Source organism: Sebastes umbrosus, chromosome 14 (genome assembly GCF_015220745.1).
Source record: "Sebastes umbrosus isolate fSebUmb1 chromosome 14, fSebUmb1.pri, whole genome shotgun sequence".
NCBI classification, from domain to species: Eukaryota; Metazoa; Chordata; class Actinopteri; order Perciformes; family Sebastidae; genus Sebastes; species Sebastes umbrosus.
This window is the reverse complement of record NC_051282.1, coordinates 6,475,309-6,763,666: the sequence shown is the minus strand read 5'-3', so window position 1 is coordinate 6,763,666 and position 288,358 is coordinate 6,475,309. Positions and strand designations below refer to the sequence as shown.

Below are 288,358 nucleotides of genomic sequence, written 5' to 3'. Positions count from 1 at the left end.
CCCCCACAGAAACACTGCTCCTGAACTGCCTGAAACGTCTTGATTGAAGTCCTGCCTTATCTTCCGTAACGTGGTGATGTCACCAAGTAATACATTTGCGTAATACCTGCCTAACGGCTAGTGTGGCACGCCCTCAAACAAAACTAGTAAGAGCGGAGCTGGAGCGGAGTCCAAAGAGTTTGGTTCGGTTGACCAATCATAACAGAGTGGGCTTTTCTGGAGGGGGCAGGAGCTCAAACAGAGCGTTTCAGACAGAAAGTAAAAAAAGGTGCTGCAGCACAGCCGGTATGAGAAAAATAAAGTTGTTTTTTTTAACATTAAAGCAGGTAAACATGTTCTGGTAGAAACCTAAAATCCAATTATGCACCTGAAAATGAGCACAATATGTCCTCTTTAATTCAACACATTCACCGGTCACAACATTTAGCTTTTTTTAGCGGGGTGCCTAAACTATTTTAAGCCAATCTTTTCTCTACAGGAAATCAGAGGGCACCCCTACGGGGCTGCAGGAAATTAACGGGGGAGTCAGTTGTTATGCTGCCAGTCTCTCTTTCTCACTGTTGTGTAATTAAGTCTAATCCCAGGACCTTGTTGTTGTGTGGGTGTTGCAAATTACTTTCCCTGCCAGCATTCAAAACCACTTTTAGTTGTCTTGTTTCTTTAACCACATGCAGAGTAGCTTGGCTTTTTTTAGTCTGCCGTGATGTTCGTCATTCATCTCTATGCAGTTTTCACAGCACTCTAGTCTTTAAAGCATATGGTGGATTGTCAGTCTCTCACTGCTCTCTCTCTCGTTGTCTGCAGAATAAAGTGGTGGATGTCGACAACCTGAAAGTCAAACTCCAGGTGAGAACATGGACCTTTACCTGCGTGAGACAGTGTCTACACTTCAGCTCACTATAAATGGCAAATCATCTCATCCATCTGGCAGTAATTGACTTAAATATTGACTCATCTGCTAGATTATGTAGAATCAAAAATAAAATCAAAAGTGATAATTGACCTTAATATGCTTTACACTACCTTGTCATTGTTTGTGTTGCCAATCCAATCAAAGAATCTGATATTGTAGTAAGATAAACGGCTCTGCAGGTTCATGTGCCAGCAGCAAGCTGTTAATCTGAGGCACATACCCGTCTATCATCATAACCTGTTCATTCAACACTGAGTGGGAGGTGCCAAAATTAGATTCCTCTGCTACCTCGAGTAAATCCTTAGATTTGTCTTTCTTGCACGGGCCTTGAACAGGATAAAATCCTGTTATTAATTCCAAAATAGAGTCGACCACCACAGGTGTAAGTCTATAGGCTGGGCTACTATAGAAAGGAAATACATAGAAGCTGAAGTTCAGAGAAAAAGGTTTTACGTTTTCAGGCTGACTGGATAAACAGTGTGACCGATTGATTGGATGTAATACTGTCATATGATGTCTTTTTAAACCAATTATTATATAGATACAACCTAAAAACTGCACTCTAGAAAACTTAAAGGAATATGAGGAAAAACACAGAAACAGCAAACAAAATGTGTTATTTCAGCTTTCCATAATACAAGGCCTATTAATTATCTTGATATAATTTATTAATTTACAATTGAATATATTTAAACATAGGATTTAAAGGTACAGTGTGTAGGATTTGGCGGCATCTAGTGGTGTGGTTGCAGATTGCAGTCAACTGAGTACCCCTCCACTCACTCCTCCCTTGCCGCCAAGTGCAAAACCGTGGTAACGCTGTTGGCCACGCTCAGAGGCCATCCTTGCCATAATAACAACACTTTAGGAGCAACGGAAGTCGGATGACGGCTGGCGGTACCACGGTTTTGCACTCTGCGGATCACGTTACCGCAGTTTCACAAGCGTGTCGGAGAACTACGGTGGCCTTCAGGTAATGTAAAGACGTGAAAGGCTCTCTCTAGAGCCAGTGTTTAGTTTGTCAATTCTGGGCTACTGTAGAAACATGGCGGAGCAACATGGCGGACTCCGTGAAGAGTCCCTATGTAGATATGAAGGGCTCATTCTAAACTAACTAAAACACAACCATTCTTAGTTTCAGGTGATTATACACTGATGAAAACATAGTTATAAATATTATATTCAATTTCTGTTAATAGATCTCCCGAAATGTTACACACTGTTCCTTTAAATTTTAACTACATCAAAACGTTGAACTCCACAAGAGTCAAAAGCTACTTATTGCTACCTTTTAGCATGACTACAGCTTTATTTATTCTCTATGACCAGCTTTACATGCTACCTTATTTATGTATTATTCATGTCCTTATTTATGGATAACAAACCAAACTGCCAAAATGTTAGTTCATCAAAAATTGATTGGATTTCAATTACAGGAAACAGCTCCAGGATCAAAAAGTTAATGGAGCTTTAGCAGCTGGCAAATTGACTGTTTGGTTTGTTTTTAGCTTAGCTGTATATATACATTTATATGGCATGAAATGTATGATTAAACAAACGTCAAAAAGTCAGAATCCAGTGTAAACTAAAACTTTTGAGTAAATATGTCCTTACAATTTGTCATTGTAAGGTAGTATACTGTAATGGTATGTTTCTGCATTTGTTGTTGCCTGTGCAAGAGGATATTGCTGCGAGGATGTTCAGTTTTCTCAGTCTGTTGTGCAACTACCATGACTATTAAGATGTTTTTAATCTCTATGACTAGATAGTTTCTACCTTATTTATGTAGAATAACAAACTAACCTACCAAGATGTCAGTAAAATCCTAATTGATGTGTTTGATTTATAGGAAACAACTAGGGGATATAAAAATAAATTCAAATTTAGCAGCTTCAACTAGCTAAATTTGTGTCTCTTGCTTTGACGGTTTGGTTTGATTTTGAGCTGTTTTCTTTGAATTAATACCGTTTTTTAAAAACTCTATGTTAAAACAAGTCAGATTCTGGTCTTAACTGCATTTGGACTAAATATATAGTTGCTGCATTCTAGCTTTATTGTAGGGCGGTATAATGGTATGTTTCTGCTTTAGTCGCTGGCTGTGTGTGATTTGCTGCGAGGATTGTTCAGGATGTTCAGTTTTCCCACGTTTGCTGTTGTGTAATTATATGGTTTGTTACGCAGATCTGGGATACAGCTGGCCAAGAGAGATTCCGCAGCGTAACGCACGCCTACTACAGAGATGCCCAGGGTAACCTTTTGCTTTTTATATTGCACTTCCTCATGCTCCTGTATGTGTGTGTCTTATAGTGTGTGTGTGGGAACGGGTGGTGTAGCTAACCTGACTAAGATGTGTGCTTTTCATTAGTGTGTGCATAGAAGGTGTGTGTAGGTGTTGATGTGTGCGTGTTGCATGAGACGGTGTGCAGACAACAATAAAGGTGTTCTGTTTCCTTTTACAGCGTTACTTCTGCTTTATGATATCACCAGCAAGCCGTCGTTTGACAATATCAGGGTAAGACTGCATCAAATTACTTCTCCCTCCCACTCTCTCCCTCTTCTCTCTCTCCATTTTCACTTCCTAAACCCTCTCAAGCTGAACGCTTCACTCTGTCTGTTTACATGCAAAGCACTGCGAGGCCCTCCAACATTTTCTCACAGCTCTCTTTTGAAATGACATGATGTTATCGCTTGCTTCGCTACACTGTTCCCAGTTTCAGTAATGAAAAGCAATAAAAGTGTTCAAGGATAAGAGTGACTCAGTCTCACTATGATTGATTGGAGGATGGTAATAATACGCGGCGTAGGGAGAGGAGAGCCAAAATGCAGACTTGTGCGAGCGGTGGTATTTGTTTTGTTTATAGACCAATCTCTCTCTTTCTTCTTTATACTTTCAAAAGGCTTGGCTGACTGAGATACACGAGTATGCCCAGAAGGATGTGGTCATCATGTTGCTCGGCAACAAGGTGAGCGAAGCTTCCTTTTTTCGCGTTACATAAAAGAGATCAGGAGGATAACTGGTCTCTTAGCACAATTTTAACACACTCTTATCACACTCAGACAGACATGTGAACGCTCCAAAGCCAGAAAATGTCTCCGTGCTGTGACGCACGGATGCAAAACTCTCGCTGAACATTTACAAGTGACACGCAGTTTTAATTGTGTTTTTGTTTGTGTCTTCATTGATTTATGTTTCTGTCTGTGAGAAGAATTTCCCTGCGGTGAAACTAAAGTTGGTCTACACATTCATTTCATACCCATCACCCAATGTTATTTGATTGTTGTGACTGGGAAGGATACATTCAAAACCAGCCACAAAATGACTTATCGCTTGCTTCAAGCTTCCCTTGCATGGACCCATTTCCCCCCACAATGCTGCTGGTGATGAATATCATTGCTGCTATATTTCTAAGCTCCCTCTGGTGGCTCAGAGCGGACTCACCCCTCTCCAGGGTCAGACATGTCACACAGCAGCCACTCAGATCATTTGCTGCGAGAGCAGCGGGACTGCCGGCATCAGTCTGTGGGAGCGCTGCTCTTCTGCTAGAGGTGGAGTTACTGACATCTCATCATTATGAAGGAGCTCCGGCTCAGCCAGCTGGCGGCAGATAAGAGGACGTGCGGGTTGACACGGCGGTGTCTCACTGTAGCTAATGGCATGGTGTCTCTGTGACCCTTCACCTCCGCTATGATGACTTGTTTTCTCTTCCCCCTGCTGCCGTCTTACAGGCAGATATGGCTGCAGAGAGGGTCGTGAAGACGGAGGACGGAGAGAGGCTGGCGAAGGTAATGTATGACGGATCCGTGTGGTCATATTCTCAACAACACACACACTACATTTGCTCTTCTAATGTTTTTTTCCATCGTAGGAATATGGTGTACCATTTATGGAGACCAGTGCGAAGACAGGAGTCAATGTGGAGCTGGCCTTTCTCGCTATAGCAAAGTAAGTCATGAAGCTGCACTAATCAATATTTTCATATTAGCAGTGGATGAAATGACTGTGTGTAATGTGAAAGGTGTAGTTTAGAGAATCATCATCTGACTCTGCAGTTCTATTCAGCTCTACGGAGCATTTCTTTTAGCTCTCAGTTTTGTTTTTTCCGGCTCAAACATTTGCTGTTTTGGTTCACTCGCACTGCTCTCATCAGCTTCGTTTCCAGCAGCAGCTATTTTCACCAAAAAAAAAACCTCTTATAAGCCCACTGTACACTACCCACCCAGCACGACGGACAGTCAAAATTAGTGTTTAGCCAACAACAAACACAAGGCTTTCATCCAGGAGACCGCTGATCGTGTCCCGTGCGTTAAGTTCTACTTTCACCTTAAAATCAGCTGTTTGTTCACAACGTTTCATTTTCACTTTACAAACGTAGTAGTTTTAAGCCCGACCATGTTATTTTTTCTTAAACCAAACGAAGCGGTTTGTTGCCTAAACCTAATGTGACGCAAAGGGGCGTGACAAAGCGGCAGTATGTGAGGAGCTGGGATGAGAACGCGTTGTTCATTTACATAAAAATATAGAAAATTTGAAAAATGTTACTTATTTTGTTCCAATAAAGAGATGCTACCCGATACAATGATATTCTAGACGACAGTGTGCTCCCAACTTTGTGGCAACAGCCGAGGGAAGACCCTCTTCTGTGTCAACATGCCTCTGTGCACAAAACAATGCCCATAAATAACTATTGGCCTGGACTTTCTGGCCTGCACAGAGCCCTGACCTCAATCCCATCCAACACCTTTAGGATGAACTAGAGCGCTGACTTCATGAGTCAGACTTTATCGCCGAAACTCACTATAACACTCTTGTATCCCTGCAGCCAGAATCTGAAATCTAGTGGGAAGCCTTTCTGGAAAACTGGAGGCTGTTTCATTAATGTGTATATAGTTTTAGAATAAAATGTTTATCAATGACGTGGGTGAGATGCCTTGGTGTCCAAATACTTTTGGCCACATAGTATATTTCATTCTAGTTTTCCATGTAATACAAGTTACCCATCCCACAACACACTGCATGTAGCCAGTTAAATATAATGCACAACACGTAGACTGTATATAAGAAATGGACGTAGTCACCGTGACGTCACCCATTGGTTTGTGGACTACGGTTTTGAAGCCTCAAGTTTGCCATTTTGGCCGTCGCCGTGTTGTTTTTTTGCAACCAGAAGTGACACGAGAGGGTGGAGCTAAGCACAACCGAATGCTGATTAAGACATTTTCATGAAGTGAAAACACACTGTGAAAGGGTTAAAGTTGTAAGATGAAAACACAGACGACTCCCAGACCGGACAACGCCGTGGTAGCGACCTGTCAATCACAAGGTAGCCTCACCCTAAAGCATCCCCTGCTTTATGGTCTAAATGACTCTAAATGGGACCATAATTTACTAAATGAATACTTGAAACTAGTGATTGAGACCATAAACTCATGTTTGCAATGTTTACTGAGGTAATAAATCAAGTGAGACTTATTTTCTCATAGACTTCTATACAATCAGACTTCTTTTTGCAACCAGAGGAGTCGCCCCCTGCTGGCTATTAGAATAAATTCAAGTTTAAGACATTGGCTTCACTTTTCAAACCCAGATGCTGGTGCCTGGCTCAACAGGAGAGAAATCCCTGATGGATGCAGATGTTTTTTATTTTCAGAGACATGATTGGTCAATCGGTCAGGTGTCTTTATTCTGAGCTCTAAAGGCCTCACAGTAGGTTTTGTTCATGTTTTGGTTACAAGATGCTTGACAGAAGCGACAGGTGAAAGTCTCTAGAGTAGACCTTTCTCTACACCACACCACCCACCTAAACAAATACACTTGGGGATCATATAGAGAAGCTATTTGCACTTTTCTCATTTCCAGACTTGTCTACAAAACAAATATTTTACACTTCAAAGGCTACATCTTCTTTTAAATAGTCCTCTAAAAGTGAGAAAATTAATGTTTCTACAAATTGTACTAAAAAAAATGCACCTAAAGCCAAAACAAAATGAAATTAATTACCAGTTTACTTGGAAAGAGGGATAACTGGTTGCTCGGTGTGCTCAACCGTAAGGTAAAAACGTGTCGGGTGCTCTTGGAAAACGGGGGAAATTCATAATTGACCAGATGGCAATCCAGCCTGGCACTCCAAAATATTAAAACAAGTGGCAAACGAGGAAGGAAATATATTAAATTATTATAGTGGCTAAATCATTAAAAAAGCCAACATGATTCGACCGCTGTAAGTTTGTTTTAAGTCCTGAAGAAGTGGTCAAAAAATGCTTTTTTAATTATTTAGCCGCTACAATAATAATGCCTTTTTAATATATTTCCCTCCTCGTTCGCCACTTGTTTTAATATTTTGGAGTGCCTGGATTGCCTTCCTCTCTATCCTGATTCCCAGTTTAGTTTGCGTCATGCTTCTGGAGTAGTAAACACTGAGGTTTCACATAAAGGGTTTGTATTTTAATCTGCTTCATGCATACAGCCGACATCTTGTTGCAGACTGAGTTTACTCCGGTCTTCTCTTCTGAGTATTTGATACTTTTCTTTGACCTGGCATTGATGCTCTGATCCCTGCAACTAATACACTCTAATGTTTTGTTTTTTTTAAGCTAATTTCTTGTTGGTTCCTGTTGACTTGTTTTAATGGGATTGTACTTGTCTGAGGCTCCCTGTGGATCTCAAACTGTGTAATTTCTGCTTTTGACTGACTTCCTTGTGCACACACCTTTCTCATTGAAAGGCAGAAAAATATGAAAAGGATTATTATTAAGTCTAAAAAGGAGCGATTGCACAGCATGTTCCCGGAGCTGTGGAAACATTAATGTGGGTGATTTGCTATATTCATGTGTATTTTAAGTGCAAGTTAGATTAAATGATTCATGCCAGAAGCATTTTGATTAAATCTCAGTCCTGTTTCTCTCCCTCACTCACTTTTTCTTTCTCTTCCCTTCTCATTTTCTTGATTTGCTCACCCTGTATGTGCTCCATCCCACTCATCCACCCCCTCCGTGTCTAACTTCCTGTCTCTCTCGCCATCAGGGAGCTGAAGCACAGAGCGACGGAGGAGCAGCAGAATGAGCCCAAGTTCCAGATACACGACTACATCGAGTCTCAGAAGCACAAGTCTGGCTGCTGTGGCCTCATGTAGCTGATCCTGATCACCAGGCAGACAGAGACACAGAGAGAGAAAGAGAGAAAGGGAGGGAGGGAGTGGGGACGAGGTAAAAAAAGAAGTCTGCTCTCTTTACAAAAAGCCAATCCCAGCACCAATCCTGAGAAGCGGACGACCTCGTCTTCTCTACTGAGCTTTTTAGCTTGAAGTGAATCTGGATTGGCAGGCCATCCCCTATCTGAAATGTGAATTTAAATCTTGTTTATGTCATGCGTAGAAATGTTTGTGGTCTTTGTGGTGACAGTTGTATCAAACTACAAGTCAGGAGTTGCAATCTGAAATGCAATATCCATCTGCAGGGACAAACAGAAAGCATCATTCTATTCTGCATAGCTGCAAACTCAAAACTCCTCGTTTTGGATGAAAAATATGGCACCGTCGTGATCTGTGTAGATTCAGAGAGTTTATTATTTGGGGGGGAGGAGGTGTTCACGCTCTGCTAGGCAGACAATTTGCACCTAAAGGGTAACTACACCCTCAGGTTCTGCTTGAACCTGGAGTGTCAGTACAAAATATCTAAATATCTTGTGCTCGGAATACAGCACAGTTTTCGGTGGGCTCATGTGTTGTGTTTACTGCCACTGAGGAGAAATAAATCTGGCCAGTGAACAGTGTTTCTTGGCATGTGCTAATGCTAATGGACCTTTCACAGAGAATACGGTTTGCGAAAAAGTTAATCTAGTTAGATCTTTGGGCGCAGTGCCCCGCAAGCTGTGCGATCCACTGCACTTACGCGCTGCACTGCACTTGCACTTTGCTCAGCAAAGCAAAAAACTGTTGTTGCGCCGCAAAAGCCATTTGAAATAATCAGTTTCAGAGCGCAGTAATGCCGTCGCTGTGTTCTGTGTGAAAGGCCCATAACGCTACTAGCAGGAGTCAATCATAAACTGTAGAAAATGTGGACGTAGTCTCCGTGACGTCACCCATAGGTTTCGGAAGAGCCGTTGTGAAGCTCAAAGTGGGTGACTCCGGCCGTCGCCATCTTGGCAGCATACTTGCCATCCCTGCCGACGCTCCTGTTTTTCATTGCCCTATCCCGGTTTCCTCCCGGGGTCACAATCCTCCCGCATTTCTCCAGATTTATGGCAGTTTTTCACACTTTTTTTTCCCCTTTTCCTTATCTCAACCTGTTTCTGGCACTGCACAGCGTGTATAAGCCATAAAACCTACTGTTGTCCACCGGGACGGCAATAGAGCTACACCAAATATCTTTTCCCGGCGGAGGAGAGCTGCTTATTCAGGGTTTTTTTTCCTGAGAATTAAAAGTAAAATTAAAAGTAGGCCTATATAACAAAAAATGCTGTTGCAGTGCATTTACTATTTTGTTATTTTCATTCTTTACAAAATCACCAGAATGCAGGAAACAAAGTCTCTGAAAGGACCCCCAGACCTCCCACTTTGGTTTTGAAATCATCCCTATTTTTGAGGTCTCAAGGTTGGCAAGTATGGACGGCAGTGACGACTCAGCCTAACTCCCGACTAATCAAAAAACGTGCAAAGAGGTGGATCGTCGGTGGAGCTGAGGTGGGCCAGGGTGACGCAGTAGAGCAGACTTTCAAATCCAAGCAGATAGATACAAAAAAATGACCTATATCAACATCATATGCCATCAAGAATCTATGTGATTACAGCACATGAAAAATAATGTAATATGTAGTTCAGGACCCAGCTTGACTTCATGTTGCTGTTTAACTGAGCTTCATCAATCTTGTCCACAGTGAGCTTAACTGTTTGAGCTGAGTTCGGTCCGGCGGCAGAAGCGAAACCCTGAAAGTGAAGTTTGGCCATATTCTCAGAACCCGTCACCTTTTTCATCCCGCAGTTTGCAGTTTTTATATAAACAATCAATACGACTGTTGGTGTGGATATAGCATTTTGCCCTGCAGCTCTTAGTTTGTTGCCATCCCTGTTTTGACCAGACTGTGAACTGAATCCCTTTTGGCCTTACAGTCTCCATCATTATTCTTTGATTAACTCAGTGTGTTTGAGAAGTGGACTTCAGTCTCACAGTCAGATTGTAGCTAAAATGATCCCGTCTGTTCACATCTGTACTGCTGTTAGATAGAATAAAGCCAACTTTTTGAGGGCGCTCGCCCGCTGTGTGTCTGTCTGTACATTCAATTCAGGGCCAGTGAATCATCATTCAAAGTACTGTACATGTAAATGTGCTGGAGCATCATCCCACAGAGAGATAATTATCATTCTTTTCACATCTTTATACACACACACACGCACACACACACACTCCCTAACATTGTTGTGTCTCCTTTAATACCGATGGATGTTGTTGTCTAGACTGTACCCGAAGCTGTATTTGTTCACGCACACACCGCATCGTGTAACTCGTTTCTTTGTACAATGTTCATTATGAATGTTTGCTTGTCGAACTTGCTCGCTGTCACATTTGTCCCTCTTCTGAGGCGTCACGGTGATCACAAAGTGCCATGAAAAAGTGCTTTGTTATCATATTATATATATAAAAAAGTATATTTTGTACTGTATGTGGTGTTGTTTTATTGAAGTCAGTCTCGTCTGTGTGTCCTGTGTGTGTGTGTGTGTGCGTGCGTGTGTTGGGCTTTTAAAGGGAAGGGGTGTGCTGAGGTTAATGAGCCACTGTGTGGCAGCATACCCTGTTTATTCTCTATAGTGTGTCGCACTAGAAAAAACAACTGTTTTATCAATTAGACACTCAGCACACGTGTTGATTCTGTATTTTAGAGTCTGTTTCATTTCATTACAGAGGTGCATTGTTTTTAAATGATGCTTAACATCTGGATGATGATGTTTTTGTTAATACAGTGGTTGCATTAATGTGTTCTAGGTGAAGTTAGTGGACATTATATATACATGGAGCACTTTCACTGTACTGAGCTATACACCTGAACGCAGCTCCTCTCCCACTCACATCCATGAGTCACACTGCAGAACCATTAAAGAGCTTTTCTGTCTTCTACTGCGGAGAAAAAAACAACGTAATTATCTGGATGACTTCCCATTAACTTAAACTAACAGCTGCCTTTAAACATGCTGCAGTTATCAGTGCTGATGCTGCAGCAGGTTGGAGAGTGTTGAGAGATCTCTGTGTCTCTGTCTTCTTTATCAGGTCTGGAAGCATTCTCAGCTGAAAAGTCAAATCTACCCCGAGGTTTAGGTTTAGCAGCTTCCTGTCGGGCTCTATTTTTACAGGCCTGTCACTCATATCTCTGAACGTCCAGAGGGGCTGACTGGCTTCAAAACACTGTGGAGTTTAAAAACGATGCTGATCATTAGTACCTAATTTGTGCATATTGATCATACAATTTAATTTAATTTGAACATTGGCATATCAGAAGGTCATAACTATAAGTCTTAACAGCTTACATATTACTTCCGGCAGCTCATACCCCCTTATATAATAATAACAGTTGTATAATCTAAATAACATTACTCACTATATACCACAGGGGAAAATGATACATATCAAGTGTTTTTAAAGTGTGATAAGGTCACAACATAATCTCTGTGGAATGTCAGAGACATACGCACTGTAATGTATGTCCCTCTGGCTAAATTATACAGCTAAAGAGACGTTAATAGTGGGATGGATGGATACTATATCCTTCCTATAGGAGGAAATTCCCTATTATTTCCGCTATTCAGTGCTTTTAATAGCAGGTATTGCAGAATAAACACATGTGTATTAGATAACTAAATGAAAACACTATATGATACACAGAATGGCAGCACGCAAGTATGAAAGAGAGTTGTTTTGGCGAAGGTTGTAAAATGAAAAGTGGCTAGAAACGAGGATGTATTCAGAGTAGGGCTGCAATTAATGATTATTTTCATTGTTGATTAATCTGTCGATCATTTTCTTGATTAATTGATTAGTTGTTTGGTATATAAAATGTCAGAAAATGGTGAAAAATGTTGATCAGTGTCTCCCAAAGCTCAAGATAACATCCTCAAATGTCTTGTTTTGTCCACAACTCAAAGATAATCAGTTTACTGTCATAGAGGAGTAAAGAAACCAGAAAATATTCACATTTAGGACGTTGGAATCGGACATTTTTTATCTTTAATTTTTTTTTTAAAAATACTCAAACCGGTTAATCGACTATCAAAATAGTTGGCGATTAATTTAATAGTTGACAACTAATCAATTAGTCATTTCAGCTCTAGAAAATTCCCAATATAATTTATGCTATTCAGTGTTTTTAATAACAGGAATTACAGAGAATTAACACATTATTTTTTCAGATAACCAACTGTGCTAAATGAAAACAATGTGTGATACACAGAATGGAAAGTGTGAAAAAGAGTTTTTTGGGCGAAGGCTGTAAAAAGAAAAGATGCCAGAAATGAGGAAGTATTCAGAGCAGCAAGTACAAATATGTACAATGTGATGCAATGTTACTCACAGAGGGGAAAGAAGGCAAAATGTGGGGGGAAAACTACCACAAACAATTTTTTGGATTAATTGATTAGTTGTTTGGTCTATAAAATGTCAGAAAATGGTGAAAAATGTCGATCAGTGTTTCCCAAAGCTCAAGATGACATCCTCAAATGTCTTGTTTTGTCCACAACTCAAAGATATTCAGTTTACTGTCATAGAGGAGTAAAGAAACCAGAGAATAATCACATTTAAGAAGCTGGAATCAGAGAATTTTTACCCTTTTTTTTTTTAATTACTCAAACCAATCAAAATAGTTGGCAATTAATTTAATAGCTCTCAACTAATCGATTAATCGGTTATCGGTAATCATTGCAGCTCTAGAAAATTCCCTGTATAATTTCCGCTATTCAGTGCTTTAAATAGCAGGAATTACAGAGAATAAACACATTATTTATTAGATAACAATGTGTGATACACAGAATGGCAAGTGTGAAAAAGAGTTTTTTGGGCGAAAGTTGTAAAAAGAAAAGATGCCAGAAATGAGAATGTATTCAGAGCAGCAAGTATGGCCAAATATGGACAATGGGACAAAATGTTGCTCACAGAGAGGACAGAAGGCAAAATATGTGGGGAAAAACTATGAAATTTAAAGAAAACTTTAAGAAAAAAATGAAATTAAAACTATGAAAAAAAGGGAAGTAATAAATAAAGTTTTTTTTTTTTTTTTTTTTTTTTTTTTTATTAAAACATGATTTAAAAATGTCCACTATCTGGTCCATCATCATCTTCATGTTCCTGGACAGCCTGGTGGCTTGTGTTGACTCCTCCGGTCCTCCCTACAGTACTTTGCATGAGGCAGCTAGCTGGGCTGGTCCGTGAACGCACCTCCCTCTTCCTGAGTGGCTTTTCTACTTGTTGTCGCTCACTGAGGAGGAGCTGCTGCTGTGAGAGTCTGATCAGCCTCAGGTTCAGGACCTCCACTGACTGTCTCATAGGGAGGACTTACACACAAGTCACACTTTGACTCGTTTGCGTAACTTGGACCAGAGAGTGGGACAAACACCAGCACCGTTTCCCACGGACTAATCTCCCCAAGAGAGGGCGGGGGTTGGCTGTTTCTTTCTTTTTCTGGAAGGGGTACCACTCGTTCACACACACACACACACACACACACACACACCCCTCCTCAGCAGCATCCTGAGCAGCTCTTGGAGTCATTTCCACTTTAAACAGCAGCAGTGTGAAGGCGACTGAAGCCAGTTACTGTAAGATGCCGAGCAAAAGCCAGAAGTATCTGCGCCCCCGGCTGTGCACGCTGGATAAGGGCGACAACGGCTACGGCTTCCACCTCCATGGGGAGAAAGGTAAGACCGGTCAGTTCATCCGGTTAGTGGAGCCCGACAGCCCGGCGGAGACCTCGGGGCTGCGCGCCGGAGACCGGCTGGTGTTCGTGAACGGAGACGACGTGGAGAACGAGAGCCACCAGCAGGTCGTGGGCCGGATACGAGTCACCGCGGGCCGCCTGGAGCTCGTCGTGGTGGACCCGGACACCGAGCAGCTGCTGAAGAAACACAACATGAAGTGTCTGAGGGAGTATGTCTCTGACGGGGTCCCGTTACCCTTCGATGAAGAGGAGGAGGAGGAGGAGGAGGAGGTGGAGGTGGTGGTGGACGGGACAGTAAACGGGGATGAGAGGCACGCCAAAGCGCAGGAGGTGGAGGAGATAGAGGAAGAGAGAGAGGAGAGGGATGGGACACCCAGGGAGTCCACGCCGGTCCCGGAGAGTAACGGAGAAATCCACGTGCACGTCGACAAAAAGCTGAGCATGAACTCTGAGAAGGTGAGTGAAAGTTTGAACAAGTTTGTGCACCATGTCACCTCTCATCTCCAGATGTCTTTCCTCCAGCTGGACACGTTATGATGCTATTAAAGCCAGTGGATGCATCACTGAGTGAGTGTTTCTACAGAGAGAATAGGTGCTCTGTGTGTCTATAACATGGTTGACATGCTGCACCCACATGCTGCCAGGCTGTGGGTGCAGGGTCAGCTGGCTGCACATTTTGCTGTGGGTGAAGAGGACAAACAACAACCTGGTTCAGCTTTGGGGTCAAGAAAAACTAAACCAATGCAGGGCTGATTCGAATGCTTCGAAGCTTCGGACCGTTACCGTGGTAATCCACCTCCAAATCAGTATTCGAATGCTTCGTTTTTTTGTCTTTTATATTAAGATGTATGTAATAAGTAAGGTATAATGTACAGCGAGCCGGTCGTTGTTGTGAAATAAACCCAGACAGGGTGTTGTATCGTCCTTAAGGGGTTCAAGAACTCCAGTATTCAACAAAAGCCGTGTAATAATAATGTATAAATCCAAAATATCATTTTATAATAATATTAATATCATATCTTGATAATGATACATATCACGATACAGCATGTTTTCTGGCAATTCAATAAATCAATTTTCTATATGAAATAACCGCCTATTTTTGCATACTCCTGTGTGAGTTAAATGCTTGACAAATGCAAAATGAACATACGTTTTAAGTGAAATTATAGAGGAAAAATAAATAAATATAGGCCTAGCCAATGTCGCAATAGAACAGCCCAGTTGCACAGTACTTCCTGAAATAGTCACAAAATTGAATGTGTTGATGTGTGTACATTAGGGCTGACCTGCATGCTTCGAAGCTTCAACCATTGCCGGTTCAGCCTCCAAATCACTTTACAAATGCTTCAGTCTTTAAATACTTTATTTTGTTTCATATATAAGTATGTAATAATAAAGTATAAATCCCCAAATAGCCCATGGAATAAGGAATAATCCCACAACATTATTTATTATTCGTATTAAACATTCATTATTATTAGTTTTTCTCAGATAGATATCGCTGTTTGTTGTGTGTAGAGGAGCGTGTGTACAGTAGTGCAGCAGCGGCACTGTCCCGAAGCTTCGAATACCTTCGAGTATTTCTCACCGAAGCTTCGAAGCCCAAAAGATCTGTAAACCTCAAACCGTTGCTCAGCTTTCTCCTCTCAAATAATGTTTGTGACGTGTTCTTCTTCAGCCGTTTCAAAGAGCAATCACAGCATTACAACATTACAGCGATGCCACGAGGTTAAGCATTAAGTCAGTGTCAATGACAAACACTTTGAAAAGACGTGGTGTTGTGCGTTTCCACTAGAAAACCACCACAGCAAAAATGCGACATTGCTGAACTCTCCACAACAAACAACAGGAAATAGTTAGTATCCCACTAAATGACATTTTTCAACCTTTGATCTTTGTCTGTAAAACATCACGGGGCTCATTCTCGCTACGCAGTGGCAACTTGTTTGCTGTGTCTGCCCTTATATGTCCGTGTGTGCGGCTGTGAACTCAGGAGAACCAGGGCTCATTAAAAAGCACTCGAGGATGAGAGGGTCCGTCCAGTCTGGAACATCTGTGTCCATTTGCTGCATCCTGGATGTTTACCCCCGAGGCTGTTTCTGTCTGTCCAGCTCTCTATCAGACACAGCTCAACTCTGTCTCTATGTGATGGCAGATAGTATAACCTGTATGGTTATTAATGAATAATAATGACATTGTTGTCAACAAGCCCCAATTTTTTTCTACACGATGTAATAATGGTGGAACCATAACCACTGTGCTGCTTTTCAGTGTATGTTTTTGATGATCTCTGAAGCTGGTCAAATAGGTCAAAAAGGTGGTGACACTTTGAACTTAATGGTAAAGTGATGACAAGGAGTCAAGTTGGGAGTTATATTTAAGTGATATCTATTGTGAGATGAATCTAGGTATTGTATTTCGGTTATTGTAATCAGGACTGGCCTAATATCAGATTTTCACTACACGATTATTGTGACCAAAAGACTTCCCCATAACCGTATTATTGCAATATCTATAGCAAAGTTGAAAAAAATAATAATAATGCTATCAGTCAAATTCATCTTTGTTTATTGTGTGTTTTGTCTCTTTTTTGGCAAATGAAAAAATACGAACGTAGGAAGGTGGAAAGAGAGTCTGTAACCATAAACGTATATATAAAATGATTTAAGAGGCGCTGGATTTACACAATATTATCATATGTGTATTATTAACATGACATCAACATTTCACTTTCAAAAGTGCTAAATTCAGTATTGGGAGCATTTCTATTGCCTCTCATCGGCTCTCAACATGGCAACGGGGAGCTGCGGTTCGCAGCTAACATTGCTAACAGCACTAACAGCTAAAAGCATGCGCAGCCAGCCCGGCTATGTCAACAAATCACAGAGAAGCTCTGATTACAACACACACAGAGGGAGAACGACTTCATTCTCTGCTCAGGTAGACATTCCTCCTCTATATATTTACACAGCAAATAGTTGTTGTGATGCTTAATGCTCTGGATATTGTATAGAGCACCTTTAAATATCACGGTTATCATCAATACTGGCATATTGCTTACCCCTAATTGTAATATTGTGATACGTATACCTTGAATATTGTTCTTTTCCTGCCTGGTAGTAATGGAATAGTTTGGGAAATATGCTTTTTCGCTTTCTTTCCAAGAGTAAGGTGAGAAAATCGACACCACTCTACAGTTAATCCAAAGCTAGCATCAGCAGCTGGTTACCTTAGCTTAGCACAAAGACTGGGAAACAGCAGTCACTGCTCTCGGCCTAACAACAGATACACATAGATGGATAACAACGGCTCCAGCTCCCCGTAGGAAAGGACTGTCTCACAGCAAGGTAAAGCGGTGGAAATATTCTAAATATAGCTTTCACTTAAACTGATATTGATTTCTTTAGATGAGCCTTTCTTTTAGGTGGCTAAAATACGTTTTGCTGACGGCCCCGTCCACAGCAGCACATTGCTTTGCTTCCGCGCGGTAACTCCCGTCTGCTTCTCCAAACTGGGGGCGTGCCGACCGTCATCTACTGTAGGTAGTACACTGACTATGGATAAGTACCTCTACAACCCCACTTCAAAACACCTGAACTATCCCTTTAAGGATCATACTGATGCTGCTTTTCCTATTTGTAAACTCCATCTCAAGGGAAAGCACATGCCTGAAATGCCATATTGTCATTACTGAAGCTTTGGTATTTTTCATAGGTCGCCACACTGCTTCCTTACATTCTCATAATAACAGTGTAATGGTAGCTTTCACATGAGCAGAGCATGCAGCGGGCCTTTTGGAGTTATGTTTTCTGGTATTTAAGGCTCGTGTACAGCTCTCGAGCACTGCTGGGTTATGTTGTTCGCCCCAGGAATATACAGAGATTGTTCCCGTGTTTACTCTCGATATGCTCTCCACAGATGGCCTAATGGAGTTGCAGCAGTACAATTCACACTGGCACGCAACCCAGAGGGAAGTTGCGTCGAAACAAACAACAGCAACCCCTAACAAACTCATTTTCACCACTTGGATTTTCATTTCAACAAACTGTTTTGATGCAAAAGATCCAGTACGAATCAGGCTAAGCAGTGAGCTCGGATGGAAATTTCTGTTTGATGTAAAGGCGTACAAAACCAGGATTTCACAGGCTGCAGAAGTTACTTAGGGACAGAGGAGACAGTAGAGAGTGTGTGCAAGAGAGAGTGTAAATTGGACTCGAGGGATGCAGTTTAGAGTCTGCTGTCTCTATGTTACAGTCAGAGCCACCTCAGGGTGTGTTTTTTTGCAGTGACTCCCCTCTTTCTGGAATTTTCTCCCAACATCCTGTCCGGCATTCCTGTGCCCGAGCCCTGTGGCCCGGCCGATGACACACAAACACACACACACACACACACACACACAAACACACACAGCAGTCACACTGATGTCCGCACTCCGCCCGTCTGGCCTCAGTCTTTGAAACGGCACAAAAGAGGGTTCGGAGAGCGACGCCTTCTCCGGAAACCGAGAAGCCTCGCTCGCGGTCGCCGTGGTTACGCTGATGCCACGTGCGGAGCATAAATGTACATGTGAGGAGGATGGAGGTAGGTGAAAGTGAGACAGCGCAGGGGAGGTGCGAAAAAGTATGAACGAGCAGCAGTGATGAAGGTCAAAACATGGAGCGTGGCCCGGGAAGATAATAGGAGCCGCTGTCGTCACCGTGGAACAAAACACACACACACACAGAAAAAAAAACACATCGCTGGTTCCAAAGGTCGCTGTTTTGTTTACCAGGCAATAAAATTTCGACTCTGCTATTGTTGAGGGCAGTGACGTAGCGGCGGATGATCTCAGCTCATGTTACAGATCTAGGTCCATCAGCTCATCCGGAAAAATGTTGTGGAAACAAGTTTGCATTTATGACAAGTGGCGTCTGTCTTTACTACCCTATTCAAACAATTCCAATGAATTCCACGCAGTGTGATATCAAATTGTGGCATGACGACTGGTGATTTTGTTCTCCATCACTTTTTCTAATGGCCAGCATGAACTAGAGGAATGATTACACCAAGAATAACCTGTTTCACTGCACGTATGGGCCCCTGACCTGTTGGCGTAAGACCTATCCTTCAGTCTGTCAAGAATTGTTCCAAGTAATTTCTTAATTGTTTAAACTTTTAAGGCCCAGACACACCAAACCAACATCAGAGAACTAGCAGCGACGAAGGCCGACTGTTGCCTCATGTCGGCAAGAAGTTGCACTCAAACACACCGCAAAGGCTACAGCCGACGGCCAGTTAGCACATACAGTATGTTCAGTGCCTGCGTAAGAGGAAATAACTCTCCACACCAGCAGGTTGTGGTAGTCTGTATTCATCATTTAAAAAGGGAAACTAGAAGACAGAGGACGGCGGATATACAAGCCGTTGTTATGACACATTACATGAAACAAGGCAGCGTTTGCCGACAATTTTCACACCACCCTCACTCACCCCTTCATTCCAGATGGCCATGTCGTTGTGAAAACATCCGTGTATTGGAATGATCAGATGAGATGAAGATGAAAAATGAGAAGAGCCTTCTGTGTTTTTCCTCTTGACTTTACTCGTTTGCTTGCTTTCTTTTCTCTTATACTGATTTGCTTAAGATGAACAGCCAATCAGAGCAATTTCTCTCACCGCCGCCAATTCAACATGCTGAATCGGCCAAAAAGCCTCCGACACGGGCCGACTAGAGCCGACAGTGGGGGACACATACTACACAAAAACTAGACCGACAGACGCTCAACGACGGCCCGAAATTGTCCGACAGCCGACAGTCAGCCTGGTGTTTCAGGGCCTTTAAATGTCAGGGAATAATGTGAAAAAGAGACATCTAAAATGTCTTATTTTGTCCCTCAAACAGTCCAAAACCCAAAGATATGCAATTAACAATGATACAACAGAATTTCAGAGGCTGATTGATTGATTGTCAAAATACTTGACAGCTCAATCAACTGTTTCAGCACTAACGAAAAGCAAATGATCCCAATAGATTTGTCGACGATCACTATTCAAGAAATGTGAATCCGTAAAGTATAAAAATGGGCGATTATTCCATACAGAACCGTTTTTCAGTTAAAGCCATGAAAACGTATTTCTCAGGAGCACTGCTCTTTGCTTTTTCTTCAGTGATTCATCCAGATTTATGAGGTTGAGACTTTTTTTTGAGGAGTCCTCCTGAATGTCTGTCGGCTGCTTACATAAGACCGTCTTTAAACACTAATTACAGGAGAGGAAGGGCGCTTGTGTCAGATGAAATTGACTGCAGCTAGATGAGATCTGGTACATGTTTTTCTAAGAGTGTGAACGTGTGTAATATCACTGTATCTACAGTATCTAGAGGCCTGAAATCAGACAAGAAGGCGACTTTGTGTCGATGGTTGTCACTTCCCTCTAATCTGAGCCTCTAATCTGCACATTCATATAAAACCTGCTTATTAAAGAGCTTCAAGGCTTCCACCACACGCGCTTTGGTTGTTTTCATTTTATACTGGTTTTCCATAGAAAGCGTGGTCCTGTAACTACACGGGACGACGTGTTTTCCCTAAACAAATCATGCTGAAGCTGTTGTGTGGGAGGGTTCTGTCTATATTTATACGGCTTTCAGTGCGATGGATCGACAATGGTCTTTTTAAACTAGCTTTCACGGGATGTCCATTCAGTATGTGTCACCTGTAGCAAACCCCGACGTTGACCATGTGTTTTCACGGTTTCCCACAGTGACCTTTAGCAGGAATCATTCAGCTATGTTTTTTGTTTTTTATTTATTTATGGCCCAAGGGAGGATAACATCAAACCCATGTGACATTCCTATCTGTGTACTGTCATATCTTCTGCAGGCGGTTATAATTTTACTGCTGATGGAGCAAAGAGTCAAAAAATAAACTGTAGTGACAACGAGAAAGATGGAGTCAATAAATGAAGTTGAAAAGAAGATTAATGCCGGTCATGAATCGCTCAGCGGCTGCACAGTCCCACTCTGAGCTGGTATCTCTATCAAGAAAACACCCTTAAAAAAAAACAAAGAAATAACAGTGCGGCTCTAATTACCGACCAAAATGTAGCGACAAAATTAGATTCGCCATCGTTTTGGGATCTGCCCAAGCATCTCCTGTAATTCGGCAAACACATAATCTCACCAAAGAGCATGTGTTAAAGTATTATTTTACCGTGACAGAGACATTCTCTTCAGCGCTTTCTACAGTTACAGTAGTGTCTTCCAGATTTAAGCAGTTTTTCTCTCATCAACTTCTCACAGAACTTCATCTGAATATATTATCGTTTTGAGTGTTTTGTTTTGGAGGCTTCTCGCAGTCTCCCGTGCTGCAGTATCACTCTCCGTCCTGAACTGTTATGATGCACCGATGAGGGGGCTGATTAACAAAAAAAAAGCTTTATTAAATGCTGTTTAATAAGTGATATCTGGTTGCAAATATAAAGTTAACTATCACAGAAATCACATAAACTCAAGTATAAGGGACATCAGATCTATTTAATACATTTTAACATATTTAATTCCAAAAGAAATTATTTTAAGTTCCATGTTCTGTCATCTCCTATTCCATTACTTTTCCTGATGTTTTAGGTATTTGCCGTGGCATCGTTTCATTATCGGTGTTGAGATATTTATGTAGGGTATCAAAGTCCTAATTTTGGTTTCGTGACAACTCTAGTCCACATTCATCTGATGTAATGCCTTCAGGAATAGCCTGTGGATGTAGTTTTCTGTTAATAGAATAAACGTCAGCCTTTCGATGATCATTTGTTACGCATTACAGGCAGAAATAGCCACACCTAGAGTAGCTATTTGAGCCAGGATGGTCATGGTGTGTTTCTGGCTGCCTGCTGCTGTCTATGGGATTCTTGGCCTGCAGCGCACAGACCCCAGGACGTTCGCGCTGGTTTCCTGTCATTGTTGTTGGTGGAAGATTCCCCCCTCCACCACCCCGTCCCGCCCGGCATCTTGATCCTCTTCTCACCCCCCCCTGTCCTGCATATCCAGCAGCTCGTAGCAGGACAGTAAAACTACAGCTTTAAAAGGTTAGAGATCTCAAAAGTAGCAGCTAAATGTCAGCAAAGACAACAGGATACATACTAAATGAAATGTAACACTGGTTGAATAGCATGTCCTTCCAGCAACAGACACTGAATCATGAAGGTAAACAGTTTCCCCAGCTGTGTTTGTTGGTTTGCTTATCATTGAAGCCATTGTGATAAAGCCAGATATTGTTCAGGCTCTGTTTGGGTAAAGGAGTGCGTGTCATTGTGTTTGTCTGCTCAGATATATGCCATGATCCATTCTGACTTGCTGCACACGCTCGCCTGACGTTCGCTTGTATGCAGTACGTCTGGGCATGTGGTGCATTTGTGTTTGTTTTGTGTGGGTGTTTTCACGTTAGTGCATGTGAGAAAGTTTCAGGGAGCCACCCTTCCCTTCGCTGCTTGCCGGGCTGTGCGTTGAGGGGGAAATCTGTGGCTTCACTGTGTTTCAGCTCAAAGATTTGTGTATTTCTTAAGTAACATGTTTCCCTGCACCTATGTGTTTATGAGAGAGTAGAGGCGCCGCCATCTCAAGTATGTTATGCAACATGTGTGAGCGGGGATGATACATACTGTGAGACGACAGCAAAGAGATCTAATAAGAAAGAACTGTTAATTACATTACCAGGACTGCAGTACTAACCCAATGGCAAAACTGGATTTACAGGATATTTGTATTAGGGCTGCAAATCGATTAAAATATCGAATTAAATGTATGATTGTCCATGATTAATCACCATTAAACATTTTTTATTTGTTAAAAATGTACCTTAAAGGGAGATTTGTCAAGTATTTAATACTTTTATCACCATGGGAGTGGGCAAATGTGCTTGCTTTAGGCAAATGTATGTATATATTTATTATTGGAAATCAATAAGCAACACAAAACAATGACAAATATTGTCCAGAAACCCTCACAGGTACTGCATTTAGCATAAAAACATACGCTCAAATCATAAATCTATGACTTGCCCCAAACTGCATGTGATTATCATAAAGTGGGCATGTCTGTAAAGGGGAGACTCGTGGGCACCCATAGAACCCATTTTCATTCACATATCTTGAGGTCAGAGGTCAGTTTTTCCTTGCCAAAATTCAGCGCAAGTTTGGAGCGTTATTTAACCTCCGTATGACATATGGAAAATCAATTGCGTTATAGAAATTAGTGTTGTTAAAGCGATGTTTGCGTTGATGTTTTATGATCGAATCGATCATAATGTAAGAATGCATTTACTGTAACAGAATATTTTATTAACCCCTGATGAGTAATAGTTACTAATCAAATATCACAGGAACACATCATTGATAATGTTTATCTATCAATAGCAGCCAAATAAAGATAAATACATTCAATAAATTTGTAAAATAGAACAGTATTAGAGCCATTAAAGATTGAATCTATACTACTCACATATTTAAGACTGTTAAGAGCTGTTTGTGTTTAAGTAACCACCACCAGACTTTCACTGGAGTAGCTGTTTTTGTGTGTATTACGGGCAGGAGTCTCTGAGTAACTCGTGACACAATACTATCACAAAATGTTGCCCAAGATAACAAGAGTATCGCCGGTGTTTTTGCAAGACAGTCACGCACAAGTTATTACAACATCTATTTAACAAAGAGGTGAGGAGGAAACGGTGAAAACACACTATTATTAGAGGAACAGTGTGTACCAAAGTGCATAGAGTATTCGCCTTTTTATAAGTATTTCAGGGGTGGTTTCTGGCCTTTTTATCAGCAAACAGCGGACCGATGACAGGAAATAAAGGGAGGGAGAAGAGTGGGGCGGATATGCAACAACGCTCTGCTACCAGACTTCAACCGGAGACATTGAGATTTCATGGTCAGCATCTTTAACCCTTATAGGCGACCCAGCATCAGTTCATATGTACAATTGTTTAAATGTCAGGCAGTCATAAACTGCCTAAAGACACAACCATAACATCTTGATCAACAGTTCTACCACATCACAAGAGGACATTATATTGCTCTATAGATTAGGGGCAGAGCAACTAATCGATGATATGTTGATATGAAGTGAAACTTCCCAGTGACGTCGGTCCAAACAACAGCACCACTGTCCCGTCCAGCAGCCAAAACACCACTGTGGCCCAGGTCAGGGGTGGAACCTGAACCTTGTGTGAGTGGGTGGTGGGGTTGCTGGTGATTGGGTCTCATGGGATACTGGACGGAGACTCCACAATGCCACATTCCAGTTCCCACTCCATTCTGCTGAAGGTTCACCACCCCGGCCGGACAATGAGCCGGAGGGCCGCGCCCTGCCGGGGGGGGTGGAGGAGGAAGTGACTGGCTGCTCGCCCTGAAATAGACTCACCCCCCGCCGTCCACCACCTCCCTTCCCACCGTACAAGACACAGATGCCATACGACAACCAAGACGGAGCAAATTGATGTACATTGTTGATGTTGCATATGTACGAATACTGAATAGTACCAAACTAAGGAAATGTTGGAAAAATCTATCCCAAAATACGTAGCTAATTAGCAAATGAAAAAAGCGAAAAAGTGATGTTTTTTTTCCCCGGAACAAGGTACATTTTCTGAGCTTTCGTACCTTGAATAAAAGCATCAACCAATCAAGTTGTGCGGAACGGGTAGAGTTGCACCTTTATTTATGAAACAACAACACGGAGGCTCCGTAGTCTGAACCAAGACGGCAAACTTTATTACTCCTTTTAACCTTGACAAAAGTAGCACAGACCAGATCCACTACCTTCTAGCCCAGATATATAATATTCGCTGGTGAATTTTTTTCGCAAATTTAGTGTTGTTTATTCGTCACGCCCCAGTGTGTAAAGGCCTTTGTTCCTTATTTTTGTGGATAACACAAATAACAAACATGACCAGCCATTATGTTGAGATATTTCCTGTCAAGCTACAAAGAGAGCATTTCGCAACTCATCGTTTTACAATTTACATGCACCGGGGGAAAATAACTAAATGCATTTACCAATCGCCCCGAGGAGAATCTAATCCAACAAGAAAAGAGTTCAGATAGACATTTTTCCACTAACAGTAGCCTCAATAAAGCAACACAGCCACAAGGCACGATTTGATTAAAGGGCACGGCTTTTTCTTGGGTGGTAACGCCCAATCTGTTGTCCCTGCTAACGCCTTTGCTTTCATTATTGCCCGCCACCTACGTGCTCCACTAACAGCTGTATGCAACAAGTGGCTGCAGATTGTGGAGAAACGTTTTAGGGAAATGTAAATAATCCCCAACTTAAGTCGAAGTACACAGAAGAAGAGCTACATGAGGAAGGTTTTTTCTTCCATTGGCTCATTCTTGAATTACAAGAGTGTAACATCTATGATTAGATACTAAATGACTTCATCCTGTTGTTCCCTGACTGAAAAGCTCACACAGGAACCGACTACATAATGAAACACTGGTGTTTAAAGTTTGCTCGTGAGACACAGGGGAGTGTGACCACATCATGTTGTCACTTCTGCTTGACGGTAACAATGAGGTTTTGCCTTGTTTCAGATATCACCACATCTGTCTCTCTTTCTCGAAATGCATTTTCTTACATCAAACGCTGCAGCGCTGTGTGTGTTTGTGTGTGTTTGTAAAAGGTGGGAGAGAAACTTGTGTTAAGGCTGGCTCACACTAAAAGATTTTTCAAATCTTAATGGATTTTGAAAATGTGAGCGACCCCACACATAACGACATGTCCTGATAAGTTTAACAGTTTTGTTCCTACAGTGTGTGGAGAGCAACGATTTAGCCCAAACACCAAACACTAACAGATTCTATTCATAAGCAACAAGAGTCCCAACTCAAAAAAACGTAAGTCTCGCAAAATCTCTCGCGATCAAACATGACTTTAGTGTAAACAAACATGGCGGACGACACGCAGGAAGAATTAACGATGTTAGTCTTTGCACTACTTTGTACTGAACATTTACGAAAGGATGGATGGATGAAGTCATGGAGACACGTTAAATAAACACTTGTGTTGTTGCCACAAATCAACAAGTTGGTCCTCCATTTCTGTGCTCCATCTTACCACTACTTTATGCTTCACGTTTTGCATCAGCTCATGCATTAGCCGTCCTTCTGCTTCAGTCAGCTTGGTTCTCAATTGGCGATCGTTCTTTCTCACGTGACTGCGTTATCGGCTGTCCTCGGGGCTCCCCACACACATATCCGATCGTAAATATTGAACATGTTTAATATTTATGGTTTGAAACACTCTTAACATACCTCCCACCAACAGGAATATCTGGAAAGATAATCTTTAGTACCATCAAAAAATCAGAGCTTTGCTGACGATTGTTGGCAATCAGGCCCAAAATCGTCTTGATTCTCGTGTAGAGTGTACCCGGCATTAGAAGTTGTTGAGCTGATTCTGGTTTCAGGTCTGCAAGGGTGGAGGGTCGGGGACAGGAAGACTGGCCGAGGAGATAAAACCTGTTGACTGTGATAGGACAAAATTGTCAGTCAGCGTCGGGCTGATCTATCGGGATAGTGATTTTTAAAAACTACAGAGTGGTCGAACTACAGATGAAGACCCTTGAGGAAAGGCAGACCCCGCTTGCTCTATTTTCAGATCTTAAAGCGATGGCGAGGCCTCTCCGGTAATCAAGACCACTCCATTTGGTCTTATCAGTGCCCGTATACCCCTGCTGTGATGACTGACATTACTTTTCTATTTTCAACCCTAAAGAGTGCATTGTAATGGGAACCCTCAGCAGAACTTTTCTTTGGTGTCTTTTGTAGAGCCAGTTTGTCCCATCCTCAAATGGAAGGGGGGGGGGGACAGTAGGGTGCTTTGTTCCCCCATTCGCCTGCTTCGCAGCTGGTTCAATGGTCCAGCTTGAAATCCAACACCCCTGCCCTGCCCGAGAGAGTGGTGCGCTCCTACACTCAAGAGCACAAAACTTGTGCTGTAGTGGTTTAAAAAAGGAACCAGGTTCACATCAAACATTTATGAAGTCTCTCCTTGAGGCGGTTAATCTTCGTCAAAAACTACACATGACAATCACAAGGACTAAGGGGAGGCCAATGATTTGCCATGTCACTGAGTAACCACGGCGCCTGGCAGCGTGTCACTTTAGCGGTTATTCTTTTACGCTGATCAAAGAGGGCGAAGTCACGGGGGAGCTGCCCTCTTTTATTAGAGCAACACGGGGGATGAAGTAAGCAGCAGAAGGAGAAAGACTGATACATAAAAGGCTGCTTTAGAAGACATATCTGCAGGCACAGAGCAGCTGAGTGTGACAGGTCTCAGTTGATGATTTGCAGGACTCGTGAGTTTACCGGACGTTGAAATGCATCATTGAGGTGTTTACGTAATTAGAGAAAATTTCAGCATGTGACCTTTTTCTTTTCTTTTTTTCTTGCTGAGTACATGAAAAAAAAAAAAGTTGAGTTAATAGACCCAGAGCTGTGCAGGAAGCCTACAGTAATAGATGTCCTACATGTGTTCTCCTTTATTAAGGCTTTTACACATCAGTCCGCTGGCGAAGCGTGAGGAAAATATGAAGTAACTGGCATGTTGAGTGGCAGAGCTGCAGCCTCACACACACACACAGACTCACACACACAGAGTCGCTCGCAGCCACAGCGCTCCTCTGTCGAGCGGGATCAGCAGGAGAGCCTGACAGATGCAAATCTCCGGCGGCTGAGTCACAGCGTGATAAACATGATGGATGGATATTATGGAGGTAGTTGGCTGCCTTTTAGTACTCCCTGAGAGGGTTCAGAAGATGCAAATCAATCAATCTGGCTTGTCAGACACTCACCTGCGGATACCTCCAAGGCAGAAACAAGGACTCTGTGCTCTTTTTGTATGGCAATATGCATGTACAAATGCTGATATCTAATCATTTCAACACTCTAACTCAGTGTGGCTCTAAGGATGGCAATGCCTGCCTGTCTGTCTGTCAGTGCGCCACTTTGGTCCAGACTGAAATATCTCAACAACTATTGGATGGATTGATATGAAATTTGCTATAACTATTCATAATGCACAGAGGATGAATCCCGCTGGTTTTGGTGATTCCCCTGACTTTAACTCTAGCGCCACCATGTGGTTCACATCAATGTGAAGATATTACGAGCATGAAATAGAATAATTAGCAATAGCCAGTAATCTCATCCCTTGTTACTTGACCCATTGAGTTTGACTTTCATTCATATCAACTAAAGGATGTCGCAGTAACCGCAATATTGTACGTTACTGACAAGCCAACCGCAGGGGATGGCAAGTTACCTGAGCGCTGCACATTTGGCCTCTTTTTCTGGTCGCAGAGAGTTGAAAAATACAGATGTTCCGATACCATTTTTCCCTCCCGATACCAATTCCGATACCTGATCTTGCGGTATTGGCCAGTATCAATCCGATCCCAGCATAATAAAAAAATATATAGTTATTATAAAAGTTATTCTTTGACAATTGTTTACTACTGCTCATGTATGGATGTGATATGATTACTATCTTTGTTGTATGGCCTGGCTCATGTTAGACCCTTTGTAAAACATGAACACATACATACAGAGAATGAATGCAATAGAACTTTATTTTATTATTCAATTTGTCAGTTGAACACAACATAAATGAAGCTAGGAATAATTAACAAAGCCGTATTCTCTGAGCTGTCTCCTCAGTGGACAGTCTGTGTGCTAATTTGTCCTACAGGGAGCAATATTCCCACACCCTACTAGGGTAATGTTAATGCCACCCCTCGAAACAGAAGCCTTACATACTGAACATATCTCCGTTTTACTTGTTGGATTTTCCGCTGTGAAATGTTGACAAATGACTGACATCTTCCTCGCTCTGACTACCGTTACACTCTCCACTAGCACCGCACTGTTGTTTGCTATCGTCACGTGACAAATTATCTGCAATCAGTTCTTCTTCGCTGCTCTAAAACAGAAATTGCCAGTTTCAGCCATGATACAGCCAGGGCGACAGCACAGTGAAGGCTACTGTTTCGGAAGAAGAATTGATATCCGGTTAAACAAGTTGATTTTTTTTCTGGGTTAATAAATTATGGTATCGGATTGGTGCATACATTGGCGTACTTGCGATACCCGATACCAAATTTTGGGCAGTATTGTACACATTTCCGATACTGGTACTGGTATCGGAACAACTCTATTGAAAAATGTTCAACTTTGCGTAAAACACTCGTCACTGTCACTTTTTACCCAGCCGTCCAATCCCAATGGAGGAGGACCACAAATACCACAAAGACCAACCGTCACATCGTACACGTAGGCTACAAGTGCTGAACAACAACAACAACAACAATGGAGGAGAAATGAATACACATAGACCGGCGGGTCCGTCCTCTCTACCTACGCGCTTCAGCCTTCCCCTCATCCAGAGCAAGTACTCTACCTTGTGCCGACATTTTTACTTCTGCAGATATTCTTATCATAGCAACCAGACGAAACCAAAGTGACTCAGCTGAAAAAAACCCGCTGCGCCTCATTGCCCTTCTGTGTTCTGCATTTATCAACTTTGTCATTTAAAAAGCAACAATATACCGGATAATAGCCTAACAATAAAGCTTATTTACATAGCACTAAAATCAGGATAAAGGAAGTAATTTGCAACAAAAAAAAAAGGCAATAATACAGCATATCGCGTCGTTGAGCCCATCATTATCACCACAGGGGAAATTCCTTCCCCGCGACAGCCCCAAGGTCAACAAAAGATCTCTTCCATGAAAAAGAAGACCATGAAAATTCCTAAAATATCTGTGATCTTCTGTTACCAAAAAAATGCTGTTTTTAAAGCTATAATTTGCATTTTAAATATTCACTGCTGCATTCCAGGGAGCAAAGATTTTCCAAAAATTGTTTTATAGGATTTTGGAATTGAGTCCCTCATTTTAAACTCAAGAGAGCAACAAGACGTGCTGTACGGAGGTGCTGCAGCTGCGCCAGAGGTCTGTAAGTTGAACTTTGCCTCGGTATCTTATCTATTGATTATCGCAGCTTCCTGAGGAAAAGCAGAAACGAGTTTAAAACAGGGTTACATCAACCTCTGGGCGGGGGACCTGTAAACTCTCGAAAACACACTGTGAGCTGGAGAGCAGCAGTGAGATTTGTGAGACAGCCGTGTGACTCAGAAGTGCGTTTTGAGAATATTAACTCGGGTCTTGGTTTTGTTTTGGAGTGATTGGTATTCAAAGCAATTGCTTATTTTGTAGTTGCCAAAGCCTCCCAAAGTCTGTGCTGTGGAGATAGAAACTACACTCAGACATAAGCTGCCTGAAGGAGGGTGTATCTTAAAGAAATAAGAGGCTTCACTTCATTAGAGTGAAGTAGGTACAATAGTCATTTGTCTCGCAAATGTGATTCAATTCTACTTTCTACATGACAAGAATTGGTTTCACTTTATTTGGAGTTTTACTTAACTTTGTATGCACCCAACAGCAGCCTCTGTTAGTTGAATATTTACACCTGTTTACTCTTGATACCAAGCAACGTACTATTAAATCAGCTGATGGTCAGTTCACGGAGCTACCAAAAATGAAATACGTGCTTTATGGCCGGGAATCACAGTACAATACATCATCCAAGAAAACAATGGTATCATGATACACACAGTATACGTACATGCACTGCACTGCGAGACAATACATCACAATCTGTGTCGCTGAAGAAAAAAAACAAACCATAAATAGCTGTATAGCATTTCAGAGTGCAGAGACATTATGAGATAAGTGAGCTAGAACACTTCACGCACACATTGTGCTGTTCGTTCAAAATGTAAACAATGTAAATGTTAACGGGGAAATCTGTTTGACAGCAGAGAAGTTCAAGATGTTAAATGTCTGCAGGGAAAAAAGGGATGCACCTTTACGACTCAGATCTTCTCAAGCTGTGTTCAAGTTGAAGAGAAAATTTAAAGGAATAGTTTGACATTTTCGTTATTTTGTTTTTTGTAGTAGGGGTGGGAATCACCAGAGGCCCCACGATACGATATCATCACGACACTTAAGTCACGATACGATCTTATTGAGATTTATTACCTTTTTTTAATTGCAAATAATGCAGTTTGTCAACATCTGTTTTATCTAAAAAGATAAAGTTGAGGTCAGAGGTCAAGGGACCCCTTTAAAAATGGCCATGCCAGTTTTTCCTCGCCAGAATTTAGCGTAACTTTGGAGCGTTATTTAGTTATTCCCGACAGGCTAACATGACATGGTTGGTACCAATCAATTCCTTAGGTTTTCTAGTTCCATATGATACCAGTATCTTCATTGTAGCTTTAAGACTGAGTCCGCTACAACCCCTGAAAGATAGTGGCCGACGGATTGTTAAGAGGTTAGTAGTTTATATAATAAAAGATCGACTTGACGTCACTGTATCGATACAGTATTGCCACGCAAAATATTGCGATACTACGCTGTATCGATTTTTTCCCCAACCCCTATTGAGAAGATTAATTCCACTCTTGTGTGTAATCATGAAGCCGGTTAGCTTAGCATGAAGACTGGATACATGGGGGAAACAGCTAATCCGTGTCAGATTCGCTTTGTGGTCATTCTCACCAGCATTTCAGAGCGTCTTGTTGATGCCTGGCTTCTTTTATCAGATGTCAAATACATTTATTTCATCCCTCTGCTCTCTAGAGACATTAAATGTGTTTTATTTTTACAGACACTTCATCTTCTACATGCTAGCTAACGAAAGCCTCCTTTCCCATGATGGTGCGTTTTTGTGCATATGTTGGGGTGTGTTTTGTATTTTAAAATTTCTCTTTCATGTCAGGAAGTTGAGCCAGCGCAGAGGGAAGCATATTGAGGGAAGATGTGTCAACAGTTCCTGTTCAACACTTCCCTCCTCAAAGGAAAGTTTGTGTCACTGAGAGAGAGTTCTATCTCGAAACGCGTTGTTTTTGTGGGCCGAGAGGAACATCTCACACAATAGAAAACCGTGTGATGGTTTGTGGTATTTGAGCGCGCCAAACAAGATTTCATACATTACATGATGAATTCGAGGATTTTCACCGCTCTGCCGTAAACTAAATCTGATGAAGCAGTGCAAGTAGATAAGTTAATCTGTGTTTTCCTTTCACATGTCATCATGTGCGTGCAGACGCTTTAGGGGTCTGGGAAGCACTCTAAACAAAATAAAGACTCCGAGAGGAAGTATACAAATGTTCCTGAATGAGGCTGACCTCAGGCCAAAGCTAAGCCTGTCTGAAACAAATATTTAGTAGTACCCGCTGTGTAAATTAGGGAACACAGATTTGTGTGTCGTACAACAGCCGATAAGACGTGGAGGAGGAGTTGTATGATATCTCCGTTTGTAATTTACAGAACGTCCCATGAATGTTCTGTGATTGCATCCAAGAAGTGCGCAGTATATATATGCAACTGACAGCTGGAGAACTTTGTGGTTAAACACACACACACACACACACACACACACACACACACACACACACACACACACATATTAGACAAGCAGAGAGTCCTTGGTTCCCCTCCTGGCTTGTGTGCATTCAGCAGATTCCACAGATTTCAGACCCGCGTGGAGATTCTTCAGCCCTCCACTCCTCTCCGACACAAACCCTCCTCTGTTGTCCCTGCCAGAGCCTCTCTCTCCCTGCACAGGGACTCCTAACGTCAGCCACCGCTCCCAATGAGTGTCACAGGGCCTCATGCTGAGGCTGCAGACAGTGTGTGTTGATGGCACTCAGTGATTCATCCGCTTTCCAGTGTCCAATGCTGGGCACATGAACTAAGTAATTATAGATGATGGAGAGTGCTCTACTGTTATTTAAGTTGGACAGTGGCGACCTGTCCAGGGTGTACTCCGCTTTCGCCCGATGTCAGCTGGGATCGGCTCCAGCCCCTGCAGCCCTGATTAGGATAAGCGATTACAGATAATGGATGGATGGATGGAAGTTCTTGCATCTTGTTCTTTGATTTAGTGCTTTACTATGCTATCACGAAGCTAAAGTTGAAGACAAAAAGCTCTGTTAGGCTTTCTGAGGAAGGTCAGTAATAAGAACAAATATTAAAAGGGATAGTTTTGAAGTGGGGTTGTAAACGTATTTTAGACACCTAAAAGAAAGGCCCACTTAGAAAAATCAATATCAGTTTAAGTGTACGGTATATTTAGAATATTTTAATGGTTTACCTTGTCTTCAGACAGCTATACAGTCTATGTTTCTGACGGGGAACTGAAGTCGTTATCTATTCTCTCGTCAAAGCAACCAGACTCCGTTGAAAAAAACTGTGATTGTACCTCGCAAAACACGGGGGTTGCTGGTCTACCATTGCCTCGATTGATTCGTTTGTTTGTGTTATTGTCTGACTTTGGTGAATCAGAACTAACCAAAGTCACTAAAGTCATATAGTCACAATAGCACAAACAAACTAACCGATGGAGGCAGCAGTAGACCAGCGACTCCTGTGTTCTGCGAGGTACAATTACTGGGGTTTTTTTGGAGTTCAATGGAGTCTGGTGGCTTTGGTGAGAGCAGCGGATTCAATTTTCTGTCGGAAAGGACTGTCTGACGGCAAGGTAAAGCGGGGAAAATGTTCTAAATGTAGCATATACTTCAAATGATATTGATTTTGTAGGTGAGCTTGTCTTTTAGGTGTCTAAAACACGTTTCGTTGCCGGCCCCGTCCACAGCAGTACATTGTTTCTCCAAACTGGGGGAGTGACTGACTATTGATAGGTACCTCACACAACCTTCAAAACACCTGAACTATCCCTTTAAAGGTAACTAAAAGGAAAGTCTGTTCAGTCTGTACTTTGGATTGCATCATTTACATTTAAAGGACTGGTAAAAGAAGGTGGTTTCACTTGAAGTCTGGGTGTAACACTTGAGAGAGTAAAGGACGTGCAATCAAAGACATTCATTTTTGTACAATCAGTCACCATTATGATGAAGCTCTGGCTGCAGGGCTCTTATCGGGAGCACATCTGATCAGCAGGATTAATGTTAAGCACAAACTCCAGCTGCTCAGCAGGCTCTTAATGGACACAAAGATGAACAATCTGCATGATGATGAGAACACCCTGCTGTTATCCAAACTGCCACTACATTTAATGTGTGACACTGTGTAGTTTTTGTCATTATGTTTTTGTTTAAGATATTTACACATTATGGAAAAGAACCTGTGGTGAAGTGACAGGAGTTTAAAGGAATAACTTCGCTCTCATGCTGAGAGTTAGATGAGAAGACTGATGCGCGTTGAAGTGAATATGATAAATAAAAACAACAGGGATTTGGACAATTATTATAATATACTAGCATACAAACCATACAATAAATATGCTCTCCTCAAAGCCACCAGACTCCAGTCAGACAACAGTCATTTTACCTACCTTTGTGGTAAAACTCGCTTCATTCAAACTCAACAGAAACAAAATCAGAAACTCATTTAAGCCGTCTTTGTTAGTCTTTCCACTGGTCCAACAATCACCAACTCTTGTTTGAAAGTTGGCAATGGGAAGGGGAGTCTATTGCCTATTTTTAAGTGGGTTCTCCCATGTTTAAAAAAATGCATTTATGCGCTAATTTTGGTGGAAAACGGATATAAGAGTGGTATCAATCTGAGAGTGGTATCAATTTTCCAACCCAGCCTCACAGGAAAGCGTATAAATACCATGACGCATTTTAGCCTTTTAACGTGTCATTTGTACGCCACACAACAAAACTACGGTAACATCCGCAGTTAGGTTTAGGCAACAAAAACACTAAGTTGGGTTTAGAAAAAACGTCATGGTTTGGCTTAAAATAAGTACGTAAACTAAGTAAAATACGAATGTAAACAATGTAACATAAGTACAGAAAACACGTCACAAACGTCACTAACGTAACTTACAAAAAAAAAAACACCGGTGTCCTGGTTAAAAGTCCTGTGTTTGTTGGATCCATCCACCTCCCCAAAAGCGGTCTCTCTCTTTTTATTCTATGTCACTAGCTCTGAGCGTAGGTTATTTATGCGGTTGCGTTTACATTGGACTCAGTACAAACTACATGGCGTACAAATGACCATGCCAAAAATCAAGAAAGGCGTTCTGTACAGCACACTAAATGCCTTGCTCATTATCATGGCATTCATACGCCTTTTCGTGCGAACGGGCTGCAATCTTCACATCTAACTCTTGGCAAGAAAGCCGACAAGTATATTTCCCGAAAATGTCCAAATATCCTTTAAAAGCTCCACTTTTTCTGTAAAATCAAGCTTTTGTGTCTGTAAGGGAAAGAGCCACCCATCCACCCTAATGTAAGAATGGTTGTTTGTCCAAATTAACTTCTGTTGGGAGGAATCAGAAGAATCAAAACCTATAAGCGAAAAACCTACTAAACTGCAGAGAGTGTGGAGTGTGCAGTGCACTGTTGTTACATCACATGATTTCCAGGAAAGTTCCCAGTTTGAAAGTACTACTTAGTGTCATTTGGGGCCACCACAAAGTTTACAAAGCATGTTTTCTTTCCAGGTGCTTTACTGAGAGAAAAGTTAACTCTTGGCGGAGGTGGGTTGGGCGTTAGAATCAGAATAACTGTCTTATATAATGGAATGAAGTGACAATCACTCATTGCTCATGCCAAGTTGTATACAAGAGAAACTGTTGAGTCAACTATTATAATGTCCGCAGTTCATTTATGTCCACTGATGTAGTGAAGTAACTTTAATCAATCAGCCTCCTGCCAGTGTTTTCTGTAGAAAGTGAGTCAGACTTATTTATAGAGGTTGTTCATTGTCTTTGAGTGTTCGGTTGACAGAGGGCGGGAGCACACAGCCGCCCTGATGAGGAGGGAGAGTCAGGTCGGGTTTGGTCACTCTGACAAAGATTGTCCTGACCAGCGCTGCGTCTCCTGAGCTCTTTAGCGCCTGTTTGTCGTCTTCTGACCTCTTTGATGACAAAGCCCACTTTTCTAAATAAAGAGCTTGCTTCTTCCACACAGCGGAAGGGAGGTTCTGGAGTTGAGCTGGAGTTTTTCCTGGATGACAATACGGCTCTAACTCTTCCTGCCATCCCAGAGTGGGACTGGACGGGACAAGGGCGAGGGGAGGCGGTCAGAGGTCAGCGCTCAGCTTCCATTGTCCTCCTCGGAGCCTGGAGCGAGTAGGGCTGCGGACCACACCGGAACCTGTCCCTTCCTCAAGGCCAGAACTGCCCCCCCTCCCCAAATTCTCCACAGCCCTTCCCAGCAGACCTCCAATCACATGCCTCCGAGACCCTCTTCCTTCCTGGCGAGCAGTTTCGGAGTCACGTGGAGTCCAACGACAGCTTCATTTTGCACAAGATTGTTAAAAACACACAGCATGCAGCAGCCACCTGTATGTTCAACCTCGGCTTTATATTCATGGTTAACGATTCACTGGAGCTCTCCGTAATCTTTGTGCCTCTTGTTCTTCCTGAACCCATGGTGGAGGTATTTTTAAACGCTCGTGTTCTGGTCTCCTGATTGCCTGTCACATAACAGCGTATTAACATATTGTATGTGTTTTTTTTCTCCTCATGTCTCTTCCAGGAGGTGTTGAGCGCTGAACTGCGGCCACGTCTCTGTGTGATCCAGCGAGGGCAGAACGGATATGGCTTCAACCTGCACAGCGAGCGGGCGCGGCCAGGCCAGTACATCAGAGCTGTGGATGAAGACTCTCCAGCAGAGAGGGCAGGCCTGCTGCCCAAGGACAGGATAGTACAGGTACTTTACCAAGGCCAAAGCTAGAATACTGTGAGACCATGCAGGGCAGTAACTCAGTCTGGTGTTATAAGAGGGACATTATTATTGTTCTGGTGACATGATTTTCTAGTTTAGAAACTCCTTGAACAGGATGCCACATTAAGCATTAATGTAAGTCCTTGCCAGTTTTTTCCAACTTCTTCATTAATTGTCCTAAATCGTTAATTGTAGGGTTGGGGGAAAAAATCAATAAAGTATAGTATCACGATATTTTGAGAGGCAATATTGTATCGATACATTAATGTCAAGTATAGATCTTTTATTATATAAACTAAAGCTAGAATGGAGATACTGGTATCATATGAAACTAGAAAATGTCATGTTAGCTTGTTGGGAAGAACGTTAAATAACGCTACAAAGTTACGCTAAATTTTGGCGAATTGGTAGTTATTGTTTTAAAACCCTCTGAGACCCGCGACCCTGACTGACATAACCATCTTTAAGACGGGCTGTAGCGAGCTCATTCTGAAGATACTGGTATCATATGAAACCAGAAAATCAAAGGAAACAATAAGTACCAACCATCTCCTGATAGCTTGTCAGGAAGAATGCTGAATAACGCTTCAACGTTAGGCTACATTTTGGCGAGGAAAATGGCCATTTTCAAAGGTATCCCTTGACCTCTGACCTCAAGATATGTGAATGAAAACTCTGAGATGAACAGAGTGAAAACTGAATCTTATTAGATAAAACAGATGTTAACAAACTGCATAATCTGCAGTTTAAAAAAAGGTAATATATTGCAATATATCTTATCGCAATACTCAGCATATCGCAATACTCAGCATATCACAATAAGATCATATCGTGACTTAAGTATCGTATTGTGGGATCCCTAGCTAATATAATCATCTTTTGTGAGAAGTAACTGTTTAGAGTGACACTAAAATATCTGATTAGTCTGCCATACTTCCGCTCTAAGCAGCCGTTAGTGACTTATTTAACTTGGATAAAAATAGAGAAGTGTAGCGGGGCGTGTAATCAGGCCTCACTTACATACAAAAAGGTACATTAGAGATAGAAAGCATGACATAAAAGAGTAATATTTTCTCTTCATGCCTTTCCAGTGCTCCACTAATTCATGGTGTGAAAATGTACCCAAAGTACACTCTTTGTAGAAGTTACCTTGTAGTTGCATCATTGACATCATCGATTGATGCTCAACATCAGGTCTTAAAATATACATTTAGACGTACTGTTTTAGGACAGAATATAAAAGTAAATACATTATTTTAAAACAGACAAGTATTCTAACTTATCCACATCCACCTAAAAAAAGATATATACTCCAGTAGTATCTGAGTGGACCAGGTCTCCTGGTGCTCTGAAGGGGTCGGCTCTTTTCCCGAAAGTTAACTGTGTGTTCAGAGGAATGTGTTGTGAAACTAACAGCCGCTGTGTGGGGTCTTAAATCCCCACACAGGACTCTGGTGTAACTGTCACTGTGAGCAGCCTCACACACTGGAATAATCAGCTGCTTAACTGGTCTGGGGTCTGCTCTAATCACCTCTTGCACTGGCCTATAGAGAGATATGTGTGTGTAAACAAAAACTAAAATTACAATGTGAATTACTGCAATTTCCAGATCACATAAGCACGACTGCAATATACAGTAAGATGCTCAAAATAAACTGTGTGTCATTAAAATGTTCAAAAGTTATGAAAAATAATCACTATGATACTGTTGCCCTCAACAAAATGTCAGCTGCAATAACGCTTTGAGCTAATGTATGACAGTTTTTACTGTACTTTAGGCCTACCACAGACCACATGTCTGTGTTTTTATTGTCCTACATTTACAACCATAAAACCTTGTGCATGTAATATCGTTCAACCAACCATACTTCCCTATTATTATTCAGCCAGAAGAAGCAGAAGCAACACACAATGAACGTCTGACTCATTCAGTGTGATGCGTTATTTTAACACATGGTTGAATCAGAGCGGCGGCATGTCCACTGATGTGGACTATCATGCACGCCTCCCTTTTCCTCCCTATAAGTGAACGACTATAAGAACTAGATGTGAAATGAACAGGAAGAATCAGAGGAGGAGGAGAAGGAGGAGGACGGAGAGACAACAGAGGGATTAAAGTACCACGGAGACTTGGGTCTGTGCTAGTGAGGGGTTTCAACCAGTCCCCCAGAGGGCCCCAGACAGCCACACCACCCACTGAGGAGCGGGGCTTTGTGGGGAGCGGACGGCCATTGTTCCTGCTGTTACTGGCCAAGCAGCTATTGTCCAGCTTCCTCTGTGGGACTGGCTTAGACATGCAGGTCCACCCTATGACCTAAACACACGCACACACACAACCACACAGACACACACACACACACCCTTGGAGACATTTCTCACATGCTTTCCCATGGTGATTTTACCCCAGAACACTCAGCTGTGTGGGAGTGAGCCACCTGACATGTTGAGTTATACTGTATACCACAGAGTTAACACAGCCAAGTACCACATACTGTAGCATGTAAACATGAGGCATAAAAGTTGATTTAAAGGACACATTAAAACAAAAATAATAATCATTTTAGGCACATTATGACGATTGTTTTGCAAGTAAGTGGTTGAAAGAATGTGTGCGTGCGTACGTGCGTTTGTGCGTGGACACACAGGATTTCCTGCCCTGGAGCCTCTGGCAGACAGAGTGATAATATTGAGAAAGAAATCCTTGACAGTGATAAAACACTTTGTTCACTTCTGTGTGGGAACAAAGACAAGAAGAAACAATAGCAACCTTTTTAAAATTATTTTTAAGGATTTCCAGTAGGGCTGGGACGATACACCTATCTCCCAATTACGATTTGTTGCAATTTTGATTAACTTTTTTTAACACTAGACCATGGTGAAAAGTTGAATCATACACTTCAAAGGACTTTTACTTTGGAAAATATCTAAATTAATCCAGTAAAAATGTTTGATTTTCAACATGTATGTAGTCAGAGATGTCCTGAAGTCAAATATATCAGTCATTGTCAGGCATTATTTATTAATACATTTCCCGCACAAATTAGTGGTATTTTCTTTATATAAGGGACATATAATATTTTATACTTTTAGTGAATATAATCCATCAATATTATTTCCATATATGTTTTTGTATGTACAGTTCCCTTTGTCAACACCTTTTTTGTATACTTCCTCTAACTTCTTCAAGGTGGTCTCTAGCTCTCCTGTCAGCTCCGTTCTCTTTATACATCCATGGTCAGCTCAATCGGGAACGTTTGACTGTATTTAACATAAATGTCAGTATATGGGTGCTCTACAGTTGTAGCAATGGCTAATTTGACCACAGAGATGTGAGTGACGGCTGGCTTGACCGCACATTGCCGCGATACGATAGCGTTTCCTGTCCATGACAGAGTTAGCATGCAGCTTTAGCCGTGATGTCTGGCTCTGCTTTTCCTGCAATGTGTGAAACCCAAAGTGTTTCCATAGTTACTGTATGTGTAGTGTTTACCACTTTGGATTTAAAATGTGAGGCTACAGGTCGTATCCACGTAGACCCTCCGCCGTTTTCTGCTTTGTTGTTTTGGCTCACTGTGGCAGACTGCGTTTTGTTTTGGTTGATTGATACGGAACGGATATTAGCAAATATATTGAATCTGGCATTCAAAAATTTATTTCAAAATCGTAAAAAGAAATTGCGATACAGAAGGTGAATCGATTTTGTTTTTCACCCCTAATTTCCAGCCATGGTACCAAAAGAAAACTTAACGAGTCTCTGTTTCTTGTCAGGTGAACGGTCAGTCAGTAGACGGGAAGACACATTCAGAAGTGGTGGCCGTCATTAAAGCCGGCGGGAATGAGGCACGTCTGCTGGTGGTGGACGCCGACACAGACGCTTTCTTTAAGAGGTGCAGAGTGACCCCCGCCTTGGACCATGTCACCGGTGAGACGACACACACACACACACACACACACAAAAAGATTTCCAGTTCATCTACCGTCGTCCGGCCAGGACGGAATTAATGACCCCAATTAGCTCGTAACGTTTCACTCCAGGTTCATTGTCAGTCGCAGTTCTAGACATGTTGTAGACACGAGACGCCGCCTCCTCCTGAACCCCCCTCTCAACTCCCGACAGATTAAGAGTCTGTCACACTGTCTTTTGGCTCACCTCTCCTCCTTTAATTCTCTCTATCTCTCTGTGTCTCGCTCTGTCCTGCGTGTCTCTTTTCCTTTTCTTTCTCTCTCTGCCAAGAAACGTAGACAGAGACAGAGACGCTGAGCCACTTCCTGCCCACCACCCCCACCAGCTCATGTTGGTACCCCGTGGAGAAAGTTAATCTTTTAGACATAAATAGATCAGATCAGACGGATCAAAGTGTGATTACACAGAGTTGTTTGTAAAGGCTCAACTCTCTCTCGCAAAAGTTTAATATATCACAGTGCAACTTGACACTCAAAAATAATCATGAAACAATAATTGGATAGTCTGACAAAAACCTTTTCCAATTTTCACGACCTTTCAACCGCATCTCGTGGCCTTCATCAGCAGATGGAGTTTGCTCGGTTGTCATGGAGACCTAAGTATGACTTTTCAGTCCTGTGATAACTCCATCTGCTGATGAAGGCAACAAGATATATCCAAAAGCTCATTGTCTAGATTTTCTTTGGTCAAACTGTTATTTCAAAGGTCAAGAAATTAATACATGACCACCTTCTCTCCACAAAAAGGTCAGATATGGTCATAACAGGTGCTGGTAGGGGATTCAGTGCCTTGCTCAAAGGCACTTTGACTTGATACAGGTCCTGTTGTTCCTACCACACCCCCCAGGGGGAGACCTAGTCCAGTCTGTGGTTTGAGGGCCGTCCCTCCACAGAATAAGATTCCCAGGCAGGTGGTGTCTGAGTACCACTCTGCACCATCAGACCCCTCATGTAAACATGCTGCTGCCAGCTGTTGGCATGGCAACAGACGATGAACAGAGGGGGAGGGGGATGCTGCCCTCTGTCTCCGGGACAGAGGATATAGATTTTTCTTTTGTTGATATTTTTTTTAATGGTTCAGAAGATTGTTCACAGTGCTCCCAGTTGATTTTCCTGGACTCTCAACCCCTCCAGTGTTTCAGTCCAGGATTATAAATAATAACAGCCCAACAGGGGAGAGATTCCAGCGAGGTGTTTCCCAGGTAACTGCCTGTACTTCACATGCTGCCCACTCAGAGGGCACCTGCCTACAGTGACTCTTAACGTCAACACACACTCATACAGCCTCTCTCCGAGCGGCCCGGCCGGCCAGCAGCTTTTGTTTGGTTTCCAAGGCGCTCGCTCCAAGTGGCCTCTCAGCCTGGAGCTGGAGCTCTTATTGGGACTTGGAGAGGCTCCTCTCAGCGTCAGAGACACAAACACACACACACAGCAAAGACCTGAGGAGGACTCCAATCTCAGATTAACTCTGGAGGACCAGCTGCTATATCTCCAGCAATAATCATCATTAGCTAGAAAACACTTTTGGGCTGTGCAGGGGATCAGAGGGATGGAAGGTAAGGGATATATGTTGGTACTGTGATGATGTCTGTCTGCGGTAAATACCTTTACAAAATGAGGTTTGTGTTCCAACATGGCTGTATATCAATGCATTTGTAAGAGAAAAAGCTGCAGGGAAATGTTCCACTATAGCTATCTGTTGGGGATCTGTGGATGCATTGGAGGAGGAGAAGAGGAGGTATAGATCAGTGGTTCCCAACCTGGGGTCTGGGCCCCCCTCAGGGGGTCGTTAATGATCTCGGGGGGTGCGCCAGGATTTGTCTGCTCTGAGGTTGTCAAAATTAGATTTACACATGTATAACTAAAATCTTAACAACACACTTACTGGATAATTTATACAAAAGTCTGTGTGTAAAATTATTTAAAAAGATATACAGTATTTTTTTGCCACTTAATAGTCTACATTCTATTCAAACCTGGTATTTGTGCACAGTTGCCGATAAAGATCAGGTTACACTAATATTATTAGTATTATACTTGTAGAATTATATGGCAGTGGTGGCTACGTAGGATTGTTTCCAATTTGTGTGATCCAAACATTTCCATTAACTCCAGAGTATTAAGTCCAAAAGTCAAAATTAATTGAAAAGAAATAGATGTAATCATTTCCAAAATGCACAATATATTTTTAGTAGGACTGTCAATCGATTAAAATAGTTAATCACGATTAATCGGACATTGTTTATCCGTTCAAAATGTACCTTGAAGGGAGATTTGTCATGTATTTAATACTCTTTTTAACATGGGAGTGGGCAAATATGCTGCTTTATGCAAATGTTTGTATATATTTATTATTGGAAATCAATTAACAACACAAAACAATGACAAATATTGTCCAGAAACCCTCACAGGTACTGCATTTAGCATAAAACATATGCTCAAATCATAACATGGCAAACCGCAGCCCAACAGGTAACAACAGCTGTCAGTGTGTCAGTGTGCTGACTTGACTATGACTTGCCCCAAAACTGCATGTGATTATCATAAAGTGGGCATGTCTGTAAAGGGGAGACTCGTGGGTACCCATAGAACCCATTTTCATTCACATATCTGGAGGTCAGAGGTCAAGGGACCCCTTTGAAAATAGCCTTGCCAGTTTTTCCTCGTCAAACTTAGCGTAAGTTTGGAGTATTATTGGCGACAAGCTAGTATGACATAGTTGGTACCAATTGATTCCTTAGGTTTTTTAGTTTCATATGATACCAGTATCTTCACTCTAGCTTCAAAACCGAGTACGCTACAACCTGTAAATCACAAGTTGCGTTAATGCTTTAAAAAAATTTGAAATTATTAAAAACAAATTTGCATTAACACGTTATCGCGTTAATTTGACAGCCCTAGTTTTTATCTAACAAAATATTCTGCTTCAATCCATATTTGTTGGCGTTTAGCCTTTCAAAAACAACATTTTCACTATGGTCAAAAACCTATTTGCTCTCCCACTTGCAGCATAAATTACATTTATTTAACCACAATAACAAAAAAATCTATTTCGGCTCTAATGCTATTATAGTCAATTAAGTTGTTACAAAAAAATTGCATCATGTATCTGCATTCGCTTGGCAAATTTGTCAAGATGTCATCACTTCAATTATGTTGACAAAATTGACAAGTTATATTTATAAAAGAAAGACGATTTAATAAAAAAAAGACTAACTCATGTAATACACTGGATCCCTTTACTCAAACTGAGGATTTTGCTTGAGGATTTGTAATTTTTTTTAGGGTGATGACATCAGAAAATATGGTACGGGTGGAGGGGGCTCAAGGAAAATAGGTTGGGAACCAGTGGTAGGACCAGGATGAGCACCATCTCATAGAAGATGAACCATGTGTGAATAATAGATGATGTGCTCATACCTGCGCTATGTAATAGAGTAAGTGTTGGTGGAGTGAAAGGTGAGCTGCAGAAAGACTCTTGATCTAGCAGAGAGGAGCACTGAAGGACCGCAGGTCTCATGACATGACATTAGTCCTGACAGACAGGAGGAGAAGAGTTATATTTTTGGAGTCCCAATGACTGATTCTTGTGTCTTTTTCATGCCTACAGGTCCGCTGCCTGAGCCTGTCATTAATGGAGGGATGGAGGAGAAGGTAAGATTACACCAGCAGCAAATATATCACAGAGACAGGGAGACAAATGCAGGATGACACTTAAAAGAGTGTAGAGCTATCATTTGGTTTTGGAGATTTGCTTTAGAGCAAAGCCAAAAGTGGGGTTTGATCTTTGAAGAGTGTGTGAGGAGCTGTCGGTCTCCCACAGCGGCAACTTCCCTCCTCTCCGACGGAGCCTCTCCTTCCTGACAAAGAGGAGGACGATAATAGTTTTGAATACTCTGTAGCTCTTCGTGTGGCACACAGTCACAGTCCAGCAGGCCGAGGTCGAACAGGGTTTCAAAGTAATACGCAGCATTTTGGCATTCAGGTGTGGCACGCCACATCAGAGAACTGAGACGCTGGCGAAGTGAGTTATTAATCGCAGAGACGTGTACTGAACGGACTTTCCTGTTATTGTCTAAAAGTTCTGGCGTTCATTGTACGGTGCTGTGTGGAAAACCCCACCCAGCTAGTACTCCATTAACTTTGAATTATTTGAAAGTGTTTGACCAAGGACGGATTGTGTATACAAAATAAAAAATCATCCAGTAGATGAAGTGGTTTGAGCCACAGTTTACAGCGTGTTGTTTAAAAGTTCTATTAAAACTAGAAGCTACACTTTCAAGCATGAACAATGTAGCAGCTTCTTGTTAATCCTGCTGAAGTATCTGGGCGTAATACCAATGACACTGGCCACCACGTACTGTAGAAGGCAAGTGCACACACTCACAGACTTAAAGGACTAGTTTAAGACTGGAAACTGGGGGAAACAGCTAGCCTGGCTCTGTCAAAGGAAACACAATAACGTGAAGCAAATTTCACGATTGCATATAAAGTCAATAGTAAGATGTAGTTAGCCACAAATTGTGTGGAAACGTTTCAACTTGAAACAAACATTCATGCTCATCCTGGAGCTTCATTAACATGCTTCATAAACGTACGGGAATAAGATTAAAAAAAAAAGGACAAAGACTGGAGGGAAATAAAAGAAACAACACACTCCCACAGACGTGGTCGGGGCGTCCATTTCTAGCTAACGTCAGTACAGTTGGTACATTAGCTGTTTGGGGTGAATAAATAGAAACGCTCAGCAGCCGCCAAAAATTTGCTTTCTGTCTGAACACAAGTTAAAAACAACAAATCACCATTTTTTGGGGGTTATTATGTGCCAGACTATTTCTTGGCTCTTAGCTGTTGCCAGGCAACCACCAGAGACTCCAGGAAGTTACTGCTTTCAGTCAAGAAATTGTCCAGCACATAACGCCTCTGTTAAACGCAGAATTGTTGTTTTTGCCCCTTTTTTGCTGAGAACACAAACAACTTAAACAAACTAAATAGTTAATTAGTGAGCTTTAGAGGTGCTTGATTTAGACAGAGCCAGACTAGCTGTTTTGAGGCCTTTTCACACCGGGGGTGAGACGAATAAACAGAATGAAAATGCGAATACTCGCCTGCGAATATTATATGTCTACTAGGGATGTTAATAATTAACCGTTTAACTGTAAATCGACGTTAAGAATTTGAACCGATTAATGCTATCGGTTAAACCGTTAAAAGAAATATTAATAATGAATTAAAAAGATGAGCAAAACTCAGAGGAGCAGCTTGTCACTTGAAGGGGAAAAGCTGGTGCACCTTAACAGCCCACCTTAAGATAGTCTAAGCCGGCGTTGCAAGACACAGGAAGTTGGCTCCCGTCTTGGGCTCGCTTGAGCTAGTAGTTCTTTTACAACTTTAAAAACGTAATTTTTTTAATAAGGGCTAATTAGGTGTTCGTACTGGGAAGTTGATTCACCTCAAAAAAAATTATCCGCTGAGTTACAGATGTCTCTTTCCCAACATAAGCCTATGGGAAAAAGTCTTTTTGGGCCCAATGCATCACGTGACGGACACGGAAGTTGCAGTACCGCCGTTTGACCACTACGAAAGTCGGGATCGACGACCGGCACTCTTCCTGGGGGTTTGGTTGTAACATTTATTCACCAACAAATAAACTGTACACACACTGCTACAGCTACTTTCATCGCTATAACGCCACCAACAACCCCACACTCACCGCCGCCACGGTCTGTCGGACACTCGCTAAAGTTACACCGCGCTGACAAACTATGTCACAATGTGTGTGACAATGGCGAGTACGAAGCCACCGGCAACGCTAGAGCTGCTAACGTAGCACAAACGCACACGATTTGTCGGACACTCGCTATCATTACGCCGGCCGACAGAGTATTGTTACGCCGGGCACTAATCTTGTCGGTTAATGGTTAATAATCGGTTAACGAGGGTCGGTTATCGGTTAAATGTTTTGTTCAAAATTAGCATCCCTAATGTCTACGGCTTTTATTTTGAAAAAGAACAGAAGGAGAGGATCTGGTCTGTGCTGCCTTTGTGAAGGTTGAAAGGAGTAATAAAGTTTGCCGTTCTGGTTCGGACTACGGGGCCTTCGTGTTGTTGTTTCATAAATATATGCAGCCGGTTCTGCAGAACGTGATTTGTGTATACCGTTATTCACGGTGCAAAGTACTCATGACAAAATCAACAGATCGAAAAGATATTGAGTGGTATCAATCTTCTTATTTAACTCTCCGCCAGAGAGAGAATAAGCATATTTTCCCAAAATGTCAAACTTTTGCTTTGAAATCCTGCAGTGTATATTCCAACAAACACAAACTATGTGTGTGTGCTTTTCTAACCTCACAGGAATGCCTTTTGAGGGTCTCTCATGTTACCAGAGTGTCTTGTTCCCAGGTGGACACACTCGACTTGTATGTAAATCAGTGTTGATAAGATAGAGATAATACCAGACTTGTATCTTCATACACCACACCAGAACACAAACTAAAAAAAAACACTGAGCCGACCGTGGCTGCCTTCCGCTCGGGCGTTCGGCCAGATATGCAGAGTGCAGCTTCCCGTTACTCAGGGACTCTATGTGCAGCAGTGAAGTTACATGTTCCACGTATTGCTGCGTAACAGACGCTTGTTAAAGAGCTGAAGAGCTGAGAGGGAGGGGTGGTGCGAGAGGTCAGGGAGAAGTCAACTGTGAGGTAAAAGATGTGGTCTTTTAAGGGTTATGGGATGGAGTGGGTTAAAAATCTTTGAGTTTGACATACTGATACTTATACTGAGGCTGCAGTAATTTAAATGCCTCGTCCTGCAATCTTTGCAACTCATTCAAACTGCTACAAAACACTGAGGGCAGGAAATAATCTGAATGAGCAATTCAACCAGGAAGAGAAGCAGGAGTGTCTCAAATCTCACCACTCTTACAAAACAAGTGCTTTTTGCCTTTTCCCCGAATATAATCCAAGGAAAGCCCACAGATGTACTAAATACCTCTTATAAGTGATTAGTGATTATGATAATAGTTATCTTAGAGAAACACTTCCTTGGTGCCTCTAACCAAGGTAAAGTTGTACTGGTATCAACTCAAATCCAAGGTTGCCCCCCTGTGGTGAGGTCTGGTACTGCACCAAGGCTGGAAATAAAGAATTTTCCAGTCACACTTGTTGAATATTGAGGACGGAACCTGCCAAAATCCCAAATAAATTAATAAATTAAAATAATAAAAAAAAGAGAAAAATTACTTCACAAATAAATAAATGTCATTAAATGTACCACAATAATATAAAAAAATATATGTAGGTATTAATTAATTGATAAAATGTGACATAAATTGATATTTCTGTTTTAATTTGCTTCTTCTACTATTCTATTTGATTTTCCCTTTTATTTGTATTTATTCAATGAATTCATATATAAATTAAGTAATTAATTAAAATATATATACAAAAAAATAAATAAATAAATAAAAAAGAAAATACAATACAATAGTAGATATAATTAATACAAAGGTAAATAAATGCATTTATTAAAACAAAAATATCCATTTATGTCACATTTTATTGATTAATTAATGCCTATATTTATTTTTAATATTGTTTTTGGTACATTTAATGGTACATTTTTTATTTTGGCAGGTTCTGTCCTCCACAGTTGAAATGTGACTCTCTTACAAATGTTGATATACTTAATTAATTAATAAATGTCTATATATGTAATGAGTTGTTAGTATAATAATGAAGTGATGCTGATGATGAGTGTTTGTGTTTCCAGGTGAATGGCAGAGGGGCAAAAGAGACAGAGAGGGATTCAAAGCTGTCCGTCAGTCCTTCTCCATCCAACGCCTCGTCCAACACCTCGCTCACAACCCCGCCTGCCAACACCCCATCTGATGTACGTCTCAGGAAACATCCTGCAGCACAACAACCTTATATGATTTTTTTTTTTTTTAAATGTAATGCAACTAGAGCTGCAACGATCAGCCAACTAATTGATTAGACAATAGACAGAAAAATAATGACTATTTTGCAACTATTTCGATAATCAATTAATCGTTAAAGTAATTTTTCATGCAAAAGTGGGAGAAAATGGGGTTTTCAGCCTCTCAAATATGGATTTTTATATCGTATTAAATAGAATATTTCGGTTTTGGACGGACAAAACAGGACATTTAAAGACATCACCTTGGAATTTGAGAAACTGGAATTGACATTTTTCACTATTTTCTGACATTTCATGTACAGACCAAACGATTAATCTAGAAAAAAATCAGCAGACTAATCGATAATGAAGAGAATCATTTGTTGCAGTCCTAAATATAACACAATTGTTTTCCCTGTTATTCATCATTCAGGGTTTTAGCGCGGACGCCATCCCAGCCCTCAACCTGTCGCTGCAGCAGGTCAAAGAGCGCGCCCACCAGAAACGCTCCAGCAAGAGAGCCCCGCCAATGGACTGGACCAAGAAAAATGAACTCTTCAGCAACCTATAGAGCACCTCAGCTCAGCTCACCTCACACACACACACACATACACTCACACACACATTTTATAGTGATTCTTACAGAGAGACATTTTTTTATTATCATGACATTAAAAGCGCAGTTTAACTATTGGCATCAGACAAATCAAGCCGTTCTGTAAAATATAGTATTCTTCTTCTTATTACTCTTCATGTTATTATAACCCAGATATTATATATAATGCGCTACTAACAATGAGAGATGAATATGCCAATGAAAGAGAACTGGACCATGTTGAAAAGGTGTGTTTGTGTGTGAGTGTGTGTGTGTGTGTGTGTGTGTGTGTCTGTGTGTGTGTGTGTGTGTGTGTGTGTGTGGACCCTGACAGTCCCTGCTGGTCAGAGTCTGGTGCCTGTGGAAACGAGGAGGAGTTTATCGTTATACTAAGTTTAATGACCGTCCTCCTCCGTCTGCTTAGCTGACTTTTAAAAGTCTCTACTACCATTTAAAACATCATAATGTCTTCAACAACAGGAGTTAAACCAGCCCGACAATCAGTTCATCATCATAGAAATCTAGTTTACATTTGTATTAGTTTGTAGGGATCAAACATCTGACTGAACAGTAATGTTTTATTTTCTGTAGATTACAGTTTACGTTAAAGGTCTTATTGATAACATTTTTCATGATTGTGAATTAATCATTTTAAAAATGTTGACAGGTCCAAAATGAATGTTTTGTTTATCTCTGTGGAAGATATCTGACGTTCCGATTCCCACTTCTAACAAGGCTTGTGAGCCGATAGTAAATCAACGTTGGTATCACGTGGTATCTCTGGGTCGTCAGCATTCAAGTTGCCAGTTAGTTTGGAAAAAATAATGGCTAAGTTTGACAGTAAGTGCCTGGCAACTAATGTTGCACGGTATACCGATACTAGAAAGGTATCACGATACCCTGCCGTTAAAAACGGAACGATAAGAATGACAGTGTTTTAATACGAGCTGTGAGTTGCGTTGATGTGCGACTGCGGGGCCGTGTGTGTGTGTGCAGCGCTCTGCTTTAGAGGACTCCATTAGGATTGGGATCCTGCGGGAGCAGGAATTTATAGCTTTGCTGCTGGTGGGAGCAAGCGGTCAAAAAATAAACTGTAGTGACAACCAGAAGGATGGAGTCAACAAGTGAAGTTGAAAAGAACATTAAAGCAGGCCATGAATCGCTCGGCAATCAGAACTCCCTTAAAAAAAACAATATATAAAATAAATAACAGCGCGGCTCTAATTACCGATCAAATGTACCAATAACATTAGATTCACCATCTTTTCTGAATCTGTCCAAGCATCTCCTGTAATTCAGCAAACACATAATTCACCAAAGAGCACATGTTAAATTATTATTTTAGGGTGTGTCTCTGTAATGTGAAATGGACGGAGAAGAAAAATTAACTATAAAAAAAATCACATAAACTTGAGTATACGGGACATCAGATTACTGCACACCATTTAATTTTTTTAATGAATACATTTTTACATGTAAACATTTTTAATAAATAAAAAAGTTCCATGTTCTGTCATATTCTACCATTACTTTTTCTGATGTTTTAGATTTTTGCTGTGGTATCGTTTCAGTATCGGTATCGAGATATTTAGGTATCGTATCAAAGTCATAATTTTGTTATCGTCAACACTACTGGCTACGACTTGTTGTGAGGTAAATGTAATGGAACGAGGGAGGGAGAATACGACATCTAGTGGCTGAATGTTATCAATGTTATCAATAGCACCTTTAAAGCCCCTTTTTTGTGATATTTTAAAAAAAGTATATGATCCCAAAATAAGGTAAAATGATTCCTAATATAAACGTCCTTACTGATGGCTTTAAACTGGAAAGAACTGTGTTTTAAAGTGGGTTCTTTTATATTGTATGTATCATATGTCATATATATTTTTACATTTTTGACATAAATTCCACTGAAAATGAAGTTTCCTGCTACAATACTGTCCACCATTTATCCATACTCTGTCTGATTACATGATATCCTCTTTTATTAAATGTGAACTACAGTTTATTATGATGAGTAACTTATACCGTCCTCACTTTGTCATCACTATGAATGGCCGTTCAGTTCACATTTTGAGCATATAAAATATTTTTATTGCTCTCGTGAGAAATTAGATCTTTACACATTTCTATCAATGTCTTAAAACCAATAATTATGTAACCTTGAGATGATGTATTTCTAAAAGAACGTCCGTGCTTCACTAGATTTTACGCATTTGTCCAGTATTGAGAATAGTGTTGATTTTTCAAAACGAATGTTTTTAATTATATGAAGAGGGTTTTTTTGTAGCTTGTGTAAGAAGTGAATGATTTCTATACTGTAATAAATCAGTCATCACAACAACTTGAGCTGTTTGCTAGTGTGTTATAATGGTGTGTGTGTGTGTGTGTGTGTGTGTGTGTGTGTGTTATATAGCCTTAAAAGGTTGATGGTGTAAAGACGATACTACTTTCGTTTTCATGAATACTTATTTTCGCTCAATAAATTAGAGAGTGAAATAGTGAATTATGGTAATAATCTGAATCTGAATGTGGCAAAATGATGTTCTATTGTTCATCTGACAGCAATGCATTATATCATAACTTGCTTTATCAAACAATAATGACCACACACACCAACTTTCAACATGGAGGCTGAGCCGGCTTCTAGCAGCTTCTATCAGCTTCTAGCGTGCTAACAGTACAAACAGTGCAAACAACGGCAACACTGCTGACAGAGCTAACGGTGTTAACCTGGGGGGAACCGGAGGGTGGGTGCTACGTTTCTGCGATAACACCGTGGGATGGGGCGACATTATCGACTTTAACCGCCATATGAGCGCAGTGCAGAGCGGCGGCCATGAGCTAACCAGTGGGGCACAACAGAGATCCTCGCGTGCACTAAAATGCCATTACTCCTCTATATCTCTACATTGCAAATAGTTGTTTGCTGCTATATTAATGCGCTAAATTTCAAATTTAGCACTTTTAAATATATGTATTATATTTATATTGGTCATACTGTATGTAAGGGATAATGTACAGTGAGCCGGTTGTTGTTGTGAAATAAACCCTGACAGGAAGTGCAGGGGTCCACCGCATCGCCCTGAAAGGGGTGAATTTCACAACAATGACCGGCTCTCTGTATATTATCCCGACTATTACAAAGCAACTTACTTAACAAATCAATAATTTGACAAAGAAACAGTCCGCCAGAGTCCGACATCAGAACTGCATCGATAGCAACGGCCTGTTATACATAGCAACGGTCCCCTATAAAGAAATATCAGACCATAGAACGCTGTGATTAACCAATCAGAATTGAGTATTCAACAAATCCGTGTAATAAATGCAATTAAAAGCATTGCATCAGGAGTTTTAATTAATTTTGTACTTCATTGTGTGTACATGTTTCTGCAGATGATTTGTATTAAAGCAGCTATAATCAATATTTGTACATCAGCAATTGACCACACGACTACTGAGGGTAAGGTGGCTTAAGTTGTGATGATGATGAAACCACAGAGAATTGATAAATGTTGTGTTCACTGCTTGTTTCTGCTGCCCCCAAGTGGCTAAAGATATTAGTTATTGCAGGTTTAAAATGTCAACATTGACTCACACAGGACAGAAAACTGCTCAGCTGTGGTTTTCTGCCCTGGTTCACAGATGATTTTTACTTTAAACCAGTAAAGTAAAGTAAAGTACATTTTTATCTGCTATTTCAAAGTTGAAAAAAGTTAAGCAACAATCAGAGTTGTTGTGTATCTAAAAAAAAAATCGATTGCAGTTAATGCCGACTACTTGGACCGGAATCACTTGGACCAAGAGGTCTTGATTTAATTAATTTATTACATAAATCTGACCCAATTAATGTAAAATATTATTCTAAATATTAGTCTCTTCATACAGTTCCTTTAAATGAAGTAGTTTGCAAAACTTCCCCACCCAATTTGACCTTTAATTTACTGACAAATTCTGTGTTAATGTCATATTTTATGGCCTCAGGCTGTGTTAATATTTGTTTTTCACAGGACTCATGCTTGTTGAGAGTGCTCCTCTTCCGTCCTCTAACATGTCACTCTGTCTCCAGCAGCTGTCTCCTTCTAATGGCCTCGACCTTTCTGCTCCTCCACTCTCCTTCTAGCCCTGCCATCAAAATCACAGCTCGCTGTCACACTCTGTGCTGTTCCCTCTGTGGCTCCGGGGGATAATTAACATAATTGGACTTTATGACATTGAGGGACATTAGGGGTAAATGGGATAAAATAGTGACTCGGCATAGAAAGATAATGATGATGGTCGTTATAAGTGGCTATTAGGAGAATCCTGGTAAAGATGCTACAGCAGTGTGATTATAATTAATTGTAATGATGATGTTCAAATTTGTGTTATAATAATTTCAAAGCTTATTGTAGAGGTAATGATGATGACATCTATCATTGGATTAAAGCAGTGTTTTTCAAAGTGGGGTCCGGGGACCCACAGGGGTCATTGAGGGGCTTCCAGGGGCCCCCACGCAAAAAGGGTAATAATTTATTTTCACCATCTATCCATAAGAAAATCAATGACAGAATCTATGACCATTTTTGTCATTGGTTTGATACACTTTCTGTAATAAGACAACTAAAAGCAAAAATTCTATCAGATGGGGGACCCTGGGACAAAATCTTATCAAATGGGGGTCCGTTGTCTACTTTGTGTCAGTTTAGGGGTCCTTGACGTGAAAAAGTTTGGGAACCACGGGATTAAAGAACTGTTTGTCTTTTGGGGCCAATTAATCACATTTATTGTGAAAATACAAGCAAAGAATTTACAGCCAGTTAGCTTAGCTTAGCACAAAGACTGGAAACAAGGGGATACAGTTAGTTGTTTTTGTACAGATGAAACAAACAAGACATAACGTTAAATAGTAAGCAAAGGTCCTGGTAGGCAGATTATGTTACCTTTGGACAGAACCAGGCTAGCCGTTTCCCCCTCTTCCAGGCTTTGTGCTAAGCTAAGCTAACAGCCTCGTAGTGGTAGCGTCATCTCTGCTTGAGGCTAGTGGCTCAAGGCTACATTTGCTGCTACTAGCATAACACAACCGAATCTCGGACCGAACGGTCAACAGTCGAGTTGCGTTGTGGGTAATGTAGGCGCCAGGTTTTGACAAGGAAGAAACGGAACCAAAAAAACGTTTTTAGGGGTCGTTCACATGCCGCGTTTTTGCGCACTTAAATCCATTGTTGTTAATGTAGACGTTGCGGCAGGCGCACTCAAACGCAGGAGCGTCACGACGCACAAGCGTTCCCAAGCGCCTATTTTTTAGGGCGCGACGGCTACGCTCCAAGATAACAATAGTTTAACTTTTGGACGCTGCCGCGCGCACCGCATGTCCTGTAACGAGAAACAACCAATCACCTATATCTTTTCTTTCGTCTGTAAATATCAGTCTACGGTAAATATTTGGAGGAGAAGTTAATCATTTTAGTGCAGGACTACTCAGAGCTTTACAATCTATTTTACTTGCTTCACCCTTTTCGTCTGAGGACGTCACAACATCCGATTGAAAGGTTAGCCAAACTGACACAGAGAAATCAAGCAGTAAAGCTACTGTGAGGGATTTATGGTGCTGGATCTATTCATCTTTGTCCTTGGATAAAAGGATGAAAGCGGCACAGCCGGCGTTTTCCACACGTTTTTTAGACGTGGCATATGAACGGTCCCTTAAACTGTCCATCGTGTGACCGACAACGTTATGATAGTGCTAAATCGATGGAGTACTTTTTAAAGTATTAACACTGGATAAGTTAATTCATGTATGAAAGGGAAAGAGGAAATATCTAATTTCCTAACTAGCAATTGTTCACTGAGATCTCTCTGTTTCAGTTTCACTCTTTAAAGCAGTGTGTTTGTGAGCACTAATCACCCATTTGTAGAGGCACGGGTAAAATGTGATTAATAAATTGTGGAACTTTCTTTTCTTTTGAAAATCTTCTTGTGTACTACATGCACTTTTCATACATTTTATAGCTGGCATGTTATTTTCTTCAGTGTGCGAACTATGCCATGGCTTTCAGGGGAGCTCACTTCTTTTTGACATATCTGTATGCTGCTGACTACAAAACAGAGACATGAATAATGGTGATTCGACACGCAGACTGAGCGTGACTAAGAATATTAGTTTTTTTCTTATCTTTGAGTAAAAGTGAATGAAGTTTTTGATATTGCGCCCCCATGCTTCGATGGTGATCACAAGAATAGCATATTTTAGAGACCCCCAAAAATTTCACTAATCGTGTTTTCAGGGAAGCTCACGTCTTATTAAGAGGAGCCAAGCTCCCTCTGGCTCTCCTGTAGCTCACACCATGATTTTCTTGACATCTCAGTAAGTCATTAACAATCCGACCAGATATAACTTATTCCTCCACACTCACTCTCTGTTTCCCTCACAACAACTGAACACACAATCGGCACAACTTCACATCTCTCCTTATTGCTGCATTAGTACACCGGACCACGATCAAAACGATGACGATATGAAGGAGGATGGGGGATGGTGACGTTGATAATTAAGATGATGAAGGGCAGGTGCAGGTCGTGCGCTGGACCTTCACAGCTTAGGTGCAAACACAGCTGGTTGCTAGGTAACGGTGTCCACCAGGGGGTCCTTGTAAGGCCTGGAGCTGGGGTGAGACAAGGGGTCGACACAACTCTACCTTCAAACCCCACAGCACGCTAAAAATAGGCCATGCGTGTGTGTGTGTGTGTGTGTAGAAAGCATTGTGGAGAACAGACAAAAACAGAGATACATGGAATAAGTGACAACGAGTGTACGGACAAGGATGGATGAGAAGATTTGGGTAACGTGATACAAGCCAATGGGTGAAGGAGGTCTGACGCATTAGCCGAGCGGTGCGTAAGGCTGCTGTAATACGAGCTTCTCTCCGCCCGTCTTCTCTGAGAAAGCTTCATCCCCTTCTGCCTTACTTACCTCATGCACACACTCACACCCCATCTCCTTTTATAAAAATACCCAAGGACAATCCTCACTATTAATAGGAAGTGTTGTCAACTGGCTCTGGAGAAATGAGACCTTCTGTTCAGCTAACTATTTTTGCGGTCCTTTGTAGCCATGACCCCTTACACACAATTACATTCATTTTCCAGACTATTTAAAAAATAAATAAAAACTGGTTTAATATATACAACATAGACAAATATCTCTTTTCAATTAAATCATAAATGTGTCAAAAAAATCAAGAACTAACTTTAAAAAAGTTTTTCTTAGCCTACTTTTATGAACAAAAATGCAGATTTATTCTCACATTAAAATATTTAATCTGCTCACACCTTTTATTTTCCTAGAAGTTTTTTTGTTTTCTCCGCTGGGGGCCCATCATAGGCTCCTATACTGTTCCAGAGCAGCAGTGATGGACTCAGTGTTATATTATTTACTTGGCTCCTCTTTCAGCACTTGGCTCTTTTGGTTCCAGCTCTGGAGCAGTAATCGAGCTCCGCACATACTGCGGGTGATTTATGGGCCCCGGGGTCACCGTCATGTAGCCCTGCCCTCGGCGATACCCCGACCGCCACAATCTGACCGCATGTACAGTAATCTGCATCCAGTGTTTTTGAGGCAATGCATTCACACTGTGACACAAGTGAGATCTTACTATGGTTGTTAGCCACATGCAGGTAGTGTGCTAAAAAAACTGAGGCTAAAGCTAACAGGTCCCAGGCAAAGAATTAGCATCCTCACCAGTTGAGGATCCGCGTTCAAGACATGGAAATAAAGAAACAGTGTTGTTCTTGTATTGCAGTATAAAGCCTAGTATGAAAAGTATTATAAAGAAATTATACAAACGTACCCCTGCTTAGCTACTTCGCATACATACTTGGACAAGCGAAACAGGTTAGCTTAGACATGCTAACAGTAGCAGCTAACATTAGAGCAGACAATAAAACAGTTTATTCAATTATATTCTCTCTCTTGTGTTTTTGGTTGTTGAGAGAGTAGAAAAGTCACCAACCTCCAAACTTTTAATATACGGAGTATTTCTCTTACTACAGCCCCATAAACACAGTGGGGTCAATCCAAAGACAGACCTGCTGTGCCTAGTTTCAGTTGCTAAGCTATTATTCAACCCATTATCACTCCAAAGCGTGTAATAGACCCGCCTGTCCACCAGAGGACAGAGTGTCAGTGTCACGTTTCACCTCGCAGAGACGTGAATATTACACGCCAGGCAACAAAGCCACTGACTTAGGTTTAGGCAACAAAACCAATTAGTTAGGTTAAGGGAAAAGTCAGGGATGGTCTTAAAATAAGTACGTAAACTAAATAAAACATACGGAAACAAAGTAACGTCATCTCGAACACATGCCCACCATAAGTGGTCTTTCTTACTTTATATACTACGTAACTAGCTCTGAAGTTAGACTTCCGTCACTACACTTTGTCACGTGACAACCGTGACTACAAAACACTGCACCTTCGTGCTATTAGACGCTTTGCCGTGAGACTGGGCTGTATTATTGGAGAATCACTGTTCGAGGGAGGGGTTTAGTGAGCGGTCACTTGGATCTTCAATAGAGTGTTGCAGTAATGAGTCCTAAAACCCGGAAATTAGTTAGCTTTTTAGCACTTCTTTAATGGGTTTTTAGTCAGATGCTTGAAATAAGGTCTGTGGTTAACACTAGGGATGCACCGATACCACTTTTTTTCAGAACGAGTACAAGTGCAAGTACTTACATTTGGGTACTCACCGATACCGAGTACCGATACGAGTACTTCTCTGGGCCAAAAGACCCTCATTAACAGCCAGCTGGAGGGTGTGGGCGACCCACACGGCAGGCTGGGGAGTCCCGCATTCAACGACATAAGATACATCAATAAATACCCCACCTGTGAATTTTTGAGCTTTTATGTGTCTTAAAAAAGGCGGTTGCTAACAAGGGGCTAAATGAGACTACTAAACGCGATCACAGCAAACACTAGTCCGCCTTTAACTTAGTGGTGGTGATGTGAAGTCATGTGACCGTGGTGTACTTTGTTTATAGCCAAAAATCATTTGTGGAGATTATCTTGCTGAACAAAACGTGTAATTATCATAAACGTTTGTTTGCCACAGAGTTTATTTTCTGCAATAATCCAAACCTCCAATGGAAAAATCCCATTGGCTTTTTAAGGAGGGAACCAGGGCGATGCTAACTTCCAAGCTGGCCTACAAAAATACGTCATCCCTGCACAGTTCAAAACATCATTACACCTGTGTGTGTGTGTGTGTGTGTGTGTGTTCTTTGGCTTGTGTAATTGTTATTGGAAAAAATGATACCTCTTTATCAATAATTACTCGACTTCTCGACAGGGACGATTAACGTATCCTCCTATTGATGATTACCGTTATGGTGTGTGTGAGAGAGTGTGTGTGTGTATACTCCAGGAATAGGGTGGTTTGGGACAGCACTTACAGCTTAGCACCATTCCAGCTAAACACCTGTCACACACACACACATTTGCTTGTGCACTCGTGCTTGGATGCCCATCACACACGCACATACACACTTGTCTGTAGCATACCATACACTCTGTCTGTCTGTCTCACACTCACACTTGAACATATTGTGACATGCTCAGAAATGTTGACACTTGTGTCTGCAAGGTCACATTTCTATATTCTCTCACACGGCTGCTTGTTTTCCTGATTACAGCCTGCATCCGCTGCCAGCAGCTTCTGTTCTAACATTTTGAGGGGTTGTGTGTGCCACGTTTTGTCAAACGAGACATCGGTTGATGAAAGCCACCAATCAAATGCAATTGAACCTGCAGCTGGAGCATCTCTCAGACCTCCTCATCGTCTGTTTCCATCCTATAAACTGCCAAACAAAGACTCTGTCACAGCTGGTCAATAACAACAGACTCCCTCTCTCAACTTCTTCATAGTGGACTCTCTCCATCTTGCTCAACACTCATCCATCATCCTGTCACCGCCGCCGTTTCGCCGGCCCATGTGCACCCAGTCATTCCCAGCCTGCCTGCGCTCCGGCCCGTATATGGCGGGGCCATCCGGCAGGGGAGCCACAGGGTTAAATATACTCTGACGCTCCGAGAATGCCAAACTCCTCCAGCTAACCTGCCAGAGAGAGATGCACCGCGGAGCAGAAGGGGGTTGAACACACACAGTGGGCACATGTGCTGATTGTCTCATTAGCATAAGCATTTTTTGCAACGATTCCTATTTAAACAAAGTCCCATCTATGAGGTGCATTCAGGAACGCTAAAACTCTTCATCCATTGCGGCAGGACAACACTCAGACATATGAACACACAGTATGAAATAACAGAGATATTAGATATTGATATTTGATTTGAAACGTAATAAACCGATCAGATAAATCCAAGCAAAAGCTAATATGACTGTTGGATTTTCAATAAAATATATACACCAATCACACAGTAAAGCTGCCTTCACATGATAAGAGATTTGCTCTTCACTCACCACGAGGTACGGCGCAGACACTTGCAGAAGTAGCAGGTAAAATATCTCCCCAAAAAGAGAGCAAGGAACGCCATTCACTGTTTCTAGGCAACAACAACAGTTGTAGCTGTTCTCATTGGTTACGCTTTGAAAGGTCAGCGGCAACCAAGGTCAAAGTTGAAATAATTTGAACTTTGAGCGCAGTGCTTGACTCACGATTTTAAGCGGTGAGCCACGCCAAGGGTAGTGCCTCCACCTAGTCGGGTGGCACCGCTCTCCCCAGAGGAAAACAATGGCACAGCCGGCGCAGAGCGATTTTACCGTTGATCATGTGTAGATGGCTTAAGAGGTGCAGATGCGAGATAAACTTTGAGACGAATTAAGATTTTTTTTGAAAAATATTAACAACCTAAATTCTAATGTTGCCAATATTTATCTTAAGTTTCCCCGTATGTAGCTTCAAGTTAGAAGAAACATTTTTTCACACTTTTTGACAACAGAAATGTATCAGCTATCATTGCTTCAATAAATCTCAAACTTTCTTGTGCATAATTTTATACACATTTTATTGTTATTCACCTTCAAATGTTTGCTCTTTTTGAAAAGTCAGAGCCAGGATTTTAGAAATCTGAGGTCATTAGTCGCCCCAACACACCACCAGAAAATTTGGAACAGAAACCAAAAAGAGGTCCCTGTTTTTTTTTATCATTTAGAGTTCCCCATTTCCTACTTCTTCTTTTTTTTCCAACATAAGGTCAAAGTGATGTTTTGAAGCCCTCTCCATATTGCCATTAACATTTTGTGAATAATGCTGATACCTTTATTTTATAATTTGTTGGCCTAAAAGGTGTAAAATCTAAACAAGTCTAAACATAGTGGATACAGGACTTTTAGTTGCTGTTTGTTAATTTGCTAAAACCTTCAAATTGTCAGAAATGTCCAATTAAAATAAGACTGTAAGTGTGAACAGCATCTTTATACAATATAAGTTCAAATTGAAGGTCCCATCCATAGAATCTGTGGGACTGAATAGTGCCTGATTTTGTATGGAAAAAGGTGCCAGTACCTAAATTCAGCAGTTGCTTGACATGATCATCGCATGTGTCTTGGATATATTTATATTTATACGTACATCTTGGAAATATATCCCTCTTCAAATGTATTTATGTATGCATTTCATTACATACATAAGGCCTACATATGACATACATTTCAGTTTGTACATAAATGTATATTTGATTAATAAAAACAATTTATGTAGCCATTCATACCAATCAAATTGTACACAAATATAATATTGCAAATATGCCACAACTTAAAATATGATATCTATCAGTTGGCCGACATATTAAATTGGATAATGAGAAGGAATAACAAAAGCATTTTCAGCTTTGTTTTCTGGGCATTAAGCTATGGGTTTACACAGTGACGCAATTACGCAGGTGTTTAGGGATGCGCACTTAGACTCACCAGGAGGTGGCGGTACGCAATACAAAGTATATAATCAGAAGTGCTGGTACTCAGTACACAGAGTACTGGCTCATATCAGGCACTGGAACTGAAGAAGTTAAAGACTATTTAAGTGATATTATGTAATTATCTGACAGCATTAATGCCCATTATGAAACACACACCTGATAAATAATTCATCTTTAATGTAATTTAAATTGGTTATAATTTGAAATTTCAGCCAGACAAGTTTCCACACTTCCACAGGTTATAAATCAAAGAGATTTAAATTTGTAATACAAGCAGTGCTCTAGCTGCTACCGATGCTTTATTGATGTCATAAGTCTTGTAAGAGTCTGGACAGGCCTCTGTAAACACGACGTGTTGGCTCTGCTTCACTGCACAGACCAAACAGATGTTCTGAGAAGGAAGTGGCTCTTTATCAGTTTCTACTGTCTCCTTGGACCAGAGAGGAGAAAGAGGGGGGGGTGGGGGGGGGCTCCATCAGCCTGAGATGTGGTGACATAACAGAGCAACTCGAGAGTCTAGAGTGTGTCCTCACTTTATGTTCTCAGGGACACACTTACTTAAGAGGAGCGCCAGGCTTTGGTTTACTGGCAGGGACACTTTTCGGGGCACGTGGCAGCAAAGTGATGAAGTGGGTGCAGAAGAGGGCAAGAATCATGAGCTGGTGAAACGGAGAACAGATTTCAGCAAAGAGATTGTTGGGATGGCAGCAGATGGGAGTATGTTCACACTACAACTCTCATGATATCAGATTTTCAATACACAATTACTGTGGTCAAAAGAATTCATGATAATGATATTATCGTGATACCTACAGAAAAAAACAGATAATAATGTCATCAGTGAAATTCTTTTTTTTTTTTTTTTTTTTTTAAAGTTATTTTTTTGGGGACATTTTCCATTTTATTGAGAGGACAGTGGATAGAGTCTTGGAAAGGGGGGAGAGAGAGAGTGGATGCGGAAAGGGCCACAGGCCGGATTCGAAACCCAGGCCGCCGCGGTCAGGACCAAGCCTTGATCCATGGACGCCCGCTCTACCAACTGAGCTAACCCAGGCGCCCCGTCATCAGTGAAATTCATCTTGAACTTCGTTTATTGCGAGTTCTGTCTGTTTTTTGGCAAATTAAAAATATTCAGCTGGAGAGAGAGTCTGTAACCATAACTGTACCATAAGGCGCTGGATTGTTTACATGATATTATCATACCTGTATCATTAACTTGATGTCAATATTTTATTAAATATCATGGTTATCGTCAATACCGGTAGGCTATATCACGACACCCCTAATTCACACATATGAATTGAGATACAATAGTTGCCATTATAAAAAAAGAGCAGAGTTTCACATTTTCAATTCAGGTTTGCAATGAGAAAAAGAGTGTGAGTAACTTGAACACACACTATACACTCAGATAACTCCAGCACTATTGTTTTGACCCAAACAATAATTTCCATAATAATTAAATCACCTTTTATTTTAGAAATAATATCAGCATTAGTGAATAATGCAAATGGAAGATGTATAATGGGTGAAATAATGACTACTGTACCACACTGACTACATTTACATGCACATAAAAACAGATTACTGTTAGTGCTGCACAATTGATCAAATAATAATCGCACAATTAAATTAACATGATTAACTGCAATATTGACGTTTAAAATGCTCCACTCCATAGAAAACTTTGCTGCATAAACCAAGCGCTTCCTAAACTAACAGCTAGAGATGCACCGTCAGTCAACAGCCGACCGAAGCCGGCCCAGTTTCAGCAGACTGATATATCTGATTTTTTGTCGGTCACACACATGTGCAGCCGCCATATTATGGTTTTGCGTTGGCACACTGCGGCACAGTCAGTAACGTCTCACACACACACACACACACACTGTGAGTGAAGAAGACATAGAGCTGCAAATTTGTCACAACTGTATGTCCAAAATAAGCCGTGGAGGAACAACCTTAAAACATTTAGAACAACTAACTTAATCAGAAACTTATCATTTTGTAATTCATTCCCATGATGCTGCTCAGAGTTATCACAGTGACCAGCTCGTCTGCCGACAGCACGGAGCTAAAGAGCTGTAGAGAGGTAAAGGTGTTTATATGCGTTGCATTAGTCTTATTGATCTAAAACTCCAGCATGTTTCCAGTAACATAGACTGTATACAAGAAGTGGACGTAGTCACCATGACCTCACCCATTGGTTTGTGGACTGCTGTTTTGAAGCCTTAAGTTTGGCTTTTTGACTGTCGCCATCTTGGCTTTTTGCAACCAGAAGTGACACGAGAGAGTGGAGCTAAGAACAACCGAACGCTGAATAAGACCTTTTAGGCGACTAAAATGTTTCAATTAACTTTCCTGAACTGAAAACACACTGTGAAAGGGTTAAAGATGTAAGACGAAAACACGGACAACTTCCAGACTGGACAACGCCGTGGTAGCGACCTGTCAATCACAAGTTAGCCATGCCCTACAGCATCCCCTGCTTCATGGTCTATTTGACTCTAAATGGGACCATAATTTACTAAATGAACATCATGCTGTATTGATGAAGATTTTAAACTAGCAACTGAGACCATAAACTCATGTTTACAATGTTTACTGAGGTAATAAATCAAGTGAGAAGTAGGCTCATTTTCTCATAGACTTCTATACAATCAGACTTCTTTTTGCAACCAGAGGAGTCGCCCCCTGCTGGCTATTAGAAAGAATGCAGGTTTAAGGCACTTCAGCATTGGCTTCACTTTTCAGACCCGCAGGCTTCCCACTGGTCAGTAATCACTTTTCAACATGCTTCACACTTCACGCTTTGTTTGATACCACTAAGGAAAGTGGTATCAATCTTCTCATCTAACTCTCTCTAGACATATTTTCCAAAATCTCAAACTATTCCTTATTCCTAATTAATTGTGTTAATCTTAATCCTTTAAAAAGGAAACTGTTTTCTGTTCACACGGTGAAACAGGAGAATAATGTGGTTACTGCCGTGCATGTAAACGCTCTGCGCACTCATCCCCACCTTGATGTAACCTTCAAACCTCAGCGTAGCGTCTAGGGGGGTCCTCGCCTGCAGGGTGTCACATTCTCAAACCTCCCTGAAAGAACACCGAAATTCTGTCATTGTGTCATAACAGCCTGCCCACATGCCCACGGCACTATTTATACCAGAGGAGCACAACTGCTGCTCTAGGTACAGTTACAGTGGGGCACTTCAAACCCCAGCTGCCCTGCCTCAGCTAATAATACAATGCAGTACCGACACACACACACACAAACCCAGCACTGCTTGCTCTGCTGCTACTTTTGGCCCTCATCATCCCGCTTCCTGTATCCATCACAGTGATGAGCAGCCACAGGCAGGCAGTCCTGACGTGCCCACCTCCCACACCGAGCCGCCTGCCAACAAGCTCTCACACACACGCTGGTTACATCACGACTGAGCCTGTCCCTGTCCCCGTCCCAGCTCCAAATCATTATGCACATAATCATTTCAGGGGGGAAGGACAATGTGGAAGTCCTCTGTCAAAACTAAACAAACAAACAAACAAACAAACAAACAAACCCGGCAAGAAGAAAATTAAGTGACGATCATGAAGCTGAAGTTTTTGCACTTCTTATGACCCCACCACAGGTCCTCCAGCCTCCCAAGAAACAATTTTGAAAACATAATTTGACTTGAAATAATAACACACCATGTGTACGTGACTACATACTAATTATATGCCTCCAAAAACCAACTGCCAATGATTTAGGTGTATCCTCTTAAAAAGGAGGGGAAAACTTATGCAAACAAGTATTTTATATTTGTAATTAATTTAGAGCACTTTATAGTGATCCGTTTTCATTTTGACATTAAATGGTCTTTTGGCATTTTTTCCCTGTTGAAAGTTTTTTTTTTTGCCACATTAAATCAACTTTGTAATAGGGCTCTGTATTATTGGCAAGAATCTGGCAATAAGATACGTATCATGATAGAAGGGTAACGATTCAATATATTGCGATATATTGCGATACTGTAAGCAAGGAGATATATTGCAATTTTTTCAAATGTATTTTCAGGAAAACTGTCATAGTATAGAGAACAAACCAGAAATACACCATTTTAGAATAGGCAAAAATAACACATTTATACTGCCTGCAAAAAACTGCATGTTTTTCACCCCAAAACTGCATGTGATTATCATAAAGTGGGCATGTCTGTAAAGGGGAGACTTGTGGGTACCCATAGAACCCATTTCATTCACATATCTTGAGGTCAGAGGTCAAGGGACCCCTGTGATTATCACCATGCCAGTTTTTCCTCACCAAAATTTTGCGTGACTTAAGAGCGTTATTTAACTTCCTTTACAACAAGCTAGTATGACATGTTGATAACAGTGGATTCCTTAGGTTTTTCTAGTCTAGTCTGATGCCAGTATCTTCACCCTAGCTTTAAAACTGAGTACGCTACTACCTCCGAAAGATCGAATAGCGGCCGGGCCCAACAGATTTTTAAGAGGTTAATTGGAGAATCAACACAGTATCGCACAACATTATATGGCGATACTCCTGTGTATAGATATTTTCCTACACCCCTACTTTGTAATACAATAAAAACATGAAAACTTCCAAGGTGGGGGGGGGCGGTTGAATACTTTTTATAGAAACCATAAAGTTTTTGTGTACTTTATTGTTTCATGTCTGCATTGAGCAGGTACATGTGTACAAGAGATTAGTAAATTAACAGAATAATACTGCACTTTGCCTGCAACTTGCATTAACAGAGTCAATACGTATATTGTATACGACTAGGTAGGTGGATGCTGATTCAAAGAGCAGCATTACAAATTTAAAGAGACCAAAAAATACTGAAAGGAGCATTTCATTTCTTATTGTGATTATGGCTTGTATTTGTTGTAGAAGCTTAAAATTTGACACCTATGGCCATGACAGATACACTAAAGACCAAAGAAAACAAACGTACTTAACAAATTGCAAACAGACTGAACAGACCACAGAGAGCACTGAGGGGTCGACAGCAGAGGACGTCCTGTTTTAGGACGTCTGTGCCCTCTCTCTCATGTCTCATGAGGACCTAAATATCCTTAAGTCAACATTCACAACAGGAAACATGACAAAATGTCAACGTGCTGTGTGCGGTGGCACCTTGAAAAACACCAACTTACAGGTAGAACTACCCACTTAAGCCAAGCAAAGATAATTCTTTTAATAATGACAGGATAATGTCAGTCCAATAAAACACCTGGATAAGTACATTAATGTAAAGGTTAGGGAATTCAAAATATTTTTATTTATATCTTTGCGTCCTTTTGAATTAAAGTCTCATTACAAACAGCTCAAATTACTTGACGTGCATGATACACCCCTTTCCAAGTAATGATCCCAAACTGGTGTTTCAAGAATTGCCTTTTCACCGTGCAAGAGCGCTGATACACGTGTGTGTGTGTGTGCGTGTGTGTGTGTGTGTGTGTGTGTGTGTGTGCCTCTGCATGGGTGGCGCAGCATTAACACTGCTGTGTTTTATTAGCATTAGAGCACAGTGCTTAGCATGAGCCGCAGTAACCTGATCCCAAAGGGAGATTGAGCTAAATGTCAGTGAGCCACCTTGAGCTTTGCACTGCCGCAGCCGGCCCACAACAACACCACCACGGGTCAGAGAGGAAACACACAGCGGAGACGCTTGAACAGACGCTTGCCCGGAAGGAGACAGATGCAAATGTTGGGGCAAGATAGAGGAAAGAAACAACAGAGAGAAAGAGGAGGTGAACCTGCAGAGAGTGAAGAGGAGGAATGTGAAAAGACTAGTGATGAAGAATGATACTGGTGCAATGACTGGTCACTTTCACAATGTTCCATTGTTGTTTTATGGTGTTCAGAGTTCACTAATATACAATACTGATTGGTGTTAAAACAAAGATAAACTAGAGACCATCTTGGGATGAGAGAGAGAGAGATTGGTGTAAGAGCACCAGTAGAAAATAGTTGAGCTTCTGGCGACGGTGCACCAGCATAAAGAAAATAAAGAGACAAATCTTGAGTGTCAGCGCACCAGTAGAAAACAGCATAGTCACTCTTACAAAATACGAAAAATCGTACCCACACACAATGAGCTTGAACTTACTTTATTTGTAGATGAAGTCCATGTCCTTCTTAGATGTATTCCTCAGTTTCAGTCTCTCCTTTTCAATGGAAATATGAGCCAAGGACAAAAGCCTGTTTTGTTCCATCTTGTTACGTCTTTAACGCTGGAAAGGTCCTCTCCACAGATGTGGTGGGAAAAGGCTCAGAAGTTCTGTGGCCACAGGTGGAATCTCCTGCAAATCATCGTCTGTCAAAAAAGTAAAAAAGTAAGTGGCTGTACTGACATCACTCCTTGGACTATTTGTGAACAGTATAATAACAGTATAATTATGATCAAATAATTTTGCCAATCTGGACAGGCTCCTCTCAAGGCTGGGCAATGTGGAGAAAATCAAATATAACGATATACACCGATCAGCCATACTGTAACATTAGGTCAGCATGGGCACCCTGACCGGTCTGAGTCTACACAGCCCCATACGCAACAAACTGCGATGTGTGTTCTGACACCTTTCTATCGGAACCAGCATTAACTTTTTCAGCAATTTGAGCTCCAGTAGCTCTTCTATTGGATCGTACAACACGGGCCAGCCTTCGCTCCCCACGTGCATCAATGAGCCTCGGGTCTGACCCTGTCGCCGGTTCACCGGTTTTCCTTCCTTGGACCACTTTTGGTAGATCCTGACCACTGCAGACCGGGAACATCCCACAAGAGCTGCAGTTTTGGAGATGCTCTGACCCAGTCGTCTAGCCATCACTATTTGGCCCTTGTCAAAGTCGCTCACATCCTTACGCTCGCCCATTTTTTCTGCTTCCAACACAAAGTTCAAAGTTCAAAATGTTCACTTGCTGACTAATATATTCCACCCACTGCCAAGCTGTCATTATAACGAGATAATCAATGTTATTCACTTCACCTCTCAGTAGTCTTAATGTCATGGCTGATCGGTGTATTTGACCAAATACCTCAATATCGATATTGCAACAATATTGTAGAGTTGACTATTGGTGCTTATTTTTTCTTTTAAATGTGTTTATTGGCTTTCAGTTTTACAGATAAGTTCAATGCAAATTACATTTTGTGTTTTACAAACAAAAGAGTACAAAAGGACAAAAATTGGCAAAGGATTAAAAACCCACACAATGAGAAATAAATAGAATTAAATTCAATTTAAAAAAGGGAGGGTTCAAGTTGCTTAAGAATTCAACATGAAATTTCATTGATGCGGTGTATCCAAAAATAATGACAATGACTGTAGGTTTGCAAATTACATATGAGCATAGCTTAGATTCAGCAGAGTCCAGGAAGGGTTGCTACATTTTCTCAAATTTGTTGGCAGAGCCACGAAGCATAAACCTGAGTTTCTCTAGTTTTATGTGCTGTATGACATCTCTCAACCATAGGATGCAACTGGGAGGTTGTGGGATTTTCCAGTTTAGGAGAACCAGCCTGTGCGCTAACAACAATACAAAGGTCACAATCTTATGATTAGCTCCTCTAAGAGGACTATCCTTTGACTATTGGTGCTTTTACAAAATATTTACACAATGGAATTTTTGATAAATAATCATCAGTAATGTGGATATAATGACTAAGTGGGTAAAAGCAAATAATAGAACAGCTAGAATAGTCTGGTAAGTTCAGAAAATTACATCACTTTGCTGTAATGCAGCATTTAAATCCAGGAAAAGACAACTGTAATGCCATACTATGATATCCAAAATGTAAGAAAATATCTAGTCTCATATTGCGATATTGATATATTGTTATACTGCCCAGCCCTATTTGTGATCATCAAATTAGCTGACATCTTGGCAATCCTGATATCTTGCAGTCAGCTAAGCCAAAGAAATCAAGTACACAAGGTGTCTCTGACATGCAAAGAGCATAGGCCGATGTTAGGACTGCACAAGTAATCGAATATTAATCGCAATCACGATTTTGGCTTCCCACAATTAAATGAAGATGATCGACTGGGATATTAACGTTTAAAATGCGTGCTCCACTCATAGAAAGCTCAGCTCACATCAAACAAGCACTAAGGGGAGACAGTCAGCTGCAGCTGGGCTCTCAGTGCCTGTCGGAGGGCTCTTTCAGGGTCACTATAGTCCGCGTTGCAGTAAGTTACTGATCTCCGTTTCAGCAGCACTTTATGAAATGGACTATTTTGTGCTTAGTTTTAACATTGTAAAACTGAAATTTACATCCAGGAACAATGCAATAGTGTCCCCTCTTTTGTTTTCTTCTGTGCTATGTCTCTTCAGTCTCCGTCTTTCACGGTCTCTACCATTGTATCTCTGTAACTGACCTAAGCCAACCATTCTCGTGACGTCATAAGCTAGAGTACTGCAACATTGCGGCTCTCTTGCCATGAAAGATGAAACTGATCTTCTTTTTTCTTTTAAGGGACTGTTTGTAACTTCTTACACGTATAAATCATTCCGGGTCGGTGTCCCATGTGCGCTTGTGTTTGGCTACGCTGTTCAGACTCAGACTCCAACACAAACTACACGGAAGCACAAAAACAAAAGTTCTATCTAGTGAAGCCCGTCTTGCAAAACAGTGTTGGCCGCGGTCGGAGGACGCGGGGGAGACCGTAGCTTCGGTCTCCAGGACCAGAGTCTCTGATGTACTCTGCTCTTCTGCTCCTCTGCCTGCTTGCCTTCACTCACACACCGTTCTTGCTCTTTCGCTCCACTCTCACGTGAAAGCGCGCACACTCCACACTGCAGAAGAGTTAGTTTAGCTCTGAGAATATCTAGTGAATGTACAGTGGACGTTTGTGCAGAAATAACTGCTGCAGCTCCTCCAGACCAACAGAGGTTTCCCGTGTCTTGTGAAGTGACGGGGCTCCGCAGCGAGAAACGTTATCGTCTCCGACCGAAACTCCGGTGTCTCCCCTGTTCCCTCCGGCCATGGTCTGGAGACTGAGGCAGGAAAAGCCAACACTAGGATCAGCATTGATTCATGGAGAAACCTTCGTCTGGTCAGCTAACATTACTGCCAAGCAGGTGAAATATACGTAGAGTGATATTGTGGTTTTAGCTGACGTGTCGCCTCACTGTTTCGAGCGATGCACAAGCGCGAGCCAGACGCTGACTTTCATTGACTTCAGGGCCACAGGTGTCGCTGTTAACAAGCATTTCTGATTCCTACAAACAGTCCCTTTAAATGCTGACATTTGTCATGTTTGTTATATAATTGTTCATTAGAGTGGAAAACCCTTTAGTAAAGCAGCGTAACTCATTTACACTTGAAAGCGACCACCAGTAAAGTGTCTGCCTAAAAAGTGCCATGCAAAAGTCAAATAGAACTGTGTTTATTCTATTGTCATATTCTACCAAAATGGGCTGTGTTGAACAATAAAATATTACAAATATAATAAGCGTTTTCAGTCCAAAATGGTGGCAGCAGCTGTTGTCAAAAACACCAGAGTTTCGTCTCTTTGCTTCTCTACTCTTTGGTTAGTGGTAGGTTTAGGTAGGGGAAACAGTACTCTACACAACACCTGCAAACACAGTTGAGGAGCTTAAATGTGTGGCTAACTTGTCATCTTTTTCATAACATATGCAACAGTTCAACATCATTTCCATGACTGGCAGGGCTAACTACTGAAAGGCTAGCTCTCGCTTGGCAAGCTAACAACAGACCATATGGATGTTTACCTCTGCTTTGTGACCGCTGATATGGATCCTCCGCCTCTTGAACTTCCTGGAGGAAAGGTAGGCCTGTTATTAAGAGTGGTAGAATACAGTAGCATATTATAGCCTACTATTCTGACTAGTTTTACTGGAGTAATCCTGGGACAGATTATAAATAATGAACATTTTGAACAAAAAATATAATTCTTAAAATTATGAATATGACGAAATGATCAATAAATAGGGCTACAGCTATCATGTAATCTCAACATTTCTTTTTAGCTTTGGTGAGGCACTGCCAACCCTGACCCCACATCACTGTGTTCCTCCTACAGGACCACATTTTGCCATGATGACACACATACAGAGTCAAAAGGTGGAAAGAATACCAGCGTCGCTGTCCTGGCTGGTATTCAGGCTGAGACCATGATCAGAGCTAAAAGAGAGTCTTACATCCTGCAGGTGGACAAACACCACTCCAAGTGAGTGAAAATGTTGCTCCGTAAGTACATATCAATTGAACAGGCGATAATATCTCAATGTTTTATTCACAGATTGTTTCTGCTGCCTCCAATGGCTAAGAAGAAGTATTCAGGTCTTTAACTTAAGTAAAAGTACCAAATCAACGATGTAAAAACACTCAGTTAGTAAGTAAAAGTCCTGCATTCAAAAGCCTTAAGTACAAGTACAAATGAATTATCAGAAACAATGACTTTAAGTATCCAAAGTGAAAGTGTTGTTTATGCATAAAAATGCCCCCTTATTCAAATGATTATATATTACATTATTAGATTGTTAATACTAATGTAGCTTAACATTTAAGTTATGTTTTACTGTTGGAGTTTCAAATAGTTTAGTCCAGTGGTTTCTAACCTGGGGGTCAGGCCCCTCCAAAGGGTCTCAATATAAATCTGAGGGGTCATGAGATCATTAACGGGAAAGGAAAGAGTATAAAAACCAATGCATTTTATACTATAAGCTTATCATATGTTGTTTTTTTATATAAATTCTTCATTTGTAAAGCAACCAGTAACTACAGTAACACAAACACTCAAGTGAAGTACCTCAAACTTACTTCAGTAAATGTACTTTCTAAGTTTTTTTAGAAAAATATAAAATGTATTGAGGAATATTGCGTCAACACATAAATAAGACTAGTTTATTTAAGTTTGCTTCAGCAAAAGTGATAGTGACCTTTCAAAACCTTTCATTTCTTAACATTTCTTTTATTCACTTAGTGAGTCGACGGTCCACGTGTCCACAAACATGTGCACACACCTACACCAAATAGTATCCTGTCTCATCAGTGTCCCCTACCTCTCATTCAGAAAGCCGCTGTGTTGCCTCTGACCATGCATGTTCTCTAATGCACATCTTATTTCCAGCTTGCCGGGCGGTAGACCCCTCTGCAGTTGTTGCCCTCTCCCACCTCCCCCCTGCCTATTCTTTACCACAGGGCCATCCCTGCCCACCTATTTGTGACGTTCTCAGCCAATGAGGGGCGAGTTCATGGTGAGTAAGCACCAATGAGGCCACTTTTTCATCTGTATAAAACTTTTCAGGACAGTTTGCCGGGTTGCACTTTCTGTCAGTCCAGGGCTCCGAGAGGAGAGCACCAGCCTAGAGCGAGAGAGAGAGAGAGGGGGTAGAGAGAGAGCAAGTGTGAACGCAGGGGGGTTGCCAGCTTTTAATCCCAATCCCACACTTCAGGAAAGTGGTGGGTGAACATTTTGAGCTTCACTACTTTTAACTTTCAGTGTCAGGCCGCTCAGACTTGATGTGAATGTTTCTGTGTTTTCTATCCCCTTTTGTTCCCGAAGCCGCTCCGTTTCAGCGAGGATGGAGAACTCGCACATGAAAGAGTCGCCGGACGTTATGTCCTACTTTGGCGTCAATGAAGAAACCGGCCTCTCGCCTGAGCAGTTCAAGAAGAACTTGGAGAAGTATGGCTACAACGGTGAGGGAGAGAGAGAGAGATGGATGTCTGGAGGAAATAGTTGGATGGAGCATTGGAGGGTGTGATGAAAGAGTAGTAATGAGTGAAGTGATGGATGGAGGAACACACATGTATCATTGGATTTAGCTCGGAAGAGAGAGTGGAAGAACACAGTGTACCTGAGTGATCTAGGAAGATAAAATTGCACAAACACTGAAGGGGAGAAGAAAGAGAAGGAGGAGATGTAGTGGGATGACTGATAGATGAACTGGTGCTGTGTGTTTTTGATGATGGTGTGATTACGGGGAAACAAAGGGGGGGTGATGTTTGTGGAGCAGGTGCATCAGAGTTTCAGGTTTCTGACAATCGCTACTGGCTTTAGTTTTGATTGAAGATTCTTTATCTATTAGTGAATCAGAGTGTGACAGCTCATTCAACTCAAGGTCAACTTAATCACTTTTTTCCAACTGCGTCTCATACAGTAGCCTCCCTCAGTGGGATGTAGTCTATCCGCTGAGGAAGGCCGTGAAATGCAGCCAAACGCCCTTGAAATGGTGCATAAATTGACCTTGAGTTGAGATGTTTTTTCGTTAAACTGAGCAAAATTAGTCTCCATCCTTGCATTTGAGAAAACACCTGCATCCTATAGGACATTTAAACTCGTCATAGCAGGGGACACACAGGTAATTAATATCATTAACGACTTCTCTGTTGCATTTAAGTGTCCCTGGAACTTGTGGTGCCTTCAAATGAAACTTGTGAGCTCGTGTTTACAACACGGGAAGTCGTGTACACAATATGTTTGGCATTCAAATGGTTAAGTCGTGAGAACACCGCTGCTAAGCAACAACAATATTAACGTTATTGTTGGCGTCTAGAAGCCACAGAGGCTAACAATTTAGCAAGCTAGCAAGTGTGTAACATAATGCAGGAAATGCAAAGGCATAGTGTCAGAGGAAAAAGATGAGGCCGTTGCGAATATCAACATTTTCCTCAGACATATTATAATATTGCGGAGAAAAACAATATACAACAACAATATATTAACTTATTATGTGCCGAAAAAATTACTTCCAAGGCCTCCGCCATTTCTGACAACGTCAACAAACATGTCACAACTTGTGAACTCAGAGCTTTCAGAAACTTTCCACTCACAAGGTCGTGAATACCACAAGAGTTCATATGGACTCTTCTCGTCAACACGGTGAACACGACCCCATTTGAAGGCACCATTAGACACCTGAAGTAAATGAAACATCGTTAATGTTATTAATTACACCTGTGTTATCATGTCTGCAGTTGAAAAGGCCTATTTATAACAAAAACAAGACTAGACGAGACTACTTTTACCGTCTTATTGTTGCATTAAATCATACTCAACAGGTTGCAGTGACTGTATTTGTTGTGGAGCATCTCAGCTGACAAATGGAGGTTGACAGAGTAACGGCAAACTAGAATAACAGAGTAATTAAGGTCACTGTGAAGGTCAATTAGTAAAGTCACTCTAATTGTGTCATAAACTGTCAGAGGGACAAAGAGGCCTGAAAAAAACAGCTGCTACTTAGCATTAATTAATCATTTATATTAGCCCTATCAATAGTTTATTATAAATGTCGGGGGTGGAATAAATTATAGTTTCTGTCATCATTCCTAAATATGTCAAAACGGTTTTGTCTTCAGCGACATTTCCCGCCTCAAACATTAAAAAACAATGCAGTATATATGACGTGCAGCCATGCCTATAGAATGGTGTCTCATTAATATTGTTTTGTCTCTCTTCGCCAACAGAGCTGCCAGCGGAGGAGGGTGAGTCCACTTTAAAGCTTCAAACACCTGCTTTTCAATTATTCATGTTTGAATGACACGTCAGAGCGCATCTTTTAACTTTGTGCCACCCGGACGCACCTGTTCCTCTCACTTCCTGTGTTGACAAGTCACACAGTCGTTCATCTAACTAACACCTGTCATTGATCCACCAGTGTTCCGCTGGCTCGGAGATAGTTATTAGTGTGACCTAAACTACTAATAATATGTTGATCCAAGGCCATTCAGTTTAGTTTGGCTTGGGAGGTGTTGCATATTGTTGTGATTTTAAACCCAAACTATTATAATCAGTTTATAATCCATTATAATTGCTGTTATAATGCATTATAATGTGATTATAAGTTACTCTAAGTGATCACTGTTTGCTTTAAGGAAAAAATATGATTAAATCTATGCAATAACAACACAAAGCTCAATTTTCACTTTACTTAAAGCAAACAATGATCACTTCCAGTAACTTATAATCACATTATAATGCATTATAACAGCAATTATAATGGATTATAACAGTAATTATAATGCATTATAAAAAGATTATAATGTATAACAAGTATGGGAATTATAATGCTCTGATCCTTGCAAAAACACAATGTCAGTGAGTGACCAGCAATTATAAAGTATTATGATACTTGACCTTATAAGTCATTATAAAATGCTTTATAATGTGTTAAGATTATTGTTATAAAGCATTATACTGTGCTATAAGCAGATTTTCATAGAAAGTGTTACCAAAAATGTCTTTATATGAGGTTGCTGAAACAAAATTAATCATCATTTCAAATCAAATATATCATATCACCAAATATTTTCCATCACAGTCAATGCTGCTCCTACTTGTCTTGCAAGCAAAAGCTAAGTTATTGAGATTATATTGACATTCCATAACATTCATACAAATATATAACATATACAGTAAGGACATACAACACTGACCACACACTTGAATACTATATGCGATTTGATGTTAATGTGTTTTTTGAACAGGAAAGACAATCTGGGAGTTGGTGATGGAACAGTTTGAGGACCTGTTGGTCAGAATCTTGCTGCTGGCCGCCTGCATCTCGTTTGTGAGTTTGCTAAATTTTCCTTTTACATGATACAGTGCATTTGTGTTTACATGATGGTATTCTTTACGTACATGCGGGGAGCCTGCAAAGATATGTTTGTTCGAATTTGGATAAAAGTGGTACACATTTGATTATTTTACTTACATTTGGTGCCTAAAGAGTCCCAGTAACTGAGTCCAAACAATAGATGGAACAAATGTCTTTCATGAGTATGAGTATAAGTATGAGTGTAGTATAAGTGTTTGGCAAAAAGAGAAAATAGAGTATATTTTCTTAAACTTCTCAAGTTAAAGTTCAGACATGTTGCTGATCAGTTTGTAACAGTTGTTTCTTTCATAGAATTACATTATTTCTATACTGTATCTCAGTATTCCCCCCTTATACTGTTGCCTAATTTTCCAACCTGCCACAAAATGTGATATAAGTATTAGATTATATTATTATATAGAAGATTATTGGTATGAAATTGAAGCCTGAGAACCCCCAAATTTTTTTGCCATTTGACATTTCAGCACAATTTACACCCATCAAATCTCTGCATTAGCACGTTGAAGCTGACCAATCAGAAGATGGTATCAATCATTAAAGCACTCTCATGACCTTGCTCCCACTCGTCCACAACAAGCTTCACCAATCAAATGGTTCAGGTTGAGGTTATATTAAAGTTAATGATTGGCTTAGTCTGAATTTAGGGGACTATACCGATCCTGCCAGAGCTGCTTGAGAGGCGACAAAGTCACATATTAGCTGCTCAAAGTCAAGGCCTTGCATCTAAACGTGGCTTGATGATGACGGAGCCCCTCACGAACAGAACTGAAAGTAGACGGAATAAAAGGGAAAAAGATTGGCGATTACAAAAGTGCACATTCAGGCTGAATAAAGAACCCGACGGTGATGTGAGAAGTGCTGCATCTTCTCTGACCCCTCGCCTGTTTGCTTTGTGATTACACACACGCTCACACACTCGGGCCAGCGTGTACATCGCTGAGTTATTAAATTACATTTGGCCCCATGTCCTCACTCTCATTTACACAAGGAATCCCTCTCTCTCCCTCCTCCCCTCTCCAAAACACTTTTGTGGAAGAGAGTATGCTGGACACATTGTCTTAATCCTCCATCTCTGCCCTCTGGCCTCCCTGCACAGCTGTCACTATGGCCTTAGAAGGTCTGACGGCTGTCTGTGTGTGTGTGTGAGAGTGTGTGTGAAACACAGAGAGGAAGATAAAGAGAAAGAGAGTGTGTGTGTGCGCAAATGCATATCAGGAGCTTTATTTTAAGAAAGTCTCAAGCCAGGATGAGAAACTGTATCCTTAGACAAAGGTCAGGGATGGAAGGAACGAGGGATGGCTTGCAGCAGGAGAGAGTGAGAGGCAGAGAGGAGGTGAGGGAGGGGGGGAGAGATTCTAGGATTGGGTTGCACAATGGCATTGTTTGTTACAATGACAAACGAGAGCAATAGTTACAGAGTCGTATACGGTTTCTAAAAGAGAGAACACTAAATGCTGCAAGTACACAGTCATCCTATTCATACACACAGGAATGTCGTGCCGCTGCCGCAGCGTGCTGACAGCCTCTGACGCTCTTCCCGGAGATCGATTGTGTCTTTTGAAGAGAGGCAGGGTGAAGACAGACGGGAGAGAGCGTGAGCAGTAGAGGCTATTTTTGGGAAAAGGGTGAGAAAAGATGTGAGATGAAAAGCAGCCGAATAAAAAAAACACAGCAGATTACTGTATGATGAGGAGGAGGAGCAAAAAGTTGAGTGCTACGAGAGAAGGATGGGGTTAGCTCTGTGCTCCGCTGGCCTGCAGCTAATCTGTGTCAATGTCAACACGCAGGCTTTCCGAAACAGACTCCCACTCCGGCTCACCAGGGTGCGCAACACGTGTTAGGCTATAGGGTTGGAAAAGAGTCACATGTAGAGGGAAGACACATAGGATGACACCAGAGAGTCATTTGATACAGTGATGGTTAATAACTGTCATAAATAGCTACCTGCTGTGACTTTGTTATGTTGAATGCTGACCAGCAGTAAGAGATAATACTGTCACCCTGAGCAACAGGTGCACAAGAATCTTAACAGTAAACAGTAAAGACACTCGTCCAACCAAGCAGAGTATCAGGAACAGTAAGAATGTATTACTTTAACTCATAATGAAAGAGTTTGTATCGTTATACTGCTTAACCTCCTCAACCCTAACAGATCCACTAGTTGACCCGTCATTTAAAGGGGACATATCACGCTCATTTTCAGGTTCATACTTTTATTCTGGATTTCTACTAGAACATGTTTACATGCTTTAATGTTCACATTATTTATTATCTGAATATACCTATATTCACCCTCTGTCTGAGCACCCGATTAAACTGTTACCAGGCCATTAAATAGGCGTTATCGGTCACCATAAGCACCATAGATGTGGGTCAGAAGGGACTTACTACGTTGTAAAAGTGAAAGCGAAAGTTAAAAGCAATACGTTCTTACACTCTCTAAACACTTACTGCAGTTAAGTTCAGCGAAAAAGTGTTTAGTGTTTCATCCATCTTCCCCGATCTCCACCCCATATGGAGTTTCATGATGTCTATACTACAGCGCCTGACTTCCGCTTGTACTCCTGTCATAATTACTAAAGTCGCTAGAGGTCGCTGTCGTGTTCGTTCATACCTTTTTTCAGTGATCTACCATGTGAATAGATGATAAAACCGAATAATGGCTGTAGTAGGCCCCTATTTACCCACATCTATGGTGCTTATAGCCACTGATAACACCTATTTATGATTTCAACACTTCATCATTTAGCTTGAAGAAGTGTTGGGACATGTAGGTGTATATTTGATGTGGTCCCAGTGTGTGTAAAAAGTTATTCTTTAATGACCTTTTATAAAGTGACATTGACAATAGAACAACAGAAGTTTAACCACCAAAAATGTTGATAATTGATTCGTCATTTCCGTCACTTATTAAGTAAAAATGCTAAACATTTGCTGCCATGTGCATCTCAAATGTGAAGTTTTGCTGCTTTTGTATGATTGTAAATTTCATATTTTTGGATTTTGGACCGTTGGTTGAACACAACAAGCTATTTTAAGACATCATCTTAAACTCTGAGAACTTGTGATGGGAATTTTGTCACTATTTTCTGTAATTGATTGATCATAAAGAAATATTTGACAACTTAACTGATCATGAATTGTTGGTTGGAGGAGTAACAAAGGGAAAAATTTGAGTTTAAGGGATAAAGTCTGAGACGAGAAGTGTCTCTCTGTCATCACACATCACGGAAACGCCGTTAAGTCATAAAGTAAAATACATTTTGTACTTTCTCTCTCCGTCTCTCAGGTGCTAGCTTTGTTCGAGGAAGGTGAGGAGACTGTCACTGCCTTTGTCGAGCCCTTCGTCATCCTCCTCATCCTCATTGCAAATGCTATCGTTGGAGTGTGGCAGGTCAGCGAACACACACACACACATGCAGAGGAACAATCACAAGGACACATACCTGCCCCTGAACGCTCAAACGTCTTTTACACACACCTAAATAGACTCTTATACTTAGCAACAGTCACACACAATAAATCACACATGACGGACGGCCTGTTCAGGTCGCAGCCTGTGTCCTTTACAGCGAGCACACGAGAGCTCCGAGTCTGAGGGCATCCAGAATGAGAGGCATGACGTTAGCCGGAGGTGAAAAGGCCAAAGGTTAAGCCAAAGGGGGGGCGAGTGGAGGGGAGGAGGGGGGAGATGGCGGACAGGGACCCTTGAAGGCTCAAACTGACGTCTGCTTTGTTACAATCCACAGTAAAAATACAGAGGGACGATCGGGTTACCAACAGGCCTTAGGGAGTGTGTTTGTGTGTGTGCATGGTGGGGGGGTTCATATGAATCCTGCGGCAGTCATTTGGAAACTATGCACAAGGATTCACACATGGGGGTACGGGGGAGAGCGGAGAGAGGGAGGGCGGTTGGCATAAATTGGGCTTTACACTTTGAGGTGGTGGAGGGCAGCCTTGGAAGAAACCACAGACTGAAGCGAACGTCAACCTGTTGTTCAGCAGACAGACACCTCACACTGCAAACACACATGGTGGTCGTGACTCAAGAGTTGTTCAATGTCAAACAATTACAACTTTTTACGCCTCCAGGCATTACTTTTTCGGGAATCTGTCCACCATTCTTGCGAACACGATATCTCAGGAACAACTGGAGGGCATTTCTTCAAATTTGGCACAAACATCCGCCTGGACTCAAAGATGAACTGATTAGATTTTGGTGTGTCAAATATCAAAAGGTCACTGTGACCTTACGTCCGTCCCATTCTCGTGATATCTCGTGAAGGCCTTGAGCAAATTTCTTCAAATTTGGCACAAACGTCCACTTGGATTCAAGGATGAACTGATCAGATGTTGGTGGTCAAAGGTCACTGTGACCTCACCAACCAACTGTTTTTGACATAAGTCAAGAATTCATTGGCTGATTCTGACAATTTTACACAAATGTCTAACAGGATAAAATGATGAAGTGATGACATTTTGGACAGACACGGATGTAAACTGCAACTTGACTGGTTGGCATACAACAGCGAGGCGGTGATTCTAGTTTAACTATAATTTAGCATCACAAGTGATGAATAGCTCTTGATGTATTACTGTACTCCTGTTCTTTGAGCTGTATATACAGATTGAATTTATTTCTATTTCGTTTCTATACTACTTGAATTGTTAATTGTTTTGACATGTTTATGAGCCGATTGGATGGCTAGCCACACCTGGCATAATAGAGAATAATATATGGTTGTGGTTTTAAACATTTTTAAACATGTTGAATTGGCAAACATCCAACTGGGATCAAGATGTATTTAAGTCAATGTGTGGTTTGGAGTTACTCTGTTCATGAAAGGCCCTGAAAGTCTCAGTCAGCTTCTTACAATGACCAATGGGGTCCGATCTAAACATAACATGTTCTGCTCGTGGTTATTTCACTTGGGAGGTTTCTGTATTTAATTGCTTTTCTCGCTGGTGTCCAGTAGGCTGGGCTCAGTGGGGAAAAGGTGATGTCACATATTTCCATGCACCAATCCGGATTTAGCAACATTTGATGTAATCAAGATTCAAAATCTAATCATACATTTATTTGTTGAGTTGTTTCCTCATGTTTGGAGCTGCAAAAATGAATTGATTAGTCCCTTAGTGATTAGTCACCTCTGAAATGAATCGCTAACTATTTTATTAAATTGATTTGAGTGATTTTCTTTTCCCCCTAACTTTAATGTTGATTGTTGCCTCTTAAGGCATTAATATTTAATGTTAAAGAGAAATATTAAGGACCAAGAAATAATTTAAAACCAAGTTTTCAAGGGCTTTAAATAGATAAAGTAGTCAAATAAAAGCCTCAATGATATCTCTCTGTCTCTTTCTCTCGCTCTCTCTCTCTCTGTCTGTCTGCACGCAAAACCAAGAAATTTGTTTACAGTATTTTCCTTCAAATGTTATGCAGACTGTAGCAGATGCTATCACTTTTTAATATGACCTTAAAGAGAGCCGACAAAATGACAGGAAAACCTAAAATCCAATACAATCAAATGCAACAATATGACAAAAACGACCTCACACATTACCAACTCGACTCATTTTTAACAGTTAAGTCAACACCGTGGATAGTCTTGACACAAATGCATTGCTGGAAAGGTGTTGCAGGTATATTGCATGGGGTTATATTATTTGGAACCACCATGAGAGGCAGATAGAGTAAATACATTTGACTTGTACAATCAAATACAGAGCTTTTCAGGTGTGTGACTCCTTAACTTATATTTCATATTTACTTATAGGGGCACAATACTAGTGTATGGAGTTTGACACTGTACAAGAAGGATTGACAAACCGGCGGAGTTTGGCATGAAATGACCGTATATTTATGTTTTGTTTCAGGAGCGCAATGCAGAGAGTGCCATTGAGGCTCTGAAGGAGTACGAGCCTGAGATGGGGAAAGTTTACCGGTCGGACAGGAAGAGCGTGCAGAGGATCAAGGCCAGGCAGATTGTTCCTGGTGATGTGGTGGAGGTTTCCGGTAAGATTCACAATACTGGAGGGCTTTTCTTTTCACAGCTTTACCTGCTGCGTGGACTCAAAGTCCAGAAGAACCAATGTAATTTGGCAGCAGCAGCAGTGATCTTCAGGGACACGGGAAATCCTGTAAGTTCAGTGTTCAGTGTTCTGTAGTCACACAGGGTTAATGGTCAAGACCAACTTCCTGAAACTTACCCCTCAGAATAGGACTTGTTGTGTCCTCACTTGAGTGGTGCAATACAAGAGAGGACAAAGTATCTGCCCAATTCTTCATACTACACAATTTTAGCGTACATATTTTTGTGCAGGTGCAATTTAAAAATGAAAAAATAGGGTATAAAAGGTATAACCGTGCTGCGTGCAACAAGCTATATGAATGCTTAAAATAGAGCCACTGGTCTGTGTGAATTGCTTTTCCAGTCAGGAGATGAGTAAGCAAAAGAAGCAGCAGCTGAAATTGGGAAATTTAAAGGTACATTTACAAACATTTTTGCTCTATTAGTTGAAATTCTCAGCAATCAATAAATCAAATGTTCTGACAAAAAAAAGATAAAAATCTGGTACCTGTGGCTGTGGCAGGACTGTAATAAACGCCAAATGTAATGATTGGATGAGCTACCCGTGCACTCATTGCGCGTCACTGGAGTCTTCCACAAGCTGCTAGCTTGACAGCTGTGAGTACTAACAATAGCCATGTTCGCCATTCACGTTGATTATGGTATGTTTATGTTCATAATGATAATAGTGGGGGAGTGGCTTTGGAGGGAGACCTGAAGCGACGGGCTGTTAGTGTTGTCGACTTGGTGACTTTCTCACTAGAGTTAGGGACTTTTGGAGCTAGTGCTGATACTTTCATTTGAAAAGAGTTGGCAACACTGGGCTGGATTTTTCGAATGGATAATTTTTAAAAATGTAGTGTACTCTTGCAAATTATACCCCCGCGACAACGTAGTCGGGTATATAGCGCTCCGCGTGTCCTTCCATCTGTCCGTCCGTTTGCGTGTCACACTTTCGTGTCTGCAGCAGAACTCGGAAACTATTTAACTTAGGAACTTCAAATTTGGTATGATGGTTGACAGTGTGTTCTAGTTGTGCCTTTTGGGGGTTAGAAGTCCAGGGTGGCACCCTGGACTTGAGGAAGGTGAGCTAAAAACAACCTACATTGTGCTCAATAGACTAATTCCATTAGTTCCAAAAGGGCAAAAACCTTTGGCCCTACTTTAGTAGGGGTCAAGCAGTGAGCCATGCTCACTTTTGCCTTGTTTCTCAAGATCACCCACCCTGCCTTTAAACGAATTAATGATAAAGTCTTCAGCACTGAAAGAAAACAAAAGATTGCTTCGGCTTATATGTGAAAATCCAAACATTGTATAGTGGATATTAACTACTAAGAATATACTGTAATAGTATTCAGAACACACTTTAACTATGTAGCACGTACTAATAATTAAGCCAAAGCTCATCTCCGTGGCTTATTGAGGACTTCTCGACCTTGGATCTTGGACAGCAAGTGTTTCAGTCCAGAATACAGTAATAATGTTCAACTCCAAACTTGAGACGGAAACATTTCTGCTCATGCGCTATACTGTACTCCAAAGGAGTCACATGCGTGTGTGTGTGTGTGTGTGTGTGTGTGAGTACATGTCTTCTGATGTCCTTGAGAATGAACATGGGCCCTTTTAAGGCAGTCACAGAAAAAAGGGGGTGGAGGGGAACTCAAGGAACTTGCTGCGGGAAGAAAAAAAAAACAAGCTTGAGTATAAATACACTTAATATCGACGGCCGGACTCGCTCCTCTGTCTCTCCCCTCTCCCTCTGTTTGCTGTACACCTGTTCTTTTCATTTCATGATCTCCCCAAGGTCTCCCTCTCCCTCTGTCTCTGAATGTGGTATCACTTTTCAACAACAACACCATCCATCCAGAGTGCTATCCAGTCAATCAACCCTTTCCCCCCCTCCTCCCTCCACCCTGCAGTCGGACTGATATGAAGCTGTTCGGACTGTAATCCTGCAACAAAAGCTGCTAAACAATCATTTACAGTAAAATAGTCTGATGAACTTTGTTTTTGCATTTCTCTGTACCGTTTGTGTGTTTGTGTGGACATTAGTTGGTGACAAAGTGCCAGCTGACATCAGGCTCGTCTCCATCAAATCTACAACCCTGCGCGTGGACCAGTCCATTCTCACTGGTAGGTATTACGGGACAGACAGACAGACAGACAGACATGATGTCTTTCTGATGTCTGCTGCCTCACCTAACCACCCTCCACCCAAAATGTGTGTCTCCTATAGGTGAGTCTGTCAGTGTGATCAAACACACTGACGCCGTCCCAGACCCCCGAGCCGTCAACCAGGACAAGAAGAACATGCTGTTCTCTGTGAGTCAGTTTCTCTGAGTCCTGCTCTCTTTCCTCATCGCTTGACCCTTCCCTTTCCACCTTTATGTTACATGCTAAATAAAGTTCCCGCCATATTGTTTGTTTCATAATGCAATTTTCACTTTTTCTAAATAATGACGGCAGTAAAACTTCCGCCTACAAAGTGCCGTACAAAAGTAAAACAAACTACTATTATAACTATTTACTTACTTACTTACTTATTTATTTAGAAACTTTTTTGACCGGCTGCTTCCCAGAGGAGAATAAAGTGAGCGATGGACATAAATGGAAGTTAGAAAAATCCAGCACACAGAGAGAGCAAACTCAATCTTTTTCACGTCAAGGACCTACAAAATCGATGTACAATAGACCACAGACCATGGCTCGTTCATCTTTAAATTCTGTTTATGTCATGCTACTAGCACTACTAGCTACTGGCCGATAGCCGGTTGTTTGGGAACAGAGATGTTAATACATCCACCACGGTACAGGCTTACAGCGTACAGCCCATGGGTGTATTAGAAGATATAAAAGTGATGAATTACAGCCAATATATCCATTATTACAGCCGCATACAGCTAGCAGGAAGCTGGCAGAACCCGATATGTCATATGAGCGTGCAGGACGGTGCAGTCCCGTGGGTCTGATGCACGTTCATTATGCCGAGGAAAATAACTCTGGATTCAAATCAAACTTTCGACCTGATGATGGTGCTGGAGGAAAAGACAGAGGATTACCAAATTTATTACAATTCATCTTGAGGGGGGACGTGAATTTCTGAACCATATTTCATGGATTCACCTAATATTTATTTCACTACAAAACACAAATGTCAACCTCATGGTGGCGCTAAATGAAAAGTCAGGCGATCACCAACTCCAGTAGGATTCATCCTCTGGGGAACACGAATTTGTGTAAAAAAAAAACTGTCATGGCAATCCATCCAATAGTTGCTGAGATATTTCAGTCTGGTTAGTCCAGATTGACCAGCTGACTTTCTAATGGCTTTCTCCGTCTTCTGTTCAGGGCACCAACATCGCTTCTGGAAAAGCCACTGGTATTGCTATTGCAACCGGTGTCTCCACTGAGATCGGTAAGATTCGTGACCAGATGGCTGCCACTGAGCAGGAGAGGACCCCTCTGCAGCAGAAACTGGACGAGTTTGGAGAGCAGCTCTCCAAGGTGGGAGAGGCAGATAGATGAATCTGAAACTGTGTCACCACAGTGACGGCTTTTATCTATTTATACATTTGTTTATATAAAACAAAGCTACAACCAATGTCTCACACATCCCTTTGTCCTCCAGGTCATATCCCTCATCTGTGTGGCTGTGTGGATGATCAACATTGGCCATTTCAATGACCCCGTCCACGGAGGCTCCTGGATCCGCGGTGCTGTCTACTATTTCAAGATTGCTGTGGCTCTGGCTGTGGCTGCCATCCCTGAAGGTAAACCCCTGGGATTAGCTTCCACTTTGTTGTCCAAGAAGATTATCGTGTCTTAGATCCATCTTGTGTAGCCCATCTAATATGACGCCACTGGCTTATGATTGATACAATATTATACAGTACCATGCAGCTTATTAAGGGGGAACTCCATCAATTTTCCTTATCTTAGTCTGCTTACAGGTCTTGGGGAGTACTACTGATACAGCAATAGTATCACAATATTTTGCATGGTAATATTGTATCGATACACGGACATCAGGTATCGATCTTTCATTATAAAAACTATTAACCTCTTAACACTTCGACGGCCCGCCGGAGGGCCCGGCCGCTACCCTGTCTTGCAGGCTCAGTTTTCCAAAGTTAGGCTAAATTTTGGCGAGGAAAAACTGGCATGGCCATTTTCAAAGGGGTCCCTTGACCTCTGACCTCAAGATGAAAACTGTATCTTATTAGATAGATTATAATCGAAATAAAATCATATCGTGACTTAAGTATCGAGATAATATCATATCATGTGGCCTCTGGTGATTCCCACCCCTACTACTGCATATGTAAAAGCATACAGTATGTAAAAATATTTTTTAAAAAGTTGCATTAAAGCCTTTTGTGGCTCCAGAGGGAGCAGCCCAAAATCTGGTTAAGTTGCCTCAAGTGATGTCACTTGAGTCAGCGTTGGTTGGGTCTGAAGACTACATGTTTGAAAATGAAAAACAAATCTGGAGGTGTGGAGTTAGAAAGAAGTACTAGCCGCTACTAGCACAACACACCCGAATCTCCGACTGAACTGCAATGTGGGTAATGTAGGCACCAGGTCTTGACAAGGAAGAAGAATACGTGGAATAAATAAGACAATATCTTTGTTTCTGCTGCATGGATTTTGATCTTTTTTTCCGACAATGTTGTAGTAACACAATCAGCGGAGTATTCTTGGACACCTTCATTCTTTTTTGGGGGGGTTTGGTGGCAGGTGAAGGCAGGCAGAACAGCCCAGACATCTTTTCTCTTCTGGATTTCCTTCCAAAGCTTCCACAGTGCTCTCAGGACAGCTGGGAGATGTACTTCCATGTGTCCTGGTCTGGCCTGGGATCTCTGCCCACCCAGTCTGCCTTTTCTGATAAACTCATAAAGGAACTTCAGCAGGTGGCTGAAGCAGCTTATCTGGCTCCTATTAACTTGGAGAAGCAGCTGTTTGTCACAGACAGGAAGCCAACTAATCTTTTTTTCCTTGAACTGATTCTTGTGGTCACTGCCCAACTCCAACAATAGATGACAGTTGGAAAGACGTTTGGTCAATAAATCAAGAGCTTGCATAGTTACTCAGCTCTAACTGGTGTTTACCCACAGGGATCAGGACCCTAAAAACCGTCAAACTTCAAAACTTGAAACAAAAACTTTTTTGCCGCCTCATTAAATATTGTGGGACAGAAACAGTCTGAGATCTGGCGGTGCTCACATTCCTCCCCGTCACACCATCACAGTCAGCTGCAAACTGTGCCAATGGTCATCACACAGACCACAGTCTGATGATGCCAAAAGGACAACATCATCTGCAAACACAGATGCCACGATAATGTCACTAAACTGGACTCTCTCCAGACCTTCTCCACAACGTTGTCAGAGTTTCTTTCGCCAAGAATCAGCGGCAGCAGCCCCCTCCCACAGGAATACCTTAGTTTGGGTGTGCTCCAGCTGATGTGTGAAAGGCTGTCTAGGGACGACCACTGTTGTCAGCCTGCCCAGTGGCAGGGGTTTGAACAGACATGTCAGATCATTTTCACCTGGTTCTTTGTAGGGCTGCCCCCTCTTAGTCGACTAATCTGTTGTTTTGGTCTTATTTGACTAAGATTTCTTTAGTCGATTAGTCGCTTTTTATGCTTTTTCATGCTGAATGATTTATTTCCAAGAAACTTATGAGCACATCTCGGGTGAACACAAGATTTAAAGTGGTGCTTTTGTGTGATTCTCTGCTGAGAAACTCGGTTTTACAGATTGTGTAAGAGTGTCTGTCGACTAAGGCCCTGACACAAGAAGCCAACAGTCGGCCGCTGAACAGTTTTGGGCCGTCGGTGAGCGTCTGTCGCCCTAGTTTTTGTTGTGTGTCCCGCACCGTTGGCTCTAGCCGGCCCGTGTTGGAGGTTTTTCGGCCGATTCAGCATGTTACTGGTGGAGCTCATCAGTGAGAGAAATCACTCTGACTGGCTGTTCAGCTTCAGCGAATCAGTGACCAAGAAGAGATACAGAAGTAAGGAAAGCAAGCCAACAAGTAAAGTCAAGAGGACGCACACAGGAGGCTCTTCTAGTCTTTCATCTTCATCTCATCTGATCATTCCAACAGACAGATATTTTCACAACCACATGGCCATCTGGAATGAAGCTAAGTGGTGAGTGAGAGTGGTGTGAAAATGGTCGGCAAACACAGCTTCGTTTCATGTACGTATCATAACAACAGCTTGTATATCCTCCGTCCTCGGTCTTCCATTTTCCCTTTTTAAATAATGAATACTGACTACCGCTACCTGCTGGTGTAGAGAGTTATTTCCTCTCACGTACGTGCTAACTGGCCATCAACTTTAGTCTTTGCGGTGTGTTCAAATGCAACTTGTCGGCCAAGACAAAGGCGACGTGAGGCGACGTGAGGCGACACAACAGTCGGCCTTCATCGCCGCTAGTTCTTTGATGTTGGCTTGGTGTGTCTGGGCCTTTCTTTGGTCGAGGACAGCCCTAGTTCTTTGGCTCGAGAAGTTCCTCTTAATGTTTTGTCCACCTTCCAGCAATGACTGTTAGTTTATTTCCCTGCCCAACCTCTCTGCTTCGTCCATCGCAGGTCTGCCCGCCGTCATCACCACCTGCCTGGCTCTGGGAACACGCCGCATGGCCAAGAAGAACGCCATCGTCAGAAGCCTGCCCTCTGTGGAGACCCTGGGCTGCACCTCAGTCATCTGCTCCGACAAGACCGGCACCCTCACCACCAACCAGATGTGTGTAACTAAGGTAGGTTCACACTCACAGATTTGAGGTCACACAAATATACTTAACATGAATTTTCAATGCAGAAAGGTGACTGAAAATGAGAGCATATTTAATGCAGATGTATTTTATTTTGTCATCTTTCCTTGCAGATGTTCATCATTGATAGAGTCGATGGTGACAACGTTTCCCTCGGTCAATTTGACATCTCAGGCTCAAAGTACACCCCCGAGGGCGAAGTGTAAGTGTCAAAAGAGTCAAAATGCACAACACATTTTTGACTAACTATTTATTTTTATTCTAAATATATTTGTCTTTTTCTACTAGTACAAAGAATGGCTCGCTTATGAAGTGCGGCCAGTATGACGGACTGGTTGAGCTGGCTACCATCTGCGCTCTGTGCAACGACTCTTCTCTGGACTACAACGAGGTCTGCAGAGCATTCAGGAGAATCTTATGTTCATGACATCGATGCTTAAATGTGACACGCTGCCAATGTCAAATGTACGTTTGTCCTTTCTTATTTCTCCACCATGCAGTCCAAGGGTATTTATGAGAAAGTGGGTGAGGCCACTGAAACAGCGCTGTCCTGTTTGGTGGAGAAGATGAACGTGTTCAACACCGAAGTGCGTGGCCTGTCCAAGGTGGAGAGGGCAAACGCTTGCTGTTCTGTAAGTCCACAAAAGATTCCATACAGTATGTAGCGTGTTATCCAGTGGGCAACCTCTGGGTCTGAGAAGTGAAGCCAATGCTGAAGTGCCTTAAACTTGCATTCTTTCTAATCACCAGCAGGGGGCCACTCCTCTGGTTGCTAAAAGAAGTCTGATTGTATAGAAGTCTATGAGAAAATGAGCCTACTTCTCATTTATTACCTCAGTAAACATTGTAAACATGAGTTTATGGTCTCAATCACTAGTTTCAAGTCTTCTTCAATACAGCATGATGTTCATTTAGTAAATTATGGTCCCATTTAGAGTCAAATAGACCATAAAGCAGGGTATGCTTTAGGGCGTGGCTACTTTGTGATTGACAGGTCGCTACCACGGCGTTCTCCGGTCTAAGTGTTGTCCGTGTTTTCGTCTTACAACTTTAACCCTTTCACCGTGTGTTTTCAGATCATGAAAGTTAATTACAACCTTTTTGGTCGCCTAAAAATGTTTCATTCAGCGTTCGATTGTACTTAACTCCACCCTCTCGTGTCACTTCTGGTTGCAAAAAAAAAATGTTGACGGCCAAAATGCTAAACTCAAGGCTTCAAAGCGGAAGTCCCCCAACCAATGGGTGACATCACGTTGACTACATCCACTTCTTATATACAATCTATGGTGTTATCCTGTATACAAAGACATTTTAGTGTAACACAGTGGACAGGTCCATTTATGTCCTGATGAAAGTTACCTAAGCTTTTACGGTCGCTAAAGCCCAGAGAATTATCACAAGTTCGCTATATCAATTTACAAGGTGATAATATGTCAATGTCCACTGCCCCCTAGTGGTCACAAAATCAGTTATTGCAGGTTCAATCAGTGGAAAAAATATCACAAACATACCCAGTGGCTTAATAGATGTGCTAGGCTCAACCTTGATTTTTGATCCCTTTTCTACCGGCTCACCTTCTTTTCTTTAATTTTCCAACAGGTGATCAAGCAGCTGATGAAGAAGGAGTTCACCCTGGAGTTCTCCAGAGACAGGAAGTCCATGTCAGTTTACTGCTCTCCTGCCAAGTCCGCCAAAGCCCCTGTGGGAAACAAGATGTTTGTCAAAGTGAGCGTGTGACACAAGACATACTACACACAAGACACATACTACTGATTATTCACACAAAAGTATGTTGAACGGTAGCACACCTGTTGAGTATGTAGGGCGTAGTATGGGATATCGGACGGAGCCATTTTCTTATAAAAGCCTCAAAACAGAAATTATGACATCATAATTAAACAGAAATGGCCTAAATGGAGTTCAAGTCAATCAAGTCATATAGATTATACATACCATATGTTGATAATGATGTTGTACGTCAACAGGGTGCTCCAGAAGGCGTCATTGACCGTTGCTCGTACGTTCGTGTGGGCACCTCCCGCGTACCTCTGACTGGCCCGGTCAAGGACCACCTCCTGTCAGTCATCAAGGAGTGGGGCACCGGGCGTGACACCCTCCGCTGTCTGGCGCTGGCCACCTGCGACACACCTATGAGGAAGGAGGAGATGAACCTGGAGGACTCCACCAAATTCGCAGACTATGAGGTGGGTGCAGAAATGAAAGATATTACAGATATGATATTTTATAAACTTACAGTGGAATGTTGCAGTAGTTTACTTTCTTGCTCCAAAGGACACTAAATCTTTTGCTCTCCTCTTTTCTCCAGACTGACTTGACCTTCGTGGGCTGCGTGGGCATGCTCGACCCTCCCCGTAAGGAAGTCATGAGCTCCATCGAGCTGTGCAGGGCTGCTGGCATCCGTGTCATCATGATCACTGGTCAGTACGCGTATCATACTCAGTAATCTCATCGTATAAGAAAACAAGCAACAGAAACGATAGAACCTTCATTTTCTGTCCTCCCAGGTGACAACAAAGGTACAGCTGTGGCCATCTGCCGTCGTATCGGCATCTTCACCGAGGATGAGGACGTCGCTAACAAAGCCTTCACCGGTCGTGAGTTTGACGACCTCGCTCTGTACGATCAGAAGATCGCCGTTCGAAAGGCTTGCTGCTTCGCCAGAGTGGAACCGTCCCACAAGTCCAAGATCGTTGAGTTCCTGCAAGGCTTTGATGAGATTACGGCCATGGTGAGGAGAAGAAAAGAGCGTATACATATTACGTTGTTGTGTTTCTTGATACAAATACAATAATTTATCTCCCTCTACTCTTCGTCAAGACCGGTGACGGAGTGAACGATGCCCCCGCCTTGAAGAAGGCGGAGATTGGCATCGCCATGGGCTCTGGCACTGCCGTTGCCAAGTCTGCCTCTGAGATGGTCCTGGCTGACGACAACTTCTCCTCCATCGTGTCCGCCGTCGAGGAGGGTAGAGCCATTTACAACAACATGAAGCAGTTCATCCGCTACCTCATCTCCTCCAACGTAGGCGAGGTCGTCTGGTGAGTACACACTGGAGGTGAGGCATGAGAACTATTACAAGAGAGGCCAGAAAACTAATAAAATCCTTTGCTCTACCTCCTCTCTCCCACACTCAGTATCTTCCTGACCGCCGCCCTGGGTCTGCCCGAGGCTCTGATCCCCGTCCAGCTGCTCTGGGTCAACCTGGTGACTGACGGTCTGCCCGCCACGGCGCTGGGCTTCAACCCCCCTGACCTGGACATCATGGGCAAAAGACCCCGCTCCCCCAAAGAGCCCCTCATCTCTGGCTGGCTCTTCTTCAGATACATGGCCATCGGAGGTACAACACATCATGTCCTCACTCGCTCTCTCTTAGTTTCATCCAATGAAGCATTTTGATTTGATTATTGCTGACACAGCAGATAAATCCCTCGTCCCCTGGTGAATGTATTGTTTCAATTTCCTTTATTTTGTCTAAAATGGCCATTTAAGGTCATTTAAAAGAAGACTTTCACAGCTTTGTGAGAATTTTCATCTAAATGATGTTGTTGCTATGGTAACACATCTGTCCTCTGGGTATCATGAACCAAATTAACATTGATTTCTTAAACACAATCATCAAAAACTCTCCGGCAGCCGTTATATGAGTACCATCCACATATTCGTTCAATATTTTAGATTTAAACTTAAATAGTTTCTGTCTGTGGATGAAAGCCTCCAGACGTCTTTATTTATTAACGGAAACATCTCCTCCAGGTTATGTTGGTGCTGCAACAGTCGCAGCTGCTGCCTGGTGGTTCCTGTACTGTGATGAAGGCCCAGGGGTTACCTTCTACCAGCTGGTGAGTATTTAACACTCTATTATTTGTGTACTTGTCCTACAAATGATGCATCTGTGGTGCCTGATCATACAATGGACTCCTGAGAAGGATCTCAGCTTCTCAGAGGCCATGCCAGACTTTAGTAAGATTTTATGTCTCTCTATCTTCCCTGTCAGTCTCACTTCATGCAGTGCAGCGAGGACAACATGGACTTTGATGGGATCCACTGCGAGGTGTTTGAGGCCGCTCCCCCGATGACCATGGCTCTGTCCGTGTTGGTCACCATCGAGATGTGCAACGCTCTGAACAGGTCTGACTACACTGTGAACTCAGAATTCCAGCTAAGCACTTACCTCGACACAGTTATTGAACAACAACAGACAATATTCTGCCTAGTGGTGTAAAGTAGCTACATTAAAGGAACAGTGTGTAGCATTTAGGGGGATCTATTGTGCAAAAATGGAATATAATATTAATAAATATGTTTTCATTAGTGTATAATCACCTGAAAAAAGGGAATCGCTGTGTTTTCGTTAGCTTAGAATGAGCCGTTTATATCGACATAGGGAGTGGGTCCTCTTCATGGAGCCGTCCGCCATGTTTCTACAGTTGCGCCGAACGGACAAACCAAACACTGGCTCTAGAGAGAGCCATTCACGTTTTTGCGACAGCCACCGTAGTTCTCGGAGATGTCGCCAAATCCTACAAACTGCACCTTTAACTCAAGTACTGGACCTAAGAACAAATTTAAAGTATTCCACTTCAATTCAGTAGCACCAATTTTCTGTAGAATGAGTACTTTTACTTTTGATACTTTCAGTAAAATCAGCTCATACTACTCTTGTAACTTTTATTTAAGTAGTGGTAAATTCACTTCTAATGGAATACTTTAAAATTGCTGAATTGGTACTTCTCACTTAAAGGGACAGTGTGTAGGATTTGGCGACATCTAGCGGTGTGGTTGCAGATTGCAACCAACTGAGTACCCCTCCGCTCACTCCTCCCTTTCCAAGACTGAAGTAACGTGAACCGGCGAGTGCAAAACCGTGGTAACGCCGTTTGCCTTGCTCAGAGGCCATCTTTACCATAATACCACTACTTTAGGAGCAACGGAAGTCAGACGGCTGCTGGCGGTACCACAGTTTTACACTCTGTAGCTCACGTTACCACAGTTTCACAAGCGCGTCAGAGAACTACGTTGGCCTTCAGGTAACGTAAAAAACATGATAGGCTCTCTCTAGAGCCAGTGTTTGGTTTGAGCAACATGGCGGACTCCGTGAAGAGGACCCGTTCCCTATGTAGATATGAAGGGCTCATTCTAAGCTAACGAAAACACAATTCTTAGTTTCAGGTGATTACACACTATTGAAAACATAGCTTTGAATATTATATTCCATTTCTGCTCATAGATGCCGCCAAAATGTTACACACTGTTCCTTTAAGTACTTCTTCCACCACTGAGTAAACTACTTCAAATGTGCTCCCCATCGAACAGTAAAATGCTTCTTCCACCTTAACACAGCTGTAATAGTAATCCAATAATACAACATATATTAACATTACTCTCATGGGGGGCATTTTTACTCTATTGAGTATGATATTGCAACTATGATTAAGACAGCAACACAATACACAACATGTTGAGGTCATCCTCCTTCAATATTCACCGTATCAATGCATCAGAGTTCACATGCTTATTCTTCACATCCTCGACACACAGACACTCTTTCACATGCTCTCACACATTTTCAGTCTGCATTAACGTACCCCTCCGCCTCCCCCATCCAACCCCACCTTCCTCCTCCTCCTCCTCCCTCCCCCCCAGCTTGTCTGAGAACCAGTCCCTGGTGCGCATGCCCCCCTGGAGCAACGGCTGGCTGGTGGGCGCCATGAGCCTCTCCATGTCCCTTCACTTCATGATCATCTACGTCGACCCCCTGCCCGTGAGTCTGGCCTCCTGCACTACAGCCCTCTTCTTCTTCTTCTTCTTCTCCAAAACAAACATCCATCTCCCTCTACTCCTCCCTCACACACACTGCCTCTCCAACCTCCATGTTCTCATTGCTTAAACACACCGCTCAGCTGCCCGGATTACTAACAGAGGTGGCATTTAAGGTGGCATACAATGAAACCAGCTGCTCAGCTTTGTGGGGCGAAGGTGAAGAAGCAATCACATACAAGACATTTATACTGATTCTTCTTCTTTTTCTTTTTTTTTTTATTCATAGACATATATGCATTCATAGATAATATGCAGCTTGTTTCTTACTGGAAGTTGTGCATGTAGTTTGGCAGCTTTAACGCGGCATCGCTCTCGTCCACAGATGATCTTCAAGCTCACTCACTTGAACGTGGAGCAGTGGCTGATGGTGCTGAAGCTCTCCTTCCCAGTCATCCTCATCGACGAGGTTCTTAAGTTTGTGGCTCGCACATATCTGGAGGGTAAGCTAAACACGTGACCTCTCTACAACACGTTTACTTTATTCTGTATCTGTACGATGTTTATAGTAGACAGTCTGTATTAAATACACATACTGTACAAAAAAACAGATGTGATTATGTATTTACAGGTGAAGTTTCTCATCTCTGCACCATGTATACACATTTTGAAGGGGATTTGGATATGACTTATGGTGGTCATATTATTATTATTATGTGCAAGGTTAAAATAGTTTTGAAATTTCTAATTAGTTTATATTTTATTGTAGTAGTTTTGACTTTTTGATTTCATTTTAGTTTTAGTTAGTTTTCAGAGTATAATTTAATTTAGTTTGTCAGAAAGGTTTACTTTTTGTTAGGGACAGCTATAATGTCTATATACTTATTATAAAGTATATACTTACAAAATACATGGTTGGAGAACTGTGTAGGAATGTCCTTAATATTTAATGTTTAATGTTTAATGTTTGCGCTACTTTAGTGTCCGATGTGACCCAATTGCAGCACAGCGCCATCTCCTGGAAGGTTAAGTCCGTTCAGTTTCTGTGGTTCAATGTCATGAGAGCTGATGTAAATTAATGCGGTCTCCTTTTTTCGGTAGCGATAAATTATAGATAAAAAACTAAAACTGATATATTATTAGTTTTTTAACAAGGCAATATCATCTCAGTTTAGTTTTAGTTTTTTACTTAAATTATATAGTTTTTATTTAGTTTCAGTTTACTAACAATATTTTTAACAGCTTATTTTCATTTTAGTTTCAGTTTTAGTTTACTATAATAACCCTGGTATGCAGCCTCAACACATTTTGGGTAAAACTGGAATAAATGATTTACAGGATCCCAGACCTACTTTTAAAATATGTGTTTACATTTTAAGAACACCTGACTTCATCCTCCTCCTTTAACATTTCAACTATGAACTATGAATGTCTAATTTTTATTGATTTGTAAGGAATATATGATTCATTAATGGAATGTTATGGAATAATTTACCTCCCAATTAAATGTCTTTTTAATGTATTTGTTATTTTAACCTCTTTTCTTATTCCTGACACACAATCTCCCAGCTTCTTTCCTCTAATCTCTGTTTACTCTGATGACATTCACCTAACGTTCCTCTCCTTGGATGCTCTTTGTCACCATTTCCTCTCTGACAATCCAGTCTAAACCTATCCCCCCCTCCTCCACACCCCTGTAACAACACAAGGTATTCCCCTGACTCACGCTAAAGGTTTAAGCACTCTGCATCGTGCACATATTGTATGTTTTGTTGAGCTTTTTCTCTGCCTTGCAAATCTCTCTGGACTAATGCTTTTGGATCCCGTGCATCTGTCATGAGCTGCCTGTAGAAATCTGATAAATGGTCTCAGCATCATCGACATTTGCTGACAGTAGCTTGTAGATCATGTGAAAGTAGAAATAGTAACATTAGCACACTTTGACTGCATTTAATGCGATCAAACTAATATTGTGCATTTTGCTAATAAGGTCAAAATGTAGCTTAGTTAATTTTGGATTATTTCTCAAAACCATGTATGCTCAGTTGCTCTTGTTATTGTGAAAAAGTAGCTTTCTAATAATATAATCTAATATTTGACTTTGCTCATATACAAATTTTGTTTATTTTCTGATGATCTGATGTGACACTGTTAAACGATGGGGAACTTTTCTATTAAGTTTAACACGGAATTTATATTTATATTATTTATCTTTATTTTATTTATATCATACTATATTTTAGCTAATGTGCAGTCTTTTCCCCACAATGTGACACTGGTGATGGGCTCAAATACGGACAAAAAAATACTACATAAAGATATGATTTTTTTGGAAATGTGCTAGTTAGAGAATACATCCATGCTGAGAACAGGTGGATAGATACGTTAATGTATGTATTGGATGCAAACAAAATGTAAAAATGACAATTTGCTGTCTTACGGGTGTTGCATCAGACTATTGTAGTCAAGACATGAGTGGTGCAGGGATATAGAAGTATTAGAAGTAGAAGTATAGAAGTATTTTTGTAGGCTAACCAGAAATATATAATGGGATTTTTCCATTGGGTTTTGGATTATTGCAGAAAATCAGCTCTGTGGTGAACAAAAATGTATGATACTTAGACGTCTCATTTAGCCGCTTGTTAGCAACCACATTTTTTAAGACACATAAAAGCTTCAAAATTCCCGAGTGGGATATTTACTGATGTATTTTATATCGTAGAACAAAATGTTAAAAATCTCTTCAGCTTGTGTTAACCACAGACCTTCGGTACGTTTCAATACCCATACTACCATACTATTTTAGTATACCAGAAAAAGATTTAGTATGTCCCAATACATAGTATGTCGGATGCAGTATGCCAAAAGTACCAGGATGTCCTTCTACATCCGGTCGCATTTTGCAGTATGCAAGCAAGCATGCTTTTCTGGATATTCTGACCCCCAATCCTCAAATTTCAAGATGCAATATTACAAAGAAGTAGTATGTCCCAATTGTATGCATAGTGCATGCAACAGTGCATACTTTGTAAGGGCAGCTGCAGTATGTACTAAAAGTAAAAAGAAAAACTGTGCGATTTATAACATAGCCATCATTTCAGGCATCTGACTGAAAACCCATCTTTGTAGAAACTAAACAAATGAAATATTGCCTGTTAAGTAGTGAGTTTTAGAGGTGCTGGAAGGTGGATTTTGTTACTTTTGACAGGCTAGCTGTTTGTTTGTGCTAAGCTGAGTTTGCTGGATGCAAAACAATGGACTCTTCACTCAATGCATTTAACTGATCAACCTCAGCACACCGCCTTTACCTCGCAACTGACAAGCTCGTGTTTTCCTCTGCAGGGAAAGTCTAGAGGAAAAGTGCGTCAGAGAGCGTCTGAAGCAGAGGCAGAGAGAGAGAAAGCTGAGACAGGATGGAGAGGAAAGGGCTGAGCGCTCTCACTGCCAACAGTCACTTGACGTGATCAAAACATCTAGTGACATGAATACAAAAGAAAACACATAAGCCATCTGAAAAATACACCAAAAGAAAGCTGCAAAATATTTGTTTCTGTGTATGTACTGAAGTTAATATATAGGTGAGAGTTATTAAAACTATTCTGCGTTGATTCTATTCTTAAAGAATAAAGATATGTATTAAAGAAAATGTGAGACTTGGATATCAGTGTTGTTTTTCAGTTTGTTTTTGTATATAATGCTGTTAATATATATGTTTAGCACTATTTCCTGACATTAATCAGGTTCTGTTATGCAACAGGAATAATAATGTGGTCAATAGTGACTGAAAACTAAAGTCATCTACAGGCTGTGTTGCATTAACATAAAAACAAACACATTTATGAATGCAGTTTGGTTTCTGACAGTTGTTGCACACGTGAGATGGCTATAGCTATTATTACAATTCAGTAACTATAAAAAATGATGTATAATTTCATACTAATACTTATTGAAAACATTTTATTATCTGTATGAGTTAACTCTTTACATTATTCAAGGGTTTTTCAATCTTTTATGGCCTGTGGTAAAGTTGGTAGAGCTGAGATTGCAGTGGCTGTATTTTATATTAAAATTGAAAGATCATGCATGTATTTCCAAATAGATTAAATGGAAATTATCAAATTATACAGTATATTAAATCCTATTTTATTAAATGATATAGTGTAGAGAATTATATTATTATGCATATCAGTCTTATAAATTTCCTGTGACCCCCTTTGCATATCAAGCAACTCTGCATGGAGTTCTGAGCCCAGCGTTGAGAAACTTTATCATAGTATTGGATTATGAACTCAAAGGTTGCAGAAAAGATTGACAGTTTATCTTTACTTTTCAATATTTGTATTAACACAGAACAAACTGACAAGATGTTACACATTCATATTTCTTCATACATTTTCACCTAGCTTCTGTTAGGGCTTTTATTTTGAAAAAAACAAGCCTCCCCGTGAGCTTCCTGCTAAGATACAGTTACTCTATGGGGCTTTTATTTTGAAAAACAAGCCTCATCCTGAGCTTGCTGTTAAGATACAGTTACTCTATGGGGCTTTTATTTTGAAAAACAAGCCTCATCCTGAGCTTGCTGTTAAGATATAGTTACTCTATGGGGCTTTTATTTTGAAAAACAAGCATCATCCTGAGCTTGCTGTTAAGATACAGTTACTCAATGCAGCATTTATTTTGAAAAACAAGCCTCATTCTGAGCTTGCTGTTAATATACAGTTACTCTATGGGGCATTTATTTTGAAAAACAAGCCTCATTCTGAGATTTGTTAAATACAGTTACTCCTTGTGGCATTTATTTTGAAAAACAAGCCTCATTCTGAGCCTGCTGTTAAGATACAGTTACTCTATGTGGCATGTATTTTGAAAAACAAGCCTCATCCTGAGCTTGCTGTTAAGATATAGTTACTCTATGGGGCTTTTATTTTGAAAAACAAGCATCATCCTGAGCTTGCTGTTAAGATACAGTTACTCGATGCAGCATTTATTTTGAAAAACAAGCCTCATTCTGAGCTTGCTGTTAATATACAGTTACTCTATGGGGCATTTATTTTGAAAAACAAGCCTCATTCTGAGATTTGTTAAATACAGTTACTCCTTGTGGCATTTATTTTGAAAAACAAGCCTCATTCTGAGCCTGCTGTTAAGATACAGTTACTCTATTTGGCATTTATTTTGAAAAACAAGCCTCATTCTGAGCTTTGTTAAATACAGTTACTCTATGGGGCATTTATTTTGAAAAACAAACCTCATTCTGAGCTTTGTTAAATACAGTTACTGTATTTCACAGTTTTATATTAGCTTGAAGTCTAAAAGCGAATACGGTCGTAGTAAGAACAGGAATAGTTAACAATGCTAAGCTAGCATAAAAAATAAACATTGATGTATATAATAAAAATCACCTCTGAAATGCAGTTAATTTAGGAGAGTTTCTACTTTGTATCACCTTTCTTCATTATTGCACTGTGATCCGTTACATTTAGAGGTCCTCCTTCACAAAGAAGATGCAAAAAAATGTTTGCATATGAGAATGATTGCGTAGTTTAGCACATGAATGATACTGATACAGTGAAGAATCAAGTGTTGGAATGTTGAGTGTTTTGCTGGAGTCATGTCAGTTCAACAGAATACATTTACATGTGTATTAGTACAGGAATAAACATGTTACTGGATGTAAGAAAAAGGGAATGTGAATTTTTTTTTTTAGTGTCCTAAAAGCATTCATGGTTCATCAAAAAAATCACTTTGGTCGTAAGCAACGGTTTCAGTCACCGACACCGAACCATCTCTTTAGGTCTCTTTAGGAATATCCATCCAATACAGTGCTAGCAGCACCAGCTGCGATAATCCCAGTGGTCACGACAGTATTTCATGTGGTTAGTTGGTCCTTACTGATCCCTGTTGAGATGTTTTATCTTCTGTGCTCTTTGGTTCCTATGTGACTATAACTCACGAGGCGTCTGCAGGCGAGGAACCACCTTCACTGACTCCCTCCTCCAGGATCTCCCGGACTTGTTCAAGACTCTCAGCCTGCCGAATTAACTCCAGCTTCACCTGAAGGGGGAGAGAGAGGGGTCGGTAAAATGTCAATTTCTCATTGATATATATGCAACTGTATGAGTTTCTGCAAGTGCAAGAATAAGTTATACCAACTTTCTTTTTTTTTTAACCATCACTCCTCCCCTCAAGCTAACTTCTACCACTGTGCGTAGCTTCTTACCTGCAGCGACTGGGAGAGCTGGACAAAGTCCATCTGGACAGTCTGGCTGGTGTCGACCTGGGAGCGCAGACTGATCACTTGGCTACGCAGCTCCAGACACTGTTGTTGCAGGGCCGCCTGACAGCCACAGAGAACAAAACATGAAGTGTCGCATTTGAAAATGTATTACTTTGGCAACTCCTAGTGGTGGTATCAACAAAAGTCATTGTAGCAAACAACAATGCATGGCACTATGTGTGCTATTCACAATGTAAACTTAAAGAGGACCTATTGTGCTTTTTCCCCTTTCCTTTAGTGTGTTTTATAGTTTTTTAAAAGGTCTGCAAAGTTACAAAGCCCAAGCCAAAGGGAGTTACTCTCACCCACACAGAAACACTGCTCCTGAACTGCCTGAAACACCTCGCTAGAAGTCACGCCTTTTCTTCTGTAACGTGGTGATGTCACCAAGTAACACATTTTCATAACTGCTAGTTTGGCACGCCCTCAAAAAAAGCTAGTAAAAGCGGAGCTGGAGCAGAGTCCAAAGAGTTTGGTTTGGTTGACCAATCACAACAGAGTGGGCCAGCTGACCAATCGGAGCAGACTGGGCTTTTTCGGGAAGAGCGGGGGGAAGGGCCTCAAAACAGAGCGTTTCAGACAGATGGTGAAAAGAGGTGCTGCAGCACAGCCGTGTGAGAAAAATAAAAAAAAATTGAAGATTAAAGCATGTAAATATGTTCTAGTAGAAACACAAAACTACAAGAATGCACCAGAAAATGAGCATAATGGGTCCTCTTTAAGAATTCCAGAAATGTTGGGTCTCATTTCAGTATTATGAATAAATGGCCCACCACTGTTAATCAGGATTAGCATATGTGATAATGAGAGCAGCCCACTACAGACAGGATCCATCCCCAGTACAAATAAACAACCCTACAGACAACACTGAGGCACACAGACAGCAGTTAACTGTGCAAGCCATCAGCCGTAACACTGAGTTTATCAGGTTGGATTTACTTTATCACTACTGAGGGCCTTGTTGGTGCTCTGCACGTGAGACAGCGCCACCCGCAGGGCTTCCAGTTCAGTGCGGCAGGCCAGCAGTTCAGCCTGCATCTGGTCCTTCTGAGCCTGGATCCTCTCCGTCTCCGTCTTCAGACTGGACAGCTGCACTGCACACACAGACAAGACTCATAACTATTAAGGTGAGACACCCAAGGATAAAAACATCATGATTTCAATATGTCTTCTTTCAGACTGGTGGAAGGAAAACATATTTTGCTACTTTGTCTAATTGCGTCTGCAGATTTCTCCTAAATTCACCCAAAGATAGCATTAGATAAAGCCTCATTTACATATTTAAACATAACATTTCACAAAACTTGTAATAGAAAAAAAAATAATCTTAATGTAAGTGATCAACTGGGGAGTATTCATGGTGATATCTGTTAGTTAAAATTGTTTATACTAATCACCTTTAGTGTTTTCATGTATGGAACACATAATACAGTACATATCTGTAAATGCTGTTTTCTCAAAATGAGTTTTTTCTCAGACTCTGAGCCAGAAATCTCCACTTCAGTAGCACTTACACACATCAAACTTTCCTGTTTCATTCCTATCTATATTCTGAAGGTTTCTACAGAAGGGTTTGAACATAGCATTCATAACTGAATTTATATAACATTTTATCACTAAAAACATGATAAAAATGGATTATTTATGGCTGCTGGCAGTATTTTCTGATTTATGGAGCGAAAGAGAGATAATCAAAATCCCCTCTGTAAAAACCTTTCACTCCAATATGCAGTGGTGGAATGTAACCAAGTACATTTACTCAAGTACTGTACTTCAATACAATTTTGAGGTACTTGTACTTTAATTGAGTATTTCCATTTTATGCTACTTTATACTTCTCCTAAACTACATTTTTATAACAGCTTTAGTTACTAGTTACTTTGCAGATTCAGATTAATACCCAACAATATATCAACTCTATATATTTGTATTACTGTTAAAGTAATGAAAATTAGCTCCACCTTTACCAGCTGCAACATTAAAGTGATGTACACATCAATGCATCACTGATTATAATCCAGTATTAAAATATATGTGATGCGACATGGTTCTGAATTGAGCCACTGTGCAAAATTTGTACTTTTACTTGCTGATACTTTTGTACTTTTACTTGAGTAAGACAATAATTTTTAACCTGGCTTTATCCAATGTTCAGATTTCTGTTCTGGAAATTCATGCAAATTAGCACAAATTTAATAAGACAATGTCTCATTTGCCTATTTAAACATACATTTCCATAAACGTTTCATGGTGATATCTATTAGTTACCATTTTGACCCTATTCACCTGTAGTGTCCAGGTGTTCCAGCATATTACAAGTCGACTCTCATTGTCTTAGTTTGACCATCAGTTCTATCGGTTATGATAACACTGCTCTCACCGAGGGGAAAAGTGAAATAAATCTGATTGAAATGTTAACCCTACACCAATCACAAGACCTACTGATTGGTTTACCAGACTAATAATAAAGCACGAGTTGTTCACTCACCTTCTAAAACTTCTGATGACAGTAGCAGTAGCCGGTGGGAGCAGACAGGAAGAGAGAATAAAACACGGTTCAGTGTCGAGACAGTCAGTGATGCAAACGTGCCCTAAATAATAATAATAATAATAATAATAATATAAAGCACAGACCGTTCTCCTCTGTCCGGGTGTCCAGCTGCTCCCTCAGGTTGACAATCTCGATGCGAAGACGCTCCTCACAGTGCGCCCCCTGCAGGTTAGAGGTCAGAGGTCAGCACACACAGACACAGACACTATATGCAGGTGACACACATACGGTAACTGCCTGCTATATGAGGCTGTACCATTACCATTCATAAGAGTTGTCAATGCACAAACACTATCTGTACTGCAAGACTCTTCAAATTAAGAGGAACCAAAGAAACATTTTAAACTACCAACAGATGTCAAAATACTTCCAGAGCTGGGGCATTGACAACTTGGTTACAAGACTGAACCGCCACACTTGAAAGTCTCATAGTAATTTGAGTAAATATGTGAGCCGTTTCAATCATTAACAGTCATCCCAACAACTATCAGAAATGAAGAAAAGCAGAGACTAACTAAAGGGAAGTCACAAGTTTCGCACAGGTTTCTGTTCCCTTTACAATACTATGTGAAACTACAGATCTCATTATTCTCATTAAACTGGATGTGAATAATGTCAAATACATTATTTTACTAATTGTGCTACGATCCATGGTTATATGAGTTTTTAGAAAATGGATTTTAAGTGAGTTTTCTAGGGCTGTCCTCAACCAGAACATTTTTAGTCAACCAATGGCCCTGACACACCAAGCCGACGGTCAGCCGTCGGACAGTTTGGGGCCGTCAGTGAGAGTCTGTCTGCCTTGTTTTTGCGGCCGATTCAGCATGTTGAATCGGCGGTGACGACCGGCGGTGAGAGAAATTCCTCTGATTGGCTGTTCCGCTTAAGCGGTGTGTTCAAGTGCAACTTTTTGGCCAAGACAAAAGCAACGTGAGACGACTTAACGGGCGGCCTACGTCGCCGGTAGTTCTTTGGTGTCGGGCTGGTGTGTCCCCATCTTAACACTCGTACGATTTTGTTGACTAATAAATTAGTCACTTAAATCGACAGATCTTTAAAACTGAATTTCTCCACAAAGAATCACACAAAAGCACCACTTTAAATCTTGAGTTTCTTAGAAATAAATCACTCAGCATGAAAAAAGCATAAAAAAACGACTAATCGAATAAAGAAATCTTAGTCGACTGAGACCAAACTCGTCTAAGAGGAGGCAGGCTTAGAGTTTTCCTTGCCACAGCGCTCGTGGAGCAGAGATACTGTAAATGAAACCCTATGGCAGTAATGGTACCTGCAGTGTTGCTGGGAATGATGAGTCTGGTTCCTCGTCTTCAACCTCCTCTCCTTTCAGTCTGGACAGCTCACAGCACACCTTCCTCTGGGAAAACGATAACTCTGCCTGGACACACAAATGCAGATTTGAACATCTACACCTACTGAATAATGTGTTAATAAACCTTATCTTACTTTATGGGTAATTATACAGCTAGGAATCAAGTGACTACTGTTGGTTCAATCACTGTGTGATGGATGATTTAGCCATCATGCACCTGGGTTACACATTTATGGCAAAAACACAACTTAAGAGCCGTCTCTTCATTTCTGTTCTTTGCGTCTTTCTCATTTTTGATCAGGATGGTTAAATGTAAAAGTCCAACATTTTGGGAAATGCGCTCATTCTCTTTATTGCAGAGTTAGATGAAAAGATCAACACCAATCTCATGTCTGTACAGTAAATATGTAGCTGGAGCCAGCAGCCTGTTAGCTTAGCTTAGCATAAAAACTGGAAAAGGGGGGAAACAGTTAGCCTGGCTCGGTCTAACCTTCTGAAAAGTGAAGCCAATGCGTAGTGCCTTAAACTTTTATTCTTTCTAACAGCCAGCAGCGGGCGACTCCTCTGGTTGCTTAAAGAAGTCTGATGAGAAAATGAGCCTACTATTCAGTTGATTTATTACCTCAGTAAACATTGTAAACATGGGTTTATGGTCTCAATCGCTAGTTTCAATTCTTCTTCAATGTGTGTATGAGTGTATTTCCCAAAATGTTGAATTCTCCTTTCAGGGAAATGACCATCCCTGACACAGTCACACACACTCTATAGGATCAACATCATCATCTTCATCATCGTTATCATCACTCACCAGCCGACTCTGGACGGCATTCTGTGATTGGCTAAAAGATTTCTGCAAGTCCTGGAGGAGGGCCTCTGAAGTGTGGACTTGACATTGGAGCATTGACACCTGAACACACACACAAACAAACACATTAACATGTGTATTAAGTTTGCACAAATCATATCCACTCTGTCTGTGTGTGTGTGTGTGTGTGTGTGACTGGCTCACTCTACACACACATTGCTGTATAGAGAGGTGAAGTCCCGCCCCTTCCGGTGGACCCATGGGACGTTATTTAAGAAAAAATATGAACAGAAGTCAACGGCGAGATTGATCGCGTTTGAATTGCTCCATGAATCATTTAAAAGATAAATTTGCAAGTCAAGAAAGTCTCAGTTCGTCGTAGTATCATTTAGTTTTGTGTGAAACCACTCAGTGATCTACATCTCTCGTCTCGCACAATATACGTCACCAACACTAGCTAGCTAGCTAACTTAGCTATGACCACGCACAGATGACACGTTATCTTACCTGATGTGTTTTATCCAGAGACTCCTGGTCTTTTTATCAGTCGAAAGCAAAATAACGAGCGAGACCCGTTGCTGGTGTGAGTACATCCCAGTACGACACACACACATGCATCGTAACTTCAGAGAGAGACGTCACTTGTGTGTGTGGGTCTTTCTAATTGCATATTTTCACAGTCTGATACTTCAACAGTTTTACAATAAATTGAGACTTTCTTGATTTGCAAAATTATGTTTTAAATTGCCAAACATCATATGTGTGACTCATGGCGCAATTCAAATGGAATCAAAGAAATATTTGTCTCTCGCCGTTGACTACCGTTCATATTTTTTCCAAAATAAGGTCCCATGGATCCACCGGGAGGGGCGGGACTTTGCCTCTCTGTAGCCACACTCAGAGCAGAGTTGCTCACCTGTTTGTGTGTGTGGTTGGTCTGTGTGTCCAGTTCTCTCTCCAGGTCCTCCTTCTCAGCCTGCAGCCGACTCAGCTCCCCTCGCAGCTCTGACACCTGTCCAACACACCACAAAAACATTAGTCTCTGGAGAAGCTTTTGGTCAGACAGATAACGGACAGATTGGAGTGTAAGTATACTTTTATCTATTGCTAGACAACGGCATGAATGTTCTTTAAAACCTGACCTTTGACCTTAAATCTGTACCTGAGCATTGAGTGCATCCCAGTCGCCGTGCGTGACCAGCCGGTGTCCGGCCGGCGGCAGGTAGATGGCTTCAGGCACCAACGTTCCCGTGGAGACCAGAGAGTCGGTGTCTTCCTGAGCGTGGAGTTTTCTGGGCAGAGAGGGCGTGTCTAAGGAGAAGGACGACAACGAGGCCGAGTCGCAGTGCCGCAGCGAAAAATACGCTTCTGTCGAAAGCGGCGCCCCTTCTCCCTCCGCCGCCGCCTCGAGCTCTGATAACTGGTTGTGCCTCCTGTCCATCGACGCCGTGGCCTCTGCCTCCGTCAGGCTGTTGTTGATCGATGTCGGGGATTCATTACTGGAGACTTCTGCGTCCATCCTGCCTTTCCTTCCACTGATCTAACAGGTAGAGGGAAACAAACGCTGGGATTAAGTCCAGAACATTTGGAAACTATTTGGGAGAAGAGACAGAGAGTTGAACACTGACCACGTTGTGTGAGCTGGCTCTCCTCCACTCCACAGGCTGAGACTGAAGGACAGATATCCTGGCCTCATACTGCTCTGCTGTCTCTGTCAACACAACACGATCATGAAGTAACGATTTAATCCTCCAGTCAGATGAACAACATCCAGTTTAACTCAAAGGTTGAGCTCACAATACATGTAAGTGTTTGTGTGTCATCTCCTGACCTTTGACCTTATTGAATATCTCAACGGCATACCAACATTTTAGTCGGCTCATTCTGAGCTTTGTATCAAGTATTTAATTAATACTGTTGATTAAAAGTCAACTGGCCTTGATTAGAAACTACACAAACAGGAAACACAAATGAAAACAAAAAAAACTTAGAGTTTAGTTCCCTTAAAAATAAATAGTACACAATAGTTTTTTTATCATTAAAACATATCCAATGGAGATGCAAAATTATTTAAGCTCTGATTTCTTTCTTCTTACAAAAGGATCACACAAAACATACTTTATTAAATTAGACATTGTGCACACAAGGAATGTCACAAACACGCCGTATTTATCACATGAAGGCACAGACAAACACACACTGACCTCTGAGAGCCTCCTGCAGCGACTGGATCTCTTCATCACATTGTTTTTGCAGCTCTGCCAGTTCCTCCTGTTTGCTCAGCTCACAGATCGTCGCCACGCCCTGCCAGTGTTCGGCCTGAGCTCGGTACTCGGCTAGCTGGGCCTGCAGGCTCGCCTCTGCGGATTATAAACAGGTTGCTGTGTTTAACCTTTGCTGTATCAGACCTGCAAATACCTCACTGTAAGATAAGAAGACAGCTCACCTGATGCCAATATGCATGCAAACTTTGCAGGACGCAGCTCTAAATTCTTTGCATCGTTTAGTTTTGTAAAACTACAAAGTCTGTTTATGTCCTCTTTGTCAGGTGCGCTAATAGTAGGTTGACAGAGCTGTCTGAAAAATGCATACAAATCCTTTAAGTATATACAAGTCAGACAGTCATGTAATAATGGTGGTTGTGTGTATTTTGATGAGCAAGGAGGAGACCATGAATGACCCACCTGACAACAGTCTTAGTTGTCTGAGTGTATGACAGGGAACAATAAGGGGAATAAACCCCATCTATGAATTATTCAAATGAGTAAATTGGTAAATAAACTAAAGGCAAAGTCCCACAGACTAAAAAATTGTAATAATTACAACCACTTTTTTTCTTAAAATATATTTTGTCTCTTCTTCTGACCTCAGTAGAACACAACATGTAGAAAAGTAGTGTTAAACCCCCTGTTTGCCACACACTAGACTCACACATTTTATGAAGGTGAGAAAATACTGAAATGACCATAAAGCGTTGTCATGTCACCAAATAAGAAAACAATTCACGTTAATATGTACACACATTTCTTTTGTCATACAGATTGACTTCCTAATGTACTACTTCATGCTTAGGTATGGTGTCAGTGTGGTTGCCAACCTTTTAACTTCAGGGACCCCTTTCCTATCATTGAGTAAACTAGCGACCCTTCTACTAAGTGACATATTTTATATAAATATATTTCATTGTATTTTCATTATATTCAATGCATAACAATAGCAGTGCAGAACAACTGATAAACTGTAACCCAAATAGTGAATACAATAACTGCAGGAAGTTTGTGTAAAACAAGCGATTATTTGAATATTGAGATGAGATTTCCATTTTTTTTTTGGAGCTCTGAATACAATTCTCTGTCTGTACTATGTACTTCTTTGAATTTTTGACAATTATACATACTTAAGATAGCAGAAAGGGAAGGCTTTGTGAATGTAGCTTGTGTTCAGGTCTTCACCATGCCCTAATCCTGTTTGTATCTTTAACAATAATCAAAACTTTAAAAATAATTTAATTTAGTTTTCTTCACAGAAATGAATGAAATGCTGAGATATAGGCATAAAGTATATATATATTTTTTTAAAAGTTGTCTTACACCTCTTAAAATCAAGAAATCCTCACAACCCCCATGAAGCTTTGGTGACCCCTAATGGGGGGTAAGGACCCCCAGAATGGCAACCAGTGAGTTAGACCACAGATGAACAAACTGTTATAAAGTCCAATAACAGAAATCTAAATAGATGTATTAGGATCTGGGAGGGTCGAGCTGTGTAAACAGCAATATAATAAACAGTTATAGAGCTTATTGTATTTAATCATGTTTTACAGGTGGTGGTCTCTGAGATCCCAAACAGGAGTAATGTGTCTTCTTCTGAGTGGCATCAGTTCAAAATCAGGTTTAAAATGTATTTTCTTAATATTAGGAAAAGCCATTAGGTATCAAGGTGATACGATGATATTAAGTATGTTTTTTGAGCTGCCAGGGACCTGGATCACCAAACACAATATTACATTTTATCAGACTAACTATTGCTTCCATTATTATGTATATAAAGACTCCAACACACACACACACATATATTGTTGCTAACACAGCTGAGGATCTGTCTCCTGATGTTGGACAACTTTACAGCAACACTTGTTGCTCCAGTTTAATAATAAACTTTAATAATAAACTTTATTTGTATAGCACCTTTCCAAACATAGTTACAAAGTGCTTTACATAAGATAAAATAATGCAAACATCAAGATAAATAACAATACAGAATAAAAAACATAAAAACATAGGCCAAAATAAAATGTTGAACATAAGACTTTTGTACAAAAAGTCAACAATAATGACATTTAAAACAAGGGATTGCTATAAAAAGGACCTTCCTGTAAAGGAAGTGTAATCAAGTTGTTCAACATGTATCATGACAAGAGACCTACAGTTGCTACTACTTAAGTTTTATCAGGCTAACTGTTGCTGTCATTATTATATATATAAAGACTCCAACACACACATATATTGTTGCTAACACAGCTGAGGATCTGTCTCCTGATGATGGACAGCTTTACAGCAACACTAGTTGCTCCAGTTTAATCAAGTTGTTCAACATGTATCATGACAGGAGACCTACAGCTGCTACTGAAGCCTCCTGCAACAGGATTTAAGTCTCAGAAAGCAGCATATCTAGACATGAATGTGTTGTAACTAACACCAACTCATGGCTGTGATAATAGTGAATACAAGCCGTGAAACAGAGCTCTCTCATTGAGTTATATTGAGCTTTTAACAGCAGCAAGTGAAGCTAACGTGTTAGCTAGCTGGCAGCTAGCAGCTAGCACCGTTCATCTCTATGGTGTTCAGCGATGCTAACAGGCTAACAGGCTAACAGACCAGAGCTGCTTCACATTCAACAGGTTTCTCTCTCAGTAGAAGACCAGCAACAAGTCACCTCACAACCAGTCCCGTTACAAGTACAGCAGGGTAAAGCTGAATGTTGTTATTACCTGTGTCTTCAGTGTCGGAGCTCATCCTCTCGTCAGAGATGAAGAGAAACAGAAGCAGGTCTATGAGGAGTCAGAGAGTCATGTTGTAGCAGCAGCAGAGCTCTGGTGATGTGGAAACGATCCGCTCAGTGTCAACTTCAGGAAACTCCTTTCCCCGGTCTGAGCGGGTCTCAGCCTGCGGAAATCACGTCAACCTCCTTCCTCTTCTCTGAGCCTTTCCCTGTTTGCACTGACTGTTCCCTTACTGACTGGTTTTTGGTTAAATACCAAGAGAAAGCAGCCACATGTGTGTGTGTTTGTTGTAACTGAACCACACCCTGGACATGAAGTACCATCATGTCCACTGTTTGGTGACCACTGGAGGTCACTGAACCACATGTTGAACCACATTCTTGACTGTCTATTACAAAAAATGACACCAAGTACTGTCATACTCATTAAATTTTTTTTTGTATGATAATAATTATATTTATTATATAATATATGATATTTTTTTATATATCACCCTTTGGAAGTTACCTGAAGTCTGGAAAATCATTTAAAAAAAAATGTGAATGTATTGATAAGTAATATAATAATAACAATGATAACAATAATAATAAGAATAAGAATAATAAGAATAATAAATGACACAAAGTACTGTAACATTATTTATTTGTTGAAGTAAGTCTTCATTACATTTTTTTGTATAATCATAATTGCATTTATTGTATAATATATGATATTTTTTTATATATCACCCTTTGGAAGTTACCTGAAATCTGGAAAATCATTTTCAAAACAAAATGTGAATGTATTGATAAGTAATATAATGATAATAATAATAATAATAATAATAATAATAATAATAATAATAATAATAAATGACACCAAATACTGTAACTTTATTTATTTGTTAAAGTATGTCTTCATTAAAAAAATTGTATGATAATAATTATATTTATTATATTAATATATGATATTTATTTCATCTCAGATGGACCACAAGACGGACAGAACAGAAATGAACGACTCTGTTTTCGTGGAATATGTAAGTAAGCAGCACATTAAAGGAACAATTTGTCATTTTGGGAAATATAAATTAGTTTGGGAGACACTAACAGCAGACCAAGAGAAGGATCTACATACCTGATTTATTTCTGATGTCACAGGGCAGAAGTCTTCCTGGAGCCCCTGAGAGAGGACGTCAACCGAACAACACAAAGCCAGCAGCATCACACAGCCAGTCTGATGTGAGGAAGCTCCGGCACCGCAGCAGTCCACTCAACACACTGAACCGCCTCCAGCTCCACACTTTACACACTGGACTGATCTCATGTTTAATTCAGTCAAATAAAAACAAAAACTTAGACATGTAACATGATCCTGTGTTCTTTCTCATACTGATGTTGGTTAACATGAATCTTCTTCAATAGTAAATCAGTTGAAGGTCACATTCAATGTGTAGCAGCTGAAACAACTTTGTCACCAAGAGCCTGTTTCAACAAGCTGCTTTATGCAAGTATATATACTGTATATATTTATAACAACACATACAATTCCTCCTCCATCACACACACAATGGTGGAATAAGTATTCTGATCCTTTAAAAAAGTACTAATATGACACTGAAAATACTCAATTACAACAAGAAGTCCTGCATTCAAACCCTTACTTAAGCAAAAGTATTTAAGTATCTCAGCAAAATGTACTTAAAGTACTTAAAGTAAAAGTACTCATTCAGCAGTAAAATGTTGCCTGTCAGTGTTTTTCTATTATATCTGATGTTTCTGGATTAATATTATTGCTGCACTAATGTGTATGTTGCATTTTACTGCTGTAGATGTTTAACTTCGTGCTAATTTTAACTCCTTTGTACGTATACTGTTGGGTTGTTTAATTTACAGCAATGCATCATGGTCTAAGATCATAATGTTTGTAGCATTGCTGTCCTGTCAGAACAACACATCTCTAAAATTCAACTTTCCATGGTGTCAGAAAAACAGCCCGTTTTCAGCTTTGTGCCGATGCATTTTCCAGCTGATCAAAGAGGCTTTTTAAAGAGTTTATTTAGCTCAAGAAGTAGGAGGATTTTTTCAACACAAAGGAACACTTCATCCTTCAGTTTATCACAAACATTGAAAATCAACACATCTGGAGATACGTAGAAACTGTTGTCTGTAAAGTAACTAAAGCTGTCAGATAAATGTAGTGGAGTAAAAAGTGCAATATTTACTTCTGAGATGTCGTGGACTAGAAGTATACATGTATAGTAGCATTGAAGGGAAATACTCCAGTAAAGTACAAGTACCTTGGAATTGTACTTAAATATAGTACTTGAGTAAATGTACTTAGTTATATTCCACCACTGCACACACATGGACATACAATGAAGTCAGAGGAAAATGTTGGCTGGATGAAAAACTGAGAAAAAAACTTCTAAAATGCAAAACTAGAGTTACCAACCTGAGAGTCAATGAATTTAGAAGAACAAAGAAATGATCAAATGCGCAGCTGGAAAGGTGAAACGCATCGTTCTGAGCATTTGTGTAATTTCTGTACTGCAGAACTTCATCTGAACAAAGAGCCTCCAACAGTTTATTGAACACTGTTTTTTTATTGAAGTCATTAGTAATTAAAACATGGTCACAATGTAGAACAAGAAAATAGAAAAAAGTTGATTTCATCTCTGGTAAAATGTTTGATCGCTGGATATTAACTTCAGTTGTGCGGATAATTGAATATTCTACATATTAGCCCAACATAGACATTCATGATGTGAAGTGGATTAATGCCAAAACTGTAACTTCATGATACCAAGCAGCTAGAGTACTGTATAAAAAGCTGGTGAAAGTCTTCAGAAACACTAACTCGTACAAAGAGACTCATGTAAACAAGTGCTACGCGCCGTTTAACCAAAATACTATTTCTTTCATAAAGGAATATTATAAATAGTTTGTTTAAATATCTTAAAGTGGTATAATAAGCCTGAATTCCTTTGACTGGAGCGGAGGCACAAAAAGCATGGACATTATAGAAATGCTCACAACAAATAAGTGATCAGTAACAAACCCTAGTTATCTGCAGGTAGTGTGGTTTTAAAGTGTTTACAGAGGTAACATCATCAAATAAGTAAACAGGCGTTACAGTATCCAAAGCACCACGTCTTGGATGGGTTTCTACGAGTGCACCGTGTGCTTATAATTTACATCCGCACACTTCAACGGGATCCGGCATCGAGTGGTCAGAATGAAACCTCGGCCAAGCTTTCATTTTATTTGGTCCAGCGTCAGTGTGTGGGGACGCCAAGTCGTTGTGTACATCTCTGTCCTTCTCTACAAGTTCATGTCGTGATCACTGACGCTCTGGCGAAGGTATTCTTCATACAGCTTTTTCTAGAGGGAAAAAATAGACGGTTCAACACCCCCCTCTACTGCCTGGATCATTTCAGAGTCACACACTCACATGCAGTACCTTTTTGGACTTGACCACCTCCTGAACGTACTCCAGCTTCTCCTGCAGCTGCCTCTTCTGTTTGCCTGAAAGAGTTGGTTGAGTCCTGCAAAACGATTGAAGGGATTCTGATGAGATTTGTTGTTAACATACAAGATGAAGTTGAGATCACTGTGACAGTTTCTTTTAATCCTTTGTCAAGAGCAGAGCTGCAAATCACATGAAGCCTTTTAACAGATTGTCTTCCTGATTCTACAAGAGGAAATAAAAGGTTCACATCCGCAGTAAAATACTACAGACAAGAAAAACATAGAAAAACATACAGTACAAATGTAGTGTGTGTACAAAACTGTACTACAGGGCTGCAATGAACAATTATTTTGATCATTAATTAATCTGAAAACTATTTTTGTGATTAATCAAAAACACATTTGATCTATAAAATGTCAGGAAAATGGTTCAAAATGCTTCATCATGACTTCCTGAAAACCAGGGTGATGTCATCAAATTGATGCCAAAAACTAAGATTTATTATAACACAAGACAAAAAAAAAAGCAGCAAATCCTTACAATTGATAAAGTGGAACAGGGGAATATTTGACATGTATTGCTTGAAAAATTACGTAAAATTAATTAATTAATTAATTAATTAATTAATTAATTAATTATCAAAATGGTTGGCAATTTTTTTTGTGTCCACTGGAGAAAGCAAATAAACTGAAATAAAATGTATTTAAAAAAAGTAAAATCTCAGGGGGAAATTAAGACAAATTGTTTATTTGTTGTTAATATTTAGTTTTCAATAATAAAGTCGTATTGTTTGATTGATTATTCTAGATGTTTGCTTTATTTAGATTAGATTTTTATAGTTTTTTCTTTTGCTAGTTATTTGTTTTATTTCGTTTTTGCATAAATTAGTATTTTTGTTTTATTTGTGAGTTGGATAAAACTGTGGGTAAAACCCGCGGTTATATATGTAGGTAGGCAGGTATAGGACCAGCATGCACCTGGGTGGGCCTTTTTTTTTTTTTTTTACCAGCAAGAGAGGCAGCGACAACCATGATTTCTCTGTTCTTCATTTGCTTGCTTGTTTCTCTTTGATATATAAATTATAAGAAACACAGAAACTTTGCGCAGACAATGGACTTTCGCCTGCGTATGCCACATACCCATGTTGTGTCAGTGTCACTTTGATTTAAGTTTGATTTAAATTTTTCTGACAAATGGCCAATACAGTTTACCTAAAATAAAAATTATTACAATGAATGAAAATGGTGAGTTTACAGTCAGTAACAGTGTAGCAGCAGATGACGGTGCTGAGATGTTGTTGTCCTACCTGAAGGAGAAGCGTGCGATGAGGAGCAGGAGGAAGGAGAGGACGACCATTCCTCCACAGCTGTAAAGCTGCTCCTCCACAGAGAGCGACTCAAATACTTTCACTACGGGAGTCTGTGGATCACAAGAGCAGCTACAATCACACTTGACTGAGCAACAACTACAACACAACAGCGAATGGTGCACTCGCCTGAACGCTCACCAGGTAGAGTGAGAGCGTCTCTGTGCCCTCGCGGCCCAGAGCCGCCTCCAGCAGCGGCTGGGACATAACGCCCAGCACCATTAAGACCATCAGAGCCATAGGGATGGTGAAGCCCAGCAGAGTCATGCAGCAGCTCTTAAAGCGCGCCCGGCGGTTCGTAACGCTGATCTGCCTGTGAGAGCAGAGGGTCGAGGTTATTCTCTGAAGGCATCACGGACTGATGCTGCTGTGTGTGTCCCATTAAGCTGAAATATCTGCACAGGACGACGCTGACAGTTGCGATGAAGAGGAGTCAATGAAACTAATTTGTCTAATCTTCACAGGTCTTTAGACCGCTCTGGAAATGCAGACCACGATGGGCTGAAGGTATGTTGTCAAAACAGACTCATAAGTATTCACAAACAAATGTAACATTACCGCCATTGTAACTGCATTACCGTCATCTACTGGAGAGCGCTGGCTCTTCCCTACACCTGTGAATTTTGTGTGAGACACAACGGCGGTAAAACAGTCTTAAAAGGATACACAGGAATCATTTTTAAAATGCTAAATTGATGATTTGCAAATGAATATAAAGATTGTGAATGGTATTAAGCCATGCAGATGGGGATGTTTTAATAAAAATATGACAATGTAATTGTACAACTGTTGTGTTTATTAACAAATGATGATATACGAGTTGTAAATTAGAGGCACAGATTCAGACAGAGATTTACGGATACAAATCACGCTGCATTTGTTTGTGCATTGTGTTTTACGAGCTACATGACATTTGTTTGTGAATACTTGCGAGACTGTTTTGACACCATAGAAGGAACCTTTCAGTTCCTTGAAAAATAGTCCCGGGTCTAAAATTACCAGGAAACTTCTTGGTGGAAACGCAGTTTATATTTCATTCTGTAGCACAAAGTGTTTGTTGTGAGCTACCTGTCGTTAATGAGCGTATCAGCGATGGCCTCGCTGATGACCTCGCAGTCCTTCTCCAGGGAGTTGAGTGTATTTTGGACGGTTTGGTTGATGGTTTTTTCTACGGTGCGACACACCTCCTCAATCTGGTTGACACAGCGACTCGGCTGAGAACAGGAACAAAGACGACAAATTACAATGTGCACCCGTAAGCACGTTTATATTACAATCTTTATATGCAAAGAACAAGTTGAGGGAGCAGAAACATGAGCCTATAAAGTGTTCAATGAAAGTGCGACCCTTAACCTTATTTGGATTAGGAACGTAGATGGTGGGCATGTCAAAACCACATTTGTTGAGTCCCGGTCGCTTGCAGAGCTCCTGGACGATCTGCATCATCACTCTCTGAGACAGACAGGCACAAAAAGACACAGAAATAAGAGAGTAGTGAGAGAGAGTAGTGAGTAGAGAGATCTCCTTTTGAGATTGTAGAGACAATATCTAGTAATTAAGTTAAAAAGAACTATAATTTATGGAAAGTGAATGACCATTTACTTGTGCGTTCTGTACTCACACATACTGTTGTACTATTGTGCACTGGTAAAGACACTTGACAGCAGCTTTAAACTACCCACACACTTTAACATGAAGAGGACATGTTGTATTTTAGGTTATCATTCGTCCTGGAGGGGCCTCAGTCTGACAACATCAAAGCATGTTTTTAAATGATTATACATGTAGAAACTCTTTCTTTAACTTCTATAAAGTTGTTCATATTAGGTGAGTGGATCATGTATTTTTATTCAGCTGAATGAAGAACGGAGACGGTGCTTTTAAATGGAGCTGTTGCTGAGCGTACCTGTCTGTCCGACTCTCCCCCGGCCTCGTCAGCCTTGCTCAGGTAAAAATGCAGTCGGTCCCCGTGTTTCTCATTCAGGTTCTCCACGATGTTGAGGGTGCGCTTGCACAGAGCCTGACCCATGGGGTCAAAGAAGACCAGAATCAGGTCACAGAGATCACCTGAGAGCGACAGTGGGAAGGAGCGTTATTTACCACAACAGATTGTTACACAATGCCTATTGCTTCATATGCTCTTATTGTATTAAAAATGCATGGTAATGGAAGTATGAGTGAACATTTCCGAGTGATCTTCTTTAAATTTTCCTGGAGAATGTTGTAATATTTTAAGTGCTTCTTATTTAGATGCAGAATTTTGTATCATGAAACAGTTTCATCATACTGTGACAATATGATTCCTCTGAAAGATGATTATAAAACTGTCAACAGCTTTGAGGCAATCAGAGTTAGCTCACAAAGGAAATACTGAGAGGAGCAGTTAACCTGGAAAAAGCTCACTAATGACAGAAATAACCACGGCCTGGTGCTTTATGAGGCCAGTATTTCACATTAACTGGAGACATCACAGATTCAACTAATGTTGCTCCTCTTATCTTGTATTATTTTTACAATACCATTTAAAATAACTCAGTGTCACAACACCAGCTGCCACAAAAGGCCTTAGGGGACCCTTGATAACTACAGTACATCAACAGACAAGGTCAGTTAGCGGCAACTCACCCAGCCACATGAGAACCTCGTCCACGTCAAAGGGATATTTCATATCGCCATCCACCAATCCTGGCGAATCCACGAATGTCACCAGGCTGAACCGTTTCTGTCGGGACGTGCAGATCTCTGTGCTCAAGTACTCCGAAACGCCTGGAAATCAATTCAAGAACATCAGAATTCAGATTGGATCGATGCTGATCACTTAACATTAAAACAAGACATCAGGCTGAAGCCACACATAAAAGAAGTTCCTCTATTTGGCTTCAACAAAACAGTTCAATAACTTGAATGCTTGTTTGAGTAACACGTCATTAACATCCCCGTTTATCTTCCACAAGACTAGTGACTGTGGTGCTCACGACTGTGTCAGTGTATTCAAAAGGACAAGAAGTGTGAGGGTGCTGCCACACTGATCAATCCGTGTTGTTGCTGCATCCTAAACAAACTACGTCCAAGTCATTGTCAAACGGACGAACCGCAAAACAGCAAATCTCTCCATCAAAATGCTGTGAATTAGGGAATGGATCAGTGTGGCAGCAGCCTGAGGGGAGACAATGTGCATCATTGTGGTGACTCTTTAGAGTAGAACAGGGAAGGATTGTGATTTGAGCCGAAATCTCACCTTTGAACTCTTGCAGAGGCTTGAAGTGTGGATATAGATGAAGGGTGGCGTTTCCCTAAAGAAATACAGAACCAGATCAGTTAGAGATAGTTTGTGAACCCGGTATCAGGATCTCCAGAAGAACTGAAAACACTAGAGAGGAACTAATACACGTTAATGTAACTAGAGCAGTGCCAGTTCAAACCATGCCTGTTTAGAATGGGATGAATTCTTGGCCTGTGGTATTGCGGCTCGCAGCTTTCTTGAGAACCGCTCATACAAACTTCACACTCTACACTGCGTTTCCTCGGGTCCTGAGCAATACACCTGCCATGACATAGTTGCATCACACACCCAAGACATGGCTACTCGCGGTCAGAAACACCGGTGAAATTCACTCTGGTTAGATTCTGCTTTGGCTATCTGCTCGTGTTGACTCCAGGGAAATGAAGAAGAGTTTGCATGATATATCCAGGACCCAGCAGCAAAAGTGAACTGCAGCAATGAGCCTAGATCTGCCCACTGTGGACGACATGCTTGTCTCAGTCTCCCGCTGCTGCAGAGAGCGCCGGTCGCTTGTTTATTCAAAGTTTATTATTATTGAACATGTCACATGTTCAAATGGTACCAAATTCGAAAAGGCACTCCCTTAGGTCCCCAGCAATACACTCGCCAAGTGTAAAGTAGATCGGATGAACGGTTCTCAAGATATGCGAATAACACACAGACAAACAGACACAGATTCCACGCTTTATAGTTAGATCAAGTCATTACCATGATGAATGACTTAAACGTCAATAAAACTGTCAATGCTGAGGAATACAATTTTAAATTCTTACTACTGCCTGGATTAAATACAAACCGTTCTTACAATAAATGGCCCCTTATTGTTTTTGTACTGTTGCACTCACTGTGAGAGATTCTCTCTTGCGCCCACTTGTAACAAAGCTGAAGCCTTGGGTCTCTATCGCCACTCCCGTGCGCTGGATGTGCTCTTCAACATACCTGACAACAAAAAACAAACAAAGAATAACAAAAGGAATGAGTCACAAACAATTTAGTGATGCACTGTTGGAGAAGAAATATTTGTTTCCAAGCCAGTTTTGTCCACGGTCCAAACTAAATCAATCATATTATTTTGCAAAATCAATAGACTATTGCATATTGGCTGACACAAGGATCACAGTAAAATCTTAGCTGCATCATGCATTATGGATTGCATTTAAACGTCTAATAAATTGCATACAAAACTGTGCCAAGGAGGGATGTAACAGGATGCAACAGACACAAATTAAGCTGGACAGGCTTAGACTAGACTAGGTGTTTAAGGCAGACCTGTATCTTTTCAACATGTGATTTTCTGTTTAGATTTCCTTGTATTTCATTGTGTTGCATATCGTTTTGTTTGCTCAGCATTGAGTAGTTTGATCTTGGGTGGACAGGCCTGCTCATTGTAAGGTATACGGGGACATACTTTTGTAAAACATATTTACCAGTTGATGAAGGAGCTTTTCCCAGCAGAGTGGTTGCCCATCAGCATCACAGTGATCTTTTTTCTGGGTGCCAGCAACTTCACACCGAGCGACTCGGCTACTGAGATCAACCCTGGACAAAAAAATGATCTAAAAATCAAGGCTGTATCTATCAAGTAAAACTGGAGCCATCATAGTGGGTCGTGTCTAGAATGTAACCCCCCAAGTTAAGAAACTCTCGCGAGAGAGGGTTAGGCATCGACCTTGAATGGTTAAGATTGGGTTGTGGGGCAGCAAGTCTCGCGAGAGTTTTCTTCAACTTGGGGGTTACCTTCAAGACACGACCATCATTGAATGAATGATTGAATGAATGAAAGACTTTATTTTGAACATAAAAAATGAATTAAAACAGATAAAAATAATAACAAACAAAACAAGAGTAATAGTGTCCGAAAAGGAGTAGGTAGAAGTAAAACTTATATTTCCCTACCCCTTTCTCACTTCTCCTCTAATAACTCATATGTCATAGAATGATAATATAATATAATATATAAACTATCTCAGATTTATTTACATCCCAAATGAATTATATGAACAGCATCCCAAGTTTATTTACAACCCAAACCAACCCTTATCACAACTCTTCCTCAACCAATTGTGCTGTGGTTGCACCTGTAGGACTCAGCAACACTACTGCTTGAGTAAGCAGGAGCTGATGAAGAGCCACAAACTTTTCAGTAGGAGTATTTTGAATTAATAAAAGCATAGATGACATTTTTAAAAAAAGGATTGTACTTAATTTATTTTTGGGGGACCCAGAGTTTCAGGCTGTCTCTTGTTAACTGAGACACAACTCAGTATACTTTGAGCCAGAATACATTGCTAACATTGACTAGGAAACGTTAGCTGACTCATCAGTAATTGGCAGCTGAGCATAGCTAATAAAACATTAGCATTAAGAGCTAACGCAACGTCAGCTAAACCACACAGTCTCTGGTTTACTGCAGCTAACGGTCAGTTAGCATCATGGACATGAGAACAACTCTTATCTTCAGTAAGCTAGCTAGCCCCCGGCCAGTGAAACGCTTGCTATCTTCACTTCAGTGTGTTCAGTGCCGGTTAGAGTCAGCTTCAGTGCGGGTGCTAGAGTCAGTATCTCACCGCTGTCCGGCTCCATGTACAGCTGGTGGCAGTCCCGCAGGATGCGCTCATCACAGGACACTCCGCCGGACAGAGAGTCTGCGTTAGCGGCACTTCGGCTCTTCACTTTCCCAGACATTGTAGAGACGGTGGTGATATCAAAACTCCTGTAGAGACTTGTTGAAGTCAACGACTCTCTGAACGAGCTACGAACAAAAGCCGGTTCGCCTTGTTTGAATCGCCCCGGTCCGCTGAAGGTGGAGACGTAACGCTGCCTCGGCCACGTCGTCAGCTTAGAGCGGCTTTTTGACGCACAGCCTTGTGGGTAATGTAGTGAATTAATGTAGCGTCATACATGTACTTGAAACCTGAAACTGCCACTTAAACCTGCAGTAGGCAGAATATTTTTGGCATCATTGGCCATAAATTCCATAATAACCTTTCAGCATATTGTAATTCAAGTGTTCTGGGAGAAAACTAGACTTCTGCACCTCCTCATGGTTGTTTTCAGGCTTTAGAAAATCTAGCCGGTGACGGGAAACTTTGACCAATCACAGGTCATTTCATTGAAAGAGCGTTCCTATTGGTTGTGCCCCAGTAACAACCCCTATCACAAAGTGGGAGATGGGATGAAAGGATGAAAATGTTCTTCAATTTGGAAAAAGGCAAACAAGTTAGACACTTGATATAAAGATTCATTCTCTGTTCAAATGTCATACATAAATGTCAAGACTGTCTGCTGCACTAATGCAATTACGTCTGAAGTAAATTTATAGGCAGCCGTATAACTACTGGAAATTAAATCAATGTTACTGTTAGGCTGTGCTTACTACCGAGTCTGGCTTGGAAACAAAACAAATAATAATTGCTGACACCATGCATATGATATAATTTAAATATTTTCTCAACTTTAAAACACTCTTTTGCACTCCTTTGCCTGTCTTACTTACATGTGGAATATATAACTGCAGTAATAAGGCAGTATAGCTTGTGTGGTTCAAGGCCACTCAGGAAAACATTACACTGAATTTAGTAAATGATTACAGCGTGACCGCCCATTATACAGAAGTAGCCTACAGAGAGTGCCTGCATCCAGCTGGTGAAAAGAGCCATCCCAGTGCACACACAGCACACAACTTAACAGTGTAAGATAATTTATAATGAACAAATATTTGTCCAAATGAAATCCATATTTTTTCCATAGTTTTTATTTGCCCATGAAAAGTTTTCCTTTTCACAATGGGAAAAGAAACACATTAGACATTGATGTAGATCTCTTAAGATCAAACAAAAAACAAATAATTGCATTTTTTATTGGTTGTAGCACTTCATAGTGAGTAAGGTTACTGCTCCTAATGCGACCATGTAGGCTGAGACACACAGACAGCTGATGTTACATGTACTGTAAGACAACAAATACAGTTTCTATTATTAGAGCAGTTGGAGAATGACAAGAAAGGGGGGAGAGAGGGGGGATGACATGAAGTAAAGGGCTGCTGTCAGGGACTCCGCCTAAAATGGGGTGAATGCCCTACCGGGTGAGCTAGAGGTCGCCCCAGGAATTCATACTGATTAACACTTTCAAGTGAGTCAAATGAATGACGAAAAACACTTCAGACACTTTGGTGTCAGTTACTTTCAGTGGAAGTTTAGTAAGTAGACACCTCTGTGTTCATTTTCACATTATAGCATATGCAGACAAGCCAGTCAGCAAAGTCTTGTTTGGTCATAAATAAAACTTATTAAAGGAACAGTGTGAGGCATTTTGGGGATCTATTAGCAGAAATGGAATATAATATAAATACTCTGTTTTCATTAGTGTATAATCATCTGAAACTAAGAATCGTTGTGTTTTCATTAGAATGAGCCGTTTAGATCTACATAAGGAGCGGGTCCTTTTCACGAGTCCGCCATGTTTCTACAGTAGCCCAGAACGGACAAACGAAACACTGGCTCTAGAGAGAGCCTTTCCTATTTTTACATTACCTGAAGACCACCGTAGTTCTCCGACACGTTTGTGAAACTGTGGATATTATTCAAACTGGCAATCTGCCAGTCACAAAATCCTTTAACCTTTGCCTTCAAAAGCTTTGATTGATTTGATTTTTTTCTACCTTATCTGATTTTGGCTTGTGGTTACACCAGGTGCCGTCTGACTTTCGTTGCTCCTAAAGTAGTGTTATTATGGTAAGGATGGCCTCTGAGCGAGGCGAACGCCGTTATCATGGTTTTGCGGCTCACGTCACCGCAGTCTTGGAAAGGGAGAAGTGAGCAAAGGGGTACTCAGTTGGTTGCAATCTGCAACCACACCACTAGATCCTGCCAAATCCTAGATACTGTACCTTTAATTTTTTTATTATTTGATTACTCATCCTACCATTTATGTATTTATTGTTTGTCTTGTAATAACCACAAGCCAAAATCATGTTAGGCAGAAAAAATAAAATCAATCAGAACTTTTGAAGGCAAAGGTTAGAGGATTTTGTGACTGGCAGGTTGCCAATTTGAATAATACCACTGGGGATATCTGGATGGGAAATACTCTCTCTTCCTGCAACAACAAATGAGATTGATACTCCAACTGTAAATGCTTCAGTGGAGTGAGGTTTGGACAGTAGAACCTCACCACACACAGCTGCTGGTATCATACCTTAATACAATTGAATATTATGTTATGCAGCTAAATGTTAGCAGTGGATGAGAGCAAATAACAAGGGCTTATAGGATTTGTGGCGCCTCCTAGAACTGTTGTGGACATACAGTTTATTACAGTAAGAGGTTCTCTCACAGCCACATTCATCTTCATTTCCCAAAAGTGCCTAGTTGGCACCCTCACTAGTTTTATAGCATAAAGAATATTCATCACATCTTATGAAATCTGTCAGTTCAGCCAGAAGACAAACAATGTTTTATTGCAAAGACTTGTTGTTGTCTGCCTTTTGGTGACAGATGCGTCCACGTGTTAAGTGTTTGTATGAATCCTAACAGAGATACGGGCCATTTAATGCGTAATTCTCAATCCCTGCCCCATGGCGAAGCACACCCCCAACAGTGAGATGACACATACTGATGTGAGTTTTTGTAAAAAGGCAGGCTGTTGAGTGCGAGATGGCCTTTGCTTCCACCGTCTGTTACCACTTGAAAACATGTTTGTCCTCTAGCTTCAGCCTGTCTGTGCTCAGCTTCAGTGCACTGCTGAGCTGGGCTGCAGAACATCTTCATCTCCTATTCATATCTAAAAGATCAAAGTTACACTTTTTCATCTTGATTATCACACTTAAATTAATGTAGTATGTGTTATGTTCAGAAGCTCATTGTGTTTGTTCTTACATGATCACGCTGAGTTAATGTGATCCTTGTTAACATTGAATAAATTTGCATAATTAGTGCCAACAGAAATAATACACTGTGCCACTCAGCAGCGTCTTGCGTTTTACAGTCTCGTGTTTATCTTCTTCCAAACGGCGAGCTTTAACCTGCTGGTTTCATTCATTACATACATTCTGCTATATTAATCCAAAACCACAGTTACACATCATATAGTGGGCTTCACATAAGTGTCAAACTGGTGAGATGCATATTAGGCTTTGACTATTACAACTGTGATTATTATGCTTGTATGTAAGGTTAGGTGTCATGCATCCTAAACAACAAGGCTTTTCATGTTTCCTTCATCGTCATGTCAGAGTCCGTCGTCCTTGGTTACCAGTGAGCTTTCCTCTCTTTGGCAACCAGCTCCAGGAAATGGGAATGATTCGCATAGAGCGGGACGGACGAGTCAACATCTACCCACTGGACTTGTCCTGCGTCATCGCCAGCTTGCAGCGGCAGCCCGCTCACACTGTTGCCTACGGTAACAACAAACATAATGTCATTGCCCTACAAAAAGCATGTTTGTTCTGTTGTACCCAGGGAGAAAATGTATCAAGAGGTATAACAAGTTTTTTTTAAAAATGGTTTGCAAATTGCTGGAGCTGTTGTAGCATAAATGAAATACTGGATTTTTAAAGTGCATAATTTTGAATAGTGACAATTAAAGGACGGGTCCATTATTTTTATTTTCTTTTAGGTTTTTATATAATTCTGTAGCTTCCCAGGGGTGTTCCTTTTGTATTAAAATTTTGGTCAAAGTATGTATGTTTTAGTGTCAAAATGCTATTTTCCCAAGCCTTTCCAAAAACTTTTTCCCACATGGTGACCTGACGTAGGTTTTCTGCATGATGACGCAGCTACATGTACAGTATATATGCATCCTTATAGTCAGTGTATTAAAGTACTTAGATGACGGTCAGCATTCTCCCAGTTTGGAGAGGCAGATGGGAGTACTGGGACGGAAGCTAAGCAATGTAGTGCTGTGGGCGCCACAGTAGTTCAGATCAGAAAGTCACACAATAATACAAACGAACTACCTGATCGAGGCAATGGTAGACCAGCAACACCCCTGTTCTGAGAAGGAAAATTACTGTTTTTGTGAATGTAGTCTGGTGGCTTTGAAAACTGTTCAATAATGGCTTCAGTTCTTTGTTAGAAAGGGCTGTCTGACGGCAAAGTAAAGCGGTGAAAATATTCTAAATATAGCGTACACTTAAACCGATATTGATTTATTTTAGGTGGCTAAAATACGTTTTCTGCTGCTTCCATCCACAGCCACTTTCCCTCACTGTCAGACAGCCCCTTCTAACGGGGAACTGAATCTATTATATCTCTCTCTTCAAAGCCACCAGAATACATTCACAAAAACAGTAATTTTACCCCACAGAATGTTGAGTATACATACAACCCCACTTCAAAAAATCAAAACTAACCCTTTCAGTTATTTCCAAACTTAGCACAGCTAACTTCGACTCAGCTACCGCTAGCGTTCATATTATTCATAACCTTACTGATTAGCTTACTTTGGTAACCTACATCACTGCTTTTTGCAATGGCTGAGTGGACATTTCCATTTGAAAAAATATATATATATATATTGATACCTGAGTCATCATGGAAGTTGACAGCGACTGTTTCCATCCAAGCATTGTCAGTGTTTCTAGGATCATCCACATAGCCTTTATAGACCTGAAGGAGGAAAAAAAGGTATTCTAGTTTTCCTCACAGAAGCACTTGTTGACTAAAATATGGCAGTAAACAAGTGAGCAGGTGTCAATTGCGGACCTGAAACCCTGGTGATTTGAAGAGCTTAGTGATGCGTTCACTGATTTTTGCTCTCTCTGTTGGCGGGATCGCCAACGTGTTCAACGCTTCCTCCGAGAACTCCCGCTGCAGCGTGAGAGAGACCTGCTCGCCTGCATCTACCATCCCCTACGAAACAAGCAAGCAAGGCACAGGACTGTGACATCTACACACCCGAAACCACTCAAACACCGTCCATGTCTCGGCTGTGAATTTATTTTTGATTGAAAAAAGAAATGTAAAAGCCACCAACCCCAGGAACAGCCCACTCCCCACAGTCTTTCCTCTTGATGGACACAAACTGCAGGATAGGCCGCTTGGAGACGGAGTGAGAGATCTTTGCTCCTTTGGCATCTACTTTCCATCTGCCAGACAATGACAATACATCTGGTCATTAGATATTTATACTAAGAAAACTGCAAAGTGCACAAAGTTCATTGTTCTTGTTCTTGTTGGCAACTGAGCATCTTTTCAATATGACAGAAAACTGTTCTGGTCCGTTGATATCATGTTTAGAAGAATCTTAAATTGCCTGGTGGTAATCAGTTATTGACTGAGTTTTCCCTGTTTGAATCACACTTTATTGAACTAAATTGAGTAATGAACTATGGTTAGCAAGTATCTGTAGAATACTGATGCGTAAGGTAAAGAAAAGGTTACCTGGTGACAATGGGATCTGCTGCGTGATTGGGTCCCCATCGTCCCAGCAAACCTCTACCAATCACTCCTGTGCGTCCGTGAGGATTTCTACATGAGGAAAAAATTAATTTGCAAATGCATTTATAAGAAGATTATTTTACAAACACAAAACTCTTCAGTAAAGAGCACATAGGGCATTGTAGACCTTCCAATTAAAGACTTCACTTTTTACAACAAGCGTACCTCTAGCACCTACCAACAACACAGGAGTTACCGACACCGGAGCAAAGCAATCTACTGCTGAGGACGGGGATGACAGAAAAACATATTTTAGCCACCTAAAATAAAGGCTCACCTAAAAAATGGATATCTGTTTAAGTGTAAGCTATATTTAAAAATATTTTCCGTAGGCAAACTGAACTGAAAGTGAAATTTATCTATACTGTTTTTGTCATCTGAGCCTGCTGGCTTTGGAGTGAGCATAGATACGTTTCAGATTGAATTCTGTCTAACGGCAAGGTAAAGCGGTGAAAATATTCTAAATATAGCATACACTTAAAGAGATATGGATATTTTTTAGGTGAGCTTTTCTTTTAGATGTCTAAAATACGTTTTCCTGCTGTACCCGTCCACAGCAGTAAATTGCTTTGCTTTAATGCGGCGACTCCTGTTTCTCCAAACTTGGGGCATGCCGACCATCATCTACTGTAATAATACACTCATGGATACACTATGGATAAGTGCCTCATACACCCCCACTTCAAAACACCCAAACTATTCCTTTAACATTTAATGAAATGACTCCCTGTAATGTGAAAGGGTTGCTAATACTACCGAGAATCATCATCCCCACAGCAGCTCTGTGCAGCTGCTACATTAAATGTAAAAGTAACATTATGAAAGTGGTTGCTAACACATAACCACCAGAAATAGATATACAAAGTCGTGTTACTGCAACTTTCTGTTGGATTCGACTCTCCAACCGTCAAGGCTCGAAAATTACTCAATGTAGATGTGAACTTCCTGTTTTTTTTTTAGCAAAACCAAAAGAAAACTTTCTCTTGGTATTTGATAACTTACAGAGGCTTTCCCTTTTCCATTTTGTAGCTGCCATCAAAGCTTGTCCTGTCCACACCACCATCCACAGTGTTGAAATTTAGAGAGAAGGAGCTGCTAAACAAGCAAAACGTCAAAAAAAAAAGTCATCAAAACTGGCATGAATAAACTCCACAATTCATTCATTCATACACTAATGCCCACTACATTAAGTCCATCTAAATATACTTGATGAACTTTAAATTCAGTATGTGTTGCTCACCCAATATCAGGATCCGCCCAGACTGGCTTCTTTGTTACTGCAGGGTCGGTGTAGCTGACTGGACTATACTGTGGCCAGTTCTGACTCCAGCCCACCTTGTCATCGGGCACGACGAAGCGCTTGATTTTGGACCCTGGATACTGGGGGCACCTGGACTTGACATGAGGCGCTGCTGAGGGTGGCATTGTCCGGAGGTTACAGCAACTGGTACCGAAGGGTCTGATGGTTTGGCTGGTCCTAATGAAGTGAGATGATGAGCAGGAGATGGCCGGCCTGCAGGGGACGAAATATGAGACAATGGATATCCAGTAAGTAAAGTCTCAAGAGCTCTGCCTTCCCTGCTGCAGCGTAGTCCTGGACACCACCCCGCCCACATGCACTCTTTGACCGCCTGGCTCTTCAGCAAATTAATGTGGAAACACCTCCTCATCAAGTGATGAGAGCATAAATCTTCTGACATAAACTGTTAATTCAGGAGGAAACCAAAACACTACAGCAGTGGTATCATATCATGACAACAGGATGAGAGCTACTATTATAGTGTATTACACATCTGTTGCCTAAAGTAATGATGGTTTAGTTTAGCTATTATTTGTTGAATTAGTTTGACATAACATTTTAATATGACATTAAATGTAAATAAAACTTGACTATATCTTGCACTTAAGCAAGGTTAATATGGTGTACATTGATATAAAAACAGTTAGCTAATGGTTCTCTACTGTAATATTGATTTATCTCATATCGCCTTACAGAGATGAAGGACTTTGACAGAAATAGCTACTGCAGCACATGACTGTGTCTTCTTTCCATTACAGTATTAGCTGAAAGCAGAAACTAATGTAAAATACTCTCAGCTTGTAGTTAAATGTGGTAGTAACGTTACCTGAGTCCGGGTGAGCACACGGTGTACGGGAGTCCGCAGAGAGTGAGCGCTAGACGTATCCGTCCGATCCAGTCCCGCCGCAGGAGGAAATGTACCATTCCTTGAGACAGATCGATCAATAGTCACAAATCAAGAACCACAACATGCCATGCAGCGCCCAGCAACCAGGAAGTGCTCCGCCCGACACGGTGACGTCAGCGAGGGGGCGTGGTTACGGCAGTCGCACTCGTTTCCATGGTGATAAGATTCAAGTATTTATGTCTCTAAATAAACAAATAGAAGAATTAAAAGAATTAAAGGTAAAAAAAAATATATGGAATGAAACTGTTGCCCTATATTTTATATCTACTTAGGAAAGACTTAGAAAAAACACATCATTTTTGTTGCACCTTTTTCTGTGCTTCTGCTTTATATTTAATTTAAAAACTAATACATTCCTCTGTAAATTAAGGTAAATTATGAAAAATCAGTGGTCAATTCAAAGTTGTGACTCTTTGTCAAGAAAAGCGATAAAAGGATAAACAATATGGATTTGTTTATGTGATTTGACAATGTATATCATGTTTAACAGTTGTTATACAAACGTATTGAATTTGTTGAAACTTTAGACATATCATATGGCAACAAATGCCCATCTCATCAATATCTATTTCTGCTGCAATGCTAATTGTGACTTAGAATTGTAACATATATATATATATATATACACTATAATACACTCTAATAATAAATACATGTATATATATATGTATATATATATATGATAATACTGTGTACGTATTTTGGAGCCTTACATTTTAGACATGAAATGTCATATTATATTATATCATGTTATATACGTTTATGAGAAAACCCATAGAAATAGAATATATTATACTCATTTATGTATTTATATATATATATATATATATTATAATTACTATAGTTATTTGTCTAAAATATAAGGCTCCAAAATACATGTACAGTATTATAATTTACTGTGAACTTGTATCCTGTTGTTTATAATGTTAATGGTGATATACAGTGAAGTTCTTCTACATGTAAACATAAAGTACTCTAATATAACGTTAGTGGGTTGTATACAGGGGTGGTTAACCACAAAAACAATCGGTAACATGAGTATTTGATCATAAATTACATTATTCTTGTCACAACAGGCAGCATGCAACAGATCTCGGCACGCCCACTCGTGGCTGCTGCTGCATGTTTATTTTGCAGGGTGCACCTGTTTCGCTGTAACAGCGGAACCGAACAGGCAAAGCAAGTTTATTTATATAGCACATTTCATACACATAGGCAATTCAAAGTGCTTTATATATATATAAAAAGCAAGATAAAAGAGCACAGAGTGCATAAGATAAAACGAATAAAAGAATATAAAAGTTAAAAGAAAAACAAATTAAAAGGATACTATAGCCAACTTGACGCGACTCCGCCCACACGAGTCCGCCCTTGTGAGCACATCTAACGCACCCTGTATTAACCGTAGTTTGGCACGCGCATTTACGCTCGGTGCTGAGACACAAATCCGGGCTCGCGCACGAAAATCCATTTACACTCCGGTAGTAGAGCGACAGAGAGAGAGAGAGAGAGAGAGAGAGAGGGCCCTGATATCTGAGCATCGAGTCGCTTCACTCCGTCTATCAAACAATCCGCTCGGTTAAAGCCCCGCAGACTGACCGTGTTACACCGAGCAGAGAGCGGCGGTGGTCTCCACGGTAACACACTCTGACGTTAGAGAGGAGCGGTTAGAGAGGAAGAATGGCGGATTCATGCAGCACCGCAGCGGTCGGGGCCGCGGGCTCACACGGCGCTGCTGCTGCTGCCGGGGCCGGGGCGGCGGCGACGGGCTCCACGGTGGCGCAGGACGGAGCTCCTCCAGCTGCACCGGGGACCAAGGTCCCGTCCGAGTCCGTGAAGGGCCAGATTTTTGACGTGGGCCCCCGCTACACCAACCTGTCCTACATCGGCGAAGGGGCGTACGGGATGGTCTGGTGAGTCTCTGCTGGGCCACCGTAGTGTCTCTATATATAACTAGAGCTAGAAAACATAAGCTGTTTCTTAGCAACAACTGTTATCCTGCTAACCCCAGCTAGTGTATTCAACAGTTTAATGAGAGTCTGGTGTTGTTGTGTGTGTTAGAAACTGCTGCCCGACATTGTTGTACGTGGAGGCAGCTTCATGTTGTGGTTAGCGGGTTAGCTGACTAGCTACAGGCGTGGCTATGAGCTTTACAGGAAACTAGATTGGGAGTGATTGCGCAGGACGTTGTTTGCTATCCGTATGAGAAATCTTTTTTGCAGACTGCATTTGACCGCAGTTAGTTATCGCCATTTCACACGTCCGGCATCAGTCTCACATGAATCTCTTGTTCTGATTGCTAAACATTGAGCCCTGCAGTAAAAGCTGCTGCTGCTGCATTCGAGGATGCAGAGTGCCAGTTTATAGCGAGGCCTTTTCCTCGTGTTATCGCTGTGTGTGATCTCTACAGCCTTGTGTGGACATGTTAAGCAACCCCTTGTTGCACTTGACATCACTGCCTGCTAAGTCATCGCAGTCGAAGGCTGAACTGTGAACAGGATCAGATGTGACAGCACTCTACGTGTCAGTGCAAAGTGGATGGTGGTGGTAGCATAAGAGCTGGGCCCCACACACACACACACACACACACACACACACATCCATTTCACTGTCATTTATCTATCAGAAAGTGTGTCAGCAGCACAGTGTTATTTTGTCAGTGTCATCCCGGGGCATGTGATTCCACTGCTGCAGCATTTGGGTGTTTGTAAACATTGTCAACACCCACTGGTTGATACAGTGAAAGAAAACCCAATTATAGTTTATTAATCCTATGATTTACACCCAATTCAAAACTGTATGTTCGTCTTATCCAGATGTTTCATTACAGATGTGACTTTTTAACCAATGTGTACATTCATTGTCAGAGTATTTCAGCCATGGGAAGAAGGTGCACAGGCGTGTGAACTCGCCCAGTTAATGCAGTGTGTTGTGCAATAAGAAAACACTTTTACCAATAGGGAAGATGTGATGTAACTGGTTTTCCTGTTGAGGCTGTGTGTAAAAACCTAGCTTTTTTTCCTCACAAAGGGACAGTGAATTCAAGGGTCCCAGCTGCTCTCAGCCTCCATCTACTCTACACCTACACCACACCGACACTGCACCTACACTCACACACCTACAGCACTTCACAACATATCACAGCAAAAAAAAGACGTGTCACGTGTGCATCTTGGCTGTGGAGAAAGTCTGCAACGCCCTGTTAGCCCTCAGTATTAGCCCGGTTTCTGATAACGTCATTGTGTGTCAATTGTACAGTCAGTGTGTAATATGAGACCTGTTTTGTGCTTCTTTCCACATCCTCCCTATCCAGCTCTGCAATGGACAACGTGAATAGCTCGCGCGTAGCCATCAAGAAAATCAGCCCATTCGAGCACCAGACGTACTGCCAGCGCACACTGAGGGAAATCAAGATCCTGCTGCGTTTCCACCATGAGAATATCATCGGCATCAACGACATTCTCAGGGCACGGCAACTTGACAACATGAGGGATGTGTATCCTTTAATGCTTTACAGCAAGGGGCCCACTGCATTTGTTTCATCCTTAGATCTGGCAGTTAAAAGGGTTACTTTTTTTTTTTTTTAAGTGTAGCACTCTAAAGGTGTTAAGTTAAACATCTGGTCACATTCAAAAACCTGTAACAAACCAGTGTACAGTGACTTTTGAAGAGTAACTTTATTGCAACAGGCTTTGCTTTTTCATTGTAAGTGTGTGGGAGAATGAGAAGTCTGCTGTGACTACGGCAAACAAACAAACAAACAAACAAACAAACAAGGAGGAAATAATCCAGCTTTCAGTCACTATGCTATGCTTAGTGAAGAGCTTCAAGATCGGTTTGACCAACAGTTCAGAGGAACAGTTAATAAGGAGGAAACTATGTTGCTCGTTGCCTTTAGGGCTGGACAAGCTACATATAAATAATAATAAAATTGTTTTGAGCTGCTGGGTGTTACTGATAATTCTTTTTAAATTACAGTTAGTACTTGGAGATTTGTTTAATAGCATTGTCTAATAAATGTTGGAACCTAAGTTAATGTAAAAAGACATTTAAAGTAAAAATAATGTTACCATATTCTGCAGTTAAAAATATAACACATACTCTGTGATGTCTAGGCACAAATGCTTAAATTAACTCTCCGAACATTTCAGTTTTACCCAGTCAAGCTGTTTATCTAACACCATCTAAAACTGATCATTTAAAGAGGACCTATTATGCTTATTTTCAGGTGCGTACTTGTATTTCGGGTTTCAGCTATAACATGTTTACACACTTTAATCTTCAAAAAACATTTTATTTTTCTCATACCGGCTGTGCTGCAACACCTCTTTTCACGCCCTGTTTGAGGTTCAGCCAACCCCCCCCTACCTCCTTCCCAAAAACCCCAGTCTGCTCTGATTGGTCAGCTGTCCCTCTCAGTTGTCATTGGTTAACAGAACCAAACTCTTCAGACTCCGCTCTAACTAGCTTTGTTTGAGGGCGTGTGTCAAACTAGCTGCTAGGCAGGTTTTATAGAAAATGTGTTACTTGGTGACATCACCATGTTACGGAAGAAAAGGCGGGACTTAAAGCGAGGTGTTTCAGGCAGTTCAGGAGCAGTGTTTCTGTGAGGGAGAGTAACTCCCTTTGGCGTGGACTTTGGGCTTTGGAACTTGACAGACCTTTTACATGCACAAAAAACTATATAACGCATTAAAGGAAAAGGGGAAAAAGCACAAAAGCATATCATAACCTCTTTGAGTATTTTGACTAGTTTTGATTTAACATGTCTGCTGTTGTCGTTTACCCACATTATCCATGTCAGTCCTTTCAGACAGCCTGAGCGACAGTAGTGACTTGCAGAGCAGCTAGCAGTGGACTGTAGGTACGGCCGGTCAGTGAGTTGCTTCTGCTGCTGCTGCTCTGGCAGTTTCTCTGTGAAAAGCTGCTTTGTCCACTTAAAACAACCCAAAGGAAATGTGTGACGTCTTTGTATATTTTTGCGTCTGATTTTCTTGTTTGATCTCTTTAGTTGCTCCACTCTGTTGTACTGTTGTTGCTGACTTGTGATGAATCTAGATTGGGGAGATGTAGCCAAATCCAGGGACGGCACCAACACCACTTTTACAAGGCAACATTTAGTCTGTTTTAATGGAACACCGGTGCAGTTTGTTTGGGTAGTTGTGAGCGCAGTAATCGTACTCTGGTGCGGTGTAAAAACAACCGGTCTGAGACCGCTGGTGAGAGGTGGTCTCGGACTGTTTCGAAGCGAACCGTGCGGTTCGATTGCAGTGAGAACATAATCTGACCCAATTTCAGGAAGTGAACCAAAACGCAGGGGATTACGGGCTGCCTGCACGGCATTAGGTTAGTGTCTTCTGCTCGCTTGTTGATTTACATGTTTACATTTTCCACCGCCAAATTTCTCACCAATAAGAGACTTCAACGAGTACATCTCCAGCCCTGCTCCGTTTTCTAATTGGCTCTAAACACAAAGTACAACTGAGGCTGATGGGAATGTCATTAGTTTTGCAGGTATTTGGTCAAAGTATTGGACGGATTGATGGCCTAATAGTGATGCTAGATGAAAGGGCAGGATCACCAAAGTTATCACTATTAATCCTCTGAGATCCATAAATGTCGGCACCATATTTTGTGCCAATCCGTCTAATAGTTATTGAGATATTTCAGCGCACTGACTGACATTGCCATTCCTAGTGCTACGTCACAAGCTTAGCTAAAAACATACGCTCTGATAGTATCGCAAAGCCCAATTCTCACTTATTTGTGCAGACGTTTTTAGATTTCTAGGGCCCTTGTGACTGCGTGTGTCAGATCTGTTCATGATAGAATATCTCTCAACATATTTTAGCTGCTAGTTGCTGTGTCACAGTTGTTAGATGTTGTACATGTGGGTTTTGAGGAACAAAATTATTGCGCCTATTTGACCAACCTGACTCCAAAAGTCTTACTACAGGATATAAGCAAATATAATATGAATTATGGTTCAACAAGTCTTGGTCTGATTTTATTCATAAACCTACGTTGCTGAATAATTTAGGACCTAATGTTTCTCCCGGTGTCAGTGGATACAGTGAGCCCTGTCGTTCTCCTTGACCCGTCCGTCCTTCCCAGCTACATTGTGCAGACTCTGATGGAGACGGACCTGTACAAGCTGCTGAAGAGCCAGAGGCTGAGCAACGACCACGTCTGCTATTTCCTCTACCAGATCCTGCGAGGCCTCAAGTACATCCACTCAGCCAACGTGTTGCACCGTGACCTCAAGCCCTCCAACCTGCTCATCAACACCACCTGCGACCTCAAGGTCAGCTCACACACACACACACACACACACACACACACACACACCATCATCACCGGTAACATCTAGGCTACTGTATCTATTTTGTCATTTTACCCTATAGCAGATAAAAAGACACATTTTTGGTGTTCGGCGTGTTATTTTAGGTTATGGTGTATTTTACACGTGCACCTACAGGAAACCTACATATGCATGTTTTGCACAGTATATCTAGTTATGTGAAAAACCTGCATTTATATGTTGAAACTTTAGTCTAGGTGTTAAACATTCCCTGCTGTTATTCAAAGTCAGTACATGGTAACTGGTACACTTAACTTCATTTCTGGGTGACAAAGAGGATACTTTTGTAATCTCACACGGTGAATTTAAGACAAATGCATATTTTTAGTTCGCTACAAAATGTTTTACACAGGAACCATTATGTTTGTTTAAACATTGGTACCAGTTGCAAGTTCCAGCGCTCAACAAGATCACAAAAGAATTTCAGGAATGTTGGGTATGGGCGATGGATTGACCCGAGCCCTTCCTTGTTCGCCACGGCCCTTCACTATGCAGGAAACGGTTGAATTCAAAAATATAAACACTGAATCAAATTTGGTATTTGCAGATACTTCCTATTAAGTGATTCACTGTCAGATTGTGACATCATAAACATTTCTCTGAAGGCATTTTCCTTTCCTGGTTTTGGTCTTAAGTGTGTCTGTTTCTTATTTTAGCAGCTAAGTAGCCAAACGTGATATAATTCTGAGTGTATTAATGAGGATCCAAACAATCTACGTTAATAACATTTATTGTCCAGTTAGGTGTCAGTACCTTAGAATAAAAAGAGCAAAGGCGTCTCTCTAAACACATTTTCCATACTATCAATACAGCTGCAGGATGTTTAATGTGTAAGAGGCGTTGCCCCTGCAACCCTGTAGTGTTGTTACTACTTTCTCCACAGTGAGAAATACTCATATTTCCAGACTCAATAACTTGTAACATGTAGTGAATCAATTTTGGTTGAAAGACAAAAAATCATTTAAATACACTGCTTTTTCTTCTTCTTTTTTTTATCATGCTTGTTTTTGTTTCCTTAAGAAAAATAGATTAATATGTACATATAATATCAAATAGTAACCTTAAATTGTAAAACAAAATATTAAAAAACAAGGAGGAGAAAAATAATAATAAATAAATAAAAAATAATAAATAAAAAAATCTAAACATTATAATAAATTTATGAATGTACATACAATTATTATTAATATAATAAAGAAATATAAATAAATACAAATGAATGAATTAAATAAATTCACACACCAGATTCCCAACACCTACTCATATCCCTGTGGTCCCGCCCCCACATTAATTCACCCGCACAGGATGGATACAGAGTACATACTGTGTGTTTAAGGCACATTTACAAATCAGTAAATAAAACAGAATATAAAAATAAATACATAACATCCACTGCTTTCTATATTTGAGAAAATGTACATATAGAACATTAAAATAAACGGTACTGCTTTCTGCCCAGTCAAGTCATTTGGGTTGCCAACATGCATTCTGGGAAATGTAGGAAACCACAAATTGAAATCAAAGTGCACAGCATACAAGTTAAAAGAGGCTGTTTTAAGCACAAGCTACTATAAACACATTGATATGAGCCATCAGGGTTCTCTGTGCTCTTTGCCGTGTTGTACAGCTTCAGAATAGTACTTGTGAACTCTCAGCAGCCGACCATCAATCCCTGGATTAGTTGATCATGTGGGAGGAGTGAAGAACAAAAGCAGCACATGTTGCAGCTGCTTTCTGATACATTCCTCACCATCAAAATAAACCCTGATGATTACTGCAGCTATATGTTACATCTGTGACTCTGTACCACTGATTTAACATTGTACCACATACAGTATATTAAATGTGTATACCCATTTAATATGTGTAATGTAATACTAAAGTTGATTTCAAATAGCTGATCTACACAGCAAATTTCAACACTTTGATGTGTGTATAATGCAAAGAGGACACCACAATCAGTATTGGAAAGGTACATAACACCAAGGCATTTGTGATAATAATAATAATAATAATAATAATAATAATAATAATAATAATAATAAATTAAATCAAAATAATAAATAAATACATTAAAAGAAATAAATTGAGATAAGTAAATAAAAAATATAAATGAATAAATTTAAATAATACATTATAATTATATAAGTAAATTAAAAGAGAAAAAAAATATATAAATTTAAATAAAATAAAATAACTAAATTTTTTTTTAAAAATTGACCATAAAGACATTGTTAAATTTTGATGCACACAGCTAACAAAGGTGAATAAAAAATGATCAAATTCCTCCCCTTCTCTGCGCATTGTGTATAGTATCACTCTGCTTGAAAACTAACTGGCCCATACATTTCCTGCAATTTGGCATTTTTTTTTAAGTTATTTTTTTGGGGGCATTTTTAAGTATTTATTGATAGGACAGTGGATAGAGTGTTGGAAAGGGGGAGAGAGAGAAATGACATGCGGAAAGGACCACAGGCCGGATTCGAACCCGGGTCCACCGCTGCTAGGACTGAGCCTTGGCCATACATGGGCGCCCGCTCTACCGACTGAGCTAGCCAGGCGCTGACAATTTGGCATTTTAATGAAACAGAAACATCATTTATATGATGTCAAAATGGGGCCTTGAAGTAAAGCAGGAGAACTAAAGTTAGACAGAAGCATAAAAATGTGAGCTGGTAGAGTAGTAACTGAAGTGACTCCTCTAGTTTAAAACATGTACAGCCTTACCCATTCTGTGGGGCTTGACTTGTATAAATATGATGTTTCTGACCTCTGACCCTTTGTGTCATCCTCAGATCTGTGACTTTGGCCTGGCACGGATAGCCGACCCCGAGCACGACCACACAGGTTTCCTGACCGAGTACGTGGCTACACGTTGGTACAGGGCTCCAGAAATCATGCTCAACTCAAAGGTAGGTGTGCGTTTGCGTGAGTAACTGTTTCTGTATTAGGCTGGTTTGTTGACTGTATATACTATATGTGCGTGTTTGTGTCTCAGGGCTACTCCAAGTCCATTGACATCTGGTCAGTGGGCTGCATCCTGGCTGAGATGTTGTCCAACAGGCCTATCTTCCCTGGGAAACACTACTTGGACCAGCTCAACCACATACTGGGTGAGTTTTCACTCTACTGCCAAATGACAACACTATGAAGCTATTTGAAGCACCTAGTACGTTCATCAGTTATTTTTTTTATTTGCGGGACCACTTGATTTTCTTTGTTTGCTTTAAATTACAACCAGTTCAAACAGCATGTACATAAAACCTTTTCAGTATTTTTCACTCAAGTAACTCCGCTTTTTGAAGTAGTGTTGAAGTAGTTTCAAGTAACTAGAGTGAGATGTGATTGAGCTGATAATGGGGCGGCAATACGTGTTATGATGGTATTGAAGCAGGTTTTTCACCACACTAACAGCCACATCTGCACCATAGGCCGTCAGTTTTGTAGCCATTAGAGATGTCACGACTACCGATACTTCAGTACCAAGTCAATGCCGTAATTCAGAAAATATTTCGGTACTCGTTTTTCCGGGCTCAAGACTAACATTGTCCTGTCGTCCCGGGGACGATACAAAATTTCCCTGATAATGCTATATTGTGAAGAACAACAATCCATGTTGAAATCTGCAGTAGGAGAGCCGGTTAACGTTAGCTGTTGGCAACCGGTGGCCAGCACAGTCCTGCTTGGCTAAATAACAGAGCTAACAACTAACGTTAACAGAGATTACATTATGATGCGTTCAAGCTCTAGTCAGTAAAAAGGGGCATTGGGTGAAGGTAAGTTCTAACATTATCATGATGTGTTCATATATCATTTTGTAAAATTTAGTTTTCGGTGAGAAACTTGAGGCGGATCATCAGGGATTAATAATAAATTGCTAAAACCAGTATGCAAACAATAATAAAGTCTATGTTGAAGTACATGGATGTATTGTTTTGTGTCTTAACGTGGTATCAAATTGGTATCGAGAATTGTAGAATTTCACCGGTATTGGTATCGACTACTACATTTCTAGTATCGTGACATCCCTAGTAGCCATATTGACACATGTCCCTCACTCTCTTCTGTGTGCAGGCGTCCTCGGCTCTCCGTCTCAAGATGATCTGAACTGCATTATCAACATGAAGGCGAGGAACTACCTGCAGTCCCTGCCTCATAAACCCAGGATCCCCTGGGAGACTCTCTACAAGGCGGACTCTAAAGGTATGGCCACGCACCGCATTACTCATTTGTAAGCCTGGAATGTAAATAAGACGTATATAAAGCAGCTCTGTACAGCTCATAGTTGGCACCAGATGCCGCTGTGTAGTCCCTCTAACAGACATACTGGTGGCTGTGAAATGAACTAACAGCTCAGAGGACTGTGCTGCTTCTTTTCTAACTGTTGAGATGAACCAGTGAGACGAGATGGAGCAACAAAGTGGATTTCTATCAGTGAACATCAAATGTATAAGTTATGGTCTCCTGTGACTGACACTGAAAAGTGACGTTCTACCTCATATAATCCTGAAGAACAATATTTATATGACAGGCTTTTAATGTGTGATTGTCCTTTTGTCAGATGATCTGTGCAAAGCTGTTATAAGGGCTTTATTTGTTTGTTTACATTCACAATAAGCATGAAGGAACTAGTAAAGTTTAGAGCATTGCAAAATTGTCATAACATTAATATATGTTATATATTATATGTTATGTTATATATGCTTAATGTACCTCTAACTTTATTTATTTTTCATTTAGTATAGCTGGATATTTAAAAGAAAATCAGATATTTTAATATACAAAAAGAGTAGATAATTATGCAAATATTTTTAATGTCAAAATGTTTATTGGACTAACACTAAAACAATGTGCATAATTATCTACATTTTTTGTATATTAAAATGTATGGTTTCTTTATTTTTTAATATCCAGCTATACAGTGAATACAGTGAAAGAAAGAAACTGAACTAACTGATGAATCTCACACAGCTCTGGACCTGCTGGGCCGCATGTTGACCTTTAACCCCGTGAAGCGCATCAGCGTCGAGGACGCGCTGGCTCATCCTTACCTGGAGCAGTACTACGATCCCACAGATGAGGTACGCACAGATGGAGCCGTCGTTTCAGGCCGATTTATTAATTATTCCACTCTCTAAAGCAATCAGGGAAATAACCTGCATGTTGAGTTTAAGAAAGATGCCCAGTTGTAAGAGGTGAAAAACTGACATAATAATGACCCAGTGAAGGAATGTGAACTAAGCTTTTCTAAAGGCTAAAGATTTAGCGCCTTTTCGGTTTATCAATATTAAAAACTGTACGCTACAGAGGAATTTGCATAAACATGGTGAAAAAAACCATTGCCTCCAGTCAGCCAAGTTTGAGATTTGCACAAAAGGTTGGAGGCAGAAGGGCTCATTCACTCAAACATGTTTGTCATTGTTTTTCAACCAGGAGCCAAGATTTATTTGTGAGCCAGTTTTTCTGCTTTGTGCTGGGAAGCCTCTTAGCCGTGTGTGGAATGCAATTAGTATTAAGTTTGCGCCCTGGTTCGGCTCAAGAGAGGTCAAAGAATGTAATCGTATCCCCGTTGTACGTCAGCGTGGACTGAATCACCGTACTGTAGCTGTAGAAATCAAAGCGGTAGTTTCCCTCACTAGTTTTTCCAGTTTTTAAACATAGCTGTTAAATCGCTTTGTGACGATTACAGCTTCCATTGAAGTGCATTTAAAACTGTGTTCTCTGTTTTTATAATGATTATTGTGTCCTGATTTCAAACATTTTACTGCACTCTTCGGACTGCATAAACCTCTCCAGCTTTCCCCACTTGGCAGCAGAAGTTTTAAAGCCGAACTTTTATATAAGCCGCTGCTGCCTCTTATAAGTTTAATAACTGTGTTGTAACAACGCTAGAGACCAGACTTTTTGTATTTTTAAAGCTAGATTTTAAGGAAAGGCCTTTAGTTTGTACAATGTGTGTGTGTTTCTGTTTGTGTGTAGCCGGTAGCAGAGGAGCCCTTCACTTTCTCCATGGAGCTTGACGACCTTCCCAAGGAAAAGCTGAAGGAACTGATCTACGAGGAAACTGCTCGTTTCCAGGAAACCTACCAGGGATCCTGAGACACACAGGTATGTGAAAAAAGGCCAGTTACCTCGCACCCATACACACACACGGTCACAGAAACACAAGGTACTGCCGGCATAGGTCGCAAAATGAGTACATGAAATATATATTTTAGAAGATATTCATACCCAGATATACCTCTGCTCCTTCGCCTGATGATGCAGCTACAGATCAAGCTGGTTTAGTTGGCGTTTATCTGAATAATAAGAGGCTAAATAATGTCTTTCTTGCCATTGCTTGGCTCGTTTCTGCATCATAATGTATTTTGGGAGATGATTGGTGGCGTATACAAGCACGAGTTGCAGTGCACTGCTAGAGCTCTGGATAGACTTTGTAGTGATTTGAGACCACTAGATGTCAGTGGAGCAAATGACATTCATGCATTGATTCAAACACAACCCAAACCTCAACTGTTCAATATCACACAGTTAAACGATGATAGGCTCCTGGAGTCAGGAGAAACACGGAACTACCGGGTCTCTCAATTGTTTTTATGTGAAGGGCGATTAAAGTTGCACAGCAGGTTGATGAATAATGTTTTATTAGGAGCGGTTACTAGTCACAGGCGTTTTATTATGAAGACAGAGTGATATTATCTGGTAAACAGTCTTAATGTCCTGCTGCTACCAGCATGCACAATATTCAACTATGTTATATATCCAGTGAGGGAAAAGTGTGACTCTGGAAATGTAAAACATGTCAAGGAGCAGCTACACGTGATCATAAATTCATGGCTCTTACTGTCAGTCCAGTTGGTGTTTGTTAACAGGATGGCAGAAGCCTGTGAATGCATTTCCATGTAATTAAATGGGCAGATTAGATTTTTTTTTTGTTGACATAACTGTGAAACAAATTTACATTTTTACATCAAATACTAAGGTAATATTTGCAGGACCATCTCAAAAACGTCAACAAGAAAGTAAAAGGAAGATTTAGGACAAATTGGGGTCTTAAATTTGACCATTATTCCCGTCCGCTGTGATAACATTTTATTTTTGAGAAGAGAACCGCACTCACGACACAATGCAAAGGTGCAGGAAGTATTTATTTAATCACATTGGTCACCCATCTCACTCACCACGTTACAGCTATTTATTTGGAGGTTGAAACAAAGATGCAAGTTTAATTTAGTACTTTTTTTAAAGGGATAGTTTCGATTATTTGAAGTGGTGTTGTATGAGTACAACAGTAGATGACGGTCGGCTCGCCCCCAGTTTGGAGAAACAGAAAGGAGTTACAGCACGGGAGCAAAGCGATGTACTGCTGTGGACGGGGCTGGCAGCGAAATGTATTTTAGTCACCTAAAAGAAAGGCTCAACCAAAAAAAATCAATATCAGTTTTAAGTGTACGCTATATTTAGAATATTTTCACCGCTATATCTTGCCGTCAGACAGCCCTTTCCATCGGGAAACTGAAGCCGTTGTATCCATCTATGCTCTCGCCAAAGCCACCAGACTCCATTGAAAAAAACTGTTATTTTACCTCGCAGAACACAGGAGTTGCTAGTTTACCACCGCCTTGATCGGTTAGTTTGTTTGTGTTATGGTGTGACTTTGGTGAATCCGAACTAACCAAAGCGTAGCGTACACTTAAACTGATATACATTTTTTTAGGTGAGCCTTTCTTTTAGGTGCTAAAATATGTTTTGCTGCCGGCCCCGTCCACAGCAGTACATTGATTTGCTTCCGTGCGGTAACTCCTGCCTGCTTCTCCAAACTGAGGGCGTGCCGACCATAATCTACTGTAGTAATACACCGACTATGGATAAATAATTCATACCAAACCACTTCAAAACACTCAAACTATCCCTTTAACTATCTCTTGTTCATGACAATTAGATTTAGCAAAGATACTTCACGGTACACATTTCTTTTGCAAGTCTTCAATGCAATATGTGACTGTAATGGACATTTTGGGTTGCTCATCTTAGTTCTGCTTATCGTACCAGATCGTGGGTGCGTGAGTCGGCACCTATAAGAAGTAATGGAAGTTAGATTGAGACTTAATATGCATTAATTCAAAGTGGGCCTAAGTGCATTTCTTTTTCTTTTCATTTTTTTTAGCCCGAAAGAGTGGCAAAGCCACACAGAGGCTCGGAACAAGAAGACCCAAAAACGACATGCTAAAACAAAAAGAAAAATGCATCTTCAAGAAACCAACAAAAAGAGAAAACAAGAAATGAACATTTAACTGCTTATCTTTCCATTTCTACTGCAAGAGAGCTAAGTTTATCTTTGATTTCTGTGGTTGGGTGGGGTGGTAGGGTCTGTCGTACTCATACTGTTTCAGTTTTGTCCATGTTGGACTCTTCCCTCCTCTCACCTCACATTTTTGATTTCCCGTTAAAAGTCCCGCCTCATCCTGTCCCATCTCCAGTAACTCACTGTCCCCCCTCCTGTCCCCGATCAAACCCTGTTTCTCCTCTCCTGCACCTGTTGCTGATCTATCTGAGCTCTCTCTCTGTCGCTCCCTCTCATATAAACTACCGTATTAACCAACCACCATAACTCTCTTGTCTTGCTCCATGTAAATTTACAACCTGGAAAAAAAACCTGGGCTAAAAGAACGGGGATGCTAATCGGGTGTATGTATATACAAAAAATATAAAAGCTTCTTTTTTTTCTTTTTAAGTGTGCTCGTCGCAGTTTTTGTTCGTACACCGTTGTTCGAGTGTTTTCGGATCAGTTCAGAGTCGTATCTATGTTTTTGGGGTTTATATTTGCATTTACACTTGATTTTGAGACAAACATTCAATGTTTTTACAGGCATGTTGGCAGGTTTCTAGATTTCTTTGTTGTCGCTCTTCTTTTCTTAAAAAAAAAACAAAAACAACTGTGTATGATGTTCATATGAATGCATGCATTCCTGAAATTAACCAAAGTGGCAGAGAGATGCAGGAAACTTGGCTTGGGGAGCGACTAAGGAATACCTATTGTAGTTTTTGAATCGTACCTTAAACACATCTTATTGACCTATAACTCGTACCAAGGGCAGACAAACTTAACTAGTTTGTGGAAAAGTTGGTTATATTCAGGAGGCGCTACATGATTGGAACAAGAATAGAAATTAAACAGCATAAAATATAGTTTCTATAATTGCGTGTTCATTCAGATGATAACCACGCCCCATTTTCCAGAACATGCACGGTCCCCTATGCCACGTCTGATGATCAGGAACTACCTGACTTAAGTTTTCTTTTCCAAAATATCAGAATACTGACGTGAGACGCTGGTATAACGTTACTGTACTGTATCAACGACGTCCCTACAACAAACATCTAATAGCTGATCCAGTGTCAGTATTCTATTCCTATATTAAATTACATTTATTTTACAAATACATAGCAGCTGAGTGGTGAACATCACTGAAGCCTTCTGTCGTTCCTCAGCTCCTCAGGATCCTAAATTTCCCTGAATCCTCCATTTCCAAAGCAACGTCTGGGGACACGCACAGTTTTCTGGAAAATGGGGCCTGGTTGACGTCAGCCTTTCCATCTCACCGTGCTGTTTTATTGTACTGCGTACCTTATCTGATACCGTTTGACCCAGGACGACTGTATGGAGTCAAACGTGTACGCAGGCTGGGGCCTAACGCCGAATTCCCACCAGAGCAACGGCAAAGCGCGTCCTGTGGCAAGCTGCCATGCGGCCGTTTGATCCTGCGGTGAAGTGCGGCCATACAAAAGTTCAACTTTTAGCAGTGAAGTGCAACCAGAGAGTACCCGTAGCCAGTCAGTAAACAGATCCTCTGACATGTTGGCCTAGAATTTCTTCCCGCCTGAAACATGAATCGACTTCCCCGGCCGTAGAAAAATTTAATTCTTGCGTTGAGCCGCACTTCGCCGTTGCCTGGTGTGAATTCGGCGTAACTGAAATCTAAACAAATTCCTGTATTCAAAGTGGCCATACTTGAATGCGGTCTAGAGAAGGGCACTTTAGCTCTGGGCTCATTGATGTGTGTTGAATGTAAATGGCCTGAATTTCTGGAGTCTGTCACCGCAGCTTTAAGCGTTCGCCAGTTGTGAACTTTTTTTACAAAAGAACGGCGCCTCTTTTACGACTACTGAGAAAACTGTTCACGCAGCGTTCACGTCATGTAGGATGGACGGATGGAAAGATGTCGGAGCTTTCAGAAAAAGCCGTAACTACGACTTTGACTATTAGTCAAACCCAGGAATGTCAGAGTGCTGTACAGTTATTCCTGCTCAGTGCACAGCCAAGCGACCATCCTCACTTCGTGGTTGTACAGTGTATAAACCCTCTGCCTGTTTTCTTTTTTGCGCTCCTGTTCCCTCGCCCCCTTCTTCGCCTGTGTGTGTGTGTGTTTTCCTGGATGTTTATTCTTCAATGTGGGTGATTTTAACGCTATTCTCAGATCATGTTTCTCTGAGTATGTGTGTGTGTGCATGTGTATTAAGTTCATTGTTCCTGTCGGTGGCTGCTGCTCCCTCCTCTCTTTGTTCTGGATGTGACTGTACTAACGTCTGATTGGTGGAGCACCACCACCTCAGTCTGCACTAATTTCTGCCTGTTGCACTGGGACCAGTAGAGAAGCCCCCCCCCCCCCTCCAAAATGGACCAACACATGCACTGGATCCTCTCTCTATCTCTCTCTCAGGGCAGGCCTGTGATGTTAGTAGACTCGCCGGCCTCGCCCTCTCGCAGCAAAAATCATTGATTAGTTTTTTTAACGGGCTCGCGTCTGTTTTTCTCAGAAGCCATAGCCAGCACTCTGGGATCGGTGTGAGGCTTTTTGGTGCATGTGGTGATACTCATCCTTTTGTTCAACCTCCCCGACTCTCACCACGCTTTACTCAAAGGGCTGCCTCCCCTCTTTCCTCCTCCTCCTCCTCTTCCTTCCCGTTCTGTCTGCTTCTCCACAGTGGGATTGGTGAAGACCCTCTTAACTCATATCACTGACTTTGCTGCCGCTTTCCCTCCTCCTCCTCCTCCAGAGAATCATTGCCCCAGTCACATGGATGGTCATACATGCAGGAAACTCGCATAACTCAATCAGCACGCCTGCACTTTGTCTTTCCAGCCACGCTCTTTCTCTCTTCTCTGAGGTTGTTTTTGTCTCGTTATCAGCTTTAAGTTTCGCCTGCTGCTGCTGTGTGTGTTAAAGCTCATGGACCGTCTGCAGTGATTTAAGTGTTTGTGTATCTGCTCATCAGTAACATAAAGCCAAGACTCTTTTTGTCCTGTGTGTGTGTGTGTGTGTGTGTGTTTTGGGCCCTCTCCCTGCAGTTACCTGTGCTTTTTACAGCTTTACTTTCTCCTTTTTGATCAACACAAAAGCAGATATTTTGTCTGTATTTCATATGTATATTTGGTCACCAGTCAACCAGGCCCTGCTTGCGTTTTTTTCTTCTCTCCAACCGACCTGCCACCAGACCAAACATCTCACTGGGTAACCATGGGAACGAACCAAGAGGACCACATTTTTTGCAAATCCTCCTGACACACTCACACACACACTTCCTCTCTCTTTCTGAGGAGTGCATCTGTGTGTTTGTGAAAAGTTGCACTTAAACACACCATATACATTCACACAGTATCGACGAGTCTAAAGGCCTGTCCGTCGCGAGGCCTGTTTCCGGATATTGTTGTTTTTAAATGGCTGTTCTTATTATTGCTATTGTTGTTATATTGGTGAGTTGTTGTATTTTCTTTTTCTTTTTTCTTTTTTCTTTTTTTTACATAAAAAGGGAGTTAAAGTTGTATCATTTTTTAAAATAATTAGGATGTTTTTATTTGTATTTTTTTTCTTCCTTATTTCTCTTATGGGCGTGATTATTATTGGCAGTGTTTTCAATCTTTCTGAAACCTTTTTTTCTCTGATTTTTTTCCCCTCTCAGATCTTATAAGGAATTATTTTAAAAGAAGATATACGTAGATTGTCAAAGAGATGCGAGTTATTGAGGGTTATAGTCTGTATATTCTATGGGTATTATGAATTAAACAATTAACAAAGAAACAGAATTATATACATATAATTAAATAAAATTTCCTGATACTGTTAAAGCTGTTTGTGAATGCTTTTTTTTGTTTGTTTTGTGGTCTTTTTTTTTTTTCCTTCTGTGGTATATTCAGCCCCTTTTACAATCTGTCATTGAACTCCAGAGGCAGGTTTCACAAAGGATGACTTTGACTATGGCTTAGATCTAATATAGTCCAACTTCAGGTATGACAAAACAACCACACAGTGTCACAAAACCACCACAAGGTGACACAAAACAACTAAAGAGAGAGGTCGTTTTGCTCCACAAACAAATGCAAAACAACGAGATGCAAAACGACAAAGACACGTGTCTAAATGCGAGTCTTGACATGTTTTTTGCCGCATTCAAAAGTTTCTAAACCCGCTCCTCTAGCACCCAACTTAAAAAGTTGAACATTTACAAAGAACTTTCACAAGGAAAGAAAATCAGCAAAGAGTGTAACAATAGAACAAATATCCAGTAAAGATCTCAGCACAGTGCAGACGTGTAGCTGTAGATGCTGTCGCTTCTTAAAGGGATAGTTCTGGTGTTTTGGAGTGGGGTTGTATAAGGTACTTATCCATAGTCCGTGTATTACCTACAGTATGACGGTCGGCACGCCCCCAGTTTGGACAGCTATACAGTCTGTGTTTCCAACAGGGAACTGAAGCTGTTATCTATGCTCTCACGAAAGCAACCAGACTCCATTGGAAAAAAAACAGTAATTTTACCTGTCAGAACACGAGGGTTGCTGGTCTACAGCTGCCCCGATCGGTTAGTTTGTTTGTGCTATTGGGTGACTTTGGTGAACACAAAGTAACTTAAATCATGCAAGGTAAAATAACATTTTTTTTCAATGGAGTCTAGTGGCTTTGACAGCTTCCGTTCCCCATCGGAAATAGCTGTCTAACGGCAAGGTAAAGCGGAGAAAATATTCTAAACATAGCGTACACTTAAACTGATATTGATTTTTTTTTTTTTAGGTGGCAAAAATATGTTTTGCTGCACATTGCTTTGCTTCCGTGCGGAAACTCCTGTCTGCCACTCCAAACTGGGGGCGTACCGACCGTCATCTACTCTAGGTATCACACCGACTATGGATAAGTACCTCACTTCATACAACCCCACTTCAAAACGCACAGACTATCCCTTTAATGTGGCTCAAATTAACTCGGGCAGCTTGGTTTTACAAATGAAAACGACTGCCGATGTCCTCACGTCCACCGGTACCGTTGTTCAGCAGGTGTCTCTGATTGTTACCATGGAAACGCTGTTCAGCAGGTGTTACCATGGAAACATGGCTCTTAGTTCTGAGCTGGGGTAGGCTGTCTAACTTTTTAGGCTTAAAATAAGTCTGTCTTTATTTTTGTGATACTGTATATGTTGCATCAGACTCATGTCAGAGCAGAACTAAAGACTGACCTCTAACACCACAGACCAGTCTGACATATCTCTGTGTGGTAAACTTTAAGCCTGAGAGTCGTGGGAATGGACATAATTATGTGGCTATAACAGCCAACTTGCTCTTCAAGCTGTGCAGCTTTCCCACCTTCCTATATAACATGTCTGAGCACGGCTTCCCCCTCCAACCATGACATTCCCATGTTCTTTGGCAATGATTGGAATGACGGCACCAACGTCTGCTTAAACCCCTATCTAATAAAACAGCAGGAAAACAGAAACGAAGGCAAACATGATCTGTCCGTCAAAATGAACAGGATTTGACTCATATATATATATACATATATATTCTGTGTCAAAAGGAGACGCCTGCAAAAGTGAGAAAATGCTGGAAAGTCACATTGCACGTTCACTGTGAACATTTCAGAGTGGGCCCGGCCTGTCGCACCATTGTTTGTCCAGCTTTACCATTGAACCTGAACAATACAGCCCTTCACTCTGCTGACTTTGTACTGTATGTATAGCGAGCATGATGCATGCCTCCACACATGTGTTTTCATATTTCTGGTCAGAGTTTAGTTTACATAACTCTGCGCACCACATCCCTTTTGTCAAATATACACACCTTTAATAGAAACCTGCTCCACTCCCAGTGAGGCCTTTTGTTTTGCACAAATTCAAATCAACTCATTAAATCTGGAAAGGTTAATAGATGCCATCAACTGCTTATTTATCATGTCATGATAAAGATCACCAATCTCTAACACCAAGCAGAATAAAACAAGTCCTATAGGTATGTATATGTGTTGGCAGAGGTGCCCAGGTGTGACACACATAAAGCCACCAATAGCTGAACAAAAGCAGTGTAAAGAGAGTGAAATAGTGTTGCCACAGGCAGGGGAGCGTTCAGAGCGGAGAGGTGAGCTCTTGGTTAAGAGCTGGTGCTTCATTAACTCATTTTGACGACTTCGAAGGTTTCAAGATTGAGCAAGAAGGAGACTTTCTTTGGTCCTACCAGTCTGTCCAGTTTTGTCTTATCTTCTAAGAAAGACAGAGAGCAGGTTGTTTCCAGTGAAGCTTTTGGATCTGTTCAAACAAAAGGGGGATTGTTGTAGACCTTAATTATCTTTTGCTGAAGGACACTCTGTTTTGTTTGATCTCTGTTTGCTGGAGGATTACCTCTATATGTGAGATCGTGCAGAGACTCAGTCAGGAGCTCAGTGGATGTATTTGCGGGGAAGAATGAGCAGTTTTCTGTACTTCCTCTTCCCGGTGCTGGGTGGATACACCCTCACCTCGGTGTACCTGCTGAAGAACCCCCACATTCTCCACAGGAAGAAACGCACGGCTTTTTACAGCACGCACATCTCACACAGAGGAGGTAAGAGGATGACAGTTAGGTGCAGTCCAAACAAACTGACTGGAAAGTGGCTAAGGAGATAGATGGAGGGATGTGTTTTTGTTTCCACATTTTATAGGCTGATTTTATTCACCTGTTGCACCCTGTAAGTTAAATAATCTACAACAAAAGCTCCCCTATAGTCTGTCTCTCTGCACAAATGTTTGATGAGGAGGTGAGGTTGAAAAATAATCCAATCAAAACTAACTTTACGATCAAATCTAATTTTATTTTAAGGCGTATTGTTCTCAATATTGTCATCAACCTGTAGCAAATAGCTCAAATGAAGATAAATCCACAAATTCTACACTAACTTCATCATGTGCTGCAACGATGAGTAGGGTTATGTCAGTGGCTCAGCTTTAATAATATCACTGGGATTTTTTTTAACACTAGGCAACTCAGTAAGTTTATTTATTTATGTTTAATTTAATTTAATTTAATTTTTATTTAATTTTATTTATTTATTTTAAAGTTTATTTTTAAAGATTTTATTTTAATTATTTTCAATTTGTTTGTTTATTCGTTTATTTTGTAATCATTATTTTTTATTATTGTTGTTTAATTTAATTTTAATTTTATTATTATTATTATTTTTTATTTAGGTTGTCTAATCAGATGTTTTACTATTCACTGTGTCCTCCTCACCTACAGTAGAGACAGCAATGCAATATTCTCAGAAAGGGGTTAGCCGCAAAGTGTGCTTTTATTCTGTATTTTTGGGACTGGTGCTTCTCTGCTAACTCCTCTGTTTGTCTCCAGGATGTGGAGAGAGGATAGAGGGCACCATGGAGGCGTTCACAAAGTGAGTACCAAACTCAAGAGCTGAGCTGCTGCTGCTCTCAGAAAACTGACTTTTCAGAAAGCCACCATCCCAATTTACTCTGCTTCCATCTTTTCTCTCTAATAAGGCAGAAACTGTGTGATTATCCAGCCTCTTAAAATGTCTTACAGTATATACAATAAAAGAGGTATCAGGTCAGGGAATTTACATTTAGCATCTTTCCACTTACGAGCCTTGGATGCTGTCTTATAAACTGAGAGTGTAGGTTTAACAACATATTATATGGAAATTCATCTGCAAAAATAGACTTTTACTGCTAAAATGTGAATCCTAGTATTGCAGATATTCGGATCTGCTGTCTGTTTTAGCTGTATATTGTTATCTGCCTAGGGACTAAGGATGGAAATTAGCATTCTTGTTAACTCCTGCATGTTTATGTTATACTGATGTTCATTAACGTGCTCTGTCCCTATCAAATAAATCAATAAATCAAATGAAATATCAAAGATGCTGGATGTCAGGGCTGCCTAAAGATGCATTCAATGATGTACCGTACAAAATGAGTGCTGTATTAATTGTTTATGGTTGTTTTAGACATTTTATTTTCCTGTACATGTCGCATTTTAAGAGATGCATGTCTCAGAGTTAAGAGAGCTGGAAGAACAGACGTGAACAAAAGTTCTCTCCCTGTACAAGTAACAAATGTATTCTCATTGTTTCCCCTCCACCTGTACCTCTTGTCTCCAGTGCAGCGGAGCAGGGCACCCAGATGCTGGAGATGGACTGTCACATGACGCGTGACGGACATGTGGTGGTGTCACATGACTTGAATCTGCTGAGGCAGACGGGCCTCAACGTCAACACCTCCGAGCTCGATCTAAAGGTGGGCGGACAGGATCCTTCAGGTTGGGAGAAAGGTCAAAAGGTCACGCTGAGACAGAAGCTCCAGCCAAACAGGAACAGGAAGGGGTTCATTGCACAAAACAAGAGGATGAGATTCTCATTCTAGGCTGAAACTTGTCAAATAAATATGTTTCAAGTTAGTCATCTAGTTTAACTGCAATGTGCAAAATAGCTGCATGCTAAGCCAAATACTCACTTTAAACTTACCCACGATGCCTTCGGAGTCACGTCAGCAGGATTTCTAAACTAGCGAGTTACTGCACGAGGTAAAAACTGGAACTGCATCTTTTACTTCAGTGTGTGTCATAAAGCTGCTGCGACTACAGTCCCCTGAACTGATCTTATAAACACACGTCTGTCATGTGTTGAACTGATTAAAACACACAAAAACCTGTTACAGACCGCCATTAACCCAAGTCAACAATAATAACGGACGCAGAGGGTTGTGTGTGCTGAAGAGAGACACATTTAAATCATTTACATTCACAGTAATCTGCATAAAGGTTATGCTGTATATGTATGTTCCTCAGAAACTAAGAGTAAATGTTCACTTAGGTATTGGATTACCTTCAAGTGGATGTTTGACTTTGCATCCAGCAAGACGGATGTACATTTTTTCATGGTAATCACAAGCAATATCATAATAATATAACTTTTATGTCACCATACATCTGCTTACGTCAACTCTTTCAGGATTTGCCTCTGTATAAAGAGAGACTGGAGGTGACATTTTATACAGGTGAGTTCCTCCCCTCATTCTCTAAATTTCAATCATTAACAAAAAGACATTCAGTGAAGAAGTAGGTCAGCAGGCGTGTGTGTGCATGAAAGCTTGTGTGTTTGAAACTTAGCTCTCGCCCCCTCCCTCTTCCTCCAGGTCGCTGCAGCAGCGGTGCAGACAGGAAGTTCGCCCTGCTGGAGGACGTGTTCAGGAAGTTCCCTGAGATGCCTGTCAGCGTTGAAATCAAAGAGAACAACAAGGCGCTGATAGGAAAGGTACATTACATCTAAACAACATACACCTACAATTTACCAGAGGGCCGGCACTAGTCCTTTTGATGCCCTAGGCGAAATTCTGATTTAGAGGCCCCCCCCCCCAATTTTGATTTGCATAAATAACTGTATTTATTATGATATAAATAAACAATTGATCCCTGATATTGTTGGCTTAATAGTGGTTAGTCAGTTTCACTGCAATTTACACTTTTATTAACAAATAAGTGCGACCAGGCAGATGAAAAAGTGTGAGAAAGAGAGTTACAGGGGTGAAAAGTGTATTTATTTATTTATTTATTTATTTGTTCATTTGTTACGACAATGCTGATTATGAGGAAGGTGCTCACCAGCATTTAAAAAAAATATATATTGTTTTAGGTGGCGCCCCAGGCGACCACTTATATGGCCTATATCTAAAGCAGGCCCTGCCAATGATATAAAAGGATCTCCAAAATATGACACAGTGTTCATGCTTTTATGATGCTTAGCAACTATCCAGTCATCATCATCCCTGATGATGACATTTAAAGAGGACCTATCATACTCATTTTCAGGTGCATACTTTATTGTATTTGGGGTTTCTACTAGAACATGTTTACCTGCTTTAATGTTCAAAAAACACTTTACTTTTCTCATACCAGCTGTGCTGTAACACCTCTTTTCACCCTCTGCCTGAAATGACCCCTCCCCCCTTTTTTTGTTGAAAAGCCCAGTCTGCTCTGATTGGTCAACAGGCCCACTCTGTTGTGATTGGTCAACCAAACCAAACTCTTGGACTCCGCTCCAGCTCCGCTCTAACTAGCTTTGTTTGAGGGCGTGTCAAACTAGCCGCTAGGCAGGTATTATGCACCTGTGTTACTTGGTGACATCACCACGTTATGGAGGAAAACACTAACTCCCTTAGGCGTGGACTTTGGGCTTTGTAACTTTGCAGACCTTTTACATGCACAATAAACGGTATAACACAAAAGAGAAAAAAGCACTAAAGCTTAATAGGTCCTCTTTAAATTACAGCCACTGTTTGTCTTTACAACTACAGTTTACCTGCCTATTTTCATGAGCAATGTGCCGACACTTTAGACTTTATGTTGCCTTAAAACTCCAACATGTAAAAGTGGTCTCATTTGAAGTCAGTGCATCCTGCCAATGAGCTTTTTTTTTTACTTCAAAATGTAGGCTGACACACCTTCATATCTCATTATCCCTTCACCATCTTCACATCTTATCTCTGACCATGTCATGTCTGTGTTTAGGTGTCTGACTTGGTTAGAAGCTACAACAGGGAGGAGATCACCAACTGGGCCTCTGTTGACTCTGGGATCATGAAGGAGTGCCGCAGAACGGTACATACACCACCTGGGGGAGACAAAGCTACTTGTGCAGCATTTTACTATCAATTTCACATGTTTGCCTCTTATAATATTGTGATTGCTTGATTTAAAGAGTCTCTGCATCAGTTTTGGCACCCAGCCTGTCTCTCTGTTTCCTCGCAGAACGGCTCCATGCCGTACAGTTTCTCCATGAACAGAGGTGTGCTGCTTCTGCTTCTCTTCTACACCGGCCTGCTGCCCTTTGTGCCACTGGGAGAAAGTTTACTGCAGTTCTACCTGCCACGCGTCATCAACAGGTGTGGCTGTAGGAGTGTGTGTCTCTGCATGTCGAGTCCATGTGTGTGTTCATGCTTGTGTTATTACACAGCAGCTTTCTCACTCTCAGCTTGTCAGACTTGTCTTTCTGTCTATGCACTGTGTTTTGTATATGTCTTAAAGCTGCATGCCACATGTTAATCTGAGTTTGTTAGTTACTTTGTCTGCAGGCCATCATATGCATTCATCTGTTTCTTCTTCTCTCATTTTTTTTACATAAATGTGTCACTGTACATAAAGTATAGGCTAAATCTATTGTTTCTTTCTGTTTGTGCTGAAGGACGTTCATTCCTAAGATAGGCATCCTGAAGAACACGTGGGTCGTCTCTTTGTTGGAAAAGTGAGTGAAGTTTCCGCTGCAGTCTTTCTCACAACTGACTTTGTTTTGGTGTGGAAATCTCAAATGGTCATGAGGGAGTCATTTCCAAACATGTCAGAGTAAAAAAAACTTAAAGCACTACTGAGAACATTGCACTCACAGTACACGGGGTGATGTTTTTATGCAGAATTACAACATTTTGGGGTACAATAATGCAGTTTGTGTAGTAGCAAATTATGTTTTACTGCTGTTTGTGTAAAAACTGAATTATTCATATATTCATTTATGCTGTCATTGCAGAGTAACAATGAGGAAGAGTCTTTTTAAACACCTCGCAGCTCGTGGAATTCAGGTATGAAAACACATACGTAGAAGCACAGTTTACTATGTTTAGGAATATCACAGGAATGCATAGAAAACAAGAACCATGAAATATAAAGAGTGTAGATAAGAATAGGAAACACAATTAGTAGAAAAGTAATTACAAATCTAACTTCTACAGCCCGGTGTTGAACCAGATACTATATATAATATACTATAGAGATTAATTAATTAAAAATAAATTGTGAAAGTGTATAAGGGCTTAGAACATTATGTCTCATAAGTTGTTGCAGCAATTTTTGGGTTGATACCATTTGTTACACAGATTTGGTGCTAAAATTAACAATTTTTTACCACTTGAGAATTGATAAAAATTATCAATAATCCCTCCGAAATACCACATTAACACACCAAGACCTTGAGGAACACCATAGAAAAAGCCATGCTGTGATTTGGTATCAAAAACTTTTGACATGTGGAGATTTCTGCAAGAACTGCAAGATCGCTTCTGTTGTGCAAACTGCTCAGAAACCCCCTTATTGTCAATCTAGCTAGGAAAGCCATCCATCCTCTGAATGCTCTAGGTCTCTAGTTTTTGTTTGTAAAGTTTTTATGAGGCTGTGATTATCCTAGAGGTCACCACAGGTCATTTTATACAGTAACGTCAAGTGTTAAAAAATGGTTTCACTAAAACTAAATGGCTAATATGGGGACTAACTTCATCACACATGAATACAACTGGGCTCAATGGATCCACAAGAGTCTCAGCTTTACAGTGATACCCAATTTATGTAATTCCAAGACTGTTTAGGGTCCCCAGTATGCAGAAGTATTCAAACACACCATTTTAGAATAGGCAAAAATAACGCATTTACACTGTAAATTGAAGATTAAAGATTTAATCATGGTGGATCTACCAGTGTTTCCTTTTTACTGCCCGTGACCGCATTATCAATTAATTTAACCAAAGCACTTCATGGTTTTAATCCATGTTACACTTCAGTATTTCAGTCGAGACGAACAGTAACAGCCACACAGCCAGTCTGAGTGATTCGGATGCATCACCTCTGTCCTAATGTGAGTAATCTCTGCTCTCTGGGATGAGGTCACCCCCATCCTCAGGCCACGAGAGGTCACTGAGTCTGAGCATGAAAACAATAGAAGTCACATGCCATAGAGCCTTGTCAGCTGCTGAGGGCCTCAACGCATTTGAACGCTGAGGTAAAGACTAAGAAAAGCTCTTCCCCTCATCATCCACATAAAAACAGAGTGATGAGATTTCCTCCAGAAGAGCGCCACCCTCCAAGAAAACATGGGCTTGTGTCAATATTAGAAATGGGAATCAGAGGGAAACTCTAAATACCCATGAATCAGTAATATGTAATACATTACGAGACAATCGTCTGCGATACATCATGATATATGTGTAATATATAAGCCTAAAATATGTATATTTTTCTCTAATAACAAGGAATCAATCATATATTAATGGACAATGTGTAAAATAAATGCATCAATCCACCGTATATGTTAGTATAAGCATATTTCTAACACTGAAGAATATCACAACGCTCAATTATTTGCTCACAAATCAATTATTTGTCTACACTGCAGTCTGAACAAGTGCTCCTTGATGCTCCGAGGTCTCACTTCATGCTGATAACTGCTTTATTTTGTCACATCTGAGACAACAGTCCAAATTTAGGACAACAGGGTTTGTGTTTTACTGATGGTCAAGTCACATACTGCAGCTCAAAACTGCAGGAAGGATGACAGAGAAACAGGACACTGTCTGATCGGCTTTACTCCCTGTTTGTTTGAGAAGGTGTTAAAACTTTAAGTATGTTTTTTCAGCTGTTTGGTCTCCAGGACCCCGAACAGATCATCACGTTTGACTGATATATATCTGTAATTACAGGTGCATTTGTTCGTGTGCAATAAAGATGAAGACATAAAGGCTGCATTTGAAGTCGGGGCCACAGGCGTGATGAGTGACTACCCGGCTCTTCTGTCAAGCTACCTCTACAGAAACAGAAGTCAGGATTGACCCCACACACACCCCCTGAACACACATCATGACAACAATTAATAGCTCAGAAAAGGCAGCTTTCTGATGAATGAGGATTGTGTAAAAAGAAGAAAAGACAAATACAAGGAAATACAAGAAGTGTGAGACCCATTTCTTCCACCGTGACGAGATTAGTCAAGGAGTTGTTGGTCTATTAAACACCACGCAGTGTAAATAAAACTATCATTCAGCTCTTTAAAGCTCAATCCTTTAATCACTGTTGATAGAATTATCTGTGGTCGGGTCATTTCCACGGCCTCCACCCACAGTCTGTCTGACACAGACCGGCGTTTAAAGGTTCTCTATTTGATATCCAGAGCATTAATATAGCATCAAACAACTACTTTCTATCTAAAGATATAGAGGAGTAATGTCTACCTGAGCAGAGAATGAAGTCGCTCTCCCTCTGTGAGTGTTGTAATCAGAGCTTCTCTGTGCTTTGTTGACATCGCCGGGCCAGCCACGGTGCTTGTAGTGCATGTGAGCGTGCCCCACTGGCTAGCTCACGGCCGTGCTCTGCTCTGCGCTGCGCTCATACTTCATCCAGAGTGGAAGCTTAGCGAGCTACTGGTTCCCCACCAGTAGCTCTGTCAGCACTGTTGCCGTTGTTTTCCCTTTTAGCACCGTTAGCTGCATGTTGAGAGCTGTGCAGAGGCAATATAAATGCTCTGAATTTCGAAATTTAGCACCTTTAAAGGTCCAGTGTGTAACATTTAAGGGGATCTATTAGCAGAAATAGAAAATAGTATTAATAAATATGCTTTCATTAGTGTATAATCACCTGGAAATAAGAATCGTTGTGTTTTCATTAGCTTAGAATGAGCGCTTCATATTTACATAGGGAGCGGGTCCTCTTCATGGAGTCCACCATGTTGCTCCACCATGTTTCTACAGTAGCTCAGAACAGACAACCAAACTCTGACTCTAGATTGAGATTTTTGCATTTTCACGTTACCTGAAGGCCACTGGAGTTCTCCGACAGGCTTGTGAAACTGCGGTAACGTGAGCCGCAGAGTGCTAAACCATGGTACCGCCAGCCACCTTCTGACTTCCATTGCTCCTAAAGTAGTGTTATCATGGTAAGGATAGCCTCTGAGTGAGGCGAACGGCGTTACCACGTTTTTGCACTCAGCGGCTCACGTTACCGCAGTCTTATAAAGGGAGGAGTGAGCAGAGGGTTACTCAGTTTGTTGCAATTTGCAACCATGACACTAGATGTCGCCAAATCATACACACTGCACCTTTTTTCCCCTTTATTAGTGCACTAGGACGTAGTACAAAAAGTTGACAAGACATAGGACAGACATAATGTGTAACAAAATGTGCTGAAAATAGACAATCATTATGTTTATGCTAGTGGGAAAGCTATAGACAATGTGTATTAGAATGTGTTTCTGTGTGTGTGTGTGTGTGTGTGTGTGTGTGTGAAAGTGTGAAAGTGTGAAAATGTGGTGTATTCATATATGTGTAAGTGTGACCAGAGGAATGTGCAGGTATGTGTGTGGACTGAAGGAGTAGAGAGGTGAAAAAAACATTTGAAAAAAGAAGACAAAGTGGAGAAAAGGAAAATACATAAATATATATGTGCACATATACACTATAATATAATAATAATGGAAACTTGGCTTAGTGGAGGGCCAGCATTGTCCACCACCCTTTTTCCTTTTCCTTGTATTTAGTTTTCTTATCTTTATCTTATCAGGCCATGGGCCGCCTCCAGACCTTTAGGAGGGAGCTGGTACATTACAGGTCAGTCTTAGCTTCTCACACTGGGCTAACTCCACACCCTCTGGGATGGAGTACAGTATGTGTTGGAGTTGGTTTACTAAGAAATAATAAAGGAAGGGTTTCTGTAGGGTTAAATTTGATCCACGTGTATTGTTATTCCAATAATATTTGGTGATGGTGGAGTGATGATAACGGTGGGTTGAACTGGAATCGTTGATAATAAATCATTTATTTTTAGAGTATCGTCATTTTAACATAGCTTTTCTGCCCATAACCGATATTGGCATTATGTGTTGGAGATCATCATTTATTGTTTTAAGCAGTGGGGTAGACAAGTAGACATTGGGGACAGCCTGAGATGTGATGTGATCAGTTGCATTGTGGGATAGGTGGGCTGTAGTGGATTTGATCGAGTTCATAGAATAATTCGAAATTTCTGTGATTCTCCATATAACCAAATTTCACTAATGTGGCAAATAGAAATTTATCTCATCAAAAGTGTTTTCTGCATCAAGGAACACTGTGGTGGTTTCTGTTTGCTGGAGAGATGAATCATGTATTAAACTGAACAGTCTGCATGTATTACTGGATGAGCAATTTAATAAAAAACATTTGATCTGAATGGATTATTGAAGGAATCACCTTTCTAGTCTGTGACCCAAACATTTACTTAGGCTTCTTCTATTTTTGTCTCTGTGTTTGTGAGTGAAATGAGACGGTGGCTGGCTGGTGGAGTCGGGTCTTTGTTGGGTTTTGAAAGAAGGGAGATTTTGGTGGCATTCATGTTTGTTGGTAGTCCGGAGTTTTGTTTTATTTCCGTTGTCCGTTGGTGAAAAAGTGGTGCTAGGATGGTGCAGAAGTGTTTGTAGCTGGAGTGAATATTTAACCAGCTGGACCACGTCACCTGAGATCCCATTTCTCATGATAAGAGAACGTGACTTTGTTTTGACTGTGTCTGATGTTATTTTCTGACATCATTTGATTGATTTGAATAAGCTCTGGAATTAAATGATCTGGAATAATTCACTTATGCTTTTATATTCTTTTTTGTGGTATTAAGATGAAAAGAACACAAACGTGCTGGAAATGAAAAGAATAGGTACAGTTATTGGTACCACAGATATATCCATCTAGGAGAGCACAGTGTCATTAATAGTATCTAGGCTGTGTTGTGCATCTGTGTTTAATACTGGCACTCATCTACTATAAAGGCACATATAAACGGAGGGTTTACATGGGCAGTTAGCCTCACCTGTGTGTTTGCTTTCCCAGGCTATGGTCAAAGTCCAGCCACACCGCTGTGATAATAATCAACCAGTCTGTTGGTGAAACAAAGGCTGCATTTTTCTGACCTGCTTGGCCGTGCTTTGCAGTGTGACAAGTGAGTTAATGGAATATAAGTGGATCAGTGCAGACTGAGGTCTTTAGTACAGTAGATTCAAAGAGCAAAGTGACCCAGCTGAGAAATAAGGCTCTTATGATCTCAACCGGTCGAGGCAGATTGCCACCAACCCAGAGCCGGGTTCTACCCAAGGTTTCTACCCAAGGTTTCTACCCGTTAAAGGGGATCTCTTGTTGGGTCTCTAAATTATTGAGTACAGTCTAGACCGGCTCTATATGAAAAGCATCTTGAGATAACTTCTGTTATGATTAGATGCTATATAAAAATAAATTGAATAGAACTGAATTGACAACCAGGGCCGGAGCTACCTCTGAACAAACATGCAGAGGGTATTTCACCAGGGATATTTTTTTAAATCTGGAGGGTTTATTGACATTAAGTGGGGGTTATATTCACATATTACACATGTTGGGACTAAATACCTTAAAAATGTAGTGTTTTTAGGAAAAAAAAAAAAAGCTTTTAAATAGAGCTGAAACTTTTATCAATTAATCAATTACTCAATTTACAGAAAATTAATCTGCAACAATTTCTGCAAGCAAAAATGGCAAACTGAATAGTAAAGTGCATGTGAATATTTGCTGTTTGTCTTAATTTTCTATGATTGTTAATGAATATCTTTGGGTTTTGGACTGTTGGTAAGTAAAAACAAGACATATGAAGATGTCATAAACTTGTGATGGAGATTTTTCTCTATTTTCTGACGTTTCATAGATCAAATGATTAACCAAGGGAATAATCAACAGATTAATCAATAACTAAAATAATTCTTAAGAGCCCTGCTTTTCAAACAGCATTTAGACCATTGTGTTAGGTGATACATTTACAGAAAATATAACTGAACAGTTAAATTAATAATAAATGAATTAATAAAATGTGAACTGTTTGATTTTTTTTTAGATGTGAGAATCTATTGCAGAGTTTGTTTAGTTTTATGATTGATGGTGCTGTGCGGGAGGAATCTGGACCTCCTGGCTGTAGGCCTGCATACAACACAAACACATTTAGAAAGCAAACACAGCCTCAGAGACAGTAATACAAATAAACCAAGAAACCACAACAACCACACCACATCCCTGTCCTTCCTGTCCAAAGATATACACCTGAATCTTGTCACATAGCCACATGATCAGTCTGCAACAGCAGGATATCTTCTTCTTATCTTAAATTTGTGAGCCTGGTTTGATAGCTCAGGGCTTTTGCCCTTTTCTATTCATAGGCAATCCTTGGAGGGAGGAGAGAGGAGATGAAGGAGGAGCCCAGTTGGTGTTGAGGCAGCATGGCCCATGCCCGGACAGTTGAGGAGTTTTCTTTTTTTCTTATCTTGTTTTTTATATATATATCTATATCTATATCTATTGATATAGATATAGATATATATATTTTTTCTTTCTATCTTTTCCTCATAACAAAATAAAATAAAATGAAATATGAATAAAACAAAAGGGAGAGAACAATAAATAAAAAAATACAAATTAAATTAAAAATAAAATAAAGAAATAAAGAAAACTTAAAAAAGCCAACATAACTGGGCAAGATCAATATCATGTGACTGTGTACAGTGTGCGCGCTTGAGAGGGGTGGGGGTGGCTGGCTGTCAGTCAGGGTGCAAATCAAATTAAGGCTAAAAGATTAAAAAGAATAAAAACATAAAGTAAAATAAATATATATAGGTAGATATATAGAAGTAAAAGAATGATGGATAAAAGGATGGTGTTTAATAGGGTGATGGATAAAAACAGGAAGTTTTAAAGGAGGATGATGGATAAAAAAAGGATGATGTGGTTGTATGTGGTGTGTGGACTGTAACTGGAGTTAAATGTAATCATGGGTTAATATTGGTGGTGGGGGGGATATGAACCCCTCTATAACAGCATTTATGAGACTGTACCATCATAATCGTAAATTCGTGAGCCCGGTTTGATAGCTCAGGGCTTATGCCCTTTTCTATCTATAGGAAATCATTGAAGTGAGGAGAGAGGAGATGAAGGAGGAACCCAGGTGATGCTGAGGCATCATGGCCCATGAAGCCAGTTGAGGAGTTTTTTTAATGTTTTTATTTTTTTTTAATTGGATAAAAAAAAAAAATGGAGAGAAAAATAAAATAAAGAAAGAAAAAAAAATAAAGAAAGAAAAATAAATAAATAAATAAATAAACAAATAAAGAAAGAAAGAAAGAAAGAAAGAAAGAAAACTTAAAAAAAGAGCTAACATAACTGGGCAGACTGTACCAACAATCACACACTGATAGCCATAAAGGGGCTCATGTGAAGTCGCCTCTGATTGGTTGACCCACATTCCCGACGTCACCGGCCGCCTGTGATTGGTCGACGGGGATTTGTTTTGCACTCTTCAGACTTCCTCCTTTCTGCGTGTTTTCATAAACAAACCACATATTTCTCCCGCTTGGGCCGCCGCGCTGCCGTCCTGCCATCCTGTCAGCCTGCCAGCACTGTCGGACTCCTGCTCCTAGTTTTACCGGAGGCCGTGGAGGAGCTTTGAGAGCCGGTTTTAACGTAGAAAGACGCGGTTAGTAACCGGGGCTCCGCAGCAACAACAACCAGCAGCAGGCTGTCTGTGTTGTCTTTATTGTCCGAGCGTCAACGCGTGGTCGACGGTGCGACCGAGCTGACCTGCTGTTACCTGCTTTCATTAGATGATCTTCATCTGTCAGTCACATCTGTCCAGCTGTGTAGACTGAGAGGAGCTCCGGTAGCATCAGGTGAGTGCACAGACATCCTGCAATGCGCATCTGACCTGCTGCTGGTAGCTGCTGCTGTGTGTTGTGACGGTGCGGAGCTAGCTCTGAGCTAGCAGGAAAGCTAGCTCAGAGCTAGTGGCCGAGCTGTCCTGCAGCTGACAGATGCATCAGGCCCTTTGTCACATTATTTAGCGACTGACAGACGGTCATTAGTGTTGGACAGTGCATAATAATGGCGCAGCACACGTTGCAGGGGGTTTGCATGTAATGAGGCTTGGAGGATTGTTTGTGCAAAAACTATTATTAACCAGGAAGCAGCTGCCTGCTAACCTGTGTCCTCCTAACCTATCTGCCTGCCAGCAACTAATGTGTGTTAATATATATAACAGTACATGCTCAAATGTTACTATATGTCCATGATTACAGCTACATTGTTTACAAGGGCTGCCATTCTGTTGTTTTCATATGTTTCCACCTACTTATATGTACATACTAGTTCTAGGTTTATTTTTTACCTGCCTTTGTTCAGCTTTGTTGTCCTTGTTTGTCTACTTACTGTATACCTTCCTGTAAGATGTTGTTGTTTGAACTATGCATAAGTATCTATGGAATACACAATATAAAGACTATATTAGAATACACTATAAATATACCAGGCTAATACAAGTAACATGAAAAGGTTGTAAATCACACTTCATCATTTTTGACTTCAAAACTTTGAGACTTATTATGTCATAATAGACTTAACTTCCTTCTTTTCATCCTTTTTTATTTTCCTAGTAGAAATGGGCTTTGTAGTTTTTAATTAATTAACTTGGTCAATAAAGTGTCAAACTCAATAGGTGTGTTCATATATAACATTACATGCTCAAATGTTAGTTTGACTATATGTACATGATTACAGCTACATTGTTTACCAGGGCTGCCATTCTGTTATTTTCATATACACCTATTTTTTCACCTACTTACATGTACATACTAGTTCTGTGGTTTTTTTTTAACCTGCCTCTGTTCAGCTTTGTTGTCCTTGTTTGTCTACTTATTCAAGATTCAAGATGTTTATTGTCACGCTGGTTATACAGGTACAATCGTTTTATGTGTAATGCTTTTTGCTGGGAAGCTCCATTAAAATAGTAAGTTATATTACAATTATAAAAGGAAATACTTTGTACAAGGGCATATTAAGAACATATACATTAAGAACATATACAGTATATACAGTATAAGATATATTTTTGTGTGAGAAGGTGTCGTATGAATTATCTATTTAAAAGTCTGATGGCCTGGGGGAAAAAACTTGCTGTATCTCTTCCTGTAAGTTGTTGTTGTTGGAACTATGCATAAGTACTTTGAGAGCAACTTAAAATCCAGAATAAAATTCCTTGTACATGTACACACATATACTTGGCCAATTTTATTTTACCTTTATTTAACCAGGTTAGTCCCATTGAGATTAAGAAACTCTTTTCCAAGGGAGACCTGGCCAAGATGGTCAGCAGCAAGAACACAAAGTTGCAGACACAGACACAAATAGAGATAAAATACAATTCACAAACACTAAAAGCACTAAAATTTGCATTAAAAGAGAACTATCTAAAGACAAATGGGGGGGACAAAAAAGGAACTTTTCTGGGAGTCAGCTGAACAACAAGGGGGCTAAAATCATTGGCATGCCATAGAGTCTGCTTCTAAAGCCTTCATTTTAGATTTAAAAATATTTAATGATACCAGCTCCTTGATTTTTAGGTCATTTTGGAGCAAATTCCAGGCTGAGGGTGCAGAATATGCAAAAGCCCTTTCCCCAATTTTTGTCCGAGCTTTTGGGACAGAGAGCACAAAGAAGTCCTGTGAACGCAGTGAATACTGTCCATAATAAAAACACTTAAGTATTGTGAGAGCAGACCCAGAATTACCTTATATATAAGGATGTACCAATGGGAGAGCCTACGGATTGCCAGTGCAGGCCATCCCACCAATAAAGTTAATTCTGATAGATTAATCTGTCTGATGCTGTGAAGGCCCATTTCTGCTATAGGAAAACAAAAAATAGATGAAATGTTGAAATGATAAAATGCTATGAAACATTGTCAAAATGATTAGTCTAAATTATGAGATACCAAGTCAAGGTTTTAACAAATCATAGATAGATAGATTGATAGATAGATGTACTTTATTGATCCCAAATTGGGGAATTATTGTGCTACAGCTGCAGGTTTTCCAGGAAATGCAGTAGGAGGAACAGTGAATAAAATGTACATATCAACACGAGAGATAAATGTCTATAGAATACACAATATAAATAATATATTAGAATACACTATAAAAAATACCAGGCTACTACAACTAACATAAAAAGGTTGTAAATCACACTCCATCATTTTGACTTCAAAACTTTGAGACTTATTATGTCATAATAGTACTTTTGACTTAACTTGCTTCCTAACTTTTCATCCTTTTTTTCTTTTCCTGGTGGAAATGGGCTTTGTAGTTTTTAATTAATTTAACTTGGTCAATAAAGTGTCAAACTCAGTAGTTGCACTCAATAGGTCCAGAGTTTTGTCTCATAATGTCTTACCTTATCTTAATACTCACTTCACTTAGCACAATTATATAAAAACGACAGCAAAGGATTTGTAAAGCTGTAACCAGCAAATAATTGGTAAATACTTGTCTGAACAATTATCAAAATGAATGTTGTCTGATCAGTTCCAGCATCATGATGATGTGTTAAAAGCTGATGTAAAACCTGTCTGTGTCTAATATCTTCCACTTCCTCACTGATAGCTGAAAATGTAATCAAAACAAAAATCCTTAATTCACATGTATGGTTAACCAGTGGGTTTTAGGAGTCCTAGCCTGTATTGCTGAATCAGTAACACATGCACAACTACCATACTGTCCTCTTCTTCCCTCTTCCTCCTCCTCAGACATGGTGAAGCTGACAAAGGCCAAGACATTCCAGGCTTACCTGGACTCCTGCCACCGTCGCTACAGCTGTGTGCACTGCCGCGCCCATCTGGCCAACCATGACGATCTAATTTCTAAAGTTAGTATGCTGCCACTCTTTTGTTGTTAATAATCATCTCAGACACCGCCTCATGGCTCTCACATAGTTTAGCTTTAGAAAGTAGCAAAACTGGAAGAACTGGACTGACATAAAACAATTAAGAGATCTCCCAAAGTTTAGGGATGCACTGATCCCACTTTTTCAGTTTTTCAGTTACCGATAGCGATACCTGGGCTTTGGGTATTGGCCGATACTGAGTACCGATTCCGATACCAGTGTTTAATTAACAAGCTGTATGTCTCACTGTGTCGAAGTGACTGGGGTTATTCTTTTATGTGTAAGGCAACATCCGGCTTGACTTAAACATCGCTTTTCTAACTTTGTAAAACAAAATGTAACAAATAAATACGTAGATATAAATGAAGTTTATTGTGAATTGTTATTTATTATTAAAATAATAAATCGTACACCAACAACTTGGCAAAAAAATCTTCAAAATTAACAGGAAACCTATATAACATAGAATTTAATTGAATATATTGGGCCCATTGTCACCGATACCCGATCCAGCTATTTGAGTCGGTATCGGGCCAATATCCAATCCGGTATAGTGCATCCCTACCAAAGTTAGAATACATTTTGGAAAGAAAGAGAAAATACAATTAATATTATGTTGTTTGATCAATATGTTAAGTGGACAAAATTTTTTTTTTTTCCTAATTCATTTTTCATCCATGTCTCTTAGTCTTTCCAAGGCAGTCAGGGCCGAGCCTACCTCTTCAACTCTGTGTGAGTATTTTGTTTTTAAATATTACATGTTGGCACATTGAATGTACAAAAGTGGTTATTTTTTATCTCCATAATCACTTTGTAGACTGGTAAAAAGTGACTTCAGTAAGTGTTACATTTGATTTTATATTCATCACAATTTTAAAAAACACTTTCCTTAAATGTTTCTTTGTATTTACTTTAATTTGTTATCAAAACTTTTCAGATTATATTAGTTTTGTGGATCATAGAAACAAAAACAAGTTGGTGAATCTATGCTCTTCTTTGTTTTCCCAGTGTGTCACCTCATCGTTTCAATAGTCTGGTTTTCTCTGAAAAACAAATTCCCAGTATTAGACATGTTTGCACAAACCACATTGCCAACAGATAATTTGATTTGCTCTCGAGTGAACCTTGAAGTTCGCTTTAGTCATACTTCTTCTGGGTTAGTGGGTCAGAAATACTCAGACTCTGAACCTAAAATGGGAGCCTCTTAAATAACTCAAGCACTTCATCTAACTTAAAGGTTTAAATTCAATCTCTGTTCTAAATGGAATTGTATCCTCCCCATGACTGTTTCATGAACTTAACACTTAAAAGAAGCAATATAGGACAGTAGGTCCTTTTACTGTTTAAGTTCACAGTAGTCTCTCTCTTGGTAAGGAGAGTAGTTTAATTACTGTGAAGCCTTCTGTGAATCAGAGAGGAGCTGCTGTTTGACACCACTGTGTCTGGTTTCAGGGTGAATGTCGGCTGTGGTCCTGCGGAGGAAAGGCTGCTGCTCACAGGACTTCACGCAGTCGCCGACATCTACTGTGAAAACTGTCACACCACGCTGGGTTGGAAATATGTAAGTACATCCATGTACGTGTGAATAAAATGCTGACTCATTCACATTGACGAAAGGGGGTTAACATGGTTCCCACCACAGAGACCTGGTGCAGGTTTTGATTTACAGTTCGGCGTCAGATTTCGCCCGTTGATGTAACATTAGCAGGATGTATCGCAGGTGATCTGATCCTTCTCCTGCTTTACTTTTATTCCCTTACTGTGTTTACTTTCTTTCATCCACTTTGTGATATAGAGTGATGCTAAGTTACGCACCTACTTAGAAAAACTGCACTTACATTCAGGGGATATCTATGATGTGCCGTGTTTACTTTACTTTATTTACCGTGATTGAGAACAGCAAAGGAGCTGAGCAGAAGGTTTGCTGTGGAGATGGCTTTGCTAGATGTGTGTTACTGAAAAGCAGAAGCTTGCAGAGTCTTTTTTCAACTTCCTTAATGTTGTCTTCACGATCAACAATCTACACCGGCATCAGGAGCTTGTAGGAGAAAGCAGAAGCAGCACAAGCTGAGCAATCACCTTTCTTGTGGTGCCCACATGGTATCTTTGTAGCCTGGATGTGTAATCACATTTTTGAAGAAGTGCATGTCAGCTACGTTACAGCTACAGTGGGTATGTGCGTAGACTTGGAAGCTACACCATAAAACTTCTTAACCCGCAAGTATAAATACAGCTTTACACATTTCAAGATGTTGTTGCAGATGACATCATTTTAAAAAAATCCCATGAGGGAATAGGCTAATAATACCTAGTTTCAGATGTCAGAGATGTGAAGCACACATTGCATTTGCTCTCAATATGCAACAATGTTTTGTAGTAAAAATACATTTATTCACTGCTAGAAATACAAGTGCTGATTTAGTTAAAAAAAAAACGAATTTAAACCATAGACTGTATATAAGAAGTGGACATAGTCACCGTGACGTCACCCATTGGTTTGTGGACTGTCGTATTGAAGCCTTGAGTTTGGCATTTTGGCCATTGCCAACAATTTGGCAACGATAACATCATGAGGTCAAGGCAGCCACAGTTTTTAGAGCCAGGCGCCGCAATTGCTCTCCACTGACTGCAAGACCCAGGGCATGATCGGAAACGCCTGGCTGTTGCCTGATCAAAGAGCTGATTGGCTCTTAGTTTTGACAACAAACCCCACGTGTTGTAGAAAGTCAAAAGTTTCTGTGTAATTGTAATATTTAACGCTAGATTAGGCTATGAGTCTCATGTTGTGCAATGAAGGATTAGTCTGTTAACAAACACATCTTGTATGGTTGATAATAATAATAATAATAATAATAAAGGTTATTTATAAGCACTTATCAAAATTAGCAATTACAATTGCTTTACAAGGCAGACATAAAATAATAATGGATAGAATATAATACCATATACATGTGTGTGTGTGTGTGTGTGTGTGTGTATATGTATGTATATATATATATATATATATATATATATATATATATATATATATATATATATACGAACAAATATAAGTAAATACAAACGTGGTCTGCAAACTACAAGTAGCCTACAGATTGGATCTAACAGGATGTAACTATTCCTTTGATATCCTGTAAATTCTTTGAAGGCTGCTGGAAACGTTTGGAAACTGTCCGACTCGATCGCAGCTTTTTGTCACCGCCCCCTGCTGCTGCCGCCGCCTGATCTCGTCTACTTTCCAGGCGAGGTGCAGTTCATCTCGAACGAGCCTATTTTTAGGCGACCAAAATGTTACGATTAACTTTCATGAACTGAAAACACACTGTGAAAGGGTTAAAGTTGTAAGACGAAAACACGGACAACTCCCAGACCGGACAACGCCGTGGTAGCGACCTGTCGATCCCAAGGTAGCCATGCCCTAAAGCATCCCCTGCTTTATGGTCTATTTGACTCTAAATGGGACCATAATTTACTAAATGAACATCATGCTGTATTGAAGAAGACTTGAAACTTGTGATTGAGACCATAAACTCATGTTTACAATGTTTACTGAGGTCATAAATCAAGTGAGAAGTAGGCTCATTTTCTCAGAGACTTCTATACACTTCTATGCAACCAGAGGAGTCGCCCCCTGCTGGCTGTTAGAAAGAATGCAAGTTTAAGGTACTTCAGCATTGGCTTCACTTCTCAGACCGGGAGGTTGCTGCATGTCTGTTTATGAATAAGTCTGAGTTGAGCAATACTCTAATCTACTTTTTAATGACCTTTATTATATGTCCCTCCCTTCTGCAGGAACAAGCTTTTGAGCTGAGTCAGAAGTACAAGGAGGGGAAGTTCATCATCGAGCTGTCCCACATGATAAAGGACAACGGCTGGGACTGAGCGGGGAAACCTTCATCTTTCTTCATGACTTTGTTTCTTTCAAAAGTTGCATCCCCTCGACTTAAAAAGGGTTCCAGTGTAGCTTCCTCATCCTGCGTACGAGCCATCGCTGTGCCACACTTTCACTTCGTACGGCTTCGCCAAGAAATAGCATGTGATGCCTTTTTATCTTTTTCTGTTCTTCATGTTTTTTCCAGCGACCACATCAACAACACATTTGCTGATATTGCTATCCCCAATTGCTAGTTGTGCTGGGACATGGACTGAATGAGTGCAGGGGGGTTTGTGTGTGAAAGACTGGGAACATGTAGTCACACAGGCGCGTGTGCATGTTGGGTTTTAAAGTGTTTGAGTGATGGCCGCTAAACAGCCCCGCTGTGTGGGAGGGGGGGCGAGGCCAGTGCAAGTCAAATATTCTGACCTTCTTACACAGCAGATGCAGGTATTTGGGGTTTTCCTTTTTGAGATTAAGGTGCACATTTAGACGTATCTGGCCCAAGCTGAGTAAAGTATGTAGGCCTGTTTAACCCCTTAGATCATTTCTGAGTGATGGGAATGCTTAAAGCAGTGGGAGGGCTTGTTTTTTTTTTTTATCAGTGAAATTCATGTTTTTTATGGTAAAATCAGTTACACTTGTTCATATTTTGCTAAAGGCAATCAGGAGGTTGAATTAGTGATGTTAAAGCCCGTAAACGTCTCCTGCAAGAATTCTTAAATCTGGAGTATGAGTGTCTTCTGCTTGTAGGTATACATTTTAGTATGTGTGTGTGTGTGTGTGTGAGTGTGCTGAGATGTCTTAAGCTGGATGGTGTTGAGATGCATTATAGCCTTGGGGTTCACATCTAGAGTTTTCCGCTGCACAGTTTGGGATGTCTTCACTTTTACTTCATGCTGATGAGATCTCTCCTCCATGTGTTTGTGTATATACAGGCTAACACGGAGCTGCCCCCTACAGATACATTTACTCAATCGTGTTAGAGCAAAAGTGTGATTAGGATTATGTAGCATATTTATGGTGATTTTTAATGTCTGCTTCTTTCATTAAAGTGTATTATTTTAACCTAATCTTTCATTAAAATACAGCGTGTCTGTAACTTGCGTTCGGTTTTCTTTTGCTCTCTGATTCCCGCACACATACTTGAAATATAGATGTTTTAGACATGTTCTTATCTCTAACCTTACAAATCTTGATGCCGTCACTCAGCTCTTGGATGTATTAATGACGACCCATATGGCACCCATCATTGTGTCTTGTATCAGAAGGTGGGATGGCCCAAGATCAGCACGTTTATCTATTTATCTATAAAGGAATACATGAAAAATTACCACCTTATTTATTGTCACTCCTGTGTCTAAGACATACTCATAACACCTGTTCTCAGGACAGGCTTACACTAATTTGGTACAAGGTTATATTGATTTTAGGTGCTATAGTTTCACATAATATGCTTGTATTTTTATCTAATTTTTACACCAACGCCAAGGTTATTTTAAAAAGCATTTATTTAAAAACTTCTCATGCTTTTGTCTAAATGTATATATATTTAAATCTGGCTATTTTATTATGTTTTTATGTCTCTACCATTATTTATTTTTATATTATTTTTTCTGTACTCAGGTCTCACTGGTGAATGAGATACTGATCTCAATTTGACTTCCTGATTAAATAAATGATATATAGATGCGTAAGAAAAGTAGTAAGTTCAAAGACAACATGCATGTCTGATCTTCTCCACTTGAGAACTGAGGATCCTCTTAGTCTACATCACCTTCAGACTTTCTGCATCATTTTAACTTCCTTTTTTTACTGAGCGTTAGCTGATGCATGTGGTGTAATGGTGTTGAAACAAACTGTTCTGAAGGTCACAATTTCAGTTGTAATTTATCATGAAAACATGTCATTGAAGCATGTTAGTGGAGCTCTCATTTACAGGGAGGAAGAAATCCAACCGGATGCCCTGACCAGTCAGTAAATCAGCCAGCAGATGGCGATGTGGATACTGTTAGATTATAGGTTTACTGGTACTTAGAAATATATTCATCCATCCATCTGCAACCGCTTATCCCGTTAGGGGTCGCGGGGGGGGGCTGGAGCCGATCCCAGCCGACATTGGGGGAAGGTGGGGTACACCCTGGACAGGTCGCCAGTCCATCGCAGGGCTGACACATAGAGACAGACAACCATTCACACTCACATTCACACCTACGGGCAATTTAGAGTCAACAATTAACCTAACCTGTATGTCTTTGGACTGTGGGAGGAAACCGGAGTACCCGGAGAAAACCCACGCTGACACCTATATATCACTGTGTTATATACCTGCTGGTTACATTAGACTTCTGTAAAATACTAGGGTTGCAACCTCTTAGTCAATTAGTCGACTAAGGTTTCTTTACTCGATTAGTCATTTTTTATGCTTCTTTCATGCTGAATGTCTTATTTCTTAGAAACTCATGAGCACATCTTTGGTAAACGCAAGATTTAAAGTGGTGCTTTTGCATGATTGGTTGTAGAGAAACTCAGTTTTACAGATCTGTCGATTAAATCAAATAATCGATCAGTTGACAAAATTGTATGATAAATAATTCAAATAAAACGCTACAAAACGTATAGAAACATACAGTCATAGAGGACAAAATCAGCTTTATGACTGAAAGTTAAGTAATGTAATTATGATATTATAATAATATTTCACAACATCTAGTATTGAGTGGGCTTAAAACACACGACAGTGTGAACATTAAAATGGTTCAAGTCGTTTTAAGTTTTTTAAAATACGGGCCGCAAAGCAAAAGAAACTCCTTTTATGAACCCTCCCAAACAAAAACATACAGTATTGTCCTCTTACTGTAAAAGGAAATGATTGTTAGGAGCAAGAACAGGTCACATGATTGAGCTCTGACCAGAGCTAATAGCTTTTCTTTATGACATGCAGCAGCAGCAGAGAGGCTGCTGACAGTCATGTGTGTGCAGCACATTTTCAGCTGTCTGCTCTGCTTTCACTTTTCACTCCTGTATGAGATTTAAGTACATTCTCATGACACAATTGAACCGGTCAAAGGCCTCACTGAGTGACAACTTTACACACGTAGCACTGAGAGATATTCATTTTATTTTTTTCTTCTTTAATCCTCTTTAATATGTTACTGTATCATGCAGTATCTGCCTTGCTGCATGATACATGTCACCCAGTAGTGTAGGTGTTTTGCCCCCAGAATATAAATGACTTGGGAATGTCCTTGTTTTAAGGCCTGGGGTGTAGACCACAACATCAACCTGATAACATATAAGAAATGAAATGGAGGCGTTGATAAGACCCCATCTTAGAAAATTCAGAAAATCCCTCTTAAGCCCTTTTGGAGCTATAGAGTGACTTTATAACTTAGCTTTCCCTGTCAAGTAAGTTTTAGTGACACAACTCACCAAGGCAAACTCCTCTCATTTAATTTGATGCTGTTGACTAGAGTGCAGTTAGTATTGTGGTCAATACTATTGGAGCCAGGGAATAACTCTGCTTTAGCTGAGGACTAATTCAAAATCAAGATTTTAGGTTCAAGACGGCAGAGAACTCAAATCTATGAAACAAATTAATATAAATACAGCTTGTAAAGTTAGAAAATTCAAGTTGTTTATTGTCACTCAGGTTATACAAGTACAATCGTGTCAAATGCTTTTACTGGGAGGTTCCATAAAAGAAAGAAAAATAAATAGTGAATACACAAGGACATATACAATATAATACAATAACATATAAGAAAATATAAGAAGCAATAAAATATCAATTTAAGAAAAAAAAAAGACAATAAAGAGGTTGTATATTGTAGAGGGGTTGGATTGCACGTTGGGTTTGTTATTTATTTAGTATTCAAGTAGAAGAGTATAAATATATTATTATATCAATGCGCATATATTTTCTATTTGGAGTAAGTAAACAATGTAGTCTTTGTACCTACAACAGCACAACTCACCAAGTTTCAGAAGAAAATTAATGTTAGCTTATTGATTATCAAAAGTCAATTTAAATTTCCACAAAGAAAAAATAAGATCAGTCCTTCATCCATTTATAATGTTTGGCTGATGATCACACATGCTGGTGCAGCAGGTGAGGATGACACTTCAACAAGACATGTGACTGAGGTGAGTATCAGACATCAGCTGCAGGACAGAAGTCCAGTCAAAGTGTTTATTTATGTGCAGCTGTTTGGGGCAGATGTAGTTCTTCCACCTGCAAACTGGCAACAGTGTTGTGTATTGAATCTAAAAGAAAAAGTAAACACATTGCTGGTGTAATATTCAGGAGCATAAGTGATGTAACTTTATGTAAAAACTTTTGCTCTAATCTCTCAGAATAAGAAGGTTTTTCTAAAATATGGAAAATATTTGACCAACAAATCCCTATGATGGATTAACTTTATTATATCCTCTTGCTGGTGTTTTATGATCCCTGTGTTGGTTTTATTTGTTCTGTTTTTATCCGCTGATTTAAAAACAAAAACAAAATCTGTGTTGTTTTTATCCACTCCCCCCCACCCCCTTGTAAAGCCCTTGTTAAGAAAAGTACTATATAAATAGAGTTTATTATGATTATTACTCTTAAAATGCGCACTGTACATATTTTCAAGGAGATGGATTATTAAAGGCTAAGACAAGGATCATGACATATTGGTCTTGTTAAAAAAAAAACATCCTTCAAACCAAAACTGGGATCAAGATATAAACCTCAATAAAACTATATAGATCACAAAATTTGATAACCATCAAGACTCACTGAGGGATGCTGTGTGAGAAATATCCATTTTAGGAAACTAAATTGTGTAAATAAGGTAAAATAGGATCCGGTAGATAGAAAAGAAGCCCAAAAGAAGCATAAAAATGTGAATTATGAGGTGACATGACCTTTTAGCTGACATTAGATTTTACAGTGTCACCTTGACAGAGGCAGCTCCAGGATGTGTCTCCAGGTCAGTCAGTCAATTTTAGTTTGTTTGACTCCTAATGTTTATTTAAATTAACCTATATCCCTCCCAGGTTATTTACATGGTGAAAATAGGCCTATAGGCCCTATACAACATACTGCTGGATATCATGTGCACTGTGTTACTGTGCTTTCTGCTCGCCTCTATATTACTCTTGTTTATTTGTTGTTGTATTTTTTAAATTATAGAGCCAACCCTGTGTTTATGCTCTATTTTACTATCTATTATAGATACCTACAATTAATACGCCAGCATGTGAACCAGACTGCAGTCAGTACACTTGCAGCAGAACATACCATAACACACACACACTGTACAAACTACTCACATCATATGATGGTGGCATTTACAAACTGCTTTACCATGTGAAAACCATGTGAAAACTGCTTATTAAATGAGAATAATGTTCTACAATATATTCTACAGTGCGATAAACAACAAGGAGGTTAGATATTTATAGATATTTATAGATATTTCGACCCTTGTTTTGTGTCGAGCACCCCCGCGTCCACACGAATGGATCGGTCCGAGATGGCTTGGTCATGTGACTTTTTCCGTTTCGCCATTTTCCTCCTCTACAGTTTCTCCTCTACAGCACCGGTGCTCCTCTCTCTTGCTGCCTAGTTGTGTCGTCCTCTCTCAGTGTTTTAACCTGACCAGAGCTGACGGTGAAAAAAGAAGATAGTCTTGTCTTGTAGCTGTATAACCACGAGAGAAAAGGTCGAGCATGTCTGGTGAGGAGAGCCCCGAGTACGCGCCTTTCTTCGCTGTGATGGGAGCCTCTGCGGCCATGGTGTTCAGCGGTAACTACACAGCTCCTCCATCACCTCACACCTCACACCTCTACTGCTACCAGCTTAGCCAGATGTTCAGTGCTTGTGACGAGATTAGAGACTGTCTATAGAGAGTTGGATGTTAGCTGAGTCGGTCACGGCTCACACACCTGCAGGTGATGAGAGGCAGAGAGGCTGCTGACCACGAGCTATCTGTCTCTGCTCTCACACCGTAGCTATAGCTACCTCCTCCTGTACCAGCCTGGTTATATCACATCAAGCTGTGATGCTGTCTGCTCGGTGACGCAGACCCTCGTTTGAGGTGGCAGCTGCTCCCTTCAGACCGCCTTCAATCTGACATGAGGGAGTTGTTTTACTGCACAGAGAGATCTCCATTATTTAGAAGATATAAATGCCATTCTTGTTGGGATTAGTTGGAGTCGTGTTCCCCGTTGATGTGTTGTATTACAGGAGGGCCAGCAGCATCAAGGCCTACACATCATCAGTGTGGGGACATTAAAGGGAGAGTCCATCCATTCATTCAGGTTTAGAGGTAGAGGTGGTGTGGTACACCCAGTCTGTCAACGATTAGGATTAAACATCATCATACTCTTACAATGATTTTTTTGGGGAGTACAAGCAATCAGGTGATGCCAATTTTAGCAGATGCAAACAACTGTCTCCATAATGTGGAAATCATTGATGATTTCATGTTTCCCGTTAATGTGTTGTATTATAGAGGAGGGCCAGCATCATCAAGGCCTGAACATCATCAGTGTGGGGACATTAAAGGGAGAGTCCATCCATTCATTCAGGTTTAGAGGTAGAGGTGGTGTGGTACACCCAGTCTGTCAACTATTAGGATTATACATCATCGTGGTCTTACAGGGATTTTTGGGGGAGTATAGTCAATCAGGTGATGCCAATTTTAGCAGATGAAAACAACTGTCTCCATAATGTGGAAATCATTGATGATTTGATGATGACATCAGGTGACACTTTGTGGAGTTGACAGAGTTGGCTCATATTTTGTTTTTTTATTTAAGATTAATTACAATACCTAAACCTGGGGTATCCACCAATCCAATAGCAGTTGATTAGTTGTATTACAGGAGGGCCAGCAGCATCAAGGCCTGATCATCATCAGTGTGGGGACATTAAAGGGAGAATCCATCCATTCATTCAGGTTTAGAGGTGGAGGTGGGATACAACCAGTCTGTCAACAAGGACATAATAAGGATTATACATCATTGTGCTCTTGCAGTGATTTTTTGGGGGAGTACAGTCAATCTGGTGATGCCAATTTTAGCAGACGCAAACAAACTGTCTCCATAATGTGGAAATCATTGATGATTTGATGATGACATCGGGTGACACTTTGTGGAGTTTGTCCATTGAATGAGTGACAGCTCATATATTGTTTTTTATTTAAGATGTATTACAATACCTAAACCTGGGGTATCCACCAATCCACTGGCAGAACTCTCTCTTTCCTAAATTCAAAAGGTGTATACCACACTGCATGACACTTGGATTCATTTTAATGTAAGGTAACATTAGGCCAGGGATTGCCGTGGCATTAAAAACTGAGCTAGTGGCCCGACGAATGTAACTGAAACACTAAAGAAACTGTTTAATATGGACAACTGTCTCCATAATAATGATTTGATGATGACATCAGGTGACACTTTGTGGAGTTTGTCCATTGAATGAGTGATAGAGTTACTGTATATTTTTTTTTAATTTCAGATAGTAAATCTAGAGATGCACAGATTTTTGATCTGGTCAATACAATTACGATACTTGGAATCTACCAACCCAATACCAGAGCTCTCTCTTTACTACATTTAAAATCTGTATACCACACTGCATGAATCTTGGATTCATTTTTTATGTAAGGTCACAGGGATGGCCGTGACATTAAAAACGGAGTTGGTGGCCTGTCATGCTTGGATGAGTGTAACTGAAACCCTACATTTTATAGTGACATTGACAAAGAAATGGTGTTTAATGTGGATCAGTCACATTCTGGCTGACACCCAATTGGTTCGGTGCATCTGTAATTAAATCTAAATTAGTTATTGTAATGTAGAGTTAAAGACTTCTTACGACTATGTCTGTTTTGTAGCTCATGTATACCTGTTCAACATCAACTACGTGTCAGGACTGCACAAACTTTAGTCTGTTTGAACTGTTATGGTTAGGTAAATAACAAATAGCAAGATGTAAAAAATGTCTTATCAATAATGGTTAGGAATATTACCTCTTCATCTCGCACACTCATTTTGACACTGCTATTGTTCTGCTGTATCACAGAGCAAATGGAAAACACACTAGACTCTGTTATAAGCTATTTGCGGCCTACACCATAGGCACACAGAGACACCTACAGCTTTGAATCAGTAAAATATTATAATACCCCTCAGTAAAATCTACATGGGTGCTGTTATAGTGTCATAACAGTTAATTGTTCATGATGGAGACGGTCCAGGATTTCTCGAGGTGACACTCGATCAAGCATCCAGTAGGCGTCATCTGTGTAAGGCTGAAGACCCATTGGACATGTGATGTCCATCCTTATTAATTATCTATGGGATGCACAGTGCGGAAGCAGGCGGTGCAGAATTAGCCCATGATGCATTGAAAATGGGAGTTATGCTGTACTTTTATGCAAATAAGAACTGCAGAAAAGTGGATAAAAAATCATTTATTGAAGCTTCCTCTTTTCTATGGCCTTTCCCTCCCTGAATATAAAAGAAAAGAGCTGCTTATTGGAGAAATTGCTGGGTTGCGTATATTCACACAATACTAATACTAACAATTGCCTGAAGTCGATGAGTACATAGCCCTAGAGTGTCAACACACCTACATCAGCAAGTGAGAAGTGGTGTTGTGTGATTTATTATTAAATTGCCCCAGCAGTCTTTATAATAAGCAGGGAACATCCTGTATTCAGAGTTGCTCTCTTCTTGTTGTCATCAAAGCCACGTATGATAATCAGTAATTGGTCTGCACAGATTGATGCTCTCCAGGTAACAAAGAATAGCACTCAACACTAGTGCTGGTCAACAATCTGTGGAGAAGAATTGCCCCGTGTCGAGTAACGTGTAGTAGATGAACCACTACATGACAAACCCCCACACGTGGCGTGATGTGGGTTGCTTGGTGAAAGAAGGGTAAATGCGAGACAAGTGATTAACTTGCGGCCTGATATTGTTCAATCAACACCTCTCTGACAGTGTCAACAAAAACTGAACTTCTGTCTTCTAGTCCTTATTTGTTCACACAGTTAAAACATGGTAAAAGACATACGGTATTTGAGCTCATGGGAGGAAGGCTGCGTTCACACCAGAGCAGGTGGTGCCGCTTAAAACGCAAGTCCTCCCATTCGTTTTGAATGGGGATAATGCACTCGGACTGTGGCTGCGGAGGCTGCAGGAAGTGCTGAAAATAACGCAGCGGACTGGCGGAAAAGTAGAAAAATAATCAACTTTTGGAGAAACGCTGCGGTGGACAATCATGTAAATGCCGATCCAGAGTTGTACATCCCAGCCATGAGGGAACAAAAGACGTTAATTGTGACTCTCCAACACCGCTGCACAAACATGCGGTGAATCGCAGCAATGCCTGATCTGGTGTTAATGCAGCCAAAGGAAGCCAAGGGGCTTATACGAAGTCCTCTCCAATACAAAACAATTAAATCACATATAATTATAAACATCAGACATAAAAAAAACTTAGAAACTTAGAATCAAAATCAAAAAGAAAATGTTGATATGATATATGTATGTATATATTACTGTAGATTATTTTAGATTGTACAGGTATACTGAACAGACTATAACTGGCAACATGCTTGTGTTGTGTGATGTGACAAGCAGATACGAGTGAAACATTCCCTTTCATCAGTGCAGAAAGGGAAACTTAGAAGAACCTACCATTTGTGTCATTAGTCATGAAAATAGTCATATAATAAAGTATTGAAGTGGGCGAGGTTATATTGGGTAGCAAGTCTATAGAGTACAACCGTTAACCGCTTTTTAAAATGTGTTTCTAGAGATGGTTTGTGAGGAAACTTTAAAAATAAATGCACTATTGTGATTTGCAAGTAAGCCTCTTTTAATATATATATATATATATATATATATATATATATATATATATATATATATATATATATATATATATATATATATATATATATATATATATATATATATATATAACTTTCATTCCTCAGTTATTTATGGCTGGGTGTGAGAAAACTGGCAGTCAAATATCATCTACTGTTTAATTCTGTCTGTTACCTGCACGTCGGGTCTGATATTGATCCACAGCATGAATCTTTCTCATTCAGCTCCATCCGAATCCATATCTCGTCTGAGTTGTTTTGTCAGGAATCGTTTGTAAGTGAAGAATGAACACTGGCTGAATCGAACATGATGAATTAACAGCAACTCTCTCCTCTCTCGCTCAGCATTAGGAGCAGCGTATGGGACGGCGAAGAGCGGCACAGGCATCGCCGCCATGTCTGTGATGCGGCCAGAGCTCATCATGAAGTCCATCATCCCCGTGGTCATGGCTGGTATCATCGCCATCTACGGGCTGGTGGTGGCTGTGCTGATAGCAAACAACATCTCTGAGAGAGTCACCCTTTACAAGTAAGATGAACCTCTGATACAGTTTCACTCATTTTTACATTAATAGTGTACAGCATATTATTTCTGCTCGTTGTTTGTGTAAATTGAGAAACATTATTTCACATCTTCTACATAGTTTGCTTTTGAGTTGAAGCACATAACCTCCTTAACTCACAAACACAATAAAAGAAATAAATCCTCACAATCAAGTAACCAGGAAGGCATTTATTAGTCAAACAGTTCTAAAGCTATTTTTAACCACTACTAATTCTGACCACCTGATGAAGCCTTTTATCTATTTCGATCAACTCCAAAGAGAAAAACATCTGGGCCTTGTGCTCGCTAAATGTCTGATGTCCCTCGTCATGGTACATTTCCTGTGTCCGGCTCTTTGCTGTGTTTTACTGAGCAGGTAGTGAACAGTCAGAACTTGTTTTCTGAAGCAGTTTTATGGACAGAAGTGTAGACTTGATACAAAAACTTTCTTTGATCATGAAGGCCAGTGTTAGTGTAAAATCCTCTGGTTTATCAGTGAAGTGTACAAACTACACTGCAGACTGCAGTCTCTACTAACAGTGACAAACCGAGTGACGGCTAACTCATATGAACGCCTCTAAAGCGGGTTAATGCGCATTGGTAGGTCTGCTATATATTCATCTGGTGTATGAAATGTCTGTATCCTCACTATGATAATCTGGTCATGGGTCACATCTCTGGTTGCAACTTCAACGTAGAGGTTTGTGATGTTTATTGCAACTTCAGCTGCTGGCTTAGCTTCGACACAGCTCCGTTCGCTCACTGGAGCAGCTCCAGTCTGCGTTCTTCTTTGCCCGTTTGTGGCGCACTATCCTTCAGTGGCGTTGATGGGCTATTACTTGTGACGTGTAAAGGCTGTTACACATAGGCGGCTTTTTTTTTTCTGCCGATTAATTCGCATGTCAATATATTTTTTCGAACTGTTGTTTTGGTCAAGAATACTTTCACACAGAACACGAATATTGCACGGCAAAAAAGCAACATACTTTTTTTCCGTAACAAGGTCGATTTTCTGAGCTTTCGCACCGTGAATAAAGGCGTCAACCAATTAAGTTGTGCGGAATGGGTTGAGTTGCGTCTTTATTTATGAAACAACAACACACAGGCTCGAAGTCCAAACCAGGGTGGCAAACTTAATTACTCTTTTCAACCTTGACAAAAGCAGCGCAGACCAGATCCACTCTTTCTGTTCTTACCTTTCACAATAAAAGCCCCAAACATATAAGATATGCAGGTGAGTATTTTGCATTTTTGTGTCGTTTATTCATCACACCCCTGGATTGTAAAGACCTTTACTAATCAGCGTGTGGGACGCTGAGTGAGACTACAGAGTGGTGACTACAGACAGAGAGAGGCATCTTTTTTAACTAATTTATTTTATTGGCAATTGGATAAAAAAAGAAGAAGCAACAATTCAGATAATAACCACAGCCGATAATCAGTCGATCCCTAATCTCAACACACACCCCTGCTGTTTTCAGCCTTTCAAATATGGAGATTATCTTCTTTTCTCTGTTTTATGTAAGAGATAATGTACAGCGAGCCGGCCGTTGTTGCGAAATAAACCATGACAGGGCGATGGGGTTTCCCGACGCAAAGTGAAGGGGTCTCTCATCGCCCCTGAAGGGGTTTATATGACAACAATGACCCGCTAGCTGTACATTATCCCCATTATAATTTGACACAAAAATGGCAGTCCAGAGTCCGACATCAGAACTGTGTCCATAGCAACGGTCTGTGATATCTTTATAGCAGGACGCTGCTATGTCTAACAGTCCGTAGAATGCTGTGATTGACCAATCAGAATTGAGTATTCAACAAAGCGGTGTAATAAATCATATTAAAGTGAATACCTTTGGGTTTTGGACTGACAAAACAAGACATTTAAAGACATCCCCGTGGACTTTTAGAAACTGAGACTATTTTCTGATACTTTTTTGACCAAATTTTTTATCAAGAAAATAATCGGCAGATAAATCGATAATTAAAATAATACAAACTAATAGTCAAGTGTGGTTTTATGTGATGGGCGGGGTTAACTAGTCGCCTCAAATCACATTTGATTGGATAAATTTATGTTATACATCCCAGAGTTCCCATTATTTTTATATATGTATATATATAAACTTTTTACAGGATGAGAAAAGATGATTGCTTTGACATATTTATTGTATTATCATATCAGTCAGTATTACCTTGTGCGATGACGGCGCTCTTTTCTTCATTTCTGTCCAACAGGAGTTTCCTGCATCTCGGCGCAGGTCTTAGCGTGGGCCTGAGCGGTCTGGCGGCCGGGTTCGCCATTGGCATCGTGGGTGACGCCGGCGTGAGAGGCACCGCCCAGCAGCCCCGGCTTTTCGTGGGCATGATCCTCATCCTGATTTTCGCCGAGGTGCTGGGGCTTTACGGGCTCATCGTGGCCCTCATCCTATCTACAAAATAAGTGTCCGCATCAAACACCATCTCATTCATTCCACATCGAAGCAGCAAGAACAAATAGGAGATTTTCACCTACTTCCATTACACCCCGTGGGTCTGACAGGATGGGATGGCAAACAGAAACATGTTGGCGGTCGACTTTGACAGCTGTGTCCTCAGTAGATGTGATCTATCCATATTGTTTAAAGCCATCCAGTTGTGTCAGGTCTTGTGAGTTACTGAACGGGCATGAAGATGTATTGGTTGTTGTGGGATGATGTGTGGACAGTCTGCTTGATTTGTTGTCTGATCTTAACCTGTACAGTGAACCAGAGTCCCTCCACCCCCTGTAAATGTAGTAACCAGTCTGTGCTGTGAGTGTGAGTATCAACGTTTACCCCTCTGCCCACACCCCTCCCGTTAATTTTTGTTTTCTGTTGGTGGTTTTTTGATTGTCCTTCTCCGTTTCGAGACTGCTGAAGAATCGTGCACACTAGTATTTTATTTTTATCATGTTCTTTTCGGGGACCATTTTTTGAATCACAGTGGTGAGGAGCTGTCACTACATATTTTTTTTTCTCACTATTTATGGAGAGTTATGAAGATTTTGACTTAATGAAAATGTCTAAATGGAATAATGTTTATTGAATACCCTATATACATAAAAAAAATATATATAAATTATCTGTGTATAGTTAGATTAATTGCACTGTGGGTAATTGTTCTAAGTGCTTGGAATTCCTCTGGATGTAGTGTGATTATTAATGGAGGATGTCCACATGTTGACATGGAGTTGACAGTGTGTGTGCGCATGTATGTGAGTGTGTGTGTGTGTGAGAGAGAGAGTGAATGACCTGAGTGCATAATGTGTGTGCAAGTCTTTATGTTTAATATGACATTCTCAAACACTAGTATCGTTTACCTGTAGTGCTGCTGTCTTGATTTTTTTGTTTGTTTGTTTTGTTTAAGGTGAGAGCTCACTGTTCAGCCATGCCTGTCAGATTTCCAAATAAAACTCAACCTCCTCCAGAACATCACTGTCAAGCCTTTTTTTTTGGTCTGATATCAATGGGATGACTGAACTTGCAGTACCAATGACATTTAGGCTTTTCAGAGTCTCAAGCATTTTGGTGAAAATGGAAATTAGGTATGAAATGGTTGATTAATTCTTTATCGATTATCAAAAAATGTGTGTGGCTGGAAGTGGACTAATGATTCAATTTAGGTCCATCAAGTACTGCAGAAGCCTATACTCTTCAGGGATCTGTTGGTGAATTTTACACATATTCTGCACCTAAAAAAAAAGGCCTTTGAGAAATCCATTTTTTTATGATCCCTTTGAATTGTTGAAGGGTAAAATTGTGACAAAGGCTTACTGACTGCTCATACACATTATTATTATTGAGCTCACACAAAGCAGTATAAACATTTTGGTCCAGTCCAGGAGAGCAGCACTGACCCATGGCAAAGCGCAGAGTTCAACTTGCAATATACCAAAAACGAAAAGCAATAGGGACAAATTAACAAGACTGGAAGCGCTGTAAATGTAAGAGATAAAAATAAGTGGCAGTGCTGTTCCCACTGCCTGTAGCAAGTTTTAGATTTAAACATCAAATCATCTAAGCTACAAATAGCTGCTGCAAACTAGGAGAATGTATTACTCTAAATGGCATTTAAAACAATACCTACATGTATGAAATAATATTCAGTGTGTATAAACTGCACCTACAACATAAAAATACTCCTTAATATATAATAATAACTCAACATTATATATTCAGTAGTGGAAAGTACATTAAGTGCTGTACTTAGGTACAATTTGAAGATACTTGATTATTTCTATTTTATTGTACTTTAGCACAGTGTGTCTTAGTCAGTGTGCTGGCTTGACTTTGACTTGCCACAAAACTGCATGTAATTATCATAAAGTGGGCATGTCTGTAAAGGGGAGACTTGTGGGTACCCATAGAACCCATTTACAGTCACATGTCTTGAGGTCAGAGGTCAAGGGACCCCTTTGAAAAAGGCAATGCCAGTTTTTCCTCGCCAAAATGTAGTGTATGTTTGGAGCGTTTCTTAGCCTCCTTCCCAACAAGCATGGCATTGTTGGTACCAATGGATTCATTAGGTTTTCTAGTTTCATATGATACCAGTATCTTCACTCTAGCTGTAAAATTGAGCCCGCTACAACCTAAAAATCACAAGTTGCATTAATGCGTTAAAGAAATTAGTGGTTGTAAAACAAATTTGCATTAACACGTTATTATGTTAACTTTGACGGCCCTGCTACGAAAAAATTACAGTATCTCTGCATTCAACCAACTACAACAATAATATGGCTTATTATGTTAATGAATCAACAATAATGAGCCACACATATAAAAACATAAAACATAACGAGTTACTTTTAATTTTGATAATTTAAAGGACAGTCTGGGTATCTATCTTCCAAAGTTACAGACATTTAGTACAAAAGTCCCTCCTTTTGTTACTATTAGTGATGTTACGTGTTGTGCCGAGGCTTCGGAGCATATGTCGAGTAATCCAGGAAGTTTTCAGCGATGCGCGTATCGAGGCTTGTATCGTTTTAGATCAATTACGTCATTGATGACGTCCGAAGCCTCGCTGCCCGGCCATACCGCTGAGTGGTTCAGGAAGTGGATCAGATCTTCACCGGTTAAACCAATGGCACTTTCCAGAAGTGACACAGAACACTAATATTACCCCTCCTGCAATTATTATATTATATTACACTACACTACAATACAATTATTGACCAAAGGATTGGTTTACACACATAAGACGCATAAAACAATTACAATTTATTATACATGTATGTTATATACTCATAATATACTTACTAAAAAATAGACATTATATTATATATTATATAGATATAAATGGATTCCATGGTAATATATTTTTTTCATTGTTTATAATCATTCCCAACAGCCTTTACTGGAGCAAAATACAGTAAATCAGATCACATGGTTAAGATCACATCTGCCTGTTTTACACTCTTTGACCACCAGGTGGTTTCGTGTTCACATGAAGCCTCCAGAAATTAACCCTTTTCCGAACCAATTTGCTGGACAGCTTCAATGCTTCATGAAGCTTCAGCTCGCCATCACTAGTTACTATCCTTCCACTTCAACTCAGCAAGGAAACACTGACGAGGGAAACAGAAAGGGGGAAGTTCATACCAAAAACACTGTAACTTTGGAAGACACCCTCTTGATGTACTGAATACATTTTTGCACAAAACGAGGAATGTGTATTTTGTCCCCCATAACTTCCACTGAAAGCTCTTTAGGAGGGGGTCTTTTAATGACCAGCATGAACAGAAGGAATGATTACAGTAAGCAAAACCTGTTTCAATGTTTATAGAGGTACCTTACTATTGTTTTTAGACAGATTTGAAAAATTGTGAACCTATCCTTTAAGCAGGCTACATTTTATTTCTAACACTTGTGTACTTCTACTTAGGTCAAATTTTAAAGGTCCCATATTATAAAAAGGTGAGATTTTCATGTTTTTTTATTATTAAACAGGCTTAAGTCCTATATAAATACTGTGAAAGTATCAAAACACTCAATCCACAGGGAAATACACACAGCCCGTATTCAGAAACCCTTGACACAATTTTAAACGTGAACATTCTGAATGTGTCTCAGTTTATTTCCTGTTGCTGTGTATGTGAATGTCATCAGCTGACAGGAAGTACACATGGACCCAAGCTGTTGCCTAGCAACGCAATTCCGTTGCAATTCCGTCAAAATGCACTAAAACGGAGCGTTTAAGACAGAGGGTAAATACAGGCATATTCAGGCCGACAGTACGAGGAAAATAAAGTTTTTTTTTAACATTACAGCATGTAAACATGTTCTAGTAGAAACACAAAATACAAGTATGAACATGAAAATGAGCACGATATGGGACCTTTAAATGCAGGATGAGTATTTTTTATATCGTCTGTAGTATTGCCACTTAATGATCTGATTCTGAATACTTCTTTCACAGAATAAAACAACCCTACTGGTCCGTCTGTAGCTGTAAAGACAGGAGTCATTGCTGTGAGGCTGAAAACTTCCTGTGAGGGAGACAGAGCTGCAGAGACTCAGCCTGCCTGCCTGTGAGACAGCGCTGCGGGCTCGCTGCAGAGACTCAGCCTGCCTGCCTGCCTGCCTGTGAGACAGCGCTGTGGGCTCGCTGCAGAGACTCAGTATGCCTGCCTGTGAGACAGCGCTGCGGGCTCGCTGCAGAGACTCAGCCTGCCTGCCTGCCTGCCTGTGAGACAGCGCTGTGGGCTCGCTGCAGAGACTCAGTATTCCTGCCTGTGAGACAGCGCTGCGGGCTCGCTGCAGAGACTCAGCCTGCCTGCCTGCCTGCCTGTGAGACAGCGCTGCGGGCTCGCTGCAGAGACTCAGTATGCCTGCCTGTGAGACAGCGCTGCGGGCTCGCTGCAGAGACTCAGCCTGCCTGCCTGCCTGCCTGTGAGACAGCGCTGCGGGCTCGCTGCAGAGACTCAGTATGCCTGCCTGTGAGACAGCGCTGCGGGCTCGCTGCAGAGACTCAGCCTGCCTGCCTGCCTGCCTGCCTGCCTGTGAGACAGCGCTGCGGGCTTGCTGCAGAGACTCAGCCTGCCTGCCTGTGAGACAGCGCTGCGGGCTCGTTGCAGAGACTCAGCCTGCCTGCCTGCCTGCCTGCCTGCCTGCCTGCCTGCCTGTGAGACAGCGCTGCGGGCTCGTTGCAGAGCCTCAGCCTGCCTGCCTGTGAGACAGCGCTGCGGGCTCGTTGCAGAGACTCAGCCTGCCTGCCTGCCTGCGAGACAGCGCTGCGGGCTCGCTGCAGAGCCTTAGCCTGCCTGCCTGTGAGACAGCGCTGCGGGCTCGCTGCAGAGCCTCAGCCTGCCTGCCTGTGAGACAGCGCTGCGGGCTCGCTGCAGCGCCTCAGCCTGTTATTGTTTACGGTCTACAGACTGAGCAGACTGATGTAAAGTAGGTCATGTGAAAGGGAAGCTTAGCAAGCAGCTCATTCACTGGTCGGGTATTAACTGTCGAGCAACAGGAGGCTTCCAGGAATTTGTGGTGAGCGCTGGTTGTGAACAACAGGCAGGTATGTGACGTTAACATCCATCCTTTGATCATCCAGAGCTGATAGCAGCTAACGGAAGCTAACTAGCTAGTCTACGTTAGGTCTGTCGGTCTGGAGGAGCATCACCAGCTGAGTTATTCCTCCCCCGTCTCCCTGCTCTTATTACATGGCTGTTGAACCGTAAACGCACGGTAGTCACCGACATCTACCGGAGTAGTATGCTTTATATACACACGCATAGCCAGCAGTGTGACCTTGTTATAGCTGCTAACGTGCTCGGTTCAACAGTATGTGGCTAGCTGTTAGCTAGGCTAGGTGGCTAACTAATGCTAGGTAGGAAAACAGCATCGCACGTCAAATGATAATTATACTTTGTGCTTATGATGACATGTAGACAGGGACCAGACTACTAGTAATGAATTAATGTTAAGTTAAGTAGTTATGATGATGTGTGTGTAACTGTTGACTGTTAACGTTGCTCCACTAGCTAGTTAGCTAGTTAGCTAGTTAAGTGTCTCAATGGGCTAAATGGCATCTCACAATCAGACTCGTGTTTATTGCCAGGTGTAAGAGGTCTACACTAGGGATTTGCTTTGGTTTTGTTGGTGCAAATAAGCAGTATAATAACAAAAGAATAGATAAAAACGTTAGAATAAAATAAGAATAAAAAAATTGAAATTCTACCAATATAAGCTATAAACAAAATAAACATGGTATAAAGAGATAGTGCAAACAATCAGGTACTAGAGAGAGAGGGAGAGGTTGGGGGGCTAGTTGTGTGTGTGTGTGTGTGTGTGTGTGTGTGTGTGTGAGGGAGAGACAGTCACAGGGGGGCGTGTGACTGCCATGGGGGGAAACAACAGTTTTTATGGTGTGAGGTTTTGGTCCTGATGGGCCTTAACCTCCTGCCAGATGGCAGAGTCTGGAAGAGATGGTGTCCGGGATGGGAGGGGTCGGCCACAATCTTTCCTGCCCTCCTCAAGGTCCTCGATACAATTGCTTAAAAAATAAGATGAAACTGATTAGTGTCGTGGAGAAACGAATGATTGTTCAAATAGATAATAAGGTAGGTTATCGAAAAAGGTTTAGCAAATGTTATTAGTGAGATAAGACACGATCATAATATCAATAAATCACTTAATTATGTCATACATGGTTGGCAAGTAAGGTATGAGTCTTATATGTGGCAGTGGTGGCCTAAAGGTTTTAGAAGCGAGCTTCTGTTCAATCCTCTGGTGGTCCCCAATGTGGTTGCACTGGGCAGCTTCCAAGTGTGAATTTGTAACTGTGTGACAGTGATCAGGGCATTCCTGAAAAAGAGAGCATCGCTCTCAGTGAACCTCCCCCTGAATAAATAAAAGGTAAAAAAAAACAAACAGATTCAGAGGACACAAAGCTACAAGCAGCGATTTAAAAAGCTACCCAGGTTAACTGCCACAGAGACTTCTATGCCTCTAAAGATAATCATGTTGTCATTTTCTCTTTCAGCAGCTGGGCTGATGCTCTTTCTTCCAGCATCTGGACTGAACCTGAACTGACTGACTGGCAGGCTCTTCTACTGGTGGGACTCCGTTGCTGCCATGTCCAGGCGAAGCAGGAACAGTCGTGCATGGCGATACGTTTGGGGTGGGATACGACGGGATGCTGACGCCCGGGCACTTGAAGAATGGAGCTATGACCGCCTAGAGGTGAGCATACAAGGGCTGCTGTTTTGTGTCACATGATGCCACTTGTTTACACTCCAGGCAGGAGATCGGATGTGTCACCATGAGAAGACTGGCAACATTCACCTCAGCGATCCCTGTCAGACTACAAGCCTCTAATTTGCATTTGACCATTTTAAACAGTGTGTGTTTGTTGAAATTTCAGTTGTTTTGTAGAAAGGATTTCAACATAATGTCTGTGTTTCACTATTTCATTTTAGAGATGCGTACATTTTCCAATGCAGGGGCTAATTTCGGCTTTGTAGTAGCCTAACATCAACACCAGCGCTGTGTTGTTACATAAGCAACGCTTCTGGCATTTGAATTTGTTCTTTCTTTCCGCATTATTGCTCCCCAGTACAGTGATTCAGACTCTGAGGCGGACTTTTCAGCAGTGATGGTCCCTCCAGTCCCAAGTGCAGTGCCTGTCACCGGAGAGTCCTACTGTGGCTGCGACTCCCAGGCTGAGACCAACTACAACCCTCGTCTGCGAGGTTTTCACCAGGTTAAAGACTGCCACTGTGGAGAGGATGACCAAGGTACAACTGCAACATTTAAATGGCCCAATTTATAATTTAAAGGATGATTAGGTAATACCTCATGAGTTTTGTAGCCAATCAGGTTATCTTTTTTTGAGCTCATGAATGACCTCTGATGTTTCAGAGTTCGACTGGGCTTGGGATGCCAACAGCCGATCGACAGCAACATTGCTGAGCTGCGACAATCGCAAAGTGAACTTCCACTCTGAATACAGCTGTGGCACAGCAGCAATCCGTGGCTCCAAGGAGCTGGCTGAAGGGCAGCACTTCTGGGAGATCAAGATGACGTCCCCAGTGTATGGAACAGACATGGTAAACCTCTACGCCATACCTCCTAACACTGACCTGCTGTTATTATGTAAACTTTTCCTAAATAAATCCAAACATAGTGTGCAGAATTTCAAGTTTATTTGTCTCTAAATTGTTCTTTATTTCTGTACAGATGGTCGGCATCGGTACTTGTGATGTCAATCTAGACAAATACAGACACACGTTCTGCAGCCTGTTGGGAAAAGATGCAGACAGCTGGGGTCTTTCTTACACCGGTAAGATTAACACAACATGCTATGAAGTAGCAGTAACTTCTCACAATGGGTATTGTTTAAGTTGGACATCAGTGGTTGTCTTCCTTTTGTCAGGCTTGTTGCATCATAAAGGAGACAAGATGAACTTCTCCTCCCGGTTCGGACAAGGGTCCATCATTGGAATTCATCTGGACACGTGGCACGGCACACTCACTTTCTTCAAAAATCGCAAGTGTATAGGTTAGTACCAACATGAACACATAACATTACCAAACAATCTTGATATGGATCCCTTAGATTTGTTTTTTTGTTTTTTTTAATAGATACATACTGAAATGCATGCATAAAGTTGAAAAATCAACTTGTCAGTGCTCTCTGGTGGCCTAACTCTATAATGGAGACACTTTCTAAATGACCTCAAACCTGGTTTGGCATTTCTGGACTGCAATTCCTTGTTACATATCGTCTGACATAAAAAGCTTTGTCACCATTCTCGATCTAGGTGTTGCTGCCACAGAGCTACAAAATAAGAAGTTTTATCCGATGGCGTGCTCCACAGCAGCGAAGAGCAGCATGAAGGTGATCAGATCCTGCTCCGCGCCCACCTCCCTGCTCTACCTTTGCTGTGCTCGCCTTCGCCAGCTGCTGCCGGACTGTATAGACACCCTAGATGTGTTGCCACTGCCGCCGGGCCTTCGCCAGTTGCTCCACAACAAACTGGGTTGGGTGCTCAGTCTCAATAGTGGCACCACAGAAGAAACCCCAGATGGGCCTGAGCGCCCCTCACGCTTGCCTAACCCCCCCCTGGCCGGACCGTCCTCCTCTGAGAGCGACTCAGAGGGTTGTACGTCCGACCCAGAAGCCTGTCAGAGGAAGAGATGCCGCTGGACGTGACTGGACAGCTCGGTTCCTACCTCCCCTTAAACACTGGCAGACACTACGGCATCTGATCGAGTGTTTCCTACCTGCCTCAAGCTTTCCTCGACATTAATGTTATCCAGTAGTGAAGAAAATAAGCAGGATCGGAGTGGTACGTAGGCGGAAAACTGTGACGGCAGTATTTCTGCCCGCACGCTTTTACTGTGACCTTCTCTCATGCCATTCAGATGTCTTCATCATATAGTCAGTATCCAAACCAGCTTCAGTAATAAGTGAAAAGATGCGTTATTTTGTTAGCTAGTATAATTTGTTGCCATTCATGTGTGGGGATTAGTGAAATGGTGCAGGAACGGACTGTACAGTGTAACACTGAAGTCAAGTATGGCCACATTTTGGTGGTCATTCTGGTATATTTGCAGAAAAGGGGGTTTCAAAAATGAGAGACTGTATATTTTCTGTGTTTTCAACCTGTATGCAAATAATGTATATTGTTCTCAAATGCATTATCAAAGTAATCTGTTACCTGTTTTACTGGCACCTGCAATTTTCTGGTAGGTTGCCAAAGTGAAAATCCCATGAGTCGAAGCGACACGCCATAGGTCATAGAGTATTCTTTATTTCTTACCCACAGGTTACAGCTCTAAAACGTAACTGTTTAGACGGATCAAAAACGTAATAAATGTTAGAAGGAGGTGGAGTGAACCTGAATGTACTTTGCAGCTTTTAGTCCTCCGAAAATGAAAATATTACATTTTGTCCGTCATGGAACAGCCATCATCTCCAAGATTCTTGTTTCTTGAGAAACTTGAGAAAAAAAAGTAAAATATCTGTGACATTTATGGCAACATCCATCTGTCACCAGCTTTTGAAAGTCTCCTGTTGAAATCGTACGCTACTTGTTTGTAGAAAACTATGGATTTCCTCTTCTAAAAGATGTAAGCAGTATACCTTATTTAGTGTAGCTCTTTTAAAACTGATCATGAGACAAGTATGCCACTCAGAAGAGACTGCCACACATTTAAAGTAACTTTTCATCGCTGTTATACCTTATCCTTATTTTAGACCTTTTTAAAAGACTAGAAGAAGAGATTATATGAGCAGTTTTAATGTTTTTTTTTGTACTGATCTGTTTATGCAAGTGCGTTCTTTTGCCTTGTCCCATCACTTCCTTTACCAACTTCTCTTAAGTGTAATTAATTAAAGTCGTACTATATTCTAAATCCTTTTAGTATCAAACACTCAGCCCCTGTTGGCCGGAAAGGTGGATGTGAAAAGCTCCTTGTTTCCCCATTAAAGGAGATCTGTGGTCGGCACGAATTAGATTCCAATTATGACAAGTTTTCACAGCAGGAGATGAGTTTCAATACGGTTATAGAAACTTTTCATACCGCTCCTGCAGCAGTTTGCAACGTCTCATTTTCCTCTGTGAAATACAAATATTTTACAGCCACCTTTAGCGTACAGGGGCTGAGTGGTGTTAAGATCAATTCATGTATTACTTAATCATGAATGACTGAGGAGGCAAATGTTACCCCTGGGTCAGGGATGTAAATAATTCTTATTTTTAGTTTCTTTGGAGTGTCAAACCATAACAATATAAGTATTAAAATAGTGTTTAACTCAGTAGTTGAAGCTACACAGTCTGCCAACTGCTGCCTCAGTCACCAGTCTTTGATCACTCCTCAAGGGTCTTGGTTTAAGTAGACACAAAGATTTAAGGTACTATGCAATACAAGCATCTTATGTGATAATGGTTTTCAGGAGGAATGTGTGCTTTAAGATGTTATGACTGACACAACAACAGCGGTGAAGGTACCAGAGGACCACGATCATTAGTCATGAGTAATGTGACTTGATGCACTTAATCCTGTCCAGTTGAGTAATTATTGATCAGATTTATCCCTCTAGATCTAGTCATGTAACCACCAAGAGGTTAGTTGTAGTCCATCAGATGTATTTTGGTCTTATTTCACAGTACTTGTCTTCACTTTGATGCATCCATGCACTTTTTCTTACTGTTGTACTGTAAATAGGAAAAATTCTAAGTGTTTCTTCTATACCATGTTATATTAATACTGTATGTGAAGGCCTTTACTCGCCTTTTTCTGTATAACTTATCAGCATGATTTTCAGCTGAAAATAAAATGAATGCTAAATATGCACAAAAGTACTGGATGTGATTATTAAATACCAAGGAAACTGGCACCAAGGAATTTAAATTTCAAGATGTCAAATTCTTAAGTACAACTAAAATAATCTTGAGTTTGGGTTGCTTTTTTCAACTTTTCATTTTACATAAAATATTGCAGTAACACTTCAATTCGGGAGAGAAATGGCTTAGGATTTGACCATTTTGCTTATTGAATAGAAAATTTCCTGAGTGAAATAAACAACAGAATTGCAGATAATTCCTATCGTGGTCAAAATAAAACTAAGCTGTTCAATTTCACAACATTCCTATGTGTCTATGTCAAAAAGTTCCTTAAACCAGTTAAAAACACCCTAGACACAGTTTCCATGACAAATCCACAAAAATTCACCTTTTATACATATACATTTGAAATGTTTGAAGTAAAAAATTACTTTAGAAATTCCATCAAACACAATAGAACACTCATTTAGTTTAAAGGTCCTATATTATAAAAAAGTGAGATTTTCATGTTTTCTTTTTATTATAAAGCAGGCTTTAAGTCCTATATAAATACTGTGAAAGTATCGAAACACTCAATCCACAGGGAAATACACACAGCCCGTATTCAGAAACTCTGCATTTGAAACAAGCTGGATTTCTGACCATTTGTGATGTCACAAATATACAATATTTAGACCCTTTACACAGATTTAAATGTAAACATTCTAAATGTGTCCCAGTTTATTTCCTGTTGCAGTGTATGTAAATGTCATCAGCAATTCCGTCAAAATGCGCTAAAACGGAGCGTTTCAGACAGAGGGTCAATACAGGCATATTCAGGCCGACAGTATGAGGAAAATAAAGTTTTTTTTTAACATTACAGCATGTAGACATATTCTAGTAGAAACACAAAATACAAGTATGAACCTGAAAATGAGCACGATATGGGACCTTTAATGGGTATTTAGAAATGATGTAGAAAATCCTAATTAAATATCCATTCTTATCTAATAACTCTGTTAACTGTTATTATTGCATTTTGCCTCCTGGTGAAATGATTTAATGTGGTACCTGAGGAATTTACCTCACGCGGAACCAAAAGTGCACTGGCAGTTCCCAGGGAACTCTTTACAGGTCGGACCGAGTGAGCGGAAGTTGTGTGCCTTGCTTGCGGAGGTCACAAGTAGAGTTGCTTCTCCCGGCTCATCAGGGACATTCAGGTATCTTTAACTCCTGATATTTGCATACATTTATTTGTATAATCAGTATCGATAGTTGGTCAATAGTTAACTAACATGTGTGAGTCTGTGTGAGAGCAGGAAGTGATTTATATCAGGTGTATTTAGCCTCTAAGGCCAGCTAACAGACTAGCTTGTTACATCAGGGCTGTCATGTGTTTATTATGCTCTCCTCTCCACTGACCACATGAATGAACTTCTACTGTAACCAAACACCTGCTACGTTCAGATGATTTGTAATTTATTTTATTTATTTATTTATTTAAATACGGCCTCCTTGATGCAATGTACACCTCAAGTGCAACTACCTTTGTTTACATTTTATTTATTACATCTCCCCTACCTATTTTACAAGTGCAATTACCTCTGTTTACATTACATCTATTTTTATATTTTATACCTCTAGTGTAACACTTCTGTTTATATTTATTTATTACATCTACTTTACCTGTTTTATTTGCTTTATAACTGTGTGTGTTTTACCTGTTATATGTTTTATCTGCCTCTTTTAGTCTTGTCAGGTATTTGTTTTAAAGCACTGACCAGAAGAGACAACTGTGAATCTCGTCGTATTTAATACAATGACAATAAAGATTACTATTCTATTCTTAAAAGGATCCCCATTAGCTGATACCAATGGCACCAGCTAGTCTTCCTCCTGGGGTCCCAAATCAAGTACATTACATTTATCACATACATACTATATATGCAACATCATATGTGTGTTACACTAATAACATTCAAATTTTCCAAACATATATAAATTTCACATTCATACACGTCTTCCACAACCATCTAGACCTCAAGGCCCATTATCAGGGAAAAGGAACAAAAGAAAAACCATACATGACCAACAACACTGGACTATCAATCAGCTGCTGCAGTAATGTGTTCTTAGATGGTGTCTGAATGAGGATCTGTTAGAGGATTGACGGATGTAAAGAGGGCAGATATTCCAATGATTGAGGGCACGATAGATGACCGTCTTTTTTAAGGCATTAGATTTTGGGTGAGGTAACATGATTTGGCCATCACCTACTGTTCTAGTGAAATGACTGTGAACGTCTCTGCATTTGGTAATTTGACTGTATAAAAACACGGGTTTAGTAGAATAAATGATGTAAGGCGAGTCTTTTTTCTCTACTCTAATTAAATCACTTGAATATCTTGCAGGGTACACACTGTGTATCAGTGGCTGTGGAATAAGTTAGCTGCTGCAACATCAGAGTCATGGTGAAGAAAAGGCGACTTCGCTTCATAGCAGAAATGGCCCGGAAGATCCGGGCGTACCGAGAGCTCAAGTCCCGGCCGCGGGAGTCCCAGAAGTACGCCCTGGACTATGAGACGATGAAGCGGCCTCACACGGGGAAGATGCTGCCTGTGCTGGCCTGGCAGGATGTCCGCAGGGAGAGTCGCCTCTTCTCTCTGCTGTCAGGCATGAGGATGTTCGGAGTGGGGCGCCTCTTTACCCGCAAGTCCTGGCTGGAGGACCAACCGGAGCCCAGCTACTGGCAGATCACCAAGGTCAAGTTGGACTACACAGCTGAGGTGAGAGCGAGCCACATGCGTGCACTGCCACTGAGTGTGGAGTCTGCATATTGTCACCCTGAGTGTAGAATTGAGTGAAAACCCAGTTTGGTTTTGGCAGGGGGTCTGATAGGATATACCTGTAACCAAATTACACCTGATTCTCTTGTTATCTAGAACATGGATCATGGCAAAGCATGGGGGATCCTCAACAACAAAGGTAAGGTTGTACCCTGTTTATTTGATTTGATCTATTACTGTAACTCCCATTGAGGACACTGATGCCATGTAAGGGTTTTAGGGCTTTTGGGAGTTACACTCAAACAAACTGCCTGTATTAACTTTGTTGCATTTTGTGCAGGAAATCAGGAGAGCGAGGTCAAGGAGGTGGACAAGGTGATGTACCACGACTGGCGCCTGGTTCCCAAACACATGGAGCAGGAGTTTAAGGACTTTCAGCCGCTCCCTGAGCCGCCTGTGCGCTACGTCCCCTACCCTCCCCTCCTCCGCGCCATGATGCTGGCCCAGCACAAGAAGGCAGTGGGCACGGTAGTGGCCGAGGAGCCGGCGTTGCCTTTAAAGAGGGACGTCCTGCTCAACAAAGACTATTTCCACAAGCGGGAACAAGAGACGCAGAGGACAGAGGGGACAGCCGTGTGATACTTGTGGTTCTGAAGGTGTAAATCTTGGACATTTTGGACCCAATCAGTGTTGACAGAAGTCGTAACTTCTTCTGTCCAAGTACACTGGAAGCCCTCGCCTCAATGTCCCTATAAATCCTGGACTCAAATGAGTTATCTGCTATTTTCATCTGAAGCAGGCTTCTCTGTGTGTAGTATGTATCTGTGTAAAGTGGTAAATATTAAATTTCAGATAAATTATAGCTGCGATCAGTGGTTTTTCATGTTTTGTGCCTGTGTCATCTTTCCCATCTATACCACCCGGACTGTGTCGGCCTGTACTGAGTTTGATTGACATCTTCTCCACTCTCCTGCTAGATTTGTTGCACCTGTTTTGGCAGGAAAAATGACTTGTCATTCTTTAGTTAGTAGTTAATGGACTCATTAACTTTGACTTCACATAATTCCCAGCATAGCTCCACCCACATCCAACCTGAGCAGAAGTCTAATCTGCCAGAATAACTGAAAACACTGGTGTGATTCTGCATGGCCTTTAAATCTGGTGAGACTTGTAAATGTAAATGTGCCTCACGATTGTGCCATAAATTAACAATATCACAGCGTGGGCTGATAGGCCCAGAGAAAACTGATTTCACTCTTAATATGCAAAAATAAATTTGGTATCTTAAAAAACCCTACAGCATTTTCAGATTTATAATAATCCGTAGAAGCCTATATTTGTTGATTTATATTAAACTAAAATTTTAAATACCATAGAAGTCCTTTAAGGTTTTACATTGCAATTCCTACAGTGTTCTTCAATTTCTGATTAAACACTCAAAATTATTAAGAAGTTGCATAAATTAAAGTGGAAAATCACAAATAATCTAACTAGTCAGTTGAGATAGTATGTCAAAATGATAAGACACTAAATCAAAATGATAAAATACTGAGGTTAATTTTGACATATCTTGAGCATGCATGATAATAACTTGTGTATTATTACTTTTATTATTGTTATTTAAATTTTATCTTTTGAACTTGTTTATTTCCTGTTGGAAGTGGACTTCCAAATATTTGCATATGATTTGCTATTATTATTATTATTATTATTATTATTATTATTATTATTATTATTATTATATATGACATCACTTAATTTGTATTTACCATTATTATCTTAATTTAATAATTTCAAACTTTTTATGTCCAGGCGGAAGTGAACTTCTAAATATTTGCGTATGATTTGCTATTATAATAATAATAATAATATTATTATTATTATTATTATTAAAAGTTCGAAATTATTAAATTACAATAATTATGGTAAATAGCAATTAAGTGATGTCATATAATAATAATAATAATTATTATTAGTAGCAGTAGTATATGTTGCAGATAATAATAATAATTATTATTATTATATGATGCAGATAATAATAATAATAATTATTATTATCATTATATGACATCACTTAATTGTTATTTACCATAATTTGTTTAATTTAATCATTTCGAACTTTTTGTTTATTTCCGGCGGAAGTGGACTTCCATAGATTTGCATATGATTTGCTCCTCATGAGTCCACGTGCCCGCGCATTGGGAAGCATTCCTTGAACGTGCGTGCGTGCGTCCTCGTCTCTTCCGTCCTCCTCCTCCACGTCCACCGGCCACGATGATCTGCCTGTTTCTGTCTATACTCTCTTACTACTTCCAGTCAGGTTGGTGCCATCTCTCTTTATACTTCATGTGTCATTCATTAATTCATTATCACTCAGTGTGACTCTCACAGCGGATCATCTGCTCACCGTTTCCACCATGTGTGAGCAGGAGATGCTAACGTTACCTCACCGGGACCTCACCGGGACCGGCGGCTTGCTACAGGAAGGAGCGGAGCTAACCGGTGAAACTATGGTGTCGTGAAGCCTTCAGCAACTTTGTAACTAATTGTATGTTAGACAGAAGCAACGGAGGCTTGAATTGTGACTAACTGTGTGGGTTTAACTACTAGATAACTAAACTCCCAGCTTTGTGTGACTAGCAGCAGCAGCAGCAGCAGCAGCAGAGCCCATGTGTTCATGTGTCCTCCCTCCTGTAGAATAAGTTGATTCATCATCCTATTAATAGCTCCGGTGTTAGTAGCGTCTTCCACTGGTGTAGTTCATGTGCAGCCTGTGAGAGCTGACAGGCTGCTGCAGGAGGAGCACTGACTGCAATGGGGCCTAGGAAAAGGTCACAGAGAGATCTGCATGGACTTGAAGATCTGGTGGTTAAACATGCACGGATTGAAGAATCTGGTGAGATGCACCATATAGGTTCAAATAATAACTGAGATTGAGCCTGTTGTGACTGAGAGGGTTGCTGCTTAAACTATTGTCAAAGTGCAGGGGTCAGGCATATACTGTATATATACCCTGCTTGTATATCTGGAGGTTATACAATCAGGACTGCTCGTCTACACCTGAAAGTAGTATTAGTGAACGTGGCTCGTAAAACTAACAAATAACTGACAATTGAGGAGACGCATGTGTTTTTTTTGTGAAGTTCAAAGCTGTGTGTGCACTGCTGCATGGGGTGGATTGTTATGTGTGTTATCCACAGGGTGCAGAGGCAAGCCAAATATACCTCCAGCGTGGATTATATACTTATAAATGCAAACGTAAACACAGCTCTCACTAGTGTTTCAGTTGTCACTGACCACCTTGCACAACTCAGTTGTGACAGCATTTTTCTTCGCCACCATCTCTTGAATGAATTTGGAATTTCATTTTCACTGTGCAATATCATTTTCCACCTGTACAATTGTTTTAATAGTCAATACTGTATTTATTGTTCCTATTTTTAATATTTCCCTCTATTTAAATTGTTCATATTGTTTCATTTTAGTTTTGCTTTTTTTGCACCGTGTTATATCTTACTTTTTACCGATGCTTCTTGTTTTTTGCACTATCCCCTTTGCTGCTGTAACACTGCACATTTCCCCACTGTGGGACTAATAAAGGAATATCTTATCTTATATCTGATCTTAATGATGCCGCTTCCTCCAGTCTATACTAAGGTGCATGCAAGCCGCTCCAGGTTGTGTGTGTGTGGTGCCTGTCGTCGTTTACTCTATAAAAATTTTTACCTTAATTTTTTTGCTGTATGTGATCTCTGGTCCTATAGGCTGGACCGGCGTGAATGAGCGCACCTTCATTGCCATAAAACCAGATGGCGTGCAGCGGAGACTGGTTGGAGAAATCGTGCGTCGCTTTGAGAAGAGAGGGTTCAAACTGGTGGGCCTCAAACTTGTGCAGGTATATTGTGCTGTAGATTGATTCATAGTCCAAATAAATCACCACGGCTAATATAATAAGTGAATGATATTATTATATATTTGTCTGTCTGTCTTGTGTGTCATCAGGCGTCTGAGGGTCTTCTGAGGGAACACTACTGGGAACTGAGGAGTAAGCCTTTCTTCAGGGGACTGATGAGCTACATGAGCTCTGGACCAGTTGTAGCAATGGTGAGATTCTCCCACATACTTCACACATGTCCACACAATACTAGAGGCTTTCAGAGATTCAGAGGGCTTTTGGTTTGGCTAATAACTTGCATAATAAGTCATAGTACAGTCAAACATGGTACAGTCCAAAGCAGGAAATAAATTGCTGTTGAATGAAAACGGTGCGTTGTGTTTTATGGTTCTCTGGATGAAAATATTGGAGCAAAGTAGCTTATTTTGAATGAGTAGTAATTTTCTTATCAGTCTCCATACATGAATGTGATATTTGTGATATTGTTCTGCATGCTGTAGTCATGTACATTTCCGTGTTTGTTCAGGTGTGGGAGGGTTTGGACGTGGTCAAGACTGCACGGAAGATGTTAGGAGAGACCAACCCTTCTGACTCGCTCCCTGGAACAGTCCGAGGAGATTACTGTGTGGAAGTTGGCAGGTGAGATGATTCAGTTCTCCTCCTCTGAGGGAAAATGTGAAGGATAACAAGCATTATTTACAGCAGACATTTTGACTTGTCATAGTAGGAAAAACACAGGTGTTACTAATAACATTAATGATTCCTGCGTTCTATTCAAGTGTCCCGGTAGGCCATGAGATTGTGACAGTGAGCCAGCATGCACAATACCAGGACCCTGAATGGAATAAAGCCATCATTCATTTTTATCATTTACACCTGTGCTTTTTGTACTATGACAAGGCAACATGTATTCTGTAAATAGAGGGCACATACACTGAGAGGATGCATCTCTTTGCAAATTAAATAAAGTATTGATTGAGTTCATCTTTGCAGGTCAATTATTAATTAGAAATTGATAGTGTTTTTTAGAATCTGTACAGTATCACAAAACATAATATCGCCATACCCAAATTCTTTTTGATATTTTCTTACAACCCTATAGTCATAAAAAGTATTAAAGTCATTGTATAGCATGTCATCAAAAATGTAATAAAAAAGTCATAGTATAGCATGTCATCACAAATTCCATTAAAAATGTCATTGTATACTATAACATCCAAAATTCCATTAAAAAAAGTCATAGTATAGCATGTCATCCAAAATTTCATTAAAAAAGTCATAGTATAGCATGTTATAAATAATGTCTCTCAACCCCATTAATCTTTTCAATAATGTTCCTAAATTGGCAACATTTTGGAAAGATGGCATGAATCTCCTGATTGTGATAAACCTGTCACAGACATGACCGGGCACACTTTGGCTTTCCACGGTGTAAACAACTAAACTGCGTTCCCTCTAAGATGAAGTCTTTTTCGTGTTTAATATAGGTGATGACTTATCACCTGATCCAGGTGTTGCAAACAGTTGCTATTCTGCTTCTGATGGTATCTACAGTATTTTGAATTCCAGGATTAAAAAAGAAAAATGAACCAAATGATCAAGAAGAAGCTGAATGGGTCTCTGACTGTGTCTGAATGTCCTGAACATGTTTGTGGTTTGGTTCTGTGTTCCAGGAACGTGATCCACGGCAGCGACTCCGTGGAGAGCGCCCAGAAGGAAATCTCTCTGTGGTTTCGACAGAACGAACTTCACTGCTGGGATGACAGCAGCAGCCACTGGATCTACGACTGATCTGGTCTACATGTGCTGTGTGAACTCCGTCCTGTAGGTAAACCAGTGTTTTTCTATATTGGTGTCATCACACGATGGATCACATATCTCAGATACATTTTTTTTTGGTTTTAGTAGCTTGTAGCCACATGGGAGACGAGGTGTCATTGCTGTTGCTGGATCTTTATTTTTCTTCATAAAATGTATTTTTTTTATCTATTTGAACTGCATTTCTGAGGTGAAATGACTTTACAAAGCAATCATGCACTAAATGAGCAATAACTTGATTGGTAACATGACTGTGCCTGCTTTCTGTTACAGTTTTCATTGTAGTCTTTGTTTAGTCCAGAACTCTAGCTCATGTTTACAGTTATTAAGCAATAAGCTTTGAATGTGGAGCAATAAATGGTCGTGATTCATAATGTTCATCAGGGAATGACAACATTTAAATCAACCCTAAAGATTAATTTCTATTGAAAGTACAGGGAACTTTATCTTTGCAATTATGCAGGTGATGTGCTGTGCAAAGTATATTCAGTTATATAAATCATCACGTTTTTCTTTGTCTCGTGGAATAAAATCCTCGCAACTTTCATGGTGAAAAATAAGCCAAAATATACATGTTTTATAGTACTTGCAAAGAAAACCCATCAACATGGGAGCAATTAACCAACACAATTATTGCCTTTCTACAAACTCATGATTTTCAGTTCCCTGTACCTTTTAAATAAAAATTCTTTAAGGGTGTAAAAGAGTGTCATTTAACTTGGGACTACTTGAATGTAAAGGATACAAGGTTCAAAATAAGATGCTTAAAGAGCTTTAATTTTGTAATTTATTAGATTCCAAATTGAAAAGAAACCGAATTAAGCGCGATAATGTATTTTGTTCTATAAAAATTGTAATTTCTCTAATAGCTGCTTCTGTCACATTTGTGCTTTTTTTAAATCCCATAATGCTGTATGAATTGTATTGGATTTGTCTAAAACAAATAAATCTAATCAGGAAATCCTTTTTAAAATGCTTAGTCATTATTTACACACACACACACACACAAACCAACTGTACATTTTTTCAGCACACAAATATGTTTAATAAACTCGGGGTTGGGGAGGGGGGGGGGGGGAGTTCTGAAATTTGTGTTTTGTTGATTATTTCTCTGTTGTTACAATGCTAATTGGCATTGTATTTTACATCGCTGTGGGACTAATAAAGGATTTTCATTTTATCTGATCTTAACGTGATTCAAATTGAAATGTGTTTCTGTTTATCACTATGAAACAGCTCTGAAGTACTTAGGTTGAAAAGTTTTAGAATACAAATAGTTCCAATGGTATCTAAGAGTACAAATGGTAGTAAGCATTATGCTTAATCGGTGTTATGATTAAGAAGGGGTCCTTTTGAAAATGTTCTCCCCTGTAAAGGGGTCCCTGGCCCCAAAAAGTTTGAGAACCCCTGCTTTAATATATACTGTAGCAACAGTGAGTGGTGGAGGAAGTATTCAGATGCTTTAATTAAGTAAAACCGATACGGCAATATAAAAATACTCCATGACAAGCAAAAGTCCTGCATTTCTATTCCTACGGTACCGTACATTCCCACTTAAAGGTATATTATGCAGGAATTTTCTAAAAATAAAAAAAACAATGTATAAACTCGATACTAAAATAATCCCTCTCAGTCATCATTCATGAGCCACTAGAAGTGTGTAGTGGTGTCTGTATCTGCATTTGATTTTGGTGGTCAAAGGTCAAGGTTATTGTGACCTCACAAAACACATTTTTGGCCATAACTCAAGAACTCATGCTAATTGTGACGATTTCACAGGACTAAATGATGAAGTGATGAGATTTTGGACAGACGTGGATGTAAACTGTAACTTCTCTGGTTGGCGAAGGCGTACAACCGCAAGGCGGTAATTCTAGTTTTGCTGTGTTCAGCAGTGTATTGCTGCCACACCAGAAAAAAAAACAAAAACGGATCAGTATCATATTGTTATAACGTGAAACTTTTTATGTTATAACAATAAGTTATCACGTTTTAACATAAAAAGTTTCATGTTATGACAAGATAAATAGTATATTGTATAAAGTGATAAGTTTGTATGTCGTAATAATGTGAAAAACTTCTTGTTATAACAAGAATCTTTTCACATCATAACGTGATCCGTTCTTGTCTTTTTTTCCTGGTGTGGCAGCAAAACGCTTCAGTAGTGTTCGGGATGTTTCTGAGCATCAGCAGACAGCCTTTGGGCTCCACAGCCAATAAGCAGAGTGTATAGCCCATTCTCATTCCCAGTTCGTCAACCACCGCCACATTGTCACACCCCTCGCCATAGTAATATTTAACAGAATGAGACTCTGTCACAGTAACTTAAACAATACAACAGCTGAGTCGGCCCGTCCCCGCCGTCGTCAAGCTTCTTCCTGAGTCTGTTCCTGAGTCCACGTGGTCCCAGTCGATAAGCCCAGGGCTGAATTTCTTTCCCTGTACACCCCCTGGCCCCCCCGAGTCCTGAGACCTGCAGTGGGCTAGTCTTCCCAATGTGTCTGGATGTGGCCAAAAGGAAGTAAGGAGGAGCTCAGCCCAACAGAGATAGCAGAGGAGATGCGTGCTGCAGCGTGATAATAAATTACACCAAAACATTTAAAAGTATCAATAAAAGAACCGATAACATTGGAGCTTATCGATACTCAGGTCTTAATTAATAATTAAGAACCGGTGCCTGTTTAATACCAGGTTGCGATATGCAGTCTTGCCTTTGAAATGGGCCGACTACACACAGATTTACACTGATGGCTCCAAAAAACATGAACAATGGAAAAGCTGCAATAGGAATAAGCATCCCACAGTTACAGATACAACATGGAAAACGGATATCAGACTATATGTCAGTCTTCACTACAGAGCTGGTAGCAATCCTGTGGAAACTTTGGGTGTGTGGAGGAAGTCAGACCAGGTAATGTCATCATATTCTCAGACTGACTCCCCACTGCCTGTCTGACTCCCCTCTACCTGTCTAACTCCCCACTGCCTGTCTGACTCCCCTCTACCTGTCTGACTCCCCTCTGCCTGTCTGACTCCCCTCTGCCTGTCTGACTCCCCTCTGCCTGTCTGACTCCCCTCTGCCTGTCTGACTCCTCTCTGCCTGTCTGACTCCCCTCTGCCTGTCTGACTCAACGAGGAGGTGGATAAAAAACGGCACATTTTATTCAAAATAATTGATTGTGAGGTTTTGTGGTGCTTTTGAGTTGGCCTTGCGTGGGCATGACGAGACCGATTACTCGGTCAACCATGGCGTTTTCAGGCGACACTGTGATGGAGGAGCACCAGCGGAGTCCAGCTTAAGATCCATGTCTATGAAAATCATCGGCATCAGCTGAACCGCATCATGCAGCAGGCAACATCACACATCCCCAGAGAGGCTGGGGGCTTTGTGAGGATGCTTGAAGACGAGGCTTTCTGTTTTTTCCTGACATTGTTCCACAAGATCATGCCACAGGTGGACATACTTTTCAACCAGCTGCAGAAGAGGAACATGGTCCAGAGGTTCACAGACAGCATTCTAACGATCTAGATGCTGATAAAGCTGTTGTTAGAAAGATGAGTTGCTCACTTCCAACAGTCTGTAAAAGCCTAAATGTGCCTTGTCATCAAAGGGAATGATTATCATAGAGCACATCACAATTATATCTGTTTAGAATTTTAAAAAGGAAAGAGAAGAGACAATCAGATGTGGATAATATTGCAGGTAAAGTAGTTATTAAACACAATCCACCAGGTCAATTTTTAGAAGAGGCCTAGTTGTTATTGAAGATTCAAGATTAATTTAATTGTTATTCAGACTGTACACAGGCTAAATGCACTGCAGAATAAAATTACATTGCATCTGGCTCATGAATGTGATATAAAAATGCTGAAAAAACGTTTAAAAAAAGTGAATTATATAAACATACTGTAAACAACAGTGAGTATATTGCACACAATGAATATAATTGCACATTAAGGAGTCTGATGGCAAATTAGCAACTCAAACTAAATTGTTGAGACAAATTAATTGAATTGTTCTTCTTGTTAACTGTATTTTATGTAGTATTAATATCTGTGGATGTGTTGTGGTTGTGCCTTTTGAGTAAGGTGAGAGAGTTTTGAAGCGGAAGTTTAGTTTAGTTTAGTTTATTAGTTTATTATATCGTGGACAATCCCAATTAATTGACTGTAGCAATAACAGTAAAAAGGGCAGCTTTAGCCAACATGGCTAATATCCAGCTGTAGTCCCCGGCCCAATGACAATAGGCACCCTAAAAAAAACAATACATTACAGCACATTGATTAAAAGGAAAGAGTTAAGACAGAGAAGAAACAAGATAGATCAATAAAGATAAAAGAGAACAGTAAAACAACAGTACAATCATGCAGAGACAGCACATATAATCGAAACATACAATAAAACATCAGTACAATCACATTCAGGGATGCAGACAGACAGCACGTATAGACAGGCAGCATCCATGATCATGACGCAAATAACACACAGCCATATGTTAGTGTATGCAGGTGTAATTGTCGGCAAACCATGTTTTTAACTTGGATGTAAAAGTGGAGTATGTATGTATATCTTTAATATGGGTGGGAAGTGAGTTCCAATTTTGTAGTGCTCTAACAGAGAATGATAACTGACCAAATGTGCTTTTCCTGAATGGGACCGATAAGTCACCACGTGTGATGCTTCTAGTGATCTGACCAGTATTATTGCGTTGGTTTATGAATGAATGAATTAAGTGGAGGAGGAGCTAAATTATGCAGGATTTTAAAGACCAGACAGATGTTCCTGTATTTTATTACATCTTCCCAGCTCAGAAGTTAGTGTTTGCGTAGGATGGTACAATGATGTGAGCTGTTCGGTTTCTGGTCCAAAACTTTAAGGGTTTGCTTGTACAGGGTTTCCAATGGCTTCAGTGTTGAGCCATTGGTTTGTCCCCAGCTTGTGAGGCAGTATGTTAGATGCGACATGATCATGGCGTTCACATATAATTTGGCGGCATTAAAAGTCATTGTGTTTCTTATATATTTAAAATTTGTTAAACTAAACATAACTCTTTGACTTACTTTTTTTATGTGTGTTTTAAAGGTTAGATTGGAGTCAATAATGATTCCCAGATATTTGACCTCTGACACAATATCAATATTATCACCTGAGATTGTTATATTCGGCACGATGTTACATTGCCGTTTAGTAAAGAACATTCCTACAGTTTTTTTTGGATTAAGTTGGAGGCAGGAGCAGTTTAGCCATTTAGAGATCTGCTCTAACTCTGAAGTGAGTTTAGCAGCTGCCAACTGCTTTGTCCTGGCATGCACATTTATCACAGTGTCATCCGCATATAGCTGGGTTACCACATCGGGACAGACAGATGGCAGGTCATTGATATATAAAGAAAACAGTAGTGGACCGAGTATTGACCCTTGTGGTACTCCAGTGTACAACTCAAGAGCTGGAGAAAGTTGTTTGTTAACAATAACATTTTGACATCTACCAGTCAGGTAAGATTCAAACCAGCTAAGTGCTAATGGGGAGAAGTTGAAAGTGGACAGTTTGGCCAGAAGGACCTTATGGTTGACTGTGTCGAAGGCTTTGCGCAGATCTAAGAACACTGCACCAACAATACCTCCTTTGTCGACCATTGCTCGAACCTTTTCTAAGAAAAGGCAGTTGGCTGTTTCAGTGGAGTAGTTGGCCCTAAAGCCAAACTGCATGGGATGAAGATTAAATTGACTAGTATTCAAGAAAGAGACAAGCTGCTCTGATATCCACTTTTCAGCAACCTTGGATACTACAGGTAAAATGCTAATTGGGCGGTAGTTACTGATGTTCTGGGGGTCATCTGATTTAAAAATAGGAGATACGATTGCAGTCTTCCAGGCACTTGGAAATGCTCCCTGCAATATTGATAAATTTATGATTTGTGAAATAGGACAAGCTAGATGGTCTTTCAGAGATTTGAGTATTGCTGAATCCATCCTGTATATATCCTTGGCCGTTGAAGTTTTAAGAGAATTAATTATTGCCTTAGTTTTTAGTTCAGAGATGGGTTGAATACAAAAAGAGGTCTTACTATTATCAGTTTTAATAATGTTTTCTGTTACTGAAGGAAAAGTTTGTGCAATCTCAGCCACAGAGTCAATAAAATATTTATTAAAGGCTGAGGCAATTTGTGCTGGATCTTGTATTAGCCTGTCATTTATTTTCAGCTCTAACTGTTTCTTAGGCCTGTGGTTGATTCCCATTAAGTTCTTAATTTGTTCCCAAATCAGTTTAGTGTTACCTATAGCCTCATTAATAATTGTTATAAAAAAGTTGGCTTTGGCATTTCTAATGGCTTTCATAACTTTGTTGCGTAACGAAGTGAACCTATGCCTATCAATAATTGATTTAGTTTTCAGAGCTCTTTTCAGTGAGAGATCTCTTTCTTTCATCAAGTTAAATATATCATTATTGAGCCAGGGAAGTGTGTTGTTTTTATTTTTTCCCGTTTTTGACTTTTCTGGTGAACTCCTTGACTAAATTGCCTAACTTGGTTGCAAACAATCTACAGTCTGCTTCAACATTGTTCCTAGTTAGTATATCTACCCAATTGGTCTGTTGCACTGCTCTTTCAAAATTTACAAATTCTCTCTTCGGGATTCTAAGTTGTTCCATAGGTTTGTGAGAATGATGGAAACGCTTCTTTGTGAGTTTTCTGGACATTAATATTAAATTATGGTCAGATAGACCAGTAATGAAATTAAATGTTTTAACAACTCTCCCGGGCTTATTGCTGAATATTAAGTCTATTTGTGTCTGGGAAGACGTAGTTATTCTGGTTGGTCCTTCTGTGATTTGCATAAAATCTAAACTATCCATTATCTGTTTAAGGGCTTTCCTATTTGTCTTGTCAAACCAGTTACAATTGAGATCCCCAAATAGTATGACTTCTTTTTTGAAATCACATGCTTGAAGCAGTTTTTTAAATGTGGTGTAGAAATCATTATTAGAAGAAGGTGGACGATATACAACAATGAGCATGAAGGACATTTCAGGAGAGAGCATTACATTCAGTCCAAGACATTCTAAGTCATGATTAAAAGGCCAGCATATTTGTTGACATTTAAAAAGATTTTATAGCCTGGCACATGCAATGCAGCTGATGGAGAGTTGCTGTGTAACCATGTCTCTGACAGGCATAACAAATCTAAATTAGAGTTGTAAAGAAGATGATGGACTTGATCAGCTTTAGGGGTGAGGCTACGAATGTTAATATGTCCTCCAAAAACACCCTTGGGTTTATGTTGCTGATCCCAGATCACTAGAGATTGATTAACAGTTCTGAAGAAGTTTAGTTTGCGGTGTTTTTTTAAAACAGGGTTAATACTGGTTTTGTGCGCAAGGAGGTTTTTCCTACTGACGCGATGACCTTGAACACAACATCCGACCTCCGGGATTGTTATTTTGCTGTTTGCTGCGGACTACACTATTGCGCTTGTGTTGGTGTTGCTGGAGTTTACTATGTCTACACCTCAGAGCACTAGAGTCCCATCTTTATGTACATTCAGGTGTCTGAATAGCTTCAGGACTTAACACCAGTTTTCCTAATTACACTTCATGTTTACTTCCCCTGATCTTAACCTCACTATTGGCTTACCAAACAAAGCAAGGTCACTAGGGGCATCACATTAAGTAAACATTTTCTATTACATGTTATATTGTTATATTACATTAGTATTATATTACATGTGTATTAGTGTATTATAATACATGCAGTGGTGGAAGAAGTACTCAGATCTTGAACTTCAGTAAAAGTAGCAATACTACCATGTAGAAATCCTGCATTCAAAATCCTTCTTAAGTAAAAGTGCAAAAATATTAGCATATGAATATACTTAAAGTACCAAACATAAAAGTACACATTATGTAGAATAATGTATATTATTGGATTATACTTAAGATAAGATAAGATAAGATGAACCTTTATTATTACTTATTGATGCATTAATGTGTTCATCACTTTAATGTTGCAGCTGGTAAAGGTGGAGCTCATTTCAATGACTTTATATACTGCTAGGTAGTTGAATCTATATTAATACATCATCGTTTATTAGTTGATTATATTTTGTATTAATAATCTGACTCTGTAAAGTAACTAAAGTTATTAAATCAATGTAGTGGAGTTGAAAGTCTAATATGTCCCTCTGAGATGTAGTGGAGTAGAAGTAGAAAGTATCAGAACATGGAAATACTCAAGTAAAGTACAAGTACCTCAAAATTGTATATAAGTAATTAGTTACATTCCACCACTGAGTTATACTGTTGTGTTTTTCAAAGCATTATTTACTCTTCCTGTTGGAATAAAGTAATTGTTAATTATTTAACTGCAAAGTAGTAGTGTGTTTTTGATACCTTCACTTTTTTGCATACCGGGATGTTTGCTGAGATTGATTGGATGTGGCACCACAGCCCTACCTAGAAACATTTCCACCAGCCGCCCCTGCTGAGAACAGTGAAACCAGAAAGGCTGTAATCGACTAGCTTCGTCTCACAGGACTCTACATGAGGATTTAACCCAACCAATGGAGATCTACAGGTGACCTGTGGAGGGCAGCAATGCGCCTCTGATGCGTCTAGTCTGCCGCAAATTACGAGAGAAGAAGAAGAAGAAGAAGTCTTTCTATTGGTGGAAGTAGCAGTGTGCTGTCGGCTGCTATCCCTCTGTACTGTCTCCTGTCTCCATCCAGAGTCTCTGAGCAGGACAACATGGCATTGAGAGCTGCATTGAGGAGCAAGTGCGGCTTGTCCGGTATGTCTGCATGTGTATGAACATATTATTCCAGCGTAGTGTCTTGAATATTACAAATTACCTTCAGGTCTCCGGCTGTTAGCTGTGTTAGCTGTGCTCTACAGGAACTGGGACAAAGGTCACAGGACAGGACAGGACAGGTTTTTTTCCTTCCATTTATAAAGGGTGCAAAACCAAGAATAAAGCTGATATGTAATTTGTTTGCTATCACTTTCTATACATCTTGCACTTGTCAGTGTGCTAGTAAATTCCCTTTACTATCTGTTTCTCTGATGTTTCTCGTCAACCAGCAGCAGAATTTCTTTCCTGCTCCAGTTTAGTTTTCCTCATGTTTCCTTCCAACCACTTTTCTATTATATGTATCTATATGCTAGAAATATATTAGTTAATTTAACATATTAATTGCTACTGAAGACATTCAAGATTTCACACAAATACAATTAACTTTTAAAAAAAAAATTCAATTACATTTGTCTTTGCAGAAATAAAAGTAGTCAAATGTTTTTATTATTATTATTATTATTATTTAAGAATGAACAATATGGCAGATGTAGGGTTTTTCCTCCTCTGATCATCCATATGGTTAATCTTATCCCCCAGAGCTGCTCCTATAAAATTACTGGGTCTTTCTGTCCTATTACTAAAACCTTTTTACTCCAGCATTCTCTAGTGTAACTCTTAGAAGCTTGATCAGTATGTGCCATCAATCCATAACTAAACTGAAAGTTGTTATAATTGTAAGTTTAGATTTTTCTGATTTGCAGATATGTACTAGATATAGTGGATATGTACTGCATGTAACAGATCTACCTCACAGCCACTAACACTGTGTGTGTGTGTTTGTTTGTGTGTGTGTGTGTGTGTGTGTGTGTGTGTGTGTGTGTGTGTGTGTGTGCAGCTCTTCTTTCCCAGCGGTCTTCCTGCAGCAGTCATGGCAGAGTATGTGTGTCTCCTGTTCTCGTCGCTCAGCGGAGGAACAACTCCACCTCTCCTAAGATAGAAGTGGATTTTGACCAAAGCACGGGTAAATATTTTGCTAACAGATCAGTACACTTTTGTTCCTGTCTCTTTGATCAGGGGGAAAACAATTGCTAATGCCTACACTACTGGACTTTGGCCCTGATTTTCCACTCAGACACTTCCCACAGTTTTTGGAGCTCCTGGACAAAAGCTCCAGATCAGAGTCAAATCGAGAGGCTTGCCGGTGCCTCGCAGACACATTCCAGATATCAAGCACAAAGAATGTATATTGTTAAGAAGTGAAGGTCAATTGTTCGTTCCATTGCAACATCAGCCCCCAGCAGCAAAGCTACGCTTCCGCCATTTTGGACTGAAAGTAACGTCCGGCTACAAAGTGCTGTACAAAAGTAAAACTAAGTTATTTCTTTTTTAGTTATCATATATTTAATGTCTCTACCCAAATGGCCTTTGTGGAACAATGAAAAAAATATCATAAATATGTGTATTATTATAACTATTTACTTATGTATTTGTTAAACTTTTTGCCTGGCTGCTTCTCAGAGGAGCTTAAAGTGAGTGATGGACTGAAATGGAAGTTCAAATCCAGCACACAGATTTTGAGAGCAGTCTCAATCTTTTTCATATCAAGGATCCAAAATGGAGTCCAACAGACTACAGACCATGGATGTAGAAGAGGTTGTGTCCTGTGCTTTTGCCCTGCGTGTTAATAAATAGCCTACAACTCCATTTAATTCTGTTGATGTCATGCTACTAGCACTACTAGCTACTGGCTAATAGCCGGTTGTTTGGGAACAGAGACATTAATACATCCACCACGGTACAGCCTTACAGCATGCAGCCCATGGGTGTATCAGAAGATAATAAAAGTGATGAATTACAGCCAATATATCCATTATTACAGCCGCATACAGCTGGCAGCAAGCTGGCAGAACCACATATGTAATATAAGCGTGCATGGCGGTGCAATTCCGTGGGTCTGATGCACGTTCAGTATGCCGAGGAAAATAACTAGATTCAGCTATTAGTTGATTTTACAACTTTTAGGACATAATGCTGTGACAAAATGAGGGCTGTTTAAGTGTTCGTACTGGGGAGTTGATTTACCTAAAAAAAAAAAAAAAAAAATGATCCTCTGATTTACAGACGGCTCTTCATACATCCATGGCCACAGACTCATTGGCATTTTCAGTCCAGAATGGCGGCAGCGCTACGGCAGCACCATCAAGTGGCTGTTGTCAAAAAAGCACCAGAGTTTCACCTGTTTGCTTCTATACTCTTTGTCCAGCATGCTAAATATCTGGACCTGTCGGGGAACTACATCCAATGAGAGAGCTAGACATGGGTTGAGGGGAAACCTGGAGGAGGGGTCGCCTGTAGCAATAGGAACTTTACTGTTTGTGTTACATTTGCAACTCAGATCAAAGTTGTTGTTGCACATAGAGGAAACTATAAACAGTAAAGACGTGTGGAAACCGGCTAATATGATGTGAACACGGGTGCCAACCTACCAAGAGACAGCCGGTCGCTGAACTTGGCTGTGACAGGGAAATGTAAATTACATATTTCTGTTGGCCTTGACATCACATTATAAACTATAAAACACAATTAGAGCTTAGACTTCAAGTTCCCTGTTATCATTTCTACCCTTTCACATCATTTCTTTTCCTCTTGAGATGGATTTTTTGTCAAAGCATTGAGGTAAAAGATGAGCGTCTCTGTCTCTCTGTAGGTGTGGCTGTGATGCGCATGCAGAGTCCCCCGGTCAACAGCCTCAGTTTAGATTTCCTCACGGAGTTCTGCATCGGTGTAGAGAAGCTGGAGATGGACAAAAAGTGCCGAGGCCTCATCCTCACCTCGGTACTGTATAACCTCATCGTTTGACCGACTTTACTGTCTTTCAGAGGCTGTAGCCGGCTCAGATTTAGAGATAAGATGAAGTTACTGGTATCATATGAAACTACAAAAACCTAAGGAAACCATTGGTACCACCTAAATGCCTGTACCCTCCTTAAAAAAAGACAAAAACGTGTCTAAGTGGGTCTCAGAGGGTTAAAGCAGCAGAGACTTTGTGCAGGAGATTTTGGCTTTGTGTTTATATTACAAGGTAGTTAAAGTGCATTATAACAATGCTTGTAATTGTGTTATAGAACATACTCTTTAATGTTTTAAAATGTTATTTAATCAGTACGGCTAGCATTTTCTCTTTTTAAATTGTTTTTTATATATTGCAGCACACATTGACCGTTTACCCTGAGTGTGTGTTTGTCGTTTCAATACAGAGCCAGCCCAAGGTGTTCTCAGCCGGGCTGGACATCATGGAGATGTACGGGAATAGTCCAGAGCGCTGTGGAGAGTTCTGGAGAGCCGTTCAGGAGATGTGGCTGAAGCTCTACAGCTCCAACATGGTCACTATAGCTGCAATCAATGTACGTATAAACCTACCCACCCACCAACTCTCTGGTAGTCACTGTGGTTGAAGAACAACTCAAACATCATCAGCAGAAAAATAATAAAATGGCTGCGTCACTCCTTCCACAGGGTTCCAGTCCTGCAGGGGGCTGTCTTATGTCTCTTACGTGTGACTACAGGATAATGGCGGACAGCCCACGTTACAGCATCGGCCTTAATGAGACGCAGCTGGGCATCGTAGCGCCGTTTTGGTAAGGAGTTATAAGTATGACAACACACGTGACCGTTTTGACCCACTTTGAGCTTCACAACGGCTCTTCAGAACCCTAGGGGGGACGTCACGGAGACTGCATCCATATTTCATACAGTCTACAGTTGTTATTTACAGTAAATCAAACAACTCTGCTGATCCCCTGTACTGTGTCACCTGATTGTCTGCAGGTTTAAGGACACCATGACGAACACAGTGGGCCACCGAAACACAGAGTTGGCTCTGCAGTTGGGGCTGCTCTACAACCCGTCTGAGGCCCTGAAGATAGGAATGGTGGACCAGGTGGTACCTGAAGACCAGGTCCTCACCACAGCCCAGCAGGCCATGACCAAGTGGTTGGCTATTCCAGGTATATTGACAGCAATTATAGCATACATGATCAGTGAACTGGCCAGTGCAGCTACATTTTTATACTCTTGGACTTTGGTTCTTTAGTTTCAGTGTTTGTTCACACGAAAAAGCGAGTAATGCGAAGCAAATTTTCGCTAGACATGCCTAACAGCCCGGACACACCAGGAACGTCATGAGCACGCGGCGGCTGCGTGACCTGTTGTTTTTTATTTCGGCGTCCGTGTTAACAGGTTAGAGCAGCCACACTGCCTGACGCGGTGCCGCGCACGTCTCACAGCAGCAACAGACAGGGAAAGTGAGCTACTGACTGTATATTAACATCATATCAGCTACATTACTACAGTTTCAATGTCTATCTGTAGAATATGTTATGGAGATGAACAAAAGTAAAGACTTTTTAAATCAACACTTCCTGCTTTCATTTCAAAATAAAAGCTCTCAAGCGTTTTTTTTCTGTGGACAGAATTCTTTCATTTGTTAACGCAAAGCTTTTATTTTGAAATATGTGCCGGACAGTGTTCTAGAACATGCAGTGACTTGGAGAGCTCCATGAATGAATAAAGTACAGAGTTTTAATTGTGGATTATTACTATTCTTTACAAATTACCACACGTTTCTTAACCTTTCTCTGTCTAAAATAAATATAAATTATATTTATAATGAAATGAAATGACCATTAGAAGGCAAACTCTATGTAGAAAGAACGGGCTGACAGCAGCAGCTGCAGCAGCAGAAACGCAGCTGAAATGCAGCTAGTGTGAACGCCCAACACGTGTATCACGCAGCCACCACGCCACGCAGCCGCCACGCGCTCCTGACGTTCCTGGTGTGTCTGGGCTGTAAGAGGAGGAGAGGATTCCCTCCATATAGATACCAACAACTTTTCATCAACCATGGTCAAAATGACCACTATTGCTGCTTTGTAAATGTTCTGGAAGTCCCAGATACGTCGGAAAAATAAACTCCCCTGAAATGAATCGAATCAAAATCGTATCATGGCAGACTTTGTGATATCGGTAAATAACGTATTGTTGAAACTGGTGATTTACAGCCCTACTACCTATTGGTGATACCAATCAAGTTACCAGTACCAGCATTAATGCAGGGACAGAAAAACTTCACTCCACTTTTGCAGCTAATTGTTCATCTGTTGACTTTACAGACCACGCCAGACAGATCACCAAGTCCATGATGAGGAAGCCAACCATCGACAAGCTAACATCCAACAGGGAGGATGACATCAAATACTTCGTCCAGTTCATCACCAAGGACTCCATTCAGAAGTCGCTCGGCATGTATATGGAGATGCTTAAAAAGAGAAGGGGGTAGAGGACAGAGGGAAACATAGAAAATGACACACATATACACGCATCCAGGGGGAGTTTGTGAGGTTAGTTGAAAATCAGCTGTCAGTGTCATGTATTTATTGGTGTCAACTGCGCTAAGATCCTTGAATACCAGCTCATCTTCATACAGTGTTCAACCAGGAAGTTCGGCAGAGAGATACCCAGGATTGTCACCAATGATTCAGTGACAAATAAATGTTTTCTATCCAAATTTCTACGTACTTCAGTTAAAGTAACGATAAATGAATTACAATGTACTTTCAAACCGTCCGCTCAATCTTAGAATATTTTTTGTAAACTAAGGACATGCTTACATTTGACATTTACGTTTAAAGATCACTGGGGGTGCGTCAGGACTTGTCTGCTCTGAGGATGTCAAACTTAGGTTTGCTCATGTCAGAATAACTAAAATCAGAATAACACAATTGCTGGATAATTTATACAAAAGTCTGTATATAAAACTATTTAAAAAGATATACATTTTTTGCTACTTAAAGGCAAAATCTAACAAAATATTCTGCTGCAGTCCATATTTGTTGGCATTTAGCCTTTCAAAAACAAAATTTTTACTGTGGTCAAAAAAACAATTTCCCCCCCGCTTGACACATTCAAAGGAGGCCCACAACTTTATTAACGGGGCGGTCTAGCAGCAATCAAACAACACCATAAATTACATTTATTTTTTTAACCACAATAACAAAAAAATGATTTACACACTAACATTATTATAGAAAATTAATGAAGTCGTTACAAAAAGATCATATTATGTATCTGTATTCACTTCATCACTATATGTTGACAAAACTGACACGTTCTATTAATTAAAGAAAGTTGATTTAATAAAAAACAGTAACTCATTTAATTCACTTTACATTCATTATACTTCTCAGCTCATGTGTTCTTGGTTTTGGAAAAGCTTGGGGGAGGGGTTTAGTGAACAGTCAGTTATTGCCACAGACAGGTCTCCAACAAGTGCCTAGCTTTACTGTACCTTCAAGAACCATAACAACTAATGGAAGTGTCCTTGGGTGCATTTGAACAGCCCACAGTGGGCAAAGCCTTTTGTGATCTCTGAATAAATGGGTGTATTTATGTGGTCAGACGATTTATTTGTGTGATTAAAGAATGAGTTGAAAGTGTCAAAATCACTGTCTCTTTCATACTATATTACTTTTTTTGACATACTTGGCCTTTTAAATTTGTTTTGATATACTATACTTTACCTATTATATTTTTTCGACATACTATACTTTGCCTTTTTTATTTTTTTGACATACTATTATGCCTTTTTTTTTTTTTACATACTGTAGTATGACTTTAATATTATTTCGACATTCTACACTGACTTATTTTTTCGACTGACTTTTTTGTGATGTTATTCTGACTTTTTGTGACATACTATGACTTTTTTTCTCAACATACTTTGCCTATTTTTTAACATACTATGCTTTTTTTTATTGACATTGAATGCAGGACTTCTAGTAGGTCTACATTGAAAAGGTCTTTCAAACCAGCTTCAGTGTAAAAGTTACAAATTGAGAGGTGATCCTAGCCTCTAACACCATAGTCTGTTCAAAGGTAGATATATATTCTATACACAATTGTATGCAGGCTCATTAAAAAAACTATTTGTATCATTTCAATTTTTAGTTATGAGTAGGTAGCGTGCATTTTACAAACTATATATATATATATATATATATATATAAATATAAATTTTCAGCTCTCTGTTGATTTAGTGATTCAGTGGGTTAACATTACCTACAGCTTTTAGGTCAAAATGAACAGGTCATGTAGCAGATGACGACAGACACCAGAGTCCAGCTCAAAATGTTTATTCAGATTACGAACAGATCAGAAACATTCAGTCACAATCTTTAGAAATGTCACACAAGAGGAGGCTTATAGGTAAAGCGGGCAAAGCCATAACCTGATAAATATCCATCCTTCCACATGACATTTAAAAAAACAGCGACACCACCAGAACATACGAGAACACGTCAACTTTATGTGTTAAGCAGATTAGATATGAATTTACGCTCAGTGAATGAACAACTGGAGCAGAAGGACGTGTTTAGTTTCAAAGCCTGTGTTCATAAACATTTTCACTCCAGGCTCAATCCCGGGACTTTGCGTTTAGCTCTTGCCCTCCAGGGTGTGCTTGTCAAACAGGTACTCCGCCATCTTGTTGTCTCCCATGCGGGTGAGGTTGGAAATGTGGTCTCCCAGCTTCTTGATGGCCTCCACCTGCTCGTTCAGGTAGTGGGTCTCCAGGAAGTCACACATCTGAGGACAGGAGGAGAGAAAGTTTACTACACGTACTAATGAGCACACAAGTTTGTCATTTATCCAGGACCCTCTTTTTGCAAACCTCTCAGCATTAATAAGACTAGTCATACTTACATGAGGGTCCACATGCTCTGAGGCCAGTTTGTGCAGGTCCAGCAGAGACTGGTTGACATTCTTCTCCAGCTGCAGGGCGCACTTCATGGCGTCCAGCCCGCTCCCCCACTCATCACGCTCCGGTTTCTACGGAGGAAAAACATTCAATTATAGCAGACTGAACAATCATTACATTAGGCCTTGTGTACACACAGAGAGCACAATGATCCGAGTCAACAGTTGCTACACCAGTACACGTCACCCTCTGTCTCATAAACGCAGAGGATTAGCTCTGGTGTTTGATGATAACTGAGGAAATAGTTTCATTCAGGCAAGCATAGAGCTGAGAGATGCATCAATATAGTAGATACGAGGATCAATCCTGTACAATAACAACTACAGTTCTTACAGACTTCCAAGAATTGGTGGTAAATGGGAGGGAACGAGTATCACAACAACACATCATGTTAATCCTAGTTTATCTGTACAAGACAGACAGGGTGTGGCAAGACATGCAACGACGACAACAACAGGGACCAGTCCTCCAGTCTGCACCGACCTTGACGTCCTGGAGGCAGATGCGTCCTCCCCTGTTGTTCTGGAAGGACAGCAGCTTCTGAGCGTGCTCCCTCTCCTCGTCACTGTTCTCCTTGAAGAAGTGGGAGAAGCCTTTGAGGGCCACATCGTCACGGGAGAAGTAAAAGGCCTGGGGAGGGACAAAAAGAGGTCGAAAACATGTGATTAGCAGACATCAACCCAGTGTGACAAACAGTAGTTAAGCAGCCAGTTGGTGGTCAGACACATGAGTCATGGAGGTCTAGTCGGTCTGGACACAGACAAGTGTGAAGATGATGAGGGTTTTAAAAAAAAAAAAAAAAAAAAAAAAAAAAAAAAAAAAAAAAAAAAAAAAAAAGCAGTATGAGCACAACACAGCATTTTTGGACTCAATGAGGTGGATGGGGGATAAAACACTCCTTATCTGGCAACAACAGTCAGTGTAAACAGCCGAGGAGTGCAGAAAGAGCAAGCTGCTATTGAACTGCTGCAATACTGCATTACTAATAAACAAATATATGCAATTAATTAGAAATTGTATTTAATATTTCCTCCTTTTAACACAAAGTCTGTGAGCCAGCTAATGTGGGTGGAGAATAAATGATCAAGACATCACACAATAGAAAAAAAGCAGCATGAGCAGGACGCAGCATTTTTAGACTCAATGATGTGGATGGGGGATAAAACCCTCCTTATCTGGCAACAGATAAAACCCTCCTTATCTGGCAACATACTATGTGTAAACAGCCGAGGAATGCAGAAAGAGCAAACTACTATTGAACTGCATTAATAATAATAATAATAATAATATACACAGAATATATGCAATTAATTAGCAGTTGTATTTATGGATAGGGATAAAACCCTCCTTATCTGGCAGCAGTCCGCGTAAACAGCCGAGGAATGAAGAAAGAACAAGCTACTATTGAACTGCTGCAATAATAATAATAATATACAAAGAATATATGCAATTAATTAGCAATTGTATTTAATATTTCTCCTTTTAACACAAAGTCTGCCAGCCAGCTAATGTGGGTGGAGAATAAACTATCAATAGCAGCAGATAAGCATCACACATACTGACAGGTAGTGGTTGTTTACTCACCATGGAGGTGTAGGTGTAGGAGGCGAACAGCTCCATGTTGACCATGCGGTTGACGGCGGCCTCGCAGTCGCGGTGGTAGTTCTGACGCACCTGAGACTCCATCTTGACTGGACGTTTCTTCTCTGGTTTTCTTAACAAAAACGGTAAAAAAATAAAGCTTAACGTCGACTTTTCTTCAGTAGTGTTCAAGTAGAGTAGAGGTTTGTCCGGAATGTAGACTAGTTGAGATAATAACAAGCGGGACGAAGAAAGAAATTCCGTTCAAACACTGTTGAAGCAAGAACTCCTCTGGTTGTCCTGGTGTGAAATGGAAGCAGCGTCGCTCCACGTATTTATACTCCACGGCAGACCTCGTGACAGACGTGACGTCACTACGCATTTTCTACACAGCCAATCGCTGAGATCAGACGGATATCACATGACAGTGGTCAAGCTATGAGACAAGACATGACGTTGCATTTTTCCCCCTCCTCATTCATGGAAATTTAATGTTCCATTTATTTATTCTGACCTGCAATGACGAAGCACTTTCTGCTATCTGAAAAGACAATGAACTGCAATATATACCGAATGTTTATTGTGTAATTTATGTGAATAAAGGTGGATTGTTGTCATTTTCCCTTTATTTGCACACTATACAAACAGCTTAAAAATAAAAACTATTAAAAAAAAAATACTACATACAAAAATCCTCTTATCTTATTGTATTAACTGCAATACATTCGCCCATATTAAAATAGAAATTGTGTCCAAAATATTTCAAACCAGGTGAACACAAGTAATTTGCAACTGCAAATGGAAACATGGAGTGAGCAATGCTGCAGAATAACTTCCAATAATTACTGTGAAATAATTTGTTTCCATGCAGTTTCAGAGTCTCTTTTTGAGTTATAGTGCTTTTTTAAATGTTTTTTAATGAGATTGTACTGAGTTCTATAATCTTGTTGGCTAATACTCCCCATACATTTAGACAATCTATAGACCTTTATTATTTTTAGTTTACTTTAGCCTTATACAGCTGAACTTGGTTTACCTCGTAGCTAAGACACCACGACATCTAAAAACTGCTGAGAACGTGTTTTCAACCAAGGTGGTTTTTATTGCATTACTCAATACCACAGCACTGTTGCGAGACACTACAGAGTCTGACAAGTCTGATCATTGCTGAAACAACATGGAGACCAAGAAAATGTGTTTGTCTACAAAGTGGCTTTTTTAATGAAACTTGTGCTTCTAAAGGATCCTCAATCCAGTTGTAATGTGACTATTTTATGAAACAAAAAGAGTGTCATTGCAACAGGACTGTCAGGGGTGTTATTCGTGTTATTCCTACTGGTGTTGCAATATAGTCTTTCTAACTTTTGTAGATACTTTGGATAAAGGATATGGTAAATAGCTACATGGAGGGACATTTCTATTTCATCCCTGTGTGAGTTAACTGAGATTGAACTGACTATAGTGCTGACTGTGTCTGTAGCTATATGTGTATAAACAGAATATGTGTATGTCCTCTGCCCATGCACAATGCATGCTTTTATTTGTATATTTTGAGAGTCACATAAGTGACACATTTAGTCTACCTGATAAGGATGGTTTGGACGAGTGTTGATTAATTAAACTGTATTAAACTGTAACCGATTTGTCAATCACAGCAAACTGTATTTTAAAATACTCTTCCAATAGTCTTTAAAATAGTCTATATGCTCTGTTATCACGTAAACTTGAATATTATGCTTTAGTAAACAGTACAAGACAACATAATTTTGGCCCTTATCAGCCTATAATAAACTGATACAGCACTGTGAGCCAGTAGTTTTCCACTTGTTTAGTGCCAAGATCAGGTGGACTTTAAGGGTCACACTGGTTCTGTTCACATGACACCATTCTCTGTATCCTACCACTTCCTGGTACCTCATTTTCCAACGATTAAATTGAATCTTTAAACTGCCATTTTAATTCTGCTGGTGAAGGTAACTTGAAGTGTGGAAAATGCACTTTTTTTTGACCAAATCCAGCAAATATCTCCTCACGGTGTACTAGCTGAAATCAGGTGTTCATACACAGTACTGGCTTTGTAAACAGGAAACAAAAAAGGGGGTGTTGGTGCTCAGGACAGGACAGGGGAAAGGTCATGGATGTATAAACAGAGAGGCAGTACGAGCGAGAAGGACGGTAAATCTGGAGGGGGGATTTGTTTGGGTGCGGAGTTCAAATATCAACAACCTTTCACCAGAATTATGACTCCACGGTTGTGTCTGAAATTCCATAATAACATACTATTTAGTACGCTAAATCTGAGAATTTTTGTCTGAGAATTATGTCCAAAACATTAGTATAAAACCAATAGTATGTAAACACTGGACACTACGGTAGCATAAATATCCCACAATGCAATGCGGTAGTGACAACGTTAATAACAGACATTGACAGACAGCTCTGTAACATCAATAACGCTTCAATTTAACTGTAAGTATAAGATTTCACTTTGCTAAACGTAGTATATATTTTAAATTAAATCAGACTTTGATTCTCACAAACCGTCGTTTTAGTCACAAGAGGTTGGCACGGGTTACCACGGTTACGCGTCTCCAACCCTCAAGGAGGCTCTCACAAAGTGAAGACATAAATTACTGCTCAGTGCGTCTGAAAAGATACATACTGCTGCTGATACACACAAAAGTATGTTGAACAATAATACACATTGCGAGCATGTAGTGCGTAGTATGTAATTTTGGACGAAGCCCACCTTTAAGCAGGTTTTTTTCCTGCTTAAAAATGTGACCAAGAGAAAAGAAAACACCTTTAATTTAACGGATAATCCACTGAAAATGTTTTGGATTTCAAAACTGATATGTTCTTTTTTCAATGTATTTGTCACATTACTGCTGATAGTTACCATAACATCCAGAACTACAGGCGAACATCACTGCTACATTCCAGCTGTCTCTTTATTATAGAAACTTCTAGAAACACTCATGAGGTTGTTGACTTTAGAAGCATGTGACTCTGCTTTTTCAGGGTGGACACTTTTCACATAAATTACATAACTCTTATATAAAACCTGCATGGAAGATTGTTAATGTTAGTTAAAGACGTTGTTAACAACTCCTGGGCCAGATCCTGGCATAAACATTTGTTCATGCAAACAAAAATGAAATAGTTTACAAAACACAGAGAATTTTAAGAAGAGATTGGCTAAAACAGGAAGACATGCAGGGTTTTTTAATGGTATCAGATCCACTGTCAGTGCACACCTTGTTCCCCAGGATATAATTATAAAATCCACCATAACCTGTGATGCAATAAAAACTGAATTAGAAAAGATAAGCACTTGTCACTGCAGCACAATGTCTGTGGTTATAATCTCTTTATATCCCCCATTCTCATACTTAAAAAAAAAAGTGACTCAGCAATTTAGACAGCACCCATTCTTATTTTGTGCTGTGTCACGTAGCACGAGTCAGTCTGTCTTGTATAAAAGGTGGAATCAAGTTCAACTGAGGATTGTGCTGTGTCATTGTTATGACTCAGCAGATTCCACAGTTTCAAGGGAGGAGTCTTGTGACTGAGGTAACGTCTGACAGGAAGTTTATGTCAGTGCTGTGCTGGCTGGAACCAGTTTGGGAAAATAAAAAGAAGAAGAAAGTAAAAAAAAAAGGAACCAGTAACTGGACAAGATGTACTGGAAACTGTAAGCTTTAACCAAAATGTGTCTACTGGCCTGGACTTGGATGTCACTGACGTGTTTTCTGGCTGAAAAAAAAAAACGCTGACAGTGCATCAATTCATTGAATTATCTTCTTTTAATTATGACATTTCAACAGTGAGACCCACAGTGTCATTCTCTGGAAACACACATACAGTTTTGAAAAACTATCTTTTTTTTAACAAACTAGATTTCACTGGGAATGTTTAATGTACTTCCATGGCTAAAAGGTCACAGTATTAGAGTATAGTAATAAAGATATACAGTACAGAACATTTGCGTATTTAGATTGTATTGACACAAGATTGATCGTCATTGACAGAACTCTAAGGCAGATGAAGTTTCAGGTTGTAGACTGAAAAAAAGGGATGGATTTGTAGTAAAAATGTCACTTTGACTACAACTGATTTATTTTTTTGAAACAGTGATAGCTACATTTGTCTAACTGATACTTTATGTCACTTCAAAATATACAGTATATAGTCTGAATACTTTTTAATCCATGGCTCTGCTACTACAGAAGCCCTGAGAGACAAGTGAGATTTTTTTTTTCTTCTGGTGATCCATTTTCTAAGTCCGATCTAAATGGTTTTCTCTCCTGTGTTTATGACTTAACAGGTGATAAAAAAAGGTTTTGCCACGATCATAAAAGTCATAAACACAGGAGAGAAAACAATTTAGATCAAGCTTAGAAAATGGATCACCAGAATGTTTTTTTCTCACTTGCCTCTCAGGGCTTCCTGCAAATCTGCCTGAACAAAACACATGCTGACCTTAGAGTCAAGATACAAGAGAAACACTGCAATGACCAGTAGAAAAAAGAATCAGAATAGCAGAAGATAGAGGTAGAAAGTCATAAGGTCCTGTGTTTATGATTGCAGAAATAGCATCTCTCTTTAACCTTTGACTTATACTTGCGTATATTTGGCACAACAGGCAATAATGTCACACAGAGATGGCTCTAGCTCCAATGGAGAGAGTTTTGGCTTTTTAGAAGGGCAAGGCTCGCATTATTTTATCTCTTTATTATCAACAAATCCTGTCAAAACACCAAAACCAACAAAGAATTGATCCTACGAGCTAGTATTATCTGTGTAGACAGCTTTCATTGTCATCCATATACTCTACACTTAAAAAAAGATGTATACCATTACATTTAAGTGACATATTCTTTCATTATAAAGGAGGAACTAATGTAAGTTTCTTCTGAAACATTTCTACTGCTGCATCTCTAAATGTGTTTATACTAGTCTGATGTAGACAGATCTACACTGACTGTCTTTTATCACAATGAAGGAAAATGTAATGAATACTTCCACCCCTTTTTAGTATCAGTGACAATTTTCTTTTATACCATGTTAATACATCAGCAATGCTGCCAACATGTGACCTTGATCAAAGTAAATATCTTTGTTTATAGAAAAAAATATTTTCAAATCCTGTCTGTTTTAAGGGCTCTATGTTTTTTTTCAATATTAAATCTGTTAATATATTTAATCTCAATTTTCTTATGTTGCTCACTCACTACCTGCTAAATAAATCCCAGTTGTCAGACCCCGGGCCTTCACGTCCTTCTGTCCCTGACGCTGATCTAATTTTAAGAAGCATTTTAATCCTTTTTGTGGGAAACGTTACATTTACGCATTTTGTTGAACTATATTTCTAACAAAAGGTAACAGGACAGAGTTTCATATTCCAACTTCATTTTAAAGATGTATGTTCATTGGTGAGTATCTCATACGACTTTATGGTTTCATCAGCCCGATGAAACCATAAAGCTGTTAAAAATACCTGAAAAACGTGAGTCTGTGCTGCATATTATGACATTTCCATGGTTATAAGATTTGTGTTAACTTCTTTTGCTTTGATTTTGTTGATGTCATTTTGCCATTTTTTTCTGCGATGGCTGCTTGGTGCCACATTCTTTCGGGTTATATAACTTCATACTTGGCCACAACATGTTGGAACAAATCGCTCGCTCACAGGCTTCCACAAAAATATGAAACTGTGGAAAACAGTGAAAACAATAAGAAGCACTCGTAATCGACAATTCACAAAACGCCTTAATGAGCTGGATAGCTAGAAATGAGAATCCTGCTTTTGTCTATCTCTGTCTGAAATCAAGGAATCATTGTTTTGAAAATTACAAAGAATTCTGAGTAGTAAATCTGCCAACGTTGTGATTGTAATCTGCATATGTGCCGCAAGAGAATAGAAAGCTTGACTTGAGGCGGAAAAACAGTAATTAATGAGGGTTGGGCTTAGTAAACAGTCGATTAGGGGGGGGTATGTGTTCTTTGTTCACTGTTCATTTCACTGACATCTTGGGATTTCATTTGATTTCATTGTCAGAGTTAATTTTCGATCCTTCCGTTTAAATCTACATCCTACAGGTCACAGTTTAACTCTACAGGCTGATGTTACAGTGGATATCTGCAACTCTCCCACCCCTCCCTCTATCTTTTGTGTCACCTTCATCTTTCGTTCTCCCTCTCTCTGTCTTTTTATGCAGTAGGAATCCAGACACTCTTCCACTGGACGGCGTTCCTCCACATCTCTTCCAGAAGCGAGGGATGAGACTGAGTCCAGTCCTTCCCTCCATCTTCCTTTTGACAGAACAGGCGCAGGGTTTTCAGAGGGCTGGTGCAGGTGTACCGGAGGTAGTGACAGCCCTACGGCAGGAAAACGGAGAGCATGAGTGAAGATGATAATATGTGGTCGGGCTGGGTGATAAGAGTTCTGACAGTTTTTAAGGTGTCCTGCAGGGGTGAAAGTAGATTGCAGTTCCTGCCGATACTACTAGGCTACTCCAACCTTCACCGCTTGATATTGTTCTCCTCCCACCCCCCAGCTTCATGCATCCCTCAACACACGATTCAGTGCCTGTATGGTGTAGAAAGTACTTAAAAACACTTGACATCATGCATAGCAAATTATTTATTTATAATGGCAAAAGTGCTGCAGAATCATTTGTAAATGTTGACAAAGCTTTTCAAGTTTTGAGTTGTTGTTGTTCTGACTGGGGGCATTCATGTGAATTTTACCAGTTAGGAACTCGTATTTCCGATTATTCCGTCACCACCTGGATGCAGCACAAATGCCTTATCTCGCAATGTTATTGAAAGTGAAACAGAGTGAATTACACTTTACACAAAGTGATTAGAGATATGTGATACACCACACAGTTATAACGACAGAGAGACATTGCCTACAGTAGTGCACAGATGTTGTTTCCATGGTTGCCACGCATAGCACCTGGTGTTTACTCGGCCTTTTCCTGGTACTGCGTACCGGCACTGAATCTTTAGTGTTACAGAGTACCGGACCGTGCCGGCCTACTTTCACCCCTTGTGTCCTGGGTATTGTTCATTTTGGAGTGACCACTTAATCGAATCTTGCCTTCAGGGGGCTCAGGTCTCCCTCTTTTCCCAATTTGAAATTTGAACACTGGTGTATTGCCGTATTTCCACTGCATGGTACGGCATGGCTCTACTCGACTCGCTCTTTTTTGGATTTTCAATAGCAAAAGTTGTGGATAGTACCTGGTACTTTTTTTGGTACCACCTCAGTCGAGGTTCCAAGCGACTGAGGCGATACTAGTTAAAACACTGCAGACCACTGATTGGTCAGAGAGAATTGTCACTAGGGTGACATGGGAAATCCTGCACAAACCAGCCATTTTGAAATAACCAAGCTATCAACAATAGCGGTTGCAAAATTGATATGAAAGGTTTCAGCGAGTGTAGCATTGGAGATGATGTCACGGCAGTTTCACGCTGCAGCGCTACAGCGAGAATCCCGTGTACACTGAGGGGGTATTATCTGCAGTGTTAAACGAATAGAGTAAGGGACCTAGTACTGAGAGTGAGTCGAGCCAAACCATGCAATGGAAATGAGGCATATGTGTAGCCGTTTTAGTCCTCACCTCAGCACTGCCCCAGTACCAGATGGCCTTGAAGACGCTGTGATTAGCCAGAGCCACTGTCAGCTGGTCTCTACTTCCTGAAATGACGTTTACCAATCCTGCTGGCAGATCTGAAGACTGGAGCACCTGAGGAGGAAGAGGAAGAGGAGGAGGAGGAAAATCAGTGTTTACAGATACATAGACAGGTGAACACAGGTGTTCTCAGTGGTGGTTACTGATGTTGTCAGTTAGAGATAGGGCTGTACCGAATAGTTCGAAGCTTCATTCATAACACTGACCTTCAGTTGGTTGGCATTTAGCCTTTCAAAAATAACATTGTCACTGTACTCAAAAAAGCGTTTGCTTTCGCGCTTGCCACACACAAAGGAAGACACGCACTGACGAGTTATATTCATTAAAGAAAGTTGATTCACTAAAATAAGATTAACTCATTCAATCTGCTGAATCACTGTATGAAATTGATATATACTGTATGTTTTTTTTTTAGGGTGATGACATCATAAAATATGACGACAGAATGACTATTCAGAAACAGTCTGTCTACTGATTGTTCCCAGATCGACCATTTAAGGTATTTCCCCCTAAACTGTGGTTTACCTCTCACTATTAGATCATCCAATTCAACTGACATTTATTTAAAACCTGTGAAGTTCTACTCACTTATACTCCCTCACTTCTTGAACTGATACTTGGTATTTGTACTTGCGGTTGATGTTACTTTTATTGTCAGTTCTATTTCGCTGCTCTTGTTTTTGGTTTGATATTTTGTACTAAATGCTTTTATCGTGAAGCATTTTGTAACTTTTGTTACGACCAACTCGCTGCGCAGCACATTAAACATCTTAACACTTGCCTGAATGAAGGCCAAGGCTGGTAGTGGATACTTCTGACTGGGGACCATGACGACGGCGTTGCCATTGGCGATGGCTGCCCCAAGCAGTGTTACCATAGAGAGGAGGGGATTCTTGTCTGGGAGGACAACCCCCACGACTCCCAGGGCTTCAGGGATGGAGAGAGCAGAGCCAGACTGTGGCAGAGGCTGAAGGAGAAGGACACAACAAGATGGAAATTCTACCAATCTTCATCTCATTTGATCATTATTGGAGAAGTTCATATAAACTTTGTATAATACAAAAAAACCTCACCAGAGTTCCTCCTTGGATTTTGTCGCAGTAAGCCGCCCAATCACTGAGCCTGGCGATGCTGAGCTCCACCTCCGTGTCAGCCTCGTCCATTGAGAGGCCGGTTTGAGCAGTGATTGATGCAGCCATGTCCCGCCTCTTTGCCTCCAGGCCCTTGGCCAGAGAGTAGAGTGACTGAGCGCGTGCAGACGGACTCTTTTTCATCCAGCTAGAGGAGGGGAAGGACGTAAAAAGAAATGCAATGTTTATGAAGAAGCCACGGTGCCAACACTGACATTCTGTGTTTTTCTTTGTTCAGGTTGCATTTCATTTTTTTGGTTGTGATCTATAAACTGAGAATGATGGTGGAAAAGCTAGGGCTGTCAAAGTTAACGCGATAATAACGTGTTAACGCTAATCTGTTTTAACTCAACCAATTTCTTTAACCCAACTTGCAATTTTTAGGTTGTAGTGGGCTCAGTTTTAAAGCTAGAGTGAAGATACTGGTATCATATGAAACTAGAAAAGGAATTCATTGGTACCAATCATCATACTAGCTTATGCAAAGGAGGCTAAATAACGCTCCAAATTCATGGGAAATTTTGGTGAGGAAAAACTGGCATGGCTATTTTCAAAGAGGTCCCTTGACCTCTGACCTCTAGATATGTGAATGTAAATGGGTTCTATGGATACCCACGAGTCTCCCCTTTAAAGACATGCCCACTTTATGATCATCACATGCAGTTTGGGGCAAGTCATAGTCAAGTCAGCACACTGACAGCTGTTGTTGCCTGTTGTGCTGCAGTTTGCCACGTTATGATTTGAGCACATCATTTATGCTAAATGCAGTACCTGTGAGGGTTTCTGGACAATATCTGTCATTGTTTTGTGTTGTTAATTGATTTACAGTAATAAATATAAACATACATTTTGCATAAAGCAGCATATTTTTCCACTCCAATTTTGATAACAGTATTAAATACTTGACAAATCTCCCTTTAAGGTACATTTTGAACAGAAAAAAAAATGTGTGATTAATCGCGATTAACTATTAAACCTATTAAAAAACTGTCCTGCAGGAAACCCATTCTGAGCACATACTGTACGTTTAATGGTTTGTGTGTACCGACAAGAAGAGCTATGCTTTATTGGATTTCAGTGTAATCAAACGCTGTTGATAGTCAAGTGCTGTTTTGGATATACTGCGTATGAATCAGCACATTTGTCAAGTTGAACTTTAACTAGGGATAAACACAAACAGCCCACTGGATTGTGAAATATATTGCTGCCTATCTGGATTGTAAACATGCGTGTCCTTGTGAGAGTCAGAAAGCACGAATAAATGTCTTTTATAAAAGGCCAAATTTCACCTCTAAAAGTTTTATTCTGGGCAATTGACCAGTTTAAAGCTCTGTAAAATAGGTTTTACATTTTAACTAGGAGAAGGAGGGTGTTTCATCCTAGGCCACAGTGAATTATTTGCTCGGTGTATTTAATGTGGTTAGCAAATGTTGAATTGTTTTTTTGTTGCAACTGTTTATATTGCCTTGGTATATTCAAATAGCAGCGGTGTAGACTCGAGTCACAAATCTGATGACTCGACTTGGACTTTAACACCACTGACTCGTGACTACACTTGAACTTGGGCCTTTTGACTTGAAAATAGCTGATATCTTCCCCCGAGCCCAACGATTATAAAGTATGTTATTTAAAAAGTGTGTGCACGAAGACGATACCGGAGGTAACTCCGACAGCGTCAGAGATGATGGGTTTATTTACTTTGTTGAGAGATATTTTATTGATTTGTTAAGTGAAGTGGTGTTTGTTAATTTGTTAATTTTTAACCGCCGGACACATTGCTGTCCCCGGTGGAGGCTACTGATATTTCAGAGCCAAGATTTTAACTTGCATAAACCTCAGTCAGATAAAGGATCCACCAGTCAGGCAGACTAGATTAACATATTCAACTAAACAACCCCTCTGTTCCTGCACTCTCTCTGCTACTAAGGGTCATATCGCCTACTGCCTATTTGTTTTTTTTTTGGCTGGACTTTGCCCAACTTCAAAAGGTTTGTGTATCTCTGTGTGGCAAAGCTCTCTCACCCAGGCTGGACTTTGACAGCAGCCTCCACGGCGTTACGGACGTCTTTCCGGCCTCCATCTGAACAATAGGCTAACACGCCGCCGCCCGCTGGTGACTGCACGGCCACACTGCAGCCAGACACTGATTTACATGGCTTACCTCCGACAAACTGCAGGTAGGACTTTGGAGCACTGAGGGGAGAGGAGGGAGGAAGGGAGTGATGCATGTGGACAGATACGTACAACATCTTGTTAATCCTGCATGTATTACTGTATGCTGTTATTTATATTATTTACTAGGGCTGTACCGAATAGTTCGAAGCTTCATTCATAACGTTGATTTTCAAATTCGAAATCAACATTCGAGTGCTGCGCAGCTTTATTTTCTAAATTTTTTTTGCATGTCTATTCATTGTATTTAAACCTGGTATTTGTGTACAGTTGCAGATAAAGATTAGACTACACTAATATTATTAATGTTATACTATTTGTAGAATTAAATTCCAGTGGTGGCTGCGTAGGATTGTTTACGATTTCCGACTGATCCAAACATTTCAAATAAATCCAGAGCGTTGTTAAGTCCAAAAGTCAAAATTTATTGAAAAAAAGATAGATGCAATCATTTCCAAAATTCGTAACATGTTTTTATCTAACGAAATATTCTGCTTCAATAATTATTTGTTGCCGTTTAGCCTTTAAAATACAATTTCACTGCGGTCAAAAACTGTTTGCTCTCCCGCTTGCCGCACACAGAGGGAGGCACGCACTGACGAGTTATATTCTTTAAAGAAAGTTGATTTAATAAAAAAAAGACTAGCTCATTTAATCCGATAAAACACTTTATTCAAATTGAGGATTTTGTTCGAGGATTTTTATTTTTATTTTTAGAGTGATGACATCATAAAATATGACGACAGACATTCGAAGCTTCATTCGAAAACCTCAACAGAAGCTTTGAATTAAAAAAAAAAGACCATCGGTACAGCCCGAATAATACTACAATATATTAATAATATGCCTATTATGCCTTGTGATACCTTATAAACTTATTATATTACTTAATGTAAAAAGAGCATTAAACCCACCTGGCAGGGTCTGAGTCATCAGGAATGACAGCTGGGGATGCTGCTGTTCCAAAGGTTGAACTGATAGAAACAGGGGAGGAACGAGGTAGAGGAGGAGAAGAAGAAGAGGACGGGCGTAGAAACTGGTAGAGACCCTGGAAGAGAGCAGAGAGGAGGTCAACATACAGTACAAGACTCATCTACATAGTGGTTAGTAAGATCTGTTATGTTTGATCCCTGCAGTGGATGGTGTGTATGGAGCCCCACAACTGAATGAATGTAGTAAAGGGACAAGTTGAAAATATAACTGAATACCTCCTGTCCTCCGTCAGTGCAGGTGCCGCTGTCTTTGTGACCAGAGACGGGCAAACAGGGGTCAGACACAGAGTGGGAATTCACCCACACTGAGCCGACTGACAGACTGAGGAGAGAGGAAGAAGAATGAAACATCAGTAGGGAGTAAAAGACCTTCTCACAGCAGACATGTTGACTTGTCAAAGCAGGAAAAGCACAGTAGTAGGAGAAGGGAAAGAAGAGGAAGTGTGTGAATGTGTGCACCTCTTAGCTGTCTCCAAAGCCAGTGTGAGGTCTTCAGTCCAGATGGAGGCTGCCTGGCCATGAGGACTGTGGTTTCCTGTGTAGAACAGAGACTGTTACCGTGGTACAAATGGAAATATTAAAATGGAAATATTAAAATACTACGTGCATTACTCCTCTGAAATCTGTTTTATTGAACACAGAAACTGCTGTTAACCAGGATAACTTCTTCAACTATCTTCACTCATGCATCTGCATCCTCAGAGGCTTCCTTACCGAGGGTCACTGCTTCTGTGTTGCTTCTGAAGGTCATGAGGGGCAGCAGTGGTCCAGGAGAGGGGCTGACCACAAATGGAGAGGAGGGGGCCGCCCCGCAGAGCACTGTGGGAGGGTACTGAGCATCTGAAGGGGGGGCAGTGCAGGACTGAACCAACTGGGGACCAAAGAGAGAAAAATAACTGATTTTCATTCACTAACTAAGAAAACCGAACACCTGCAGGTTACACATCATTATTACTTTTCAACTCCTTCCTTCTTTCTGGTTTTGGCGTACGTTAAAAAAATCTAATTCAAGTCCAGTTAGTTTCCATCCCCTAAGTTATAGTCACAGTGTGAACTTACTCTCCTCTCAGTCACTCAGTTGGAACATCACTGCAGCTAAGCACAACTTGTCTTTGTGTTTGTGACTAACCTTGGCCCCCTGCTGCTGAGCATCCTGTATTGCAGCGTCCACCAGGACCCGGTCCCCGAGACTCTGCAGGGCCACGCACTTCATCCCTGCCATACGGAGCCTGAGACGGGCCACCACGCTGTCCAGCACACTCTCCTGCACGCACAGCACCCAGTGGACCTGAGCAGAGAGAGGAAGAGAACATTGTTACAGTATATATAGCAAATTATTTCGCAGACCACCTTACAGAGTGCCACAGACCCCACTTTGAGAATCACTGCTTTAAAAACACCAAAGTCACACAATAACACAAACAAACTAACTGATCGAGGCAGCGGTAGACCAGCAACTCCCGTGTTCTGCGAGGTAAAATTACTGTTTTTGTCAATGGAGTCTGGTGGCTTTGAAGAGAATATAGATAACAGCTGCAGTTCCCCGCCGGAAAGAGCTGTCTGACGGCAAGGTAAAGCGGTGAAAATATTCTAAATAGAACGTACACTTAAACTAATATTGATTCTTTTAAGTGGTTAAAATACATTTAGCTCCTGCCCCTGTTGCTCTCATGATCAATACTCCTGTCTGTTTCTCCAAACTGGAGGTGTGTCGACTGTCACCTACTGTAGGTAACACACTGAGTATGGATAAGCACCTCATACAACCCCACTTCAAAAAATCCAAATCATTTATTTAAAGAGAAGTGGTGTTCTTTTGGGATGGCATGAGACCCACTCTATCCTTCTATATGGGATACTTATTAGTGTAAATCACCTCTCTTTTCTTCTTGAAGGCCGTCTCTATCACTGCGTCCACCGCACTGTCGATGTCGGCTGACTCAAAGATGATGAAGGGACAGCTGGCGCCGATGTAGGGGGTGACAGAAACGGGAACGCCCAACTCCGCTGTGGACTTACACAGCATCACCCCATCCTGAAAGAGAGAGAAACGTTGTTGTAATGATGCAGGACATTTTGGTAGCATTAAAAACAGCTTTGAAAGCTTTATAACAAATGTATAGGTTAGGAATGTAACACCAATTTCCTCACACGCACCTGCTTGTTGCCGCTGTAGGTGACGTAGCTGATGCTGGGGTTCTGGGCCACTTTGGCACCCAGCGACATGTCGCTTCCTGTTAAAACATTAAGAGCCCCGGCAGGAAGCCCTGCTCCCATAAAAAGCTGCGCCAACAGGAGGGCCGTAGGGGCGCTGCTCCGACCAGGGACAACGATGACGGAGTTGCCTAGAAGGAGGCAGGATTCAATTAAAACTCAATTCAATTATAACCTCTTAGAACAGTTTTATAGAAAAAGATGGATTTGATTAGAGCTGGAACAATTAGCCATTTAATCAATTGAAATTCAATCTGCAACTATTTCAATAATTAATTCATTATTTCTAAACAAAAATGCCACGTATTTAATGATTTCAGCCTATCAAATGTGAGAATTTGCCGATGTCACTTGTCTTCCATGAGTATACAGTATCTTTGAACATTGGTCGGACAAAACTAGATATTTGCCGACATCACCATGGGCTCTGAGAAACAGTGAAGGGTATGTGTGTATGTGTATGTGTATGTGTGTGTGTGTGTGTTTTACCCATGGCCAGTGCTGGTAGGACTTTGAGCATAAGGGAATAGAGAGAGCAGTCATCAGAGACGACTACTGCCACCACACCTGGGAAACCGGAAAAATATATATTTTTTAAAAAACTCTATTGAGAACGAATATTAACACTAAATGCTTCTTTGTAAACAAACCTCACCCAGTGGTGTCCAGTCGGTGATGAGAGTGTCCCTGAGCTGAGCCCAGCTGCTGTAGTACTGCAGCAGTCTGATGAGGACGGAGGGTGAGCAGGACGCCTCGCACAGCTCACACAGCTCCGACACACACTGACCGTGCTGACCGAGGACGCCCACCAACCTGTTAGTGGAGGACAGGACCTTTAATCTCCACATTAGGTGACAGTGGTCGAAACCAGTAACGGACCTGACCAATTTGGTGCACTTGGTAAGATTTTAGCCGGTGCCCCTCCACATCTTTTTTTTGTGCACTCGCAAAGCGTGCCCTGCCGGGAGGTTCTTAAGCAGTGCTATTTTTGTGCATCCAGGATTGGCATAGACTCCGAACCTGCTTATAATACAGCTATCATATTGACCTTTATTATGATACAACAATTAAATCTGACCAGAATGCACCAGTCACAGTAACATATATATATATATATATATATAAAAAAAAGGTAAGCTGATATACATCTTTTAAATGAAATTGTGTTGTTTGAATAGGCCAAAAAAATTAAACAGCAGCCTACTGGTAGGCCTATTTCTAACATTATTTCACCAACCAAGTGAAAAAATAGAACCAGGTTACATTGTAATTACACTCTGCCTGTCTCATTGATCATCGGGGTTTCCGTTTTTAAGACATACAGATTGCGATGAATCCGTTGATACCAAACATGTCATGCTAGTGCCCCGGGAATGAAGGTAAATATCACTCCAAAGTTGAGCTGTCTTTACCACGAGGTCCGCGGCACCTCCGTGGCAAACGGCAGTGTTATGGCCAAGCTGTTTGTGCCCCCTCCGGCGCTCGGTGCCCTACGCACAGGACGTGATGTGTGTGTGCCTAGCAGCAGCGCTGGTTTAAACAGTCAGTGTGTTGAGGTTCCTGAGATGTGTGATGGTGACTTTGTCGTACCTGAGCAGCACTTTGGCCCTCTGATAGCAGCTCAGGCCAGCCCAGGCCTTGTAGCCTTCAACAGCAGAGGAGGCACACTGGGAAACATCGTCCTCCACAGCGCACACTGTGCTGCACACAGTACCACCTGGAGACCAGAGGAGTGAAAAACACGCTCAGTTTCATCAACTTTATTCAAAGTATTGTATAAAAAAAGATGATAAAACTGAAAAAGAGCTAAGTGTAAGCTGTGTAGGTTTCCTCACAATGTGATTTCATGCTGCCCTTACCTTTAGAATCAGTCAGGGAACGACTCAGTCTGTCGGCTGGACGGACAAACTTGCCATCGATGAACAGACCCAGAGAACGGGAATGGTGATCCAGCCAGGCCTGGTGTAGAAGGGAAGAACAGTCAATATTCAAGCTGCAAAGGAAGCCTAAAAGATGAGGATGAAACCTGGCTGAGAGGTTTTTGCCGTCATTAAGAAAATATGTTTTACAGTACGTGATCTTATGATAAGTAGACGGCCCTAAAAACACCTCCAAGCACACCCAAAATACAGCAAGGACATTAGTACTCACACAATAACATTCAGACGTGCTCAGGAAGGCATGTATCTATGCGGGTAATGTGTATAGCATACACAACTGGAGTGCCTTAAAGGTCCAGTACAAGGTTAGATTTTTTCAACACATTAAAAAAAAAAATAGTGGCAGCATTTACATTAACTACCGTTTATGTCACACCTCCAAACATCCAGATGAAAGACAAAGGGAAAACATTGAAATCATCATATTAAAAACCCTATTAAAGGTGCCAATTGCAAGATTGGGAACATTTCTATTGTCTCAGCATGGCTCTCAACATGATGACGGTTGAGCTAGCGGCTCGTAGCTAGCAGTGTCAACAGCGTTAACAGTGAAAACAAAGGCAACACTGTTGACAAAGATGACGGTGTTAACCTGAGGGGGAACCGGAGGGTGGGCGCTACGCTTCCGTGACTACGCCGACGGTCAGGACGGCATTATCAGCTGTAACCGCCATACAACTATACTTCTAAAATCTTAGTTCTGGGTTCTTTACCCTGTTGGTAGTGCATTGCACCACACAGCTGCTATTAGGCTTTTTTCTGTTGTTTGCTAGCAGATGGAATTGACAAGGAGGCACCTTCACATAATACAAAGTCAATAAAGAGCGATTAAGTTTTCCCCTCGGTTGTAGGCGGGACTTAATTGCACCCTGTCGCTATGTCAACAAAGCACAGAGAAGCTCAGATTACAACACACACAGAGGGAGAGCGACTTCATTCTCTGCTCAGGTAGACATTACTCCTCTGTATCTTTACATAGCCAATAGTTATTTGATGCTATATTAATGCTCTAGATATTGTAAAGAGCACTTTTAAATGTGCAATAACAACACAACAAATATCAGTGACATGAAAGCTCACAGTTACACTTTCAGGCAGGTGAGTTTTCCAGGTGAACAGCCGTCAGAAATATTGACTGTAAATAGAGATCAAACTGGAATGGTGATACATTAAACACATGTCGAAAAGGCCAAGTTGTGCTCATTTTACAAAAAAACTGAGCTAACCTGTTTTTTTTATTTATTATTTAAGTTTATTTTTTTTATTATATTATTAATATTATTATAAATGTATTATTTACCTAACAGTGAGGTCAGTTCATAAACGTCACATATTTTACATCGTTAAAAATATAGATATCCATAGTGTCATTTAAGCTGTAAACTTTGCACATGTATGTATGTATGTTATATCATGTACAAAATGAGGTGATGCCTTGATTTAAAATAAACTTTGGGATCCACTGGTGTATCAATGAATCAATGAAAATGTCTTGTCATGATGCCAATCTGACAACGTACATGAGAGATACCCAAACCTATGTTCATGTTTTATTGGTCAGGAACACCCCACCTCTGCTGGACAGTGACTGATAAAAGACGGGGACGCCAGGCAGAGTGTGTCAACTATTTACAGACTGAAGACCAAAGTACAGAAGTACCATCTCTATGAACAACCAAGCTCAACTTCTGTTAGCAACATAGACGAAACTAGAGCTGCTCTGTTATCCCATTATAATATTCCACAGCTGCATTTCTCCTTTGACAATTAATTCAGTCTCTTGTTACAAGTGTGTTATATACTGTAGTTTTTTGTGCATGTAAAAGGTCTGCAAAGTTACAAAGCCAAAGTCCACACGAAAGGGCGTTAATCTCCCTCACAGATACAATGCTGCTGAACTGCACAAGTAACACATTTGCATAATACATGCCTAGCAGCTTGTTTGGCACGCCCTCAAACAAAGCTAGTTAGAGCGGAGCTGAAGCGGAGTCAAGGCCTGTTGAAAGAGGCTGGGCAACGCGTCATCAACGCGTCATTTATTTTAGTTACAACACATGCGCAGTTAAATCTGGTCTGCACTCGCCGAAATTGAGCAAATCGCAACACACGACCGCATCTTCAGTTACACTGCCCATGTGTTATAACCCATACCCCAAGACCCGTGTCCGCCATGGATGTATTAAGAGAACTCGATACAGCGTTGGAGGCGGGGCCCCTTTCATTCCTATGAAAGTTGTTCCATTGAGTTACAGACGTCTCTTTCCCAATGTAAGTCTATGGGAAAAAGTATTTTTTGGACCAATGGCATCACGTGACGGGCACGGAAGTTGTAGTACCACCGTTTGTTCACTACGAAAGTTGGGATCAATGACCGACGCTCTTCCTGGGGGCTTGGTGTCCGCCCTCTTTCAATAGGCCTTGAGCAGAGTCAGAGAGTTTGGTTCGGTTGACCAATCAAAACTGAGAGGGCCAGCTGACCAATCAGAGCAGACTGGGGTTTTCAGGAGTGGGGTCAGGAGCTCAAACAGAGAGTTTCAGACAGGAGGGTGAAAAGAGGTGCTGCAGCACAGCCGGTATGAGGACATTTTTTTACATTAAAGCATGTTAACATGTTGTAGTAGAAACCCCAAATACAAGCATGCACCTGAAAATGAGCATAATATGTCCTCTTTAATGTTCTGATTTGACTCTGGGAGACACTGACTCTGATTATCAAAAATTCTGTGTGTGAAATCTCCCATAAGTGGAAACATGTGTCCAAACATCTGGCTTCCCCCCTTGACATTTCATAACTAACTACTGTAAGTCACATGTTTTGTCTTGTGAGTTACAGCCAGCAAACAGTTAATGAACTTCACATGAGTCCAATGGTCTAAAAGGAATAGACTAACACCATTGAGCAGTAAAACATGCTAATATCTTATACTTTTATGCCAACCCATAGCTGTTCAATATCTTCTTCTGTTGTGAATTAGGTTGATAAGTTTACCTGTGCAGTGGCAGTGCTGGAAGCTGCAGCTGGTCCGGAGTCCATGCTCTGAAAGATACTGTGCACTGTCTTGATGGTGCTACCAGCCATAATAGTTACAAGTCAGAGAGGAAGCAGGTTTCTCTAGGGCTTAGTACTCGTTTCTCAGGGTGAAAATGTTTACTTTGAGGCTTGTAATATGGAAACTTGCAAGAAACTGAAGAGAAATGGCCAACAGGAAGGCGACACAGGTCCAACTTCACGTCAAATGCAACGTGCTGCTCGCTTCACTCCCACACTGTAGAGATGAACGTGCAGAGATAATGTGGCCTACGCAGGAGCGAGAGGTTTCCCTCCTGCGTACTTCCGGTGTTGTGTTCGGTTTCTCAGAGTTAATTTATTAGACTGAATTTAAGCAAACAACGTAATGTTTTTTTTTTTTTTAAACAATATTTTTTATTGAATTTTACATATAAACATATATACATACATACACATACAGACAGACTAACAATATTAATAATTAAATTATACAATGAAATGTTTAGTCAGAATTTCAAAGAAAGAGAGACATGACATTTCATGTATTTCACATATCTAACAAAGAAAACAAATAAAATAAAAGATAAGACAAAACAAATAAATACCTCAAAGAAGAAGAACAAAAAAAAAAAACACACAACACAACAATTTCAACAACAGCACTCAGCAACAAACAGCAGTTTCAATTTGACTGTGCCCCCTTGACGTTCAAGAAACTCCAACAAAGGTTTCCAAACATTTTCAAATTCTGCTGCATTTCCTCTGGTTATGTATGTAAGTCTCTCCAGTACAACACAAGATGCCATCTCCCTCACCCATACATGTATCGAAGGTAAATCCATTTTCTCCGAGATAAAGCTCTCATTCTCCTGGCCTGCAGGAGTCCAAGGTCAATTAGAATTAACTGTTTTGAGTAAACGATAAAGTTATCTGGATATATACAAATAACATAATGTTTATGGTTTTTATGAGCTAGCGACTGAAATTTTATACATGTATTAAATTGTGTTAAGACACTAATTGAGTTTTGGCAGGTGGTTCCGCTCTTTGTTACGAGACACCTGTTTGATTTGTTTTATTTAACGTAGTTATTACTGTAAAAAACGAATTGGATACTATTTCAGTTAACTATCCTATTATATTAATTTACTTAAAACTATTAGAAGGGGTCAGCTGACAAGTTTTCATTGATTTGGCAACCTTTTCTTAGTCGTGTTGATTCCTTAGACTCAGATAACTTTGTGGCTGATTAAAGTTTGGTGTATGTGTGTATGTATATGTGTGTATATATGTGTATGTATATATATGTATATATATGTGTATGTGTGTATATATGTATGTGTATATATATATATATATATGGATACAGTATATGTGTGTATATATTTGACCAGGAATATTTAAAATTAAACATTGGAAGGACCCCTGATTTATCTTTGTGTTCAACACCTTAACTCCTGTGCTTGTTTTATGCATGTCAGGGCCCTAGATGATAGGGTGTACTGTCCTAAACCTCTAACAATTTATCATTATTTATGCTTATTTATTTAATTTGTATTTAATTTTATTTATTTATCTATTTATTTATATTTATTTTTTGTACACTTGTTTTTTTTTGACTGCCCTCTGGATATTGTCATGGGTGGCTGGTGGGGGCCCGGGTGGGATATCTATCAGTCCAAACATGTTTGTGCAATGTATTGTCAGAGTTGTATTAACAAAATTCAGAAATAAACTCTGTTTAAAAAAAAGAAGCTATATTTAAATTAGATTAGATTTAGATACAAAATAAGTACAGTAAATAGAAAAAATATAAATAAGAAAAAATATGTACAGTAAATGACCCTCTGTGCTTTATGTGAATTAATGTAGCATAATATGCAAAATAATGCTAATGTCCCCATTAGGCTACTTGTCTTTTAATACTAATAAAAACAAATAATAAAAATAATAATTACATTTTAATAGTATTGCAGTAACAAACAATATAAAAGTGAAACATGAGAAATATCACTCTACCCTACAGCATGGAGCACATGTTTGACGGTAAGTACATTTGACAACTTCACAACAAGCGGCAGAGCAAAAAAAAACAAAAACTATTATTGGTTGGGATGATTTATCGCTCTTATCATTATCTCTGCTCGAGCGCATGTTCAATGTGTTGAATCCAATGGTTCCGCCACTGCTGTATGTTCCCACACGGAAACATTTTGTCAACGGACCCCCCATAAAACGAGTTTGCGCTGTACTCACAAGGAAGTGCGGAAAAAAATTGGTGCGCCTTTTTCAGCTGAGTTGGCTCATATCAAAAAGCTGGTAATTTCTTCTTCTTTTTATGTACACAACCTGGGATAAATTGTGCCCAAAGTCGGGAGTGATATTCTGCCAGAAGCGACATCCGGAACAGCTTTTACAATGCCCCGGAGGAAGGTAAGAGAGATGTTAGAGCAGCCTGCAGAGCACACACACAACTACATCACGTCATAGCTAATGTTAGCCATACATATAACTGTGTGGAACAACTCTGACCGCCTGAGGGCTGAAATGAGACTACAAGCCTCCGTGAGCAGGTTGTAGGTGTGTGTTGAATATGGATGTTGGTTTGGTGTTCCAGCTAAATGCTCCGCTAGCTACTGTTTGTTGCTGAGTTGGAAGAATGTGTTGATGTTCATTAAGTGTTGCTTCTTTGGGGTATAATGAGAAGAGATTTGAAAATATGGGCTTTGTGAGTTTTGGTCATATTCCTAGCAGCCAGATGGAGTGCTGTGAGGTGCCGGGACCTCCGTTAACGTCGGTAACGTCGGTAACGGACAGCGTTAACTGTTGAAAGGGAACAGGCTGTTCTTTGAGTGAGGGGACGGAACGAAGCGTCCGCACCAAAACAACGCTGTGATTGGTCAGAATCTGAACAGGCGTTGCGTTGATTGGTCCTCCTCTCTCAAGCCCCGCCTCCTCTCTGATGTGATTGGTCGTATGTTAATGAAGTGTGCTCAGCCCCTTGTTGTGAAGTTGTCAAATGTACTTACCGTTGAATATGCGCTCCATGCGTTGAGTGTAGAGGGATATTTATCATGTTTGTTTATCACTTTTTTTTTTAATTATATGTTTATTGGGTTTTCTTATTTTCACAAACACCATAATAATAATAATAAAAAAAACAACAACAACAAACAAACAAACACTGGTACAGTTCAGATCAAAAAATGTATATAGGAGGTCGTAGGAAATAGTCCATAGTGCAGGGAAGTCACAGGATATATGAGTTCATGTTCAAGAGTCTCCTTGTGAAATAATGGAGGAGAGACCAGGTCCAATATAATTCAGATAGGGCTGCCAAATATTGTGGAACTGATCTACTTTGGCATGTAGAATATTTGTGAGATATTCCAAAGGGACCATCTCAAATATCTCTTTTCGCCAGCCTTGGACACAGGGTTTCTTATTGCCTCACCCACTTTAGTAATATATTTTTTTCTAGCAGCAAATGTAAGAATGTTATATAACCTTTTGTTGGCTGCAGTAGTTATATTTGTACTTGGATTCCTAAAATCAAAGACATTGGATTATTTTTTATATTGTTTGTTACTGCAGTACTATTAAAATGTAGTTATTTGTTTTATTAGTATTTTTTTATTAGTATTAAAAGACAAGTAGCTTAATGGTGATATTATCAGCATTATTTTGCACATGATGCTACATTAATTCACATAAAGCACACTGTGAGTGTACACTGGCATAGGGGCATTTATTGTATATATTTTTTCTTGTTTAGATTTTTCTATTTACTGTACTTATTTTGTATCTAAATGTAATCTAATGTAAATATAGATTATTTTTTTTCAAACAGAGTTTATTTCTGAATTTTGTTAATACAACTCTGACAATCCATTGCAAAAACACATTTGGACTGATAGATATTCCACCCACCCCCCACTCATGACAATACCCAGAGGGCACTCAAAAAAAACAAGTGTACAAAAAATAAATAAATAAATACACTCAAATGTACAAATTAAATAAAATAGTCATAGTAAATATATATATATATATATGTATATATATATATATATATATAACATAAATAAATAATGATAAATTGTTAGACAAATCAGGGGTCCTTCCAATGCTTCGTTTGAAATATTCCTGGTCAAATATATACACACATATACTGTATCTATATATATATATATATATATATACATACACACACATATACCAAACTTTAATCAGCCACAAAGTTATCTGACTCTAAGGAATCAACACAACTAAGGAAATGTTGCCAAATCAATGAAAACTTGAAAACTATAAAATATAAATATAAATATAGCTTTAATGTAATTTTGATTAATAGTGTAGCTCTCCTAATTTTCATTTTCTTTGCTCTGTTTTCATCTTTTTTTCTGTCTGTCTTGTGCTGTAACACCTAATTTACCTCCCCAATAAAGGGTTGTCATATCCTGTTATTACATGTTATTTATTGGGTGGCCTTGTGTAAAATAAATGTGACATATGTAGAAATTAGAAAAATAAATAAGATTCAAGATTCAAGCCCTTTATTGTCATTGTGTAGTACAACGAAATTAGATTGTGACAATCCCATAGGTGCTAATGAAAAGATAATACAATAAAAAAGAGATAGTGCAATATAAATATAAAAAAATATCAAAGATAATACAATATAAAAATACAATATGTATATTGATGAGATGACAGTTTTGCCCGAATATGATTGTGAACTAAATATTAAGTGCAACGACAAAATGCAGAGACATATACACATTATTCCATTACCACATGAATAAATATTATACAATTGTAAGTAGCCCTATAATCTGATATTTGGGCCCAGAGGAGGCAGGGAGCCCCTATATGTTTTCCCTTCAAAGCAAATGAAATGTTGGCTGGTCCTCAAGTCCCCTTGCCCAACCCCCACCCTGCCTGATGTTGGTCTCTCTATAGGGTGAGCCCCTCGTTAGATCAGCATCTCCACATTCATTCATTCCGTGTGGCAGGCAGCAGCAGCAGCCTGCAGTTTTGACAATATCTGCAGTGAAACACATTTATGGGACCTTTCATTTGTTCATTTGTATTCACTGAGTAGTAAGGCGTGCTTGGTGATACTTGTCGAAGCGATTAATTGACTTAATTGAGGGAAAAACCTGGAGATTCAAGCGGAAGGTTCATTCAAGCGTTGTGGCAAGTTGTGGTTGGTACAGTAGATGCAATCGGCTTTATTCGGGATGCACGTGGTGATGCCGATGATGCTTATTTGGAGTATTTATTGACAAGACGAGGAGAGGAAAGGGGGTTCAGAGCCGGAGGAAGATGTGGAGGGGGTGATGCTCCTCCTCCTCCAGGATGGGATCTTTGTTGAATTACCCGCTGGTAAACAAACACACAAATCAAATCACACAAAGCTTTACTTCCATCAGTCTCACAGAGTTATCTGACACTATGTTGTCCATACTGTCAGTTGAATCAGCTGGTTGCTGATTGATGGATGTGTTTGTTTTCAGAGGACCGCCGGCAGCAGCTCGGACGGGACGGAGGACTCGGATTTTTCCGCCGACCTCGAGCACGCCGAAGCTGCCGAGATCGTGCACAGGCGCAGCAGCACGCGCCTCACTCGAGCTTCACTGCGCCTCAGCCGCAGCTCACAAGGTAAACATTTAAAATAACCCATTATAAGAAGAGTCCTTTGACCTCTGACCTCAAGATAGTCAGAGTTTGGTATTGAGTTTGCCATGTTATGATTATTTTTTTTAATGCTAAATGCAGTTCCTGTGAGGGTTTCTGGACTAAATAATATACATAGCCTACAGTATATTTGCATAAAGCAAGCATATTTACCCACACCCATGTTGATGAGAATATTAAATACTGTCAAAATCTCCTTTTAAAGTACATTTTGAACAGATAAAAAATTTAAAAAATGTGGGATTCATTTGCATACTATATACTGTATATATACACACTGTATTCTTACCTCCTTAGCTTGTTTAAAGGTCCCATATCGTGCTCATTTTCAGGTTCATACTTGTATTTTGTGGTTCTACTAGAACATGTTTATATGCTGGAATGTTCAAAAACACATTATTTTCCTCAAATAGTCTGCCTGAATATACCTGTATTCACCCTTTGTATGAAACACTCCGTTTTAGTGCATTTCAACGGAATTGCGTTGCTAGGCAACAGTTTGGGTCCATGTTTACTTCCTGTCAGCTGATGTTATTTACATACACTGCAACAGGAAAACAAACTGGGACACATTTAGAATGTTTACGTTTAAAACCGTTTAATGATCTTTATAATTGTATATTTGTGACATCACAAATGGACATAAATCCTAACAGCTTGTTTCAAACGCACAATTTCTGAATTCGGGCTGTGTGTATTTCTCTGTATATTGAGCGTTTTGATAGTTTAACAGTATTTATATAACACTTAAAACCTGCTTTATAATACAAAAGACATGAAAATCTCACTTTTTACAATATGGGACCTTTGATAGCTATAAAAGCAGCACTTCTAGTTAGTTAACCATGTGTTGACTGGCTAAGCGTAGCATTCTGCTGTTAACAGTGAATTTGGTCTCACTGCTATACCGTAACAAATTATGAACCTTATAGTTTAACTTCAAACTGACACCCATACAGAGTGGTTGTATCAACCTTTTATCACATATCTTAGGAATAATCTTTGTGTAATGACATCAGTTTATTTTACCATTACACCACTATATTAGAACTTTTGTAAGACTTTTCCTAGCCTCTTTGACCTCTTATCTGGCTGACTTAACAAAGTTAGAAGTACCGTTTTCTTGCCGTTTTTCCTTGTAATTTAACCTATTGACCTATATATTACAGTTTTGTTTTCTGCACTTCACCCAAATTGAATTTCAGTAGTTATGTTGTTCTTTTCACACATATTCAATCCTACATATTTATTATCAAGCCAGGCATTTTCTACATACAGTAAAAATTCATCATTTTAAATGAGGAAGAGTGCTTTCATTCACACCCCCTCACTTCAACAGTTCAGCTGTAGCTATTATCTATGGGCATGAATGGATTCAGACAGCCTGAACTCCCCCACCACCACAGACACATAAACACTACCCCTACCCCCTGTGTGACCTCTTTCTGCTGTGGCTGCCAGAGGGGATTTACTACAGAGAGAAGAAGAGGGGACACTGTTTCCTCTGCTTTTTGGCTACTCTGTCTATGCTAGTCCCTGTAGAGGCTTAAGAAACAGCACAGAGGCTAGTTTTCTTCAAAATGAAGTGGATTCAGAGGTTCTGTCTTCTTTTCTGCGGTGGGATTAGTCTCTTCATATCCATTAAGGCCATTCACAACAAGTAACTATCTTCTTCTTCTTTTGCTCAGTTACACACGGCTCAGGTTTAAGTTGTGTCGTTTTGTTCACTAGATTGTAAACGAAAGTGTTTTGCAGCAACTTTTCTAATAAGTTTCCATGTATACAATCATAGTAGGCATTATTATTTCCATTATCATTTAAACTGCTGATTATTTTCTTGATTAATCTTTGCTGACATCATTAAATCGCTAATCATCTTCTAGAACCTAAAGATACTCATTTAACTATTACTTGAGACAAAGAGTAGTAGAATCAGAATCCGGTTTATTGGCAAGTAGGTTTTCACATACAAGGAATTTTCTTTAGTGTATTGGTGCATAACAAACATAGTAAGAGACAATGAAATGAAAAATAAAAGCAAGTATTGCAAAAACCAAGACATAAATATAGAATAGAGGAAATTACAATATAAATATGAAAAAAAATCTATTAAAAAAAATTAATTAATTAAAAATAAATTTCAAAGAGCTGTGCAGTTTTTAGAAGTGGAAGCAGAAAATCGTCGCAATTTAGAAACTGGAACTAGGAAATGTTGTCATTTTTGCCTGAAAAAGGACTTACATGATCAATTGATTATCAAAATAGTTGCCAATTAAAAACCCACACAAATTGTAGTTTGTAAGTAAAAGTAGCAATGCTGTAAAGGAAACTAAATGCAGTTAAAAGTAAAGAAACATTAGCAGTGAAATGGATCCAAAGTAAAAGTAGTCAAAGTATATTTTTAATTGTATTAATCATTAGCATCATTAATCGGTTTTCAACAACAACAACAACAACAACAACAACAACATCTCATCATCACAATAAGATAATATACACGTACTGTACATTCCCACATACTAAAACACTGAAAAAAGGTGAAACCTTGAAGTACCAAAAATATTAAAAGAGTTACAATAATAAGATAATGACAAGAACAGAAGAAGAGGCATGGGTGGATGTGCTGATACTACCTGTACTTTACGAAGTTGAGCAGTGAAATGGCCGAGGGTATGAAAGAGAATTTATATCGGTTAGTTTTGACTAATGGTTGCCTGAGGTGGGAACCAGAGGGCAGAAACTTAAATTCTGAATGCAAAGGGTGGGTACTATCTGAAATTATGGATTCTGCTTTCTTTATCAGCTGTTTATTTGCTGTACAGTTCAGATAGACATGTCTGCTGAGTGCCGATGATTTTGCTGCTGATTTTTTATCACCCTTGTTAATGAGTTTTTCTGTTTGAGGTTGAGGGATGCATACCAGCAAATAAAAGTAAAAGTGTAAACTGACTCGATAAAAGATTTATAGGGATCAGGGATTTCTCAACCTTGAACTTGGCTAGCTTCCTCAAACAAAAGAGACGTTGCTGGCTTTTCTTACACAGCATATCTGTGTTCCTCTCAAAGGTCAACTTATTTGGTAAATGAATGATGTAGGTAGTATCTAAAACCATATTGTAAATCCTTAAGTAATCTCTTCACTTCCTCTCCTCTCCTCTCCTCTTTTCTTCTCTTCTCTTCTCCTCTCCTCTCCTAGATAACTGCAGCTCGGTACGGAGCAGTTCTCCTGCAGCCGCGGGTCCCGACGAAGGCCCTGATTCAGCAGCAGAGTCGGCAGCAGCAGCGGCGGCAGTGGCAGCGTCCGTCTTCTCATCCGGGCGCAGGATCACACGCAGCCAGCAGGGAGCGACAAACACCACGGCCAAAAAATACCCACTGCGTCAGAGCAGGTCGTCTGGCTCAGACACCGAGGCTAATGGTGAGACCAGTAGTGATTCCTTTGAAAATAGATCTAAACGATACATGAAGGGAACATTTTTTTTTATTAAAAGTGGATGCTGTTTGGTGTATTGGCAGCAGGAGGACTAGAAATCATAAAAGAATATGTTATAAGAGAGTAGGAACAGGCATAGAAGAAGGAAAAAGAGATGAAAAGAGGGAGGGGGAAAAGTTAAGCAGTAAAGTTAGAAGATAGGGAAGGTGGGAGAGGACGAAAGAGAGTAAAAGGAAAAACTGATGAGTAGATGGAGTTGAAAAGGAAGCTTGAATGGCAGAGAACAGAAGGAATGATGTGAAAATGAGAAGGAAGAAGAGCATCTATTTTGTGTTTCATTCATTCATTCATTCATTCATCGTAGCGCCATTCAGCTACTGTCATGAGCCCCGTCTGCAATCACAGAGTGTTCCTGATTATAAAGAAGACAAATACGTCTCAGGACATATCCTGGACTTGTGTTTTGTCACCGGGATGAATGAATTACCTCACGGAGAGACCAGGATCTGTTGTCTAACTTCAGACACCGCAGGAGGTGGTGATCTGTATCCATTATAGCAGATATAGCTGCACTCAGATTGCTTGGTTGTTCATCATTTAGTGCCTCAAACGCTGAGTCATATCGTGAAACAATACTAAGAGTGATGTCATGATACACAGTTAAACATAATTTACAAATGTTCATCATGTCTATGTCACACAAATCTAGTTTGTTTGTTTATTTGCACAAAATAGGAAAATTAAATGTGAAAAGTCAAATCAAAAGTCTAATAAATTAAAACACAAGGGAAGAATTGTATAGTCTAAACAGATGTGCAGGTAAAGCCAGGAGGCTTATTGCTCCCCTTTAGGAGAAAACCACACTATCCAGGAGCAAAATAACAACAGACTTAAGGCCTTTACACGCCGGGAGCGTGACAAATAAATTACATGAAAAAGTGAAATACTCGCCTTTATATATTATATGTCTAGGGCTTTTATTGTAATTATTTGTCAAGGTTGAAAGGAGTATTCAAGTTTGCCATCTTGATTCAGACTACGGAGTCTCCGTGTTGTTGTTTCATAAATATAGGTGCAACTCAACCCGTTCCCGCACAACGTGATTGGTTGATGCCTTTATTTGCCGTGCAAAAAATCAGAAAAAATTAACCTTGTTCCGATAAAAAAAAAATTGAAGTCGCTTTTTCACTGCGTAATATTCGCATTCTGTGTGAAAGTACTCATGACAAAAACAACAGTTCGAAAGAATATATGGACATGCGAATTAATCGCACAAAAAAAATGCAGCCGGTGTGTTAAAGCCTTTATTATTAAGGTTTCCGTGACAATAAAAGATACTATTAACATTCGCAAATTAAAATATAAGATACCAGTTTACAAACATTGGGCAAATTAAAAACATCACGGGCCCTAAAAATGGCCCTTGTGGAACACCAGATTTGATGTTATCAAGAGGAGAAACGGACAAGAGTACCAGCTCGGGAGCAAAGCAATATACTGCTGTGGACGGGGGCAGCAGCAAAACGTATTTTAGCCACCTAAAAGAAAGGCCTACCTAAAAAAAAAATCGATATCGGTTATAAGTGTACGCTGTATTTAGAATAGTTTCACCGCTTTACCTTGCCGTCACACAGCCCTTTACGTCGGGGAACTGAAGCCGTTATCTATGCCCTCTTCAAAGCCACCAGACTCCATTGACAAAAGTAGTAATTTTACCCTTGCGGAACACGGAAGTGTACTCTTTTTGTTAGAAGTCTGGTGGCTTCGAAGAGAGCATAGGATATAACGGCTTCAGTTCCCTGTGTTAAAGAACTGTCTAGCGGCAAAGGTGAAGCGGTGAATATATTCTAAATATAGCATACACTTACACTGATATTAATTCTTTTAGCTGGTTTAAATCCGTTTTGCTGCTGCCCCCGTCCACAGCAGAACATTGCTTTGCTCCCGAGCCGGTACTCCTGTCTGTTTCTCCAAACTGGGGGCGTGCCGACCGTCATCTACTGTAGGTAATACAATGACTATGGATAAGTATCTCATACAACCCCACTTCAAAAAATCTGAACTATCCCTTTAAATTCATGTGGTATTAGGAAAAATTGTTTTGGGGTATAACACAATGTTAAAGAATTTGTTTAGCATCGGTAGAAGTTTGCAATCTCAAAGTTAAAAGCAATTGCCTGACATCTTGAAGAGTCCAATGTGACTAGAAAAATAGGAGAGGAAATGGGCTGCAATATGTCCCATTCACCTGCCAGCCTTTCTGAGCTCAAACCCTGGTCTTCTGCTGCAGTAACATCAGTCTTTACTATTGGATTTCTCTGCTGGCAGCCACGGCTGGAGGGTGTTGTTAACTGCATCTGGATATGGTCACATTTGCAGCCTGCAAAGAATTCCCTTAAGCTACATTTAAGGCAATAGAGATAGAAAAGTGGTAAAACATTTGCATGGTTACTTAGGGATAGCTTTAATCGTCAACATTTTTTTTGGTCAGTGCTACTGTTGCTGTACTGTTGCTGTACTGCTGTTGTCCAACCCACAATAGTTAGTATTTTGTCCACCACTTGCTACCCTACATGAAAGCCATAATATTATTAATGTTGTGCGTGCTGGGACAACTTTCTCACTGGGTAAGCCAGAAAAATAGTCCATCTACCCCATAATTGAACCAAGCCCTTAAACGTAGATCATTAGGGCACAGTGTGGGGTAGTTAAAGTAGGGTTTTATGTGGTACTTATCCATAGTCAGTAGATAAGCAGACAGGAGTACCGGCACGGGAGCAAAGCAATGTACTGCTCTGGACGGGGGCTGCAGCAAAACATATTTTAGTCACCTTATTGTGTGACTTTGTGTGTGTTTTAAAGGGTTAGTTTGGATTCACCAAAGTCATTAAATAACTAGGGCTGTCAAAGTTAACGCGATAATAACAGTGTTTCTGAACAATATTTGTCATTGTTTTGTGTTTTCAATTGATTTCCAATAATAAATATACATACATTTGCATAAATGAGTCATATTTGCCCACTCCCATGTTGATAAGACTGTTAAATACTTGACAAATCTCAGTGTTGCTATTTTCAGTTAAAAACCACAGATTTATGCAGGGGTGGTACGTTAGTTTAAACCCAGAATTCTTGCAATCATTCCCTCTAATTCCCTTTGTCCTGATTGGCTAAGCAGACCTGAAGCAGGGGGCGGACCGGGACGAGACCCCTCCTCGGACCCCGACAGGCAACGCCCCGTCCTCCGAATCCGACATCGAGGTTTCCAGCCCCAGCAACGACCTTGTGTCCTCTAGCAACGATATCGTAGTTTCACAAGAGGAGGACGAGAGGTTGGCCAAAGAGCTGTCACTCAAAGAGGCCGCCGCCCACGACCTCTCCCACCGACCTAAGCGACGGCGCTTCCACGAGAGCTACAACTTTAACATGAAGTGTCCCACGCCTGGGTGCAACTCATTAGGTGAGGGCACAAAACACCGCAATGTTTTTTTCACTGGATCAGATGTCCTGCTCCTATGCACCAACCCTCTCTTTTTCTCCCAGGTCATCTAACAGGGAGGCATGAGAGACATTTCTCCATATCGGGATGTCCTCTCTACCACAATCTTTCTGCTGATGAATGCAAGGTACACACACACACACACACATGCACATAAAGATATATCAACAGGGATTCCAGGGTAAGAAGTGAGTGTGAAACCATGATGCTATTTTAAAACAGAAAAAAATCCCACAGGATGCTCTGACACTTTTATGTGTTTCCTGTTATCTCGCACTTTATTTTGTTGTGTTTTTCTGACAAAATGTGCCACATCGGAGTAAAAATAAGTCTAATTTTTTTTCTTCAGTAACATACTTTGTTGCTTTTATGATATCACTCATTGATCAAACCAAGTTTCCACCGCGGGAACATCTCAGCCATCACACTGCGACCAAATGTCCAGTGGATGAAACTGAAGGAGACTCAAATTGGAGTTGTCAAGCTGCGAAGCCTCCAGGAACACGGAGGTGGTTGCTGCGTTGTTATTTTTCCCCGCTGTGGGGGTGGTTGTGAGTGGTCGGTGGCAGACACGGTGTTGATGTTTTGTCAGGGCAAGGCATCGACTCGCGACAAACAGGCCGAAGAGAGGACGCTGTCACACCGCCAGGACGAGAACAGACACTCCACAAGAAACCAGGTAACACACAAGCACACACACATAAACAGCTTCAGACAAGCGTAACACATGGTGACACACGCTCACACCTAAAACAGAGAGATACATGTACACATAATACAGTATATTGTCTTTCTATAAGGGTACAGAATATCAGTATTCTATTTATCAACTGAAGTAATCAAGTAAATTCAGGTGAAGGCTGTGACGCTTCCTCAGTTTCACCTGTCCGATTCACTTCATCATGAGCTGAAGGTGTGTGCCTGTGTGTTGGTAAAAGGGAATTCCCACACACTGCAGCAGCATTACTCTTAAAGCAGTAATACCTCAGGTCAGAGATCACACCGTGACTCCTCAGTGTAGCAGGGCCGGTGGCAAAGTGATGAAGGGCTGCTGTTGGTTGGGTCACAGCGAGTGTGAAAGGACTCTCACTGGTTTGATGTAATAAATTAGTTTTTTTTGACAGGGACAGTGCTCATTGATCAACAGACTGTCAGTGAGCCAGAGTTGGCGTAAAAGGCTGATTTTCATCCGTTGTCCCTTTTCCAGATGTTAAAAAAGGAATCCTAAAACAGAATAAAATGACATTTTTATAAAATTCATATACACAGGATAAAAGTAATGCCACAGTATAACACATGGTAGTTAGCTGCAAGCTATATTTTATAAGTCAGGTTAAAAGAAAACATGCAAGGACATGAATAACAGAGGACTGAGTAGGATTATCTCTAAAACATTAACATATTTAACACACGATAATATTTTATTTTAATATTTTGTTATTTAGTATGATTTTGTGTGCCCTCTTTGTAAAGCGTCATTGGGTTTCTTGAAAGGCGCTTTATAAGTCCAAGTTATTATTATTATTATTATTATTGTTATTATTTTCCAGCTCAGGATGTTAGAATTATTTAAAATGTGAAACAGAAATAATGAAATAAAAATATTTTTTATAAAATAAATAAATATAACATAAATAAAATAAAAAATGATTTAATTAATTATAATGTTTATAAAATAAATAATTATAAGATAAATAATAAAAAAAAAAATATCTCAATCTCATTTGCTAGTAGGTTTACAGGAACATAGCTGTTCTGGAGGTCATTGACATTCCTACAAATCTAAAGGTATTGAAATTAAACACCCCATATCCAACACAGGCGGCACGGCAGTGCAGTGGATAGCACTGTCGCCTCACAGCAAAAGGGTTGCAGGTTTGAATCCGGCTTGGGGCCCTTCTGTGTGGAGTTTGCATGTTCACATGCAGGTTAGGCTAATTGTTGACTCTAAATTGCCCGTAGGTGTGAATGTGAACTCAGCAAGACATCATTTCTTTATATATTCTCATGAGGCACTTCTCAGAAGGTAAAGGGTCAAAATGCTTCTCCGTTGAAGTGTTTGTCTCTGTGTGGTCTCTGTTGGGTCTCAGGCCCCGACAGATCGTCAGCTGCGCTACAAGGAGAAGGTGACGGAGCTGAGGAGGAAGAGGAATTCTGGCCTCAATAAGGATCAGAAGGACAAGTACATGGTAAGTGGGCGGTACATGAATGTGCGTGCAATACTCCTTTGTATACCTCCACATCCTTCCCTATACTAAGTCTTTCTTTTTTTCCCCTCTCCGCCCACCTCCACTTCCAGGAGCACCGTTCGAGCCACGGAGCGAGCCGGGAGCCGCTGCTGGAGAACATCACCAGCGACTACGACCTCGAGCTGTTCAGGAAAGCGCAGGCACGTGCGTCGGAGGACCTTGTAAGAGAGAAAACTCATCATCACCTCCCTCCCTTACTCCTTCCTCCTTCCCTTTGTTTTTTGTCCCCCCCCACCCCCTCCGTCCCCCTTTTTCTGCATTATACCTCTTCTTCTCTGTTTCAGTCTGCAAACCCTCCTCAGCAGCCACAGGAGGAGTCTGAGATATTTTTGGTAGTTTGGACAATCACTTCCTGTTCTTCTGTGTTTGTTTTCTCTTCAGCTCTGTTACTTTGTGACCCATTCAGATGAGAAGGCTTTGTTATTTGCCATCAGGCTTACTTGGTTTGGTTAATTGATGGTTTTGTATGTTTTAGTTGGTTAACTATAAATGGCATAAACCTTGCACTGGCTAAAATTTTTCCAAAACAAACAATAGATTTAGATTAGCTGCAAGCTGCTATTGGTTTCTATTTCACTGCTAAATAATAGCCATCTTGAAAAACATAAGATGCATAACCATCAGTAAACATTTATGACATTTTGTCAAAGTAATGTTATCATTGCACGGTAATGCAGCTAGTCTTAAATTATCTTAAATTCCCTGGCCCCCAATTCAAGGCCTTAAATCACGTTTACACCATTTAGGTCTTAAATTCAGTTTCAGAGATTTAAAAATCCCAAAAGTGCACTATTTTCACGCAAATCTTATCTTCTGTTTTCCACTGAAAACGTCTTAATAATTAGAGATGTTCAAATGCAATTTTTTCCTTCCCGATACCAATTCCGATACCCGAACTTGCGGTATTGGCTGACAGAGAGTGATGATCCGATACCAGCGTAATAAATATAACATCTTCGTTGCTTTTGGGCTATCTTTGTGGAATTAATCTCGTCGTTGAAATGCGGTTTCATACTTTTGCTGCTGCGTTTCGTCCTTTTTTCCCCCCTTTGCCTTGGTGAAGTTGTCGTGTTCTTTCGCGTGATGTGTCTTCAAATGTTTTATAAGATTGCTGGTTTTGAAATTGGCAACACTAATACCACTCCTCGAAATGGAAGCCTTACATACTGTACATATCCTTGTTTTACTTGGTGGATTTTACACCGTGAAATATTGACAAATGGCTGACATTTTCCTCGCTCTGACTACTGTGACACTCTCCACTAGCACCGCACTGCATTTGTTTGCTGTCGTCACCTGACAAACTACCTGCAATCAGTTCTCCACTGCTCTAAAACAGTAGTAGAACAACTCCAAACAAAATCCTTGCAGACAACATGTAAATTAGTTTCAAACCTTCATATAAAGCCTTTTCCTACTTGTTCCTCATTCTAATCTTTCTTCCTGCATCTTGTTATTGTTTTTTTTTTTTATTATCTTTTTTGTGGCTGGTTGCCTCCACTGAGGTTTTCCTATGTATGAGCTTTGGTTCACCTGATCTTCTTCCCTGAATAATTGGGTTGTTTTCTTCTTTCTCCTCTCTCCCCTCTGCCTGCTCGCCTGCCCTCCCTTCTTGTCCTCTTTGTACCTTTCCCCATCTCCCATTCCCTCCATGTAGGAAAAACTCCGTCTGGCCGGCCAGGTGTCGGAGGGCAGCAACATGATAAAGACCATCGTGTTTGGCCGCTACGAGCTGGACACGTGGTACCATTCTCCATACCCAGAGGAATACGCCCGCCTGGGGAGGCTCTACATGTGCGAGTTCTGCCTCAAGTATATGAAGAGCCAGACCATTCTGCGCAGGCACATGGTGAGGAAGCTTTTTCTATGGGCAATCTGCAGGTCCTTAACCCTTGTGCATCACTAGGGACATTGTTGGCTTCTTCATATTTCATTTTTCTATCATTTTGGCTGTGTTTATGTATATGGCAAACATTTTGGAAAGGGTTTATGTTTTTCAATTTTGGAAGCTCAACCTTATAATAAGTCTATAAATAACCGTGTAGCCAAAATGCAGACAATCAGAACCTTAAGGACAAAAATGTCCCCATTGGAACCCATTAAAACCACATTTATATAACGTTGCAGCATAAAATCATGCATTCTATTATATCAGGCTTTCAAGCCTGATATAAAATTGTAGTTTTTACTATTTTCACCAGATTGAGCCATTTTCTTATGTTCGCCCTATGGGGCAATTACATGCTACAATAGGGTTATTGCTGCTCTATTAAGGAGGACTGCAGTGTTTGAGGCAACGCATCAAAATCAACGTAGTTATTAGACCTGCAGATTCACTGTTTTTACTATTACACATTTTTTGGACTCGCATTCATTTCTCCTGTAGAGTTTCCATGTCTCGCGTAGCTTCGATATTTGGATTCAGTCTGCTGATACACTGTTCATCATCAAACATACTTGTCACTTACCTCTTGTTTTATAACAAAAAACAGGGCATATCTACACCAACTATGCAGTTTATATAATGTGATAGGCTGTTCTTTGAAGTTCCAGTGGTCTTTCCACTGTGGAGATGATGTATTGTTAGAAAAAGTGGGAAACAAACTAATATATATTATGTTTTATTTAATATTTTCTTGTTCTCTCATTCGGGGAAAAAAAACCACTAAAACCACCACTAAATACTGCAAATTCTCCCACGTGTGGTTAGGAAACGGTACTTTATCTAAGCTGAAATGTCTCTGATTTATAACCAAAAAGATTGAAGCTTCCAGTCAGTGATGTTGAAGCATCAAAGTGAAAATGGACTGTGGCACAAAATGAGTCATGGGCCTTAGTTCCAACTATAGCCTTACTATCTCAGTGCCTTAGGCAATTCATAATTGTATTCCTTGCCAATGCAGACTCTATTTAGATAGACTGCATAACTTTGCCCTTCTGGTGCAGTTCACACTGTTCCTATACTGGAGTGAGAGAAGCAAAAAGAGGACCTTTTTGAATTGCCTCAGTCCTCTGTCCAAAAGTAAAGTAAAAGTAAAAATGTATTGAAAATAGATAGATGTAATAATTTCCTAAATTCACAACATGATTTATCTAATGAAATATTCTGCTTCAGTCCATATTTGTTTGCGTTTAGCCTTTCAAATGAAATGTGTAAAAGAAGTGAAAATATGGGCCCCCTGATAGCTCTGTTGGTATAGCGGGCGCCCATATAACAAGGCTGAGTCCTAACCGCAGCGGCGAAATTGAAAATGCCCAAAAAATAATCTTTAAAGAAGTGAAAATATTTCCTCCTCTTAAGGGGAAATGAAAAAAGTTTGAGAACCACTGGTCCAAGATGAAGGCATTTATCAAGCAGGGAGGAACCAGTGTTGTTGGCTCATACTAGGGAATAAAAGTCAGAATATCTCTGCCTCTGTTGCTTTGATTTTGACTATTCTTTTTTAAAATCTGTCCCTCATCTTACTTTAGTAAGACTAGACCTTAAAGGGACTATTTGTAACTTTCAGAAATGCTTGTTAACAGCGACACCTGTGGCCGTAAATTCAACGAAAGTCAGCGTCGGGCTCGCGCTTGCTCGCTCTAAATATACCTGAACGAGCATCGCTCAAAACAGTGAGGCAACACACGTCAGCTAAAAGCACAATATCACTCTATATTTCAGCTGCTTGGCAGTAATGTTAGCTGACCAGACGAAGGTCTCTCCATGAATCAACGCTGATCCTAGTGTTGGCTTTTCCTGCTTCAGCGCAGGCTGAGCGCAGGCTTCAGCAGCGGGGCTCTGCAGCGAATCTCCCTGCTCTCTCCGCCCGCAGCCGGAGTGAACAGGGAGACACTGGCACCCGGTCGGTAACAAGACGATAAAGTTTCTCGTTGCAGAGCTCCGTCACTTCACAAGACACGAAAACCTCTGTTGGTCTGGAGGAGCTGCAGCAGTTATTTCTGCAAAAACGTCCACTGTACATTCACTAGATATTCTCAGAGCTAAACTAACTCTTCTGCAGTGAGGAGTGAGCGCGCGTTCACGTCTAGAGGTGGAGCGAGTATGCGAGAACGCGCGCGCTGTCTGAGTGAAGGCAAGCAGACAAGAGGAGACGAGGCTCCGGCCACACGCGAACGCGCATATGCGAGCGCACACGTGTCCCGACCCGGTACATTTATATGCTTTTATATGCCTTTAAACCTTACAATTTTTTTTTTTTTTAAATCTAGAATGATTACGATGTGAAACTAAGTGAAATGTTTTGCAAACTTGTAAACAAACTAACCTGCGCTGCTTTCTCTTGTCTCTGTTGCATAAAGGCCAAGTGTGTGTGGAAGCACCCTCCAGGTGACGAGATCTACAGGAAGGGGAACATATCTGTCTTTGAGGTGGACGGAAAGAAAAACAAGGTAAAAGAGCGCTGCACAACTCCTCCTGACCTTCCCCCTGAAGAAAAAAAAGTCTCTGCAAACTGGCAGGCCATGATGATATTATTAAAGGGATAATTGGTATTTTTTAAAGGGGGGTCGTATGAGGCACTTCTCCATAGTCAGTGTATTACCTACAGTAGATGACGGTCGGCACGCAGCCGGTCTCGAGAAACAGACAGGACTACCAGCGCCGGAAAAAAGCAATGTCCTGCTGTGGACGGGGGCAGCAGCAAGACGGATTTAAGTCACCTAAAAAAATCAATATCAGTTTAAGTGTACGCTATATTTAGAATATCAACCGCTTTACCTTTCCGTCAGAGACAGCCCCTTACGATGGGAAACTGAAGCCATTATATCCATCTATGCTCCATTGACAAAAACAGTAATTTTACCTCACAGAACAAAGGAGGTGCTGGTTTACCGCTGCAGAGATTGGTTAGTTTTTGTTATTGTGTGACTTTGTTGTTTTAAAGGATTAGTTCGGGTTCACCAATTAAGTGCGATGGAACAGTGAAAGGAGAATGCGTCATCTAGTGGCTGAATGTTGTCAATGTCACCTTCAAACAAGTGTTTTTTCCCGTGTAGTGAAAGACAGACTATCTGTACATAACTCGTACGATAGGTCTGGATCACTTAAAAGAAGAGAGAATTGGTGAATACAACAAGTCCCCTTAAATCACTGGCAGAGTCCTTTAGAACCTTTATCAACAATGTGAGCATTAAGGAGAGGTGATGCTACCTTCAAGTCCATTTTGTTTGATTGGCTGTGTGCATGTAAAAAAAATGTCACTTGTGGTTGGTTTTGTGTAGTGATACCTCTTTAGCTTGAAGTATGACCTGTGTCTCTGACCTTTTTAACCATTTGTTGCGCCTGAATGTAATACTCCCATACCTAATGAGATGGAGATCTGTCTGTGTGAGATTAGCGACCCATGTTTCCTGTAATCTTTGATTCATTATTTATTTATGCCTATAACGCTCTTCCTCACAGATTTACTGTCAGAACTTGTGTCTGCTGGCGAAGCTCTTCCTGGACCACAAGACTCTGTATTACGACGTCGAACCTTTCCTCTTCTACGTCATGACCGAAGCTGACAACACAGGGTGCCATCTAGTCGGATACTTTTCCAAGGTAACCTGGGAGACGGTTACAGAGTCCTCTTGCTTTCACAATCAAGTGAAAAATGACTACAACAAAATGTCCAGTGTTTCCCAGAGAATTAACTCTGCCTGTGTAAACATCAACTCACAATATAAGTAACTTCAAATTCCAAAACATTAGTACTGATATCAACCCTGTCAACCATTGTGTTAATTATCCCTCTGCAGGAGAAGAACTCTTTCCTGAATTACAACGTGTCCTGCATCCTCACCATGCCACAGTACATGAGGCAGGGCTACGGCAAGATGCTCATAGACTTCAGTGAGTGCAGATATTCCTCTTTGTGTGTCCTTGTATGTGTGTGAACTTAACGCTGGCCAAGGGATTCTGCACAGCACAATAACATCAGATTTAGGAGGCTGTCTGAAGCACTAGCCCTTCTGAGGAAACTCTTGCACACTCTTGTTTTTAGGGTATTAAAATCATTAATTTCTTCTATATTTTTTCTGTATCCTTATTATATTTCCTCAGTGGGAGAAGGAAATGCTTAAGGAGGAGGGTGGCCAACAAAAAAAAATGCTCTATCTGCTCTGCCCTTTAAGGTTACCTGTTGTCCAAGGTGGAGGAGAAGGTGGGTTCACCGGAACGCCCCCTGTCTGACCTGGGCCTCATCAGCTACCGGAGTTACTGGAAGGAGGTGCTGCTGCGCTACCTGAACAAATTTCAGGGCAAGGAGATCTCCATCAAAGGTCAGAGCTGGAGCACACTCTCCGAAAATGCTGTCAAGAGATAGGAAAGACTTGGGAGAGAAGAAAGGGTGGGTACTGGTGCATCCAGACCTCAGAATCATCGTTGGTCAAGTAATTCATTAGAGGAAAAAAGCTATAAAATAAACATTAGGAAGAAAATCTGAAAGCTCCAAGAAGGACAACAATTCTGGAAACCGTTTCTCTGTGTCTTAATAATGCATGCATGCATTCATGCGTGTTCACCTTGGTGAATGGACCAGAGAGCACTGTGGTCGCTCCAAGTCAGTGTTCAGGTGACAAATGGAGGTGGACGCACACAAGACTTAAACTCGAGCAAAACTGGGTCATCCCAAACACATTCAGAGGACTGAGGAATCAGTTTTGTTTCTCCTGGTTGTATCCATTTTTAGAGAAAAGCCCTGCTACTGTTACAAAAAAACAAAACTAAGACCTCCACATCTACACTAGCAGCTCTTCTAAAGATTTTCTAAAGCCTTGAAAACAGAGCCATGATGAGGTGCAGAAGTCTAGTTATATCTCAGAACACTTGAATTACAATATGCTGAAAGGTTAGTATGGAATTGTTGCACAACAATGCCAAAAATATACTGCCCAATGCCACTTTAACACAGCCAAAGTGAATTTAAAATTAAAACGCCAAAACATGTCCCTAGTGATGCATAAGGTTGAGCACAACAGTGCTTTGTGTGACATGCTAATGTAAGTATTCTAACATGCTCACGATGTCAAGCAGGTATAATATTCATCAACTTAGCATTTGCACAAAACACAAAGTACAGCTGAGGCTGATGGGAATGTCTTGAGTTTTGCAGGTCAAAAACCAAAGTGTTGGAGATTTTGCTTTGCAAAAGTTTTTGCAAGTCATTAGGGATTTTGAGCATTTAGTTAAGTCTTAGATGTTCTTAGACTCAATATGATTCATGCAGCTGTAAAGTTTTGGATAATTTCAGTTGACAATTACAGATGACACAATATTTCACTTAGTTTTGGATGAGTTACCGTCCACAAATAACTGATTCACAGCAATTCCGAAATGTTTTTGTCAAACTAAACAAAGAGGTAGTGAAAGCATCAAATAATAGATTGTGTCCTCAAGGGTCAGGCAGCAACCGTGACAGAGTGACAAAACAGAGAATAGTTCAGTAATAACACTCTGTTCCCTCACGTCCAAGCCTCCTTTTGTCCTCTTTTTTTTTTTTTTTTTCACAATTTCTGCATGTTATTTGAATTTAGTTAGATCTTTTCAACTCACACAGAGTTACACAAATAACTCTTCCCAGTCGTTCCAGTCCACATTCAGAATGTGTTCTCTCTGTACTGCCGTGATGCGATCGCTCTGCCTCTGCTTCTTCTCCGCCACGCCTGGAGAGATTAGAGAACATTATACAAAGTGGGTTTTGTGATCATTCAGGAGCCTTTTGATTAGTTCTAGCTCTACGGCTGTGTTTGCACATTTCATAAAGAGCTTCTGTATATGTTCAATCATGCATAAGCAATCAATAAAAAACATAGCACATAGTCACACAGACGAGTAGAGGCACATATTAGTCACAGTTGTCTATAGCCAATCTATATTGTAATTTGGTTTGAATGAGAATCAGTTACGGAAGAGAACACAGTTTTAGTGTTTTCATATACTGTATGTCAGAAATGGCTGCCATGTCTTATAAAATTTTCCTGTAGAGCCACCCAACGTCCACTTTATTTACTCCATGTGTAAAAAATCTCACACGTTCTGCAGCCCACCGGACATGGGTGGAAGAGGCCTCCTGCTACCACTTCATAAGTATAAGTCGCCGAGCAATTAGCAATAGCATTCGAGTGGTCTGCAGTGTTTTAACTCCACCTTCAAGTATCGGCTCAGCTCGCTTGGAACCTCAACCGAGGTGGTAATAAAAAAAAGTACCAGGTACTATCCACTACTTTTTGCTAATGGAAAACCAAAAAAGAGCAGTTCCAAGCGAGTCGAGCCGTGCCGTACGATGCAGTGGAAATGCAACATTAGACAGTCCTGATCCCATGACTTTGACCTCCTCTTGTGTTCACAGAGATCAGTCAGGAGACGGCAGTGAACCCGGTGGATATCGTCAGCACACTGCAGTCCCTACAGATGCTCAAATACTGGAAGGGAAAGCACCTGGTTTTAAAGAGACAGGTAGGCAACAAAACCATCAAATTTGAGAGTCAGAATTTCTTTCATGCTGTTCAGTCTGTTTGGTAGGAAATCCTTACTTTGTCCAGCTGGTAGCTGATTGGTTATCTTTTAAGTTCAAAAGTCTTATAGATGGGTTTCTTATACTCAAACATTACTGGGTGCATTCAGGGGGCAAAACCGCTTGGCAGCCACTTTAATCAACGTAGATTTTGCATTGTTTGTACGTTCTTGTTGACTATACTAAACCCCTGAAGAGTCTGACCACCAGATACCATTATCATATGACGCATTAGTATGAGATCTGTTTATTATTATCACCGTACCACGTTACCAATGGGTAACGTTAGATCAGACACAAGTGTGATTTGACTTGGGGGATCTGTGTCTGTTTTGTTGACGCTCTGGTCGGCGTTCAAGTTACGTGAGGCCCTCTTGATGGCCGCCGCCAGACACTTTTTCCTCAACAGGTATAACGTAAATATAAAACTGGAGACTTGGATTTTGGTCTTGTTATTCGTACAACCAGTCACACAGCAGCTCTCTGAATGTCGGGCAGGTGAATATTAACATTAGACATGCCGTGCTTTCTGCCCCCTTGCTGCGCGCACATCTCTGTGATGGCGTTGCACAGAAACCCGTCTATTACCGAGGTACTAAGGATAAGCACACTTCAGCTTTATTGGTACAATCAACTATGGTTGCATTTTCTTTCTGTAGGACCTCATCGACGACTGGAAGGCCAAGGAGACCAAACGCGGTAATGGCAAGACCATCGACCCCAAAGCCTTAAAATGGACACCGCCTAAAGGGACGTAGAGGAGCTTTCTTTCACACTCCAAAACCCAAACACACACACATACACAGACAGATCCTCCACCGTACACTGGCATGCTCACAGACCCTGAGACTAAACCCTCACAAACACACACAGTCTTGTACAAAACGCTTTCAGCAGCTACAGCACAGTCGGCTACACGCCGAGTCCGCCGTTGCTCTGGGTTCAGCAGTCACCGTCATGGCTCGGGAAACTGGACTTCAGTCCAACAAATATAACATTAGTTCACCAATGTGATGCCTTTCCAGAGTATTTGTTTGGACATTTAAAAAAAAAAAATATAAGAAAATGAGGCAAATGTGCATAAATCTGGACCTAATTCATGAATGATCACCTGGCTATGTGTAGTTCTGGCTCTGCAAAGTTTGACCAAGCTGTAGTCAGAGTTGCCATCATTGGATCAGGGAGGGCTTCATTTGAAACAAACACTTAAAATTGTACATGTAAGAAAACAAACATGCATATCACTAATGGTGAATTAATTTTTAGCATCATATGAAGCAAAAACAATATTGCAGCATCAGATGTCCTTAAATACTTTATATTATTATACTTAAATTGTAACAAAAGAGTTATAATTGGATGTACTGAAAGCACAATATATTACTCCACAGCCTAGTGTTTATATTTAGGTCATACATGTAAACAATTACTTACTTAAATTACAGTAATATATTACATGGATTTTTGGGATTTTGCTAATTTGAGTGGAATTTTAATATTTGTTTTAATTAGTTGGTTCATTTATATATTTTACACAATTTATTAAATGTGATTATTAATTTAATGTCTTTTAAAAAAACATGTATTTAATACTGAACACTTTGGTCTTCCATAGTAGAGAATCAGCTATTCATCATCTATGTTTAGATTTTTGATTTCAGGCTCCAACTCAGATTCTGGTCCAACAAACCACATGACTAAAATGCAAAATGATGAGCTTACGCAGCAGCCAGTGATGTCCGTCTGTACGTAGGACCGCCGCTGATACCTACCCGACCTCATTTGTTATCTGAAAAGTGAAAGTAAATGTGCTTTGTTAGCGCACCTCCTCCCAGACACTTGATTAGCACAGCGGACCTGGCACACCCCCTAATCCAATCTGCGGCAGCCGGTGTTGAACCTGTGCTGCTTTTCATTCTGTCCTCGAGATGGTCAACACAACGCAGGTCGGCAGCACGCTGACTCATGCAATGCATTTCGGCAGACACTGACCAGCTGGCTGTGAATAAACAGGACAAAATACATAATGTTTCTATGAATAGCAACCCCGATCTTGATGTACCATTCAGGTCACATGACTGAATTGAGAGTTCCCAAATTGACTTTAAAAGGAATTTGATAATTTCTTTGAGAGTTGAAAAAAAAAAATGGAACAGGAATCAAATATACGGAAGCCCTGAGAGGCCAGTGAGAAAAAAAATTCTGGTGATCCATTTTCTAAGTCTGATCTAAATTGTTTTCTCTGTTTTGTTTATGACTTAAAGGTGCAGTGTGTAGGATTTGGTGGCATCTAGTGTGGTTGCAGATTGCAACCAACTTAGTGCCCCTCCGCTCACCCTTCCCTTTCCAAGACTGCAGTAACGTGAGCCGCCAAGCGCAAAACCGTCTTCACGCCGTTCATCCTTGCTCCGAGGCCATTCTTACCATAATAACACTACTTCAGGAGCAATGGAAGTCAGACGGCGGCTGATGGTACCACGGTTTTGCACTCTGCGGCTCACGTTACCGCAGTTTCACAAGCGTGTCTGAGAACTACGGTGGCCTTCAGGTGATGTTAAAACGTGAAAGGCTCTCTCTTGAGCCTTGGTTTGTCCGTTCTGGGCTACTGTAGCAACATGGCGGTGCTACATGGCAGACTCCGTGAAGAGGAGCCGCTCCCTATGTAGATATGAAGGGCTCATTCTAAGCTAACGAAAACACAATGATTTGTAGTTTCAGGTGATTATACACTAATTACCTGAAACTACAAACTATTGAAAACATAGTTATGAATATAACATTCAAGTTGATTCAGATAAAAAAAAAAAGGTTTTGCTAGGATAATTTTTCTAAGTTGCTTTTTTCTGTGAAAAAAGGTTTGGGCAGGTGAACTCTTATTTTGTCAGGATCATATTTTTAAGTGTTTGTTGTTGTAATACTCATTTCAGCCACAAGAGGCTGAAGTGCACCAGTACCACATGTTCAAAATAGGACCAAAAGCATTCATGTTTTCTTCCAGGTGAGTTTTAATTTACATAAATTGCAAACAAACAAAAGATTAACTTGTGTTTTAGAGTGTATGGAGGAATTAAAACTATGAAACGGGTGAAAAAAAAAAAAAAAGACTTCGAAAATGGATGACCAGTTTTTTTTTCACTTGCGTCTCAGGGCTTCCGTAGAATAATACCTTGCATAAGTATTGTCATTTCACATATTGTGGTACTTGATGGTGTGAATGATTGGGCATCAACTGCAGAGTAATGTTGCCTCAGATCTTTTGCAGATTCTCTTTTTTGTGTAAGAAATGGTAGACAGACCAGAGTGTGCAAACATGTTTCCGACACCGACGCTGGCTGTTTGAACCCAGAGCTTATCAATAATACAGCATCTCTCTCATGTAACAAACACACACATCGTGTCCAGTATTTAACCCATCTCTCCAGTCAGGCGGTTAGTAAGGAAGCTATAGCTGCCATTGGCCATGTTTGGACCTTGTCATGTCACCAGGGTGGGACCTACCTGGATGTATTTTGTTGCCACCTGTCTTCCCTTCTTTCTTTAACCCTTTATCTTAGTGTTGTTTTATGATGTCTACAGTTATATTGTGAACAGTAAAGGTACATGGGGAATCTCAGCTGTTCTCAGTGTTGGAGCTCCCAAACATGTCGCTGTCCTTTCTGTGTTCTTTGTGGTGGTTTTGTTAAAGTTCTCAATGATATTTTATACTTTTTCTACCTCTAAGGTTTACCACTGTATAAAAGCTAAGGCCCATTTTAAGCTTCTGTTTTTCCTTTTTTTATTCTGTGTGTTAACATGTGCAACTATATAGCTGTGTTAAGCCAGCAAGTTTTTTTTTTTTTTTTACTAGATTGTTTTTAAAAAAATATGCTATTTATATTCTTAAAAAAATATGTTAACTGCGTAGAACGACAAAGACAAAGTCTGTTAGAGGAATGTGTACTCTATAGGAACGGCTGCCTTGTGAATATGAATATTTATCTCAAAATTTTATGTAGGTTTGAATGTGTCTAGAAGCTGTTGAAAGGTACAGGAGGGGGAATCCAAGGCACCTCCCCACCAACAAAGACAATGACAGAAGTCATTTACATTTCAGAGGTTTATCACCTGCTATCAAAAGTGACTGAATCAAAATACGTCACTTTTACACATTGTCACTACTTTTTACCACCATAATTGCTGCTGCAAGCAGTTAGGAAAATACAAGCACAGTCTTTTAGTGTGAGACCGGTAAGCTTGGCCGGCAGCATCTTTCAATTATTTCTTTGTTCTTTACAACCCACTGTGTGTGATTGAAAACATTTTTTTATTGACAATCTTCATATTTATTGATTTGAATCAACATGTTAATTTTGTAACCAGTTTGTAAGCCTTGTTAAAGGAACTGTTTGACATTTTGGGAAATATGCATACTCACTTTCTTGCCGAGAGTTGGATGAGAAAATTGATACAACTCTCATGCCTGTATGCTAAATAAATTCTATCAATTAAACATGATGACATATATTTGTGTGGCGAAGTGTAGGTGGAGGCAGAATAATTCTTTGAACACGTTAGCTAACGCTGGCTCGCAAGTTTTGTTGGCTTTTGTTTTTAACAATGGCTGAAGAAAATGGGAATTTTTCTGAATATGTACAGTCTCACTTTAAGGGGCCGCGAGTGTTAGTGTTAAGACATACTTAATATCAACGAAGCCTTTTAGATGGAGGGAACATGTTGCTAATAGTGTAGCTACTGCTAAATGCAGCCAAAAGCTCACGGCTGCAGCTACGGTTAGCAGAAGGATAAGCTAAACTATTAATAACATTTTCTCTCTAATAGTTTAACCTATTAGCAACATTTTCTCTCCATCTCACTAATAGTTTAGCCTTCTGCGTGAGCTAATTACAGTTAGCAGAGGGCTAAGCTAAACTATAAGCAACGTTTTCTGTCCATTTCTGAAACGCTTCACTGATATTGTAGCTTGCTTGTGCCTCGAATCACAGTTTGTCATCTGAAATGTATGCAATACACCCAACAACACAGTACGAAGACATTTTTGATATGTGTAACTTTAGCCCACTATACTCTGAGGTGCTTTTGTGTTTGTTTACAGTCTTTGCTTTGCCTCCAGCTAACACTGTGATGTACACTCATGACGTTGGCTGTAAAAGGGTCTATATGAAGCCGCAGCTGGTTAGCTTAGCATAGCACAAAGACTAGAAACTGGGAAAATTGCTAAGCTAACTGGTTATTGGCGGTAGCTAGAGTGGTATCAATCGTCTCATCTCTTGCAGCAAATAAGTGTAATATTATTTCCCTAAAAATGTTGAACTGTTCCTTTAAACCTTGTGTATAAGCTTAGACAGCAGTTGGCTGTGAAATTGGAGGTGTGTGGCCAACAATGTCAGATTGAATCACCTTTTTTTTCCTAGAATGCTTTTTTGTTTTGTAGCTTCTGTGTCACAATTTCATATCTGGAGGAATCTTTCCCTCACAGCTACAGCCATTGCTGTTCTACTTTCATAGTATAAGAAATGTTGCCTTTAAATTCTATAAGGTTGATGATGTATTTCTTTGTGTCTTGTTTTCTTGTTTTTTTTTATAGTTCTTTCTACCATCTGTGGACATGTTTATATTTTCTATGATTCTGTGGTTGGTTTTCCTGTCTTCATTTGGGTCTTGCATGAGCAGGGGTTCAGGTGTCATGTCACCGACCGGCAGACTCGATACAAACCGGCCACTACATTTATCCTTTTAGCACCTGTTGTCAATAAACCTCTCTGAGATGGGCTACTGAAATTACTCATGACTGTCGTGACAATAGGGAGTGGGTTGTCTTGCCAATTCTTAAGTGCATTTACAGCAAAGTGCACTTTCAAAGGTAAAGTTCTTTCTAAAACACCTGATAGATATTTAACATACAGTCCATCATAAGCAGAGAGAACATTTTCTATTCTCACAGTAGCAGAAAGGGGACCTGACCTCACTTGTAAAAGAGGTTTTAATCACAATGTGACTTCCTAGTTAAATAAAGGTTATGATGAATTTTTTTTTTCTTGACTGGAAAAAGCTCTCTAAACCATAAATTACAAGACTACCGACACAAATCGATCATATTTAATCGTGTGAAAGTTTTCCCTTTAAGATGATTTTTTTTGGGCGGGGGGAGAGACGACGTGTCTCGATGTCACAGTCCAATTTTATTTCTCACATTTATGTTTCATCCTGTTGTCTTGCAGTTTTTGTCTGTGCCATTGGCAGCTATAGATGGGCAGCTTCAGAGCACCTTGCTGGTTATTAACACACCTGAACAGGGTCACAGTTACGTAGAGAAACCAGAGGCGTTCCATCACCTTTCATAGGCCACCAGTGAGCTGTTCCAGTACCGCAGCACTCGAACGCACCCTGCTATCTATTCAAACTACACACTCAAAGCAGCGACACACAAAAGTAGTGTGGTATCGATATGTAGCTCAGTTGTGCTTTTGTACTTGCTTCTCCCCCTTCCTTCCTCTTCAATAAATGCAAATGGTGAAACAAAGGCTGAGCTTGGTCAGATGTGTTGTTTGTGTGTTGGCTGTTTACCCTGGCAACAGAGTCCTGAGTGGGTAAAGGATTGTTTAGGCCTCGGACAGTTAATAGTTAACAAGGAATGTATGGACAAATGGCAAGCAAAAAATTCTCCTGATAAACGGGGCAAGGTTCTTCACATTAAAAGCAGTCTACAAGCCAGAAAGTAGAGGAACACTAATATGGCAATAAAAAACGTGTATCCGTGTAAAAACGTACATACAGTCCCTTTTAATTTTTTTTTAATAACCCAAATAGCATTAAGGCCTATCGATATTGTCAACAGTAGGAGAAATACCTTATGTCAGCTTTCACCATGTATGTTTTCATGTATTGAAACATGCAAGTGTTGGACACAATGAAGTCGTAATCGTGACGGTGTGCATAAGTGACCTGTCGCTATTGGCTTATTCAGTGCTTCAGGGAGGGCATTGTGGTGTAACAGGATTGGGCGGAGGACGGGGAAAAGAGCGGTAATATGGCATAACTGTCAACTGGGTTTTAATTTACTCGAACCCAAAGTCAAACAAAACAAACAACAAACCAAAAACTACCTTAGCCAGGCCGCTAGCCAAATCACCGGTTTAAAATACAACAAAAGTTCACCCTGGAGATCTTTGGGGGGAAGACACTAAGAGCTCCTCACTCTCAGCATGTGCCACACAAAATGAACCCTCCGATTGTCCTTTATTCTCTCCCATGATGATGAGATCAGCTCCAGTTCTGTTTTGGATTATTGCAGAAAATAAGCTCTGCGGCAAAAAAAATCACGAGTGGGGTACTTATTGATGTATTTTATGTTGTAGAGCAAAACGTTAAAATCTCTTAAGCTGGTGTTAAACACAGACCTCATTTCAGGCATCTAACTAAAAACCCATTGACTTCCAGCTGAGGGAACCGGAAGTGCTAACATGCTAACTCATTTCCAGGTTTTAGGACTCAATTCCTGTAGCATTTTTAGGTTGACCTCTTCCTTTCAAACGGTCATCAGTGCAAACCCGGAAATGAGTTAGCATTTGAGCACTTGCGGTTCCCTCGTCTGGAAGTCAATGGGTTTTCTGGAAGGGGTTTAGTTTGATGTCTGAAATAAGGTGTGTGGTTAACACAAGCTGAAGAGATTTTAATATTTTATTCTACAACATAAAATACATCAGTAAATATCCCGATCGTAAATTTTGAAGCTTTTATGTGTCGGTGGTTGGCGGTTGGCGGTTGCTAACAAGCGGCTAAATGAGACTACAAAACGTCATCACGCCGACTCGTCCTCCGTTACAGCCTCGTTGTGTATACTCTCATGCAACCGTGGTGTAGTTCGTTTAAAGCCTAACATTAGCTTTTTACTTCTGGAGATTGCATTTACACTTCAAAATCATAAAAGTGGTGTTCGTTTGTGGAAATTATCTTGCTGAACAAAACGTGTAAGTATCATAAATCAATCAATAAAAATATTTAAAAACTTGTGGTATGTAATGGAAAATGGCCAGTAAGTAGTTTGTAGTCAATGTGCTAAAACATGCAACAGCACTTTAAAGGGGCACTCAACCAATTGTACACATAAAGGTCAGTTTACTCGTCATGGGGAGGACTACTCAGCCTATGAGAACAGCGTGCGTAATGTCTCCTGTGGCTCTAGAGGAGTTTTTTCAAGTCTGAGAAAATAACCCTGATGACATCATGGTGATGTCATCTGGGTTATCTCAGCTTTTTCTTGGAGATGACATATTTTTATTAGAAAGCCTTTGTTAAAAGCGATGGATGTGAAGTTAAGCATGGGTGTTTACGAGGCAGGGAGGGGCTAATAAAGAGCTGCTGTTGAGTTGCTCATGGGAATTGTAGGATCCGGTGTTTTTGGAGTTTAACACATACCAGTCACTAAAAGTCAGGATATCTCTGTCTCTGCTACTTCAGTTATGACAGTTCTTTTTTTTAATCTGTCTGTTTTCACTCCCCACATTATTTGAAAGTTCAATACTAAATCACTGGAGTGCCCCTTTAATTAAGCGATATGACGTAGGCATCATTTCCCCAATATATAATACAGTAATTAGAAGTAAAGAAATAATTCACTTCTTCAAATATAACATTAGAGATATGTACTTATGTATTCATTCAGAGCAAAAGCAAGTGCATACAACTATGTGAACAAAATAATGTTTTATTCATCAATCTGCAACATTACTATGGAATTATTAAAGCAGGATCTTTTTTTAATAAAGACACACTTAGCTCATGTTATCAGCTTTAATGGATTTGGCGAGAAATAAGCAAACTCCCTTAAAAGACATAAGGCTTACATGTACATAGATTGAAATATGACTAAATAGTATTGATAACAATGTAGATTATAGTGATGAATAGGACATGATTCCAGTGATTTGCAGCAGCTTAAATTAATTTCAGGTGTGTAGACCATGTGTCCCGGTCAGACTGTGTGGTACTCTACTGTATGTCCTGTTGATCAACAACATAGGACTGAATTATACAGCTTTGACTATGGTGATTTTCATTTTTCATCTTTAGTAAGAGTCGGATTTCCAATCCTCTTCCATATCTGAAAAATAGAGAGAAAAAGAGAAACATATTAGACTCAGGAATTAATTCTCAAGCAGGAATATGTGATAGTGCTCTGATGATGGCATGAAGGATAACTTTTTCACAAGCAATGAAAAATTTAATGTAAAAAAATATATAAAATACCATAACAACTTAGAGGTGACATCTTAAAACAGATTAACCGATCAAATAATTGTGCAAAGATTAGTGCTGGTTGAAAAAAAAGAGAGGAAACATTTCAGATTTTAGTAGCATTTTAAAATTCCATTAAGGAGTTTGCATTACCTCCACCTAAATTTCTTCTGCCCATGAGTCCAACAAACATCTCCCCTTTATTTCCTGCTGAAGAGCGACAGAAAGACAGACACAGAGGGGGAAAAAAGATCTCCGTGAGGGTCAAAAGAAACCAAATTATTATTATTAAAAGTGGTGGTAATCTAAAAAGACAAATAAAAAGCAAGACAACACTCATGTCTTTCATATCGTGCAATAATTTTACTCACCTTTCTTGCCCAGTCTCACAGGTTGAGATGAGCCTGAAATGAGGGAGGGATCAAAAGTTGTAGAGGTATTTAAATAGTACAAAAGGAAAACCAGTAGCAATATTATAGTACAGATATTACTGGAGATGAAACAATACCACCAAGTACAATATGGCTACTCCTAAAAAAATACCATAACTCAACTATAATATTCCCACAAAGTACAATTATATATATTGTTTATTTGTTAGTTTACCCGAGCTTCTTCCCATCAGGCCGTGGAACTGCTGTGATTTGGACCGCTTAATGAGGTCTGCCAGCCGGATGCTTATTCCTCTCTCTAGCGGGTAGCCCTGCACACACACACACACACACACACACACACACACACACACATAAACACACACACGTCATGAAGTCATAGCAGGTTTGGTACAGGAATGTATGAAGTTCAAGTTATTCCTCCTGTAAATCATCCATCCCCTGCTGTCTGGACTGGGAGAACTGATGCTGTCTGGACTGGGAGAACTGGTGCTGTCTGGACTGGGAGAACTGGTGCTGTCCGTGGTGCTGAAACTGAGCTCTCATCAACTTAAGGATGTAAATGTAAATCTGGTTTTATTGTCACACATTGTACATAGCACAGCACAGCTCACAGTGAAACTTAGCTACTGCATTTAACCCATCCTAGTATATTAGGAGCAGTGGGTAGCTACTATACAGCGCCTGGGGAGCAGTTTTAGGGGAGCGGTGCCTGGCTCAAGGGCACCTCAGCAGTGCCCATGGGAGGCAAAGTAGGACCTCTCTAGCTACCAATTGATCTGTGCGGGGACTTGAACCGGTTCCCAAGCCAAGTCCCCACGGACTGAGCTACTGCGTGTATATAACTGAATGAAAAATAGAGCACTATGTGCATCCACCCAAAAATGACTAATCAGCTAGAGAAATAAGACCAAAACGACCGATCAGTCGACTAATCAACTAAGAGTGGGCAGCCCTAACTAAAAGCTCTCTAAACATTCTCCTCAACTGTCAAAATCCAGATGAGCCAAGAGATGAGGTGATAAAAAAATATAGATTTACTTATCAGAGTCGCCGTCATCTATCTATTATTCTATCTATCGTATCTTATTTTATTTTATTTTATTTTTATATTTAATAATTACATTATAAGACTAAGGAGGAATGCAGGCTATACTTTATATGTGTGTGTGTATATATATATATATATATACACAATATATATAAGCATATATATATATTTATATATACATATATATAATATGATATATACATATTTATTTATATAAATATATATAAAGTATAGCCTGCATTCCTCAGTATATATAGATGTATATACGGGTGTCGCTGTCCGAGGTGCTGAAATCTGAGTAGCAGCTTTAAGTAACAAGAACAAACAGATAGTTGAAGTAAAACAAAGAATGGAGGCTCCTTTGTCTTTTTTGGAGATTTAACCTAAATCTAACATAATTTTTCATCTGAACACAGGCTTCCTCTGATAGTGGAGAAAAGTGGGAAATGTTATATACTACCTATAGGTTAGAAGAAATACATATCAGAAAAAGTCCTAACTTGGTTCAAAATTAGTCCTATTATTAACCTCCACAGGTTCGGATTATTATACCAGAGGCATCTTTATCACAAGGCAAGGAAAGTGTATATTTTTCTCCGCAGATCCTTTTTTTTCCTCAAAAGAATACATGCAAATAAACTCCGCTGTTTATCCACTATAGAACTACAAAAAAAAAAAAAAAAAAAAAAGCAGGTCTCTGGAGCGCTTTTCTTTTACCTGCCAGTCCTCCACCGTCCAGATGTCTCCGTCCTCCTCTTCTTTGGACAGCGGGCTCCCCAGCGCGCCGAACACCTGCACGAACACGACCACCAACAACACTACTGCGAACTTCAGAGCCTCCATCGTCACCTTAAAAATGCCAGAAAACAAGTGGCTGCAGATCTGGACGCGTACAGGAGCCAAAGAACTTCAACCCCATGCACCCCCCAAAGAAAGTGTGTCTGGTTCTGCACTTGGTGCGTTATTGGTCCAGAGTGAAGGTCTCAGTTTGCTCTTTATAAAGCCCCTCTGCTCGCCCCTCCCCACTTCCTCCAGCCTCATATTAAAGTGAATATATAGGCTACTGCAGGCCAGGCGTTTTTTTTTCATGGTCTGACTCAGAGGTGATGTGCGTAGACAGTGAATGAACTTCACCTTATCTAAAGCTAACTGTGAGGGATGGATGTGTTCATTTGTTTGTTTCTGTATACTCACCTGTGATTTCTCTTTTAGCCCACAATGATTAACGAGCTCATTAATAAGCAGCCAAATGTGCTATGAATGAACAGAGTTGAAGCTGGTACTATGACACTCCAGTGTGAGTTATCAGCCAATGGACCACAAAGAAGAAGAAGAAGACGAGGAAGAAGAAGAAGAAGAAGAAGAAGAAGAAGAAGAAGAAGAAAAATGGCCACAGGCAAAGAAAGGTCGAAGTGTGCAATATGCCAAACCAAATCACAAATAATCCTGACACGGTTATATTTTTCAATTTCAGGCTTCCCTTCAAACCTGAAGCGGGTCACAGTCGTGTTTCGTGTCATCTTTATGGCTTGTGTCACCTTCTCCAGGTGCAATCTGATTTCCAGCCTGTGATGTATTCATGCCTTGTTTTGTGTGACTCTGCAGGTGGGTGGCCCAGTATGGCATGATGAATTTATACTTTAAATAATCACTGCAGCAACCGCTTTTGACAAGAATTCATCTCTCCCTCGCTTTGTGACCAGCACGCACAGCTGGAAGAAAATTACATTTAGCATTTTGGGCATTTCCTTGATTCATATACAATTAGTCAAACGGTAGATTTTCTGGGTTGTCAACACTGTGAGCACTGTGACTTTCTTTTGTTTGTGTATTCTGGTGAGATGAACCAAGATGGTTAAAGGTGCAGTGTGTAGGATTTGGCGGCATCTAGCGTAAGAAAATATTGAAAATATCAAGTATTGCATTGTTATGTTTTGTGATTCTGTATCGATTCGCAAAACACTATTGATTTTTTGATATATATTTTTTATAAATACACGTCATACTTCCATAAATTGTGTACATACATACGTATGTTTGCCAAAGAACCTGAGATATGTTAATTATTGTCAAAGTACATTACCTCTAAATATATTCTAATGGAAAGTGACACCCTCGGTCAATGTTTTAGTCCTGCTTATTCCAGTGCAGGGTCGTGGACCTGACCTTCAATCAGTCATCTTTATTCATCAGTCATTTATGTATCCACTTCTTTGATGAAATGAAAGTGGTTGGAGTTTAGTTTAAAGAAAAAAATACTAGCTGCAATCAGTCTCCTTTGACAATCAGGAATTATTGAGAATCAAATAGGGAACATCATTTTGTAATACCTTAGTTCATGACTCTTATGCAACAGACTGAATATGAATAGTTTTTCAGGTATTTGGGATCATCTTGTGGAAAAGCAAATTTCTGTACCAAATTTCGTGGCAACCAATCCAATATTTGTTTGGACATTTCACTCTGAACCACAAATCTCAACCTCCTGGTGGCGCTAGAGGAATTTGAGGGTTCGCCAAAGTCAGGATTAATCATCTGGGATGATCAACCTTGAATGTCTGCACAAAATTCGGTGCCAATCCGTTCAGGCAATGTTGAGATATTTTCAACGTGAATGGTCCTATCTAGAGCCAGTGTTTAGTTTGTCCATTCTGGGCTTCTGTAGAAACATGGCGGGTGCAGATTTAAATGGCTCATTCTAAAAAAAACACAACAATTCTTATTTTCAGGTGATTATACACTAAAGAAAACATACTTATTAATAATATACTCTATTTCTGCCAATAGATCCCCCTAAATGTTACCCACTGTTCCTTTAAGGTATGTGGTGCTAAATGCTGAGAAATGTTAAGGCATGCTTACAAATGATTAGACATAGGTATTGCATCAGAGATTACCACATTTCAGCTTGGGTTTGATGTGGTTACAATCTGAGAGCAGATAGTAAATTTGCATTCAGATAATACTCAAAGACCATCTTCAGTAATGTTCTGCACTGGTCTATGCTCCATTCCATTAGCACTTGTAATGTAATTAAAAGTGTGTCAAAGAGCAAAAATAAAATGTATGTTTTTTTATTGTTTTTGCTGCATCCTTTAGTCAAACACATGCCTTGTCCTGGATACCGCAGACCGCCTGCCTTGACATGACGCTAGACTGCTGCATGGTCCACAGAACAAAATCACCAAGTCATTACCTCAGTTATGTTTAACCGTTCTACCATGATGTCTAGGTGACTCACATCATTGTTGAAATGAATGTTCATACTGAAAATGTCAGTAGGCTAAAGAACATGATTTGATGACCTCTGTTGGACTTCAATTATACTGACAATAATATTAAAAATGTATACATGTTTGTCTGTACAAGTATTAAAGAACATTTCTCTGACTGGGGATGTATTAAGTTGACGTCACTAGAGGTTGATAATTGCAATTGTCTTGCAATTTCATCAATAGCAGGATGGAAGCGCTTCGTGCTCCTGCCTCCTTTTCTGTGATTGGCCAGTCTGTGAAAGGCCTGATCAAAAAGTCACATTTATTATACAGTACCTCATAGCTTTCATCAGTATGAAAATAATTGGGCTGCAGGGCGTTTTTTTTTTGTAACTGTGGTGTAGTTCGTTTACAGCCTAATTTTAGCTTTGTACTTCTGGTGATTGCATTCACGCTTCAAAAATCATAAAAGTAGTGTTCATTTGAGATTATTTTATGGCACAAAACGTGTAAGTATCATAAATGTTTGTTTGCCACAGAGTTTATTTTCTGCAATAATCCAAAACCCAATGGAAAAATCCCACTGACTCTTTGTCAAGGGAACCAGGGCGATGTTAATTTCCTGGTTGGCCTACAAAAACACGTCATCTCTGGAGCACTTTATTAGCACTAAATACAAGTACAGCTGATGCTGATGGGGATGTCATTAGTTTTGCAGGTATTTGGTCATAAACCAAAGTATTGGATGAATTTTAACCTGATGATGGTGCTAGATGAAAAGTTAACAGATCAACAAAGTTCTGACAGTTCATCATGACGGTGACATGAATGCATGCACCAGATTTCAATCCATCCAATAGTTATTGAGGCATTTCACACAAAATCACAAATGTTAACCTCATGGTGTTGCTAGATAAAACACCAGGGAATCACCAAAATCATTTTGATCCTCCGGGGGCCATGACATTCTGTAAAAAGAGCTTATCAACCCGTCTAGTAGATTTTGAGATACTTCAATGGATAAGTGAAAACTTTGACCTGCTGGTGGCGCTAGATGAACAGTCAGGGGATCACCAAGTCACCAATGTCAGTAGAATTCATCCACCGGGGACCATGAATATCTGTACAAATTTTATGATAATCCATCCAACAGACATTTCAGTCTGGACAAAAGTGGTGGACCAATCGACTGACCAACATTTGGATAGTCTATAAGGGACAATTCTAATGAGCCTGCGTGTAAGGGCATAGAAAGGGCAGTCAAATCTGATTGGCTTGTTGAATCACATGTTTTCTGATCTATAGACAGCCCACAACAAACTGACTGGGTGGTCTGATTTCACAGTTTATGGGTTGGTAGGTAATACAGATACCCAAATGTATGTGCACAAGCGCTGAAAATTTAGTTTTTCATGATACGCCCCCTTTAAATGAGAACCATTGACATGGTCAGTGGTAGGGAATAACACTCTACTGAAAGATCGTGTGAGCTGTGTGTATCTCTAACTGCCTCTTTCCATCTCTTTCAGGCACAATGTCCATGCCACTTGGTGGTTGTCGAGAAAACTGCCTTCTGCTCCCGTTCTGAGCTTCCGTCACTTTCAGCAGCTGCATGACAATGAAGGTCTCAGAGGAGAAGTTTCATCGAGCACTGCTGCATCGACTCCAGATTAGATTAAATAGATTTATTTCGAACATGGGACAAATAAAAAGAAAACAATATGAGAATAACCAATAAAATGAACAGTAAACATATACAGCAGATTCTAAATAAACCAAATAGATAAATACCCCTTTCTAAAATATAAATAACCTAAACAATTAACTTAAAGGTCTTATTGATAACATTTTTATGTAGACAAATATAAAAAAAATAACAATACATCCACAGAGCCTTTAAAAAGGTTTTGAATAAAGGTATGGCTTTTCCTGAAATTATTATGATAATGAATTAATCATTTAAGAACAAAATGTAGGGGTCTAAAATTAATGTTTTAGTTATCTCTTTGGAAGATATTTGACATTTGGTTCCCACTTTAACAAGGTTAGTGTGGACAAAACAGATAAATGGCTGAGATTGACGGTAAGTGCCTGGCAACAAGTTGTTGTGAAGTAAATGCAATGGAACGTGAGAAGGAGAATGCGACATCTAGTTGCTGAATGGTATCATCATCTAACCCATTCCGTAAAATTAACCCCACAAATTGATATACGCATGCTCTTCCTGGTGGTACAAACACATTGTTTTTAGATTAAATTTTCCTCTTAAGTTATAACCCTGTGTCTGTCTGAGAACATTGTTTGCAGGTTGCCAGGAAGTAATTTATTTCTTGCTTTGTATGTAATTTGTACAGTCTTAAATTCTTCCACTTCCGCAAACTTCAAAGCATGTGATTTTAAAAACAGCACATTAGTGTGTTATTTTACCAACTCTCAGCTTAAATTAGGGCTGTCAATCGATTAAAATATTTAATCGTGATCAATCGCAAATTAATCGCACATATCTTATCTGTTCAAAATGTACCTTAAAGGGAGTTTCTTCAATTATTTAATACTCTTATCAACACTGGAGTGGGCAAATATGCTTGCTTTATGCAAATGTATGTATATATGTGTATGTATTTGTTATGGGAAATCAATTAACAACTCAAAACGAAGACAAATATTGTCCAGAAACCCTCACAGGTACTGCATTTAGCATAAAAAATATGCTCAAATCATAACAAACTACAGCCCAACAGGCAACAACAGCTGTCAGTGTGTCAGTGTGCTGACTTGACCATGACTTGCCCCAAACTGCATGTGATTATCATAAAGTGGGCATGTCTGTAAAGGGGAGACTCGTGGGTACCCATAGAACCCATTTTCATTCACTGATCTGGAGGTCAGAGGTCAAGGGGACCCCTTTGAAAATGACCATGACAGTTTTTCCTCACCAAAACGTAGGGTAAGTTTGGAGCGTTATTTAGCCTCCTTCCCAACAAGCTAGTGTGACATGGTTGGTACCACTGGATTCCTTAAGTTTTTCTAGTTTCATATGATACCAGTATCTTCACTCTAGCTTTAAAAGCTACAACCTAAAAATCGCAAGTTGCGTTTATGCATTAAAGACATTAGTGGCGTTAAAACGAATTTGCGTCAACGCGTTATTATCGCTTTGACAGCCCTAGCTTAAATATATTGCTTTCTACATTTATTGGCAGTGCCTGGGGTGGGAAAATTAACATATAACAATTACTTATACAATGTAGTAAAGTTTATGTGGATATAAAAATTCAACACCCTACATCTCCTCGCTGGAGAGTCGTCGCTTGTTTCTCTGAAAACCCCAGATTCGAGTGCTGGCTGAGCACTGGGAGAGATTTGACTCTGCAGGATGAGCTGTGTGAGACGGGCAACATGGGGATTTCGATTTCGGGTGGATTTCTTTAAGGCCTAATTTGAGCTCTAGCTTTTCCCTAACAGCATATTAGCGGTGACATTATCTTGGTGGCATCAGCCCACAATGCAGCGACGATCATCAAGGATGCCGACAGGGTAAAAGTCAGAGTAGATAATTTGGTTTGTGCAGCTTTTAAAGATGTGTTACCAATGGATGTAATGGGAAAATTATACCATGAGTTTTATACAACTCAGACAGGACAACACACACTTGAAAGAAGAAGAAAAGTTGTTACCAAACACAAGATAATTCAACATTTATTTTTCAATTTTCCTAGCTCCCAGTCCATCCTTTTGTTTTTCATTCCTTCTGCTTTATAAAATGACTCTAGTGAGCAATCCATGGACAAAGATGAAGCCGATCTTAAATCCAGTTATCCACCAAGGGAGCAGTTTTTGCCAAGCAAAATAGGAGGCATCACTCTGGCTGTCACCACTTTCTCCAGGGATAAGCAAAGACAACACGCCTGGTGGGAAGTGCCAACACACTGCAAGATTTCACTAACCCATTTAAGGCAAATTCCTTCCGTACTTTTTTCTCCCACGTCCTTATGACTGTATTGCATAGAAGGATTGTTAGTCACCATGATAATGATGATATTAAATCACAATAATGATACCCAGAAGAAAAAAAACAATACAGTCAAATAAACCACCAAAACATAATACAAATTAATTTTAAGCTGTGTAATTGCAACACAGTCTCAGGGCAGTTCGTGAAATAGTCACGATATTTAATTTATTTGGTGGTTTATTGGTTTTCGAAAGGCTTAAAGACAGGCACAGGTAGGTAGGCAGGTATGGGTACAGGTAGTTTGAACGCAAAAGCACAGGGCAATTTGCAACAATGACGAACTGACTGATGAACAAAGGATGTGGGCTGGTATATAGAGCGAGTGGCTGATGAGGGAATGAGGTGCAGGTGAGGAGGAGGGTGGGGCAGGCCAGGCCACTGCAGAGCAGATGAGGGAAGTGAGAAGAGGTGTGTAGATGGGTAGGGCAGTCAGATGATGAGGGAAAGGAGGGTAATTCCAAGTACATCTGGTGGGTGAATGGAAAAATGTCAATGAAAGGGCCTGGGGAATTAAAAATGTGACTGAAGAGGAGGGACCCGAGAGACTGTGGCTGTGATCCAATCGCCTTTTTTTGATTCGGAAGGTTCCTCACTGCATGAAATGACCCTGAAGTATAAGTGGCAGCCACGATAAGAGCTGGTGGGATTCTCTAAATGCTAAGTAAAGGTGCTTTAATGCTTCCTTTTCTCCTTTAGCATAGGGGTCCTCTATGAAAGGATAGGAGATAATGCCTTCCCACAATTCCTTGCGACAGCACCATGGCAGACCCACGTCAATAACATCCGCCGTCGCACAATTACGTAGCCTAGTGTAAGTGCAGTCGGATACTCTGAGCACCATGATTGTCTTTTCCGAAGTCCCTATGAATTCTCCTTCATGTTTCCTTGAACTCATTTTCCATCGAGGTCAAGGAAAATGTTATGTTGTTACTCTGTACACACGACATCTATTGCACGTCTGTCCATCCTGGAATAGACCATAAAGCAGGGTATACTTTAGGGCGGAGTTACCTTGTGATTGACAGGTCGCTACCACGCCATTGTCCTGTCTGGGAGTCGTGCGTGTTTTCGTCTTACAACTTGAACCCTTTCACAGTGTGTTTTCAGTTCATGAAAGTTAATTGTCACATTTTGGTCGCCACAAATGTCTTATTCAACGTTTGGTTGTACTTAGCTCCATCCTCTTGTGTCACTTCTGGTTGCAAAAAACCAAGATGGCGACAACCAAAATGCCGAACTCAAGGCTTCAAAACCGTAGTCCACAAACCAATGGGTGACGTCACGGTGACTCCGTCCACTTTTTATATACAGTCTATGGTCAGCCATTGTGTAACTTTGAGCTTCCTTATGCAAATTACATTTTGTTTTTTCCATCGTGTTGACTTCCTCTCCAGTAAGAAATGTATCCTTACAGTTACACATACATTAAAAAGGTATATTGCCATTGTATATAAGCCATTGAAGCTGGCTCTCAGGCTACGAAAACAGCTATTGCTCCCTTGACTATGCAACGTCATGTTTATACATGCATTTATCTTCCTCATATTTGTCACCCCCCGTTTTTTTAGCCCAGAAGCTCTGAATCCATATTGCATTAATTTGCACCATATGTTACAATACAAGTCTCCGCTGAAATGCCTCCTGTTGAGCAGCACCACTACAGGTCATGAATACTGGTAGTAAACGACTGGATGCTTCCCCCCCACTTCATAATTAGATCTCTCAATCATTTGCTGTAGAGATCTTTGCCTTGCTGGGGGCTTAGACTGAGAGAGAGAGGTAGGTCTGTGTGTTGTGTGAGGACAATTTAATGTCTGTGTGCGTACACGAGCGTCCATCAAGTACATGGGGGGGTTATCATGTGCTCCTGTGTTTGCTGCATGTGCAAGCCTGCATATGATTTATTGATGCATTTGTCAAGAATTTACATCCATGTGTTCCTAGAACGAAACAGGAACGAATCCTGTTGAAACACCGGCTTGTTAAATGTAGCTTAGGTGCACTGAAATGTATTAAGATGTGTATTGAACTTGTGTCAGAAGGAGAGATACATGCTGCTAATTTCCTCATTGTATCATGGCTTGGGATCACTTCTATGAAACGAATGCTGCTTTGTGTTTTGCTAATTGCACTCAATACTGTTCACAGTATTGTTTGTAGAGAAAGAGGGAGGCTGAGAGTAAATGAACAAGTAATTACATGCATTTTTCTTTTCAACCTCAGCTGTACATGGGCTGCAGGATCAACCCAATAATCTACTTCACCACTGTCAGACATTGAAGGAATAGTTTGACATTTTAGGGAATACACTTATTTGCTCTCTGGTGATTGATACCATTCTCATCTCTGTATGGTAAATATGACGCTACTGCCAGCAGGTTAGCTTAACTTCAGCACGAAGGATGGAAACAAGAGGAAACCGATGGCCTGACTTTGTCAAAAAAATAACAAAATGCACACCATTAAGAATTTCCCAGTAAAATAACAGTAAAGAACTGGCAGCAGCGTTGTCTTTATGTTACTGTAAAATTAACATTATTATACTGTCGCTGAAATTTACAGCTTTGTGCTGTTAATGAAAAATACAGTTTGAACCGGTTGTTTTTTTATTAATTTCACAGTATTTTACAGTTAATTTACTGTTTAAAGATACATTATATAGCTGTTTTTCCACCTTTCTTTTACATTATCTTACTGATTTGTTTTAATGCACTATTTAGGTTGTATTTTTTACATACATTTTAATAAACATTATTTTTTGCCTAGATGAATAGACTTAGCAGGTTACAGACATAGGAATAGTCACACTATATACAATTAAAGGCACTTGTTGGGAAAAAGGTTATAATAGACTTGTTGACATTTTTCCCAAAAATGTCTGTCGTTAGCTGGCTACAAGCACAGAATGCAAACCATAACAACATGTGAGTGAAGAACAGTAAAGCTCATTCACTGATTTCATGATTCATTTCAGAACTAATTCACTGATTTTCCAATCATGTACAGTGTACAAGCCTCACATGTGCAGATCAGGTCCCAGAATTAAAAAAAATACTGCATGAAACTGTTACTGATGATACTTTAGACAGTTGATCAGCAGTAAAGTGATGTTTTTTTAAGAATGCATTATAGTTCAGTTAAAAAACGGCCTATGAGCGTAATTTAACAGGTTTTCTTTTGTATTAACAGTAAAGCACTGTTTTTAGCAATAACAGCTTAATACTGTTGAAATCCTGCTGTAAATTAACAGCAATTGTTTACAGTGCACCTACCAGCTCACTAATTAACATTTTACATCTTGTTGGTTTAATTCGTATAAAAACCAGTGGGAGCACTTGCCAAGCAACCAGCAGAGACTCCAGGAAGTTACTGGTCCCAGCCAGGAAACACATAAAACCCCCATAAATTGGAGAATTGTTGTCTTTACGCTTTGGTTTCTGTATGGCTGACCCCCAGGGGTCCGTGTTACTCTGTCAGGGGGTCCGCGAAATAATTAGCTATGAATTATATAATTGTGCTGTATCATTAAAAAGTACATATATCCAGATGGGGACCATTTGCGAAAATAAAACAAACATATTGTGTCCATTACTCCCACCCACGTTAGCTTTGGGCCAATAGAAACTCTGGTATGATTGTGAGAGCTGTGAAAGTTAACGCATTGACGCAAATTTGCCATTCAATTTCCTTTAAAAGCCATGAAGCCGACCAAGCTAAAGCAACATCTGATTACAAAGCAACTGGAATATCAGAACAAAACAAAGTGGTGTTAACGTGACACAAATTGTTACTGCTGGCTCCAGCTTCGTATTTACCGTACAAACTTCAGAGTGTTATCAACCTTCTCATCTAACTCTCGGCACGAAAGTAAATAAGCCGACGGAACCTCATACAACGGATCGTATGATATCCAAGGCATTCCTCATTTTTTGTGCGTTTTCCTACCGATGTCCAGCAACACGTGTCAATTCCTGCACGTTACATGTACACGGTCTTGTCAAAATAAACTTCTGTCTTGACAGGAAAAAACTTGGTTAGGTTTAGGCAACAAAACTACTTTGTTAGGTTTAGGGAAAAACTGTGTTTTGGCTTAAAATAACTACGGAAGAGGCTTAACTTAAATACGGAAGTTCTGTAACTAATAAATCGACTTCGACTTCTGGTTTCAAAAATTTATATTCCAAAAAATGTTGAACTATTCTTTTTTCCCCACTTTTTTACGAGGTCTGTGAGAGGGATTGAGCTGGGCCTCCATCAACACACCACACACACACACGCACACGCACACACGCACACGCACACGCACACGCACACGCACACACACACACACACACACACACACACACACACATGTCCTGCAATGGCAATGTATCCCATTCAACCCTGCTAAGTGATAGCCTTTCTATTAGCCAGATGACTGCCTGGTGAAAGACTGTTAGGTGAACATCTGCTCCACATATTGTCATTACAATTATTATTAATGAATAAAAAGATCCAGACCAGCATCATTTGATTATTCACCGGGTCATATTCACAAAGGCTTTGGAGGAGGATGGAAGTGTTCTTTATTAGGGAATTATATGGTGTGAGGCAGCGGGTTGATTGGATTTATCAGGTAAATTTAAAATGCACACGGCTGTATCAACAATGAAGACAGGAAGGTGATTCGGTGGTGAGTGAGTGATGAAGAGGTGATGGGGACATATGAAAAAAACATTCGTGCAGATAACAGTTTTGTACACACGCAGCATACGACTGAATAATCACGTCTTTTCTTTTCTTTCCATTCCCAGTGAATGGAACAAAATTAAGTGGCTCTAAATTGCTTAAATGTGCCGGCGGAGGGTGGAAGACGAGGGCATCGAAAAACTGATTCCATAATATTGATATCTCTGCTGCCAAAGCACCAGGGTTAATACCATTGACCGCATATATAGGTGGACGACACGTCACCACTTCCTCCCACTGTCAAAAAGTGAAGCCCATGGTAGCTGTTTGGCTAGAAAGACACAACAACTAACCATAATATCTCTATAACTACATTTACGATCAAACTGACACATGTTCTATTACACAGACTGGTGACAGTTATGGAAAGTTAAAGTTACATCTCCTCTCTCGTACAATTCCTGAACCTCCGGTGGCGACTACTTCACTCAGAGCAGCTGTCAATCACAGCTGTCAATCTTGACGTCTCACCCCCTTTTTATAGCATCAAATAACTCATTAAAACCAAACTTATCAGAAAAAATTAACACTTGAACAAACATCAGCATGATAAGAACTACCTAAAATTACAGAAACCATCTTTGGGGAAAAACTATTTGACGTGTACTTTGACTTTTTAGTTTGGCCCATGTCCCATCCGCTACCATGGTCGATTCATCACCACAAACGACACCTTTCACATTACGCATAATATTTTGATCGATTATTGATTAAGAAAATACTTATTACTGCAGCTTTAATGTTTTGGCAGGATTAAATGAGGTTACCTGGAATGGAATGAGACCTTTTCATGTGTCTCAAGATGTAACTGCATGCAAAGACTTCTTAAAAACTGGTGAGGAAAGTATTGTGAGAGAAGAAAGATTGATTAACTTTTCAAGGCTATAACCTTTTTTGCCTAACCAGAATGCTCTCCCATATCCTGCATCCACCAGTTCTCAGCTAAAGCAACTGGATCCCTGCCGTGCCGCTGCGAACAAACCGAGACACTGTGCATCACACAGCCAAATAAGCATACTACAGTACTTGATAAGCATCTACCTGTATGGGGTTAATGCACAACACAATGCAGCAGCAGATTGACAAGTCAGTAAATAGTTTCTCCCCAGTTTTCTGCTCCACGTATAAAGGTGATAACTGTACCGCTACATGAGAATTGTAAGGTTAGGTATTGACCAAGGAACCCAGTGAGTCATATTCAACAGAAAAGTACAGTAAAAAAATTAATAAAATGTGATAAAATGTCTAAATTGAATTATATAAAATGCAGAAAAAGAAAACACAATAATGTTACAAATGTGTCACGAGATAGACTAATTGAAAAGAGAGGTATTTCTTTTAATAACTACCTATTTGTTCACTAATCATTAATTAATAGGTTGTCAAAAGTGAATCACTTAAAAACGTTTCAAGCAAATATTCACAAGTATTTAATAAACTCTGTGATTGTTGGATTGCCTCCATTAAATAATCACACAGAAGCTTTTTTTCTTTGGTCCACAGCGCCACATGGTGGTGGAGAGCATCTATTACATCATGTGACTGTACTGCAGTTAAACTCAAGAATCAATCACAAACACTCTAACTCCCACACTGTACTGAGCACCCAGGACTGCAGGACACAGTAGCAAATTGCTAATGTGAAATTATGTTGAGAGAAGACCCAAAACATGTTTCACACCTTTCTTCAGCCATGGTAGCTTTGTGGATTAAACAATCACCCTCACACTGATTTAGGACCAGTCACATAATGTGGTAAGCATATTTGATTGCTCTGTACCTTTATTATCATCATCAAACATCAGAAAGGTAATATAAATGATTTAATTTGAAGCACAAATGTCAAATATCGTTGTACTATTGTATGTCACACTGACAAGAAAATAAAGCAAATATCTGAAAGTTTACATAATACTTCATAATATCCTAAAGAGCAAATGAAAAGGACATGAAAACATAAAGGAATGATAGAACAAAGCTAAACACCAAAAGAAAATTAAAAGGAGAATATAATTAAAATTTCATTCAAGCACGGTGAAATTGTGTAACAACCTACAAGAAAAGTGTTACATATTAGATTGCATCTGTCACCTTCAGATCCCCTGCATTCACGATATCATACCACGTGTACACATGTTAACATGTGCATGTACAGCCAACAGTTAGCTCTATATACACACACATACACTTCAGTCTTTGTACAAATTAAAGCTTCAGTAGGCAACAATTTTTTGGCATCATTGGGCAAAAATTCCAAAATAACCTTTCAGCATATTGTAATTCAAGTGTTCTGAGAGAAAACTACACATCTGCTCCTCCTCATGGCTCTGTTTTCAGGCTTTAGAAAATCTAGCCCGTAGCGGAAGACTTTGACCAATCACTGGTCATTTTATTGAGAGAGCGTTCCTATTGGCTGTATTCCAGTCATGTGAGCGATGCTTGGTATTCCCTCAAGAGATCTCAACGTGGCTGCCGGGTCACAAACTTTCTAATTTTACAGCTAAACGTTACACTACAAGATGTTTCTGAAAACATTTGAGGCGAGAAATAGGCATTAACGTAACATAATATTGATTCATATTTGATCAGCGCTGCCTAGTTTGACCGTTTGGTCCGAGTTTGCGAGTGATTGACAGCCGGCTCTCATAGACGGCAGATGGACAGCAGACCTCAGATCAGCTCTGACTGCTTATTTCCCTCCAGTCTGTGAAATCCTGCACATGCCGTTAGGAGCACCAGAGGACACAGAGGCACATGATTTTTTCAGGTTACATGTTTCATGTACTACTGTCACGATATAGCGAGCGTTTTATAAAAATGCC

The 288,358-nt window shown here is 40.3% G+C and overlaps 17 protein-coding genes and 1 long non-coding RNA gene across 36 annotated transcripts in view; 13 read left to right on the top strand and 5 right to left on the bottom strand.

The window, feature by feature from the left end:
- The window catches only part of LOC119501062 (ras-related protein Rab-37-like), a 15,531-nt gene extending 4,963 nt beyond the window's left edge, over positions 1-10,568 (top strand). Inside the window, exons 3-9 of the mRNA XM_037791142.1 lie at positions 805-846; positions 3,095-3,161; positions 3,373-3,425; positions 3,811-3,876; positions 4,640-4,696; positions 4,780-4,856; positions 7,935-10,568. Of these exons, the coding sequence (XP_037647070.1) occupies positions 805-846; positions 3,095-3,161; positions 3,373-3,425; positions 3,811-3,876; positions 4,640-4,696; positions 4,780-4,856; positions 7,935-8,043 (471 nt within the window). The 3' untranslated portion in view covers positions 8,044-10,568. The remainder of the gene's footprint in view (positions 1-804; positions 847-3,094; positions 3,162-3,372; positions 3,426-3,810; positions 3,877-4,639; positions 4,697-4,779; positions 4,857-7,934) is intronic.
- A 2,731-nt stretch (positions 10,569-13,299) lies between these two features.
- Positions 13,300-49,742, top strand: LOC119501060 (Na(+)/H(+) exchange regulatory cofactor NHE-RF1-like). Its single transcript, XM_037791141.1, has 6 exons — positions 13,300-14,282; positions 36,379-36,552; positions 40,336-40,489; positions 44,141-44,184; positions 48,304-48,423; positions 48,884-49,742. Exons 1-6 carry the CDS (start codon positions 13,713-13,715, stop codon positions 49,019-49,021), a joined length of 1,200 nt encoding a protein of 399 aa, XP_037647069.1. The 5' UTR covers positions 13,300-13,712; the 3' UTR covers positions 49,022-49,742.
- Positions 49,743-72,253: 22,511 nt separating this feature from the next.
- Positions 72,254-97,853, top strand: atp2a1 (ATPase sarcoplasmic/endoplasmic reticulum Ca2+ transporting 1). 2 transcript variants are annotated; one of them, XM_037791559.1, is made up of 26 exons: positions 72,254-72,411; positions 72,515-72,651; positions 74,419-74,436; positions 75,439-75,521; positions 78,859-78,963; positions 81,447-81,585; positions 83,693-83,773; positions 83,877-83,962; positions 84,989-85,144; positions 85,269-85,410; positions 88,235-88,401; positions 88,530-88,618; positions 88,705-88,807; positions 88,917-89,048; positions 90,016-90,141; positions 90,402-90,620; positions 90,743-90,854; positions 90,942-91,165; positions 91,255-91,475; positions 91,572-91,774; positions 92,191-92,276; positions 92,432-92,565; positions 94,081-94,198; positions 94,580-94,697; positions 95,859-95,903; positions 97,537-97,853. In XM_037791559.1, exons 2-25 carry the CDS (start codon positions 72,534-72,536, stop codon positions 95,861-95,863), a joined length of 2,985 nt encoding a protein of 994 aa, XP_037647487.1. In that variant the 5' UTR covers positions 72,254-72,411; positions 72,515-72,533; the 3' UTR covers positions 95,864-95,903; positions 97,537-97,853. The 2 variants fall into 2 exon arrangements, with proteins under 2 accessions (XP_037647487.1, XP_037647486.1); XM_037791558.1 differs by lacking the exon at positions 95,859-95,903.
- A 649-nt stretch (positions 97,854-98,502) lies between these two features.
- Positions 98,503-110,457, bottom strand: rabep2 (rabaptin, RAB GTPase binding effector protein 2). 3 transcript variants are annotated; one of them, XR_005209794.1, is made up of 13 exons: positions 110,148-110,457; positions 107,362-107,517; positions 106,786-106,868; positions 106,320-106,697; positions 106,074-106,169; positions 105,161-105,259; positions 104,311-104,418; positions 103,106-103,184; positions 102,960-102,971; positions 101,411-101,565; positions 100,415-100,531; positions 99,443-100,248; positions 98,503-99,382 (listed from the first exon to the last, which is right to left on the bottom strand). XR_005209794.1 is itself a non-coding variant. In XM_037791561.1 (12 exons), the coding sequence occupies exons 1-12, from the start codon at positions 110,170-110,172 to the stop codon at positions 100,144-100,146; spliced, it is 1,413 nt and encodes a 470-aa protein (XP_037647489.1). In that variant the 5' UTR covers positions 110,173-110,457; the 3' UTR covers positions 98,503-100,143. The 3 variants fall into 3 exon arrangements, 1 of the variants encoding a protein (XP_037647489.1); XR_005209793.1 differs by having other exon boundaries at positions 98,503-99,319; XM_037791561.1 differs by having other exon boundaries at positions 98,503-100,248.
- A 2,266-nt stretch (positions 110,458-112,723) lies between these two features.
- si:ch211-11k18.4 lies at positions 112,724-121,293 on the bottom strand. The gene is made up of 12 exons (XM_037791562.1): positions 120,826-121,293; positions 119,686-119,797; positions 119,104-119,197; positions 118,214-118,268; positions 117,601-117,741; positions 116,882-117,042; positions 116,329-116,427; positions 116,044-116,189; positions 115,117-115,288; positions 114,916-115,028; positions 113,601-113,685; positions 112,724-113,521 (listed from the first exon to the last, which is right to left on the bottom strand). Exons 1-12 carry the CDS (start codon positions 120,941-120,943, stop codon positions 113,462-113,464), a joined length of 1,356 nt encoding a protein of 451 aa, XP_037647490.1. The 5' UTR covers positions 120,944-121,293; the 3' UTR covers positions 112,724-113,461.
- A 2,383-nt stretch (positions 121,294-123,676) lies between these two features.
- On the bottom strand, positions 123,677-129,034 carry nudt9 (nudix (nucleoside diphosphate linked moiety X)-type motif 9). 2 transcript variants are annotated; one of them, XM_037793035.1, is made up of 8 exons: positions 128,823-129,034; positions 127,937-128,209; positions 127,699-127,788; positions 126,640-126,726; positions 126,233-126,344; positions 125,962-126,108; positions 125,781-125,865; positions 123,677-124,652 (listed from the first exon to the last, which is right to left on the bottom strand). In XM_037793035.1, the coding sequence occupies exons 1-8, from the start codon at positions 128,918-128,920 to the stop codon at positions 124,507-124,509; spliced, it is 1,038 nt and encodes a 345-aa protein (XP_037648963.1). In that variant the 5' UTR covers positions 128,921-129,034; the 3' UTR covers positions 123,677-124,506. The 2 variants fall into 2 exon arrangements, with proteins under 2 accessions (XP_037648963.1, XP_037648962.1); XM_037793034.1 differs by having other exon boundaries at positions 127,699-127,791; positions 128,823-129,029.
- A 1,317-nt stretch (positions 129,035-130,351) lies between these two features.
- On the top strand, positions 130,352-147,391 carry mapk3 (mitogen-activated protein kinase 3). Its single transcript, XM_037791464.1, has 9 exons — positions 130,352-130,816; positions 132,217-132,399; positions 135,018-135,207; positions 138,060-138,176; positions 138,263-138,377; positions 139,339-139,467; positions 140,236-140,345; positions 141,244-141,372; positions 143,432-147,391. The coding sequence occupies exons 1-8, from the start codon at positions 130,584-130,586 to the stop codon at positions 141,361-141,363; spliced, it is 1,197 nt and encodes a 398-aa protein (XP_037647392.1). The 5' UTR covers positions 130,352-130,583; the 3' UTR covers positions 141,364-141,372; positions 143,432-147,391.
- Positions 147,392-149,622: 2,231 nt separating this feature from the next.
- On the top strand, positions 149,623-157,285 carry gdpd3a (glycerophosphodiester phosphodiesterase domain containing 3a). The gene is made up of 10 exons (XM_037791175.1): positions 149,623-150,130; positions 150,911-150,953; positions 151,680-151,815; positions 152,529-152,574; positions 152,713-152,831; positions 154,085-154,174; positions 154,325-154,458; positions 154,758-154,817; positions 155,097-155,148; positions 157,036-157,285. The coding sequence occupies exons 1-10, from the start codon at positions 149,974-149,976 to the stop codon at positions 157,162-157,164; spliced, it is 966 nt and encodes a 321-aa protein (XP_037647103.1). The 5' UTR covers positions 149,623-149,973; the 3' UTR covers positions 157,165-157,285.
- Positions 157,286-162,597: 5,312 nt separating this feature from the next.
- Positions 162,598-171,061, top strand: ypel3 (yippee-like 3). Its single transcript, XM_037793270.1, has 5 exons — positions 162,598-163,037; positions 165,944-166,062; positions 166,769-166,812; positions 167,533-167,641; positions 169,873-171,061. Exons 2-5 carry the CDS (start codon positions 165,946-165,948, stop codon positions 169,960-169,962), a joined length of 360 nt encoding a protein of 119 aa, XP_037649198.1. The 5' UTR covers positions 162,598-163,037; positions 165,944-165,945; the 3' UTR covers positions 169,963-171,061.
- A 4,428-nt stretch (positions 171,062-175,489) lies between these two features.
- Positions 175,490-183,838, top strand: LOC119502346 (V-type proton ATPase 16 kDa proteolipid subunit-like). The gene is made up of 3 exons (XM_037793269.1): positions 175,490-175,742; positions 180,190-180,373; positions 182,627-183,838. The coding sequence occupies exons 1-3, from the start codon at positions 175,667-175,669 to the stop codon at positions 182,829-182,831; spliced, it is 465 nt and encodes a 154-aa protein (XP_037649197.1). The 5' UTR covers positions 175,490-175,666; the 3' UTR covers positions 182,832-183,838.
- A 3,891-nt stretch (positions 183,839-187,729) lies between these two features.
- spsb3a (splA/ryanodine receptor domain and SOCS box containing 3a) lies at positions 187,730-193,712 on the top strand. Of its 7 annotated transcripts, none has more exons than XM_037793266.1 (7): positions 187,730-187,893; positions 189,392-189,588; positions 189,962-190,142; positions 190,267-190,454; positions 190,585-190,687; positions 190,781-190,906; positions 191,169-193,712. In XM_037793266.1, exons 2-7 carry the CDS (start codon positions 189,481-189,483, stop codon positions 191,558-191,560), a joined length of 1,098 nt encoding a protein of 365 aa, XP_037649194.1. In that variant the 5' UTR covers positions 187,730-187,893; positions 189,392-189,480; the 3' UTR covers positions 191,561-193,712. The 7 variants fall into 7 exon arrangements, with proteins under 7 accessions (XP_037649194.1, XP_037649189.1, XP_037649192.1 ...); XM_037793261.1 differs by having other exon boundaries at positions 189,389-189,588; XM_037793264.1 differs by having other exon boundaries at positions 187,730-187,917; positions 189,389-189,588.
- A 1,037-nt stretch (positions 193,713-194,749) lies between these two features.
- Positions 194,750-197,329, top strand: mrps34 (mitochondrial ribosomal protein S34). The gene is made up of 4 exons (XM_037793268.1): positions 194,750-194,896; positions 196,088-196,462; positions 196,619-196,661; positions 196,803-197,329. Exons 2-4 carry the CDS (start codon positions 196,145-196,147, stop codon positions 197,099-197,101), a joined length of 660 nt encoding a protein of 219 aa, XP_037649196.1. The 5' UTR covers positions 194,750-194,896; positions 196,088-196,144; the 3' UTR covers positions 197,102-197,329.
- A 1,300-nt stretch (positions 197,330-198,629) lies between these two features.
- On the top strand, positions 198,630-203,148 carry nme3 (NME/NM23 nucleoside diphosphate kinase 3). 2 transcript variants are annotated; one of them, XM_037793207.1, is made up of 5 exons: positions 198,630-198,782; positions 200,227-200,357; positions 200,465-200,566; positions 200,884-200,996; positions 202,031-203,148. In XM_037793207.1, exons 1-5 carry the CDS (start codon positions 198,737-198,739, stop codon positions 202,146-202,148), a joined length of 510 nt encoding a protein of 169 aa, XP_037649135.1. In that variant the 5' UTR covers positions 198,630-198,736; the 3' UTR covers positions 202,149-203,148. The 2 variants fall into 2 exon arrangements, with proteins under 2 accessions (XP_037649135.1, XP_037649134.1); XM_037793206.1 differs by lacking the exon at positions 198,630-198,782 and adding an exon at positions 199,132-199,358.
- Positions 203,149-210,918: 7,770 nt separating this feature from the next.
- Positions 210,919-217,464, top strand: LOC119501487 (enoyl-CoA delta isomerase 1, mitochondrial-like). Its single transcript, XM_037791887.1, has 7 exons — positions 210,919-210,961; positions 211,860-211,985; positions 213,672-213,799; positions 214,222-214,368; positions 214,481-214,602; positions 214,793-214,971; positions 216,136-217,464. The coding sequence occupies exons 1-7, from the start codon at positions 210,919-210,921 to the stop codon at positions 216,300-216,302; spliced, it is 912 nt and encodes a 303-aa protein (XP_037647815.1). The 3' UTR covers positions 216,303-217,464.
- A 674-nt stretch (positions 217,465-218,138) lies between these two features.
- Positions 218,139-220,678, bottom strand: fthl27 (ferritin, heavy polypeptide-like 27). The gene is made up of 4 exons (XM_037791894.1): positions 220,362-220,678; positions 219,261-219,407; positions 218,723-218,848; positions 218,139-218,605 (listed from the first exon to the last, which is right to left on the bottom strand). Exons 1-4 carry the CDS (start codon positions 220,461-220,463, stop codon positions 218,456-218,458), a joined length of 525 nt encoding a protein of 174 aa, XP_037647822.1. The 5' UTR covers positions 220,464-220,678; the 3' UTR covers positions 218,139-218,455.
- Positions 220,679-225,512: 4,834 nt separating this feature from the next.
- aldh16a1 (aldehyde dehydrogenase 16 family, member A1) lies at positions 225,513-239,591 on the bottom strand. Its single transcript, XM_037791874.1, has 17 exons — positions 239,502-239,591; positions 236,432-236,531; positions 236,163-236,289; positions 235,228-235,385; positions 235,062-235,139; positions 234,516-234,703; positions 234,235-234,393; positions 233,488-233,646; positions 233,073-233,229; positions 232,818-232,893; positions 232,575-232,680; positions 232,281-232,414; positions 231,217-231,387; positions 229,138-229,342; positions 228,846-229,031; positions 227,993-228,118; positions 225,513-226,739 (listed from the first exon to the last, which is right to left on the bottom strand). Exons 1-17 carry the CDS (start codon positions 239,589-239,591, stop codon positions 226,572-226,574), a joined length of 2,388 nt encoding a protein of 795 aa, XP_037647802.1. The 3' UTR covers positions 225,513-226,571.
- Positions 231,235-232,942, top strand: LOC119501493. The gene is made up of 3 exons (XR_005209842.1): positions 231,235-231,371; positions 232,288-232,469; positions 232,592-232,942. It is a non-coding gene; the product is annotated as an uncharacterized LOC119501493 (long non-coding RNA).
- A 1,971-nt stretch (positions 239,592-241,562) lies between the features above and the next one.
- On the top strand, positions 241,563-265,086 carry LOC119501485 (histone acetyltransferase KAT7-like). 8 transcript variants are annotated; one of them, XM_037791878.1, is made up of 16 exons: positions 241,563-241,955; positions 245,042-245,186; positions 248,419-248,640; positions 251,831-252,115; positions 252,199-252,281; positions 252,747-252,833; positions 254,245-254,343; positions 254,454-254,564; positions 254,688-254,735; positions 256,061-256,252; positions 258,706-258,795; positions 259,808-259,948; positions 260,146-260,239; positions 260,521-260,667; positions 262,737-262,843; positions 263,561-265,086. In XM_037791878.1, the coding sequence occupies exons 1-16, from the start codon at positions 241,941-241,943 to the stop codon at positions 263,657-263,659; spliced, it is 1,965 nt and encodes a 654-aa protein (XP_037647806.1). In that variant the 5' UTR covers positions 241,563-241,940; the 3' UTR covers positions 263,660-265,086. The 8 variants fall into 8 exon arrangements, with proteins under 8 accessions (XP_037647806.1, XP_037647811.1, XP_037647807.1 ...); XM_037791879.1 differs by having other exon boundaries at positions 241,569-241,955; positions 251,834-252,115; XM_037791875.1 differs by lacking the exon at positions 241,563-241,955 and adding an exon at positions 244,289-244,910.
- The last annotated feature ends 23,272 nt before the right edge of the window (positions 265,087-288,358 follow it).

Coding starts and splice junctions, on each gene's coding strand:
- mapk3 (XM_037791464.1), top strand. CDS start 130,584: ATGGCGGATTCATGCAGCACCGCAGCGGTCGGGGCCGCGGGCTCACAC. Junction 135,208..138,059: donor ACACCACCTGCGACCTCAAG/GTCAGCTCACAC, acceptor TGTCATCCTCAG/ATCTGTGACTTTGGCCTGGC. Junction 138,177..138,262: donor AAATCATGCTCAACTCAAAG/GTAGGTGTGCGT, acceptor TTTGTGTCTCAG/GGCTACTCCAAGTCCATTGA.
- nudt9 (XM_037793034.1), bottom strand. CDS start 128,920: ATGGTACATTTCCTCCTGCGGCGGGACTGGATCGGACGGATACGTCTA. Junction 126,345..126,639: donor GCAGATCCCATTGTCACCAG/GTAACCTTTTCT, acceptor ATTGTCTGGCAG/ATGGAAAGTAGATGCCAAAG. Junction 126,109..126,232: donor GGGAGTGGGCTGTTCCTGGG/GTTGGTGGCTTT, acceptor CTTGTTTCGTAG/GGGATGGTAGATGCAGGCGA.
- nme3 (XM_037793206.1), top strand. CDS start 199,277: ATGGGGCCTAGGAAAAGGTCACAGAGAGATCTGCATGGACTTGAAGAT. Junction 200,567..200,883: donor CTGGACCAGTTGTAGCAATG/GTGAGATTCTCC, acceptor GTGTTTGTTCAG/GTGTGGGAGGGTTTGGACGT. Junction 200,997..202,030: donor TACTGTGTGGAAGTTGGCAG/GTGAGATGATTC, acceptor TCTGTGTTCCAG/GAACGTGATCCACGGCAGCG.
- fthl27 (XM_037791894.1), bottom strand. CDS start 220,463: ATGGAGTCTCAGGTGCGTCAGAACTACCACCGCGACTGCGAGGCCGCC. Junction 219,408..220,361: donor CCTACACCTACACCTCCATG/GTGAGTAAACAA, acceptor GTCCCTCCCCAG/GCCTTTTACTTCTCCCGTGA. Junction 218,849..219,260: donor TCTGCCTCCAGGACGTCAAG/GTCGGTGCAGAC, acceptor TTTCCTCCGTAG/AAACCGGAGCGTGATGAGTG.
- atp2a1 (XM_037791558.1), top strand. CDS start 72,534: ATGGAGAACTCGCACATGAAAGAGTCGCCGGACGTTATGTCCTACTTT. Junction 85,145..85,268: donor TTGGAGAGCAGCTCTCCAAG/GTGGGAGAGGCA, acceptor TTTGTCCTCCAG/GTCATATCCCTCATCTGTGT. Junction 94,199..94,579: donor TCTACGTCGACCCCCTGCCC/GTGAGTCTGGCC, acceptor TCTCGTCCACAG/ATGATCTTCAAGCTCACTCA.
- rabep2 (XM_037791561.1), bottom strand. CDS start 110,172: ATGAGCTCCGACACTGAAGACACAG. Junction 106,869..107,361: donor GCTGCAGGAGGCTCTCAGAG/GTCAGTGTGTGT, acceptor TTGTGTTGACAG/AGACAGCAGAGCAGTATGAG. Junction 106,698..106,785: donor GAGCCAGCTCACACAACGTG/GTCAGTGTTCAA, acceptor TCTACCTGTTAG/ATCAGTGGAAGGAAAGGCAG.
- LOC119501485 (XM_037791875.1), top strand. CDS start 244,884: ATGGGATCTTTGTTGAATTACCCGCTG. Junction 245,187..248,418: donor CCTCAGCCGCAGCTCACAAG/GTAAACATTTAA, acceptor CTCCTCTCCTAG/ATAACTGCAGCTCGGTACGG. Junction 252,282..252,746: donor TTTCTGCTGATGAATGCAAG/GTACACACACAC, acceptor ATGTTTTGTCAG/GGCAAGGCATCGACTCGCGA.
- gdpd3a (XM_037791175.1), top strand. CDS start 149,974: ATGTATTTGCGGGGAAGAATGAGCAGTTTTCTGTACTTCCTCTTCCCG. Junction 154,459..154,757: donor CTGCCACGCGTCATCAACAG/GTGTGGCTGTAG, acceptor TTTGTGCTGAAG/GACGTTCATTCCTAAGATAG. Junction 155,149..157,035: donor TCGCAGCTCGTGGAATTCAG/GTATGAAAACAC, acceptor CTGTAATTACAG/GTGCATTTGTTCGTGTGCAA.
- ypel3 (XM_037793270.1), top strand. CDS start 165,946: ATGGTGAAGCTGACAAAGGCCAAGACATTCCAGGCTTACCTGGACTCC. Junction 166,063..166,768: donor ATGACGATCTAATTTCTAAA/GTTAGTATGCTG, acceptor CATGTCTCTTAG/TCTTTCCAAGGCAGTCAGGG. Junction 166,813..167,532: donor GCCTACCTCTTCAACTCTGT/GTGAGTATTTTG, acceptor GTCTGGTTTCAG/GGTGAATGTCGGCTGTGGTC.
- aldh16a1 (XM_037791874.1), bottom strand. CDS start 239,591: ATGGCTGGTAGCACCATCAAGACAGTGCACAGTATCTTTCAGAGCATG. Junction 232,894..233,072: donor CACAGAAGCAGTGACCCTCG/GTAAGGAAGCCT, acceptor TGTTCTACACAG/GAAACCACAGTCCTCATGGC. Junction 232,681..232,817: donor GCTTTGGAGACAGCTAAGAG/GTGCACACATTC, acceptor CTCTCTCCTCAG/TCTGTCAGTCGGCTCAGTGT.
- LOC119502346 (XM_037793269.1), top strand. CDS start 175,667: ATGTCTGGTGAGGAGAGCCCCGAGTACGCGCCTTTCTTCGCTGTGATG. Junction 175,743..180,189: donor TGCGGCCATGGTGTTCAGCG/GTAACTACACAG, acceptor TCTCTCGCTCAG/CATTAGGAGCAGCGTATGGG. Junction 180,374..182,626: donor GAGAGAGTCACCCTTTACAA/GTAAGATGAACC, acceptor TCTGTCCAACAG/GAGTTTCCTGCATCTCGGCG.
- mrps34 (XM_037793268.1), top strand. CDS start 196,145: ATGGTGAAGAAAAGGCGACTTCGCTTCATAGCAGAAATGGCCCGGAAG. Junction 196,463..196,618: donor AGTTGGACTACACAGCTGAG/GTGAGAGCGAGC, acceptor CTTGTTATCTAG/AACATGGATCATGGCAAAGC. Junction 196,662..196,802: donor GGGGATCCTCAACAACAAAG/GTAAGGTTGTAC, acceptor CATTTTGTGCAG/GAAATCAGGAGAGCGAGGTC.
- spsb3a (XM_037793266.1), top strand. CDS start 189,481: ATGTCCAGGCGAAGCAGGAACAGTCGTGCATGGCGATACGTTTGGGGT. Junction 190,455..190,584: donor CAGTGTATGGAACAGACATG/GTAAACCTCTAC, acceptor ATTTCTGTACAG/ATGGTCGGCATCGGTACTTG. Junction 190,688..190,780: donor CTGGGGTCTTTCTTACACCG/GTAAGATTAACA, acceptor TCCTTTTGTCAG/GCTTGTTGCATCATAAAGGA.
- LOC119501060 (XM_037791141.1), top strand. CDS start 13,713: ATGCCGAGCAAAAGCCAGAAGTATCTGCGCCCCCGGCTGTGCACGCTG. Junction 36,553..40,335: donor CCAAGGACAGGATAGTACAG/GTACTTTACCAA, acceptor GTTTCTTGTCAG/GTGAACGGTCAGTCAGTAGA. Junction 48,424..48,883: donor CTGCCAACACCCCATCTGAT/GTACGTCTCAGG, acceptor TTCATCATTCAG/GGTTTTAGCGCGGACGCCAT.
- si:ch211-11k18.4 (XM_037791562.1), bottom strand. CDS start 120,943: ATGTCTGGGAAAGTGAAGAGCCGAAGTGCCGCTAACGCAGACTCTCTG. Junction 118,269..119,103: donor GCAAGAGAGAATCTCTCACA/GTGAGTGCAACA, acceptor GTATTTCTTTAG/GGAAACGCCACCCTTCATCT. Junction 115,289..116,043: donor GATACGCTCATTAACGACAG/GTAGCTCACAAC, acceptor CTGCTCTCACAG/GCAGATCAGCGTTACGAACC.
- LOC119501487 (XM_037791887.1), top strand. CDS start 210,919: ATGGCATTGAGAGCTGCATTGAGGAGCAAGTGCGGCTTGTCCG. Junction 214,603..214,792: donor GGCATCGTAGCGCCGTTTTG/GTAAGGAGTTAT, acceptor GATTGTCTGCAG/GTTTAAGGACACCATGACGA. Junction 214,972..216,135: donor CAAGTGGTTGGCTATTCCAG/GTATATTGACAG, acceptor TTGACTTTACAG/ACCACGCCAGACAGATCACC.